At 40.8% G+C, this 288,358-nt stretch overlaps 4 protein-coding genes and 1 pseudogene across 4 annotated transcripts; 3 read left to right on the top strand and 2 right to left on the bottom strand.

Annotated features, from left to right (window-relative positions):
• Positions 1-53,523: 53,523 nt before the first annotated feature.
• LOC127645676 (transmembrane protein 68-like) lies at positions 53,524-59,303 on the top strand (annotated as a pseudogene).
• A 9,514-nt stretch (positions 59,304-68,817) lies between these two features.
• LOC127644785 (XK-related protein 4-like) lies at positions 68,818-201,832 on the bottom strand. The gene is made up of 3 exons (XM_052128164.1): positions 201,143-201,832; positions 107,780-107,979; positions 68,818-69,770 (listed from the first exon to the last, which is right to left on the bottom strand). Exons 1-3 carry the CDS (start codon positions 201,820-201,822, stop codon positions 68,818-68,820), a joined length of 1,833 nt encoding a protein of 610 aa, XP_051984124.1. The 5' UTR covers positions 201,823-201,832.
• A 45,244-nt stretch (positions 201,833-247,076) lies between these two features.
• Positions 247,077-268,505, bottom strand: LOC127644778 (E3 ubiquitin-protein ligase RNF31-like). Its single transcript, XM_052128157.1, has 23 exons — positions 268,444-268,505; positions 267,554-267,753; positions 266,945-267,091; positions 266,705-266,860; positions 266,559-266,615; positions 266,017-266,173; positions 264,890-265,049; positions 264,631-264,776; positions 264,304-264,446; positions 263,724-263,957; positions 262,937-263,260; positions 260,429-260,614; positions 260,045-260,251; positions 258,813-258,986; positions 258,523-258,621; positions 255,054-255,143; positions 254,827-254,941; positions 252,354-252,466; positions 251,975-252,085; positions 251,347-251,395; positions 250,808-250,904; positions 248,520-248,685; positions 247,077-248,416 (listed from the first exon to the last, which is right to left on the bottom strand). The coding sequence occupies exons 2-23, from the start codon at positions 267,749-267,751 to the stop codon at positions 248,366-248,368; spliced, it is 3,180 nt and encodes a 1,059-aa protein (XP_051984117.1). The 5' UTR covers positions 267,752-267,753; positions 268,444-268,505; the 3' UTR covers positions 247,077-248,365.
• A 1,228-nt stretch (positions 268,506-269,733) lies between these two features.
• LOC127645675 (bucky ball-like) lies at positions 269,734-272,196 on the top strand. Its single transcript, XM_052129358.1, has 6 exons — positions 269,734-269,745; positions 269,877-270,057; positions 270,136-271,674; positions 271,757-271,858; positions 271,977-272,078; positions 272,165-272,196. Exons 1-6 carry the CDS (start codon positions 269,734-269,736, stop codon positions 272,194-272,196), a joined length of 1,968 nt encoding a protein of 655 aa, XP_051985318.1.
• A 2,580-nt stretch (positions 272,197-274,776) lies between these two features.
• On the top strand, positions 274,777-283,716 carry LOC127644795 (E3 ubiquitin-protein ligase rnf152-like). The gene is made up of 2 exons (XM_052128175.1): positions 274,777-274,903; positions 280,826-283,716. The coding sequence occupies exon 2, from the start codon at positions 280,993-280,995 to the stop codon at positions 281,608-281,610; it is 618 nt and encodes a 205-aa protein (XP_051984135.1). The 5' UTR covers positions 274,777-274,903; positions 280,826-280,992; the 3' UTR covers positions 281,611-283,716.
• The last annotated feature ends 4,642 nt before the right edge of the window (positions 283,717-288,358 follow it).

The following is a 288,358-nucleotide window of genomic DNA, read 5'->3' as shown; positions in this document are numbered from 1 at the left end:
CACACACACACACACACACACACATGTTTGGTTTCCATGTTTTATGGGGACTTTCCATAGACATAATGGTTTTTATACTGTACAAACTTTATATTCTATCCCCTAAACCTAACCCTACCCCTAAACCTAACCCTCACAGAAAACTTTCTGCATTTTTACATTTTCAAAAAACATAATTTAGTATGATTTATGAGCTGTTTTCCTCATGGGGACCGACAAAATGTCCCCACAAGGTCAAAAACTTCAGGTTTTACTATCCTTATGGGGACATTTGGTCCCCACAAAGTGATAAATACACGCTCACACACACACACACACACACACACACACACACACACAACACACACACAAAATATATATAAACGTCATCGATGACGTCGACGCAAAAAATACGTAGACGCAAAATATGCACGCCGATTCATCAGATCCAAAACAAAGATGGCGGCGCCGACAAGTAGTAGCAACACGAGTGGCTCCTCAGACTATCAGAAGTGCAAGGCGGCATGCACTCGTTCCTCTAAAGTATGGGAATTCTTTAATTTAAAAGGAAACAATTCCGTGATATGTCGTCTTTGCAAAATGGAGATGGCCTTCCATTCTAGCACCACGGCAATGCACCAGCATCTGAAGAGGCGCCACCCGGGAGCAGCTGCAGATGACAGAGCACCGTAAGTTTTTTCAACTCCCCACTTTGCATTCGATGTTGGAGGAGGCTATAATACGTTGTCGACACCTAAAGTTTTCGCTTATAGCTATTAATAATGCGCTTATAGCTATGAATGCTGTGAAAAATACATAGAGGACACTGACAATGTGCTGACAGACAGGACCAAGCAGGTAACATTTGTCGTTTTATCCGCGGAAAGATGTCAGTACAGTAGCCTACAATCCATTATTCAAATTCACCGACGTTAATCTTCTCTCTCCTGACTACTTTGTCGGACAAAAATTGCGTATTATGATTGATTGATCAGATCGCCAGTCAAACAAACTCCCGGCAAATGTTTTTTTTTTAACATTTTATACACCCTCACCCCCGATGAAACTGTATTACCGGTGTTGTCACAAGTCGATTAATCGAATTCGAAATCGAACTGAAAAAATGAATCGTTAGATTAATCGATGCATTGAAAAAATTTTGCCGGCCTGTTTTGAGTTTGCCCCAGGTATGACCAAAAGCATTCTTTGCACCCTCACCCTGACTACCTGCCCAAGGTGCCTTTCGCGACCCTTGGCCGGTTATTCTCTAAGCCTTCTGCTCCCTGCCATTTGTAACGCTGGAGCAGCTAAGACTTCTCAGGCTTTGTCCAGTCTGTATCCTTCAGACTTATGTCCACCGCTTTTGCTAGTAGCGTAAAGTCAGGGCAGCAATTCTTCACTTGGAAGCCGTGACCGGGTGGCGGTCACCTCCTGGCAGACTATGTCACTTTGGGTGAGGGACATTACTGCCCTAGCCTACGAGGCGCGTGGTCAAGCTTCACCAGTCGGTTTTAGGGCGCACTCTATCAGAGGGCTCTCCTCCTCTAAAGCCTTGGCTAGAGGTCTCCCTCTGCAGCAAGTTTGTGATGCGGCAGGTTGTTCCTCTCTGCACACATTCATTAGACTTTTATAGTTTGGATGTTCTTGCGACTCCGGGCTCTTATGCCCTTGAGTTGACATCTCGAGCTCATGTCTGAACAAGTTTGTGATGCGGCAGGCTGGTCCTCTCCACACACATTCATCAAATTTTATGGTTTAGATTTTTATGCTACTCTGGGCTCTTATACCCTTGAGTCGACATCTCAAGCTCAGGTCTAAGACCTCTCGCGTTCTTGTGAGCACACTTCACAACCGTAGGGGTCCGGACAGCCCCAGTGCGGCTGCATGGGTATTGCGTTCCCAAAGCGCTTAGCAAAGCGCAGCATCAAGTGAAGCTTTTAGTAAAGGGAACGTCTCGGGTTACGTATGTAACCCTTGTTCCCTGAAAAAAGCGGAACGAGATGCTGCGCTGTTTTGCCGCACTGGGATGCCCCAGGACTGCTCTTCAAAAAGAAGTATCTGACGACACCTGGTGACGCATCCATTTATAGCCTGGCCACAGTTGCATCTCAGCCGAGGCTATAAATTCCAGTAACACACATATTCACAGCTCGGTCACAACTAGGCTTGTTCCCAAATCGCTTAGCAAAGGGCAGAATCTCGTTCCGCTTTTTTCAGGGAACAAGACGTTATCAGAGATGTTTTGTATGTCACATTTTGTACTATGAATAAGAAACCAGCATATTTGCTTAAATTTATCCTGTATACCTGACTTTTAGGATAAAGAGAAGATCGTTGCATTTATTTGAAAGTTACGAAGCAAGGTATCTTGCAATTCGTCAGCGTTAGTAGGCAAGATCAAGTTAGCTAAAATTATTCAGATCAATCCTTATGGCACTATATTTTACATGCTTTGCTGTTATGTAAGCTTACCTGTCCAATAAGAACGCCAATTCAAGGTCGGTTTTGATCATCAAAACCGAACAATGGTCCCTCCAGGAATCAAATGTCCTGCCGATGTTCACTCTAGTTTTCGCTTGACCATGGTCACGTTCTCGCTTAGCCAGACGGGATTCAGTAGATAAATGTTTTTGGGTTTTTTTTGGGGGGGGGGGGGGATTACTGTTGTGCTGGGAGCTGGATGTTTGCTGGATTCCATCTCGTTATCTAGTTTTGCAGTTTGTTGTTGTTGTTGAATAGTGGACGAGAAGCTATTACTGTCTGAGGCAAGGCTCTCGGGAGCGCACATAAACGTCACATCCTTTGAATTTTCCCGGCAAAAGCAACCCACTCCCTTCGCATGAAAATCAGTCTCCAGGCTTTAATAGGAAACCTAGGAAGTTCGGGAAGGGCTCATTTTTTAAGTTGCGTTTCAAGCAGTTCACATATTGGCAAAAAAAAAAAAAAGGGTGAATATTACATGACAATTGTTACATATTGCACCTTTAAGGGAATCTGGAATCTCTTCAGCAGTGTTAAGACGTGACAGTGCCCTTTAGAGGGGTCACATCATAAATAAAATCTATTAAGAGTTACTCATTCCATTAAAAAGTCTGGCTCCAACATTCGTAATATTAATGTCATACCTGTGTTTATTTTTTGCAATCTCACAGCAGGTATCCTGTTAGTAAAGTGAGATGGGTTTGCATCTCTGTAGCCCTGAGGTAAACTCCTCACTACGTAGCACACAACCCCTCTGGCTCAGGTCTCTGGGGTCTAAGTGTGGAAGATACTCGATGAAGCCTATACACTCTCCCACACAATCCTTCTCTACACCAGATTCTCCTCTGTCTAATAAGGCAGTGCTGGAAGAAAGGAAGAAAGGCTCATTATGGCTATGGGTTACTGCCACTGTTGACATGAATAAGTGAATAGATACGAGGCTCTGATCTAAGTTTCAAACAGAATTCTAAATGCTTTGTAAAAGTGTTATGATCCAAAATTGAGAGAGACATATAAAAACATATTAATCATGGTACTTTGGAGGATTCAAAGAGAAAAAGGCTGTCCGTGTGGCTAGTTTTTCTATTCCCAAATAACAGAACCTTTCAAGGTGCCAGAAGGAAAAAGCCTTTGACATTTGGAGCTGATGTTAAAATGCATCAGACATATTCAAATGTAGCCTTTGCACATTACGAGTAGTGTGGATATTTCTACATTCCGTTTAATTCCTTGGTCCAAACCAGAGTTCAATTCCATCACCTTCCTCAAGAGGTTTATTTTTGTGTTGAATTATTTAGGTCAGAATCAAGGTATGTTTGCATCATCAACACTGGCCAACTCTTTGTTTACCACAGTAGCTAGGTAATGACACAGGAAGAGAAGATTAGCCAGATGAAAATAGATTAGCCAGAAATCAAAATTCAATTTTTATTTACTCAACTTCATATAGTTCCAAACAAATATGAATTTATTTTTTTCAAGAGAACACAAAAGGATACTGTATATTTAATGGATGTTGTGATTGGTGATTTCCATACAACAACAGTTGATAATGTGTCACTTTAAAGCTTAAAATAGCAACAAAATGGGTCAAAAGTAGTCCATGTGACTTCATATTCATATTCTAAGGATTCTGAAGGCATACAGTCATTTTGTGAGCCCAAATCAAATATGGCGACACTTCAATAACAATCAAACCTTATTGGTTTTGGCTCAATAGCGAGTTACTATCAACTGCTATTGTATGGAAATCACCAATTGCAACATTATTTAAAATACATCCTTTTGTGTTCCACAGAGGAAAGTTAGTTGTATGGGCTTGTAACAACATGAGGGTCAATAATAACATAAATTTCATTTTAAGGTGAACATTTCCTTTAGGTATTTATCCCTTTGGAGCAAATGCAAAAAGCAATTTACGTGAAGACAAACAGAAATGAGAAATGCATTAAAAGTTACCATGAGCTGACCACCTCTGGGAGTTAGGCTGGACTGCTTTCATACCAGGGTCAGAAATTAAGGGGGGTCCTGAGGAAAAAAATATCCCTGAAATTCAAAATGTGGGGCAAAAAAAAAAATTCTAAAAAAATGTGTATTTATTTTTTATTTATAACATATTATATGGTTCCTAATTTTCTATTAGAAGCTTATTTATCAGTTATTATTGTTACGAAGGCAGGAGGAGGCAGACGACGGGTGAGGATCTAAGTGCGGTTTTTATTGAAAAAGGTGAAGAGAAACAAGACAGGAACTAATGAAACGTCCACGATGGGAAAACAAAACCATAACACGAAAACATCCAAAGAATACACAGGCTGGGGAAACATCCACGGAGGGTAAGGTAACATTGACAAATGAGCAAACATATCCAAACATCTACATCCAAACATCCACATTCAACAATCGACAAGGAATAGAGGAACAGCAGGGTTTAAATACACAGGGGTAATGAGGACTAAACGACAAACAGGTGAGCACAATGACTGAGTGCTGGCAGTGATGAGGGCCGGGAATTATGGGTAGTTTAAAACAGTTGACAAGTGAAACACGGGGCAGACAACAGGGGATCCTGACATAACCCCCCCTCAAAGGAGCGGCTTCCAGACGTTCCTGAAAAAAACAAAACAAGAGAAAACCCACAAAAACTAAATATTCCAAGGAGGGAAGGGGGTGGGGGCAGGCAGGCAGACCAAGGAGGGCACACGGGGCAAACAGACAGTCCAAGGGGGCACACAGGGCAAACAGACAATCCAAGGGGGCACAGGGGGCAAACAGACAGTCCAAGGGGGGCACAGGGGGCAAACAGACAGTCCAAGGGGGCACAGGGGGCCACAAGACGGGGACTGGGTCAGGAGGCCTGGGAGGCGGCCACAGGACAGGGACTGGAACACTCAGGTGGCAGAGCCGTGGAAGGTTCCAGAGACAGGGCCGTGGTAGGCGGAGTCATGGAGAGTTCTGGGGACCAAGCCGTGGAAGGTGGAGTCATGGAAGGCTCAGGAGATGGAACCATAGAAGGCTCTGGAGACCGAGCCGTGGAAGGTGGAGTCATGGAAGGCTCAGGAGGCGGAACCGAAGAAGGCTCTGGAGACATAGCCGTGGTAGGCAGAGCCATGGGAGGCTCAGGAGGCGGAGCCGAGGAAGGCTTAGGAGGTGGAACCGTAGAAGGCTCAGGAGACATAGCCGTGGTAGGCAGAGCCGTGGGAGGCTCAGGAGGCGGATCCGAGTAAGGCTCAGGAGGCGGAGCTGAGGGAGGCTCAGGAGGCGGAGCCGTGGCAGGCGGACCCGTGGGAGGCTCAGGAGGCGGCGCCGTAGAAGGCTCTGGAGGCGTAGCCCTGGGAGGCTCGAGATGCGCTGACTCTGGGACGGTCGAGGCTACAGGCGCTGGGTCTGGGACGGTCGAGGCTACAGGCGCTGGCTCTGGGACGGTCGAGGCTACAGGCGCTGGCTCTGGGACGGTCGAGGCTACAGGCATTGATTTGTTGATCGTGGCATGCATGAGCTCTGGTTCACTGAACATTGGAGGCAGAGCCATGGGAGGTTCTGTGGACGGAGCCGTGGTAGGCGGAGGCCAGAGAGCAGAAGTCTTTCCTCTTCTACTCCTCCTCCGGGCGGACGAGGCTGACAACGCTGGCTCACTGACCGTGGCAGGTGGAGACTGGGGAGCAGAAGCCTTTCTTCTTCTTCTTCTTCTTCTCCTCCTCCTCCTCCTCCGAGCAGACGAAGGTGGCAACGCTGGCTCTTTGGCCGAGGCACGCGTGGGCGTTGGCTCGTTGGCTGTGGCAGGCATGCAGGGACGAGTCATGGAAGACTGGGGGTGACCACTGTGGGAGGAGAGGTAGGGCCCTCTTCAACTATGCCCACAGTGAACGGCGAGCCGCAGGCTAGTAGAGTCTCCATGAATTTGAAGAGCGTCCAGCGGCGTGGCGCCGGTGGCAACCGCTTCTTGAGCGAACTGTTCAGATTAGCCCTGAAGAACACCACCAGGGAGTATTCCGGGAAGTCCGCTAACTTCGCCAGCTGCAGGAAGTCGTGGATGTGATCCTCCACTGGACGGTCCTCTTGTTTGAGGCAGAGAAGTTTATAATTAGCCTGTTGAACCACTAGATAAATCTTGGGTCGATCGTTCTGTTATGAAGGCAGGAGGAGGCAGACGAGGGGTGAGGATCTAAGTGCGGTTTTTATTGAAAAAGGTGAAGAGAAACAAGACAGGAACAAATGAACTGTCCAAAACATGAAAACATCCAAAGAATACACAGGCTGGGGAAACATCCACGGAGGGTAAAGGTAACATTGACAAATGAGCAAACACATCCAAACATCCACATTCAACGATCAACAAGGAATGGAGGAACAGCAGGGTTTAAATACACAGGGGTAATGAGGACTAAACGACAAACAGGTGAGAACAATGACTGAGTGCTGGCAGTGATGAGGGCCGGGAATTATGGGAAGTGTAATTTATAACAGTTGACAAGAGAAACATGGGGCAGACAACAGGGGATAGTGACAATTATCATAGGAAATATGATTTGATGTTGATTACATTTTATGGGATGTCATTAAAACAAATTCTTTTTTTGTACATTTTAAATAAAAAAATTTTATTCATTTATTTATTTTTATTTTATCACTTATTACAAGTACAACATTTCTCAATGTGCATCTTTAATTACACATTCTCACAGTAACAATTCTTGGTTCATTCATGAAGACATTGATTTGCAATTGCAGTGTGCTGCTCCCTTAATATGCACTTCGCTTTCCAACAACAGTAAACAGTAGTCCATATGACTCGTGCTATGTTCCATGTTTTCTAATGTCACATAATATACAGTATATGAGCAACTGACCGAAATTGCAAATGAGTCATTCTCAAAAAAAATTTTACTTTCAAATATACAAAATAAATGCTGAGGGTAAACATTTTGTAACATTTTAATTCATAAAGGACAACTTGACTGTTGTTCTTTTATTATTTAATTTTTTTTCTCGAATGAAGCAAGGGTTGACACTAATGAGGGTTAAATGGTTACAACACCAAATTTAGTTGTGTCAACATATTACAGTTAAAATGTAAAGTTTCAAGATGGCACTGCAGATGGCTGCTTCAGTGTTGGACCCTCACTATTAGCACTGGTGCTCCACAGGGATGTGTTCTCTCTCCACTTCTCTTCTCCCTTTACACGAATGACTGCACTGCAGACAACACCATGGTCATTGGCCTCATCTGCGACAGTGGCGAGATTGATTGGCTGGCTGTCTGGTGCGGTCACAACAACCTTGAGCTGAACATGCTCAAAAGAGTGGAGATGATAGTGGACTTCATGAGAAAGCTTGGTGATTAATCCAATTTTATTTTCAATTACAATTTTGGCTTCCAACAAGTATGAAAACTTCTAGGTTACTATTGTAACCTCCATTCCCTGATGGAGGGAATGAGACATTGTGTCGAAGAAGCGACACTAGGGGTCTCTCTTGAGAGCCTCACGCATCTCTGAACTTGAGAAAAGGCCAATGAAAAATTAAAGGGAGGGAAATGCGCCTGTCCATTCAGGATTTTGCCCCGAGAAGCCGAGAATGAGGTTTGGCCATAACAGTGGCTCGGTTCAGCGAGTTGGGCGGGAGGACAATAGTAACCTAGATGTTCCCCATCTATCGCTCACTTCGACCTTGTGTCGAAGAAGCGACACTAGGGGACCATATTTAATCACGTCATGCGCTGAACCGTGTACGTGCGCTGCTGACGCAGGTGTGGGCACGCAGTTGCATGCCAAACTGACAGGCCACGTCAGACTGCACGTACCCTTCCCCAACGCCCCATAAGATCGTCATAGCCTTCAGGTTCCCTACCAGAAGGGAAGGGGGGAACAAGGCGACGTGCCAAGCATGAGAGCAGGCTGCGCCTTTTTTCTCTCTATGTGTCTCCCATAGAGCTAAAGCGGCTGGGGCCAACTTAACGCCATCACATGCATCAGGGAAGGAGTTCTTTTCCAATTCCTATTCTTTGAGGGCGATTTATGTATGCTACCATCGTGGTGCTGTCTGAATGGATCAAGATGTGCTTGTGCCGAATTAGCAGGAGGAACCTTTGAAGGGCAAGAAGTACAGCCAGCAACTGTTTGGAGGCGTCTGCGGTGACCAGAATGCTTCTGGACACCTGCTGTAAGGGGACTCCTGTCCGTAGAAAACAGAGGTCTGTCCAGGGTTTGAGGCAGGCGGGGGTGATAAACACACGGTGCGTGCCGCAGCGCCATGCCCATCTTGGGACTCGAGTCTGGAGCCAGTGCTCAAGCAGTCTCATATGCATCAATCCCAGCAGCGTGACCACTGTGGAGGATGCCATATGCCCAAGAACCCTCTGGAAATGATGAGGAACCGCTGTGCCTGGCTTGAATAAGGTGAGGCATTTCAGCTACGACTGCGTACGCTCGTTGGTGAGGCGCGCTAACATTGAGACCGAATCTAACTCCATGCAGAGAAAAGAGATGCTCTGAACTGGGGTGAGCTTGTTCTTTTCCCAGTTGACCAGAAGCCCTAGACGGCTGAGGTGCCTGAGCACCTGGTCCCTGTGGGCGCACAGTAACTTTCGGGAGTGGGCCAGGATGAGCCAGTTGTCGAGGTAGTTGAGTATGTGAATGCCCACTTCCCTTAGCGGGGCAAGGGCTGGCTCTGCGACCTTCGTGAAGACGCGAGGGGACAGGGACATGCCGAATTGTCACAGCACCTCAGAAAACAGTGTCTCATAATACAGTCTCATAATTTTGCTCACTAGCTACTGCAATCCTTCACTGACATAGGTCATTAAGAGCTATCAAAACTTCAAAAGCCACAATATGTATGTTAGATTCAATACCAACTAACTCTTGAAAGGTAAAGTTTATGTTAACGGTTAAATATGGTAAATTAACTTTTCCATAAAGGGGCGACAATTTGTTTGTTACTTCAAAGTATACTGTCATTGTTATATTCAAATACTATATATAAGGTGTATGTAAACTTCCGACTTCAACTGTATGTCCTATTATTTGTATGTCTATTTCTACTCTTACCTTGTTTTATGTTCTGTGTCTCACTATATTGTTATGTGTGCACTTGTGTGCATTTAATCATAAAAATAACTGTAAAAACATACAAGTGTACCAGATGAAGGGTCAATGATTTTTTTCAGGCAACTGCCAAATTTCAAATAGATTTTCAAAACAATTTGCAATATTAAAGGTTAGGTTATTGAATGATACCTTTTAAATTATTATTATTATTTTGGCAATTTGAAGCTATTTGTCAAGCAATTCCCCTGATTATGTATGTGTTTTCCGAAAACAAATAAATACATTTAAGTTATTAGATGGTTTAAGCAACGTTTTAAACTTTTTTCTATAATTCAAGCACCTTTTTGTAAAAATTGCTATTTTCAAGGTTTTTCCAGGAATTAAATTTAAAAAAGCCAAAATAAAGTACTTCAAGCACATTGTACAAACCGTGATTTAAGTATTTGAATATAACAATGAGAGTATACTTGTTATATATTTTGAAATATATGGCCTTACAAACATTAAAATTGTCACCCCTTTATGGAAAAGTTAATTTCTGACACTCTTTTATACCAATTGAGCCGTAAACATAAACTGTACCTAAAACGACCTGTACAAACAGTCTAGAAAACTGTTATCACACCAGCCAAACCAAACTCTGGCGTCAAACAGACTTGGTCTGGAGCAAAAGCTCTAATGTTAAGGCACTCTTACATTCATTCTAGCTGTGTTTAGGATCACTGGAAGAACAAGTTTATAATGATAATTAATTCTTTATGAACTTATATCTAGCACAATACAAGTCACAATTGTCTCAAATGATCTAGCAGTTGGTGAATATGTTCTGACACATTAAGCAGTGGTGCTGATGTTGGCAACAAGAGTTTGAATCTGGCTCACAATATTTGCAAATCCATTTCCACTTCATCTGCCCATCGTTTCCATACTATGAATACAAATGGCCAAAAAAGTCTCTTTAGCAGTTCTGTAATAAAATTAGACAAGGGAAAAGAGATTAAGCAAGCAGGTTTATACTCTGTGTAATATACAGGGCCCATTAGTAAAGTGTTTTCACTTTGCAGGCAGGAGTAGAGAGGAGAACACAGGTAAAGCACCAGAGCTAAAGGTTGCCCCCTCTCTGAAACTGAGCTCACTATTTGTGAGAACTGCAGTGAAGGGAAAGAAAAGTGTACTCTCCTGTTTGTTTTAAGTTGAGTTTATGTCATTAAAGTTTACCTTGACTGTTCTGCCAGATCCCATCTCCTTGCCAATATTGAACCCATTACATTGCTGCCAAACCCAGGAAGGAGGAGGGATGCGCTGTCATGGAGTCCTCACCGCTACCATCCACCAGGGCAGGAGGCCATCCGCCGGGGGACCGAAGAGTCGCTGCCTGTCGCCGTGAGTCGGAGGAACTGCTGCCATCCACCAGGAAGGGGAGGAGCAGTTCCATCCGACAGGGGTCGGAGGTCTCGCTGCCGTCCACCTGCGGAGAAGTAGATGTCATCCGCCAGAGGGCGGAGAAGCGGCTGAGGACCAGGCGATGGCGTGTCCGGGAACAGGCAAGCAAGTTTTTCTCTCTCTTTCTCCCTCCCCTTGTCTCTTCCCAGGTTCCCAGGAGGTGGGGTGGACCGGAAGGGCAGCGTCTCCCCTCCAGAGATGGGGGTGGAGTAGGCCAGTACGGATGACGCCACAGCCTGAAATGGGCAGGGGAGGAGTGTGACAAGGAGGAGGGTGTGGCTGGGCTGTGAAGGTGCATGGTCGGCGCTGAGTCTCGTAATCAGCGAGAAAGAGAGATAATGTGGAGCCAGAGATGCCAGTTCCAGAGAGAAGTGAGACACACGGCCCTGTGTGTGTTTATGTTTAGTTTATGTTGTTTTAAGTTGAGTTTATGTCATTAAAGTTTACATTGAATGTTCTGCCAGTTCCCGACTCCTCCTTGCCCATCAACCATAGTTTATAGCTCTTTCAATTCATATTTTATTTTTCTACAAATAGTCAGTGAAAGGACATACTTAACCATCATAAAATGTTTATCGCAAGCTCATGCGAAGAAATTTCATATTGTACTGTGTATTTAAAATTCAAGTTTGGTGAACTCTGAACCGCTAATCAGTATGAGGAGAGGACACATTACTGACAGGAGTCGAAGTCACATGCTAAACTCTTTGCTTCAAAAGCAAACTTCAAAGCTGTGTGTTTTATTGTTGCAGGAAAGTGAGAAGACAATATATTTTAAAATGTTTAATGTAATATTATTAGTTTTTTTATGTATTATTTACTTCCACCAGAAGCCCTCCCACGTGACATCATATCCAGGTCTGTTGCGTTGTCCGAAAAACACCCAGGTGTAAACAAAATCTGCTACACAGCATGGCCCCTATACTGTATTGCAGTATTTAAATTGTGGTGAAACAGAATCTTACAGTATTTGTGCTAGGTTTGGGGTGCAAGTTTGACCTTGTCGAACCTGGAAAACAGACGGTATCATTGGGCCCAGTACTTGGCCAGCTCAGTTTCTGCTACAATCTCAGTGGGCATTTCAACATCTTTTCTCCTTTTACTTGTCCTTATCTTTTTCTTTTTAACAACCAGCACACAGTCTGCTAAAAAGGGAAACAGTATGATTAAATCAATGAGAAGCTTAATGGTGCTAATCGTTGGCTTGGAGTTTGCAAGGCTGTAGATACAGGCACAAAGTGATCACTATTGTAATGTGTAAAAGCGCAGTGCTGAACACCGACCTCCCTCAGCATCCTCAGGAGCACCAGGGAGCATGAAGTCTCTCCTCTGTGATCTGAGTCCTTCTCCTGCCTTTCTTCTGATTCTGTTGTTAAAGGCTGCTGTGTGTTCTTCAGATATTCCTCACTTTTGAAGAGCGGAGAAGACTTCCCATCAATCTCCTCCTCATTGTCATCCTTTCGCTTAGGTATACCTTGGTCCTCTGCTATCTCACATGGCCCAGTTAAAGCTTCGGGCATGGAGGTTGAGGTAATCTCCTCAGAGTTAACATCCTTCTGAACCTGCTGAAGGAAATGCTGGACCTGATGGTGTATGGGTGTATATAAAGGTTTGAGTTATAAGGAAAAACACACACAAACACTGAATACCACTGTCACAGGGACTTCCTCTTCAGATAAAGAGCTAAAGCAAGCATGCCAGACATTGTCTAAAATTGCAATACAGGTTGGGTAGATTTCATATTTGCATTTTACATCAAAGTTCAAATTCAACATTAAACAGGATATAAAATGAAAAAAAAAAAAGTGCAGGTATAATAAATGTTTTTATCCATCAGCAATTGACTGGAAAGTGAAAAGTGGATATTATATATTAGGGGTTGAAAAATGCAAGATGAGCATATGTCAACCAAAAAGGCAAATCATTTTGATGAGAGATTACATAGACAAACTATTATTACATTTTTTTTTTGTATAACAAGCAACAAATTGTTGACCTCTCTCAGCAACAAGGCATTTCTGTCCACAGAACTACCCCTCACTGGATGTTTTTTGTTTTTGGCACCATTTTAAGTAATTTCTAGAGACTGTTGTGTGTGAAAATTCCAGTAGATCAGCAGTTACAGAAATACTCAAACACGCCCATCTGGCATCAACAATCATCCATGCGATTATCTAATCAGCCAATCGTGTGGCAGCAGTACAGTGCATAAAATCATGCAGATACTGGTCAGGAGCTTCAGCTAATGTTCAAATAAACCATCAGAATGGGAAAAATGTATCTCAGTGATTTGGACCGTGGCATGATTGTTGGTGCCAGATGGGCTGGTTTGAGTATTTCTGTAACTGCTGATCTCTTGGGATTTTCACCTTTGCTGGCTGAATCCTTGGCATTAAACTCAAACATTCTCCTTTAAAAAGTCCAGCAAATGCACTGGGATGAAACAATTTTCATTAAAAATGTAATTACTGTATAGAGCAGTTCAGTCATTACTTCAATGTGTAGGGTAACCTGGATGGATAATTCATCATGGGGTGCCTTGAGAACTTTGAATGGATTTATAAAACAATGGTTTTCAATTTATGAGTAAAATAAGGTCTGTGATTAACATAACTTGAAGACATTTCCATGTTTGGTTCTACAAAATAAATTACACAATGTAAGTTGCTTACAATTTGCAACAAAATGATCTGATTTATAAAACAGGAAAACTTTGTAGTTGAAAATAAGCAAGTGGTTTGATTTTCAAGGAAACCTTTTTGACAACTATATGTAACTACTACATAAATGCACAATTATCCAGGTTAAAAAAAACATTACAAATTCTTGAGGGATTTCCCTTAATCATAAATTATAAATTAATAAAAAAAACTTGAATCTGTAAGCAACTGGAGACTGACTGGAGGTTAGAGTGCCGCTGTCTGTCTGACGGGAGCTGGCAGTATGTAGTAAGCAGGTGGTGAGTGAGATGCTGTGATGGGGTGTTAGATGAAGCATTTCTGTGTAGTCTGCATAAAGATCCAAAGTGTCAGACATTTACATTTATGCATTTGGCAGACGCTTTTATCCAAAGTGACTTACAGTGCACTTATTACAGGGACAATCCCCCCGGAGCAACCTGGAGTTAAGTGCCTTGCTCAAGGACACAATGGTGGTGGCTGTGGGGATTGAACAGACAACCTTCTGCTTACCAGTTCAATGCTTTAGCCCACTACGCCACCACCACCACTCCAAAGTTATGATATGCTTCACTGATCCGGTCTAAGGCGAACAGAATGACATGTTGCATATACATGTAAGCCATCAAATCCATGAGTCAATAAACACTTCCTTAAATTTCCTTTTATTTATTGATTTCAATTTGTGTGACTTGATATATAATGCACGAGTCATAAAATAGCAGCATTAACATTCCTCAAAATGTCTCCTTTTATGTTCCAGGGAAGAGAGAATGTCAAATGGATTTGGAAAGACGTGAGGGTGAGTACAGAAAATAAAATTTTGGGTGAACTATTACTTTAAATATGATTTGTGAAGGGAGCAAATGAAATCACTCTTACTTTATGGAGGGATTTAATGCTCTTTGGATTTGTGGTTTGAGGTTCCACATCAATAAAGAAGATGTGCTTGTTGATCTTGCAGGCTGCTTGTTTTCTTGCCTCCGAGGGCCTCCAGTTCTCCTCACTCCTCCTGCTGCTTCTGTTTGGACCCTGTCCTGCTTTCAGCTTCACAACACTGTCAAACCTGCCATGGTGATATATGTTTGGACATTAGTAGAGGTGCTGATTGTTTGCAAAGCTGTACAGAGGTGTGAAGCTTCTCTCTGGGGTCTTACTTGGGCTGTCGGCCACGTCTCAGTTAGAGAGCATCCCATGTTTCCTCCGCAAGCTCCTCAGCATCCAGCTCATGGCTTTGAGCAAAACAGCCAATCACACACCATGGGATTATGTATAAAAGGAATAGTTCATCAAAACATTGTTTACTCCCTTCATGTCATTCCAAACCTGTGTGACTTACTTTCCTCCGTGGGACACAAAAGGTGAAATTTTTAAGAATAATCAGGCATCTCTTACTATACAATTAGAACAGGGGCTGTCAAGAAAAAATAAATAAATAAATAATAATAAACACAATAATAATATCCCAAAACTGGTCTATTTGACACATGCCTTGTGTTTTAAGTTTTCTGGAGCCTATTGTGTGAGGAATTGACCAAATTTAAGTAATTATTTACTGATAATCTTCCCTTCTAGAGAGCTGTTAACTGCTGCGACCAGGTAATTGAATCAATGCATTGACTTTTTAGAACTGATCAGTTCAGATTTGTACTCAGATTTGTGAATTAATCTTTCTGACTGGTTTTGTCAGACTGGATCAATCGATTAATAGAGAATATCTGACTCAAAATAGCAAACAGTTAATGGATGTCATTTAAACGAATAATGACTTGAATTTCAGTCTATTCTTCACACAATCACTTTCATATGGCTTTGGAAGACTTCAAATGGACCACTCACAATTCACAATATATGGAAAAGAGTGGCCAGGATATCTTTCAAAAATTCACCTCAACTCATACGGGTTTGGAGCAATATGAGAGAGAGTAAATAATGATTGAATTTTCATTTTTGTGCATTTTATAAACCATATACCTGAAATAATAAATATATACACCGAAAATATATAGCATACCCTCTCTTCACTTTATCCAGTGTACTCTCTGGAGGTTCATCATCATCACTCTGATCTTCATCTTTAGATCTGCTCTTTACAGGCTGTCCACTCCAATTATTCAACGAAGCAGAGCTCTATTTCATATTGCCATCTCAAAACACACACTTCTTTAAGTTTACAATTAATAACAGCTACAATATCATTATAACATAATATGTCTGTGTCCTACAGCCTGGTGTACTGTATATGGTATAAGAGCAATTCCAGTGGTACAAACAAGAGTGCTGCTCTGATGGCATCAGTCATGGCCCAGCATCATGATGTGCCATTGTAAGAGTGAATGAGAGCAGATTGTGATCAATTCATGCATCCAGGAGTATGTGCTCTTTTTCGCTCTCTTTCATTTGTGCTGGCATTAATGCATAGGCCAAAGTCACATGCTCCTTTCATTCAATGGCTGACATCTTTTGATATAACTCTGTATAAAACATTCAGGCAGAGCCAAGCTTAGGCTGCAATAAAAAATAAAAAATGTCCTCTAAGGAATATGATCTGCTTTTAAAGGATGGCGTTACACACAGGGTGTTGTCGTTTTAGCTAACAGAATTCTGGCTTAATGTCACTGTGATACCAACAGTAGGGTTAAGACATCCTGATCACAGGTGGCCAAGTCAGACAGCAGACAGTAATCAAACTACTGAGATTGAGTAGTTAAACCCAAACGTACTAAGTTAAACTGAAGGACTAAAAAACAAACATGTCTGCTAATTTCTCACTTTGTGAGCCTTTACAGGGGTGATATATTGTAATGTATTACTCACTACTTGGACTTTTTCAAATCTTATTGTTACAGCTTGAAACCATGATGTACAGTTGAAGTCAGACGTTTACATACACCTTAGCCAAATATATTTAAACTCAGTTTTTCACAATTCCTGATATTTAATCGTAGAAAACATTCCCTGTCTTAGGTCAGTTAGGATCACTACTTTAATTTAAGAATGTGAAATGTCAGAATAATAGTAGAGAGAATGATTTATTCCAGCTTTTATTTCTTTCTTCACATTCCAAATGGGTCAGATGTTTACACACACATTGTTAGTATTTGGTAGCATTGCCTTTAAATTGTTTAACTTGGGTCAAACCTTTGGGGTAGCCTTCCACAAGCTTCTCAAAATAAGTTGCTGGAATTTTGGCCAATTCCACCAGACAGAACAGGTGTAACTGAGTCAGGTTTATAGGCCTCCTTGCTCGCACAAGCTTTTTAAGTTACATTGACTTTGTTGTCCTTAAGCCATTTTGCCACAACTTTGGAGGTATGCTTGAGGTAATTGTCCATTTGGAAGACCCATTTGCGAAGTCTTGAGATGTTGCTTCAATATATCCACATAATTTTCTTTCCTCATGATGTCATCTATTTTATGAAGTGCACCAGTCCCTCCTGCAGCAAAGCACCCCCACCCCCATGCTTCACGGTTGGGATGGTGTTCTTTAGCTTGCAAGCCTCACCCTGTTTCCTCCAAACATAACAATGGTCATTGTGACCAAACTGTTACATTTTTGTTTCATCAGACCAGAGGACAATTTTCCATCAAGTAAGATCTTTGTCCCCATATGCATTTACAAACTGTAGTCTGGCATTTTTATAGTAGTTTTGGAGAAGTGGCTTCCTTGCTGAGAAGCCTTTTATGCTATGTCAATATAGGAATCGTTTAACTGTTGATATAGATACTTCACTCACTGTTTCCTCCAGCATCTTCACAAGGTCCTTTGCTGTTGTTCTGGGATTGATTTGCACTTTTTGCACCAAACTACATTAATCTCTAGGAGACAGAATGCGTCTCCTTCTTGACCAGTATGATGGCTGCATTGTCCCATGGTGTTTATACTTGCATACTATTGTTTGAACAGATGAACGTGGTACTTTCAGTCGTTTGTAAATTGCTCCCAAGGATGAACCAGACTTGTGGATGTCCACCATTTTTTTCTGTTGTCTTGGCTGATTTCTGTTGATTTTCCCATGATGTCAAGCAAAGAGGCACTGAATTTAAAGGTAGGCCTCAAAATAATACCACAGATACACCTCCAATAGACTCTAATTAGCCTATCAGAAGCTAATCGGAGTGGTGGTGGTGTAGTTGACTAAAGCACATAACTGGTAATCAGAAGGTTGATGGTTCGATCCCCACATCCACCACCATTGTGTCCTTGAGCAAGACACTTAATCCAGGTTGCTCCGGGGGGATTGTCCCTGTAATAAGTGCACTGTAAGTCGCTTTGGATAAAAGTGTCTGCCAAATGCATAAATGTAAATGTAATGTAAATATAATTGGCTTATTGCCTAAAGGCTTGACATAATTTTCTGGAATTTTCCAAGCTGCTTAAAAGGCACAGTTAACTTGGTGAATGTATCCACTGAATCCACTGAAATTGTGATATAGTCAATTAAAAGTGAAACAATCTGTCTGTAAACCATTGTTAGAAAATACTTGTGTCATGCACAAAGTAGATGTCCTAAATGACTTGCCAAAACTATAGTTTGCTCATATGAAATCTGTGGAGTGGCTAAAATGACTTCAACCTAAGTGTATGTAAACTTCTGACTTCAACTGTACGCAGTTTTGTTCCTCTTATCAACATCATGTACTATACAATAAAAAGAACAAACATTAACACCCACACAGAGCTAACTGAAGTTAATTGAAGAACATGCGAAGAGAGTTAAAGGTGAAGTGTGTAATTTCTGTGCCAATAACATCACCAAATAGAATTGCGATTTCTTTGGTTGATCTTCCAGATTGGCACAGCTGGGCATAAGAACATTGGATCTGTTGTGAAGGTAAGTGAGGACCCAAGAGCGATGTAACAGAAATGTTGTTCTTTAATGAAAGTTCTTAGCAATACAAAATGAACACAAAATCTTCTCCTAGAGAGGCAAAGGTTTAAACACAAACAACCCTCAGATTGGGTGATGAATGAAAGAAGCTTCTTCCGAGCTCTTAGCGAGTGTCCCTTAGGCAGCAGCCGGGGGTTGCAGTGTTGCGCCGTCAGGCTGTAGACTCCCCTGGGGTAGACAGGGATCGAGGCGAGACCGTGGGGACCAGACTTCTGGCAGCGCGGGGCGAACTGAACAGAACACAAATATCCAGTCTTGCGGACCCTGTAGATGGGCGCGCCTTCAACGTGAACGGGGGGGAAGAGGGGCGAGTGGGAGCGCGAACAGCGGGCTTGACACAAGAGACGTGGAAAACCGGGTGAACACGGCGAAGATAGCGGGGAAGAAGTCGCACCGCAATGGGACTAACGACCTGAGAAATACGGAACGGACCGATGAAGCGCAGGGTCAATTTACGAGAGGCGGACTTAAGGGGGAGGTTGAGGGTGGAGAGCCACACCCTTTGGCCACGACAATATCTGGGACTCTTGGTTCTACGTTTGTAGCAGCCTTAACAGTCTGGGCCCTAAAACGGCACAGGGCTGACCTGACACCCCTCCAGGTGCGTTCACAGCGTTGGACGAAAGCTTGGGCGGAGGGAATGTTGGAGTCGGCGAGCTGCGACGCGAACAGCGGGGGTTGGTATCCAAGGCTACACTGAAAGGGGGACAGACCGGTGGCGGACGACGGAAGGGAGTTATGGGCATATTCGGCCCAGGGAAGGTGCTCAGCCCAGGACGCGGGGTTACGGAAGGAGAGACTGCGCAAGATGCGACCAACAGCCTGATTGGCCCGTTCGGCTTGACCGTTAGACTGAGGGTGGAAGCCGGACGAGAGACTGACGGAAGCCCCGATCAAACGACAAAATTCCCTCCAAAACTGAGATGTGAACTGCGGACCCCTGTCCGAAACGATGTCAGAGGGAAGGCCATGAATTCTGAAAACATTTTCGATGATAATTTGCGCCGTCTCCTTGGCGGAGGGGAGCTTAGCGAGGGGAATAAAATGGGCCGCCTTGGAGAAACGATCGATAACCGTGAGAATTACTGTTTTACCTGCCGACGATGGAAGACCGGTGATGAAGTCTAGGGCAATATGGGACCACGGTCGCAAAGGGATAGGAAGTGGTCTGAGGAGGCCGGCGGGGGGGTTACCGGACTTAGTCTGTGGGCAGACGGAACAAGCCGCCACGAAACGACGCGTATCACGTTCTCGAGTGGGCCACCAAAAGCGCTGGCGAATGGAAGTGAGCATGCCCCGAACGCCGGGGTGGCCTGCCAACTTGGCCGAGTGGGCCCACTGAAGAACGGCCAGGCGGGTGGGGGCGGGAACGAAAAGGAGATGTCTGGGACAGCTGCGCGGCGAAGGAGTGCTAACGAGCGCCTGTTTATCTTGTCTCTCGATTCCCCAGACCGTAGCCCCGACGACACAACCCTTCGGGAGGATTTCCTCAGCGTCCGCAGGGACCACAGAAGAAACGAGGCGCGATAGGGCATCAGGCTTGATGTTTTTAGAGCCCGGGCGATAGGAGATCACAAATTCAAATCGAGTAAAAAACAGAGCCCAGCGAGCCTGGCGCATTAAGTCGTTTGGTGGAGCGAATGTACTCTAGGTTTCTATGGTCCGTCCAAACGATAAACGGAACGGACGCCCCCTCCAACCACTGTCGCCATTCGCCTAGGGCTAGGCGGATGGCGAGCAGCTCTCAGTTCCCCACATCGTAATTACGCTCGGACGGTGACAGGCGATGAGAGAAGAAAGCGCAAGGGTGGACCTTGTTGTCAGAGGGGGAGCGCTGAGAAAGGATGGCTCCTACGCCAACTTCGGACGCGTCAACCTCGACGATGAACTGTCTAGACAAATCAGGGGTGACTAAGATGGGCGCAGACGTAAAGCAGCTCTTGAGGAGGTCAAAAGCCCTCTGGGCGGAAGCGGACCAGCTAAAGCGCGTCTTGACGGACGTGAGGGCGGAAGCCACCTGATTGAAATTGCGGATAAAGCGGCGATAAAAATTAGCGAAGCCGAGGAAACACTGTAACTCGACGCGTGACTTAGGTGCGGGCCAGTCTATAACGGCTTGGACCTTGGCGGAACCCATCCTAATACCCTCAGCGGAAATGACAGAACCAAGAAAAACTACGGAAGGGGCATGGAAGGTGCACTTCTCTGCCTTAACGTAGAGTCGATTATCTAATAAACGTTGAAGGACACTGCGAACATGCAAGACATGACTCTGGAGTGACGGCGAAAAAAATCAAATTATCGTCAAGATAAACGAAAACAAAAATGTTCAGCATGTCCCTTAGGACATCGTTATAAGCACCTGAAAGACAGCTGGGGCGTTAACAAGGCCGAACGGAAGGACCCGATATTCAAAGTGCCCTAACGGGGTGTTAAACGCCGTCTTCCACTCGTCCCCCTCCCTAATACGTACGAGATGGTAAGCGTTACGCAGATCCAATTTGGTAAAAAACTTGGCCCCCTGCAAGATCTCGAAAGCTGAAGACATAAGAGGAAGCGGGTAACGGTTCTTAACTGTAATGTCATTCAGCGCTCGATAATCAATGCATGGGCGCAGAGAACCATCCTTCTTCTTAACAAAAAAGAATCCCGCCCCGGCGGGAGAAGAGGAGGGAACAATGGTACCGGCGTCGAGCGCTCGGGGACCGACAGCGAGTAAAGTCTTGCGCGGGGAGGAGTGGCTCCCGGAAGAAGCTCGATCTTACAATCATATGAGCATAATTCACATGACAAGAGACATTCCACGAAAGGATGGTATTCTTAGACCAATTAATAGAGGGATTATGTTGAACTAACCAGGGATGGCCTAAAACAATAGGAGCAAACGGTGACTGAAAAATAAAAAAGAAATGGTCTCGCTGTGATTACCAGAGACAGTGAGGGTCAAGGGTAACGTCTCACGCAGAATCCCGGGGAGAGAGTTACCGTCCAAGGCTAACAGGGCCGTGGGCTCCTTTAAATCAGAAAGGGGGATACAATGCTCTCGAGCCCAAGTCTCGTCCATGAAACAGCCCTCCGCCCCAGAGTCAATCAAAGCTTTGCAGGTGGCGGAAAAGCCGGTCCAGCAGAGATGGACGGGGAATGTGGAACAGGACCTTGAAGGAGAGGCCAGGGTTGTTGCGCTCACCAGTCGCTCTCCCTTCACTGGTGAGCTCTGGCTTTTACCGGGCCGGATGTGACGAGATGAGTAGCAGCGCCGCAGTAGAGACAGAGGCGGTGGTTGATTCTTCGCTTCTTCTCCTTAGCCGAGATGCGGATGCCTCCTAGTTGCATGGGCTCTGAAAACACGGTGGAGGAGGAGGATGGTAGAGCAGTGGAGAGGGGGGCAAAGGGAAGAGCGGAATCAGCCCTACGGACTCGACGATGAAGGACGATTCGCTTCTCGATGCGGATGGTGAGTTCAATCGCGGAATCCACTTGGGAGGGAACTTCACGGGAGAGAATCTCATTCTTGACCTCCGCGCTGAGACCCTCCAGAAAGCGGGCGAGTAGCGCCGGCTCGTTCCAGTCGCAGGAGGCAGCAAGAGTCCGAAATTCAATGGAGTAATACCCTGACAAAGTGAGGACAGGACTCGGGAGGCCTCTTCACCAAACACGGAGCGGTCAAAAACCCGTATCATCTCCTCCTTAAAGTCCTGATAATGGTTAATACAGTCGGCCTCCGCCTCCCAGATGGTCGTACCCCATTCACGAGCCCGTCCAGAGAGAAGGGATAACACGTATGCGACGCGAGCCCTGCTCAGGGAGTAAGTGGTGGGCTGGAGAGAGAAAACAACATCGCATTGGGTGAGAAACGCACGGCACTCCGTGGGCTCACCAGCATAGCAAGGCGGGTTGTTGATCCTGGGTTCAGGAGGCCCGGAAGCCCTGGAGGCAGCCGGAGGATCGAGGCGAAGAGCATGAATCTGTCCAGTGAGGTCGGAGACTTGAGCAGCCAGGGCCTCGATGGCATGTCGCGCAGCAGATAACTCCCCCTCGTGTCTGCCTAACATCACCCCTTGGAGCTCGACGGCTGGCTGAAGAGGTTTCGGGATCGCTGGGTCCATTATTGGTCTGAGTCTTCTGTTGTGAAGGTAAGTGAGGACCCAAGAGCGATGTAACAGAAATGTTGTTCTTTAATGAAAGTTCTTAGCAATACAAAATGAACACAAAATCTTCTCCTAGAGAGGCAAAGGTTTAAACACAAACAACCCGCAGAGTGGGTGATGAATGAAAGAAGCTTCTTCCGAGCTCTTAGCGAGTGTCCCTTAGGCAGCAGCCGGGGGTTGCAGTGTTGCGCCGTCAGGCTGTAGACTCCCCTGGGGTAGACTCCCCTGGGAGAAGTAACCAGAGAGGGCCAGCAGATGGCGAAAGAGTAGCAGGAAAGAACAAGAACAAAACTAATGACTGAACAGGACGAGACATGACAGGATCAACCAATGGCATGAGTTTGGGGCAGTTTTACCTGTTTGTCCGATCTACAGTGTTTTTGAAAGCTTTTTCAAAACAGTCAAATTGATTGCAATTCTGTTTCATGAAGCTAGTGGTACAGAAAATGACACACTTAACCTTTAATTTGGTGTGTTGAATCTATATCAATATCTATATATTCAGAAGTGATATGATAGATGTGGGTGAGAAACATCAAAATAAGGAGGAACAAAATTGCATACAGTTGAACTCCCACACCTTTTACATTGATTTTGAAGATACAGATTTTGGAGCTACAAAAGGTCTGATCACTATTCACTTGCATATTATGGACCTACAGAGCTGAGATATTCTTCTAAGAATCATTTTTTGAGTTCAGCAGAATAAAGTCATACACATCTAGGATAGCATTAGGGTGAGTAAATGATGCGAGAATTTTCATTTTTGGGTGAACTATCCCTTTAACTCAAATAATAGAATGCAACTAACCATATACTCATGCATAGTAATGATTGAGCAAAATAAGTAGGCTTAACAACTTCTAAAAGGGAGAATATGTTTTCTTCATTCACATCAAATGTTGTGCATGCAAATAAACCTTTACAAAATGTAGATTTCAGGCAAGCATACTGCAAATTTGACACTCATACTTTTCATATGCAAGGGAGCTTTGCGATTTGCCGCAAACTACTGCGAGAGGTTCATGGACAGTAGTGAACCTGCAACACACCTTTGACAACAATGGGCAATTTGCCACTAGTGGCAAACACTTCTTGAGCTAACCTCTGACAACACTAAAGAGTTTGCTGCAAAGTTAATTTGCAAGTTAATTAGTGTCAAATCTGTGGAATAAAATCTGGTTCCCGCAGTGAAACAAGTTGAGAAACACTGCTGTAACATAATAAACCTTTACAGTCTAACTGTGCTACAGTCTGTACTCATCCAGAGTCCAGCCCTGAGTGGCCCAGAAGTGAAACTGTTCCCAGTAGTACTGGTATGTTTGGCTGCAGTGCTCATTCTAGGCACTGAGTCCTAGACAGTTCTGCTCTGTGCTATTGGAGGTCTCAGGGTGTTTACCCAGCCAGCTCTGCCACAGCAGGCCCTCTCCTTGCAGGTTCCAGTTCAGTGACAGTAAATCTCAGTGACAGCAAACTGTTTGTTCTCCTCAGAGTCCTCCTCATGTGTATCAGCTTAATCTGAGAGGGTTTCCAAATGGTTGGTGCCTCTTTGGGACTTTGGTCTCACTAAAACTGGGCCCTTAAATACAAGAAACGTCTCGGGTTACATGTGTAACCCTTGTTCCCTGAAAAAAGCGGAACGAGATGCTGCGCTGCTAAGCGCTACGGGGAACAACTCTAGCTGTGAACCGAGCTGAAATAGTGTGTGTAACACGTCAATGAACATTGACCGGAATTTATAGCCTCGGCTGATGTAATCATTAGATGCACCTGCGGCCAGGCTATAAATGGATACGTCACCAGGTGTCATCAGATACTTCTTTTTGAAGAGCAGTCCTGTGACATCCCAGTGCGGCAAAGCAGCGCAGCATCTCGTTCCGCTTTTTTCAGGGAACAAGGGTTACACATGTAACCCGAGACGTTACCTTTACAAAAAGCTTCACTACGATGCTGCGCTGCTAAGCGCCACGGGGAACGCAATACCCACGCCGCCGCACTTGGGGCTGTCCGGACCCCTACGGTTGTGCAGTGTACTCACAAAAACGCGAGAGGTCTCAGACATGAGCTTGAGATGTCGACTCAAGGGCATAAGAGCCCAGAGTAGCAAAGTATCTAACCCATAAAGTTCGATGAATGTGTGCGAAGAGAACCCTATTGCAACACAAACTTGTCATAAAAACTGATGAATGTGAGCGGAGAGGACCAGCCTGCCGCATCACAAACTTGTTCAGGTATGAGCTGAGATGTCGACTTAAGGGCATAAGAACCCGGAGTGGCAAAACATCCAAACTATAAAAATCGAATGAATGTGTGCGGAGAGGACAACCTGCCGCATCACAAGCTTGCTGCAGAGGGAGACCTCTAGCCAAGGTTTTAGAGGAGGAGAGCCCTCTGGTAGAGTGCGCCCTAAAACCTACTGGCGAAGCTTGACCGTGCGCCTCGTAGGCCCAGGCAATAATGAGGATGCCTCTTTGAGGGCACCCCACCCACCAAGCCATGGCAAACCGCAGCGGCCACATAGAACCTGGCAGTGGCGAGGCAAGTGCCCGCTGACAGTTCTTTCTACAGAAAATCCAGAACTGAAGCAAACTGGCAGTAAGCTGGTTCTGTAATAAGAACTTTAGTAGAAGGAAAGGCATGCAGGCACATTTGTGCTATGTATGCGTTACTACGATCAGTAGAGGAGACATTGCGCTATCAACAGAGGCGAAGAGGTCCTCTTCTGCCCTGTAAAATCTACCCAGATCAGTTCCAAGTGGAGGGAGCCCTAGCACTTGAAATGGTCTAGATAATCTCAAGAGAAAACCCTGTGAACCTCATTTGGTACCCTTAGGGGCCAGACATGAAAGGTTTCACAATTCGGGCAAAGGATGAGAAGGTCCTCCCTGTTCGGAATCATCCAAGGCGAGCCGTCGAGGAGAGGAATTAGCTCCGAGAAACATATCCTGTTCAGCAAGCGCAGCGCCATTAATAGGAGGCAAGACCCTTGCTGGTGAACATCGCCAAGACTCCCGGGAGCAGAGAAACCGGGGAAAGAAATGCATACAGACGCATTCTGGGTCATGTATGTGTCTTAATGTCCAGACCCAAGGGGGCTGGGTGATTTCAGGGAGAAGTAGAGGAGACATTGCGCTATTCATAGAAGCGAAGAGGTCCTCTTCTGCCCTAAGATCTCACCTAAACTTGTTCCAAGTGGAAAAAGCCCGGCATTTAAAAAGGTCTCGATAACCTCAGGAGAAAGCCCTGTGTCCCTCAGTTGGTACCCTTAGGGGCCAAACATGAAAGATTCCACAATTCGGGGCAGGGATGAAATATTGCCCTTTGCCTGAGATAGAAGATCCTTCCTGTTCGGAATCGCCCAAGGCGAGCCGTCGAGGGAAGAGATTAGCTCCGAGAACCAAGCCCTGTTCAGCCAGCGCGGTGCTATCAGTAAGAGGCAAAAACCCTTGCTGGCGAACTCTGGGCAACTACTACCTTAGGGTGGAGTTCTTAACTCCCCAGTTGGTATTTTCTGTCTGGACCGTAAATCTGCTCCCGTTTACGGGCATCCAGGGATATAACTGACCTGAGTGACAGGAGCTTACCCTGGGCCCTAAGGAGAATCTGACGTGTCAGAAATACAGCTGACAAGAACGTGGGTCTCCTTGATGATTTCTGTAAGAGGCTACTGCTGTATTGTCCACCCGCACCAAGACATGGCAGCCCCAGAAGGAGGTATTTCAGGGCCAGAAATACAGCCATCAACCCGAGACAGTGACTGTGACAACCGAGCTGACGACCCTCCTATCCCCTTAAGCTGGACGACCACTTAAGGCCGCTACCCCGCCTGTCAGGGAGGCATCTGTTGTTAGCAGTCTGCGACAACAAGACGCACCTAGAGTGGGACCCAAGGCAGAAAACCGGGGTCTGAACCACATAGAAAGGAAACGAAGCCTGAGGCGCATAACCCTTTTTAGCCTAGGGGTTTTGGCCCTTGGAAGAAATCCCCTGGCTTTTGGCCACAACAAAAACGGTCTCATGAGCAGAAGGTCCAGAGGGGTCACCGTGGACGCGGTCGCCCTGAGACCTGGAAATCGTTGATACTGATAACAGTGCAACCTTGACCTAGCCTGACTTTGCTCAGGGTGATCTGAATGGACTCAATCCTAGCGGGAGACAGTTGTGCCCGCATTGTGATTGAACTCCATACGATGCCCCGATAGACAGTGTTCTGAGTGGGAGAGAGGACGCTTTTCGTGGCGTTGAGCCTCAACCCCAGAGAAACAGATGAGCTAAGACGATGTCCCTGTGCTGAACTGCCAGTTCCTGGAACTGCGCTAGGATCAGCCAGTCGTCTACATAATTCAGAATGCAGATGCCCCGGAGTCGCAAGGAGCCAGCGCTACATCATGCATTGTGAATGTGCGGGTAAAAAGGGCTAGGCTGAGTGAAAGAACCTGACCCTGGAAGACTTCACCCCCAGAAGTGAACCTCAGGAACTTTCCATGTTGTGGCAGAACTTCTAAATGAAGTATAGAAGTGCATCATAAGATCGATGGTGACCAGCCAAACGAGTTGTAGGGCTTGAGACACGACCGTCTTGACAGGCATCATCTTGGACTTGAACACCCACGGGTAGTTCAAGCTTTAAGATTTTATATTTAGTGTAATAACCTAACTCTCTCTCTGGAAGGGGAACACATACCATGGCCCCTTTAACCAGGAGATTGAGTTTTTTTGTTTTTGCATAAAAAGAAATCCGGTTCTGAGAACACGCCGTTGAAACACGGAAAAGCAGCGAGTGAATTAAATCCTGACGCCCTTATAAGACCCACAGAAAAGAATATATCCGGCAGAAGTTTCCACGCTGCCAGGATCTCTGAGACGGGTATTATATTTTAACACTTCCTGTTGAGGGGTTGTCGAGTGTTTCACGTCCTGAATAAAATGCAGGAACAGCGAAAACACCCAATTTTGACGGAAGCCTCTGCAACCCGAAACACCAAGAGGTGGCGGGAATGGAGGGGCTTCGAGGGGGTACCGGGAGGGGTAAAATGAAGCACGCGCCCCGTCCCGAGGGGAGCAACCCCCTAATCTAGGTGCAAGACCGTCAGGGTTTTCTCTTACTAGAATTTATAGTCCTGAGGTCTTGCTTCGGGGGCTGGCGAGGGCGGCGAGACTGTCCCCAATCCCTGGGAGAAGGAGCATGACTCGTCACGCTTTGCTTTTGAGCCTCCCTTCAGTCAGGACCGAGGCGTGTCTGAGGCTTGCTCGTCAAGCGCAGAACCCACACTCAGGTCGTCCAGGAGGTCAGCCTGGTATGCCTGTAAAACAGCATAGTGTGCAGAGCAGCACCAGCCTGACCTGCTGCTTGATAAGCCCTTCCCACTAAAGTGGAGGTTGTCTTACAAGGCTTTGAGGGGAGAGAGGGCTTCTTAAGTGACGATGCCGAGCCCGGCGAGAGATAGCCCGCAAGTGTCTCTTCGACCGGCGGCATCACTGAATACCCCCGTGCCTCAGCACCCACGATAGTCGAATATAATGACGTCGAGGGTATGTGAACATGGAAAAAAAAAAAAAATATATATATATATATATATATATATATATATATATTATTTTTTTTTTTTTAGGGGTTCTCCATGAGCGAAAAAGCTGTTCATGGAGGTTATCAAAGAAGCGAAGGGACCCATGAGGCGTTCCCTTTCTTAGACTGGAAGATAAAATCTATCCCCTAATTTGGAGCGTTTGGGGGTCTCTTTTTCGCGTGGCCAGTCCAATCTGGCAACCGCACGAGTAACAACATCGAGCAATTCCTCCGTAGATTTTTATATCGCGGACGGAAAGCTCGGAGGCGGGAAGAGAATCGCGATCCACCTCATGATCCGAAGAAGCGTCATAACGCGCTTCGAGATCATGTGAAGGACCAGCTGGGTTTGGGGAGAAAGTGAGAGAAAGGGAACAACCCGTCTCTTGCTCCTCAGCCAAATCCATGCAAGAGCCCCACGAACGATCTTTTTTTTTTCGTGAGTGCTGACTCCCGGAGGCAAGCGAGGCGAGCACGACGCACTCTGCCTGTTGAAGCAAATCACAGTGCTCGCACCCGCCCTGCTGCTGACAGGGTTTTGACAGGGTTTGTGAAACACACAGAAACAGAATCGCTCTGAAAAAAGAGTTTTTGACGACACCTGGTGACGTATCCATTTATAGCCTCGCCGCAGGTGCATCTAATGATTACATCAGCCGAGGCTATAAATTCCGGTCAATGTTCATTGACGTGTTACACACACTATTTCAGCTCGATTCACAGCTAGAGTTGTTCCCCGTAGCGCTTAGCAGCGCAGCATCGTAGTGAAGCTTTTTGTAAAGGGAACAATAATTTGTTTTGTTTTTATAAGCATGGCCAAATCAATACCTTAAGTGGTAAAACATGATAGTATCTTTCTTTGATAACAGTTAAAAAAAGAACAGTGAGAAGCTTTACTGCATGCAATCCTGAGACACATAAACAAATATCACAAAATGGTCCAAACCAGGGCCGTGTCAACTATTGAACGGGTTGTGTAATTTAATTTATTTTGTATTGTGGAATATCTATAAATATCTGTTATGTCAAACAGCTTCCTTGGGACATTACTAAATTATAAATTATATTTAAATGATTCTGCAAAGAATATGTAACCTTTAGCAGAATACACATGTATATTCATGTTTGAAAGTGCCCTGTACCAAATGACATACTGGCTGTGACTTGAGGTCTTTTGGCATTCGTTTGCATGCGTCCATGTCCACAAAACCGCAAAATGTCCGAATTGTAATTTTATGCTTCAAAAAGGGTGCTCAAGGGCAACCCACTGGGCTGCAATGCACCCTTGATGGTCCATGTGGTGTTATGTCATCAAACTGTGAACTTGGATGAGGACGGCAAGGGCTGAGTGTTCCATTTAGGAAAGGGCCTATGACTTTTTAATGGATGCTAATTTTAAGGGTTCCCATAAATGAACAGTAGTAGTGTTGAATAAAAACATGTAGCTCTATTTTTATAATAAATCTCTGTTTATAAAGAAATGTATCATACATAATGTAACATTCTACATGTGAAATAGATGTAAAAGGTGCAGAGAGTTAACAGTCAAACAGACATACATCTCTCCTCTGTTCAGATGAGCTGGCAAACTCCACAGGAAGTCCCATACTGGCCATAAGCATGGCCTCTTCATCCACAACTGCCTCCTCCTCCTCATTCTCATCATCATCATCATACTCAGAGCAGTTATGATCTTCCAGAAGCACTTCCTCCTCTTCAAGATCTAACAAACCATTCGTGAAGTTATTTAGGCTTTCACATGTCAATCTTCATTTTCAATACTACAGCCAGTTCTATTAATTTAATGCAAGCAAAAAATAAAATGTAAACCAGGATACAGTGACAGCGGAAGTGAACTCAGTAATTATTTCCTTATTAATAAAAAAACAAACAAACAAAAAAAAAAAAAAACATTACTCCTAAAGAAATGTATAGTAATTTTAAAACATTTGTAGAAAATCATTAACACATTAACACTAGATGAAGACTCTAATCATATCAGTAACTTTATAAAAACTGTTTAAATCTACATAAAGAGGGTCTCCTTATAGGGGTTGCCATGTTAATACAGTGAAGACTTGGAAACAAATGAGAAATGTCATTTTTAGCTCTAATAATGTTTTCCTTGTATCATGATTAGCTGTGCATGTATATGCAGTAATTATAGTTGTTAAAACAAGTAATTAAGTAAATAAATTATAGTTGTTAAAACAAGTAACATGTAGTAATTATAGTTGTTCACAGAATGCAACATCCCCAACGGGTAATTAGGCAAAGAAAAGTGTGATGCAGCAGTTTCCTTCAGGATTAAATCACGTTTCATTTTTTCAGGCAATATGAAGTGATGTTTTTCTAAAAATGTACTGTGATAAACCCTATGGCCTTTGGTTTCTTGATAAAATTATTGGAACAAAATAAACCAGTTATCACCGGTTACCAGCATTTAAAAATATCACTCTGGAACAATTGAAACTCACTTTGTTCCGGTTTTCGGTTACATTCTGCCAAAAATTCCATTCATTTTCGGTTTTCATTCCTTGAACTGTTATTGTCCCAGATTTTGAGTTTAAATGATCTAGTAATCTACTTCCCTGATGAAAAAGGAGTGTAGAAAAATAAATGTAGTATACAATACTAGTTAAACTATCATAATAAAATCATGAAGATAGACTAAATGAGTCATCACGTACCAAAGCCAATCTACCAGCATGGTTGAAAACTGTTGAGTATGGTTAGCTAACTGTGCCGAGAATTCTGGGCAGAGAACGGTTTATTATCATGCCATACCGAACTGTGCTCAAATATAAATGGTACTGTACCTGTTCTGAACCGTGCTCAGAAGCATTCATCCCAAGCCGCTAATGATGCTGCATCCACACAACTAGGTGTCAGTGTGAGCCCAAGATGACATAAAAGAGCCCAGCGAAGGCACAACAAGCACGCTCCGAGAGAGTTTTTTTATTTGGAGTGCTTTGATTTATTTAACGACGTTTTCTTTGGTTGTTGACGGTTACCGCTGATTCTGTTACAAAACAAGAATAAAAAGACTGACCTTGAACCTGCTTCGTTGTCTCCTGACACCTCCATTGCCAACGAACTTAGGTCTCATTACAATGAAAAAGTTATTATAAAAGGTGTAAAGGTAGAGCAAGTTTCACATTTTAAATATTTAGGTACAATCATTAATGACAGATTCTCATTCCAGGAAAATGTGGATCATATACATAAGAAAACAAGACAGCGTTTAGGACTACTCAGGAAATTAAGAAATGTTTGTCTCGATAGAAGGGTCCTAACCATTGTTTACAGATCGATGATCGAAAGTATTTTAACATATAACATTGTTTCGTGATATGGCAATTTAACAATGAGACAGAAAAATAAAGTAATTAACAAAGCAAATAAGATCAACGGCCAGAAACAGAGCACACTGCTAAACTGTTTTCACACTTTATGGAAAAAAAGGCAATTGCAGTATAATCAGACCAGACCCATCCCCTCCTTTCCTGCTTTGAGGCCTTCCTTTCAGGGCGAGGCTGCGTATACCACTGGCTAAAAAGAAGTAACTGTTTTAAACCAAATTCTTAATTGAGGTATACTGTATATATTTATATTGTATTGTATTTACTCGATTTATTTATGTTTTTAATGGGGACAAATGTGTGAACATGTGTTTCATTATGTGTTATGTAAGTGGATGTACAGTATAGTCTGATAAGATGTATTTTCATGCCAGTGTCAAAGATTAATTTCTGTCCAGGATATCTGAACAGACAATACGTTCAAAACAAACAAACAAACAAAACCATTATGAATGCAATTAACATAAGACATGTATGACACAGTTAGCTCCGGTCCTAAGCGACATTCAAAGAGTGCTGATATTTAGAATAACAGCCCTGGGACGCTTTACTATTTGTATCACTCTGCTTGTCCATGTTTATGGCTTTCTAAATAGTGGTGGGGACTTTTATTCATCATTTATTTAGATTTGTTTTAACTAGCTGGGTTTCCATCCAAATATTTCAAATTTTTTAAGCACCATTCCAAAAATTTGACTAAACAAAATGTGAATCATAGCTCGTTTCCATTCACCATGTCATGTGGATGATCTTAAGGGAGCCCACCTTGTCACGATGGAGCAGATGACCTACTTGTTTCCGGGAGAGTTGTATTTGGAGCAGTTTTGCAAGTTTTATTTTAAAATGCTGAAAACGCTGCTATGCCCATACACCACCAGCCTCTGTATACCTGGGAGTAGAGGTTTGCAACCCCCTCAGTCAGAGACAGCCTATAAAAATGCTACATGGATTTAAAATATATATATATATTAAATAATGAATGCAAAAATTAACCCAAAACAATAATTATTGTTTTATTTTGCAAATAATGTATTTTTAAAACAATAAACAAAACAAAAAACAGATGTAAACAATTTGCACACAGCACATGCATCTAATTATCCAATCCTTATTTAGAGCAGAATACCATATAGTCAACGGGGCCTTAGGAGAATGGCAAAGCGAAGCGTGGGCATGCTATGTTATCAAAAGATGTGAAACTGGGTCCAGAAAACAGTCAATTAAGTAAAAGAAATAAACCTCAGGCAATTCAGATGGGCATCAATTTCACACATCTAATAAAATAGCTCAAACAGAAAAAATAAAACACTCTTTGTGTAAACTCTATTTGAACGGCTTTTGCAGAATGTGGAAAAATACATTTAAGGTTGCGGAACTGGAGTGGTCTGAAAGAAAATCATTGCGGGCAGATAGCAGGTTATCGTGGAGTAAAATTTAACGTAACCAGGTGGGTAAGGGCATAGCGTGAAGGAAAATACAGTCATGGCCTTTATCTTGGAGCGGCCTTGTTCAAAACTGTTCTGACAGATTGTGAGGACCCACTTTAATAAGCAGCTATGGGTTAAACACTTCAGAATCTCAAGGGCTATGTTTGAAGAATTGTGTGCCACGGTCGGACCTTCCGTTGGGCCAGTCATATCAAGCTATCGAATGCCCAAATGGCCAAACTTCATAATTTTATATATCTTAATGTGCATTTTGACTTACGGAAAACTTCACCTATGCCTATTGCATAACTTTTTTAAGCTAATTTTGAGAGTTGATGCACATATCAAGCATTCCAATTCAGGTTTCCTTAAGTGCAAATTTTAAATTTGCATTAAAATGGTTGGATTTCTGCAGATTACATCTTTACGCCAGTAGGTGGTGAAAAATAAGCATCTTTTATATTATGACTGAGTCACTGAATCATTGAGACATTGACTCAACGGATTCATTAAAAAACAAATTTGTGAGACAATGAAAGTGAACAAGAACGATTTGTTTGCTTAAAAGGTTCATTAACGCACGAAACACCACTAAAACTAACACAGAAAGCAGAGTAGTGCATGATGCTTTGGCTTCTTTTATTTTCACAGACGTAGAAGAAATGTATCAACCAGCTGGCCAGATTTTTGTCTGACACATACGTTTTTCAATATTTTATACTTGTTTGTTGAACTTTTGTGTAAAATGCGGCAGGCAGCTACAACATCAGTCTTATACAGAGACCCTTAGATGTCAGGGAGGGGTTTTTGATTTTAAAATAGTTTTGCATGCCGTCGCAATAAGCATTGCGTGCTCTCTCAATATTTTCCCGATCCTTCACATTAAGTTTTTTAAATTTTGCATTACCTCGCAATACATTTACCATGGTTTTACTATAGTAACCATATTTTACCTTTGATATTTGTAGTAAAACTAGAGTAAAAACACAGAAAAATGAAAGCTAAGATTGTCACGAACTCAAGAACTTCTCCTGCTCACCACCAGATGTCTCCCTCACCCGAATTCTAAAAGCTTGTGAACCACAATTCCCAACACACCTACCTGAACTGATTACTCTCACACCTGTTCCCAATTTCAAGGACTATTTAAACGCTACTCTAACTAGAGTCTATGCGAAGCAGAGATGATTGGAATTTTAATGGCATGTCAATGGGTGGAAGACGTTCATCCTATGGATGTAGTGATTTGCTCAGACGCCTATTCAGCTTTAATGAGTATAAATAGTGGAAAGTCAGCGTCTAGGCAGGATATCTTGTATGAAATACTACAGAATAGGAGTAAACATTTCATTTTTATGGGTTCCAGCACATGTGGGGTTAGAGGGTAATGAGGAGGTTGATCAGTTGGCAAAGATATCTTTGAAGCGAAATGTAATAGACATTAATGTATCACTGAGTAAAACTGAAGTTAAAGCAATAATAATATCTGCTCTAAACAAGATGTGGTAACAGAAATGGGACAAGGAGACAAAAGGAAGACATATGTACAAAATTCAAAATAAAGTTGGGGGTGAGAGAAATAAATACGGAGGCAAAAAGGAAGATTCCATAATATCTAGGCTTCGAATAGGGTATACATGCCTTACTCAATGTTTATCATAGGGAAAAGAGAATCTGTAAATTGTGATATATGTGGCTTGTCAGAAACAGTTGAACGTGTGTTGATTTATTGCACAGAATACGACAGAGAAAGAATCAATTTTGCAGAATCATACGTAGGTATTAATACATTGTCAGTCAATAGCATATTTCAAAACGCACAGAATGAGAAAAGGGTCTATAATGCTTTAATGAGGTATCTAAGGGAAACAGGATTGGTTAATAGAATATATATATATAATTTTTTTTTATTTTTTTTTTTTTTAAAGAATTATTTGATTATATAATTATTTGATAATTTGCTTCACTCTGTTAATGCTTTACACTCCTGTCCAGTTGGTGGTGGTAAATGCACCTTTTAGCTGGTTTGCCAACCGCCATAAAACTCTGAAAGAAGAAGAAGTCTATGCAAAGTCTTGTTTTTGCCATTGCTAAAATTTCTGAGCATTTATACTGTTGATATTGCCTGCCTGTGTTTGACTTCCGCCTGTTTACCCAAAAATTTTTTCCTCTGCTGCCTGCCATTTGATTATATCTTTTTCACCTGGATTTGTACTTCGATTTTTTGCTGCCTGCCCTGAACCTTGCCTGTTTATGACCACGTCTCTCATCTGTCTATGTTGTTATATTGCTGGAGATTTACACTGCTTGTCTGTTTACAATTTGCACCTTACCTAATAAACCGCACATGGATCTAAACCCCAGTTCTTCTGAGTCTGTATTACAATGGTACAAAAAAACAAAATGTTGTGGTACTAAAGTAACATTGTAGACTGTAACCATAGTGTAGAGCGGAGGAGGGCGGGGCCGGGCTGTAACGATGCATGCCCGGTCTCCAATCAGCCTGATGGTGCACGCGACGGATAAGTTCGAGAGAGAGAGAATTATGGGCAGCTGCCCTGTATGTGTTTGTCTTTATTTAATTAAATGTTATTTATATTGTTAAGCCGGTTCTCGCCTCCTCCTTTCCCTTTAACCCCCTTACACAGTTTTTGACAGAAAATGTTGTTCTATAGCAGGGGTCACCAACACGGTGCCCGCGGGCACCAGGTCGCCCCCAAAGACCACGAGTCGCCCGCAGGCCTGTTCTCAAAATAGCACAACTCAGCTGCGTATAAAATTTTATTTTATTCTGTTGCTATTCATTTTTTTTTTAATCACACTTGCATTTATATAGATTTAAAAAAAGAAAATATCTTAAAAATATGTTTCTTATACATGAAGTTTAGATAAGTTTAGGTGAACTCTGACGTACTCCAGTTCGGTCAGTATTGTGCGTGTGACAATACAGTGCTCGTGGAGAGTAGGCTAAGCTAGAGGGCACAGCGAAGATTGGCGCTGAACGTAGTTTCTTACCCCAAAAACATGGCAGAAAAAAGAAAGAAAACGTATCACTTTCACAACGAATGGGAGTCGGGAGTTCTTTTTTACGACTGTGAAAGAAACCTGCGTGTGTCTTATATGCGGAGCGAAATGTGGCAACGGCAAAGCGGCACAATGTGGAGAGACACTTTACTACGAATCACAAAAACTACTAACTACCCACCGGGAAGCACACTATGAGCAGAAAAAGCCCTTGAGCTAAAGACAGCTTTGGGTAAGCAACAAGCTTTTTTCACAAGGCCGGCGAAAAAGTCACAAAAAGCAACCGAAGCCTCTTTTAGAGCTACGCATTTCCTGATCAAGAAGAAGAAGGCATTTTCAGATGGAGAAGTTGTCAAAGAAGCAATGATGATAATTGCTAACTGTACTTAAAGACGAGAAATATGGAAGCGATGTAATCGCCACTCTCTCCGATGTCCAACTGGCGGCATCTACGATGGCTAGACGAGTGTCAGCTTTGTCCAGTAACTTGGTCGATCAGCTGGACCGGGATCTGGCGAGGTGCAGGTGGTTTAGCATCCAGTGCGACGAGTCCGTGGACAGCACAGCGCAGCTGATGGTTTTTATCCGGATGGTGTTTGAAGATTTCTCCACAAGAGAAAAACTCCTGACACTACTGCCCATAAAGACAACTACGAGGGGAGTTGACATTTATAACACAGTGAAGGAGTTTTTCGTGCAGAAAAAGGTACCATTGGAAAAGCTGGTAGCGGTGACCACGTATAGGGCTCCTGCTATGATTGGCCGACATGCAGGTTTCATCGCTCACTGTAAAGGTGACCCAGACTTCCCAAAATTTCTGCATTACCACTGCATCATTCACCAGCAGGCATTGTGTGCCAAAGTGATCGGCTCTGGGCACGTGATGACTCCCGTTGTGAAAATCATAAACAATATCCGCTCCAAAGCAAAACAGCACAGGATTTTCAAAGTGCTATTGGAGGAGATGGCAGCTGAAAATGGTGACCTGCTACTACACACAGAAATCAGATGGCTCAGCAGAGGACGAGTTTTACTTCGTTTTTTGTCACTTTTGGGTGAAATCAAGGAGTTCATGCAGTCCAAAGGCAAAGACGTCTCACTGCTAGAGGACACAGAGTGGACACTTGACCTTGCATTTTTGACAGACATTACTGGGAAACTAAACCAATTAAACTGCGAGCTGCAAGGTAAAGGCAAGACTGTTGTTAATATGATAAGTGCTTTAAATGCATTTAAAGCCAAAATGAACATTTTCTCTGTGGATCTACAGAGAAAAAAAGGTGCTGAACTTTCCCTCTGTGCAGTCAGTGCTGAAAGACAATGCTTCTGCATCTGATACATTTGACAAAGTTGCAGACAAGTACTATGAAGTCATAAACAGACTTGGGCAAGAGTTTGAGAATAGGTTTTGTGACCTAGATCAGCTTGAGCCATGTGTATCATTCATTTCCAATCCTTTCATGAATGTGGACACAACAAGCTTTGCTGAACAACTAAGTACAACATTCAACTTGGATGCTGGACAGGTGGAGATTGAAATCATAACATTGCAAAATGACCTCCACCTCAAAGCCTACCAGGCTGCACCAAACTTTTGGTGCCTTGTTGACACAGAGAAGTACAGTGGTATATGTGTGTACAGCAGCTATGAAGGTTGCCAGCCTGTTTGGTTCTACCTATCTATGCGAACCAGCATTTTCTGACATGAACTTCAAGAACAAACACAGAACACGCCTCACTGATGCACATCTGAAAGAGTTACTCACAGTTGCAGTGTCAAGTTACACACCAGATTACAATACAATGGTAAACAGCATGCAATGCCAGTCTTCCCACTAACAAAGAAAATTATACCAGATGTCAGTGGCAATATGTCAGTGCCATGGCAAAGTTTAATTAAAATATTGAAGAATTGTTCAATTTAAAATGTGTGTTCATGACATGTAACAGTTATTATTTTATTAAAAATACAGCAGATTTGGTCATTAGTTCAAAATGTGACAAGATGTATTTAAAAATATTTAAGATTTTTCACTACATTACAATGTACATAATTGATAACTTTTTGAAACATGGTGCAACATAGTTCATGATTTGTTTAAAAGGTTTGTCAGTGGCTAGTGAAAATGGACATTTTTCCTAAGAAAATTTAAGTGATCATCTGAACATTTTACAATTACTGAGATAAATAGAAATAAAGTGCTGAATATTGATATCTGTTTCCCACCTTGTCATTGTTGGTAATTATTGTGAGAAATCATTAACGTGATCAGAGTCTTCACATTATTAATAATGTATAAGGCAAACTAAGCAAATTTGTTATTTCAGAAGAGTGTATCAAACTGGTAGCCCTTCGTATGACTCAGTACCCATGAAGTAGCTCTCAGTATCAAAAAGGTTGGTGACCCCTGTTCTATAGTATTATTCTAGCTATGAATGATTTAGGCTAACTATGTTTTTTGCATGTGGAGGAAACCTTGCTTTTACTATAGTAATATTGTAGTGATAATGAAAAGTTTGTTAAGCAAACATATTTGTTGTTGGAAAACATGGTTTAAATACAGTATACTATATTAATTAATTTTTATTTATTTATTATAACTTCATTTTTTAAATGTCCAAAAATGAATTGGCTTAAGACAAACCTTATTAAGCCTACACTTTTTACCTCACTAGTTTTATATTCTCTCTTTAAATATTTCCATTCACACTCCTATTCACAACTCTGTGGCAGGGCGGAGGGCGGGGCCGGGTCGTGATCCTACACACCCGGTCCCGTATTAGGCTAATCAAGCCTCCCGAGAGGGATAAAGGTCGACTGCAGAGGATCATGCGGGAGAGAGAGATTGTTAATGGACATGTCCGTCATGTTCGTAGGATCACGACCCGACCCCGCCCACCGCCCTGCTACAAACTCATAAAGAAACTAAGAAATGATAAAGAAAAAAATAAGAGCAAAATGACTAACATTTATGAATTTAACTTCACCCTAACAAATAAATTATCTGAATCAAACCATGTTTGCTTTAACTGCTTAATTTCTAGTCAGACGTTTACATACACCTTAGCCAAATACATTTAAACTCAATATTTCAGAATTCCTGGCATTTAATCATAGAAAACAATCAATTTTTTAGATCAGTTAGTACTACTTTAAAGAATATGAAATGTCAGAATAATAGTAGAGAGAGTCATTTATTTCAGATTTAAATTTCTTTCATCACATTCCCAGCATGTCAGAAGTTTACAAACACTGTATCAATATTTGGTAGCATTGCCTTTAAATTGTTTAACTTGTGTCAAACGTTTTGGGTAGCTTTCCACAAGCTTCTCAAAATAAGTTGCTGGAATTTTGGCCCATTCCTCCAGACAGAACTGTTGTAACTGAGTCAGGTTTGTAGGCCTCCTTGCACGCACATGCATTTTCAGAGGTCAGGGGCTTTTTGATGGCCACTCCAATACCTACACTTTGTTGTCCTTAATCCATTTTGCCCCAACTTTGAATGTATACTTGGGGTCATTGTCCATTTGGAAGGCCCATTTGCGACCGAGATTTAACTTCCCGGCTGACATCTTGAGAAATTCACCAAAAGCACCTTCACAACATGGTTCTGCCACCCCCACGATTCACGGTTTGGATGGTGTTCTTTGGCTTGCAAGCCTCAGCCTTTTTCCTCCAAACATAATGGTGGTAATATTGGCCAAACAGTTACATTTTTATTTCATAAGACCAGAGGACATTTCTACAAAAAGTAAGATCTTTGTCCCCATGTGCACTTGCAAACTGTGGTCTGGGTTTTGTATGGCAGTTTTGGAGCAGTGGCTACTTCCTTGCTGAGCAACGTTTCAGGTTATGTCGAAATAGGACTTGTTTTACTGTGGATATAGATACTTGTCTACCTGTTTTCTCCAGTATCTTCAAAAGGTCCTTTGCTGTTTTTCTGGGATTGATTTGCACATTTTGCAAACTATGTTAATCTCTAGGGGACAGAATGCATCTCCTTCCTGAGCGGTATGATGGCTGTGTGGTCCCATGGTGTTTATAATTGCATACCATTGTTTGTACAGATGAACATGGTACCTTCAGGCATTTGGAAATTGCTCCCAAGGATAAACCAGTCTTGTGGTGGTCCACAATTGTTTTTCTGAGGTCTTGGCTGATTTCTTTTGATTTTCCCATGATATCAAGCAAAGAGGCACTGAATTTGAAGGTAGGCCTTAAAATACATCCACAAGTACACCTCCAATTGACTCCAATTACCTATAAGATGATAATTGGCTAATTGCCTAAAGGCTTGACATATTTTTTGGAATTTTCCAAGCCGCTTAAAGACACAATTAACTTAGTGTATGTAAACTTCTGACCCACTGGAATTGTGATAAAATCTGTCTGTAAACAATTGTTAAACAATTACTAAATAGATGTCCTAAAGGACTTGCAAAAGCTTTCGTTTGCTAATATGAAATATGAGGAATGGTTAAAAACTGAGTTAATGACTTCAACCTAAGTGTATGTAAATGGCCTGCACATACATAGCGCCTTTTTAACCTTAAATATGTATTCAAAGCGCTTTACACTGTGACTCATTCACCCATTCACATACACCAATGACAGCAGAGCTGCCTTGCAAGGTGCTAGCCTGCCATTGGGTTCATTGTCTTGCCCAAGGACACTTCAGCATGTGGAGTCGTGTGGGCCGGGATTCAAACCACCAACCCTGCGATTAGTGGCCGACCCGCTCTACCAACAGAGCCACAGACGCCAATTATTTTTTAATTATATATTTATAACAATAGTTTACATTTTTCTGTATTATTACTATGATTTTATTACAAATATCAAGGTTAATATGGTTACTGTTGTAAATACATGGTAAATTTATTGCGAGAGAACACAACTATTGTGAGGACACGCAAAACTGTTGTGAGGACACGCAAAACTGTTGCGAAAGAAAGCCTTCTAGCGAGAGAATGTAAAACGAATTGCGAGGGCATGGAAACTATTGCGAGAGAAAGCAAAACTATTGCGAGAAGTGCAAAACTGTTGCGAGAGAACGCAAACCTTATAGCGAGAGAACGCAAACCTTATAGCGAGAGAACGCAAACCTTATAGCGAGAGAACGCAAAACTATTTCGAGAAGTGCAAAACTGTTGCGAGAGAAAGCAAACCTTATAGCGAGAGAACGCAAAACTATTTCGAGAAGTGCAAAACTGTTGCGAGAGAAAGCAAGCCTTATAGAGAGAGAACGTAAAACTATTGCGAGAGAAAGCAAAACTATTTCGAGAAGTGCAAAACTATTGCGAGAGAAAGCAAAACTATTGCGAGACGAGCAAAAATATTGCGAGAGAACGCAAAACTATTGCGAGACGAGCAAAACTTATTGTGAGGTCATGCGAACTATTGCGAAAGAACACAAAACCGTATTGCGAGAGAACGCAAAAAGTAAAACGAAGGAAAGCAAAACTTTCGCGAGGGCATGCAAAACTATTGCGAGAGAACTCACAACTATTGCGAGAAAATGCAAAGCTATTGCGAGACACTAACAAGCACAGAACTGATGTGGGCGCAAGCCCCTGCCCCTTTCCTTCACAAATCTAAAGGTGCCCTTTTGAGCCTCGTGCACATATACAGCACAATCCACCACTGACAAGCTGAAGAGGGCAGCACAACACAAATAGAGAGCTCAACAGTTCAGTCAGTTTCACAGAGGGCACGCAAAACTATTGCGAGAGAACGCAAAATGTATTGCCTGGGCACACAAAACTATTGCGAGAGAACGCAAAACGTTTGCTAGTGTGCACAAAACTATTTAAGGGAAGAAAAAAAAATCCCGCCCTGTCCTCTTAGGGGCTCCGTACTCTTGCTCCTGTGACATTGCATAATTTTATAATTTGATTACATCAAAACATCCTAGTAGTTCAACATGAATGTGAATACATACTTGACGTAAGCTCTGGAGCACAGACAGTGCATGGTTATTTACTCTTTTCATCCTGGTAGAAGATATTAGAGGAACAACCTTAGCTATCAATCATGATGATAGAAGCATGAGTGACACCTAACAAGATCTAGAGAGATCTCAGGCGGAGCTTCCTCGAAATCTCTAGCTTGTACTCTTTCTTTTTGATTGATGATAAAAATAATAATACAGATACATACAGATACTGGTGGATTAAAACGAGGCCAAAAACTACTAAAACATCGGCCCTGGTAATCCACACATTTCAGCCTCGCTGTGGCGGATCTGAGAGTCAAAATACGTTTACCAAATTTACGATACAAAGCCATTAAAAAGCTTAAAGACTTTTATTATGAAGCTCCTCAGCTGGGAAGTTGACATATTTGTGTTACACAGAGAGCCGGTTCAGTCAGGAACAAACACATTTACTGAGGACAGTCACATCAATTTCATCAAGGTAACATCATGTAAGTAGGGTAGGGTAGTTTAGTTTAAACATATTTAGTTAAAAATTAGCATATATGTCATTTTTGTAGTGATTAGATGAGAAAGTGTAATTATTGACGACAGGTTTATGTACAATCTCAAGATATTGTAAGGTTTGTTTTTCTGATCGTTATTAACCGTTCACACAAGGTGTAATGTCTTATCAATGACACCTTTTCTGTTACATCTTTCTGATTTTGATTGTGTTCATCTAAGGATGCTGAAGTTGGTACAGCAGTGTCACATGTGACTGAGGATGACAGAATGAACAGGACACAAGAACTCACTGGCATCAATGTCATGTTATTCTAGGACGTCGCTGTGAGGTTGGCATGTTTTGCCGAACATCACATTTCCGCAGGAGAAGATTCGTGTTTTTTAAAACGCATTCAATACTGCATGTGCTTTAATAAACTGTCAAATGACTGCATTTTTTATGATATCAACACACAAACATATAGTTCACAAAACAGAAAGATCCTGGTAAAATCAATAAATACATTATTAAATAAATAAGATTGGCTGGTTTAAAGGGATAGTTCACCCAAAAATGAAATTCTCTCATCATTTCCGCACTCTCATGCCTAGATGTTTATTACTTTTTTCTTCTGTAGAACGTATAATTTTAGAAAATAACTCTGCTTTGTTGGTCCAGTCAATGCAAGTGAATAGTGACTAAAACTTTGAAGCTCCAAAAAGCACGTAAAGGCAGTGTAACGGCACATCTAAACAATCCTAAAACCGCTAAGGAGCTGAGTGGAGGAATAACTTCTGTGACATGTTTATCCTTGAAGCTTGCATGTTGTTTTATTTTGTACAGGTTTCACGGTCAACAAAATATGTGCTCCAGCACTCACCCCCATTCTTCCATGAACACACACAACAGGTGTTTTAACCCCACTTAATTAATGACACTCCCATTATCGTTTGGTCACCTGACTTTCCCCATTACATGGCTCCTACATGCCAGCCCCTAATTATTATAAATCAATAATTATATTAAATATACATAGGAGACATTTAGAAATACAAGATCTCAAAATACAAAAACATTTTTTACCTCAATCAAATGTTTGCACATTTATAATACGTCAATTATTCAGTACTGAGTCCTTGTAAAGTCCATAACACAGTGTCAGCACAAAGTGAATTTACAATCGATGTAAAGTGAAAAATATATGGTGTGTCAATGTGATAAGTCCATATCCGTATTCTCTTTTAAAGAAAAATGTCAAATATCCACCTCTTGCAGAAGGCAGATTTTTGTTACTGGTCTAATCAAACAGTTTGTCTTGGTCTTAAGTCTCACTTGACGAACATAGCCTTGATTATCTGGGAATGTCTGAATCACTTTTCCAGTTATCCATGAATTACGTGGTGCCGAGTCATCAACAAAAAGCACGATATCACCTGGAACGAAGTTGCGAGATGGAGCTGACCATTTTTGCCGCTCTTGCAGTTGAGGCAAGTACTCCTTTGTCCATCGTTTCCAGAACAGGTCTGATATATATTGCACCTGTTTCCATCGACGACGAGCATATATATCCTCCTTTTGAAAGACCCCTGGTGGCAATGATGGGGTAGTCTTTAACAGCAGCAAATGATTGGGTGTCAGTGCTTCCAAATCATTGGTGTCAGTAGATTCCTTAGTAATGGGACGTCCATTAATAATGGCTTCAGCTTCACATAGAACTGTATGAAGACCTTCTTCATCAAGGTTTTGTGTTCTTAAGGTGGCATTAAGTACTTTTCTTACAGACCTAATCATTCTTTCCCATATGCCTCCGTGATGTGAACCGGTTGGGGGATTAAAAATCCACTTTATTCCCTTCTGCAGAAGCATGTTGTTGATCTGAGATTGGTTCCAGCATTCAATAGCTTGCCTTAACTCGCGTTCCCCTCCATGAAAATTTGTACCATTGTCAGATTGTATTTCCAAGACTTGTCCACGTCTTGCGATAAATCGTCGCAGTGCGTTAATAAAGGAATCAGTATCCAATGATTGTACCACTTCAATATGAATTGCACGAATGGCTAGACATGTGAAGATAACTCCGTATCTCTTCACAATACTTCTCCTGCTCTTAATTTCAAAGGGTCCAAAACAGTCGACTTCGACGTATGTAAATGGAGGTTTATCTGGAGAAACTCTATTCAGAGGTAGGTTTGCCATCTGTTGATGCCCTGGAGCTGCTTGCAAACGCTTGCAGATCACACACTTGGACAATATCGTCCTTATGGCTCCACTGGCGCCAGGTATCCAGTACCTCTGATGCAACCTGGATAGCATATAGTTTCGACCACCATGACCCACCTCTTGATGTATATGTTTAAGAATGAGGTCTGAGATGTGAAAATCTTTAGCAAGTATAGTGGGATGTTTTGTCTCTTCAGGCATAACTGCCCTACTCAAACGTCCACCGACTCTTAAAACACCTTCTTCAAGGATGGGATTGAGCTTATAAATGTGACTGTTCTTTTTCACATTTTCTCCCTTTTGCAAGCTTGAGATTTCATCAGAGTATCTTTTTCTTTGGCAGTAACGAATTACCTCTAATTCAGCTTTCTTTAGCTCTACCACAGAAAGCTCACTTTTGGCACATTGTGCCTTGATTTTCTCCATTTCCTCTTTCAAATGTTTTGTTTGTTGGTTTTTGTTCATGCCAGATTGTATTAAAGCCATACTCAGTAATTTCCTCTTCTGGCTTAGATTGAGGAGTAATTGCTTAAATCTGAGGATCCAAGCCACTGACTGCTTCAAAAAGGTCCAAGAGGAGAAATACTGGATGAAGTATGTTGTATCATCCATATTCTCTTCTATTTGTACAGCATTGACTGTGACACTTGATTTTATCTCTGGATCATCTAGTGAACATTCCCCCAGGTCAATAGGATTAACTGGCCACTCCTGTTCAGGCAAAAGAAGAAACTGAGGTCCAAACACCCAATTCTTGTTCTTCAGGAATGATTCCACTCTCAACCCTCTAGAAGCTATATCTGCTGGATTAATTGCAGTGTTCACATACCGCCATTGTGATGATCGAGACACCTTTAGGATTTCCGAAACTCTGTTGGCGACAAATGTTTTGTACCTAGAGACTTCGTTTTTGATATATTTAAGTACAGAAGTACTGTCAGTCCAGAAGACAGAGTCTTGAAAGTCCATGCACAATTCTAATCTCCACATTGAATCCATTCGACTTGCCAGTGTTGCAGCAGTAAGTTCCATTCGAGGGATAGACACCAACTTCAAAGGAGCTACTCTAGCTTTCCCCATTACAAAGGCGACATGCGATTGTGAGTCAACATTATGCATAAGCAGATACGAAACTACTCCATAACCATCTTCACTTGCGTCGGAAAAGTGGTGTAATTGTGTTGTGCTCACTTCTCCGAAACCCGTTGGTTTGAAGCGTCTATCGATTTTGAAGTTTTCCAATTCACGCAATCCGTCCAACCACTTGATCCACTCCTGACCATTTGAAGCAGGAATAATTTCGTCCCAGCCTAGTTTCTTCCTGCACAAATCTTGCAAGATCTTTTTTGCATACAAAATTACAGGAAACAGGATTCCTAAAGGATCACAGACAGAACTCATGGTAGCCAGGATCCCTCTTTTGGTCAGAGGTCTTTGCTGCAACACAATCTTAAACTTGAAGGCATCAGATTGTATGCACCATTGTACTCCCAGCACTCTTTCCACTGGAAGTAAATCTTGGTCCAAATCCAAATCCTTCACATTGTTTGCTCTTAATTCCTCTGGAATTTTTGCCAGAACATCTCGATTGCCACTTATCCATTTTGTCAGTGAAAAACCTCCTTTCGCACAAATAGCAACAAGGTTGTGATACAGTGAAACAGCCTTTTCATCTGAATTTACTGACAACAGACAGTCATCCACATAAAAACAAAGCAAGATTGCTTCAATTACGTCCTTGCTGAAGTCTTTGTTGTCTTCAGCACACCTTCTGAGGGCAAAATGTGCACAACTGGGTGAAGTAGCTCCGAAGAAATGCTCAACCATGCGGTGCTCGACCATATTTTGAGTAAGGTCACCATCAGGCCACCAAAGAAATCTCAGCATATCTGCATCATTTTTTGGCACCCTAACCTGATGAAACATGGCTTCAATATCTGCTGTGATTACAACTCTTTCCTTCCTGAATCTGGATATCACTCCAATCAATGAACTGGTGAGATCTGGACCCTGTAACAGTTGGGTATTCAAAGATATCCCTCGAAATGTAGCACCACAATCAAATACAACCCGGAGCTTTCCTTTTCGTGGGTGATGGACACCATGATGGGGTATGTACCATACCTTCCCGTCGCTACGTCCTAAGTCCTCCGTTGGCACGCTCTCTGCATAACCTTTAGAAATAAGGTCTTTCATGAAAACAGAGTATTCAGAATGAAATGAAACATCCTTTTTCAACCTTTTCTTTAGGTTCAGAGCACGCTGTTCTGCAATTGTCCTGTTGTCTGGCATACAAACATTTTTCTTCCTCAAAAGGTAAGCCAATAGAATAATGACCATCTACAAGCTTTAATGAGTCTGTTACCATCTCGATGAACTTGTGATCTTCTCTTGAAACCCAACTTGTTCATTTTTGTTACACTCAGGAAAATCAACCTTGAATTGTTGTTGCCAAAGCTCTCCCAAGTTTGAAACTGAAATCCTGTTAACTGTAACATCAGGATACTCAAAAGCAGACTGGTCACCACCATCTCCTCTTAGTGGACCATTTACGGTCCATCCCAACCTGGTTTTAATTGCATATGGTCCATTATTGACACTGCAGATCACTTGAATTGGCTCATAACCCTTGGGGCATTGATTCCTATAAGCAATTAATCTTCAGAGTCAATTTCAGGTAGAGTCACATGTTTCAGATGTGGCCATCTCTTTAGATCCTTTTGTCTTGGGATGTTTCCACTATGCACAGGCATGGTATTTTGTGTATAGGCATCAGGCAATTCCCAAAACTTGTCTTCATTCAAACCAGCCACCTCTAATCCAGAAACAACATGGGTAGTTGTAACTTTCTCCTGTCCCATAGTACGCAAGAGAATATTAGTCTTTTTACCTGAAAGACCAAGTCTGTTCATCAGTGCAGGTGTACAAAATACTGCAGTGCTACCTTGATCCAGAAAAGCATAAGTAATCACAGTCTTATTTCCTTTTTTAGATTTCACTTGTACAGGAACTATGGAAAGTTTACATTCAAATTCACCAGCCCCAATAAATCCACTGGACTCAACAGATTCCGGAGCACTGCCCATTAGAGTGTCCATTTGTCTCCTGATGGGATTTGAATCGGTCTCCTTTTCTCTTGGGTAGATGTGAAGTATACTTGGGTGCCTAAGATTACACACTTTACATGAAAGGCGATTTCTACAATCTCTACTGATGTGCCCTGTGCACATACAGCCAAAACAAACGCCATTCTCTTTTAAGAACGTAATCTTCTCACCATGACTCCTCTTTTCCAATAGAGGGCACAATTCCAAAGCATGTACACGTCTACAAAACAAACAACTCTTGTTCCCGGGTGAAACGATTTCTTTTTTGCAGGTTCCAATTTCTGATTTATTCTCCATTGCTGTAACGGTAGTAGCAAAACTGCTTCTTTTAGATTTAAGATAAGACTGAGACTTGCCTTTGTTCAACAATTTACTTCCTGATAATGCTGGACCATCCTGTATGTCTCCAAAAACTGGATCAGTCATTATTTTTACTTGTCTTTCAACAAAGTTAACAATGTCGCTGAAGGTAGCTCTTTGATTGACAGCTTCCTGCAATTCACAGATTTCAGATCTCCATTTTTCCCTCAATTTGTATGGTAATTTCTTCACTACAGTCAACATATTAGAGGGTGTATCCAACTCATGAAAATACTGAATATCTTCCATGGAGTTACAACAGCTTCTAAGGAACAGACTATAATCCTGTAAAGCTCTGACATCTTCACTTTTGATATTTGCCCATAAGAGAGCCTTTTCCATATAGGTAGATGCAATTATATACTGGTCACCAAAATGCTCTTGTAGTAAACCTTTGGCCCTTAAATACCCACGGTCAGCAGGCATATGCTGGCAACTTTTTATAATCTCTTTTGGGTGACCCCTAGTATACTGTTCAAGAAAGTATAAGCGATCACTAGGGCTTTCAGTTTTACGCTCCACACCACTTTCAAAGGATTTCGTGAAGGCATGATATTGCAGAGGGTTTCCATCAAACACTTGAATTTCCCTTTTAGGCAAAGATGACAAACACTGTTGTTGAATGTAATTTCATTTTGTTTATCCATAATATGGAGTACTTGATCAGTATTTCCTGGACCAGCATTCACATAACCACTCGGAATTGTTTTACTTTGAGATGTTCTGGGAATAAATTGTCTGAGAAACATTCCCCTTGTTTGCCTTGGCACCTTCATTGCCACCGTCCTTAGAAGAAACAATTTGTTGCGTCTCAGCTCTAGGAGTAAATTAATTTGCAGCAGCGTTGAGTGTCTGTGTTGCCTGTTGTCCTTTATCAAAGTAGGAATTCATCCCATCGGACCGATGAGTCACATCACTTTTAACACAACGCACACTAGAACCTTTAAGAACTTTCACTTTTGCCATAGTTACAGCAATCTCCATTTGCAACTCAAAATCCTCTGTTTCCTTAAGTTCTGTTCCTTTTCTTCAATTGCATGTTTTTCCTTCATTAACTTTTGGCGTACCAACAAAGCTGCAATATCAGCCTCTGCCTTAATGCGGGCTTAAGTTGTTATTGATGTAGTTGAACGTCTTGTGGCAGAGCTGTGTTGACTTGATCCTTTAATTCCAACATTAGAAATACTGTCACTTGGGTTTATATCATCTTGATTATGCATAGAAATTTGAGACATATTCTGGTTTTTTGAATCATTCGAAGGGCATTCAACTGTTTTCAACTGTTGTTGCTGGTTATCGTCACTTAACTTATCAATTCCATTTATCCATTGCTTTGTCTCCTTTATAAATGCATCACAGCGTTTATAAATGCTTGAGAACCACTCATTTTGTTTGATTTCGTCGGTAGGCAACAATGGGATCACTGAATCATGAAGCTTGATTGTCTCTTTAAAAGTATGCACCAAATTTAAAGTTCAGACTGTACAGCTTCTCATTTTTCAGCGTGAGTTATTTGATGGCTGGTATAGAACTTTTAATCACATTAACTTTTCTGTTTCGTTCTTTCTGAAGTTGCTCAAGTTTATAAGCCAAAGCCTTTGCTGTGAGTTGAACTTTTCTTTTACACGTGTCCTGTTCAGGTTCAACATCCGCACCCGTTTCAATCTCACTCATGATAGAAGCACGCACACCTCAGCGCGTCTGAATACAGTACATTTAGACGCTTCCCAAAACAAGCGAACGCAATCCAGAACAACGCATATCATCAGATATGTCTCACAACTCCAATAGATTCGCAAAAGACCAACAGTCTAAACAACGATTCATCAAACATACCAACAGCGCTGCATCAATCGTAAACAACCCGCAAACAGCCAGACCATTTCAAATCATCCGCGAACACAAGCAAAGACATGTAATAACCCAATGTCCTACCAGTTCAACAGCAGCAAACGTATCCGAAGACGTCGGTCCTGTTGCTTTGAACGTCCAATTGTGCGATGATTGTTAGCAGCAAACGTATCCAAAGACGTCTGTCCTGTTGCGTTGAAAGTTCAATGTGCAATAATCCTCATTAAAACAAGCGAGAGCTGGGCAAATCTCCGTCAGTCAGCGCTGCGCTTCCTTTCCGTCCAATAAAAGCGCGAGGGCCTCTTCCTTGAATCCAAAGTAGACGCGTTCACGTCCTCAAACAAACAATTTTGTTGACTAACTTGTAGCGGCACATATAAACAATCCTAAAACCGCTAAGGAGCTGAGTGGAGGAATAACTTCTGTGACGCGTTTATCCTTGAAGATTGCATGTTGTTTTATTTTGTACAGGTTTCACGGTCAACAAAATATGTGCTCCAGCACTCACCCCCATTCTTCCATGAACACACACACACACACACACACAACAGGTGTTTTAACCCCACTTAATTAATGACACTCCCATTATCGTTTGGTCACCTGACTTTCCCATTACATGGCTCCTACAGGCAGCATAGAAGAATTTAAGACTCCAATGGTTTAATCCATATCTTATGGAGTGATCTATTAGATTTTGGGTGAGAATAGACCAAAATGTTACTCCTCACTGTACATCTTGCCGTTGCAGTCTCTAGGCATGATCATGATTTCAACTTCGACTACACTTCCTAGGGTATGACACACATATACACAGGGTGCTGCTTTTTTCCTAAATTGTGCATTCTCATTTCCTCGCTCTGTCTTTGAGCCTGTGACCTGAAAACCGATCAAAATTTGCCACCATGAAGGACGTATCGATTCTCTAAATGCACCGTGAGGACAGAGGATGGAGGAAGCTTATCAAGTACGCTTCAACGAGGAAGCACCGGAGCTATCTATGCGGAAGAGTTTTTGGTCAAAGCACCTGACGCACACAGAAATTCTCCTCCTCCACACCTGACACAACAGTTTTAATTCATGTTTCATCTTTACAGCATAAATAAACCATAGTTGTCACATACTTTAACAGTGCATCTTTTGAATTATTTTGATTTATTATGACTATTAATAAATAAAGTTTCAATAGCATAACCGCAAGCGCACAGATGGGCTGCAGCTGTGCAAAAACAAGCTCTGAAGTCACGCTTGAGTGAGCAGGACATTTAATTTTACAAATACATATTGCTTCGATTCCTCTTTCCTTGTTTACTTTCCTTCCATCCTTTCCTCGTTTCCTAAGAGGTTGGAGCAAGGAAACGAGAATGCATAATTTCAGAAATGATAAGCACCCACAGAGCACTAGATGGCACTATGAAGTGTAATCGAGCTTGAAATCATGATCACCAGGGAGACAGCTGATGTCAGGATTTATAGTGAAAAAGGAGTTCTATTTTGGTCTGTTCTCATCTGAAGCAATTGGATCGCTTTAGAAGACATAGATTAAACCACTGGTGTTGTAAGGATTACTTTTGTGCTGCCTTTATATGCTTTTTGGAGCTTCAAAGTTTTGTTCAGCATTCACTTGTATTGTTTGGACCTATAGAGATGAGATATTCTTCTGAAGATCTTTGTTTGTGTTCTACAGAAGAAAGAAAGTCACACATCTGTGGGTGAGTAAATGATGAGAACAAATTCTTTTTGGGTAAACTATTCCTACTCTTAACCAGCTAAAAAGTGCCCAAAGCCCCTCTAAAAGAAGGTAACTGACCACCTAAGACCAGCCAGTCAGCTGATTTTATTTGTAATGAACAGAGGACGCACAATATTCAATGTTAAGGAAATTAAACAAAAGTGAAGATAGTGCCAATATTACTTATACACAGATACATTTCAGAGGCACAAATGGGGTTATACATGAAGCACCAAAAATGATAAAAAAAAGACACTGAAATTTGGGGACCTGGGTTGCTCAGCAAGTATTGATACAGAATACCACCCCTGGAGTCACAATTTCGAATCCAGGGTGTGCTGAGTGACTCCAGCCAGGTCTCCTAAGCAACAAAATTGACCCGGTTGCTAGGGAGGGTAGAGTCACATGGGGTAACCTCCTTGTGATCGCGATTAGTGGTTCTCGCTCTCAATGGGGCGCGTGGTAAATTGTGCATGGATTGTAGAGAGTAGCATGAGCCTCCACATGCAGAGTATCCACAGTGCCATGCACAACGAGCCACGTGATAAGATGCATGGATTGAGATGTCTCAGAAATGGAGGTAACTGAGACTTGTACTCCTCCACCCGGATTGAGGTGAGTAACCGCGCCACCAGGAGGACCTACCAAGTAGTGGGAATTGGGCATTCCAAATGTGTAGAAAAGGGGATAAAAATAAAAAAGACAAAAATTTGAACATGCAGTAACAAGTTCTAAAGATGGGCAAGGAGGAACCTGGGACCAGCTTGACAAACACATAGACATTTTTATTGACACTTGTTAGTGGTACAGCAAGACTTCTTTGAAAACTGCATCACATATAAAACGTGCCGCTTTTCAGCAGTCATGTTTAAACTCATCGACACAGACAGCTTTTGTGCATCTATCTCCCCGTCTTCTGTTGCCTCCTCTTCTTAAATTCTCACACCACCCCTCACTGGAACGCAGGTGGAACTCATTCACCACTTATCTATCCGGGCCTCGCTCTTCCCAGACTCCACTCGTCCCCACCGTGCTCGCCACACATGCATTCTAATTTTTTATGGCTTTTTGTTGGAAGAGGTGGAAAAATTTTTTCCTCACAAACATTTTACTCCTAAAGAATTGTATTGTAGTTTTAAAACATATGTATGAAGTCATCAGCACTCACCAGTCTTATCAGTAACCTTATGAAACGCTACTTTATTTTGCATGGAGAGGGTACCCTTATAGAGGCTGCCATGTTAGTATCACATGACCATCCAAATATTACTTGCTTAATCTCAGTGACCACCATGTCATTGGACACTTTCACTCATGGATTAAAGTAATCATAATTTACTGTAAATAGTATTTTTTCTAAAATGGCATCTGAAACGGAAAACTTTTGAATTTGAATAATGCTGCCTCCAGACCACTAGGTGTCAGTGTAAATCCAAGGTGTCAAATAAAAAAGTTACAGAGTGCACTTTAATGAATTTAATGATTTATGTTTTAATCTCTTTGAAAATGAGAGAACATAGGTTTCATTTTCAACACTTTACATTTATGAATGAAGCACTTGGCAAGGAAAATAATTTAGTTGCATAGAAAATACTCATCTAATGACTGGAATTAGATAAATAGTGTCAAATATTTCTCTTCATGTGGTACTTCACATGAAATAGAGCAATAACCTGAAGCTCCATTACTGACAGTTCCTCTCTTTCATCTTCAGGGCTGCCCTTTGGCAGATTGTTGCATTGTTCAGCCCATCTGCTGCCGGGAGAGGCTAACAGTGAAGCAGCATGTCCAGTGGGAATGTGTCCTGCCTGTTTGAGAATGGATCGGTCAGCTTGCTCTCCTGCTTGGTTCATGTATGGGAGGTGTGGGCGACTTGGAAAGCTTGAGGACTACCTCAGTTTCTTGGAGTATCTGCTGTGGGTTTTCACACCTCTAGCCATGGTCTTCATCCTGCCTTTTCTCATAGTTATCCTCCTCTATCTGTCCATCCTCTTCCTCCACGTGTACAAGCACAAGAACCAGTTGAGGGAAGCTTATTCGAACAACCTCTGGGATGGTGCAAGGAAAACTCTGGCTACCTTATGGGATGGGCATGGAGCTATATGGCATGGTATGTAATGCATGCATGAGGGATTTATTGAGATTAGGCTTTTTATCTTAAATTATACTGTATTAGTGTGATATTTTTTAGTCACACCATCTACATCCAGTGTGCTGTTAATGAGATCTTTGAGTGATAGGCAAGAATAGCCAAAGACGTGAGATCTGGGATAATCTATGTGTATCACATTATCACTACTTTTCTCACAGGTTAAAACTGTCTTATCTTTTGACAGCTTAATTAATTATGGTTTGACGTTCCATGCATTAAATCACAATTTTAAAGTGTAAATGTGTAAACTGCTAAGTCTTAATCAAGCGGAGCATCTAAAAACTTTTTTTATCTGATTCATTGTACCAATTTAATGCAGTCAGATTAATTTCACATTGTGCAGCGAAATGGCATAGAAGTCTAAAGACACAAAAAGACAAAGTCTAAAGACTTTCTGTTTATTGTTTTCTATGTCCAATGAACACATTGTTGTACGTTTTCTGCTTTGATTTTGCATAATGATGCAATTGGTTGTTATGACATCAGTTTTTAATTGCAATTCTCCAGTTGCATGATATTGCATAAAGAGTGTGGCAAATTATGTTTCATGCTTCACTTTTGTTTTGTAACAGGTTATGAAATCCAAGGTTTAGAGAAGATTCCAGATGAAGGACCTGCACTTATAGTTTATTATCATGGGGCTATTCCTATAGACTACTATTATTTCTTGGCAAGTCTTATTATTCAGAAGGGAAGAACTTGTCATTCAGTGGCTGATCATTTTCTGTTCAAGATCCCAGGTAAATACAAACTTCATAATGGCATTATTTGATCAGTCAAACTCACTTGGCTTATGACACAGAAAAAATAATGTAATTACCTAATTTATATTAAATGCACAGTGACTGCACATGCATGTATTTGGGAATACCAGGTCACGCTGTTCAAAACCTGCTTCTTTATCATCGGTGAACATCAGAATGTTAAAATTAGTCCCTTTCGGCAGGGTTTAAGCTTCTGTTGGAGGTGTTTAGTGTGATCCATGGACCGCAGGAGGAGTGTGTGAAGGCCCTGCAGAATGGGCACCTCCTAGGCATCTCTCCAGGAGGGGTCCGGAAAGCCCTGTACAGTGATGAGACCTACACTTTGTTCTGGGGCAAACGCAAAGGATTTGCACAAGTGGCCACTGACTCAAAAGTGGTAAGTGGCGATCCCATTTTCCTACTCATTTAAAGTCAACATGAAATCAAAATTGATCCAATTTTTCTCCTTAATTCACATTCTTGGTCTTATTCTGAGTTATTCATTGGTGCATTGGTCATTCCAAATAATAATAAAAAAAATGGTCTTTGTAATCTTTAATCATAGTGTAGTTATTTTCTCTTCCTCTGAAAAATGTTTCCTTTTTCAGTGTAGTCACTTAGGCTTTACATGCTATTAATTAATGTTAAACATTAGCCAAAAAGCTATTTAGGTTTTGTTTTCATAAAACTAATTTGGTTTGTTGTCCATTCTGGTTTATAAGGGCCACCACCACAGATCTAATCATTTTCTGATAAAATCAAGACCCACCCTGCATTTTTATCTTTCAATATTCTGTTTCATCTGGAAATATGTAACATTACAGAAGTAAAATAGTCTGCAAACAGCTATTAACAATACCTTTATACTTGCCTGTTTTGCTGAACTGAAGATGTGTTTTGTCGCTCTCTAGGAACATTTAGTAAGTTTTGCACAAAATTATGAACTTTTCCACAGTTTTATGGTAGGTTCATGTAAACAGATTACTTACTATTATGACATTTTTTATTTAAACTTTAATTAATCTCTTTTTCCTTCAGAAATGTTCCGATGGGTGTACGAAAGTTTCCGCTTGCCAATAGTACCTGTGTACGGAGGTTTTCCAGCACCTATTTGGGTGACCCCATTCCATATGACCCCAAGCTCAATGCAGCTGTGTTAGCTGAAAAGGTAGGCCTCCTCAGACTGCCACTTTAGTCCTGTAAAGGTGAAGCCCTGACTTTTTGTTGTGTTTGCTGAGCTGCTGTTTTTGTAAATCTCCCAAAAAAACAAAAAAAAAAAAACAGGAACATGAGGCCTTAACCTCTAAATTGTCCTGCCAAGTCCTGACCTATTGTTGAATACAACAACATACTCCATGCAGTGTTATTTGCTTGCACTGTCCCTCAAGGGCATATTTCACCTGAGAGAGAAATCATCAGTCATCAAGTATGCAGGTGTATGGACTCGTAGAGTAGGTGCAAAGTGAGGGAATACTTCTATAATCAAAGACGTCACAGATGAATGAATAAAGTGCATGGTGTTTACCTCCCCTAAAGGCTGTTTTTATGTATTCCATTATGAGGAACTGGAACAGCCTCTTTTAAGAAATCCTCCAGGTCTTTCCCCTGATTTCATCACTTGCTACCATTAAGTGGCTGGCCATAACAACATGATGGCTTTCTTGCTTTCAGAATGGACGCACAATAGGCCTCAATAGGGATATACGATTTGCTATTCAACAACAGTTGGTACTGAAATAAGGAAAGAGGCTTTTTTGGTTTTCTTAAGAATACATTTCTCAGCACAACTGCCCATATAGGGGCTAAATGAACCACGGGACCCTTATATGTAGAATTGTACTGATAAATAGCCATTGTGTTTTATTTTTTATTTGAATATAGATATGATTACAAAATAAAGGTATATTTCATCAAGAAATGAAAATTCTGTCATTGTTTACTCTCTCTCATGTTGTTCCAAACATAAAGAGATGTTAGGCAGAATGACAGAATCTGTGACCATTTATTTGCATTGTATGGAAGTGGATGGGTGACTGAGACTAACATAATGCCTTAAAGGTATAGTTCATCCAAAAATGAAAATTGTCTCATCATTTTCTCACCCTCATGCCATCCCAGACAACTAACTTTCTTCTGCTGAACACAAAAGAAGATTTGGTCCATACAATTGAAGTGAATGGGCACCAACATTTTGAATCACATTGAATCAAAAATCACATTAGTCAGCATAAAAGTAATCCATTAGACTCCAGATGTTAAATAAATTACTTCTGAAGTGATATGATTGGTGTGGGTGAGAAACAGATCAATATTAAATACTTTTTTATTATAAATGCTCCTCCCTGCTCAATTTCCACTTCAACTTTTACTTTCACATTCTCCTTTTTTTGGTGATTCACACTCTTCATGCATATTGCCCCCTACTGGGCAGGGAGAAGAATTTCTAGGGAAAAAATACTTAAATATTGACCTGTTTCTCACCCATACCTGTCATATCACTTGTGAAGATATTGATTTTTAAACACCAGAGTCACATGGATTACTTATATGTTTCCTTTGTGATTTTTTGAGCTACAAAGGTTTGATCAACATTCACTTGCATTGTATGGACCTACAGATAGTCTTCTAAAAATCATAATTTGTGTTCTGCAGAAGTAAGAAAGTCATACACATCTGGGATGGCATGAGGGTGTTTAAATGATGAGTGAATTTTCATTTTTCACTTTAACATCTCCTTTTGAATTCCATGAAAGAAAGTCATATGGGTTTGGAAAAACATTAGGGTGAGTAAATGTAAATTATGAACAAATTTTCATTTTTGTGCAAACAATCCTTTTAAGGCCAACATACACAGATCTGCCACAACATTAAACCACTTGCCTAATATTGTGTAGGTCTCCCTCGTGCCACCAAAACAGCACCAACCCACATCATATTCTGAGATACTATTCCTTTCACCACAATTTACATTAATGCATTTGGCAGACGGTTTTATCCAAAGCAACTTACAGAGCCCTTATTACAGGCACAATCCCCCCGGAGCAACCTGGAGTTAAGTGCCTTGCTCAAGGACACAATGTTGGTGGCTGTGGGGATCGAGCCGACAACCTTCTGCTTAACAATTTAGTGCTTTACCCACTACACCACCACCACTACATTTTACAGAGCGGTTATCTGGGTTATCATAGACTTTGTCCATTCAAACCAGTCTGGCCATTCTCTGTTGACCTCTCTCATTAACAAGGCATATCTATCCGCAGAACTGCCACTCACTGGATGTTTTTTGTTTTTGGCAGTATTCTGAGTAAATTCTAGAGACTGTTGTGTTTGAAAATCCCAGGAGATCAGCAGTTACAGAAATACTCAAACCAGCCTGTTTGGCATCAACAACCATCCATACGATTATCTAATCAGCCAATCTTGTGGCAGCAGTACAATGCATAAAATCATGCATTGATACTGGTCAGGTGCTTGAGTTAATGTTCACATCAACCATCAGAATGGGAAAAAATTTGATCTCAAATGATTTGGACTGTGGCATGATAGTTGGTGCCAGACGGGCTGGTTTGAGTATTTCTGTAACTGCTAATTTCCTGGGATTTTCACACACAACAGTCTGTAGAATTTACTGAATGGTGACAAATTTATGTGAATGGTGACAAAATTTGAATTTACCGAATGGTGTCAAAAACTAAAAACATCCAGTGAGTGGCAGCTCTGTGGATGGAAACACCGTGTTAATGAGAGAGGTTAACAGAGAATGGCCAGACTGGTTCAAAAGTCTACGGTAACTCAGATAACAGCTCTGTACAATTGTGGTGAGAAGAATATGTGGGTTGGCGCTGTTTTGGCGGCAAAAGTGGGACCTACACAATATTAGGCAAATAAAATCAGCAAAATTGGGGAGTTTAGTGTGCATAAGTACATATTGATGACACAGTATGGAAGAGATCCACTCATTAACACCCAAAACGCCAGAGATCTGCAGAGTATTTAAAATGTAAACCAAGTATGGTTGCCAAAGTATAAATAGAGTATCAATTTAATACACTTTTGTTTACCCAGCCAAAGCCTTTCTACAATGAAAGCATGTAAATTACATTTTAAATCATAATTAAAAATGGTCAAATGTAACAATGTGATATAAGCTCTGAATCCACAAGAATGTCAAGCATTATAAAAAGTTTGTGAAACACTTATGACAGACATCTGCCTTCAGCTCACGATGATTTGTTGTCACAATGGAATTTTTCATTTTTAAGATGCTCTCAAATTCCACTCTTGGGCTTTTCACAATTGTAAATGTTAACCAAGGCTCATTCTTAAACCTGGGTTAACATAATCCTGGGTTATCTCATTCTATGTTGTATAAAACTCCAGGGATCATAACCCAGGGTTAAAAATGCTGATGCTCATCTCCTGTAAAGAATGAATTATACTCCTTCTCATTTCAACTTACTGCCAGTTGACACACATGGTTAAAGAAACAATTGACCTTTTGAAGAGTTCATATTCAGTGTATTTTACTTGTATTATTTTTTCTCAACCCAACCTATCCATTCAGGTGCAACAGGCAGTTCAAGCACTTATTGACAAACACCAGAAGATACCTGGCAACGTCCTCCGAGCACTTTTGGAGCGATTCCAAAGGGCACACAAAGAGGAATAGCTCACTTGCCTTTTATAGACTGAGCAAATGAACAAACTGGAGATTTTATGATGATATTACACCATAAGATGGGCGTTGATGTCACTAACACTGTAGTGGATGTATCCGGAGCACGGAAACAAAAGTATCAGCATATATAGCAACGTTGCAAATCAAATAATGGTGCATGTCTTTGTCTGGTTAGATATAATCTTCTATGCATGTTTGAGAATGTGTGGTCTGGAGTATTTGTGTGATTTTTGTTTGAATTTACAATTGATTTGCACACTTAGATCTATTCAAAGGACCACTGCCAAAAGAGTTTGTTGTCCACAAAGCCTTTGATTACTTTATTATGCCCTGAATCATTATTTTACATCATATTAGAATTTGGTCTCTTTCAACAAGAAGTCCATTACACTATTTACCTTTCTGTATGAGTAATTAAAAAATTGTGGTTGTACAATATGATTAAATTCATACTGTAATTCTTGGGAGTTTGTAAACACAATAATAATGATGAGAGACATTGATGTTGAATACTTGTAAGTTCTAGTTGAATACAGTATGTCTCTTTATTAATTGTCTGCTGAGATAAACTGCTTTCTATATAAGCATCAGTTGGTATTGATTTGCCCTGCTCTCCAAGTTTGCTGCAAAATGGCTACAGTAAGTAAAAGTATAACATTCTGATTATGAAACAGTATGCATTATGCAACTATTAGTGATTTGTTTTCTTTTACAGGCAATAAAGCACACATCAGAATTCATTAAGATTTTATAAAATTCCCAACATTTATGAGCAAACTAATTGATTACAAACTATTTCAACCAGCATAATGGCTCTTGAATCTAATGCATTGTCAAGTCTGATCTAGACAGTATGGAAATTACTGATTGTGAATGTATATAATAGATTTTATTATTCAAAATAAAAATAAATATGTATTGGTAAGGTCATAAAAAAGAAAACTACACACACACACAGTGAATTCATAAAGTATTCAGGCTTCTTCATATTTTCACATTTTGTAGTTGCAGTCTGATGCTAAAATGCTTTAACAATATCACATCAATCTACACTCCATACCCCATAATAACAAAGCAAAAACCATAACTTTGCAAATGTATTCAAAAGAAAAAGCTGAAATATCACATTGACATAAGTATTCAGACCCTTTGCTATGACACTTGAAATTGAGCTCAGGTGCATCCAATTTCTGTAGATCACCTTTGAGATGTTTCTACACTTTGAATGGAGTCCACCTGTGGCAAATTCAACTGCCTGCAGAGCTCAGAGACATGATTGTGTTGAGGCACAATTCTAAGTTAATCTTCAAAAAAAAAAAAAAAAAACAATTCAGATGCATTTAAGTTTCCCAAGAGCACAGTGGCCTCCATAAGTCTTTAATGGAAGAAGTTTGAAACTGCCAGGTCTCTTCCTAGAGCTGGCCACCTGGCCAAACTCAGCAATCGGGAGAGAAGGGTCTTGGAAAGAGAGGTGAACAAGAACCTGATGGTCACTCTGGTTGAGCTGGAGAGATCATGTGTGGAGATGGGAGAAACTTACAGAAGGACATCCATCACTGCAACACTCCACCGATCTGGCCGTAATGGCATAGTGACCAGTTGGAAGACACCTCAATACAAGACACATGAAAGCCCCCTTGGAATTTTCAAAAAATCACCTTAAGGACTCCCAGAATGTGAGAAAAAAGTTTCTCTGGTCAGATGAAATAAAGATTGAACTGTTTGGCCTGAATTCCAAGAGCCATGTCTGGAGGAAACCAGGCACCGCTCATCACCTGCATATTCCCAATGGTGAAACATGGTGGTGGTAGCATCATGCTGTGGGGATGTTTTACAGCAGCAGGGACTGGGGGACTAACTCTGTGAATGTCTTTGATTGGCCCAGCCATAGTTTGAACCCAATTGAACATCTCTGAAAATGGCTGTCCACCAACGGTCCTCATCCAACCTGGCAGAGCTTGAGAGGATCTGCAGAGAAGAATGGCAGAAAATCCCCAAATCCAGGTGTTCAAATCTTGTCGCATCATACCGCAAAAAGGTGATTCAACTAAGTACATTAAAACCACCTCCCTAATATTGTGTAGGTCCCCTCGTGCCACCCACCAAAAAAAAAGAGCCAACCAACACCCAAACCATCCCATCTGGTACCAACAATCATGGCACGGTCCAAATCACTGAGATACATTTTTTACTTATTCTGATGGTTGTTATGAACATTAACTGAATCTCCTGAACCAAAATCTGCATGATTTTATGCACTCCACTGCTGCCACACGGTTGGCTGATTAGATAATCGCATGGATGATTGTTGGTGCTAGACGGGCTGTTTTAAGTTTTTCTCAGTCTCTAGAATTTACTCTGAATGGTGCCAAAAACAAAAAACATCCAGTGAGCGACAGTTCTTAGGATTTTTTTTTTCTGAGCCTTGTTGATGAGAGAGGTCAACAGAGAATGGCCAGACTGGTTCGAACTGACAAAGTCTTTGGTAACTCAGATAAACGCTCAGTAAATTTGTGGTGAGAAGAATATAATCTCAGAATGCTATTCTGAGATGCGAGTTGGCACTGTTTTGGCGGCACTAGGGGGACCTAAACAATATTAGGCAGGTGGTTTTAATGTTGCATGAGTAGTCTTCTTCACCCTATCTCCTGTGTGCACATTCAGTGTATAGTTTGGTGTAGGGTTTGAAAATGCAACAATGGTACTATTAATAAATCTGTTTGGTATTGGCAAACAATATCTGTGCATCCATTGTAAATCCAAAAATAAAATAATCATTATTATTTTTTGGGAAGAAAACCTTGTTGTTCATGATTTCTCGTTGCATTATACATGGGGTCTTAATTTTCCATCAGTCTCTCTAGGAGTCTTTTCTAATTAGGAAAACTTTAAATCATACGAGGTGTGAGAATGCATATTCGGTTAATCACTGAGCCTTGCATTTGTGACAAACTGTCTCTGAAAGAGCAACATTCCTCACCGCCTGGGCTTTTGCCTCCAACCTTGAAACAGTCCCTGACATTCTGATAATTCACACATTTACACTGAATCTTAAAGAAGTTTGCAAGGGAGTCTAATAAAATGACCACAGTGTACTTTATTAAGTTAATTTGGTACTTTGTGTTGCATTAGAATCAAATAAAAATTTACAAAAATCCAATATGTACAAAAGATTTAATGTTCTTTTGTTTTGCTCTTCAATTTACAATAAAATTAGAGAACAGATTTGATGCATTTTACGCACTTCAGACTTTCATCACACAATACAACTTAAGAGACCAATAATAAAAAAAAATGTGTTTCTTTTTTAATGTAATTTAATACATAACATACACCACACTAGTTTTATCTGTATTATGTCATATGTAACTGCCATCATGTGGCACCAATCTCTAATCAATAGACACCCTTCACGATCAGGACTCGGAGAGGAATGTTCTTTTACACATGTACATTTGCATACATTTATTTACAGTTAAATAGCCATTTGCAATTCACTATGAAACTTCCCTTGCAAATGAAATTCCAGTAAAGTCCTTACGTCATATCTGAAAGCTGAACTGAATGCCACCTTTAATGCAGAGTTCATTAAATTACTGTACTTGTACTAATATCGTGCTCTATTAATAACCACCGATTATCATTAATCTTAAGGTTTTATTTCTTTTTTTCTCCATCTATGGCATATATTTTATCTAACTATCTATTTCTACAGGTGACGGAGGATCATCGATTTGTTATTCTTTTTTGTTAAATCTTTTCTGATGCACAATGACATGAAACATGTCAAAGAAACAAGTGCCACTTTGTTGATTTCATCTCTCTAAGTCAATTCAAAATTCACAATCTTGTAACAGTACGGCCCAAGACCCGAGATATCAATACACTAACAGTTCGGGTCGTCATTTTGATTGTTTTTCTGCAAATAATTTTTCTTTTTGTCTGTGAAAACTGTTTGCAGTATAAGCACAGTAACTATGCTAAACCATTACCACGCAACTAATCGATAATTCAACATCATACTACCATGACAGTAACCAGAGCATCAAGTGTATGATACAGACAAATAAATCAGTTCACAAAATAAATTATGAAAATGTACAGAAAATGTTCCTTATGAATAAATAAACCACATAAAGGCAAACATTGTTTAAGGCAAATAAAACAGAATCAGCTTGTATGATTGCAACATGAATTTATGGACTCTCCTGACTGCTGTGAGTTGTAAAATTCTGAAGTCCTAGTTTCAAGTTCTGCTTTACTGATGTACTGGCAATAAACAGAACAGCCTTCAACTCTTCCTCCACAAATTTGCTCTCATCCACCGGGACTTGTGCTCCTTATGCCGATCTCCAATGCAATAAATTCCATTACATCACCCAACTAGAGCAACAACCAGAGGTGGAGAGTGGTCTGTTTAAAATACCATTTTGAGGTAGGTTATAGGTATGAATTAAAGTCTTTCCAGAGCAAAGGAATGGTTGACAAATATACATGTATAGGATTTTTGATAAAAACCCAACTATAAAAATATAGTTGAAGGTGAAAAACAAAAATATATAGCTTGTAACGTTAGCTTAAATGCTTTCACGCTCCATTGCTAAAGCACCACCATGTTAAACTCATGTATGAATGCTTCACTGAACCCCTTTAAAACTTAAATTGTGCAAGTAGCTTGACAAAATGTAAAAGAAAGACAGGGTTAACAAGTGCAGCATGTAAATGCAAAGTACCAAACAAGGATGTATAATGGATGATAGTGTGGCCCCAAGAATATTTGGAAACTTAAAGCACACTTTAAAATGTCTAAATGTCGTTGCATTATGAAGTATAACAAAATACCACACCAAGTGGCATTTATTTTAGTGGAAGTCAGCACAAGTGCATTTTTCAAGCAAAACATTTCACAAAAACAAGTTTTTAATGTTTCAAATGATGTAACAAAATGTATTGTTTGAAAGCAAGATTCAATACCTAAAATTTTTTATTTAGTTTTTATTTCTATTTTATATTCAATTTTTAATTTCAGTTTAGTTTAGTTTTTTGTTTAGTTTTAGTTGTTAATTTTAGTTTAGTTTTAGTTTAGTTTTAGTATTTTATAGCAGCCAATGCTAAAGTGTTCACTGGTATCATTTAAAAATGTCTAACGTTATTACATTTCTCAGAGCAGTCTTGTGTGACCTACTAAACTAATATCTGAGTAAAAAGTTAAGATAAAAGTAAACAATTAACATTTTGAGATTTTAAATTGATGATTTTACATCGAGATGAGTGGCAGAGCTCATTTCATGACCACTGTTGGGAGATGCCATTATAAAGAAAATTACACAATTTCAGGCAAATCTTTTTTAAGATGGTAAAAGTTGACTTAATGTTTGTAAATATTACATATGATGATTTATGATGTGAAAGTAAGAAAAAAAAAATCAATTCAAATTATTTGTAGATATTTTATATAGAATACTTTTTCCTCTGTCCCACTTTACACAACCTGCTTGAAAACAAATCTGCAATTTGGTCAACAGAGGGTTCTCAAATATTCTTCTTCCCAGTATTGAGTATTTCTTCATTTTTGCTTTTGGCTAAGGTAGAAGACATCTTAAGCTTTCTAGAAAGGTATAATTTCAGGCTATGTGGCATTTGGATCATAATTTAAAGTTTCCCATTTTGCTCATAAAAAATATTTTTTTATTTTATTTTAGTTCCTTTTGGAGTTATGAAAATGATTTTTCCTTAGTTTTAGTTTTTTCAATCATTTCAGTTTTTATTTTCATTTCAATTGATGGAACATGTCAAAAGTTAATGTAACTTAAACTGTGGTTACTCTACTTGCACACTTGTATGAACTTAAAGGGAACTGAATTCTTTAATTCTCTAAAAAAACACCTTTATACCAGTTGATTAGAGGTATTTGCCAAAAATGTTAGAAGTTAGTTCAGAGAAAACATATAGCATCAGTTGTCTGCAGATGTCTCTTGGTTTTATATTCTGTATTTAATGCAATGACATTCATACATTTCTAAGTCTAACCTTTGTTCAAAAACTTTTGGGGCCCAATATATTTCTTACTTCTTGACTCTGACAATGCAGCATTCAGATATCTCAGGACTGTAAGACCTGCGGTCTTTAGGTTGTTGACAGCTAAAGCCTGAAGAACTTGGTTCATTCAAAATGTACTGGACACAATGCATTTCATTTCATGTTTTAAATTCATGGAATATTCCAGTAGTATTATTGAGTACTAGTTCCTCATAAATTGCTGGATGTAAAGATGAATGTTGACAAGTAAACTCGCACTGATGATTGCTGCTGACAAGAAAATATCACTGAAAGCCACTGACAGAGACATGGCATGACTTTAAACAGATTATATCTAATGTTGCCATTAGGATGCTCCTCTTAATAAAATAAACCAAAACAGTATGCAGCGTGCCTAGGGTATCACTGAAATAAAAATAAATAAATAAAAATATATAAATATATATGTTTGACTATGTTTGGAATGGAATTCTAGCTTACTAACTGAATAATGCACAGTGTACACCGTATGTTGCGTACTATTTTTTTTAAAAGGTAAGTGAAACAGTTGGCATTATTCCACGATAAACACTTCAAACAATAGGATGCGACATTGTTGTTACATGAACTCATTGCATTGCATGCTTAATTCAATAAGTTTCCAGTTATGATATTGGAAATAAAATACAAATTTTAATTCACTTTTTTAATCCACTTCTGTTTTAAAATGTCTTTCAATTTGGTGGTCTGATCAAATAATGAATCAAGTAAGGTGTTGAAAGTCACAGCTGACATTACCTCCAGTCAACTGCATTGCATTATGGAGTACAGTATTCCCCAGTGCACTCTGTTGTATACTCTACATTTTGGCAAATGTATTGCAATAGGTCATTTGATTTCATGCCAACAGAAAATGTGCATATTGTGCACAGTGTGCTTATTATATACTGCAGCAATAGTAAGAGTAGTAAGGTAGTATGCTATTCCAATGTATTATTTGAAAGCCCAGAAAGGGAGAGAGGTGGCATTTGAACGATCATGGAATGTAATATCACAGAGGTGTGCTATCAATCACTTGTCTTTCTTCAAAAATGGTCTTGTGTAGGTGGTACAGCAATTTAAATGTGAAAATTGCCTAATTAATGTGCTAAGACAAGTTTTCTTTGTGCTCTGACTACAGAGGATTCTTTTAGAGGGCTATTTGTAAATCTTGCCAAGACACAAAATACCATCATGATCAATATCCATCGCACAGAAAAATTAAAGTATAAGACACGTTGGGAAAATGCTGACAAGATAGAAAAGTAGCAAAATAGCTCAAATATACAGGTCTACGTTTCACTGTGGTATTGGTTATAGACTAATAAGACCTCATCTAAATGTATAAATGTTTTACTTTTATATTATCTTTTTTATTATTATTATTTTATGATTAGCAACAGTTAGGCTCTTTATCTGCAATCTGCAGATAGCCATGGGCTAAAACAACCAGCTTTCAGTTTATTCGTCACTGATGGTAGGACATTGATTACAAACATCTCAGGAGCATTTCAAAGCTACAATAAAACCAAATTATATTTCAAACTTAACAACCTGTTATACCGAGTAAAACTAATCTAAACATCCTATGTCACCCATCTCCACACAGTTAATGGCATTAAGTGAAAATGTGCACCCTAAAATCAACTGTTTTATAAGAAACTTTTAAATCCATCAAATCAAAAGAAAACATACATCAAAAGAATATAAAAAATTTTGGACATCAAGTGACACATAAAACAATGCTTTTTTCACACTTTCAAAATCATAGACAATCCACAACAGGCACATCTACCTTCTGTCGCAGTGAAGTTTCCACTGTTTTTACCTTGTCTCTTAACTCAAGTGTAACAATAACTGAAGAATTCCTATATTCCTTCCTGTGACAAGTCTTGTGCTTGTTTTTTTTTTCTACACCTCCAACATTTATCTTCATAAATGCCTTTAGATATTCTATATAAATAAACACTTGCAACTGAACAGAAACACTTTTATATAAAAAAAAAACGCTTTTGGCAGATTTAAAGATACAGTGTTCGTTTAGGGAGATATTATTGTGTAACGATTGGGCCTGGAGCGTCATTCAGAGTAAATTAGCTCTTTGCTAATGTGCTCTTTGCAGACTACTTATCCTTGACACCTCTGATTTCTAGACTGTGAGTCAGGAATTGAAGAGACCTGTGAACATTGTAGATGACAACTTGGATGCACCGTAGAGTTTTGAATAGCACAACTTCAGCGGCTTTCCGGATGCATGGAAGGTGACCCCGTTCATAGTCAATACATGCTTTCACACACACTTTACTGGAGATGAACAGCACACAATCACAGGCACACACCAAATACAGGCCCCAAATCCTGACCCAGTCTAGAAGAACACTGTATCTTTAACCTAGAAGGTGAAGTTCATCCAAGTTTTGTTGAGCACAGTTTGGCAACTCTGTCTTTCATGTACTGTGTCCCCAACTTTCTCAGTGCATGTGTGTTTGCTGTGAATCAGATGGATCCTTATCAGCCCAGTTCTATGAGGTGAATGGCTGGAGGAAGCTGCCAGGAAGAGTTTTCTTGGCCCATTGCCTTTTCCTGAACAGAACAAAATAAGTTTGCATTCTACCAGTTTTGTTGTCCCAAGTGGCTTGGATTCAGTGCTGTGATCGCATACTTTTTCAGTTTTCTTTGCACAGGATTCAAGTAGATGGTTGAAATGCTGAACTGTTTATATACACATATTGTGGTATAGAACCACAAATCATTATGGAGTCAATGTGAGCAGAACTTTTGGCACTGGTAGAGATCTGCTGATGATACGTGACTATTAGGTTTCAGCACCCTGGACAAGGACATGTCAAGTCTAATCAGAGAGTTGTACCATCAACATGAGATTTTGAACACTGTTTAGGTAGATAGGTAGCCATACAGCCTTGAAATGTAAATCCTGTTTCTATGGAATAATATTAAAATGCAGGTGATGGAAAGTTTCAAAGGTAATGGCCTTCACTAAGCAAGAAACAAACTATATGAAGTTTGTAACTGACTGAGGACTGGTAAAGCCATAAGGGTAATAAGGGTTCTTTCTCCTTTACCCTGCAGTTTGGAGACGATAGTTGACGCTTGAGTATTAGGAGGATAGGAGGATTGAAGGGTTAGTGGTCCATATCAGCCAGTGCAATGAAGATATTCCCTGACAAGACAGAAGTAATAAAAAAGAAAACATAACATTAAATGAAAAAAGAGAAAAGCTTAAAAAAGGTTGATTATTTTTCCAGCCAGAAATACATTTTGCCCATGTTCTTTAGTCCATGACAATCAACATCATGCCTGTATGCTTTGTACTCCAAATGGAGTGCTAGGAACTTTATTGCCACAGTCCTGCTGTTTATTAAAGTGGATGGTAATCTGTTTAATGTTCATGTAGTTGTTTAGTGTATGTGTGTTTCCACAGCGCAGGCTACAAGGTGGTCTCATACTCCAGACGCTCTTGAACCAATGTGTCGTCTTTATACTGGAGACGGGGTGGGGTAGGGGAGGAGTCGATAGCCAGGATGGCTTTCCGTATACTCCTGTCCAGCACATGCCTCTCCCAGGCAGGGTAGCGATTCCTGCACAAGTCTATTTTGATGACTGTCTCCTCCAGGCGGGGTGTGCGGGAGGACGGCGTAGAAGGGGCGGTGGGTCGCACCTGAAAGACGGGCACGCAGCCATCTCGCTCGCTGTACTTGGCCTCACGATCAGCGTCCCTGGCCAGCGTGCCTCCGCGGTTGGAGCGCAGGGAGTTGGTAGCGCCCTCTGGGGGCAGCATGAAGGTAGCAGTTGGGTCTTCTAACTGGACCAAGCTGGCCGAGCGGCCAAAGTGTGGTCCATTGGGATGGAAGAAAGCATAGTACATGAGCATGAAGACGATTCCAGTGAAGAAGCTGGAGAAGATGACGCAGAGAGCAGGAACGGCAAAGGCATCTGTGCTGGGCGGTGAGCGGTACAGGTACCACAATGCACTCAGGACTGTGTTCTCGAGCAGGATCATAAAGTAGTAGGTGAAGAGACGACAGCGGGTGCGTCCTTCCTTCACATTGAACCAGCTAAAGATGTAGATGATGCCAACCACCATGTCAAAGACGATCTCCTCCCACTTGGTGATGCAGAATTCGGTCTCGCAGTGCACAATCCAGAAAGTCATGATGCACCAATGGAGCACGATGAAGATGCCGAAGTAGAGCTGAAATACGGAGGCGAAGAGAGCAAATGTTACCACCCGAGCGGCGATGGTGAAGAAATGCCAGCAGAACTGGATGATGACTGCAAGGTAGCTGATTGGCTTCTTGTCATCACGGGAATCACGCAAGGCTTTCTGGTAGGAGGCCAGAGCCCAGGCCAGAGATACCAGAGAAGCAGCCGCTGTCATCCCTGAAATAAAGCAGAGAAGTGTTGGTTATTGGTGAACATTATTAATATATTATTATTATACTGTATACATACTATTATCATTATTATAACACTATTGGAAAAAAAGACAATTTAATATTTGCCACCCTTTTAATTAATGAACTGGCCACACCTCACAATTGGAATTTGAATTGGACTAACAGGAAGAGGACTTCAACAATTTAATAGTCACACAATAAATAATTTCTGTTTGGAGACAAGCAAGAAATCAATAATCACTCATTTTAGTATTTTTTATTAAAAAAAATATATATAATCTTTGAATTGTATTACAGTTTACTTCTGTAGTTTGAAATTTCTTGTCTGTATCCTTTTTTACTATGAATTCAGTTGTAAATTCAATTTAAATTCAGGAATTCAAATGGAATTTAAAAGGCATTCTCTATTCAATTCTGAATGCAGTGGAACCCTGCCATATATACACATTATGCAAAACAGTATTGTACTATAGAATAATATTGTACTATACAGTACTAGCTTTCCCTTAAGAGTGCCGTGCATTTTATGTTCACCAGTCATAAACATAGCCTCTTGCCCAGATACAATGGGACACTGGTTTAGAACGTGGAATTAGAACTGCTCACCAAGGAATGCAGACGTGTTTATCTCATTACTACATCTACCATGAATCTGGAGGATAGTCGGAAGAGGGCTAATGCAGCCGTTTCTGCATGGAATTGTCCATCAATGGCTTGTTTTCCAGCCACAGCCTTTGTGTCACATGCAGCCATTCTGAAATAAATATTTTAGTGATTTCACATCCTCTGCTGTGTTACACCATACTGAGGTTTACAAGCTCTGGACTTAATCAAAGCTGATAAATGGTGACTCAAAAGATATGGTTAATTTCCTCTAATGCAACAGTTAGTTCTGGCACTCTAATCTGATTGGAGAATTGCCATTCAAAGAGTGCTGATATTTCTTAGCACTGAAATATTTCTGTGTGTACAACTTCACTTGTCTGTGTTCTCAGCGTTCCAGACCTGTCAGTCTGTGTGTTGCTTGGCGAAATGCAGAGCTTAATTTTTTAGTTCTTGTGGAACTACTATCGCCGGTGGAAAACAAAATCACTAACTGGCCCAAATTTTATATAAAAGCAAAATTACATTGGCTATCAGCACTGTGGCCTATGTGAAATTGCTTAATTCAGGAAAAACAAGCTCTTTGGAATTCTGCTTAACAGCAACATTGTCACATTTAAGACTCTTCTCTCTCTCATTGAGTAAGATGTTATACATCATCTTATCCAATAAACAGCACTGAGTTGTGTTTGACAGAGAGAGCTTTACTAGCTAAATGCATTGGATGGAGGACAGCAAAGTTGTCAGCAGCGACTACAGGTAGGAGAAGCCTGTCTTTACAGCTGTGACACACTGTTCTATTGGAATTGGCTGCCATGTGCTTGAGCTGATGGAGTGATCAGTATCTTATAGGAGTGAGTGACAGAGAATAAAAAGATTACAAAAACAGTCCAGTCCATTCCTACTGGAAGAAAATAAAGTGTCTATCTATCCATGCATCCATCTTATCATCTGTATATTTGTATTTTTTTTTTTTTGTCTTTTACAAAACAAATTTTTGTTTTTTTGTTTTTTTGGAATTAGGTGGACTGATTGAACTGTATATTGGGAAAAGAAGTCAACAAGTGAATATTATCCTTGCATAATAATAACTTAACATCAACATGTGGAGTTTTTCCACTCTACTAAATAATGAAATCAAATGTGCATAATTAATATTACTTTATGATAGGTTATTGAAATGATGATAGCTTTTAAATATAACTAATTATTATTACTTATTGGCTATAATTACCCCTTGAATCCATAGAGATCACCAAAAATCCATTTAATAGAAGTTCACAGACTTCAGCTCAGCATTCAACACAATCATTCCCCAGCACCTTATTGGAAAGCTGAATCTGGGAGACCTCAGTCAGTCCGCATCGGGAACAGCATCTCCACCAGAACCACACTGAGCACTAGGACCCCCAGGGCTGTGTGCTCAGTCCACTGCTGTTCACTCTGCTGACTCACGACTGTGCTGTAATGCACAGCTCAAACCGCATCGTCAAGTTCACCGATGACACGACCGTGGTGGGTCTCATCAACAAGAACGACGAGTCAGCATACAGAGAGGAGGTGTAGCAGCTAACGGACTGGTGTAGAGCTAAAAACCTGTCTCTGAATGTCGACAAAACAAAAGAGATTGTTGTTGACTTTAGAAGAGCACAGAGTGACCACTCTCCGCTGAACATCGACGGCTCCTCTGTGGAGATCGTCAAGAGCACCAAATTCCTTGGTGTTCACCTGGCGGAGAAGCTCACTTGGTCCCTCAACACCAGCTCTATTACCAAGAAAGCCCAGCAGCGTCTCTACTTTCTTCAAAGGCTGAGGAATGCAAATCTCCCACCCCCCATCCTCACTACATTCTATAGAGGGACTATTGAGAGCGTCCTGAGCAGCTCCATCACTGCTTGGTTTGGGACTTGCACCATTTCAAAGCCCTGCAGAGGATAATGAGGACAGCTGAGATCATCGGGGTCTCTCTTCCATCCATCAAAGACTTTTACAAAAAACACTGCATCCGCAAAGCAACCAGCATTGTGGACGACCCCACACACCCCTCACACAAACTCTTCACCCTCCTGCCGTCTGGCAAGAGGTACCGAAGCATTCGGTCCCTCACGGCCAGACTGTGTAACAGATTCTTCCCCCAAGCCATCAGACTCCTCAATACTCAGAGACTGGTTTGACACACACACACACACATGTCCTGAGTTGCACTTTAATTGTGTCACTTTATAACTGGTTGATACCTCAATAACTGCTATGTGCATAGAACACTATCTCATAGTATGTTATGTTTACATTTGGCATTTTTAGAAACTGTCCTCTTTTGCACTACTGTGTACTGGTCGGCGCTGCACTGTCTCTTACTCTGTCTATTGTCCTGTTCATTGATAGTAATTTATTGTACTGTCCCGTACTTTTTGCAAACGTTTGCACGTGCACTTTATATAGGTATGTTATTTAGTCTGTGTAGTCTCATGTGGTTCTATGTTGTTTTATGTAGCACTATGGTCCTGGAGGAACGTTGTCTCGTTTCGCTGTGTACTGTACTAACTATTGTTGAAACGACAATAAAAACCACTTGAATTGACTTATAAAAAAATGTGGTATTGGCCATCACATAATGACTGTTTTTCTATAATGAGTTGCAGGTCAAATGTATTTCATATGGAGTTCTATGCATGCAGCATTATGGCTCTCACACATTCATAATAAAATGTCTCTTTCTCTGCTTTTAACTCTAAAACTCGCTTGTTACTCAAAGAAACCATCAAATCAAATCAAATCAAATCACTTTATTGTCACACTACCATGTACACAAGTGCAACAGTAGGTGAAATTCTTGTGTGCAGTTCTGAGCAACATAGCAGTCATGACAGTGACGAGACATATACCAATTACAATAAACAACATACTTACACAACACAATTTACAAATCAAATGTACACATACTTACACAACACGATAATTATATACAATACACACAATATAGAATACACAATATACAATACAATAAGGAGTATATGAAATATATATATATATATATATATGAAGTAGTATATTGAGGAGAATATGTTGACAGTCCAGTGTGAGTTTATAGTTGAATAAAGTGTAGTGCTAATTATTGATCCTGATAGATCAAGTGTTCAGCAGTCTGATTGCTTGGGGGAAAAAGCTATCATGTAGTCAGCTGGTGCGGGTCCTGATGCTGCGATACTGCCTGCCTGATGGTAGCAGTGAGAACAGACCATGACTCGGGTGGCTGGAGTCTCTGATGATCCTCCGAGCTTTTTTCACACACCGCCTGGTATATATGTCCTGGAGGGAGGGAAGCTCACCTCCGATGATGTTCCTGGCAGTTCGCACCACCCTTTGCAGGGCTTTGCAGTTGTGCGCGGTGCTATTGCTGTACCAGGCGGTGATGCAGCCAGTCAGGATGCTCTCTACAGTGCTGGTGTAGAACCGTGTGAGGATGTGGTGGTTCATTCCAAACTTCCTCAGCCGTCTCAGGAAGAAGAGGCGCTGGTGAGCCTTCTTCACAATGGCCTCAGTGTGGACGGACCATGTGAGTTCCTCAGTAATGTGGACACCGAGGAACTTGAAGCTGCTGACTCTCTCCACCGGTGCTCCATTGATAGTGATGGGGCTGTGTTCTCCGTCTTTCTTCCTGAAGTCCACAACAAGCTCCTTGGTTTTATTGACGTTGAGGGATAGGTTGTGCTCTTGACACCAGCGTGTCAGAGTGTGCACCTCCTCTCTGTAGGCTCTTACATCATTGTCAGTGATCAGACCTACCACCGTCGTATCGTCAGCAAACTTAATGATGGCATTGGAGCTATGTGTTGCCACACAGTCATGTGTGTACAGGGAATACAGAAGTGGGCTGAGAACACAGCACTGCGGGGCTCCAGTGTTGAGGGTCAGTGATGAGGAGGTGTTGCTGCCCATTCTAACCACCTGACGTCTGCCTGACAGGAAATCCAGGTTCCAGCTGCACAGCGAGCTGTTTAAGCCCAGAGCTTCTCATCAAGCTTGGAGGGCACTATGGTGTTGAATGCTGAGCTGTAGTCTACAAACAGCATTCTCACATATGTGTTCCTTTTTTCCAGATGGGAGAGAGCAGTGTGTATTGTAGATGCAATGGCATCATCGGTGGAGCTGTTGTTGCGGTAGGCAAACTGCAATGGGTCCAAAGAGGGGGGCAGAACAAAGCAGATGTGATCTCTGATTAACCTCTCGAAGCATTTGCTGATGATGGGGGTCAGAGCAACAGGACGCCAGTCATTTAAGCAAGTGATTATAGCTTGCTTCGGAACAGGCACAATGGTTGATGTTTTGAAGCATGTGGGGACTACAGACAGGGAGAGGGACAGATTGAAAATGTCTGTAAAAACACCAGCCAGTTGATTCGCGCACGCTCTGATGACGCTGCCCGGAATGCCGTCTGGACCTGCGGCTTTACGGATGTTCACCCGTCGGAATGATCGGGTTACATCCACAACAGAGACGGAGAGTGAATCAACCTCTGTAGCGCCAGCCGCGAGTGCTCTCTCCGCGAGGGCAGTGGTGTTGTCCTCGAAACGAGCATAAAATGTATTAAGTTCGTCCGGGAGAGATGCAGCGGTGTTCATGGCGGAGACTTTATTCCGTTTGTAGTCCGTGATTGTGTTAATTCCCTGCCACATACTTCTGGAGTCAGTGGTGTTGAACTGACCTTCAAGTTTGTGCCTGTACTGGCGTTTGGCTGTACTGATAGTGTTACGGAGGGCATAACTGGCTTGTTTACGCTCCTCCGTGTTAGAAGAATTAAAAGCGGAGGTCCGCACAGTGAGTGCCGCGCGAACATCGCCGTTAACCCATGGTTTCTGGATGGGGTATATCGGTATAGTTTTGGTCGGAACAACGTCCTTTATGCACTTCCTGATGAAACACGTTACGCTGTCAGGGTAAACCTCGATGTCGTCATCAGAGGCGGACCGGAACATCTCCCAGTCCGCGTGATCAAAACAGTCTTGTAGTGCAGAGTCTGATTGGTCTGACCAGCACTGGATCGTTCTGAGGGTGGTTGCTTCCCATTTTAGTTTCTGCCTGTAAGCAGGTAGAAGTAGAACGGAAGAATGGTCCGATTTGCCAAATGGGGGGCGGGGGAGGGATTTGTAGCCTTCCTGGAAAGGAGAGTAACAATGACCTAAAACCCTGTCCCCTCATGTGTGGAACTTTATGTGTTGGTGGTATTTTGGAGCGATTGTTTTGAAGTTGGCTTTGTTAAAGTCCCCGGCAACAATGAACGCAGCCTCAGGGTGCACGGTTTCCTGCTCACTTATACACCCATACAGTTCCCTGAGTGCCCGGTCTGTGTCGGCTTGTGGGGGGATGTACACAGCTGTGATGATGACCGCTGTGAATTCCCTCGGCAGCCAGAATGGTCGACACAGAAGCATGAGATATTCCAGATCAGGAGAGCAGAAAGACTTGATTAAATGTACGTTCCTCTGATCACACCATGATTTGTTGATCATAAAACATACACCACCACCTCTGCTTTTACCTGAGAGGTCTTTCGCTCTGTCCGCTCGGTGCACAGAGAAGCCCGTGATTTCGATGGCCGAGTCTGGAATCTTCGCAGCCAGCCAGGTTTCTGTAAGGCAGATAACACAGCAATCTCTCGTCTCTCATTGGAAAGAGATCCGCGCTCTCAGCTCGCAGAGCTTGTTGTCCAGATACTGAACATTTGCCAGTAGTAGGGTAGCGGGGGTCGATTTGCACGACGTCTTACTCTGATGAGAACGCCGGCTCGTTTTCCTCTTTTCCTTCTGCGTTTCCGCAGCCGAGCAGCCCAGACAAAGGGCTCCGCCGGCGTGTTTGTAAACAGCGGGTCAGCATTAAGGAATTTGAAGTCCGGTTTTCGATGTGTAATTGTAGAACCAATGTCCAAAAGCGTTTGTCTGTCGTAAACAATAAGGCAGACAACATCCAAGACAAAAAAACTAAGAACTGTAAACAAAACAAACAATAAACCGCAGTGTTGTAACGGAGCTCGCAACGCAGCAGCCATACTCGGCGCCATCTTGAGCCTATGATAGACTTTGAATGTATTTGTTCGCTCGCTATCATTAATGATAAGTTAAAACAAAGTGTAAATAGTCTCTTCAATTTAAACTCTCAGCACTGCTGATTTCATACTCAAATCATAACAAGACAACATAATGCCTTTTATCATCCTTTAAAAGAATGTAGTGCAAGCAGAGAAGCATAAGCTTCAGTGCTAACCAGTTCCTTTAAGTTGTTTACCCACAAAGATGCCATTTGTATTTGCACTGCATGTATATATACAACAGTTAGTTCCGGTCCTTGAATCTGATTTGATGAGAGACATTCCATGAGCACTGATGGTCTGACACCATCAGCACTCTGTTGTTTCACTGTGTGTGTATCACTATGCTTGTGTTCATGCTGTTCTAAACTAAAGTGTAAGAATAGTGCATATGTGTTAAGAGTTACTGTATAAGTGTCTCTTACATGTATTTTATTTTTTATTTTTTGACATGACATATGTTAGCCAGCAGATGGAGGCAAAAGATAATTTTTGTGTGTAATATGAGCAGTTGGTGATGTGAAGTGAATCCGTCAGTCATTGTTTACACACAACAGTGCTCTGTGATCGCTCGTATTATTACTACTACACAACTACAGTTAGAAAATAGCTTTAAATGGCTTTAAACAAACAAATTCAGCATGGCTCATCACAGCTGAGAGACACAGCAGACAGATTAATTAAACAACTCAAGGCGCTTACCTCTTACTGGAGTTTACACATTGGAGAAAAAGTGCTGTTCAAAATGGCGAAGGACATTGTGGTTTATATAATGAAAGCCTCTTGAACACCGGCTACCATGAAATAGGGTGAAAGCTGACAGCATCTCTGCTTGGGTGTGACAACAGGTGATCACACATGCGCCGTCTCTCTCTTTCTCTCTCTCTTTCTCTCTCTCTCTTTCTCACACTCTCACACACAAAGACAAAGACAAAGATCCCCATTTAGCCTTAACAGACTGTAGGGGCAAGTGCTGTTAGCGAGAACCTATGAAGGCCAGAACAGTACACAAGGGGGTGGGTGGCCAGCACCACGCCCGACCGCCTTTGTCTCCCCAGTGGCGACGTTTACACACCGCACCAGGTACTCATTTTAGGCTGAATCGACCTAGGCGAGGCCCGGGACCGGTTCAGATAATCGTCACTGGTGTTGGCCATGAGCGGGAATCGAACTCAGGTCACCAGGTTCGTAGCGCAGCGCGCTAACTAACACTACCGCTCCCACAATAAGTACAATACTCTCTCTCTCTCTCTACACACACACACACACACACACACACACACACACACACACACACACACACACACACACACACACACACACACACACACACACACACACACACACACACTCTTGTTGTGTTTCCATGTTTTATGGGGACTTTCCATAGACATAATGGTTTTTATACTGTACAAACTTTATATTCTATCCCCTAAACCTAACCCTACCCCTAAACCTAACCCTCATAGAAAACTTTCTGCATTTTTACATTTTCAAAAAACATAATTTAGTATGATTTATAAGCTGTTTTCCTCATGGGGACCGACAAAATGTCCCCACAAGGTTTTACTATCCTTATGGGGACATTTGGTCCCCACAAAGTGATAAATACACGCTCACACACACACACACACACACACACACACACACACACACACACACACACACACACACACACACACACAAACACACATCCATCATTGTTTATCCATGTTAATCCTTGGTAAAAACAGCTGTAGGATTATCCATGAATGAATCCATCAAATGAACAAACACTGCATTCCTCAGCGTCATAAAACAAATGCATGGCGCCTGAATCGCTGAAGGAGATCTCTCTCCCAGGCCTGCTTAGTATCAAACTGAGGGCCTCTGAGCAGACAAGTTCTAAGTGCAGATGTTATGGGCCATAAAAGAAAGAGAACACCCTCCCTGGAATTCCAGAATGCATTTAAACCCACAATTTACACAATACATAGCCTTGCTTGATAATTCAAAAATTGCTTTGAACTGTGGTAACTTTTATAACTGACAAATTAATGGTTATAGCTGATGTACCTTTCAAAATATGTGTAGTGATTTGTAATCACTTATAACTGACAAATTGATGATTATATTCAGGGTTGCTGCTAGCCAAATTGATGCCCTACGCAGTGTTCTGGGGGGGTGGTGTGTGATATGAGCGTGAAGCGATCGTCTGTGTTCCGCAACTGCTTTCGGGTCCTTGAATAACGTATAACGTGCAAGTAAGAGCAGCTGGTGGACTTTCTGGTGCCCTCCTAGGGTAAGATTGTGCCCCCCTAGGGAGTTGGTGCCCTAAGCAGACTGCGTAGTATGCATATATGGAGCAGTGGTACTGATTATAATCTTTAATGTTGTTTTATCCATGTTGTAAAACCAATGAATTAACCAGTACGATTTGTAATCAGGGATTTCATCGTATTTAGTATGTAAACGCTTGCTTGGTTATGTAGAGAATGTTGATGACAACGAACGTCATGTCTCTTGCACCATTTTCAAGATATAAAAGTTAATGTTTAAACATGCACTATTTTTGAGCGGGAAGTCCCAAGAATCACCCAAACAAAGGGTCTTAAAAAGAGACAGACCAGTCGACCATGTGACTCTGAATAGTCACTTCTGATTGCCGCAGTACACCTTTGTGGTTGCAATCAATCTCAGTTAAAAACTGTTATAGCCTACCCAAGGAAGAATGCTCTCTTCTGCCTCCTCTTATGCCTCTCTTCTGCTGAACTACTCGCTTGCTGCTTCCAGATCCAAGGAAGCTCGGTACTTAAAGTCCCGAGGAAGCCTCTCACACTCTGCTCTACAGTTCATACACCGAACGGGAGTCGCGAGTCCTCTTTGCAGAAGGCCTTGCTTCATCCAGTCAATAACGTTCCGTGATCATCAGAGTTCAAAACATCAATGGAACTAACTTTCTTCAAACTTTAAAGAACGCAACGCAAGGAAACACAACAACATGCAAGCATATCTCCAGACTTTTACTCAAAGTACTGGTGTATTTGTTGAATACTTTGGGAATCCAATTGCAAATCGATATAGACTCAAAGAAGGATAATCGGTTCTTAAGGAATTGTCTACAGACTTCATTTTCTCTGTATTGATAATATATTTCATATTCTGTAACTTTTACTTCATGTCATATGTGTTAGATTAGTTTTATATTTAGATTAGCAATAACGTTAGTCTGTATTCAAAGATAATTTGACTGTGGTATATTTTTATAAATAATCTCATTCATGTTTTTAAAAGATTTCACTTCAAAGCTATACCTAAATGTGTGTGATATTATTTTCAATAAGCCATGAAAATAATATTACTCCAATAAGAGAATTAATCATAATTCCCTTATTAAAGCTAATTCCTTACAGTAGAAATTGTGGGCAGATACAACGAGACGTTGTATTATGATTTTAATGGTGGAGAATTTTATTCAGACAAATAATCTAGTTATTTGTCATTAATCTCATTTATAATGATTGTCGAACATGACTGATTAGTAATAATAATTTAGAGTAAAGGCAGTTTAATTGAATTCCTAGCTCACACATACTGTTTCCCTACATATATGGTGGGGTATATGGCATTTTAACCCGTACTGTGTACATCTACATCAACCAAAAATCCTACATATACTGGTGTGAAAATGTGGGCACCTGTCTACATTTATACTACCAAATTCCCTATACAGCACAAGCCGTTATACTATTTCTGAACTGACATTTTTGGATTATTAACAAAGGCTTGGACACATAATTTTTTTTTAACCAACAACGGCAGATTCTGATCGGACGCGTAAGGAAGTAGTTCCATGCACAAATGCATTTTTATGACCATACTCACCTTTTCCTCATATTTTAAAATGTACTTTTGTATATAAGCAATATCACACTCACAATCGTGCAGTGTGGCCCTAAATTAGCACTGCTGTGATAACCTGCACCCGAATCACATCAGTGCTGATGTAGGGCCATATCGCACTCTTGCTCGTGTGATATTGCTTAAATATATATATATTGTCTTATTGGGTATTCTATATATACTTTATTTTCAGTTAAATTTTATTTGTATTCTATTTTTTTTTATTATTGTTATCTCTGTCTTATTGCTCTATTGTATAGTTGTGCACTGGAAGCTCCAGTCACCAGGAAAAATTCCTTGTATGTGTAAGCATAACTGGCAATAAAGCTGATTCTGATTCTTCTGATTATCAAAATGCTGCATCTCAAGTTCCTAATATACAGTACATATATAAAACAAATTGTGGCTGTACAATGCAGTTTTTAATTACTGTTATTTAATAATTCATAATTTCAGTATTGAATGTTTTGAAGCATATTATAATCAACATTTCTCTTGTCCACCATCTTTGGAATTCTACTGTTCTGGAATTGTCTTCTCTGTGAAGGATACAAGGGATGGTGCTTTAGAATTTGACCATAACAAGGTATCATAGAAGGAAGCATAATTAAGTTGCCAGCCTTTTGGAACAGCCTTCATGTTTGGATCGACTATCATGCCTTAAAATGCTGCTTAAAGAGGCAGATCACTAGGTTTTAGAACGAAGCAAATGTAACCAGATTTCACAGGCTTTGCCAAATGGATTTTCCATTTATATTCCATTTGAATTCAGATAAACTGTGCATTATAGAAATTCTACATCAAACAAAGCAAAAGATAAAACACCAAACAAAGGCAAAAGATCAATGACAAAGATCTTTAATGCAGTGGCGGTTCTAGAGGGGGAGGGAGGGGCGAGGACTGATCGCTGGGCGAGGTCCCCCCTGTGAAAAAATACTGGCACCATCCCTGCTTCATTGATGAGATTGCACAATCGTAGTAGTGAACATGCAACCTGGGCATCTATTTAATTAGTCTCCAGACCAAATAAAATCACAGATGCTGAATCTGAGACCTCCTTATCAGTGGAAAGGACTGTGTGATGTTGACACTCCCAGTGAGCACTGCTGAGCAGTGGTTGCATCCTCTGCGGAGCTCCTTTGTGTATCATCATCTAAATGTAATGAACTTCAACAGGAGGATGGTATGGGTGTAAGAGGAGTCAATAAACTTGACACAGACCAATTAGCGGACCACAATACAAATCTAGATCAATGGCTGAGTTTCAGATCCGTCTGTCTAGGCTTTATTTTTCAACTTCATGTTTATGTTTACACTGTGAGTATGCATGTTTTTTTCAAAGGCTTATTTACATGGTTAACCCACTTTTAAAAATCTGGCCCATTAGAAAATGGAGTGATCTGAGGGGGTGTAATGACTACTTTGCAAAGTGGGATAATTAACTGGCGGAGGTCAGACTGTAATTCTTATTCTATGGGCTATTTGCCCTGCGGCATGGCTCCACCACTCTCTATGAAAATGAGGGTGCATGTATTCCTCCCTCCCTCGTATCCTGCACACGTGCAGCGCATCCTGAGGAGACGGTCGCCACGGGAACCTTCGATGGTCCAGCATGCAAGGCTGCGAGAGCGGTGACGTAATGCTCCTTGCTGCTTCTGCTCATGAAGGCTGCAGTAATTTGGAGTTGGGAGGAGGGCACAGGCGGAATGTGTGTGTGTTGTGTGTTTGTAGGGAGTGTTGTAGCAGCAGGGTTATATAAACCATAGCATCGCTGCAGTATCATATTTATACTCTTTCTTCAGTATACTGTATGTAGCTCCTGTTTGTCGTGAAACCCTAGCAGGAGAGCTATGTTTCAGAGGTGTCGAACTAATAATTGTTAACAAGCCTATAAAGAACATAACACATACTGTATCACCACTGGCTCTTCAAATCCTTTCACATTAAAGGAATAGCTCATCCAAAAATGAAAAATCTTTCATAATTTACTCAACCTTGTGTATACTGTTATTTCACTGTTAAGTTATTCACTGTAAAACTTGCCTTCTGCTGCCAACATGATAACACTGGAAAATGCCATGTTATGGCTGTATTAAAGCCACCTTTTCACTGCACGACAAACATTCTCTAATAGACCAGAAGTTATTGTCTTCCTATGGAGAGTCGCACAGTGACTGCGTGGGGTACCGACCATCTGCAGATTCGAAATTTCCAATCCGATTTATGCTTTAGATGTGAATAGTTTTTTTTTACTTGAGCGACTAGACCGTATGCGACACCCCTACTGGATGTGATGTATTACAATCAAATCTATGTGCGCGGGGTGAGAATTATTAAAACTTTTTTTTGTTTAATGTATATGCATATCCCATAACTCATTTACTCATATACACTTGATACTTGCAACAATACATGGATATTGATAAAGAAGTAATACATTATTAATTTAATATTTTATTACACAGGTAACGCATTTAAAAAAAAAATATGTTTTTGGTTCCTGGGTAGTAAGTGTTATTTCCTAATTGTTTATTAAACTTTGCTTTTGTGACCAGGACAGTGATATTTTGAAATGTACCTATTTTCCAGAACATTCCAGATAGATTCAGTAGTATAAACACAGGGGCCTTAAGTCCACCAGTTCAGTTTAGTTCCAGCTGCCTAAGTGGATACATATCTGCATTTTGCGAGAGGCGAGATGGCATTAAGAGGCTGCAAACATCCGGCAGATACATTTTGCTATGTCTGCGGCCAATTTATCAAGATAAGAGCGGAAAGTACTCTGTGGAAACATCTGCTAAGATGTGTGAGGCCTACAAGGCATATTTCGGCATGCCTGTCAGGGATCAAGACAAACCCGGTCACCTCATTTCACCTGCGAACACTGAAAAAAAACTCTGGAAGATAAAATGGAAAATGTTTTATTGGAATGTTAAGTTATAAAATTAGTAAATATTTAAAATAGTAAAAGTTTTTAATTTTAAAATGTTTTACAATTTTAAATGTTATTGAAAAAATATAATATATGAAAAATGTTGCGATAATCTCATACACTAGTCATGGGTGAAATTAATGTTTTTTTTTTAGGATGGTACAGAGGGGAAAAGAGAGCCATGATGTTCGCTATCCCAAGAATTTTGCGGGATCCCACTGACCACTCAAGCAACTGCTAATTCTGCATGGTGGACCCTTCCAAACGTCGTACCCACTCCTTCGGAGAGAGAGCAGCAGTCTTTAGAAGAGAGGAGCAAGTCAGAGTGCGAGGAAGACATTGTAGATCCAGATAACAATTTCAGAGGTGGAGCTGATGAGAGAAACCCATACTATCCCAACCAAAAAACCTCAGCGACTTGTTTAGAGATCTTGGTCTCACCAAGTCCAATGCAGAGCTTTTGATGTCTAGGCTTAAGCAGTGGAACTTGTTGGATGAAAGTGTTCAAGTCGTAGATCAGAGGAAGCATCAACAAACTTTTTCCAGCTTCTTCACACATCAAAATGGGTGAACCTGACATGGCGGCAGCACGTTCACACACAGCAGCCCAGCACTCCTCGCATTTGTCATCAGAACTGCTTAGGTTCGCAAGTTAAATTGACCACACTTTACACAAACATATTCCACAGGAGATACGACACTCTTCCAGGTTTAGGGGCACTGCAATTCTGAGGGGGACACGACATAGACCTCGAAGGCACTGGAGTCGGAAGAGGGGAAAGAGAGCAGGGCTACGAGCTCGGCTAAAGGCAAATCCCTTCAAACCTGTCATCCCAAGCCTCTTTCTCTCCAATGCCCAATCTTTAAACAATAAAATGGATGAGATGAGACTGTGTATTACCACGCAAAGTCTGGACTGCTGCTTGATGATAATAACAGAGAGTTGGCTGGATGCAAACACCCCAGACACCGCTATTGAGCTAGCAGGCCTCGCCGTCTACAGAGTAGACAGGACTGCTGACTCCGGTAAGGGCAGAGGTGTAGGAGACTGTATTTATATTAATAACAGCTGGTGTATTAATACCAGGGCCATTGATTCACACTGCTCACCGAATGCTGAATACTTGATGCTGGACTGAAGACATTTTTATCTGCCGAGGGAGTTTACATCAGTCACTATTACAGCTGTTTATGTTCCACTGCAAGCTAATGCTAAGTTAGCATTAAAGGAGCTGCAGGACACTATAAATTGTCACCTGTCAGCACATCTGGACTGTATAGCTATAGTAGCAGGGGATTTTAATCATGGCAATTTACAGTCAGTTATGCCAAAAAATTACCAAAATGTTAACATTCCCACATGAGAGAAGAATACACTTGATCAGGTGTACACTAAGATTACAGAGGCGTATAAAGCTGCTGTACTGCCACACCATGGACTTTCAGACCACGTCTCCTCTTGCAGGCAGAAACCAACACTACAAACAATCCTAGTTTGGACTGAGGAAGCCACCTCAGAATTGAAGAATTGTTTTGATAATACTGATAATTTGCAGATGGTGTGAATCTAGAGGAATATACATCAGCTGTCTTTTCCTACATAAACTTTTGTGGTGCAAGTATGACAACAACAATTAAAATGTTTCTCAATCAGAAACCATGGTTTAACAACGAGGTACGTAGGCTCCTTAGGGTACTGGACTCTGCATTCAAAACTGTAGACTTACAGGCTTACAATGAGACACAAGGCAATTTGAAGTGGGGCATTAGAGATGCAAAATGCAGATTTAAGCAGTGTATAGAGGAGCACTTTGATAACAATAACTCCCAGCGCATGTGGAAGGGAATAAAGACAATTACTGGATACATGGACAGCTATCCGGTCTTAAATTACAATGACAGCACATTCCCAGACACATTGAATCAGTTCTTTGCTCGCTTTGACTGCCAAAGGAGGGAAAATGTCTGTTCCGTGTGTTCAGAGATGGTACAGTCCATAAAGCTACATCACCATCAGGTCAGATCCACCCTGCACTCAGTTGACACTCATAAAGCGGTGGGACCAGATTGGGTCTCCAGACTGGTACTGAAGGCCTGTGCAGACCAGCTAGCAGAGGTATTTACTGACATTTTTAATATCTCATTAAAGCAAGCTGTGGTTCCCACTTGCCTAATGTCAGTCATAATTGTACCAATACCTAAGAAAACAGCAGTAAATTGTCTGAATGATTATCGTCCAGAGGCTCTAACTCCTATAATCATGAAATATTTTGAGAGGCTGACTCTTGCTCACTTGGCTGTCATCCCTGCTGGACTGGATCAACATTAGTTTGCATATCGGATCAACAGATCTACAGATGATGCAGTCATTACAGCTGTTCACAAAGCCCTCACGCATTTGGACCAGCCAAATACATATGTGAGGATGCTGTTTGTTTATTTTAGTTCAGCTATTAATACCATCGTTAGTATTAAAAGTCTGATGTACCTGGGCTTGGACAGTTTACTGAGCTCATGGATACTGGACTTCTTAAGCAACAGACCTCAAACTGTCAGGATGAGAGGCCGCACCTCTTCAACTTCGATCCTGAATATGGGAACACCACAGGGTTGTGTTCTCCACTCTCTACACATGACTGCTCCCCCATTCATCCCTCCAATGCTATTGTCAAATTTGCAGACGACACCACCATTATAGGACTGATAACACATAACAATGAAATTAAGCCTATAGGGAAGAGGTTCAACATTTGGTGGAGTGTTGTACCAATAACAACCTGGATCTTAACATCTCAAAAACTAAAGAGATAATAATAGACTTTAGAAGATCCAGATGCACTGAGCACTTTGCACTTAGCACTTTGAGTAACAGGTGAGGAGGTGGAGAGAGTGGAGAGCTTTAATTTCCTGGGAGTTCATATCTCATCAGATCTTACATGATCCATGAGCATCTCCCATCAGGGAGAGCCCAGCAGATACTCTACTTCCTCAGGAAGTTACAGCAGCTCCGTCTTCCACAAAAATAAAGGACCCATCCCATCCCAGCCTGGACATTGCCTGTTCTCCCCCTCCCTTCTGGAAGAAGATATAGAACAATTAAAACAAATACAAACAGGATAAAGAACAACTTCTTCCCTAGAGCTGTTAATTCTATTAGCCCCCCACTTCGCCTACCACATATGCACACACATGCTGACTGATGTTTCACTGGAAGAACCTGACAGCATATATGCATTAACTACTGGTTATTGTTTTTATTTTATTTTTAAATGCAGATATTTAAAAATAAAATGTTATTGCATTACTTATTTGTAACAGTTCAGCCTGACACTCCCAGCACTTTCACTCCACGTTCCCTCTCTCCAGAGTACTAATCACCCGCACCTGAAACCTGTTCCCTCATCAATCTGCATCACAACATAAAAGCTCCACTCTCCGTTCACTCTTTGTCTGATCTCATATGTGAAACATAGACTCACTTACCTGCTCCTTCTCCAAGACGTTTCCTGGCTTCCTTCTAATGCTCATTGCTCCTTCGTTCCAGTTACGTTCGACGATATTCTCCTCTCCAACGCTCCGGTGTGTTTCAACGCTCCATTGTCAAGTGCCTCTGCATTACGTTCCAGTGATCGCCATTCCGGACTCCTCGCTCATTCATCCCAGCGACTTACTACCAAGTTCTCCACTCCAACACTCAGGTGTGTCAAGGCTCATTACTTCATCGCCCCTTCATCAACCTCCTCTGATACTCACTCCGTTGCACGTCATTGTGCACTCAGTTTCTCCTACTCCCCTTTTCCCTGCAATAAACTATACCTCCGGGTTCAACACTATCTTCGAGTCTGTGGTTCTGTTACAGAAGATCAGATCACCAACATCATGAACCCGGAAGGACCCAATCCCATTCAAGCCCTCGTAGATGCTCTTCAGCAAGCACTCACTCGCAACTTGGATCCCTCCGCTCCGCCATTATCCACCGGCACTTCTGCTATTTCTTCTCCGGGTAATTCTTCGACACCCGTCGCCAACCCAGCGCCCTACTCAGGAGTGGCGGAGTACTGCAGTGGCTTTCTGAATCAGTGTTCTCTAACTATAGAGATGCAACCACATCGTTTCCTTGTCCAACACTCTCCCGTCATCTGCTGGTCTTCCGGTGAAGTTCTGAAGTGGGGACCCAAATGCTTCTCCACCTGTTTTCCCAACCTACCTGCTCCAGACCTCTCTACTACTTCCAGGGAATCTGTTGTCCATTTAAACACCACTTCCATCGAAAGCCCGACCAGCTCACAGTCCAGAGAGTTTCCCTCCTGCTACTCCCACTTTTAGGACGTATTCTGTCCCCTTCAGGCATCACAACTACCACCCCACCGACCCTGGGACTGCTCTATCGACCTCCTGCCGGGCGAACCTGTACCCAGAGGTAAGATCTACCCTCTCTCCATTCCAGAGCAGTCCGCCATGGAAGAGTACATAACGGAGGCTCTCTCTCAGGGTTACATTCGCCCATCCACCTCTCCAGCTGCCTCTAGCTTCTTCTTTGTGGCCAAGAAGGACGGAGGTCTCCGTCCCTGTATTGATTATCGTGCTCTCAACAAGATAACTGTGAAGTTCCGGTACCCTCTTCCCCTAGTTCCTGCTGCCCTGGAGTTGTTGAGAGGAGCGACTATCTTTACCAAGCTTGACCTACGCAGCGCCTATAATCTTATTCACATTCGGAAGGGAGACGAATGGAAGACTGCTTTCGTCACCCCAACTGGCCACTATGAATACCGGGTGATGCCGTATGGTCTGGTCAATGCCCCATCTGTGTTCCAGGGCTTCATGAATGAGGTTTTCCGGGAGTACCTCAATCAGTTTGTCATCATCTACATCGACGATATTCTTATCTACTCCACAAATGAAACGGTCCATCGCCAGCATGTCGAGCTAGTACTTAAGAAGCTCAGGGACCACCGTCTATACCTCAAGGCTGAAAAGTGTTCCTTTCACCTGCGCTCACTTCAGTTCCTCGGATACAACCTAAGTCCTGAAGGCATCCAGATGGATGGGGGTAAGGTAGAGGCAGTGCGAACCTGGCCCACTCCTACGACCATTAAGGAGCTCCAACGCTTTCTGGGCTGCTCCAGCTTCTACCGCCGTTTCATTGAGAACTTCAGTTCCCTCTCTGCCCCTTTGACTTCAATCCTCAAGTCCAAGCCTAAGTCCTTAACCTGGTCCCCCTCGGCCTCCTTGGCCTTCCAACATCTCAAAACAGCTTTTACAACGGCTCCCCTTCTCTTCCATCCGGACCCTAACAAGCCCTTCCTTGTAGAAGTAGACGCCTCCACCACCGGCGTGGGAGCTGTCCTCTCCCAACAACAGGGGAAACCATCCAGACTTCACCCTTTTGCCTACTTCTCCAGGAAACTCAACTCTGCTGAGCTCAACTACGACATTGGTAACCGGGAGCTTCTGGCAATCAAACTAGCCTTGGAAGAATGGTGACACTGGCTTGAAGGAGCTAAACACCCTTTCTTTGTGCTAACTGACCATAAGAACCTGGAATACCTCCGTGAGGCTCGCCGCCTGAACCCACGACAAGCACGATGGGCCCTCTTCTTCTCCCGGTTCAACTTCTCTATCTCCTACTGCCCAGGTAACAAGAATGTCAAGGCAGACGCACTGTCTCGTCTCTATGCTCCTGAGGAGATCCAGGAAGTCCCAGATACCATCCTTTCTCCCAACATCGTGGTTAGTCCCATTCAATGGTCCTTGGACGAGGACATCGCCAAAGCAACCGTCACGAGCCAGCTCCTCCTAACTGCCCTGCAGACAAAACCTACGTTCCCACTTCACTACGTATAATCCTCATCGATTCCCTTCACTCCTCCTTGGGTACTGGTCATCCCGGGAGTAACAGAACTCTCTCCCTTCTCCAGGACAAATTCTGGTGGCCACGTATGGAACTTGACGTTCGAAGGTATCTCCAAGGATGTGTGGAATGTGCCATCTCCCAAACCCCGTGCCGACTTCCTGCAGGCAAACTCCTTCCTCTACCTGTTCCTCGTCGCCCCTGGTCACATCTAGGGGTAGACTTCATCACTGATCTACCCTCTTCTGAAGGTTATACTGGCATCCTGGTCGCAGTAGACCGTTTCTCAAAGGCCTGCAAACTGCTTCCCCTCAAGGGTCTCCCCACAGCCCTAGAAACTGCTGAGGCCCTTTTCAATCAGGTGTTCCGCAACTACGGAGTCCCGGAAGACATAGTCTCAGATCGCGGACCTCAGTTCAGCCTTCTTTTCTCTCCTGGGGGTAACCATCACTTCTGTCACGTCTCACTTCTGGTTACCATCCTCAGAGCAATGGACAGACGGAAAGGAAGATACAGGAAATCGGGCGCTTCCTCAGAACCTTCTGTCATCATCGACAAAATCGTTGGAGTCGTTTCCTTCCCTGGGCTGAGTACGCCCAGAACTCACTACGACAATCCTCCACCAAGCTCACCCCATTCCAATGTGTGTTGGGCTACCAACCCCCCTTATTCCCATGGTCCGGGGATCCCTCGGAGCTACCAGCCGTCGATCACTGGTTCCGAGAGAGTGAGAGAACCTGGAACTTGGCTCACCACAACCTGCAACGTGCAATACACCGTCAGAAGGGTTCTGCTGACACCCGCAGAGCTCCCACTCTGACCTACCATCCTGGACAGAGGGTTTGGCTGTCCACAAGAGACATCAGGTTACGCCTCCCTTGCAAAAAGCTAAGTCCCCGTTTCATTGGCCCCTTCACAATCTCCAAACAGATTAACCCTGTCACCTTCCAACTCCAACTGAATTCCGTATACACCCTACCTTTCATGTCTCTCTGCTAAAACCTCACCACCCAAATCTCTCTCTTCGCTCCACGGAACAGGACCCAACGGATGCGCCTCCCCAACCATTACCCCTAGAAGCTGGTCCTGCTTACGCAGTCCGAGACATCCTGGACTCCCGGCGCCGTAGAGGTCGCTTGGAGTATCTCATCGACTGGGAGGGATATGGACCAGAGGAAAGATCGTGGATACCTCGTGATGACATCTTGGATCCTAACCTTCTTTCCCACTTCCACGATACCCACCCAGATCGACCTGCTCCTCGTGGTCGTGGGCGCCCCAGACGCCGGACTACATGCCCCTCGGGAGCAGCCCCTGGAGGGGGGGGTAATGTAACAGTTCAGCCTGACACTCCCAGCACTTTCACTCCACGTTCCCTCTCTCCAGAGTACTAATCACCCGCACCTGAAACCTGTTCCCTCATCAATCTGCGTCACAACATAAAAGCTCCACTCTCCGTTCACTCTTTGTCTGATCTCATACGTGAAACATAGACTCACTTACCTGCTCCTTCTCCAAGACGTTTCCTGGCTTCCTTCTAATGCTCATTGCTCCTTCGTTCCAGTTACGTTCGACGATATTCTCCTCTCCAACGCCCCGGCGTGTTTCAACGCTCCATTGTCAAGTGCCTCTGCATTACGTTCCAGTGATCGCCATTCCGGGCTCCTCGCTCATTCATCCCAGCGACTTACTACCAAGTTCTCCACTCCAACACTCAGGTGTGTCAAGGCTCTTTACTTCATCGCCCCTTCATCAACCTCCTGTGATACTCACTCCGTTGCACGTCATTGTGCACTCAGTTTCTCCTACTCCCCTTTTCCCTGCAATAAACTATACCTCCGGGTTCAACACTATCTTCGAGTCTGTGGTTCTGTTACATTATTACTAATTACTTTCTAAAACCATTATCAACCGCGACCAGATGAAAAATACGATAGACATGAAACTGTTACTTTAATTCTTTCATATAAACCATATAAAATCAAATAAACTATTCATGAACTGGCCAAAACATTTTAGGGGCAGCTTTAAATTAGAAAACATATATTTTAACATTAGACGTAAAATTTTTATTTTAAATTCACTATTGTTTTATAAATTATTGTTCTATAGTCTATACAGTATTTAACACAATTACATCAAAAGTAACTGTAATTAAATTACTGAAAAATTAATTAAAAAGTAATCCCATACTTTACTTTTTTACCACAGTTGCACATGAAAGTCAGAGACAGTGAAAAGGCGGCTTAAGGCCCCAGCACATTTACTGAGAAGTTGTTGTTCATTGGTCGCTCAGAGGTGAAGAATTTCGAAACAGCATAGCAATGGCATACTGTTTGCGAACATTCAGACCCCAGCCATGCCGCTAGGGGAGGTGTTGAGAGTTAAATATGAGGATGCTCAAGATGCTGTTTAACTACTCGATGAGGTATCATTTAAATGTTGTAGCCTACAATTTTTACATTGTGCACTCATGTCGCTAATGCACTAAGATGCTATCCGCTATATCCGTATTGTAATCCATGATGAAACCGATCATATAGATTGTACAGATGTTAGAGTTTGCACCAGCTCACTAATAAATGTATGCACAGAGTAGTTCTAGCGGGAAGACTAGCAGCTGTACATTGTCACACCATTATCTAGGTAACTCCAAGCCAATCACATGTAAGCAAATGCTTTATAAGTCTGCTCACAATCTATCACATTGCTGTTTCAGTGTGCTAACACGGCAACCTCCACCAACCCACCACCACCAGATGAGTCCTGTCCTGCATGGGGGTAGGCTTCTCGCCCCTGTCTCCTATCTCTTGCAGGATATGACGGATCCGAGTACAACTTCTTCGGACCACCAGACGGGGTTTACCCCATAGAGATTACATTTCTGTTTTATATTCATCAAATAAATGTCATCTTAAATTTCACTCAAGTCTGCGAGTCTTCCTGATAGAACTGCACACCAGTGTGTTCATGTTGACTGATCTTGACTGACTGAACAACCTAAACATAACAAGCGGTCAGCCTCATAGTAAGTAGGGCTCCAGGTCACAAGTTTTTTTAAAATTATGAACCACCTAAACTAACTCAAAAGCACCTTCTTTTTGGTCAGATTTTGTTCTAAATGATGTCACACCTGTTCATTCTTTGATTTTGTATGAAGCATGCAGGGGCCTTTACACTACACAACTTTTAAAATCTGAATAGATTTCAAAATACTAAGTTTCATACACTTGCCAGCTTTGAAAATCACTACAGTCAAAAACTGGGCATCCCACGCCAAATGACTGGGGATCACTTATTACCCGACTTTCATGTTGATTTGATCCAGTCAAAATGGGGGTAGCCCCCCTCAGGACGGGGCGCGTGTATAATCCACTTCGGCCCTCCCAGTACCTCCACGAAACCTCTCCATTCCCGCCGCCTCTGGTGTTTCAGGAGTTAGAGGCTTCCAACGAAAAGTTGGGTGTACCGTTGCTTCCTGCCTTAGTCTAGGATGCAGAACACTCGACATCCCCTCAACAGGAAGTGTCAAAATGAATACCCATCTCAGAGAACCTGGCAGCGTGGAAAATTCTGCCAGGTATTTCTATGTGGGTCCTAAGAACAGTAGAAAATGGCTACAGAATTCAAATCGCTCGCCGCCCTCCATGTTTCAACGCCTTGGTCCCCACTACCATAAAACCGAAGCAGGCATGTCTACTGTGGAAAGAACTGCAAAATCTCTTGGTCAAAGGGGCCATAGAACATGTTCCCCTTCCAGAGAAAGAGTCAGGCTTTTACAGCAAATACTTCCTGGTTCCCAAGAAGGTGGGTGTTGCGTCTGATCTTAGATCTTTGAGGCTTGAATCACTCAGTCAGGGTGTTCAAGTTCAAGATGTTGATAACTATCAAGACGGTCGTGTCACAAATCCAACATCACGATTGGCTGGTCACGATCGATCTCATGGATGCATATTTTCATATAGAAATTCTGCCACAGCACAGGAAGTTCCTGAGGTTCGCTTTCAGGGGCAAAGCCTTCCAGTATCAGGTTCTTCCATTCGGACTAGCCCTGTAACCCTGCACATTTACAAAATGCTTGGATGCAGCACTGGCTCCTTTGCGACTCTGGGGCATCCGCATTCTGATTTACATAGACGACTAGCTGATACTAGCACAGTGTCAAGAACTGGCAGTTCAGCACAGGGATATTGTCTTAGCTCATCTGGTTTCTCTGGGTCTGAGACTCAATGTCAAAAAGAGCATTCTCTCTCCCACTCAAGAAATTACCTATCTGGGGGTTATATGGAAGTTGATCACGATGCGGGCACAATTGTCTCCCCCTCCGAATCATGTCCATTCAGAACACCCTGAGCAATGGCAGGCTAGGTCTAGGTTGCACTGTTTGTCAGTATCAACGAATACTAGGTCTCATGGCGTCTGCGTCCATGGTGATACCTTTGGGCCTTCTGCACATGAGACCTTTTCAGCTGTGGAAAAAGCCATGGGATTTCATCCAAGGGCCAGTCCCCTAAGGCAAATAAGGGTTACGCATAGCACGCTTTGTTCCCTTTCTATGTGGTTCAGACCCCGGTTTCTTACCTTGGGTCCCACTCTAGGTGCGTCTTGTCATCGCAGGTTGCTAACGACAGACGCCTCCCTGACGGGCTGGGTAGCAGCCTTAAGTGGTCGTCCAGCTCAAGGGGATTGGGAGGGTCATTAACTGTCTCGAGTTGATGGCTGTATTTCTGGCCCTGAAATACTTCCTTCAGAGGCAGCCATTTCTTGGTGTGGGTGGACAACACAGCGGTAGTCTCTTACATAAACCATCAAGGAGGTCTACGTTCACGCCAGCTCAACAGACTTACTGTCTGGACAGAAAATACTGACAGGGGAGTGGAAACTCCACCCCGAGGTAGTGAACAAATCTGGTTGAGATTTTACAAGAGCAGAAGTGGACCTCTTTGCATCCTAACACCCCCCCCCCGGGGTCTTGACGCAATGGGACATACATGGCCCAGAATTCGCCTGTATGAAAAAAGATTTTTGCAAGCATTGAAATTCCTTCAAGACAGTTGGAAACAATAAAAGCCAATGCCGGACTTGATTTAGCACTCTGTTCAGTCCAACACTATCCACCAATGATTAGTTTTAGGAGTGAACATGTTTTTTCTAGTCAGCAGAATGAAGAGTTTTCTTCATTGTTCAAAATGTTTTATAATCCATATTTTATTATCCATATAAGTCTTATCACAGCCATCAAAAACTACTGTAGTTTAGAATGGGGAAGACAAGCTTATTGTCACTGTGTGAGCACTGTTGAAAAATGTGCTCTACAGTATCTGATAATGGTGTCTATATTAAATGCAGATTAATTAATTGTTATATTAATTTGCATATGGCTGGACCACAACTTGCCTGTGAAATGGACTTTTGTTCCTGCCTATTTAGATATGCTGGGGAAATTGTGTGATGCTTCCACAAAGAAGAAATTTGCTTTAAGAATCAGTGGCAAAGATCAAGCGCTTCAAGAAATTTAAGATGCACAGTAATGAGGTACATAAAATTTACATCAGCCAACATGTACAACAAGGCATTAGTTGTATTGCCAAAGGTGTTTTACACAAACGATCAGTGCTAAACATTTTAAGAGAAATGCTTCTTAGAGATAATGTAGATTTTTAAAGTATAGAAATAGTCTTCAGGCCTAAGAACAATAAAGTTGTGGACTGCTGCTTCAACTCTTCAATTACAGTAATGTACCACTAGAGTGATGCCACCCATATGTTTTCAAACAAACATCTTTTTTTTAAAGGTAGTGTGTAATTTCTGCGTCACTAATGACACCAAACGGAATTGCAAAAAATTACTTTTCCTGAACTCTCCCTTCATTGGTCATTGGACAGTAAATAAAAAGTCTCACCCCAATCACACACTATTGGTTGAGCCAATGTTGCTATATCGGGTGTGTCAGAATGCTCAAACATGCAATGTTTTAAAAGCACCACAGAGCCACAGTGTTTGGGAAATATAAACCTGCAGTATGAATGGCTTGCTTATAGTTGTCTATTCACTTAATGGCATGACAGGGAAAAAGTGTTCAAATACAGCAGTATTTGTTTTATGTGGAATGCTTTTTCCTGCGTTGAAGTGTTGCAGGAAATGGTCAGGCTGAGTAGCTTTTATGTGAGCAGTTAGATAGGGTTGATGGAAAAACACTGAAAGTGAATGATGACTGAGGCTAACATTTAGCAAAACTCTTTTGGTGTTTCACAATATAAAGTAATAAAGATGGTCCACCCTCTTGAACCACCTAATGGCCAGCTTAGACCAGCTAGAAATCAGCTACCATGTTCCAAAACATGTGAAAGAAATCTGAGCATCAGAGGCTTCTCCACTCTGCTCAACCAAACACCATGAGCAAAACTGACTCCTGACCCCACCGCCACTGTAGCAGACACTTAGATCCTCCCTATTCAAAAGAGGATTTTTGGTAGCTCTGTTGCATTAGGAGCTCAGGACCCCTGCTTTCATAAATTATTTTTTAGCCTTAATCTGAGAAAATTTTGACAGTCCCTGGGCACTTTTGTTTTTTGAATATAATGAAGAACAGGAAACAGCACATAAAGGCACTGGGGCTTTAACTGCAAGGCAGGGCTCTGGAATCTACAAACCACAAAATCACAAATCAACAGAATAGCCATTTATGAACAGCTCTTTCAACATGACTTGCTGAACAGTAAGTAAAGAGGGAGAGAAGAGGGGATATTAAGTAGCTATAGTTTCTTTTTTTTTTATGAATAGCGGTTAGTGGCAGCTGTCTGAAAGGTCATGACAATGTCAAGCTGAAGGTTTTAAATTGCTCGATAAATCTACCTTAGAGTTTTTAGTAACAATGGGGAAAATGAGAATAGATGGCATTCTGATGTTTTTTTGTTTTTTTCTATTTTCTAGATTGTTCTATATTGCAGTGATGGACTGGCTCTCACAGAGCCAGACATTTGACTGTTGTCTGGTCCACTTATTCTGTCCAATAACCGCCTAAAGCCCTTCTGAAAGGAAGCCTGCAAGGTTTGCATAGATTAGCGTAACATGGCCATTACATAGCGGTACATGATAGTACCCTGGTGAAGAGACAAGAGGCCATTCTTTTTGAATGGATGCCTATGGAGGAAATGTTTCTCAATGCTGAATATTGAATTTTTCACAGACTTTTATCATTTATTGAATTAACAACCTGTCTGCTAATCTTCAACATGTCCGCCCCTGTGCAGTTCCTGGATGCGGTTGAGTTCTCTCCACTCCTGACGGTTATAGACGCTGCCTCGTGTGTCTGGGCAGCGGTCACACCAAGGCAGCATTTGTGGATGGTTCGTGTACTCACTGCGAGAACCTTACCATGGCAACACTGGGGTCGCGGCTTACCATCCTAAAAAGGAACGGCACTCCAGCTGCCCCCCGCGTCGCACCTTCTTCCCACAGGATTGAGGACAACCCGGCTGGTGAAGGAGGCGATTTGGGGATGGCAGCAGGCTCTGTTTTACTGGGTACATCCCCACGAACCACCCGCCCCATGACACTCTCGTTGACTTCTTCCCGGGCTTGGGGTGACAGCGGCTCGCCTTATGGCCAGTCTGCATATATCCTTGAGCCCTCCCGAGCTGGATGATGAGCTCACTGCTGCATCGGAGAGTGTTTCAGCATCTGACAGGGTCTACTCGATTGGGCTGCCACCTTCGTGTCGGCACGCCCAGATGGCTGCCGTCAGTGTGGGGTTGGACTGGAACACTCCGTCCTCCCCACAGCCTTCACGGCTAGATGACTGGTTCCTCAGGTCTGGGCACCGCTCATAGCCACGCCAACCCCCAAACCCCCCCTGGTTCCTTTCTTCCTGGAGGTGCATGATGAGCTGACGAGGTAGTGGAGGGCACCTTTTACTGCCCGCAACCAACCTCCTTGCTCATCCGCTCTTACTATCCTCAGCGGCGGAGCAGCCCACGGGGACTCGGTGGTCCCCCAGGTGGACAGAGTGGTTGCGATCCACCTGTGTCCCGAGAATGGCAACACCTTGTGGGATCGCATGGTGCTACCCTGCAAGGCCTGTAGGATGACGTTGTCACTGAACTCCAAAGCCTACAGTGCTGCTTGACATGCCGCCTCTGCCTTGCATGCCATGGTTCCCAAGCCTTCCTGAGAGTGACGACCCAGGGAATGAGACGTTTGCTCCGGAGCAGGTAAGCAAACCACTCCGTCCCCCGGTGGAGGGCCAGGAGGAGAATCCTCAGTTCAGTTTGTTTTCTTTGCCGCACCCCCTTTGGGCTATTTTCCAACCCTCTTATAGGCTATTTTCCCACCCGAAAAAATCAGCATTGGGAGTAACAAGATAAAAGTATCATATGTTATGTAATCAGATTACTTTATTTCCTAATAAATTAACGTGTTGCTTTTGTACACTTCTACTGTCCCTGTATTGCGAGAAATCAGGAGTAATATTGTGCAAACTTTGGGGAGGAGATGTAGTATGATGGGCAAGACTATTTAGCAAAGACGAGTCACTTCTATTTAAATGAATGGAAGAAACTGGAATGCCCAACCATGAAGATTTAGCACCAAACAGTCAATAGTCTATCAAAACCTTTTCAATAGAGACATCGACTGTCAATCAACTCGATAACAAGCATGCGCATTTCGTGTTTTGGCGTAATATGAGGTCAACATTCAGTTGAGTGAAACGTGATTGATTCATGTGTTAATACACACTGCTTTAAAAAAAGTTATGCAACCAAACTGCTCCGTGTTACAGCTCCCTGTAACTGGGAGAATGGGATGAGAAAAGCTGGCTCTGGATCGGTGACTCCAAGCAACGTTTTATTGTAGGATATTTAGGGGTACTGATGAATTTAGACAGGAACATTTAACGTGCCTGTCTTCTAACACCAATATTTGAAAGGGAATTTTGTATGCTAAATTTAGAAGGGAATTTTGTGCACTTTTATATCTTGAGAATGGTACAAGAATGGTAATAAAACATGAAAATCCTTGGTTACAAATCATACTGGTTAATTTCTTGGTTATACAACATGGATAAAGCATTACACACATTTTAGAGGTATATCAGGCTATAATAATTAATTTGTCAGTTATACAAGTTACCACAGTTCAAAGCAATTGTCAGAATTACCAAGCAAGCCTAGGTATTATATAAATCATGAATTTAAATGCATTCTGTACATTTTAGAAGGTTAAATCAGTAAAGTACTGTTACTTTTTGTAGAATGTTCCTGGATTAAGGAATGTCCTTTTTAAAATGCTGTTTGCTGAACAATAATCACAATGTCACGTGATCTGATGAGTCTAAGTGTAGCAAACTGGTTTATATCGGAGGACAGAATATTGTGTGTCCCGAGTCTCTCGGGAACTCCAAGAGTTTGTGTTCTGTCTTTTATTGCTTCGACCTTTGAACTTAAGGCCTCTTTGCAGAGAAGTTTTAAGTCATATGGGATCTAGTCTCCTTGTTAGTTTTATTGGCCAGATGTGTGACTTACTGGCACCTGAAGTCTTTCCATTTATGACGTTGTGGAATTCCAGGATTAAGATTAGGTAAATCATGTCGTTTCAATTCACCTGCATGTATAATCCAACACTATATTGATTGTGTATGCAGAGAAAATGTCTTGTTTCTAAAAATATTCTACATTTTTGTTTTATAATAAACAAGTATTTTGATTCATGAAAAAAAAAAAAACTTTTTTGACATCTTGGTAACAAATCTGTATGCACCGTGGATCAACTCATAACAAGCATGCACTGAGATGACTTAAGTGAAAAATACTCATTTATTCATTCATCTTATTCCTTGAACATTTGAGGCTGGCATTTCCAACTGAATAATATACTGACTTTTGAAAAACATCTTAAGTTGACTCTGACATTGACAATGGACACATCACAGGATGGCATATATGATGCAGGTCCAAGTGTTGGACTTTGCTGCTTTAGGTAAGACAGTGGTTATTCTTCATTATGCATATTGGCTGCCATGTTGATGGAAAAACAAATCATGCATATTCATCTTATTGATTCTTTATTTTAAATATGACATGAAGACCTAATTTCTAAATATCTGTTTGTTTACTATGTTGTTTTGACAAGAGTGTTGTAAAGTAGCTAGCATGACCTGTTATGCCTCTTGTATGCAATGCATGGCTTATTTGTATGGAATGCATAGCATTGTAGAAGAGAAGGGGTCTGTGACACTTTAATTTCCATAAAAATAAACGTTTTAATTAATTAAGTAACTTTTTTAAGGATTAACGCAATATTATAATCAAGTTAATTTTAAACGTAACCCAACACTGTTGTTATCACTCTAGCATTGCCAAATATCTGATTGACCTTTGGTTGTTTTCAAAATTTTGTTTGTACCTTACTTTAATAAAGCGTTTATATCCCTAGCAAGTACTTTCCACCGCATTGAGCACAAGGAAGAATTTGTATGAATATTAGCCACCAACCCTGCGCCTGAATATCATTTATGTAATTTTTTTGTTGTTGCTCTTGTGCAACAAAACAATCTGTTCCTTAATACATTAAATAAATTTGAGGAACTTCTGTTCTATTTTTAGATATTTATATTTTGCGGGAGTCCAGCAAGTTTTTTTATTTCTCCCGCACCTGCACTCAGCAATCAAAACTTGCCCCATGCAGCACTTTGTTGGGCAGCCTCCAGCGGATTCCATGGCCAAAATTAGCTGTAAGTACCGTTCGCGATCATGGTCGGATAAAGTATTTTGCGGTACGCATGCTTCTGTTTCCCATTGTTAATTTGGTGTCGATGAGAGATGCTGTCTGTCTCCATTTGTCTTACACCTCTTGTACATATTTGTACAGTGCTGTGATAATTTGTTGTTTATTGTGTATTACTGCTTTTAAACTACTTTATTTTTGCCATGAAAATAACCTTAAAATAATGAGACGTTGTGTCGAATGAAGTGACAAAAGGGGTCTTCTTGGGATGCCAAACGTACCTCTGAACCTGAGAAAAGGCCAATGTCAAGTTGGCAGACAGAATTTGCATGCCCCGCCAAGGACATACGGGTATAAAGGGAAGCGGGGCAGCGAGTGCCAGTCAGGATTTTGCACTGAGGAGCCGAAAATAAGGTACGGCCGTTTACAGTGGTAGGTCTATTGCTGTGACAGGAGGGACACAATGTCTCATTCCCTCCCTCGGGGAACGGAGGTTACAACAGTAACCATGACGTTCCCCTTCTGTCACTCACTCGACGTTGTGTCGAATGAAGTGACACAAGGGGTCCCATCTAAAAACGCCCCGCACTGACTGTGTTACGTGAACTGTCGAGACAGGTGCAAGCAGGCTACTGCGTGCTAGAGGCAACTGTGTCGGCTGCCCGTAGCCCTCCCCAACGCCCCCAAAGAGATGTCACATACAGACCTTAGGTTCCCTGCACCCCTGAGGGGGGACAGGTGCTACATGACTAGCATGGGAGCAAGCTCGGCAGCCGCGCCTTTTCTCTCACCAAGTCTCCCACATAGGACGTGAAGTGGCTGGGGCTGTCTTAAAGCTATGAAATGCATCTGGGTAGGCGGTCTTTCCCAGTCCTATTCTTTCAGGTGGAAAAGACCCTGCAGAGGCCACATTCTGCCCAGTCTAGGGGGAGGTAACATGTGGCAAATACAGCACGACGGTTGTGAAGCCGTACGTGGGAAATGGCACGGTGGTAGGTCCAGCCTAATGAGGGGGGACTCTACAAGCAGGGTGACCGGGGCAGCGGGGCTGCCTAAGGGAAACGCGGGTCCGCTGACAGGGGGACTGTACCGCAGGAAATATATCACAGGGAGTTTTTATGAAAAGGGAACTAAGCTCGCGGAGCCCGACCACAGTAGAAAGCACCTGTGACTTGTAGTGGGTCTGGCCGCGAATTGCTCTACTGAATTCGCAGGCCAGAAGGCTAGGGAGGAGAACATCCAGGGAGAAACACTTAGTGGCTAACCTGGGATAGAAGGCACACTGGATCAACTTGGTGAAGGGCGCTGTGTGCAAGCGGAACACCCGGTCGGTTGTGCCGCGTTACTGAGTTCTACCGGCTCGGACCTGACAAAACACGGGACGAGACCAACTCAACCCTGAGATTGTAAAATCTGGCAAATGTATTGGGTGTTGCCTAGCCTGCTGCTCTGCAGATTTCTGCTAAGGAGGTGCCAAGGGCCAGTGCCCACGAGGATGCCACACTTCTCATAAAGCCTGGGTGTGATAAGCTAAAGAAATAGCATCAACAACCCAGTGAGCTAACCTCTGTTTGGAGACGGCGTTCCCTTACCGCCGTCCAGCATCGAGAAGGCTGGGTCTGCCTCCTCCCGGGGGAGCTTGCTTGCAGGCTCACAACCTGGTCCCTGAAGGGGGTCGTAGGAACCTAGGGCACGTAGCCCGGTCGCAGCCTCAGGATAACATGTGAGAATGTGCCAGACCGAACTCTACTGCGTCGTGGTGGGCTGCGATAGCAGCTACATACACCTTCAGGATGGAAGGGGACAGCCTCCCCTCCAGCCTCTGCTGCAGGAATGAAAGCACTGACCGAACTGCGCACCTCTGCGGGTCTTCGGCTCGGGAAGAACACCAATTTGCGAACAAGCGCCACTTCAAGGCGTAAAGTTCCCTGGTGGAGGGAGCTCTGGCTTGGTTGATCGTGTCTACGACTGCAGGTGGCAGATCCACTAGATCTTCCGCATCCCACCCAGGGGCCAGACGTGGAGGTTCCAGATGTCTGGGCGCGGGTGCCAGAGGGTGCCCCGTCCCTGAGAAAGAAGGTCCTTCCTCAGGGGAAGTTTCCAGGGAGGTGCTGTCACGGGGAGCATAAGATCCGAGAACCAGGTCCGGGTGGGCCAGTTAGGGGGCACCAGGATGACCTGTTCCTCATCCTCCCTGATCTTGCACAGCACCGGTGCAAGAAGGCTCACTGGGGGAAATGCGTACTTGCGCAGCCCCCGGGGCCAGCTGTGTGCCAGCACATCTGTCCCGAGAGGAGCTCCTGTCAGGGAGTACCAGATCGGGCAGAGGGAGTTGTCTTGGGAGGCAAAAAGATCTATCTGTGCCTTGCCTAATTGGTCCCATATCTGCAGGACTACGTGGGGATGGAGCCTCCACTCTTCTCTGGGTGAAACCTGCCACGACAGCGCGTCCGCCTTCGTGTTTTGGTTGCCAGGGATGTGAGTGGCGCACAGGGTCTAAGGGTTCCGGGGAGTAAAAGGTGCCACGACCGCGTCAGCTCGTCATGCACTTCCGAGAAGAACGGAACCAGGGGGGCATGGCTATGAGCGGCACCCGGACCCGAGTAACCGATCAATTAGCCGTGAGGGGGGAACGGAGGTTTCCAGTCCAGCCTAGCGCTCACAGCTGCCCGGGAAAGCATAGCGGACATCTGCACCTCAGCATCAGACAGGGCGAGCAGACCCGAAGATGGCAGCCCAGACGAGTCATCAGAATCAGATTCCGGGTGCTCAAGGGAGAATGCCGGTTGGCCGCAGGTGAGCCTCACTCACCCTGAGCTCAGACGGAAGCAAGCAAGCGTGCCGGGGGGGCTGGTGGTTCGTGGGGATTTACCCGGCGAAACCGAGCCCGCCGTTATCCCCAAGTCGCCTTCATCGCCACCCGGGTCGTCCTCAATCATGTGGGAAGAAGGAACGACACGGGGGGCGGCTGAAGTGGCTTTCTTTCGTGAGAAAAGAAAGCCGCGACCGCAATGTTGCCATGGCTATGTTGTCGAACTGAGATATGAACTATTCATAAAACGCTGCCTGCCTGTGATCGCAGCCCAGGTACGCAAGGCAGCTTTTATGACCATCAGAAGTGGAGAGAAATCAACCGCATCCAGAAACTACACAGAGGCGGAAAGACATCTTTAAAAAGATGCGTCCTGAAAAGGACGTTCAACGCCTGCTGTGTATTGCTCTTTTATGAGTGGGAACTCAAACTCTTTTAGAGAAAATAAACTCTTTAGGAGGAGAAACACTCTTTCAGGCAATGAAAGTGCTGTTGAAGCGCCCAGGGGCATAGACTGCACAGCGTGTAGAGAGAGAGAATGCCAGCTGGAAACGCGCCATAGATCCAACAGCAGTGCTTATCGCCAGTAGAGGTGAGTGAAACAGTGGTGTCAGCTTGCTGTTGCACAACCATTTGGCTCCGAAGAAAAATTCTGACAGGCACTCGCTGCCCCGCTTCCCTTTATACCCATATGTCCGGGGCGGGGCATGCAAATTCTGTCTGCCAACTTCACATTGGCCTTTTCTTGGGTTCAGAGGTTCGTTTGGCATCCCAAGAAGACCCCTTGTGTCAATTCGACACAACGTCGAGTGAGTGACAAAAGGGGAACTGAACAAAAAGGCATTTTCACTCCGTTTTCTCTGAATTTCATCATATGAGACTCGTCTGTCACCAGATAGATCACAAGAGACCGGTTTCAGTCAGAACTCAGTTTTGTGTTTTGCCTTTGTAGGGCAGTATCATTGCTTATTACACTTCTGTCAAACAGAATAGTCAAACAGAAAAAATTATCATCATTTAATATTAATACTATAACTTATATGTTATTGATCTCTCCATCTAATATATTTCCTTTCATTCCATATTTATTTTCATCCTTGATATTATTTCTCTCCACTCCATCCTTGCCTTCGTGGGGCCTCTGAGTTGTCTTTGTTATTTGCTTTAAGGCTGTAATTCTAATGACTCTGAAAGTACATTGCTTTATTTTATGTCTTAGTAATGGAGGTAATATACAAAGAATAAGGTTGTCAGGGCCCACTTCAGTCTTATGATTATATAATTTTTTTTTAATCAGTTTTTTTATTTCAATATACAGTGTAAAATATAGCAGTTATATTGGGCCTTATGATCTCGACAATTACGCCATGTTATGTCAAAAAAAAAATTGTAGTCAGAGTTGTCAACCTCAGTTCCTATAATACATCTATAATGCACTGTACACAAAATAGTTACACTCAGGACCTTAAGGGCACAAATGCTCCCATTGAAACCTATTAAAACTGCAATATTTGATCCCAGTGCCATTAAAGCATAAAATCATGATTTCTATGATACTATGCTTTCATTCCACCAGATGGCACCATTTTTACATTATTTAGCCTATGGAGCAAATACGTGCTTTTTTCCTATTTTCTGTTTGTATTATAGAGCACTTCAGGCCAAATTAATAAATTATGCAGCTAAAATTGTGTGGGTGTGCTGGTATGGATGTCAGAGAGTGTTTTGTATGCGTGTATTGAGAAATTTGTGTGTGTGTGTGTGTGTATGTGTATGTGTGTGTGTGTGTGTGTGTGTGTGTGTGTGTGTGTGTGTGTGTGTGTGTGTGTGTAAAACAACAGTGGAATTATGTAAACAAACTGGCATTTGAAGGGTTAAAATCCTGAAAATGTATGAATATTTGATAGTTATGATCAGGACTGATGTTATTTAAAAGAATAATCTAATTGAAAGTGGAAAATAATATGAATATATCATATTATTATGGCAGTTTTTTGAAGCGGACATTTTTGTCATCTAAGGACCTCTGATTGCCTTTTTTTAATTGACACACAAGGGTTCATACTACGGCTGTTCAAAGGTGACATGTCCATTCTGTGGTGCTTAAAGCAAGTCAAAATTTCTTACAAACAGATGAGGTTTTAAGTACGGAAGAGGATTAGGGCCAAGCAATAATAAAAAAAATAAAGCCATCTCGAGATTAGTCATTATAATGCGAGATTAAACTCGTTAAATTTCGAGAAAAAAACTCGAAATACAATCTTGAGAATAAACTCATTAAATATCGAGAATAAATTCGTTGTGTTTCGAGAAAAAACTTGTTAAGTTTAATCTCGCATTATAATGACTTTATTCTCGATATTTAATGAGTTTATTCTCAAGATTGTATTTCGAGTTTTTTCTCGAAATTTAACGAGTTTAATCTCGCATTATAATGACTTTATTCTCAATATTTAATGAGTTTATTCTCAAGATTGTATTTCGACTTTTTTCTCGAAATTTAACGAGTTTATTCTCACATTATAATGACTTTAATCTCGATATTTAATGACTTTATTCTCAAGTTTGTATTTCGACTTTTTTCTCGAAATTTAATGAGTTTAATCTCGCATTATAATGACTTTAATCTCGAGATGGTTTTATTTTTTTATTATTGCTTGGCCCTAATCCTCTTCCGTATTTAAGGCTCATGCTCTGTCAAATTTCAAATCAACAAAACCTACCTCTCTATCCTAAATTTTAAATCTAAACAAAACCGATAGTGTCATAAATGAAACTTCTGAAGCAACCACATTGTTTGTGGTGCTTCTATGACAATTGTGTCTCACATGTCGACTCATTTGCTCTTTGGGACTCGTACCCCCAGTCTTTCACATTGCAAGTGCATCAGTTGATATCAGAATAAGTTTGTAAATCTAGTCTAGCAAACATTAAAATGTATCGCACTTAAATAAAAGTGTTTTGATGTCATAAGTTAGCTTTTGTGAGCAACAGAGAGAAAAGTAAGTGTTTATGAACTGATAATCTGCAGTTATACTCGTGATTTGTGTGAAAGTTAATAAAAATCATTGCTTTTGTAACGTCTCTAGTGTTTATTTCAACAGGAAATTGCTGTGATTTGTACAAGACACACTGAAATCATTTTGCTAAAATTTTGCAAAGCAAATTGTAACATTTAGAGTGAGGGAAAAAAGTATTTGATCCCCTGCAGATAATGTACGTTTGCCCACTGACAAACAAATTATCAGTCTATAATTTTAATGGTAGGTTAATTTGAACAGTGAGAGACAGAATAACAACAAAAAAAATCCAGAAAAACGCATGTCAAAAATGTCATAAATTGAATTGCATTTTAATGAGGGAAATAAGTATTCGACCCCTCTGCAAAACATGACTTAGTACTTGGTAGCAAAACCCTTGTTGGCAATCACAGAGTTCAGACGTTTCTTTTAGTAGACCACCAGGTTTGCACACATCTCAGGAGGGATTTTGTCCCACTCCTCTTTGCAGATCTTCTCCAAGTCATTAAGGTTTCGAGGCTGATGCTTGGCAACTCGAACCTTCAGCTCCCTCCACAGATTTTCTATGGGATTAAGGTCTGGAGACAAGCTAGGCCACTCCAGGACCTTAATGTGCTTCTTCTTGAGCCACTCCTTTGTTGCCTTGGCTGTGTGTTTTGGGTCATTGTCATGCTGAAATACCCATCCATGACCCATTTTCAATGCCCTGGCTGAGGGAAGGAGGTTCTCACCCAAGATTTGACAGTACATGGTCCCGTCCATCGTCCCTTTGATGCGGTGGAGTTGTCCTAAAACACCCCCAAAGCATAATGTTTCCACCTCCATGTTCGACGGTGGGCATGATGTTCTTGGGGTCATAGGCAGCATTCCTCCTCCTCCAAACACGGCGAGTTGAGTTGATGCCAAATAGCTGGATTTTGGTCTCATCTGACCACAACACTTTCACCCAGTTCTCCTCTAAATCATTCAGATGGCAAACTTCAGACGGGCCTGTACATATGATTTCTTGAGCAGCGAGACCTTGCGGGCACTGCAGGATTTCAGTCCTTCACGGCATAGTGTGTTTCCAATTGTTTTCTTGGTGACTATGGTCCCAGCTGCCTTGAGATCATTGACAAGATCCTCCCGTGTAGTTCTGGGCTCATGATCATTGAAACTCCACGTAGTGAGATCTTGCATGGAGCCCCAGACCGAGGGAGATTGTCAGTCCTTTTGTGTTTCTTCCATTTGCGAATAATCGCACTGACTGTTGTCACCTTCTCACCAAGCTGCTTGGCGATGGTTTTGTAGCCCATTCCAGCCTTGTGTAGATCTACAATCTTGTGCCTGACATCCTTGGACAGCTCTTTGGTCTTGGCCATGCTGGAGAGTTTGGAATCTGATTGATTGATTGCTTCTGTGAACAGGTGTCTTTTATACAGGTAACAAGCTGAGATTAGGAGCAAGAGTGTGCTCCTAATCTCAGCTCATTACCTGTATAAAAGACACCTGGGAGCCAGAAATCTCTGATTGAGAAGGGGTCGAATACTTATTTCCCTGATTAAAATGCAATTCAATTTATAACATTTTTGACATGCGTTTTTTGGGATTTTTTTTTGTTGTTATTCTGTCTCTCACTGTTCAAATTAACCTACCATTAAAATTATAGACTGATCATTTCTTTGTCATTGGGCAAACGTAAAAAATCAGCAGGGGATCAAATACGTTTTTCCCTCACTGTACATGAGATCAGGTTGTTAGGATAATGCTGGGATGTCTGCTGAAAAAAAAAAGTTCAAACCAGTCTAAGGTGGATAGCGGGTCTGTTCTGCAGGTTTTAAAAGGAGTTTGGGAGACAAGATGTTTGACAACTAAACCAACTAAAGACCAGCTTGACCAGGATGGAAGACTAGTTAAAGACCAGCAAAGCACCATGAGGCTGTCCCTTGAAACCTGCAGGGACTTCAGCAGCCGTTCTAACACCTGGGGTGGTAACACTTCCCAGAGGTTAAATTGCTTAATTTTCTTTTATTACTTACAATTAGAGCATGCATTTGTGAATGTGTGTGTTTGCAACAAAGGCTATGTGTTTTGTTTTGTTACCTTGTACAGCCTGCAGCTTGTGAGTCTGTATGATGATACAGAGCTGGAGCACCAGTTGAGGGGCACTCTCCAAGAAGGTCGCCAGCAGATGAAGCATGCTGACGTCTGCATACTCGTACACCATTCTCCAGTAAAACCTCCAGCGGTCATTCTCTCCACTCTGCCTGCTCCTAATACCCAGGTATATGGTGTGAAAGTACCTGCAGAGACACAAACAAAGCACTTTTTAAACCTCTTTCTCTGAACTCTCACTGAACTCCCAATGACTGGACAGAATCAGCTTCTGCGGCAAAAAATCTCAATGTGTTGTCTGCTATTCTTTTCAATGCAACCTTACTAGCCATAGGATTCTCAGAAATGTATGCCTCTGCTCTGTTTTGTAAACAAGATCTGCCATGGATGGATCTAATTTGAACTGCTGGCGAGATGCATTTTTCAATGTTACAGTCGATGACTCAATACAACAACTGATTTACCCAAACATTTTGCATTTTATCATTGTAGCATGAATAGATAGAGTGCATCCTGTTATAATGTGTGTAATTGTTATTACATACAAAGAAATTAAAGAAACGTTGTTATTAAAAGAATAGTTCCATGTCATGATTTACCCTCATGTCATTCTAAAACTTTTCTTTATTATGCAAACACAAAATTATATGTTTTAATTAATTTCTCAGGCCCTCTTCTCAATACAAAGGCAGTGGATAGTGCCTCATTTTAAAGCTTAAAAAGGACCCAAAGGAAAAGTATTTATGCTATAAAAAATCTTGTTTACAGCGGCATGCAAGAACTCTGGTTGATGCATAAGTCGCATTAACTAATTTTGGCCCTTTTTAAGCTCCAAGCACTAAATCCACTGCCATTGAATGGGAAAGACGGCCTGCAGTATTTGTTTAAATTAATCTTTTGGGTTCTGCATTTGTAAGTCATGTGGGTTTGGAAATGAGGGTGACTAAATTATGACCATATTTTCATTTCTGGCTGAACTATTCCTTTCAAGATGTTTTTTGCGTGAATCTTGGTGAGGCCCTTGTAGTTAGAAGGAAGTAACCTTTTGCATTTAGGCAGACTTAATTTACTTATGTTGAAATGGAACAGCTCCTCTGCAAAAGCTGGGATATTTTAAACTAATTGTGCACATCTGTATTTAGTATTTACCATTCTAATCTTCCTCCTAAAATCTAAATATCAATTGTAATTGTTTATATGCAAATTTGCAACAAGAGGAAGAATCAAAATTTGGTTCTACAGGTCTTTCTTCTACTTCCTTCGTTTTGTACTACACAATAAAATGGTATAAATAGAGATGTATAACATAAAACACTGAACAATCATAAACTTTATGCTATTATTTTACATACTATGTAGAACAGCGCTACTTATCTGGTGGGTCACAAGCCAAAAATGAGTCTCAGGTCTGTTCTGATAGAGTTGTGGACAGCAGGGAAAACACAAGACTTAATACAAATAATAAGATGCAACCAACCATATAAAGTAAATGTGCATAGTTAAGATTAGCTCATTAATTTTTAAAAGGGAGGCAATATTAATAATACAAATATTTTTAATAAAAAATGTATAAAACATTATGGGACATTTTTATACTTTTTGTATGAAACTATTATGGTGCTGTGTTGGGTCACCAGATAATGTTCAATGTAAAATCTGATTATTTTCGATGGCTTGGGTAGTTTCTAACAACTCATTGTAAAAACACCCCTGTGATGTAGTAGTAGTAGTAATCTGAGTTATCATGGAGTGAGAGACAATGCAGATGACTTCAAAGAAACCAGTCACTGACTGGCTTGTGCTAACTCAATGCACGTCATACGTAACTGGCTCATAACTCCTTCAAATTGTATTTTGTCAACACCTGCTAGCTAAAATCTTTAATGCCACTGGAAAAAATGAAAAGACAAATACTGTAGCTCTTTTACACATCTGTGCTGCTCTTAACACTTGTTGATACACTGATCGAAACATCAGTGCTCATAAAACATGTCTCATCCAATCAGATTTGAGGACCGGAACTAACTGTTGTATAAATATATATGTCATGCAACATACAGTAATTATCTGAAGATGTTGATTACCTGGGCAACAGTCCAAGAATAACCTGCTTGAGTTTAGTGCAAACACTATTCACACCACCAATTTACTAACCTGACTTATTGAAAAACCTTTGCTTTAAAGACCAGTTAGTATCTCAAGTCGATCATTGCATTTTGAAATCCAATCTATTTTTTTAAACAAGCAACCACAATGATCTCAAACCCTTTCACTTTTAAATGCCTTGCAAAAAAAAAGAACAAAAAAAGTAGGAAATCAGTAGGAATTGCTATAGCAACACCAACTTCTTTGTAAGAAAACACCAGAAAGTTTAACAAATCCACTGCCTTTATAGGGAAAGAAAAGACTTAGCAAGACAGCCTGTCACAGACAAAGACATTTATAACAGAATGAGTGATTGCTACACAAAAGATCTTTTTTAAAAAAGCAGTATGTCATCTGCTAATTGGAATGGATTGGTGGAGAATGTAGCACATCAGCCATTTAATAACAAACCTCAGACGTTCCAGGAATGCAGCACTGTGTGCTGTGATGCTAAAAGAAAGCATCGGCTCTCAGTGCTTTGTCTTTGCCAACTAACTGACCTGTCGCTGGGTTATTTCTGTGCAACCCCCATTGCGAAGTTTACCCCCCTGACCCTAACAGGCATCCAGCCAAGAACAGCCACACACTTACATCTACACACACTCATTGGCTATGTTCAGAAGAGCACTCTAATTTCCTACTCTTACTATTGCTGCTGTATTCATGTGTATATTGTGCACAGAGTGCACATTTTCTGTAAAATACTGTATACCACTGTGTAGGGCTGGGCGATATGGCATAAAAAATGATATCTCAATATATTTCAGCCTATTGACGATATTCAATGCATATCGCAATATTTTTGTATTTGCTGTAAAATGGCTCCTAATGTCATGTGATCTGCTCTAAAAGCAGTAAAAACTCATGAGTCCCGCATGTGCACTGAACAGCCTGTCATCCATTCTGAAGCACAAACAGACCATGTTTTTATTTTATCGCAGCCCATTGCAATTTTAAAATCACATATGACCATATTGACATTTTGGTTTTATTTTGATTATTTATTCTGAACTAGAAGGATAGTAAAATTTGTCTACTGATGTGCTTATGATGAAACTTAATGGTCAAATAAAAAGCACATTAAAAGCATTGCGATATTCACAATATTGCTTAATTTTATATTGCCAGCCAAATTATCACAATAATATAATGAATATTCTATATATCGCCCAGCCCTACCATAAAGCAATGCGTTTGGCTTGGCTTGCATTTCTAGTGTGATGGATATTTTTTTAAATTTATTTCACATAAAACTGGATTTAAAATGCAAAATAATGTTTACTTACAAGATGATAACTGGACAGCACTCTTTGAATAAAATATGCAATGTGGTGAGGTCATGTGACAACAGTTTAGCATACTACTGTTTGAAACATTTATCAGGCAATTTGCTGCCTTCAAGAGTACCTGCAAGCCCCTAAGTCTGAGTCTGGCTTTCGTTTTATGACATGCCATGCATTCAAGTCAGAAACAAAATACAGTAGTATAACAAAAAAATAATTTGCGTTCTGAAGCTTTCACGTGACTGAGTCGTTGAATTAGCCATTCACCCTCATTCCAAAACCCTGCTCTCCAAAGATTATTTTGAGACCAAAACCGAGCAAAGAACAGCATTTTTTGTTCCTGTGGCTGTAAAATTCAACAGTGGCACACAGGGATGGGGAGTAACGAAATACATGTAACAGGAATACGTATTTAAAATACAAAATAAAAGTAACTGTATTCCACTACAGTTACAATTTAAATAATTGTTATTTAGAATAAAGTTACATTAAAAAGTGTTTTTATTATGGAGGAGATTACTTTGCATTTTATTGTCATTTGTTTAATTTAATATTTAGTCCTTTCAGATGAAAAACATTTATACATATAAATTATGTGATCCAAAGTGCATCTGAACAGCAGTGAAAAACTTTCTTATGATGTGTTATATTCATACGAGCAGACAGAGAAGTACGTTTGAAGTAAGTTTAGAGCAGAAGAAATAGAAATAAACTTTGTGTAAATTGTCAGCTATACGCTAAGCTAAAATGCTATTTCCAGGCATTTTACATGCACGTTACCAGGCACGATCATATTTTTATATCAAGAAAATTCACGTTGAATCATAAATAATTTTTTCCAGTAAGACCTTTGATATTAGGGCAAATATCGTATTCTTGATAATAATTTTTTTATTGTTTTCCTGTAAAAATATTTTTAAAAAATCCTTAAAACAAGATCAATTTGATTGACCTTAGAAACATCACTGCATAAGATATTTCGGTTTTTCAGAGAATGTATTTTTAACATGTGTATTTTGTCTTACTGTACTGGCAGAGTTTTATAGTCAAAACAAGTGAATAAATATACCAGTGCTGAAGAAGTAATCCAAAGTATTTAGAATACTTTACTGACCTTGAGTAATGGAATGTTACAAATTAAATGTTACAGCATGTATTCTGTAATCTGTAGTGGAATACATTTCAAAAGTAACCCTCCCCACCCTGGTGGCACAATAGCGCCCTTAACTGACAAACATTATGAATAAGAGCCTCTATGATTCGCTTCAAATGAGAATTAACAAAGCGACTGAAAAGTGTCAATGACTGCGATTCACAGACACATTTTTATTTGCTGTTTTCAAAGTCTACAGCTGTCACAGAGACCAGTGAGATATCTCAAAAGACTTATTTCATTAATATCTTTAAGGGAGTAGGACAATTCTGTGCATACTTTTCAATTCTAAATATTAATTAGCATAAAACAAACCACAAATGGTGAGTTGACTGTCATAAAAAAACAAAACAAATTAATATTATTCAAATAATGCACAGCAATTGAAAAAATTATTGCTAAATATCTTACATTATCTTTAATGAAGACATGCCCCTTTCAAAGTCAGTAACTTGGGGATCATCTAGAATTCTAGAGTTTCTCAATTGTAAATTTGACTTTGCTTGGTCATTCATTTGCTAAGTAGTAAGCTAGTATTGTATTTCAACTATAGCCATTCTCTGTCCCCTGAGATTCATTAACAGGAAGTGCACTGCATCTTAGCTTGTCTTATCTTATCAAGAGAGTTTCCCAAAATTCACACCCTTGGCAATAAAATAATATAAATTTGTATTGAGTATGAGGATCGTTGCAACAAATATATAAACAATACCATGTGCACAAACTACGCTTATGGGGATATAGTCTAGTTTGCATGGTGTTTTCATTGATTTCTTTGAGAGTGGCTGCCGCCCACACTTGTCTATCAGATTCACTCTCTTGCACATTGATCATTTGTATGCAAAGCATGCTTTTATAATACACTGCTTGCCAGCTTCAATTAATGCACAGGCAATGCATTTACAAGTAAAAGATAGTGGATGTATTGATTTATGGACAGAATGAAATCCTCAGAGGTAAATGTGGAGCACTGTATTCATATCAGAATAAAACAGCATGCCTGGAGGTATCCATGTTTTTTGCACACATGCTTACTGAATATAAATTGATTAAATTTAGATTGGATTGCAAATGTCATGATAAGAGGACTGTACCAGTAGTGACCAATTCAAAGGAAAACCACTATTACAAAAGTACTGCAGTCTGTTTGTGCAGAGCAGCAGGGTCATTGTACAATCTTCCTGCTGACTTTAAGAGTAGGCAACTGTCCAGCATCTTTATCAGATAAGTGGGTTTCAAATTAGGCCTGCGCTTGAAGTATCGCAGTCTCCTGGCATTTATACGACTCACCCTTAAGGCCAAACTGAGAAAGGCCTCTCATATGGCCGCTGTTTGGATTTCAGATAAGCCACAGCCTGTCTCTGTTTCCATTTTGCAATATGTATCTCCTTCTTTGACTGTCCACCAGAAACCATAGGACCAAGAGGTCTGGCTGGCCACTGCATCATATTACTGCATTTTGCCGAAAGCATGCTATCTACCTAAACCCCATTCAGAATGGGATTAGACAGATGTTGATGTGTATCCCCTTTAATTAATTGGATTAGTGCGGCATCTAAGCCTATGCCAATCAGAGTGGTGGGGGTGGGTTAATATATAAACAGCACACAAACTTCCTGAGGAAATCATAATTCATGCGTACATTTAATCATCCAAATGTAGTGGCATAATTCTTACAGGGTACCACATGCAAACCAGGCCAGAGGACCACAGATCTATATTGGGAGAGCCAAATCAAAGACAGAACAGAAATAGGTGACTGAATGAGAGATACATATGAAGGAGGAATGGAATTCCCAACTTACAGTGAAAAGAGCTATAGATAATGCATGTTTCTCTTTTTTACTCTAAAATGTACTTACTTATTAGCTAGACCAGCCTGGAAAATACATTGTTGTATCATGTTTTGAGCTAAAGATTTATTTTTTTCTGTTGTCAGATTTTATTGGTCATTCTACACATTCAATTGAAATGTAGGCTTCACGAATAGTTTTGGAGATTTCATCTTTTTCTGTTCATGTAGTTGCATGCCTGTAACCTACACAGAAATATCTGACTAGAGTCTACTCACAAATTACTTGTAGTTGTCTTTGCACAATGAGCTGGGATAGAACAAAGAAAAAATAACACTTCCTCTTTAAGATTTCTTTCCCATTTCTATCTGTACTTGTCCTTTTAAGCAAGGGTCTTCAGCTGGGGGTCTGCAAATTATTGTTTGATCCACAATTGCTACACAATAATCACTCGCGTGCAAGCGATAGCGAGGAGTATGTATTTCATGTAGTTAAAACACTTGACATGTTGAGATTCCTTGCAACTGCATGGCAAACCTTCCTCTTGTTTTGCAATAATCTTTCCTCACATTTGCCCATGATGTTTTATTTAGTTATGAACTGAGCAGAAAGCCAATCACTTTTAAAGTCTGACGAAACTGAAGTGGTCATGCAAGTAGTCATATCCACTTTGCCTTAATTGTGCTCTGTGGATGGACGGATGACAGTCTTCAGTTTCTTGTATTATTTGTTGTTTTTTTTCTTTCAGAACAACTGTCTACTTGGTGTAAATAACACACAGTGACTCACAAATCAACATAATTATAGGTATATTTTCTTAATTACAAAGTTTTACTGCTAAAGAAATTAACAATAATTTTGAAACTTAAGTATCAATTCGACCACTCACATGAGATTGAGAATTTCACATGAGACTCCAGTCATGTCAGTAACCTTATTAAAGTTGTTTCATTTTGCACAGAGAGAGTCCGTCTGTCTATCTACAGTATCTATCTTTATTGATGGGGTATGGCACAGTGATAAAAAATAAAAATAAAAAATAGCGCTTCATGTCAAAAAGGTTGTAGACACCTGCTGTATGTTAACATGTAAATGTATATCATAAAGTATGTTCTGGTACATACATTAATATGGTACCATACACATGTTCTTATAGCCATAAAACACAACACTAAATTTTTTACTATATGTAACAGTTCCCTGTTCCGTCTCTCTAGCCACCAAGCGGTCCTTGGCCTGAAAAATGTTGCTTGCTTTTAAGTGTTCAGATTTAAAGTGGTTGCTTTGGTCAAGCTGATCTGAGGCCTTTGACTGTACACTGCACTGACTTCCCCAGACAAGACGTTTCCTCCTGACATTTTTCTCCTTCACTTCTGTCTAGCGGCTTCCTCTTCATCACTGTCTCATTTAAACTCCCCAACCATCGCCACTACTAGCCAACACACACACACACACACACACACACACACACACACACACACACACACACACACACACACACACACACACACACACACACACACACACACACACAGTGTATACACAGTGTAGAGTTATGTGTTTCCCTAACCTGCCAATCAGATGTAGGAAAATAGCCCTGTAAGACCTCTTAAATATGTTTGTTCAGCTGTTGTCATATGTTGCATCATGTTTTAAAAGAGCTCTTTTAAACTGCATCTATCATGTAAAACAACCTGAAACACCAGTGTTAACTACATTCCTCATCTTCACTTTCATTCTTTTACAATCAACAATTAAAGGAATATTCTGGGATACAGTTAATACAACTCAGACAATCAATGATAATAAAAAAACAATACAAATTCATCATTGTAGCTGTATTTTTAAACTAGACAGGAAAATGAAAATGCGAAAAAGGAAAAAGAAAGTGTGAGTGTTGTTGCCAGTGAGTGTTGCTTGCCTGGCACCATGCGCTATTTTAAGTTGTTTTATCACTGAAAATTCATAGCATGCTTTTCAATAAGACACAATTTGAGACAAACAGTGTTGGATGATGGTTGCTATTGACCTATTGAAGTTTTTGAATGGAGAAATACTTGTGAAATGATATCAAGCTAAACATCAAAAATTGCTTTTGATCCATGTCAAGTCCCAGGCAAAGTTTATACAGGTCTGAAGAGAGCACACATTTATCAAATTGGACTTTTGCAGATATCTAAATGTATTTTATCCACAATTCATCTCCGTATGCTGGCTAGTCTGATGTTTGACTGATGAGTACACACACTAACTGGTACATCGCTGTAAACAACTCTCATTCAGAAGTAACAAATGTTTTGTGTTGTTTTCAGGTCTGATTTGGTCACAATATAAAAAAGTCTGTGATGATCCCATCTGTATGAATGTAAGAGCTGCTTTTAACACCTGAAGTAGGCTTATGTGGCATCCCTACTGGCAGCACTCTGAGGGTTTATGGAACTTTGATCACAAACATGGTCATACAGTGACATCACATGAAACAGGTCAATAGGGTGCTCTAAGTGGTAACTACAATAAGGTTTTCCTGTTTGCTTGGGAATTGCTAGGCAGATGCTTGTGTGTTCTGAGTAGTTACTTCAGCGTTGATTGGTGATTGCTAAACTGATTGATTTTTTAACATTTCCCTTGTGAAAAAAACGTTTTACTACCAAAACAACAACACTGATATCCAAGGAGAATTTTCATGCTCTAACATTTTCATGTTAGAGTTTTCTCTCCTTTAAAATTTAATTATAATGCAAGGTTGCCTGCAGTACTAAAACTAAGAATTTTCATTTTTCAGTTTTATATGTAGCCAATTGGAGAGGTTTTGTGTGGTTTGACTCTAGTCATGAATTGGACATGGCACCTTTAAGACCGGAGTTCTGCAACACTGGAGGTTGGCGATGCCCACTTTCCAGCACTTTCTCGTATTAGACGTGTCAGAACATATGTTGTACAAGAGAGCTCCCAGTTTTATCATCGGTTGAGAATTCTTTGGGATGCATATGGATTTGACCATGTTCTGTGCACACATGTAAGAACTGGCTTCTACTGTATTTCATTACTGTATTTCATTGTACCTTATTTCATTATCATGTTTCATAAGTGCAAAGTTTCTTAGTTTTGTATTTTCTTTATTCTTTTTTTTTTTTTAAGTGCAACATGTCCCCATCTTCCACTGCTTTCCCCCTTTTTTTAAAACAGTCATCAGATAAAACTCCCACCGGCTAGATTTTTGGTACCACGAGTGGGGTATCTGACTGTTGGGAGCCAATAGGTCCATTTTTGTGTTCTATTTGAAATAGGGCAGAGGTGATGATAGGTGCCAGTGGGACACAGAGTGGAGGTCTTCAGTGGTGCAGTTGTCCAGTAAACAGTCGTCAGCCATAGGTGACATGGCAAGGTGACAAGACTGCTGGACATGAGAAAGAGAGCACCTGATTTCTGCTGATTTCATGGGGGCACTGTCTGACACCAGTGTCTGTCAACAAAATAACAAAAAAGTGTATTATACAGACATTCAGCAACATATCCTTTGGTTTCAACGTTAAGGACTAATTAAGAGACTTTTGTTTGCACACAAGTGAACTGACACAGTTTTTTACTGAGTTGAACTGAGATAACTCAGACAATCAGATGATGAAGGTTCATGAACGAGACCATGGCAGCTATCGCCAATTCAACAGAAAGCATGACGAGACCATGGCAGCTATTGGCAATTTGAGTAGAGAGCCAACCATGTCTTATATATATGCCAAGAGAACGTCACATACAACCATATAGTAGCAATTTCAGAAAAGATGCGGGACATGTTGATGAGTTCATTGACAAGGTAGGCAGGGTGTTACTTGCTAGAAACCAGACCCCGAGGACCAGTTAGACCTCAGACTCTCCATCTTAAAGGATGCAACCTTAGAAGCGGTCAGATTATGGATGGGAAATGAACCAAAGTGACCATGTGACATCTCTGTGTACCCGAGAGAAGCTTTTCAAGAAAAGTGCAGTGTGTCTCAGTTATCACAATCATTCTATAGCCGTAAACAAATGGAAGGCAAGGATGTTCGTGCTTACTGTCTTGCTTTGTCTCAAATTCTGATTTCTATCCTATCCTTCATAAGATTGTGAGAGACAAGACACAGTCAACACTTATTGAAGGGTTCTTTAGTTACTACAGAAAGTTCTTTGAGGGTTTTTCTAGAATTGCCGGCCCTCTTCATGATTTAGTGAACCCACATACAACTCATGCTCTCATAGAGCATCAATGACTTACAGTCGAAAACACCCGTTTCACTGTCTCCGACCGAGAGTTGCATTTCACCCTCTATTGACAATCATGTTTAATGTTTAATTTGCTTGTTATGGACAATATTCGTTAAGAGGGAGAAGATATCCGCGGATCGTGATGTCAGAGCATTCACATGCTAATCAGTTTATGATTGCAGCACATCAATCACCAAAGGAAGCGGTAAAACTGTCAAAACTTGTAATGCAAGTAGGAAAAGCTGTAATATCTGCTTGTTTAGGGTGACAATATGTCCTTACCCCTGAAAGGAACAGTAGTAACCCTAAAGGAAGTTCGCCTACTCTGCCGGGTTATACAACAGCTGAACTGAAGGATTTTCAAATGAAAGATCCCACTTTCAGTTATTTCAGAACCTTTTGGGAACATAAATAACCTAACACTTGGGAGAGATCTGGCTTATCAAAGTCTATTCTGTCACTGATAATGCATTGGAAGTGAGTTAGAGAGCTGGATGGCTTGCTTTATCGCATTGCGAATGACCAACATAGTGGTGAATGTCAACAGCTGCTCTTACCCTCATGTCTAAAAGAACAGATCCTTGAAAGTGTTCATGACAGTATGGGACATCAGGGCATTGAGCGCACACTAAACGTGTTGGCAAGTATAATGATGTGGAGAGGTGAATCTTGACCAAGATGCCACAAACAATGATACATCCTCCTATGAAGCCGTTTCTTGCTTCAAGGCCCCTTGAAGTAGTGCCAGTAGATTTTACTGTGCTTGAACCTGAATCTGATGGCTGTGAAAACGTGTTCTTTGTGACTGATGTTTTCACAAACTTCACACGGTCGTTTCCAACCAAGTATCAGAGGGCTGATACCACTGCCAAGATCCTTCTGAAAGAGTGGTTCATGAAATATGGTGTGCCTAAACGATAACATTCTGATCAGAGCAGAAATTTTGAAAGTGAGGTGATTGCTGAGCTATTTAAGATGTATGGTGTAAATGAAACCTGCACCACACCTTATCGGCTTCAGGGCAATGCTAAGTGCGAGTGCTTCAACAGAACACTCCACAATCTATTATGTACACTTCCCCCTGAAAAGAAAACGTGTTGGCCAGAACTTCCTGTGTTGGTTTAGGCTTGTATTGTAACATCACCTGCAACCACTGCATACTCACCACATTACTTGCTGTTTGCAGTTAACCCGCCTCTTCCAGTAGATACAATGCTAGGTCAAAAAGAAAAACATGAAAACATGTTTGGTTAGTGATTCACTGAGACAGATTGAGAGAAGATCTTGAAAAAGCCAGGGAATATGCCGAATGCAAGGGTGCTAAAAGACTTGTCCCTTTGTATGACAAGGTCTATTGCCCTGTTATTGATGTGGGTTAGCAGGTCTACTTGTGACACAGACCTTTGGGTAGGAACAAACTACAGGATTCATGGGGTCCTACTGTATACAAGGTCATAGATGTGCAGGGTACCACACATACAAATGAGCCCATTGAGGGTTATCCTATAAAGAGAATCTATAGAGTTGACTTGCGTCTTGTGTTAACTCTGTTCCTGTGTCAGGTGACTGAAACCCATTTTCACACAACACCACAATCGAGGGGAGAATCTGTTTCTGAGCAGGTTGAGGTTTTGCGTTCTGATCCTGATTTTGTTGTGTTAGAAGAGGTCACATATCATAGTCTGCAAGAGACAGGGAATGTGAAACCTGAAAACCCTGTGTCAGCCAATGTAGCCCTTTTAGGTGAACCTGTACTGATTTCAGGGAGCATTGAACAACAAGGTTCAGTACCAGAGAGAGTTGAGTCTAGCAATGACACAACTACAAGAGTGTCTGGTCCAGAGAGGGTTGAGCTGGAAACTGGCACAGCTCCTAGAATGTCTGAATCAGAGATTAGATGTCTGTACCAGCACCAAGAAGAACTAAAAGAGCCAATGCTGGCATACACTCAAAAATCAGTCCTGAAGACTTCTCTCAGGTTTTTCCTCCATTAATCAACAGTTTTGTGTTCCTTGCCACAGTCGCTTTCAGCTTGCTCACTGGGGTTATTAATACAATTACTATTTAATTACTTATTTTTAAACACGATAAACAATCATATTTTATCTAATTACACAATGATGATTCATCAAGATTATAGACATTAGTTTTATTGTCTGTTAATACCTGATCATTTGTAAAGCTGCTTTGAAACAATGTGTGTTGTGAAAGCGCTATATAAATAAAATTGACTTGACTTGACTCAGGTGTTATCAAGCCTAGGTAATGCGTTCTTTAGAGAAGTTGTTAAAGAAGTGAAAAATATATATTAATTCATTAGGGACAATGACTTTTAGCAGGGGAGAATGTATCCAAGTGGAGAGGTTTCATGATGTTTGACTCTGGTCGTGAATTGAATGTGGCCCCTTTAAGACTGGAGTTCTGCGACACAGGAGGTTGGCGACACCCACTTTCCAGCACTCGCTTGTGTTAGACGTGTCAGAACATATGTTGTGCAAGAGAGCTCCCAGTTTTGTTCAATGGTTGAGAATTATTTGGGATGCATATGGATTGTATATGAAGTTTGACCACGTTCTGTGTTCAAATGTAAGAACTGGCCTCTACTGTATTTCTTTACTGTATTTCATAAGCACAAAGACTGTATTTTCTTTATTCTTTTTTTTTAATTACAACATGGCCACATTGACTGCTGTTTTTCCCCTATTTTTAAAACACTCATCAGATAAAGCCCCAAAAAGATATTTTTGTGTCCAATGTGGTTATTTGCAGCCCACCGGCGACACGCATATATGGAGGCCCAAACCTGCATAAATAATTAATGAATAAATGTAATAATAAAAAACTAAAATAAAGGAATAAATGTCTTGATAAAACAAATATAATTTGTTTTTAATAAAATGTATTCCTGAATTTATTATTGTATGACTTTATTCCTTTATTATTTTCTATATTTATTTTTAACTTTATTTTTATTCTTTTTAACTTTTAATTATTTATTCATTTATTTTGCATATTTTTTTATTTATGTGTTAATTTATTTTTTATATTTATTTATTCCCACATATATTTATTTCCATATTTATATATTCCCATATATATTTATTTATTTATACATGTATTTATTTGTACTTTTCTGTGTGCAACATGTAAATGAGGGAGGCGGTCCTTGCGGAGCTCCAGTGCATCATTGGATGCATCAGAGCTCTAGTACTTATCGGGAGCATATGGACGTCCCAACTTAGCACCCGCTGACTCGCACAGATTTTGAATATGCAGGGAAAAGTTTTGCAGAGAGTTTAACAATCCAGGATGTGCTACGACATTCATACCAGCATACAGCTCTCCTAAAACATCAATAAGCACCACTACTCTAAATGAAACAGTCATTTGATGCATGGTCTTCGCAAGTATACTCTCTAGATATATGTGAGTCAGCTATAGTTTTTTAAAAAATGTTATTGCAGATGTATGCATAAACGATCAGGGAAATGAAGCATGGTTGTATCTTTTACAATGAACAATCATAACAACAGAAAACAATATTATGGATTTGTAGACATCAAAATATGAAGTTATATACGCAGAAAAAAAAGAAAAGGACAAGGTTAAATCATATCATTTATGAAACTTGCTCATTTTGTGGTTTTGTTGAAGAAACAGCTCCCCATTTATTTTGTGATTGTAGTATAACCAATACATCTTGGATTGACTTAAGCTCTTATGTTTTTAGCCCCACAAATAGCTATAGTTTACACGCAATATGGCTATGACCTTACATCACATCAAAACAAGTCAAGAGTAATCGAGCACACGCTTCAGTCTACAATAAGCCAGTGGTAAGCAGGACCCGCCCACATAATTATCATACAAGAGACAGAAATGTAAGAATAAATACAAAAATAAATAAATGTGGGAATATTTAAATATATAAATAAATACATGTGGGAATAAATAAATATAAAAATAAATGAATGCATAAATAAATAATAAATAAACCAAAAACAAATGAAAGAATACAAATGTTTTAAAGAATAAAAATAAAAAGAGAAAATAATAAATAAAAAGAGAAAATTATAAATAAAGGAAAAAAAGTCATACAAAAATACATTCAGGAATAACTTTCTTTAAAAAGTAATTATATTTGTTTTATCAAGACATTTATTCCTTTATTTTCTTATTATTACATTTATTTATTTATGTATTTTTTTATTATTTTTGCATGTTTTGTCCTCCATACGCATATGCCTACTATTTTTTAACACATAAGTAACACTTTGTTTAATAATTTTAAACCATGACTTTAACTATACATAAGTAATATTTAATTTATATTTATGATGTTAGCCAGAGGGGAACTGGCCCCCACAGTGAGTCTGGTTTCACCCAAGGTTATATTTTTCCATTAATCAACATCTTAAAGAGTTTTGTGTTCCTTGACACAGTCGCCTTCAGCTTGCTCACTGGGTTTACTAATACAATTATTATTTCATTACTTATTTTTAAACACGATTAACAATCGTATTTTATCTAATTAAACAATGATGATTCATCGACATTATAGACATTACAGTTTTATTGTCTGTTAATGCCTGATCTTCTGTAAAGCTGCTTTGAAATGATGTGTGTTGTAAAAGGCGCTATACAAATAAAATTGACTTGACAGATCTAGATTCGATATATACATCACTCACAGCTGGTCACTCATTTAAATTGTATGGAGTGGTGGTGGCGTAGTGGCTAAAGCACAGGGCTGTTAATCCGAAGGTCGCTGGTTAAAAAACCTCACGGCCACCACCATTGTGCCCTTGAGCAAGGCACTTAACTCCAGGTTGTTCCGTGGGGATTGTCCCTGTAATAATTGCACTGTAAGTCACTTTGGATAAAAGCATCTGCCAAATGCATAAATGTAAATGTAAATTCAGAGGAGAGAACTTCAGACAATGAACTGCACAAGTCCATTATGGTATGCAATCATACACTCATCTATCCACTGAAGTTATACATCCTTCTGGATTTGGTTTATACATGGAGGTTATTGAGTGACATGCATTTCCAGGCACACTTTTCATGCCTGAAAGAATTTGACCTGTTAATGGCAACAGGAGGAACAGTCAGTTACGAACAAGACTTTGCTTTTACAGCTGAGGGTGAGCGAGACTGCGTAAGTGACAGCTGCAGATGCAAGATGCAAAGGAACACGCCTGTCCTTCATCTAGCTGCTAAGCACCAGGGATCCACATGCCTCTAGTGGGCAGTGTTTCTAGAATGTTGTGCCAGTCCCAATGCTCAAACTCACTTACACACACTATAACTCTGGAGGGGCATATTCACTAAAGAGTTGAGCCATTTTTGCACATGATAAATTCAGCAAAATCCTGCGTCTTATTCATTTACCACTCACAAACCAGTTATGAGTGTTTAAATCATGTCAATGGGCCTCAGTCAGTAATTAATGCATACAAGTAGTTTATGCATGCACAAAATCTTCATACACAAAACGTCTGGCAGATTCACAACAGGTGCGAACGCACATCAATTTGTTCTCACTTTTGTTCTAATTTTAATCAATCTGGAGTAGTCAAAATAAAGGACTACATCCCCATAGTTATAAATTTGCATTAAACACATCCATACAATCTCTGTATAAGGTCTTTCGGCACATCTCCTGTTAAGCATTTTGTCACTTTCTGCAAACTTTAAAGATGTACTCTCAAGTGTTATTCTCATAACTAGTTGAAACACATTTAACACTAAATACAGCTTTAACATAAATTACATGTGATCGCCTCCATTTTTATGCATCTCAGATTGAGCTATAATGCACATATTTTTTGTGCTCTAAGTAAAACTTATTGTGGGGTCACTTATTTATTCAAATTCTAATAATATATATATATATATATATATATATATATATATATATATATATATATATATATATATATATATATATATAATATATACATTATTTATTAGATCTGGGTATCACCAACAAAGTCACGATACGTTCAGTATCACGATACAGAGGCCACAATGTGACATGTCACAATACATGTTGATTTTTAAATGAATTTTTCCTGAGCACAAGTCAGTTGTTTACAGAAAAATATACTATTTTATATAGTATAAACTATACTATACTATAAACTATTTGCTCCATCCAAAACACAATAAGGTTCATAAAGTTAAGAAAAGCAAGAGAAAAGAAAAAATTCTGTCACCAAAAAGCAAATTACTTGTATTGGCCTTTTCTTCTTTCTGCTTTAAAGTGTTCCCTTTCAAAAAGCTAGACTTATGATGCTGCGCTGAGTTAGCACTTTGGGAACAACTTTAGGTGTGACCAGCTGTGAATATGTGTGCAACACGTCAATGAACATTGACCGGAATTTATAGCCTCTGCCGGTGGCATCATTGGATGCACCTGTAGCAGGGCTATATATAGATGCGTCACAGGTGCATCATCAGATCTTTTGTCTTCAGATCACTCTGTGTGTGTGTGTGATTTCATGAGCCTGTCAGAAACCTTTCTACTTTCCTCTGCTAGGAGTTAGATTTTGTTAGGCAGTGCGCAGATACCTTTCTCTTCTTTCTCTAAAAAAAAAAGAAAAAAAAGAGAAAATGACTGAAAGACAGAGCAAGCAATATATGTTCCCTTGTCTGCGCTCTATGGCTAAGAGGATCACACATCAGTTTTTCTTTGTATGTTTGGGGGAAGAGCATGCTGCTCTCGTGTTGGGGCGGGTGCGAGTATTGCAATCTGCTCTCAGTCAAAATACTTCAGGCTCGTCTTGCTAACTTCCGAGAGTCGGCGCCCACACTTCAATCGTGGGGCTCTCGTATGGATCTGGCTGAGGAGCGAGAGACGGGTCTGTCCCTATCACTCGCTCTCTCCTCATACCCAGCTGGTCCTTCCTGTGATCCTGAAGCGCGCTCCGGCGCCTCATCGGTTCATGAGGGGGACCTTGAATCTCTTAAGTCTGTGGACTTCGAATTACCCACATCCGAGCATTCCGGGCATGATAGTAAATCATCGGAGGTATTACTCGAGGTGATTACTCGTGCAGTGGCCAGGCTTCAATTAGACTGGCCATGCAAACAAGAGACCCCAAACGCTCCAAGTTGGAGGACAGATTTCTACCTGGTGGCCAGGGGAAGGGAACGCCTCATCAGTCCCGTCCCTTCTTTGATGACCTCCATGATGAGCTCTTTCATTCATGGAGGAAACCTTATACTTCCTGTGTCTACATGCCCTCGACATCGATATATTCGACTATCGTGGGTGCTGAGACACAGGGGTATTCGGTGATGCCGCCAATTGAAGAGACACTTGCGGGTTATCTCTTGCCAGGTTTGGCATCATCGTTAAAGAAAACCCTCTCTCCCCACAAAGCCATGCAGGACTACCTCCATGCTAGTAGGGAAGGCTTATCAGGCAGCGGGTCAGGCTGGTGCTGCCCTGCACACTATGGCAGTGTTACAGGCATACCAGGCTGATCTGCTGAAGGAGATGAGTGCGGGTGCCACGCTCGAAGAGGAGGCTTTCTCAGAGCTTTGTCGAGCCACGGATCTATCTCTCCGTGCGACCAAGCATACAGCCCGTGCCATTGGCCGGTCTATTTCTGCCTTAGTCAGCATGGAGAGACACTTATGGCTCTACCTATTGGGCATCAAAGATAAGGACACAGTTTCCCTTCTTGATGCCCCGGTTTCGCCTTCTGGTTTATTTGGGGACGCTATGAATATAGTTATCACCAGGTTTCAGGAGGCGAAAAATAATGAGGAAGCCTTCGGGCAGTTTCTTCCTCGCCGCACTCAGGGGGCGGGGCCATCGGCCACCCAGACCCGCCCCGGTCCTGCTAGAAGGCTGCAGTAGCAAGAGTCTCATCAATATGATGGTTTAAAATGGCTCAGTTGACTGAAAGTCAACTTGTGTCACATGATAGACGTGACAGGCTACACAAATTTGCAAAGTGCTGCAATATCGATAGTGCATCGATACATGCATCAGCAAGGAGATCAAGATAATGTGTCACTGAATCAATATTTTGAGCACAATACTAGTATTTATATAACATACCATTTGGCTTAAAATTCCATGTTTTCATTGTAAATTTAGAATAAATTTAAGTGTGTTCGTACACCGGTTTTATGCACAAATATGTTAGTAAATGAGGCCCATTGTCATTATTTTAATGCACAACACCTTTCTATGTAAATAAGGTTTCCTTTAGATTCTGCTTTATATACAAAACTCTGCATTATTAGCACAATTAACCCTGTGCTATTATTCAAGTGCTCAGTCAGTGGTAGAGCGATTTCAGTGGTGGAGCGAAGTTGTACCGTCCCGGTACAGAAATCAGGGTAGTCTGCTGTATCCTCCACAACATACTAGCACTAGCACACCAAGCTCTTTTGGAAATTGGGGCATGCAAACTGCATTCAGCACTGATTTTGTTAGTGCATTTGCACCATTAAATGACTTGCTATAATAATTTCAGTGAATCGGGCATTACAAAAAGCACAGAAATATACAGGGTGTAACACAGTTAAAGGATGGGCAAGGAGGAGGCGAGAACCGGCTTGTCAACATAAATCATAATTTTAATGAAAACTTAAACCAAAAGCATAAACAAACACACACACGACGGACATGCCCGTAATTCTCTCTCTCTCGAACCATCATCACCGGCCGCCTTTATCCCTCGCGTGCCTCATCAGGCCGATTGGGGACCGGGCGCGCAATATTCCGACCCGGCCCCACCCCCGTCCGCTCCACACAGGGCTTTCAGATGGCGCAATTTATTCTTTATGAATTCACCCCTAAAAAGGTTTAGTGTTCATCCGAAAAGCACTACCTTGAGAAAAAAAGCACCTTGGCTGATTAATGCTGGTACTCATGGGGGAAAAGATAATAAATAATTAAAATAGATTAACGGCTGCGGCTGTGATTTAACAGCAATCATCCCTCATAAAAGTGAAAGATTACACTCATAACATTATGCTGGCGATGCATGGAAATCTGCCTGATCTACTCCAACTCACTATAAAGTAATATCACTATCACTGTGTAGGCAGCACACTGTTACTCAATGGAGGATGGTCTATTGCAATGCTCTGATCACATATACTGTAAAATACGGTTGTATATCAGCAGAAAGGGAAGATGACATGGGTTTAATATATTGTGTGCCACTCAAACCGAGTGGCTTCATTCATCAGTCACCTGATTCATCAGTCAATGCATCTCTGACCTTTAATGGTCATGGAGTGAGACACAAATAGGCAACAAAGTTGTATTGATCTTGCTGTTCTTCTGAAGCCTTCCACACTAGTCCTCCCTGCTGAGAAGGCCAGATTAGCTGGTCAAGGCTGGTTTATGCTGGTATGGTACTGGTCTAGCTGGTGGACAAGTATGTTGTTCGCTGGGAAAACTTACAGCAGTTCAGTCATGACAACTCTTGGAAAGATTAAACATGTTAATGTGGGTATGGCATTTGATAAGATCTTGGACTTGATGGACTAGATCTGCTATGCTTCTGCTGCTGCAGAGCCAGTATGGAGACTTGCTACTGCTAGAGGATATGGAGAAATACGTAGTTAGAGTTAGCATGTGGACATGTTGCTGCTGCTGCACAATTAAGACAAAATGCAAGGCATGCTGTATCGAGCATGTATGACATGCTGCTGCAAAACTAGACATACAAACAATGCCCATGTAGCATATCTAGACATGTGAAGCTGGGGTTGAGGTGGGTTTCAGAGAAAAATTATTGAAGTACGTTGCAGTAAAACTAGCTTATGTGCAAAACTGAGAAATATAAATGTTAAACAAAGAGAGATATGCAAGTTGATTGGCTATACCTGATTACATGTTAAAGGTCCAGAAAGGGGGCTGTGATGCGGTTCAGTAAGGCTCTTTATTTATTTGCCTTTTTATGTCTGTGCAGTCCTCTCCAATTAAATCAACATGTGACACGAACTTTGTTAACATACACTTCTCTGAGTCTTCAGCTTCACAACACTATACATTTCAATATAACCTCTTCAGCTTCACAATAAACATTTAATATTACACGCCAGTCACTGGTCACTCATGTCGTTCTCTCTCTCCGGACGGACGCTTGACCACGCCCCCGCTGCCACATATCCCCACCGCCCAGATCAGGCTGGGGTGCAGTCTGGCCAGCATACCACTCCCCCCATTTTCTGGAAAGGAAGTCGGCAACAGCCATATGCGCCCCCGGTCTGTGGACCACCTTGAATTTAAAGGGCTGGAGAGCCAAATATCACCGGGTGATCCGTGCATTGGTATACTTCATGCAGTGGAGCCATTGGAGTGGGGTGTGATCTGAGCAGAGGGTGAAGGCCCGCCCCAGCAGGTAGCAACAGAGAGTGAGGACCGCCCACCTTATGGCCAGACACTCCTTCTCCATGGTGTACTTTGTCTCCCTTAAGGAGAGCTTACGGCTAATGTATAGCACTGGGCACTCCACCTCCCCCATCACCTGCGAGAGTACAGACCCCAGTCCTCTGTCTGAAGCGTGCGTCTGCAATACAAAAGGGAGAGAGAAATGAGGTGCATGCAAAATTGCAATGGTCACGCGGCCAGCTCCAGATCTCAGCAGTCCGCTCAAACAAATCGAGGAATGCCTCGGCATCATCTTCCGCCCGGAGCGTGGGAGGTTGTCCGTGTTTTACGGCCGGGCTCTCTCATGGCCAAGCAGGCTCCGGATAGCATGCCGGTCCTCTGTTTGAGCTCGCAGGACCTCGAAAAAGCGGCGGCGGACGCAGCACAAGCAGGGCTTGTTGGTGAATCTGATGCATGCCGGTGAGGGACTGAAGGACCTCGGCCAACTTGGAGGACTCCATGGGGCGTATGTTGTTCCTGGGTTTCGGCACCAGGACCAATCAGCTTACACCATTCCTGTGAATGGTGGCTGAGATAAGAATACTGCCTAGCATCTCCTTTTATGTTCCAAGGAAGAAATAAATTCATATGGGTTTGGAAAAACATGAGGGTGAGTAAATGATGATAGAATTGTAATTTTTGGGAGACTATTCCTTTAAGCTGACATACGTTTGGATTGAAAATCTAAATTTCCACAAGGCCCATGAAGTTGGTTACAGACAGGAGGCCAGAATTCAATGTACTTACACAGCTGCCCAAAGTCTATGAAGTGATGAATGTTTGTTGTCTAACCACCAAGAGGGACCAACTCATTCCAAATCAATTGAACCTTGGTATTCAAAAATTACACAGTGACTTTTTGTAGAATGATGTTGGAAAGAAGATCAATGGCACATGGCATCATAAATACGATCCGGTACTGAATATTGCTGTGTACTAAATTCTTGACACTGCCCATCTTTCCTGCATTTACCAGTCACTTCAGGGACACAAGTTAGATGCCTGTGAGGAGAACTGCAGCTATAAAGACTTTTATGGTGGAAAAATGTACGAGTGACAGCTGGCACCAGCTAAGAAAATTAGCAATGATTGTTAGGTTGGATACACTACAGGTCCAATGCGATAACAAGGGAATATAATAATTAAACACATAATAGATTCACAATAAACATTCAGTTCCTTTAAATGTATTCACACACCCACACCCCAGACATAATTTGTTCAAATGTGATTTTGCTTGCTTGTATTTAAAAATGACTATATAATATCCTATAATTAAGAGATTCAAAATGATAGCAGTTAGTCATGCTGCTTAATAGAAGCTTAAATTGCACAAAAGGCAAAATTGGAGGGTGGGGAATGCAATGAGCGAGACTCCGGTTGCCAGACACGGTTTTTAAAAATAGTTTGGTCAGAAATGTCTCCATCAGCAGTCAAGGATTCACAGAGCCATGTCATTCCCTTATGCCAAAGGGAAAATGTCATTAGACTGTCACTAAAGAATGAGACTATGTCAAGGCATTGTTACCATGGTGATTCTCAAGTGATTTACAGGAATGTGCAAATTTTGTGTGGTGTACTATTCTTGTTAATTGTATAGTTCTATACTTATACTGTATGTCAGGTATTGTCTCATTCATGTTTATTGTTCCTAATGAATTTGAGGAGAAACATCTGAGACAATGGTGAAACCTACACAAAACATGACCGAGAGCTCCATTAAGTCTTTTAAGCTATGAATGGGCAACCTCTGACTAATAAAATGTTCCTCGCTGCAAAGAGAGAAACTGAGAGGGAAAACTAAGAAAATAATGGAATAGGAAGTGAAAAAGATTAGGCTGACAGGCGATTTGCCCCATGCACGCAGTGACCAAAAGCAGCTCAGTGCATGGGTTGCTGGGAGGGCTGCATACCTAGCTAATGTAGCCCTCATTAGAAACATGGAGTGCCATTGCCTTCAGGGTAAACTGCTCAGAGACTGGTGAGTGAGGACTGCCTGGACCAGCTCCCATTTCCAACTATGTTACATACACAAAGGAATAAACATGTTTCAACGTTAAGGTAATTTAAATAAAACTCACCCAAAGAGACACTCAATACTCCAATAACCGTGCTAAAAATACCACCATAGACCATCATGAATTTCTATTCTGGTTTTTGCTGGTTTGGTGCTGGTCTAGCTGGTGAATCTGCATAGCTATGTTGTTCACCAACAAAACATGCTTTTTAACCATCATGGCAATTTAGGTGAAGCTGGTTGTCCAAGAAACTATCTGGTTGAGTTAGAAAAGATGCTTGGTGGGGACATCAGCAAAACAGCATTCCATGCTGGAGATCAGAAATGCTTGGCTTTGCAACAGAAGGATTTAACTAGATTTGCATTCTCTGAAGGAAATACCAGCGATTGCAAAGCAGAAAAATAATATAGTTAAAGTTTTAAGTAAGCTTAGGTTTTAGGCTCTGTGCTGCATCTGAGCCACTATGACATTGTCACGTAACAAGTTGCATGCTGAAACTTGTTTTCGGTTGACTGCACGCAAGTATCAACACGTAGTCAAACATCACAAAAAAATAAAAGTAGATAACACACTGTGTCACTGCCAAAAGGATATAAAATTATCTTTAATTCCCACACTATATGCAAATAAAATGTATAGATTACATATGTAACCTCCGTTCCCCGATGGAGGGAATGAGATGTTGTGTCAGAGAAGCGAAACTAGGGGTCTCTCTTGAGCGCCGATACCCACCTCTGATCTATGAAAAAAGTTGGCAGCCGGTATTTGCATGTCCCGCCCCCGGACATATGGGTATTTAAGCAGCGCAAATACAGGAGTTCATTCAGGATTTTTCTGAGGAGCCGGAAATGGTCCGGCCACAACAGTGGCTCGGCTCAGCGACGTGGCGGGGAAGACACAACATCTCGTTCCCTCCATCGGGGAACAGAGGTTACATACGTAACCTAGACGTTCCCCTTCTGTCGCTCTCTCCACGTTGTGTTAGAGAAGCGACACTAGGGGTCCACTTATAAAAGTGCCGTGCACTGAGCCGTGTACGTGAACTGCTGATAAAGGAGCGAGCAGGTATTCTTACGTGCAGGACGACCATCTCTATCAGACTGCACGCACCCTTCCCTAATGCCCCATTCAAGCCATCAGAATCCTTTTCGTTACCCTGGAGGGGGGAACAAGGTGATGGCCGCCAACCTGGGAATGGGCCAGCCTGGCTGGGCCTCTTTTCTCTCTATGTTTCTCGCATAGAGCAACTACGGCCGGGGCCCTTACACACATTGAGGGAAGGGGGTCTTAGCCCTTCTTTCAGGGGGAGAAGACCCTGCGGAGGCCACACCTACCCGGCAGGGGAGGGAAAGAGTGGCAAATACATCACATGGCCTGTTAGGACCTATGTGGAAAAGTTGGTGCAGTGGTAGATCCAGCCTCGTAGAGGGGGGAAGCATACAGCACGGCGACCGAGGCAGCTGTAGCTGCCTAAGGGAGACACGGGGGTCCGCTCGTGAGGGGACAGTACAGCAGAATTAGACACAGGGGGAGTCCGAGCAGGAGGCCTACCTGTGGAGCACCTATTCCAGTACAGGGTAGTTTTTGGGTACTCGTAGTGGCTTGGGTCGGCGAGTTGCTCCGCTGAACTGCGGACCCAAAAGGGCTAGGGAGGAGTCAACCAGCGACCCGAAGATGGGGTCTCCTGGGAATGGAGGCGCACTATTTTACCTCGGCTGAGGGAAAGGGCGCTAGGCGCAAGCGATTCACCCGGCCAGAACGTCAGCGTGTTACCGAGTTCTACGGACTCGGATCTGAGAAAACACGGGACGATACTGACTCAACATGGAGATTGTAAAACCTCGAGAAATTGTTAGGTGTTGCCCACCCTGCTGCTCTGCAGATGTCTGCTAGGGAGGTGCCCCTGGCCAGAGCCCATGAGGACGCAACACCCCTAGTGGAGTGAGCTCGGACCCGCAAGGGGGGGGTCAAGGCCTGGGTGTGATAAGCCAATGAAATGGCGTCGACAACCCAGTGGGCAAGCCTCTGTCTGGAGACAGCGTTCCCTTTCCGCTGTCCCCCGAAGCAGACAAAGAGCTGCTCAGAGCGTCTAGTGCTCTGCGTGCGGTCCAGATAGATACACAAAGCACGTACTGGACACAGCAACGAAAGGGTTGGGTCTGCCTCCTCCCGGGCAGCACTTTCAGGTTCACTACCTGATCTCTGAAGTGTGTGGTAGGAACCTTGGGCACATAGCCCGGTCGCGGTCTTAGGATCATGTATGTGTCTGCCGGACCGAACTCCAGGCAAGTGTCGCTAACAGAGAACGCTTGCAGGTCCCCGACCCTCTTGATGGAGGCGAGCGCGATCAGCAGGGCGGTCTTGAGAGAGAGGGCTCTGAGTCCAGCTGAATCTAGTGGCTCGAAGGGGGGTCTCTGGAGGTCCATGAGGACGATCGAGAGATCCCAGGAGGGGAATAGGTTAGGCCGGGAGGGAGTTAGCCTCCGGGCACCTTTGAGGAACCTGACAATTAAGTCGTGCTTACCAAGAGACTTTCTGTCTATCATGTCGTGGTGAGCCGTGATGGCGGCAACATACACCTTGAGGGTGGAGGGGGACAGCCTCCTCTACAGCCTCTCCTGTATAAACACGAGCACTGACCTAACCTAACCTAACTTCTGTGGGTCTTCGGCTCGGTTCACGAACAGACGCCACTTTAGGGTGTAAAAATGCCTGGTCGAGGGGGCTCTGGCTTGGTTGATAGTATCTATGAGGGTCAGTGGTAGGCCGGCTAGATCTTCCGCATCCTGTCCAGGGGCCAGACATGGAGGTTCCAGAGGTCTGGGTGCGGGTGCCAGAGCGTGCCCCATCCCTGAGAAAGAAGGTCCTTCCTCAGGGGAATTCGCCAGGGAGGGGCTGTTGCGAGGAGCGTGAGGTCCGAGAACCAAGTCCGGGTGGGCCAGTGGGGGGCCACCAGAATGACTTGCTCTTCATCCTCCCTGACCTTGCATAGCACCTGTGCAAGAAGGCTCACTGGGGGAAATGCGTACTTAAGCAGCCCCGCGGGCCAGCTGTGTGCCAGCGCATCTGCCCCGAGGGGAGACTCTGTCCGGGCATACCAGAGCGGGCAGTGGGAGGTTTCTTGGGAGGCAAACAGGTCTGCCTTGCCGAACCGGTCCCAGATCAGCTGGACCGACTGGGGGTGGAGCCTCCACTCTCCGCCGGGCAAGCTTTGTCTTGACAGCGCGTCCGCTATCACATTGAGGTTGCCGGGGATGTGAGTGGCACGCAGTGACTTGAGTCGCTGCTGACTCCAAAGGAGGAGACGACGGGCGAGCTGTGACATGTGGAGGGAGCGTACTCCGCCTTGGCGATTTATGTAGGCTACCACTGTGGTGCTGTCTGTCCTGACTAGGATGTGTTTGTCTCGAATTAACAGGAGAAACTTCCTCAGGGCAAAGAAAACAGCCAGCAGCTCTATGCAGTTGATGTGCCAACGCAGCGGGGCCCGGTTCCAACGGCCTACGGCTACGTGCCCGTTGCACATGGTGCCCCAACCCAATTTGGAGGCGTCGGTTGTGACCAGAACGCATCGGGACACCAGCTGCAAGGGCACAACTGCCCATAGAAAGCAGAGGTCTGTCCAGGGTTTGAGGGTTTGGCGGCAGGCGGTGGTAACTTCCACATTGTGCATGTGTTACAACGAAGTAAGGGCTGTAGAAATCAAGGGCTCTATCGCGTCCTTGATTAGAAGTGAGGCGATTTCTTCGCACAGGGACTGGGCATGTTCGCTGTGTACTGCGGAAAAATGAACACCCACGAAGGGGGGCGGAGGCCTGGCAAACTGAATTGCGTAACCGAGTCGAATGGTCCGGTGCAGCCAGCGTGACGGGCTGGGCAGTGAAAGCCACGCCTCTAAACTCCGTGCTAGGGGCACCAAGGGGACGAGTATTTTGGACGTACCCGGCGGGGCTTCGCAGCAGTGTGGAACAGGTAATGCGGCATCGGGAGGCAGTGAAGCGGCCCGAGGCTCCGGTGCTGAGAATAGACTCAAAGCACTTACCTTGCTCCGCGCACCCGGCAAGGGGCGGGTTTGTGACTGAGGAGGAGGTCTGATGTTGGCGTACTATGGACTCGTCTGAACCGGCCGGCCGGGGAACAGTCGTGGGGCTGAAGGCGGGGATGCCGCGTCCAGAAAGCCGGGACTGTTGAGGCCTGAGAACGGAATTTGCGGGCCATGTGACCCAGAGACAAAGGAAATAGCTCTTTTATTGAGAATTTGGGTACCGCAAATGATGGGGGGTGCGGCAAATGAAAAAACACTAAATTCTCCTCCCGGCCCTCCACCGGGGGACGGAGCGGTCTTACCACCTCCAGAGCTAACGTCTTGGACTCTGGGTGGGCTGTCTCAGGAGCGCCTGGGAGCCTTCCGGGGGGTCCATGAGACAGGGGGCGTGCACTTCCCGCGGTTGGCTCGACGCTGGGGCTGAGAGTTGGGCCCGGGTTGAGGCAGAGCTGAAGGTTTCCTGGCCGCGGGAGGACGCCCTCGGCGAGCAGATGGGTCATGAGCCATAGCGGCAGGTTTGCGGCAAGGCATGATGTGAGAGATGGCCTCCGTATAAGACACGACCATCGGCTCCGAAGAAATTTTCTGAATGAACTCCAGTATTTGCGCCGCTTAAATACCCGTATGTCCTGGGGCTGGACATGCAAATACCGGCTGCCAACTTCTCACTGGCCTTTTTTCATAGATCAAAGGTGGATATCGGCGCTCAAGAGAGACCCCTAGTGTTGCTTCTCTGACACAACGTGGAGAGAGCGACAGAAGGGGAACTGAGTTTGCTTCTGTAATTATGCTAATGCAGGGCAGCTAATTTAAAAGATGTGATTTATGTGATTCCAAGTGACTTTGCCCAGTGCATACACTTCTATGTGTGCGCATTGTGTATTTATCCCCTCAGGGCTTGTCTTAGGTGAGATATGTCCTGCGCTTATTGACAGTGTTTAATTTGTTTCGTCAGCGATCTCCATAAAATAAATGAAGTAAAATGTTCTGTCTCTCCAACAATGTGCATCTACATTTTTTATTATTTACTGCGCAATGCATGCTATATGCAAATACTCCGGAACAGCTGTTATGTTTTGCATTTCCCCTATGCTGACGTAGTACTGTTTGGGCAGATTGAAGTTGACATACAGTATATAGCTTGAAGAGCTAAATCTGGAATGCATCTCAAACCACCTCTGGAGGATTGAGGTTTGAGTGATCGGATTTATATCAGTCTCGAATCCATCTTAGACAACACTTAGACTTAGTTTTTTAATGATCGGATAGCTGGTGGAATGAATTGCAGATATATAATATTTAGGCCACATCCACACTAATACGTTTTCCTTAAAAACACTGATTCACAACTTTTACACCTCTCATCCACATGAGAAAGGCAACTTTTGAAAATGATTTTTATTACTACATACTTTAAAACAATGACATTAGACAACTGACAATTGTGTTTTCAAATAAAAACAGGTAAGTGTGGACATGACTTTAGGGTTAGGAGTTTAGAATAAAGCCCAAACCAGAATGCTTGATGAATATCAATACAGTGCTGCCTTGGAAGCACTGTAAATAGATGGATTTTCAACAGTTGTTTATTATGGCATATATCAAAATGTAATCATTTTGCCAAAAATTCAAGTCAGCTATTTTCTTTACAGGTAATTAAAATGTTTTTGATCATAACACTCAGTTGTGTATTGCTTTTAATCAGAACAAGGAATAGGTGCTGTTTCAGAGTAATGGCCATGTGAGGATAACACAGTTAGAGCTCTGTGCATTGCCAAAAGAGAAAGAGAGAGGAAGAGATAGAAAGACAGAGAGAGAGAGAGCGAGTGTGTGTATATGTGCACACATGAGTGATTTAGAAAATTACATTCAGCCTGTTGTAACATCCAGGCACATTCCAGTGGCCTCTCAGCAGTCCTCAACTCACTCATCCTGCCTGATTCACCTTCACCACACACTAAGCTAACGGACCCACAGGACATGGAAGATACTGTACCACAGCCCAATTCAACATTCCTTAAATACAAAAGCAGGCGATTAGTGAAACTATTAATATTGATATGTTGATGACAATTGATGTGTATGGAACAAATACTCTAAATAGATAAGAGCATGAGTTCTGCTTTATATTATCCAGTTGAGTGCCATTACACACCATATTGGTCTGGATGCAGATGCATTTTAAATCTGCAGTAGGCTGCCATACCACAGAGTTGGCAATATTCAGAACTCTTTCAATTAATGAGGGAGAATTTGACTGAATTGACTACACCCACAATATGTTGAACAGAAAATTGAATTGGAGTCACAAGAAGAGGAATTTATTGAATTACAATTCAAAGAAATTCAACAGTCACATAAAGGTTTTGCAACAATAACATGGGGGGTGTGCCTTTTCAGGTCTCCCTCCGCCATCACTATAATGAGAGACAGGTGTTAGAGATAATTATGACCCAGGTGAAGAGCCTTTCCGCTCTCCCTCTCCCGCAGACCAACACATGTCCACGCCCCCCCATGCCACATACAATTCTGCATCCTGTTTGCTACATCAATTCAAACTGAATTTAAACTGGAATTTAAAAGGCATTCGCGATTCACTTCTGAATGGTGCACAACCTTGCTATGCAGGAAATAAGATTTTCATCTTTTCTCTGATGCACAATATAACAGTCCACTGTAAAACACAAAGATGGCCCATGAAATAGAAATGTACATTCATTAACCTTCAATTGAGAGCTACACAATAGTACTTCTGAATAAGTAAACCAAAGAGGACTCACAGGAATACTCCACTTACGAGAGCAAATGAATCACACTGTTTTGTTCATCACAGAACAGCAAGGCCTCAGAATAACAAATCAGCCTTTTGCCTCGATTTAATCCCAGTGTCTGTAGTTCTATGGATAAGAAAGCTGTACATGAAAGAAGGTCATCCTAAAACACAAATCACATATAATTTATCATACTGCTGCTCATCTATCAACCACTCTTTGAACTCTTTTACCTACAGTTGAAGTCAGAAGTTAACGTACACTTAGGTTGAAGTCATTAAAACTCATTTTTTAACCACTCCACAGATTTAATATTAGCAAACTATAGTTTTGGCAAGTCCTATCGGACATCTACTTTGTGCATGACATGAGTAATTTGTCCAACAATTGTTTACAGACAGATTGTTTCACTTTTAATTGTCTATATTAAATTCCAGTTGGTCAGAAGTTAACTGTGCTTTTAAGCAGCTTGGAAAATTCCAGAAAATAATGGCAAGCCTTTAGACAATTAGCTAGTTAGCTTCTTGTATGAGCTGTACTGAATTGGAGGTGTACCTGTGGATGTATTTTAAGGCTTATCTTCAAACTCAGTGCCTCTTTGCTTGACAGCATGGGAAAATCAAAATAAATCAGCCAAGACCTCAGAAAGAAATTGTGGACCTCCAATTTGGTTCATTCTTGGGAGCAATTTCCAAACATCTGAAGGTACCACACTCATCTGTACAAACAATTGTACATAAGTGTAAACACCATGGGACCATGCAGCCATCATACTGCTCATGAAGAAGATGCATTCTGTCTCCTAGAGATGAATGTAGTTTGTTGTGAAAAGTGAAAGTGAATTTCCTCTGATCTAATGAAACAAAAACTGAACTGTTTGACCATAATGACCATTGCTATGTTTGGAGGAAAAAGGGTGAAGCTTGCAAGTCGAAGAACACCACCCCAACCTTGAAGCATGGGGGTGGTAGCATCATGCTGTTTGGGTGCATTGCTGCAGGAGGGACTGGTGCACTTTACAAAATAGATGGCATCATGAGGAAGGAAAATTATGTGGATATATTGAAGCAACATCTCAAGACATCAGTCAGGAATTTAAAGCTCAGTCGCAAATGGGTCATCCAAATGGACAATGACACCAAAAATTCCTACAAAGTTGTGGCAAAATGGCTTAAGGACAACAAAATCAAGGTATTGGAGTGGCCATCACAAGGCCCTAAGCCTCAATCCAATAGAACATTTGTGAGCAGAACTGAAAAAGCATGTGTAAGCAAGGAGGCCTAAATCCTGACTCAGTTACAACAGTTCTGTCTGGAGGAATGGGCCAAAATTCCAGGAACTTATTATGAGAAGCTTGTGGAAGGCTACCATGAACCTTTGACCCAAGTTAAACAATTTAAAGGCAATGCTACCAAATACTAACAAAGTGTATGTATATAACTTTTGACCCACAGGGAATGTGATGAAGAAATAAAAGCTGAAATAAATCATTCTCTCTATTATTATTCTGACATTTCACATTCTTAAAATAAAGTAGTGATCCTAACTGACCAGCAGTCAGTGGGGAAATTGGTCCGGATACCCGACGTGCCACAGGCCGCCCCGAGCTGGAGCGTGCCAGATACCTGTGAGTATTAAAGGGGGTACATATCATGCCTTGGTGGATTCAGGTTGTAACAAACCTCCATTAACCAAGGCTTGGTTCAATCCGAGGTTTCGAGTACAAGCCGGGGAGTACAGGTAAGGTGTGTGCTTGGGATTGTTCAAGATTATCCTTAAGTGATGGTCATCATTCAATTTCGGGACAAAAGCATAGTACCGAGGCTGCAGTTAGTCCCCACCTCTCCCTTCCACTAATTGTGGGTATGAATTGGCCAGCATTTATGACTTTATTAAGGTGATGGGTCCTGTAACAAAGTCTCGTATGTAGTTTGCGATTCAATGGCTCGGTAGGCTGTACCTGGACCATCTATTTCAGCTCTGCATCAGCAGGATGCAAGGGATCGGGAAGTCTCTGCTTCCCCAGCCCTTAGAGGATTCCCTGTACGAGATTTCCCTCTGGAGCAGACACAAGACGAAACACTTAGGCACACCTTCAACAGTGTGAAAGTGATAGATGCTCAATGCCTCCAGCCGGACATTATACTCTCATACCCATATTTTTTGATTATCAAGGATCGGTTATATCAAGTGACTCAGGACACTCAGACAAAGGAGGATACAACCCAATTATTAATACACGCAGAGCTGTCAGGAAATGTTATTCCAGATGGCTCATTTAATCCGATGGCGTGTCACTTATGGCAGGAAAAAACACTTAACCATCTAATGGACCGTTTCTATTCGCCAGGCATTTACGGGGATGTTTGCAGGTGGTGTGCTGAATGCCATGATTGTCAGTGGGTGAATCAGCCGGTCACCCCAATGCGCCCCCTTCTGTTGAGCGAGGTCCCCTTTGAAAGAACTGGTATGGACCTCGCCGGGCAATTATAAAGGACGGCACGTGGATATTGCTTTTTTTTTGTTCTTGTGGATCATGCAACACGATATCCAGAAGCAGTGCCTCTGTGCATCATCTCAGCATGAAGTGTTGCGGAGGCACTCTTCAGAATTATCTCCAAAGTGGGGATTTCAAAAGAAATTCTCAATGATCAGGGCACAACATTAATTTCAAGCACAATAGGCGAACTGTACTTATTATTGGGGATTAAATCGATTCATGCCGGCGTTTACCACCACCAAACGGATAGCTTGATTGAACGATTTAATCAGACCCTAAATTATATGATTCGTAAATTCGTGCACAATGACCCTCGGAATTGGGACAAGTGGCTTGAACACCTATTATTTGCATTTCGAGAGGTCCCACAAGCCTCCACAGGGTTTTCCCCATTCAAATTATTGTATAGGTGTCAACCATGTGGTATGCTCGATATCCTACAGGAAAATTGGGAGGAGGGACTTTCAAATATTAAAAACAAAATTCAATACATTCTTGACCTGAACCCACTTGGGCAACTAACACTGGAGAATATACTCCAGGCTCAAGAATGTCAAAGCCAGCTACATAATAGGGGCACTCGACTACAGGAATTTACACTAGGAGATAAAGTCCTTGTTATGCTCTCTACATCGAGCTCTAAATTACTCACCAAGTGGCAAAGGCCATTTGAGGTCACACAGTGAGTTGGGGAGATCAATTATGTGGTGAAACGAAGAGAGTGAGGCAGAGCACATCAGATTTACCACCTCTACCTCCTAAAACCATTGAGAGAGTCAGTTACCGTGACTTTGTTGACAGTGGTTCCGGAGAGGGAGGAGTTTGGGCTGCAGGTGAACTTAAAAGCCACCGATTGAGTCACCCCAGATACTGTGATCATGTGATTCTACCCTCCCTAACAACCGGGCCAATTTGTTTGCTGGAGTCATTCAGCATGCCCTGGGATTGTTGCCAGCATCTTTACCACTGAGCTACCCAGGCCCCTGCTGACTGACCTTACTAAAAAGGGGGGACCAGATACGGTCTAGTGGATAGAGCCATGTCTGCAGGTGTTCACGCCGGTGAAAACTACCGGCGGGCCATTATAGCACTCTCCTGACTTCTCACTCCCTTTTATCTTGCAGATGGAAGCATCAGATAGGGGGTTGGGAGTGGTACTGTCCCAGATGATGAGGGGTAGGAGCGCCTTGTGTTGTACATTAGTCGAAAGCTCTCACTGAGGGACAATAGGTACATTACAATCGAGATGGAGTGTTTGGCCATCAAGTGGACGGTCCTCACCCTCCAGTACTATCAGTTGGGGCATGATTTCACCCTCTGTTTGGACCATGCCCTGCTCCAGTGGCTCCATCGCATGAAGGATACCAACGCACGGATCACCCATTGGCATCTAGTTCTCCAGCCTTTTAAGTTCGAGGTGGTCTACAGGCCAGTGGCGATGGTGGCAGGCTGGATGGCTCCCTGGCCTGAGTTGGGCGATGGGGGTATGTAGAAATGGGGGTGTGACCGAACAACGCCTGTAGAGAGTAAGGCCGGGAGAAGACAAATTGTTTTGTCAGCTGTTTTGTATTGCAGTGATTGCTGGAGAGAGATAAAAAGGCAGCCAGATTGGAGGCCTGGGTAGCTCAGAGCATATTGATGCCGACTACCACCCCTGGAGTCACGAGTTCGATCCAGGGTGTGCTGAGTGACTCCACTCAGGTCTCCTAAGCAACCAAATTGGCTTGATTGCTAGGGAGGGTAGAGTCACATGGGGTAACCTCCTTGTGGTCACGATTAGTGATTCTCGCTCACAATGGGGCACGTGGTAAGTTATGCATGGATCACGGAGAGTAGTATGAGCCTCCACGTGCTGGGAATCTCAGCAGTGTCATGCACAACAGGCCACGTGATAAGATACACAGATTGACTGTCTCAGAAGCGGAGGCAACAGAGAATTGTCCTCCACCACCGGATTGAGATGAGTAACTGTGCCACCACAAGGACCTACTATGTAGTGGGAATTGGACATTCCAAATTGGGCAGAAAAAGGGATAAAAATTTAAAGAAATAAAGGCAACCAGAGTCAAAGTTGGGGAGAGAAGGACCTGAGTCCAATGACATTGCTGCCTGTGTTGAGAGAGCAATGTGTATATTGATATTTATTGAGCATTTGAGTTTCAGTTAGTGGTTACGCTGAAAAGGGTCAGAAAATAGAGAACACTAAAGTGTGTAAACTGGTTCCTGCTTCCTCATTTCCACAAGACTGACCAGAAAAAAGATAAAGTCCCAAACTATCCATTTGAACCAATGTGTTTAGGGGAGTTGGTGCTTGAATGGATGTTTTATTACAGATCCAGGCCCAGTTTTGTACCAGGTTCTGAAGTTGTGCTATGTGACACCACACCAGCCTTATTTTCCTTTTTCAGATTAATTTTAAATATTATGTCTTGAGATATCTTGCTCCTTTATCAGTTTCTTTAAAAATAAGGGGAAATTCTGTTTTAATCTAGATACTTTCAGCAAACAGGTTTTATTAAGAATTTCAAAACTTCAAAGAACTTGTGAAGATTTCAAGAATGCAAAACTGATGTGGTATTTTGGTCTCCCAAACACATTTAACTCTTTTTAATATTTGCTTATGAAACTTTACTTAAATCCTAAACATGACGTTTCAATCCTTCCAATTCTGAATTCCTAATTGTCCTTACATCTACTACCCCCACTGATGGACATTTATTTTTAAGTATTCCAAATGTCTTACATAAATTCACACACATCCATCATTCCCACTAAAAACGTCAGACTTTCTTTCTGACAAATAATTTCCCCCCTGTTAACTCAAAGCATCCCCAACCCACTCCCCGAGACACATTAGACGAGCTGTCTGGGAATATTGATCAGAACAGATGATGTTGTTCTGTCCAGCACTGACACCATCAGCAGAGCTCTCTGTATATTTCCAGTGATTCCTTGTTCCACATCACAAACTAGGGGGTCAATGTTTGGTGTATTAGCTTCATTCATTTACAACATTATAAAGGCAAAAAGCCATGTTTTTCCATTGATGGCCATTCAAATGTGTATTCTGACAAAAAATGCTTTTGAAAGTAACAAACTCCTGACCCTGCCACAGCATGAATAAACAAAGACAAAAGTGACATGACAGTCTCATCTGCCTGCTTGTTTTTTGTGTCTCTACCTTGTCAGTTTTTTCCAGATCTTCACTTTATTCTCTGTCAGTTTTACTGTTTCTTTGTGTTGTTAAGTCATTAAGAGTAAGGACGAGAGCAAGGTCAGGCTGGGAGTATGTTGTTTGGGAAATAGCCTCTATGACTGGGAATGTTGGCGACAGGGCCACGACTTCCATGGCCGAAAGTGGTGGCGGCAGGAGAACGGCCTCCGTGGCCTGAAGTACTGGCAGCAGGGGAACAGCCTCTGTGGCCGGGAGCACTGGCGGCAGGGGAATTCAAATGTGGCAGTGTAGAAAGGGGACTCAGAGGTCAAGGCAACAGGGTAACCAGGGGGCTCTAATGTCAGAACAGCTGAAGGCCAGGGCAACGGAGTAATCAGATGGCTCTCAGGCCACGAAAGCTGGGGACTCAGGAAGCGGAGCAATGGGAGACTCAAGCAGCGAAATCACTGGGAAACCAAGGGTGAGGCCTCAGAAGACAGGATATGTAGAGTGACGGTTGCTATCGAGGGGTTAGACTGGGTGCCAGCCGCAGGACAGGAGTCAGTTTGTGTGGCAGCTGCAGGGAACTGGACTGACTGGGCAGTTCAGTCTTGGTTGGGAATGGCGGGAAGAGTAATAGCAGTCTCCTCCACCTCCTAACGGTCAGCTGCAGGTACCACTGCCTCCTGGTGGTCAGTCACAGGTGTCTCTGCCTCCTGGTGGTCAGCCACGCACTCCTCCGCCTCCTGGCAGTCAGCCGCTAGCTTCCTCCTCCTATGGTGCCATGAAGCCAGAGAAGAGAAAAGTACTGAGAAAAGGTGAAGTCCTAAGTGGTGTCCTGGGAGACCGATTCCTCTTGGACAGGAGCTGGGTAATAAAAATGCCCATGTTTTCTCTGCTGGGTCCTGTATTCGCCAGACTGTTATGTCAGGGATTTAGAGGAAAGGACCCAAATGCAAGAGGCAAATTAAAGGGCTTTATTACAAAATAAAACCAAACATTCTCACGGAGGAGAAAAACAGAAACAGGACTAAATAACTAAACAAACAAACAGGAAACCTGACAGAGAAAAAGAGCAGACCAGTAGACATACAAAAAACAAGCAGGCAGAAAAGATTGTTATGATCCTGCGACAATATTAAACAAAGGCTTACAGTGTGTTAAACCTGTGAGTTTGTGGATTCATCAACCTGTTAAATGTCAAACATAATCATTTAGGCCCATCCAACATTCAAATCTGCTGCTCAAAAGAACAAGAATGCAGTGGGATATCATGGTGTTTTCATCTATAGCTTGACAGAATATCATACTTAAATGCCCTCATGAGCAAGCCAAAGGCAACTGTGGCAAGAAAACAAATACAAGTACCAAAATAAAAAAAGAGAGAAAATAATTTATATTGTAAGCAAAATGCTGGATCACTGTTTTATCACTATATTACTGAAAAAAATACATGTTTTTAAACAGTATCACTAAATAAAATTAAGACAGTAGCTCATCCTTTTCTAGAATGCTTGGTTATAAGAGGAAGCTCACATAAGGAGAGGTTTGTCAAATTGTCTTTGGTACTGTGGTGTGTTTTTCTGCAGCTGGTCAGTCTCCAAAGTGAAATAAATTTGTCTTAGAGATCACACTTCAAAGAGCTGCTGAGGTTCGCATCCCAGTTATCATCAGTACTTCCTTCTTCTTTTCATTACAAATAAAGCTAATGGGGCATGAAATTAAGTTCCATTGTCAAAGGAGTATTTGAAAATGAAATCTGGGAGAGAACATAACAATGATGGCTTTTAGATGGACGAGCCTATCTTATGCGTGCATAAGACCTTCTGGTAAAATACTTTCCTGAATGTATTCTTTTTTTGTAGCACTTAGCACCCTTGACTTGCACATTCATAAAATGGGATATCATGTGATGGTGGCCCTGGGCTTGTCACACTCACAGGTCTACAAATATATGCAGCGTGCTGCCAGGTCTTCCCAGCTGTGCTCCAGGTGCACACCATTTGAGGCTGTGATTTGTGGTGGATGAGAGTAACAAAATTAGTTTGATGCACACACACACACACACACACACACACACACACCCACAAGCAGTCTCGTAAGTCTCATGGTCTCATATATACATATACACACAAACGTCCCTTTTTCAGGACCCAGAATTTTAAAGATAATTTTGTAAAAATCTAAATAACTTCACAGCTCTTTATTGTAAAGGGTTTAAACAATGTTTTCTATGCTTGTTCAATGAACCATAACCAATTAATGAACATGCACCTGTGGAATGGTTGTTAAGACACCCACAGATGGTAGGAAATCTCTGCAAGACTTCACATACACAAACTATTTCCCATATATAAAGGTTACAAGGAGAACAACCTTTCTGGATGCTGCACATCACTGAGAATGAAGAAGTGCAGAACAGATAATTGAGGTGAAAAAGTACAAGAATAAACAGGCATGCATCTCTGAGTATATCTGCATACTTTGGAAAAAATACAAAATATCTTGTGCATGCTGAAACACACACTTTACAATGCCACTCAAACTTGCAATGGGGTTTGGCTTGTTTTGATTTGCATCGTCAAATGTGTTCTGCATTTACACCTTGTCAAGAGTGCCGTTAACGGACTCTTTCTGCTTTAAAAGAGAAATCTGGTATTTGTCATTCCACCCAGACACTTCTTAATCCCTGTCTCTGCGAGCATTCATCTCCCTCAAGTTTGAATCTGCCTGCCTTCTCAGTCACCAACAAACGCTGCATATATATTAGTATTCATATACAGTATATGACATCACACAATATGGTATGCAAGATTGTACATTTAAATTTGTATTTCACTTTTTATCATTTTATAACAATGTAGCTTTTTTTTATGTACAAATTTCACATTCTGTCAATTCATATGATGTCATGAAATTGTTTTTTTAATAAGCATACAAGCTGTAGCCTTTATTTGAAATTGCATTCACATTTATTAACAAAATATTTATAAGGTTGGAACCTAACAATTAACCTAGAATTACACACATAACAATTAGGCTATAATTTTGTAATTACAATTTCTAATTACATAAGAATGATAATTTAACTGGTCCTATATCAAAACTACTATAAAAAAAAAATTAAAAAAACATGCATAGCCTATTTATATTTACAGTGTTTTCTGTAGTTAAAATATTTCATAATATATGATTGTGCCTTTAAATATTTATGTATTTACATAGTTATTACACCTACTACATTTCTACATTTTGCTGAATAGACTTGTGTGATTTACATTGAGTTTATATTGACATGAATAACAAGCACTAAATTGGTACTGGCTCTTTAAGAAAATAGCTGCTCCACAGTTGAGTGAGCACAGTGCACATTAACAAGAGAGAAGTTTCTGTTGTTTTTACCTTATCCGTGCAATGGGATATTTGAAAATGGGTGTGATGATCTCGTCTTTGGTCACAAAATACACAAAACGAGTCAAAAGAAAACTTTTCCGTGCATCACAAGTACTGACTTGCTTGTACAAATATTTATTGCTAAAGTTCTCAAATTTAAATCTACAAGCTTTTGAGTTTTGCAACACTTTTACCTTCCAACAGGGCAGCCACGTTACTGGTCTGTTTACAGACAGACCATGGAAAAGTGCAGCCAAATAAGGTCAATTTCCTTCAGAGTGCATGATGAGACACAATACGCTGTAAAACAGTAGACTTTATATTTGCCAGCTTCTTTTTCAGTAAATGGATTTCAGTGCTTTGCATAACAATATAACTCAATAACTGGCGATGAAACAAAAATAAAATAGAAGTAAATAAAATACATATTTTAGTTGCATAGTGCAAAATGTATCAGCATCATCTTTTATTTTAAACAGTAGCAGGTTGTTCTACCTATACCAACTGTTCCACACATTGAAAATCTCTGTAAGACTTCACATACACAAATTATTTCCTATTTATGTATATAGGTTACAATGAGAACAACCTGTGTGGATGCTGCACATCAATGAGAATGAAGAAGTGCAGAACATATAATTGAGGTGAAAAAGTACAAGAATAAATAGGCATGCATCTCTGAGTATATCTGCATACTTTGGAATAGATACAAAATATCTTGTGCATACTGAAACACACACTTTACAATGTACCTCATACTTGCAATGGGGTTTGTCCTGCTTTGATTTGCACCGTCAAATGCGTTCTGCATTTACACCTTGTCAAGAGTGCCGTTAACGGGCTCTTTCTGTGTTAAAAGAGAAATCTGGGATTTGTCATTCCGCCCAGACACTTAATCCCTGTCTCTGCGAGCATTCATCTCCTTCAAGTTTGAAGCTGCCTGCCTTCTCAGTCACCAACAAACGCTGCATTCTTTCTAAGCCTTGAAAAGCTCAGAGAGAAAAGCCTCAATTGAGGCTTTGCATTGTTTACTGATAACAGTTTCCGCCCATGAGCACAATACTCAGAGATTACTGAACCAATGTTTAAACAGGATCCAATTATGTGACCACACAAATATTGTCACACATTTACTCTTATGCAGTAAAACAAACATATTCTGTCTGATACACTAGAGCCACTTTTACACCATCGAGCCAAACTGCTCTGAGCACATTGAGTAATGGTTTCAGTAGCATTTCCTCTTGACCACGATTCAGTTCAGTATGGTCCGATTACAAACCGTTCCCCTGCCGGATTTCATAGCATGGTACTCAGCAGTGCTGGTGGCACGGCATTAGTATGCAGTGACTAATTATTGGTCACTTGCCCAGGCAGTCCATTTTAATTCTGATTTCACGATGGAAAAATAATACCGTAACCATGCCAACGAACCCGGATTGGCATGTTTCAGCAATAGTAACTGTTTGGCTGAAAAGCGGCTTATATAGCCAAAGGAATGTCTACCACCACCTTTATGGGCTTGTTGAATATTTAATTTCAAAATAATTGCCATAAATAGAGAGCTGGTCCTTCCAAACATCTTCCATTCTTCTGAGAAGGCTTTCCACTAGATCAGTGTTGTTTATCAATAGGTAGTGTCCACATACGTTTGTCTATGAAGTGTATCAAAATGAAATAATCAAAAAAAAAAAAACTCACAAGAGAAAAGAGATAAGCAAAGATGCGTGGGATAAAACACTCAACGAATGAAAGCATCTGTAGCCATTTTCTTGAACTAATTTTAAGTTCACCCACGCAGAGCAGTACACATTTCAAATGAGTCACTTTTTGCCATGAATACTTGCCACTCTGTCTCACTTTGAATCCCAAACTCCAATGAAATAACTCAAATGACCCATATCAGACAGTCATGGTATAATCCAGACCTAGAGAGTAATTAGGCATACAGTATGTAGAGGCAGGGTCAAACATATTTTCTATTGATTGGAAATTAAGCACATAATAATCAGAATTGACCTGTGTGATCAGTAAATAAATCCACCAGATCTTTAAATTTCAATATCTGTATTTATACAAATAGATGATTTGAAGGTTCTCTGTAATTAATAGTATAAGTTTTATTAGCGTTACCCAAAACTGCAACACAATATATAATATAAGGCTAAATAATTGAACAATACAAAGTATACATTGCGTTTCATTTAACAAGTCTTTGACATAACACCAAATTGCAAATTATTTTACTACTTTTGATTTCACTTGATTGATATGTGCTTTCCAAATTAATGTCTCATTTAACAATAACTCCTGATAGGAGGTGCACTGAATTGGAGGTGTACCTGTGGATGTATTTAAAGGCCTAGCTTCAAACTCAGTGACTCTTTGCTTGACATCACGGGAAAATCTAAAGAAATCAGCCAAGACCTCAGAATAGAATTGTGGACTTCCACAAGTCCGGTTCATCCTTGGGAGCAATTTCCAAATGACTGAAGGTACCACGTTCATCTGTACAAAGGCAATGCTTTGAATTCCATATTTATTTACTTTTTTTAACAACAATTAATGATCAATGGTATCAATGCTTTCTTTAAAACAACAAAAATTCCCACCACATATTTATTTGTATCTATTGCAGTACTTTTTTTCCTCAGGTAGTTCCACTAGTGCCATCCCAGATGTGTATGAATTTCTTTCTTCTGCTGAACATGTGATTTTAGAATAATATTTCAGCTCTGTAGGTCCTCACAATGCAAGTGAATGGGTACCAAATGTTTTTAAGACAGTATAAAAGTAATCCATAGGACTCAGTGGTTAAATCTATATCATCAGAAGTGACATGATAGATGTGATTGAGAAATAGATCAATATTTAAGTCCTTTTTTACTATAAATTCTCCTCCCTGCCCAGTAGGTGGCGATATGCACAAATAATGCAAATCCCCCAAACAAAAGAAGAATGTGAAATTAAAAGGTGGAAATTGGAAGTTAATTATTTATTTAAATAATTGATCTAGACTTAAATATTGATCTATTTCTTGCCCACACTTATCAAATTGCTTTTGAAGATGGAGTTGTGTGGATTTACTTGTATTCTGCCTTTATGTGCTTCTTGATCTTTAAAATGTTGGTACCCATTGACTTGCATTGTGAGGACCAACAGACCGGAGATATTCTTGTAAAAATCTTTGTTTGTGTTCTGCAGAAGAAAGAAATTTGTTCTATGAAGCCTGTATTTATAATACAGCGTAATATAATGTATGCATAATGCCTTATAATAAACCTTATAATATGTTGTGTTGTCTCGTAAATAATTGTAACAACAGTTATAATATGATCCATGTATGGTTATATCTTTTAAAAGTATACTGCATTATAACACACAATCAACACTATGTTTTATCCACATTTATTTTATGTTATAATGTATTGTATCTTTCATATTTTGACATTGTTTATTTAAGATCAAATACTGCACAATATCTTCCTACAACTTATGAGTGTTTTTTACTGCTTTAAGACAAATGGCAAATGTCTTCTTGTAAACATCCAAAAGGCTTTATAAAGTGGTCATATTCATTTATAGGTGGTCTTTGTATGCTTTAAATAAATAAAAGCCACAGTAGTTTAAAAAGCCTAAATAAAGTAACAGCTATACGAATGGCTAGGCACTGGCACAGTAAATTATGAATTTTTACTCATTTGCATTCTGAGAATGTACAAAGTCACAAGAATGTTTATTATAAGGCATCATGCATATATAATAATGCGTTTAAAAATACCCTTATAATGCATTACAACTACAAATTTCATCATGTGTTATAATGCATCGTAATCATAAATTGTATAACCACAAAAAGTATTACAGTGCATTCAGAAAGTATTCAGACCCCTTCATTTTTTCACACACAAATCTACATTCCATACACCATAATGACAAAGCAAAAAAACTGATTTTTGATAACATTGCGAGTTTATTAAAAATAAAAATTGAAAATATCACATAAGTATTCAGACCCTTTGCTATGACACCTGAAATTTAGCTCAGTTGCAACCCATTTCTCTGGATTATCTTTGAGATGTATCTACACTTTGATTGGAGTCCATCTGTGGCATATTCTACTGATTGGACATGATTTGGAAAGGCACACACCTGTCTGTATAAGGCCTTGCATCTGAAAATGCATATCAGAACAAAAACCAAGCCATGAGGTCAAAGGAACTGCCTGCAATTCAGCTGCATTTAAGGTTCCCTAGAGCACAGTGGCCTCCATATTTCTTAAATGGAATAAGTTTGGAACAACCAGGACTTTTCCGAGAGCTGGCCACTCAGCCAAACTGAGCAATTGGGGAGAAGAACTTGCAAAAACAATGTCAGACATTGTAATATGCGCTGCCCCCTTCCTGCTCATTGTGGTGATGAGGTTTATAGTACATTAGTGTCACTGAATGGCTGGATGTGGTATCTGGAAAATTGCATTGGATATTTAGACAATTGGAAGAGTTTTTGGAGTAGACCTGACCTGCTAAAGAGAGACGGACTCCATCCCTCCAGGGAAGGTGCTGCTCTCCTCTCTAGTAATGTGGCTCAAAGTCTTAATAGTCATAATATTTGACTAATTGGGGCCTAGGTCAGGAAGCAGACAAACTGGTTAACCCGAACGTCAACTAGCTGTTTTCAGATGTCACACAGGTCACATAAACTACAACAAATAGAGAGTTTATTACCTATATATCATATAGAGATGGTGTCTGTTCCCTGAACTACCAAACACAAACCCTACACTAAATAATTTAGAAAAAATATGATTAAGGTCAAACTTTAAAAAGAAAAAAGAAAAAATCATGATAAACATCATATAAGGGTAGGGCTACTAAACATTAGATCTCTTTCTACCAAAGCACTAATTGTAAATTAAATTATTACAGATCATAGTTTGGATATGCTCTGTTTGACTGAAACCTTACTTAAACCAGATGAATATATTAGCTTAAACGAATCTGCTCCCTCAGGTTATTGTTATAAGCATGAGCCTCATCTGAATGGTCAAGGAGGAGGTGTTGCTACAATATAAGGTGACGTTTTTTGGTATTACTCAGAAGACAGGATACGTTTAAGTCTTTAAAACTGATGATGCTTAATGTGATGGCATCAGATATAAATAAAAAATCTGTCGTCTTTTGCCCTTGCTACAGTATATATGTCACTCGGGCCATATTCAGATTTCCTTGGTGAATTTGCATGTTTTATATTAGATCTAGTAGTTAATTTAGATAGAGCTTTAATTGTTGGTGACTTCAACATTCACATAGATAATGAAAATGGCATATTGTGATTAGCATTCACCAATATTCTCAACTCTCTTGGAGTCAGACAAAATGTGACAGTACAGAAATGTGATAGTTCCCCACATCTCTATGTTTTCGCTCCACAGAGTATTCGATTTGGCTGGGGCCATCTAATGCTATCATATGCATCGGGGATGGTGTTATTTCCTTTCCTATTCTTTCAGGGGGAAATGACCCCAAGGAGACCACATCCTGCCCAAAAGGGGAGGTCAACATGTGGCAATACAACACATGGGCTCAGCAGCTGCACATAGAAGAGGCGCGGTGGTAGGTCCCGCCATGAAGGCGGGACCTACTACTGTACTGTCTAAAAACACAGCGACGGGGTAGAGAGAGCTCTGCCCAAGGGAGATGTGGGTCCGCCTAGAGGGAGACCATACCATGGAACATACATCACAGGGATTACCAGAGTAATCTGCACCTGTGGAGCACCTATCCCAGTACAGGGCTTATTAGACACCATCGTGGGGCTGGCTGCAAACTCCTCCATCGAGTTTGCGAACCATGGGGAAAGGGAGGAAGGACATCCAGGGTCCACGACTTTATGAACTCGACTGGGGGTAAAAGCGCATATAGCCTGGTCGGTGTCTCAGTGTCACATGAGAATTTGCTGAACCGAACTCCAGGCAACTTTTGCTGACAGAGAATGCTTGCAGGTCCCCCACCCTCTTGATGGAAGTGAGCGCAATCAGGAGGGCCGTCTTTAAGGAGAGGGCTTTCAGCCCTGACTCTAGCAGCTCAAATGGGGCGCTCCGAAGGCCTAAGAGGACCACGGAGAGATCCAATGACGGGAAGTGGCATGGCCTGGGAGGGTTCAGCCTCCAGGCACCTCTGAGGAACCTAATGATCAGGTTGTGTTTCCCTAGGGACTTACTGTCCACTGCATCATGGTGTGTGGCTATAACGGCTACATATACCTTCAAGGTAGAGGGAGACAGCCGCCCCTCCAACCTCTGCTGGAGGAAGGAAAGCACTGACCTGACTGTGCATCTCTAGGGGTCTTCGCCTCAGGAAGACCACCAGTTCACGGTCAGGTGCCACTTCAGGGCATAAAGCTGCCTCGTAGAGGCAAGTCTGGGTGGGCCAGTATGGGGCCACAAGGGTGACTTCCTCATCGTCCTCCCATCGTGCAAGCTGGCTCACTGGGGGGAATGCATATTTGTGCAGCCCCCCGGGGCCAGCTGTGTGCCAGTGTATCTGTCCTGAGGGGGGTTCCCATCAGGGAAGGATGGGAGGTGGAAGTGGGAGGATTCCTGGAAGCGAATAGGTCTACCTGTGACTTGCCGAATCGACTCCAAATCAGCTGGACCACCTGGAAGTGGAGTACAAGAAAAAATCTGAATGAATCTGTATTCCAGCTCCCTTTTAAACTCATATGTCCGGAGAAGTGGCATTCAAATCCCACTCACAAATTTTCATTGGCCTTTTCTCAGAGATCTGAGGTAACAGGGGCTCTCAAGATCGATCCTAGTGTCACTACATCAACACAACGTCAAGTGAGTGACAGAAGGGGAACAGAAAATATACATACAGGCTTCTCTAGCACTCTTGAAGCCCCAAACCATGGTACACTGATCACACTCATGCTCTCAAGAGAGCAGCTCGGAAAATGGAAAACAACTTCATGAATTTCTTTACAGGTGAAATTTAAATAATCAGAAATAAAATTGGAACTATGCAATAAACTATCACAGCACCTCAAAAAACAGTGTCTCATAATTTTCCTCACGAGCAACCTCACTTTTGAAATGGAATACATAGACAATAATTTAATTTCGAACAAAAGCCTTCGTAAGCCAACTAACAAAAGACAATGCATCTAATTGAACTTCAGCAGTTAATCCAGGGTGGACTTCAAAGACTGTAGTCATTCATCTTACAGTTCATAAAAAAAGTTATTTTTTTACTAATCTTAAACCATGACCTGCACTGCACATAAATCAAAAAAATCATATAAAATCAAATAAATTATTCATGAACTGGCCAAAGAATTTAAGCGGGCTGCATTAAATTAGAAAACATACATTTTAACATTAGATATAAAATTTCGATTTTAAATTAATTATCGTTTATATAGAATTGTTCTATAATCTATACAGTATATAATACAATTACATCAGAAGTAACTGTAATTAAAATACTGAAAAATTAAGAGTAATCCCTTACTTTACTTTTTCAATGAAAACTTAATTTATTTACAATAATTAATTACTTAGTAGTGCATTACACCCAACACTGATTATAACTGTTGTTACAATTATTTATGAGACAATAAAACATATTATAAGATTTATTACAAGGCATTATAATGCATTAAGAATACCCTTATAATGCATTTTAAATACAGGCTTCATAGAAAGTGTTATCAGAAAGTCATAAATATCTGGGATAGCATGAGGGTGAGTAAATTATAGAATTTTCATTTTGAGGTGAACTATACCTTTAAAGACTCACTCTGCAAGCACAGTTTTCTTTCCTGTGTTGAAGAATTTTCAATAAAAAACAGGAAGTTGGGGTAAAACATACCAAAGGACAAGCCCTTGCTTTTTAAATAGCCAATAGCCTTTAATTTACAGAGTCATAGGCAGGTGGTATTAGGGAAAGGGAACTTTTTCATTCTAGAGAACCTTTTTTGACAAAAATCTGAATCCAGGATGATTGATTTTTTCACTTCCCAAAAGAGAAAGTCTGTAAACTTTAAATACAACTATTTCTGCAAAAGGATAATTTTGCCATCTTTTAGGAGTACAGTAGCATAAATATGGCCTACAAGCTAAAATACATGAACTAAAAGCAATACAATTCAATAAATTGAAGTGAAGTTTGAAGTGCCTGAAGAAGATCCATTGGATCGAAATGTTGCAAAATAAAAAGGAATATTGTAACTAAGGATCACGGTATTAAATACGGTCTCACAGTATTAAGATGCCTTGCTAAAATGATTAGCAGTTTAATATTTATTTATGACATACCGTATTTTCCTGGAAATAAAGTCACACCTGAATATAACTCGCACCTGGTCAAAATCGCGTTGTTCACAGAAAAAAAATAAGATGCATCTTTGTATAATTCACACTGACAGAGGTCAAATTCGGCAGGCACTAGGACCCGGAGCAGCTGCCTGAGTCCCGATTTCCCTTCATCTGCTCAAAAGTCAGATGCTCCTTTATGAAGATTAAATTACTTCAGGAAAACAGATCTCTATACTTTGTAACTGTATACTGTATATAAATAAACAGTTTTTAAGTCTGTGTGCAAAACAGTATGGCTTTTGTATTCTATTCATTAGAGACTGTCTATCTATAGAAATGTCTTTTATTTGAACCCTCTATGCTGTTCATTACTTATCTGGTTCACTGACTGAATGTTTTTACTACGAGTGTAATGAAATTTAGAATTGGTTAGAATTGTAATATTATGATGGACAGAATGTTTAAACTGGTTGCATAAAGTACTTTGTAAAGGCAAAATATTTTGAATTGGCCACTTTAAAATGCCTCTACCATCTCTATGACTGATGTTTTCATGTGTTTGAGTGTAAAGCATAGTGCTTTAGTGTGCATTCATTTGAATGGACGTGCAGTTCATGCGTGCAGCTTTTAAAATTAAGTGACGATTGAGTGAAATAGGAGGTTGTCTCAAGTTAGAGATTTATTTGATCATGTTTATATGATGTTGTGTAAACGTAGCCGATTTTCTCTTAATTTAATGTATTTTTATAATGGAAATTTTCATTTCTTTACTTGGATTTCTAGAAAAAAAAAACAAGTAATAACGTGAATGCAATACTGTGAATTGTAAATGTCAATGGATTGATAACAGTCTCTCTTTAAAACTGGGGTATACCATGAAACTGTGACACTGTTGCATTCCTAATTGTAACAGTGTATATATATTTCTTCAGTTTACTGAGAGTCTTCCTTAATATGGCACTTGTGTTTGTTGGATGTGCACACACTCTTCTGTAAGATAAAAATATATATGATTATTTAGAATGCAAACAGTTCTTGTGTAATATATCTAACATGAGCATTACTTTAGCATTTCCTCATTGGCGATAGTGAAACTGGAATGCAGTGCTATGGAGGAGAATGATATGGGGAGCTTAATTCTCAATTTCTACATCCTGTTTTACTGTGTGATGGATTTTTCAGGGTGACAAGCATGAAAGTCTGAGTAACGAGCATGAGAGAGAGAGTCATAAGATGGTAAAGAAAGGTTTTTTGAGACATATTTAGGCCTGTGGGAGAGAGGATGTCTGGAACATACCACGTAGTGGTGGTGGCGTAGTGGTCTAACGCACATAACTGGTAATCAGAAGGTCGCTTGTTCGATCCCCACAGCCACCACCATTGTGTCCTTGAGCAAGGCACTTAACTCCAGGTTGCTCTGGAATTGTCCCTATAATAAGTGCACTGTAAGTTGCTTTGGATAAAAGCGTCTGCCAAATGCATAAATGTAAATGTATGTCTGGGAATATTGGGAACTGCAAGTTTCCACAGACCGTATATATATACTTTCACTAACAAAAGCAGGAACTGTCTACTTACATGTCTGCCTAAAACTCACGCTTATTGACAGACATGCATATATTTTTATACTTGTATTGTGTTTCAGAATGAAGTAACAAGAACACGTGTGATTCAATATAACCTATTGTGGCAGACAAGCCTCTTGTTCATCAGAAAGGAGGAAGTGGGAACCAGGTTATAAACCAAAAATATTTTTCATAAACAAAACACAACACAACATAAAACTTCTTTTCAGCAGAAGCAAAACACATGCTGACACACACACACAGCTCCATTTGTGTCTCTCTCTCTCTCTCTCTCTCTCTCTCTCTCTCTCTCTCTCTTGAACTGGCATCTCTGGCTCCTCCTTATCTCTCTCCCGCTTAGGGCAAATCAGTGATAGACGTCCATTGTCACGGCCAGGCCATGCGCTCCTCCTCATAACATACCCCCAATACCTGAATCAGACTGGTGAACCAATGGGAAGTGCTTGTTCTCTCTCTGGCTCTCCCACGCTCTTTCTCTCTCCCCTCAGTCCTACTCAGGTTCTCAGGAAGCGGGGAAGATCAGCTGGTGGTGGAAAAGCTGAAGGTGCAACTCCTCCCCTCCAGGAGGAGGTCAGGCTGGTTGGTTCCCTGGCCTGAATCACGCGTTGGGGGTATGTGATGAGGAGGAGGGCATGGCCGGTCCTTGATAATGGATGCCTGGCACTGAGTTGCCCCAATCAGTGGGAGAGAGATCAAGCCGGAGATGCCAGTTTGAGGAAGAGAGAGAGAGACACAATTTGACATACAAACATCATGGTCCAGCTAAGCCCTCCTCATCACACCTATATAAGCTTCTGAATTATTTTGTTCGGTAAAGTATCAACTGAAAAGAGATCTCTCCGGCCATATACTAATAAACAAAACAAGGAGAAACTCTTGTTAAGTTATTATGCTGCAGCATAGGTCTAGATGTGAGATAGGTATCATGGTAAAATTGCTAGCATGGAACAGCAGGATACAAGATTCTCAGGATGGGCAGGATGTTGCCAACTTCTTAGTGGACTTGTAACTGTGAACAACTGTGAAACCAGCATTTGTTTAACTAATTAAACTCTACTTGGGTCAGTATTTTGGATTTCCTTAACAATTTGGCGAACCAGCCAGGAGCTCAGGGAGGTATTCTCTCTACCACTTTGGGGACCTCTGTTTGCTGAAGAGACTAAAGAAGTCTGCTAAGGAAGTTGTTTTCCACAAAGCAAGAAATTGGGGACCCATGACTGCGGAGAGGGGAATCCCAAGATGGGCTAAAAGGACTTCCCAAGGTAGGAGACAGACTACATTTTTTCTTTCAAAATTGAGAATAGCGTTCTTGAAATTGTTGTTGCTGCAAAAAGAGTTGAGAGGAAGGAACGGGGGGGGGGGGGTGTAGCTGACAAAGCAGAGGAAGTGATACTTCCACTAGAAACAGACAGGGGTAAAATTCTTGATGGAAAAAATAATGCTAATGCCAAAGCCTACATAGATGTGGCACAATTTATGTTCCTCCAACAGGAGAAAGACCAAACCTGAGATCAGAAGGGGAAACAGACATATGGAGGGTGTGGCAAGCTGACAAGAAGCAAGACCTGTCCAGAATACCCAGCCACTGGATAAGGGACTTTAAGCAACCAAGGTGCCACAACTTCTCACCCCCTGTTGGCCATCCCAATAAACTCCCAACTGCTAACCCCTCAACCACATAGAAAAAAATACAGTAAGCTATCAAGGTACATCTCGGTAAGAAGGTCACACAAGAGACTGAACAAATAAACAAGAGCTCATTTGTAAGTTATTTATTGGTCTCACGGCAGCTCTCTGATTTTCTGTTGCACTAAAATCCTCTCAAGCTAAACTATATTGATAGGATGATAAAAACCCTGATCTACAAATAGGTAAAACCACAAGGAATTAGCTGGATATAGCAAAATGAGTGTGGTTATAACAGTTCTAGTATAATATTTCAGAATTTATAAAAAGTATGACTAAAAACATATTATTTCAGAGTACAGGAGTGTGCATGCCATTCTAATGAGGTTGTCAATCAAAATTGAAAAACAGTCAGGGATGGCATTATATCACCACGTGAGGACCAAATTCAATTGCTAGAATGCATCCCCTGAGAATTCAACCAAAATCTGCAGACCAAAAAGTCCTCCAAATTATTTCCTCCAAATTATATACACATCGTTAAAACAGCAGGTTTTTGTGAAATAAAGATAAATAATATCTGAATTTTTGCACATTTAATGTAAAAATTATAACCTATGCAGTGCCACTGAAAACCAAAGTGACACATTTCAGAGAAAAAAATTAAGTAAAAAACTTAAAATAACCTGAATAAACTGAAAAAGTGTGCACATCCCTGAACTAATACTTAGTTGAAGCACCCTTTGATTTTATTACTGCACTGTTTGGATAAGAGTCTATTAGCTTGACACATCTTGACTTGGGAATATTTTCCCACTCTTCTTTTCAAAAAACATTCCAGATAAGTCATATTGCAAGGTGTGTAAACTGTGTACGGCTCTCTTCAGGTCCACCCACAGATTTTCTACAGGATTCAGGTCTGGGCTCTGGCTGGCCATTCCAAAACATTAATCTTTTTTTGCTGAAGCCATTCTTTTGTTGATTTGGATATGTGCTTTTGGTCAGTGCCATGCTGAAAAGTGAAAGATCTCTTCATTTTCAGCTTTCTAGCAGATGCCAGAAGTTGCCAGAAGATTCTGTGCCAAAATTGACTTGTACTTGGAGCTATTCATGATTCCCTCCACCTTCACTAAAGCCCCAGTTCCAGCTGAAGCAGCCCCAATGCATGTTGCTGCCACCACCATGCTTAATTGTGGGTATGGTGTTCTTTTGCAAATGTGATGTGTTGTTTTTGTGCCAAATAAACCTTTTACAATTTTGGGCAAAAGGTTCAATCTTGGTCTTATCAGACCATAACACATTTTTCCACATGGTATTGGAAGACTGAATATAGATTTTTGCAAAGATAAGGATGGGTGTTTTTTATTTTCATCAGAAAAGGTTTGCGTCTTGCCACCCTGCCCCATAGCCCAGAGAGATGAAAAATTTGGGAGTCAGATGTCACATGTAGGGAGCAACCAGTTCTTGCCAGAAATAGCTGCGGCTCCTTTAATGTTGCTGTAGGCATTTTGACAGCCTCCCTGACCAGTTTTCTCCTTGTCACTCACCATTTTGCAGGGACGTCCTGTTCTTGATAATGTGACTGTTGTGCCATGCTTTTTCCACTTGTTGATGACTTTATTCACTGTGTTCCGTGGTATATCTAATGCCTTGGAAATGTTTTTGTAGCCCTCATCTGAGCAATACCTTTCAACAATGAGATCCTGTTGATACTGTGTAAGCTCTTTGTGGCCTGTGACACTTGTAGTAGCATGCAACCAAGAAGATGTCAGAAAATCCTACAAGAACAGCTGAGATTTATTTGTAGTTAATCAGAGTCAATTCAGATGAAGACAGGTGTGTACTATTTCACATGAGCTTGATGATTGGTTGATTCTGAACACATATCCACATACCAAAGTTTTATTTTCTGAAATGTGTCACTTTGGTTTTCAGTGGCAATGCAAAAAGTCTGATATGATTTATCTTTGTTTCATTTTTTACATCACAAAAACCTGCTGTTTTAACAGGGGTTTGTAGATTTTTTATATCCACTGTAAATGCACGGTATTCAAATGTCAACCAACACCTGGTTTGACCGCTTTTACATCATGATTTCCAACAATGCGCAACTACCACCAACATTGGTTGAAATTCAAAGCATGTAAACTGACCAAGAAACAAAGTCTTGGTCAGAGGGTCGTGTGAGAGGAGTGAGAGTGGAAGATGGTGTCTAAAGGGACACCAAGGCAAACAAGTAATTTTTTGTCAAATAATTTTACCAAAATGGCTGTTTCCAAATGTAGAAATGGGACAATGGGGTAGAACATTCCTCAAAATTTGGCTATTATTGACACTGATTTTGACATACTGGGTGGCTCAAGGTTTTACAACAGTGGCAGAGAGATTCTTTATGCGCAGTGAATAATGTGGGAAGACGAAGTAAGCAATCTTTGTCCACCCCACCTGATTTTTCTTTTCAGAACATAGTGGAATTCATTGAGCTGACATTGTGTCAAGAGTTTAAGATGTTTTGAGTGGGCTGAGTGTTTCCTATGCAGAAAGGCCAATACTACAACAGTAGTGAAGACCCTGATCAGAGAAGTCATTCCAAAATGGGGAGTGCCTAAAATTTGTCTCCTGACAATGGCACTCACTTTGTAAATAAAGTGATTACTGATTTGGCAAACGCATTGAGTAAATTTGAAAACTCAATGTGCCTACCACCCTCAAAGTGGACTCATAAAGAGTACACCCTGGAGAAGATGTGGGGTCTGTGGGGCCGTCGAGATGATCAGCATACATGGGAATGGATGTGGGACAGCAGATAGTTCAAGTTCACCATTGGAATTGTTGTATTCTTTTGTGTGTTGCTATTGATAATTGTGTTGCCTTTATTAGATCCAACTGCTGCTCTCATTCAGAGTAAAAGAGAAGTGCTTGTTCATCATGACCACTCATCTAACACTAAACAACATCACAATGAGCTAAATTTGTTTTGAAAGTATTTCTAAATTATAGGCCTAATGCTAAGAAATATGAGCCTAACAAAAACTGTTTTGTATGCGTACACATGTTCTTCTCCACCTCACTCATCGAGTAATGGGGAATATGTCTAAATTCTGGAAAGCCTTTTAATCAATAATGTGTTACCAGTTTTCACTGGGTTAATAGAATCCACTACGAGTTGTTCCGGTTTGGAAAAGATACCCAGTTGGCTTTGACAATTTAAAATCAGAATTAAGCCATATTTACACAATATGTAAATAGCCATATGTACTTACACCAGTACTGTAGAGAGCATCCTGACTGGCTACATCACTGCATGGTACGGCAATAGCACCGCCCACAACTGCAAAGACCTGCAAAGGGTGGTTCGCACTGCCAGAAACATCATCGGAGGTGAGCTTCCCTCCCTCCAGGACATATATAACAGGCGGTGTGTGACAAAAGCCTGGAGGATCATCAGAGACTCCAGCCACCCAGGTCATGGGCTGCTCTCACTGCTTCCATTAGGCAGGCCGTATCGCAGCATCAGGACCCGCACCAGCCGACTACATGACAGCTTCTTCCCCCAAGCAATCAGACTTTTGAACACTTGATCTCTCACGATCAATAATCAGGATTGCACTTTATTAATCTTCATCTTATTATCTCACACTGGACTGTCAAATATATTCTCCACAATAAAACTACTGCATATATATTTTTATATACTCTTATTTTTTTTTTTTATTGTATGTGTATTCTATATTGTGTGTATTGTTTACTGTACATTATATATTAGTATTGTGTTGTGTATGTGTACATTTGATATGTAAATTGTGTTGTGTAAATATGTTGTTTATTGTAAATTGGTATATGTCTTGTCACTGTCATGACTGCTATGTTGCTCGGAACTGCACACAAGATTTTCACCTACTGTTGCACTTGTATACATAGTAGTGTGACAATAAAGTGATTTAATATTTAGCAAATTACCCTACAAAATTAAAATGTTTTGGATGGGGCCTTAGTAGCAGAGGAGGGCATGTGCATGAAAATTGTGAAAAAATGTCAGACTTTTATTCCACCGTACAAATTTGACAGAAGTAACATCTCCAAGGACCTGGAAGACATGATGAGGGTGCGAGATGAGCTGTGGCAAATTGAACAAGCAATCTACCATACACCATTGGAGGTGGTTTCTATGTCTATGTTAGGCAGAGATGAGTATGTTACATGATGGGAGAAAGAGTAGAGAATGAACATGAGGAAGTGCCCTGTTTTAGAAATGGGTTATAAGTAGGAATAACCTGTGTTGCAAGATATGTTAATGATATTAATGATCATGTTAATGATGATCAGAGGGAGGAAACTGTGATGGATTTTTTTGTGGGATGACAAGCATGAGAGTAACGAGCATGAAAGAAAATCATAAGGAGGTATGAGATGTATTTTTTAGATGTATTTAGGCCTGTTGTGAGCGAATGTCTGGAACATGGTGTATGTCTGGGAATATAGGGAACTGCAAGTTTCCACACTATTGACTAGCAAAAGTGGGAACTGTCTACTTACTTGTCTGTGTCAAGTACATGCATGCATTAATTACACAAGAACATGTGTAATTCAATATAACCTATATAAGGTTCTGAATTCAATTGTTCAGGAGAGTCTCTACTAAAAAGATTTCTCTGGACGTATAGTAATAAACAAGAAAAAGAGTAACTGCAGTCCAATTGAGTTATTATGCTGCAGCAAAAGTCTAGATATGAGATAGGTATTATGGTAAAATTACTAGCATGGAATAGCAGGATACAAGATTCTCTTATCTGAGTGAGTATCGACTGCGGGGTAGGACGCTGCCAAATTCTCGGTGGACTCTGAGTCGTAACAGCTGGGCAACTGTGAAACCGGTGTTAGTTTAGGGAATTAAACTCTACTTGGGTCAATATTTTGGATTTCCATAACAACTGTGACACAGTCTTGTCTTGTTGAGAGACAGACATGTCAACGATTCTATACCTAGGAGCCCATGTCAGTGACATGTCACATTGATGTTAACTCAATCAACTGCACCTTCACGATCCGTTCTCCCAGAACATATCATCACTGCTACTGCACACAAACACACACACTAGGCACAAATCAGAAACCATAAATCATATACAAAAGCTTGTTCCTGAGAAAAATATTTCCAACAATATTCACAGCATTCACAAATGGGAATAGTTCATAGCCTGCTTATAATATTTGACATCATTAGTGTAACAATTTATTTTATTGTAACAACTTGTTTTGGCAAAACAAATTAATGCAAGAGATGGAAAGCATGCTAAAATGTCATGCGGTCTTTGTCTATCGCTGTTACGGCGCCCAGCACTGCCAACTCCACGCACTCTCGCTCTCTCTCCCCTGAATACTAAGTGCCTCTTGCTTCAGTACGGCAGTGATCATTAAGCATTGATTGCTTCCCAGCTGTCCCGCATTAAGCTCTCGCCCTGAGACTATATCTGCCCCATTAACTCAGCGTTCAGTGCGAAGTATTGTTTCACCCCATGTTGCATGTCTGAGCGTTCTCTAAGTTACTCTATTGTTCCGATCCCAGCCTGTTACTAACCTCTCTGTCTGCCTGCAGCCTGCCTAACGACCCGTGCCTGTTACTGGACTCTGATATCTCGCCGCCTGCCCCGAACCAAGCCTGTCTCACGCCTCTTTGTCGTCTGCTGCCGATCTCGGCTCGAGCCGGACCTTCTCACCTGAGTTGAACTCCTCCCCGGGCATCAGACTGGACCTTTGCCTTGTGTTGCTCTTTGTTGAGAACCTTTAGTTTTGGTTCAGTAGTTCAGTAGTTTTGCTATTGAGCAACACCATTTTAAATGGGGCCATGGCACTGGACAACCACTGTCACCTTCAGTCCCCTGTACCCTCTCCAGACTGGAGAGCAGGTTCAACTGTGTCCTGCTGGCCCCAACTCTACACTGAAAAACAAAGTTCACTTAAAAAAAATATTTAACTGGTTTGATTCAAGTCACCTGCAAAACTTAGGGGTTAGATCTGGTAAAAATTCTCCAATGTGTAACCATTGCAGGTTGCCACTCAATACAGTGTTCAACTGGCACTTTGACCAAAGGCTGTTTTAGCAACGCAGTTGAAGGGCCAAGATTAAGGTTGCTTAACACGCAAGCTTTGGTAAGGACCCAAGTCTGGAGTTTGATTTTCCCAACTCAGGTATACACCAGTGAACTACACCTGAGTCTGCTTTAAAAGGTGGTATGGGATACAGTTCATGTGGACTTGTGTGGTGCTCCTGTTCCCAATCAGTATGAATCCGTTCCATCCTAATTTGCCGAAAATTAACCACTATTGATGACATTGTGGTGAATAACAGAGAAAATGGCATTCTAGAGCCAGTTTATGGCAGGGTCACTCACTAACTGTCAAGGCAAAGAAAAGTGGCTCCATTTGGATTGGATCGTGGTGGGCCAACACAAACAGAAGCAGAACAGCCATTAGATAAGCTGCTTGGACAATGGACAGACACCACTTACAGGGAAGGAAAGAAGGTCCTGTATCCACCTCTCCATTGAAAATAACGTCTCATTGGTCCATGAGGGGTTTCTTATTGCCAAAATCCAGTACAACTTCTCAAACCCCCCATCCTAAGATTTAAGCTAAAATGGCCATAAAAATTCCACAGGACCTCAAGATTATGCAATTGCAGCCCATGTGGACTAAACAAAGAAGCTACAAAGAAATGCAAATTTATACATACATATGCCATAAAATGTACTTCAGCTGCACACATCAACTTAATGTTCATACAAAGAACTGTTTATGTGAATTGCAGTTGTTTGATTTGCACAATAGTTCACGCAAATGTAACTATTAAGGTATAATAGATCGCATGGGTAATATTTCATCTTTCAGTATCATATTTTGAATATGTGCTCAGAACAAAGCCACACATATTTTGGAAGTGGTTTGGAAAGTGAACAATGCATAGGTAAAATCTTAAATGTGTTTTGTGTACTGTAGACTATGCAAATTATTTTAACACAGAGAAGGAGGGATGGGCCACACACTGTGTGAGACACCTCTGATCTTAACCCTCTGGGGTCGACGGACGCGCTGGCGCATCCTGCTGGAGTTTTTCGTCATTACAGTGGAAACAACATAAAATTCTCCATCATTTTTGGGCATACAGATAAGTACAAGACATCATTTGAGACTATAAAGGGTCTAATTTTATTTTTGTACACTCACAATAACAACAAAACCTTGTGCTTTTGTAAAATAAAGAAAATAAAAAGGGATATGTGCTCTGGGTTTGCGAGCATATATCTGAAACACATCATAAAAATTAACTGAAACTCTGTGAATACTTATCACACAAACATGAAACATATGTCTAAATAAAGCTTAAAATCTCTACTTTTAAATAAAACAATTCAAATTTAAAACAAATATTCTCCTGCAATGTAATCTGTATGAAACAAAGCGATGTACAGTTTTCCTGGCTCAGCTAATTTATCTTTAATGTGATCACACCCACCAGCAGAACACGCCATTGATAGGGTAATGTGCTGAGACGTACAATGCAAATGGTAAACGCCCCCGACTTTATCTTAAAATCAAGTTTGTTCATTTTTCTGTGCATTTGACAGCACAATACACAAGTGAGAATACTCCTGGATAGTGACGAAGAGTTCACATTTTCCTCAGAAGAAGAGAGGGACTCTGATGAATGTTTGTATTTTGAAGAGAGACTTGATCAAGCCGAGAATAAAATTTCAGACAAGTTAGTCATTTAGTTTTCATTAGTTGACATGCTATTTTATATAAACATGTACATATTTTACTAGTGGGACTGATACCAGACTTGCCAGCTAGGATTCAGAGTATTGAAATTTGAAATATGTCCTAATAAGCAAGTTTTAGTTACATTTAAATGCTGTTTCACTAAAGCAGGTATTTAAATTGTATGCTGTATGATATAAATATATGTAATATGATATAAAAATAATATGAATGTTTAGATGATATTTTATCTAGTGTTTATGCTGCCTCATTATCATTCACAAAGCTTGTGCTTGCAAATATGTGTTCAGGTTAAATGCACGTTAAATATGCCCATATTAGAAAATCACCATCTTATTATGATTTCTGAAGTATCATTTGAAACTGAATACTGCAGAAATGATGCTGAAAATTCAGCTTTGATCACAAATTGCATTTTACAATATATTCAAATAGAAAACTGTTCTTTTAAATTGTAAAAATAGTTCAAAATATCACTGTTTTACTGTATTTTGGATCAAATAAATGCAGTCTTGGTGAGCAGAAGAGACTTATTTTAAACGGTAGAGTAGGTCTAAAAGTCTTTATAAATGTATAGTCAGATTACTTCTTTTAATTAAAACTTGTTTTTGATCATTAAGTCTTTTCACATTCATTGTCTTTCTGTCACATTCCTCATTGATAGACCCAGGGGAGGGGTCTTTTGTCTCCTCAGGTGTGAATTACAATCAATATTCATGATAGTTCATGCCTCCTTACATTTGACCTTTCTAACACTAAAAGTGTCTTACAAAAGTTCAATTACTATATTGTTTTGTATGAATGAATGATCAGGATGGTTTTCACATCATTTTGTAGCAAAAACTCTAGGCTACAATATCCAGTACTCAAAAGGCTTGTGGACAAATGTTTAATATGTGTAATATGGCCTTATTTCAATGACTTAACATTTTAGTTTTTTCAAAAACCATGCATAAATGTTATTTTCTCAAAAATGCAAACATGTACACACATGTTGCTCACATATTATTGTAGCCCAGTTTGTGCTGAATACAGTTCAAAACACCCTCAGACCCCAGAAGGTTAACACCCAATCATAACCCTGATACAGGAAGGTGACAAACTTAAATCCCCTCTTCATCAGGAAGGTATAAATTATCCTTACAAGTGCCATACCCTTGTTCTGAGTCTCCGGCCTGAGTGATGGGAAACACCAACAGATTGTTCCAAGTTATGAGTCTCCGGCCTGAGTGGTGGGACACATAGACCTTATGCTAGTGACTAGTGCCAGCTTAGATTTTTACGGGAATTACAACAAGCCTGTGAGGGATAGACTGTTAAGTCTCTTCAATGGCACACATGGTATAAACCTTTAAAAATCTCTTAGATCACATCTGATTTTCCCACAACTCATGTTGTCTGGAGTTCTTTGTATTACAAATGTTCTTGGACAGATATTTTATCAAAGTTTTGTCCATGGAAAGATACAATTAAACTTTAAATTGCAGTATAGCTCGGGCTGAAATGATTAGTTGATGTTATCGACAACTTTGACAATAGAAATTGTTGACAAAAACGTTCATTGGCGAATAGTCGTTGATCTCATTTAACTTGGCATGAGATCACATTAAACTCTAATGATGACGCGTGAGAGCATCACTGCAGCTCGCGCCTGACTGCAGAGAGGAAGAACTACACAGCTCACAGTCCAGACAAACTATAAAATGTCCAAACAGTTTCAGGTGATGTAGAGCACAAAGTATGAGGGAATTATAATGCAAAAAATGCTAAATAAATAAATAAGTAAATACAGAAGCACTCTCATTGTGGAATATGTAGAGCTGGAGCTGAAAACTTAAGTATCGAGCATCTTTAAAGGAATCTTTAAAGGAAACACATCTTTAATGCAGTTATATTCAATGCGTTATAACTTTAATAAAGTTCAAATAATATGGAAGCAGGTCATGTAAATATCTACAAATTCCAAAACTGGCATTTCTCTCTGCAATCAGTGCTGCTTCTATGAGTCGCGTGAAGTGACCCAATCTAAAGGGGAGATTGAAACGGCACCCGGCTGGTGCACACTCTGTTGCAGGGACACTTGTCCCCCTCATATAACATGATTTTAACATGATGGCTTGCAATTTATTGAATCATAATATATGTGTCACTGTGCATTTCTTATCCTGAAGACAAATGGCAATACATAGCTTTATTATTAAGAGAGAGTTAAAGATTAATTGAAGTGAACAGAATGGTGAGAAATGGTAGTCCGCCCCATAATACACTGCAACAAAAAAAAAATACTTTAGGAACTATACTGCAGAAGAAAAAACGTGTATCTGAGAATGCTGAACATAATATTAAAAATACAAATATTTTAAAATATCTAAAGATCCTTTAAAAAATATTAATTCACCTGAGAAGCTGCAAATAAGATATTTAGACTTGTTTTCAGAGAACAGATCTTGAATATCAGTATATATTGTCTTTATTGCACTCGCATAATAATAACCAAGTGAAAAAAATAAATGTATACAAAATACACTTACTGTATATTTAAGATACATTCTCTTAAAGCAAGTCTAAATATATTATATGTTGCTTCTCAAGTAAATGTGTATTGTTTTAAGGATTTTCTATTTTAAATAAAAAACAAGACAAAAACACTTTGAATTTCTTTACTGAATTAAATGTAATAAAAAGTGTTTTATTCCCTTTAATTCAATGAATGTCATTTAGAAGTACTATTTAGTGGTTGTTAGTTTTTCTTTTGTATCTTTTTTGGTAAATAAAATAAATCTTATTACAACTGTGTCTTCCTTGTGTTGATAATACAGAAAGGGCTCTAAAGGTTAAGCCAAATCTCACATATCCTTAAGAATAACTAAGGCCAACTACCTCCAATTTACATATTTCTAATTCATTAAATTATCTGTTTGGATCATTCTTATACTGTTAAGTTCAAATTCCTTAGCTGGTGCTTGATTTATAAAAAGAGAGAGGGGCCATCTCACATTCATGCACACCTTAAAATTATGTGTGTTCAAAAATCACCACATACTTTGGTGTTTTGTGTGAACCCACTACATTTTGAATGGTGGTAATAAGATTATTACTACAACATAAATTTAGCATCTTTTCAGCTCTTGGTCAAATGCATTTCCCATGGCTTCTTGCTTGTCTCTGAATAAATTACCTTCAGAGAGCAGCTCACATTCTTAGCATCTCCTGCAAGTGTTGCTCTGTGTGTAAAGTTTTTGTGGTTAATGCAAAAGGACAGATACTATTTTAAGAGTGAAGCTGGCATCTTCTCCTATGGAGTTATCACTTAGTTACAGAGATAAACATAAACAAGTGTGCTTAAGACACATATAATCAGTGATGTAGTCTAGACCAGCTCATACAAGTCAGAGTCCAGGCTGAGACCAGAGTAGGATCCCAGTCAAGACCAAGAACAAAGAGGGTCGAGTTGGAGTGAAAACTAAGACCAGAAGCCGAGTCATATGGCCTAAAGTTACTGTACAGTGTAAACAGCTAAACTTAATCTAGGCTCATATATACAGTATATAATATACCTCATATATTTTATCATTAAGATTATGTTGGTGTGGCAGCAGGGGCGTGGTCAAGCGCCCGTCCGGGAGAGAAAAGCGGTAAGGCCGCTTACACCTGAGCTAAATTATACCTAACACCTGTGTCTAATTTCAGTGAGCACAGGGAGAGCGGGATTAAAAGTGGCAGCCACAGAACCTTTAGGGAGGAAGAGTCTGACACAAGGAAGCCTACTGTGTTCCTTAATATGTTTAACTGAGTGTGTGTGTAAAGTACTGTGTATGTGGGAAGTGTGTACATTAAAGTTGCACCTTGAGTTTGAAGAACTGTCTTCTCCTGTCATCCTTGCTGGAAAGTTTTACGCTGGTGCCGAAACCCAGGAAAGGAAAATTGGAAAAGTTTACCGGCAACAAGTCTCCTGGCCTACGCTGACCTCAAGAAGGCCATTTTGCAACGGGTTGGTCGGAGCCCGGAAGAAAGTCGCCAACTCTTCCGGGGTATGAAGCTGGGGAAGCCCGTCCGCCTGTTCGCATTTGCTCAACGGCTCCGGGATGCCTGTCGGAGGTGGCTGCTGGTGGAGGATCACGACGTCGAGGGACTGGTTGACCAGGTGGTGCTGGAGCAGTTCATCCAACGCTTGCCCAAGAGAACGGCGGAGTGGGTCCAGTGCCACCTCCTGGCGAGGACCACATGGCGGCGATTCCGAGGGCGGATAAGCCCTCTCTCTCTCTCTCTCTCTCCCCTTCCCCTGTGTCATTCCCTGTTCCCTACCCCTCCCCTTTGCCCACTCCTTCTGCTCTCTCCCCAGGGCCTGTTCCTGCCCCGCGCAGGCATGGAGTGGCCTTGGGGGAATGTACCCGCCCCTTCCCCATCCTTCAGCCGCTCTCCTCCTCAGGTGGGGGCGCCCGCCAGCACAAGTGCGGGCATGATGCCTGGGCCGGCCTGTCTCCGACATCCCGCAGGTTGACCCCGATCGGGCTGGAGCATACCGGGTTCCGTAAGGATCAGGGGAGGTATTTACCAAGCTTTTCTGGATACCGGCTGTAATCAGACCACCATCCACCAACGCTTGGTTCAACGCGGGGCTTTCACAAGTATCCCATGGTGACTTTGCCAATTAAATTCAGGGCTTCTATTACAGATGGACGCTTCAGACAGAGGGCTGGGGGCTGTACTCTCGCAGGTGGTGGAGGGGGAAGAGCACCCGGTGCTGTACATCAGTCGGAAGCTCTCCTTGAGGGAAACCAAGTACAGCACCATAGAGAAGGAGTGTCTGGCTATCAAGTGGGTGGTCTTCACACTCTGATACTACCTGCTGGGGCGGGCCTTCACCCTCTGCTCGGATCACACCCCACTCCAATGGCTTCACCGCATGAAGGATACTAACGCCCGGATCACCCATTGGTATCTAGCCCTCCAGCCTTTTAAATTCAAGGTGGTCCACAGACCTGGGGTGCAGATGGCTGTCGCTGACTTCCTGTCCATAAATGGGGGGGGAGTGGTGCACAGGCCGGATGGCGCCCCGGCCTGAGTCAGGCGGTGGGGGTATGTGGCAGCGGGGGCGTGGTGAGAGAAAAGCGGTAAGGGCGCTTACACCTGAGCTAAATTATACCTAACACCTGTGTCTAATTTCAGTGAGCACGGGGATAGCGGGATAAAAAGTGCCAGCCAGAGAACCTTTAGGGAGGAAGAGTCTGACACAAGGAAGCCTACTGTGTTCCTTAATATGTTTAACTGAGTGTGTGTGTGTAAAGTACTGTGTATGTGGGAAGTGTGTACATTAAAGTTGCACCTTGAGTTTGAAGAACTGTCTTCTCCTGTCATCCTTGCTGGAAAGTTTTACAGTTGGTTAAACAATATTGACAGTCAAGAATGAAATATTCAGTAAGTGAATCTAAACCTAAACTAAGTCAAGTAAGCATTTCTGTTTACATCCGCCTGCCGGATTTCATGCACATCTGTTTGTACTCTGTGTTACTGAAATTTACGATGCTGTTTTACTAACTGCTAACTGATCCTGAGTCTGGTCTAGATTCTACAACACTGCATATAATACAATTATTGCATTATCCCACCCCCTGCAGGTGAAATATGAGTGGAATAGAACTCCGGTTTGGACCAAGCAATAAAAACTAAGAGTGAAGACAGTCTAAATGAAGGTGGAAAAACTCAAAACTGTTTTTATGTGGACTAAATCTTTAAAGGATATTTTTACTAATTAAATGCAAATTATTTGAAAAAAACAGTAATGAAATGTAAGCGCAGCATAGTTCTAGTTGGAAGACTAGCAGCTGTACATCATCGTACCATTAGCTAGGTAACTCCTAGCCAATCACATGTAAGCCATTGCTTTATAAGTCTGCTCACAGTAACACAGCAACCTCCACCACCCCACCACCACACAGGTTGAGTCCCGTCCTGCACGGGGGTAGGCTCCTTGTCCCTGTCTCCTATCTCCGGCAGGATATGGCAGTTCCGAGTAAAACTTATTCGGACCGCCAGACAGGACTTATGCCAAGAGATACATTACATTTCTGTTTAATATTCATCAAATAAATGTCATCCTAAATTTCACTCAAGTCTGCGAGTCTTCCTGATAGAACACTTTTTCCTTCTATTTACGTATATCTGTCTCTCTCTCTCACACACATACACACACACAGCTCACATCTCTAATGTGAAGTGTCCTTAAATGTTTCACTTGGTTTCAAGCTACAGATTAAACGGAGAGTGATGGGTCATCGAGGGCTGGGCAGAGGCAAACATCCTGATGCTCAACAGTCACATGAACCAAACTTCAGCCATTTATGTCTCTACAGCCACACCTGAGATCAAGAGCTCAATGAAACACTTGATGCAGAGAGGTCAACAAGTATTTCATGCTAATTTACTCAATACACAAATACACTAGATAACATGCCAAGAAGAACATTTTATTGCCCAGAGGTTGCTCTTTCACAGCTCATGAGACATTATGAGGTTAACTTAGTCTCAGATGTTTCTCAAAAAAAAAAAAAAAAGTTGCAAATAAGACAATTGTTGATATGTCTGACTTTTGACTGCAGACTTTGGCATCCTGGCAAATCTGAGCACAGTTTAGCACAGTTTTAGGCATTGTTGAGATCTTAAACTCTACAGGAGACACATCTGAGATAATTAGGGTATTGTTTTTTTTAGAAGAAACCTGAGAATTCAGCAAAAGTCTCAACATTTCTATCCAATTTAATCTAATTGCTGTCTAGGAGTAACAATTTTTTTATTTTTCTTTCCAATAAGTGAGCAAAACCTCAGGGATTACTTTCAAGCTGCTCAAAGTACAAATGTACAAATTCTGGTGATGGGGGTTATGAAATGGGTTTATAGATTAAGCTGGTGAATGTAGAAACATTGTTTAAGTTCTGTACATGTTCAGATTTATTCATGCAGCTTTTTATCAAACACTTTTTAGCAGTTATTTAGTGAGAGAGACAGAGCTCCACACACTGGTTGAGGGTAATGCAGGCAGGCCGGAATGTAGTAAATAATGCAGGAGGTGGCAGTTAGGTTTCTCACAGAACACAATGTTAAATATTCATCTAAGATGGGCAACCAGCACCGGACCTTGCTCGTAGTGGTGTCACTGGAAGGATCACTCCCTTGCTACCAGGTTTCAGCCAAACAAAACTCTGCACAATACAAACATGCACCTGGGCTCAGTGAACAACTAAACAACCTCCATTCAGGGCAATGGAGAGCATGGATTTCTTCTCTTAAATTTGCTGAGTGAAAAGATGACCTGACGAAATGCAGCTGAGAAGCAAACTTGTTAAATAAGTAAGGTTCAACCGCACTGTTGCCACATGAAAAAGGCATCATGACAATACAGATTGGCAGATGACACCATAATAATGACCACAGTTCCAAGCACCTTCAGTAGCGACTATCCTGAGCTGACTTGAAAAACACCAGACAAGAGAAAAAAGTAAATCATCATGTTTTGAAATATTTACGATTTATATACTGCTTCCAAAAAATATTCTTCAGAATACACTACTTACTTTTACATATAAAGGCTGTCAAGGAAGACAACATTTGTAAACAGATAGTGGAGTTACGACATCTAATAATAGGAGCTAACTAACTAGACCATGCGAACCAGCCAAACCTTGACCCCTTGTTATGTGTCATCAACATCTTTGTCATCAAACAGGCAGGTACATCTTGAGCTGATCACCATTCAGAGGATTTAGGATCAGTTAATTTCTCAGAGAAATCCATCCTGCAGCAGAGTTCCAGAGGAGCTGGATAAGGCAGGGCACAGTATGGTTCCTTTATTGACTGACTGCTGAAGGGGTCTCCATTTCCACCTTCTCCCTCATTTTCAGCTAAGACAGAGGTAAAAGCTCTTAACATCCTGGTGTTAAGCCCAAAACAGCCTTTTACATTATAATAGGGTTCAACACAGGCCATCATCCTCCTTCATAAAAGAACAGTTCAATATCAGTGTGCTATTCTAAAAGGGCAACCCAAAGCACATTGAAAAAGCAAAAATGGACAGCTGCTCTAAACTGCAACCCATACCATACTCTGTCATGCTGTGGTTTATATTTGTAGGCATTTACATTTTATGAAAACACTTAGTTTTAAACGGTCTAACAATCAGCAGTAATTCTTTACCACCCACAAACATAACCTTGGCAGGTTAGTTTATTCAAAACAATCTTAAATACCTGTCAATAATAATTAAAGGGGTCATGACATGAGAAACCAAATTTGCCTTGATCTTTTGGTATATAAGAGGTCTTTGTATCATTAAAACGTCCTGCAAGTTTAATATTTTAAGACGTCCTCCCCATTCTAAACGAATCATTTATTTAATCAAGCTCAAAATACAGCTCGTTCTGGATTCATGGTTAGAAGTGACGTGACGGTTAGAAGTGACGTACCAGCGTTTGCATATGACCGCCTCCAGCACAAGATAACTACGCTTTAAGCGCAAGACAACTACGCTCATTTCAGTATCGCCGTGCGCCTCACAAGTGTTCAGTCGATGGACAGCGAGCTCTGACAGAGACTACTTGTGCACAGGAAAATTACGATGCCACACAGATGTGCTGTTCCTGGCTGTGGTCAAACAAAACCTCTGAATAAGCTGCCGAAAGATCCAGACGTCAGGGAAAAATGGATGCAGTTTATTTTTTGCGGGCGTCCCAGTCACGGCAGTGTTAACTTAAGCGTTTGTTCTGTACATTTTAAGGATGACTGTTTTGAGAACAAATCTCAATATGATGCTGGCTTTGCCAGAAAACTGTTGCTCAAAGATAAGTCCGTGCCGACTATTCTGGGAACAACGACGACGCAAACTGTAAGTAATCTATTTTAAACTTTAAACTACTTTTTAAAGCGCAATTTCATTCATTATGAATAATCACAGTGTTTTTACTTAGTTTACTTGCATATTGTTCTGGCTGGAGGCGTCAATAATTGATACATAGGCACTGACGTTAGCCAATCATAACAGTGGGCGTTAACACTGAAGTCTTAAATGGAAAACGCCCCCAAAACAGACTGTTTGAATCAGAGGATGAGAAACAGGGTGGGAAAAGGTCATAAATCACTAGATTTTAAAAGTTTTTCTTAAAAAAAAATATATCAATACTATAATTGCACCTAAGGGAACATAATAATACAACCCCTTTAAAGCACAACAGAGGGTATAAAAGTCCATAAGCATGTAGAGACAGATTAAACAGCAGACACATAATGAGGGCCAATTATCATCTAATCTGGATCACAGAACACTTAGAGGAGAAAAAAAAAAGGAAATTGGCAGAGGGTTGAAATGTATATCAGACTACTCCTATTTAAAGATAATGATACAAACCATATTAGAACAGTCAATAAACTGACTTACTGAGGAAAAGAAGATTAACTCTAATATTCAGATCAACTCAGAGAGTTTGTCTTGACTTGATGACAAGTGATGGTAAATAATTACATGCTATTAACATATACTGTCCTCAAAGCATTTTTACACCCTGTTTCCACCTGGTATTAAGATGTATCTAAGGTGATCCAATCACAGGTGAGACTCATCACTGCTTACACCTGGTCACTTAAATGTGTCTCCTGTCACCACTTGTGATTGGATTTGGAGGGGAGGGACTCATGACAACATACTGTATATCAATCACTATGTCAGTATGTTTGTAGTAAAGTACTACAAATCCAGAAAAGACAACCCGCCATTTCTCCCAGATGCAGCTGAAATTTAATACAACCACAAAAGGAACATTTCGAGCAGAATTGTCTTTTATTTTAGTGGATTAGTTGTATTAACCTGAGCTGCAGTTGTCTGCAGTCGCACTTCTCATAAGTGTCCCTGTGATATCAAACACACTGAAGAAGATTCGTGAATCTCTCATGCTTGTGTGTGTATCCGCTTTTTTTTTTTCTTCATCTGGCATTTTTCCTTTTAAAGCCACTTGTAACCGGCAAAGTTTCAACTCTTGTTTTAGCACAGCGATTGATTGTCAGGCGAGGGGTGGTGCTTAGCTGTTGCCAGTGTTGTATCGAATTGTGTTCCCCGTCAGAATCTGTTTCCCCCTAGCCCCTATAGGTTATGGGGTTATGGTTATGATTAGGAGTAGGTAGGGTAGGGTAGGGTAGTGTAGGTTAGGGTTAGGGTAGGGAAGGGTTAGATTTAGGTTTGTGCATGGGGGAACATATTCTGACAGCGGAGAATGTTACCGTCAAATACTGATATCCCCATACAGATCTGCTGGGGGGGAAACAGATCCAGATGGGGAAAGAGTTGTGTCCCGGTGTCCCGACAATTCTCTTCCCTTCCCTGTTTCAGCTGGTAGGCTCACAGATTTTTTTCTTCTTAAATTAAATCTCCCCATTGTCCTTCTCACTACTGTCTCTGGTATAATTTGTAGAGAAGAGAAGCAATTTCATTGCATTGCATGTTGATTTGATGATAGTTTCATTCTAGCCTTCAGCAAGTCAGCTGAAATGTATCTGTTACCATGGCAATGTGTCATGCACTTGGCACTTGAGCTCTTTGTCGTCCTGTCATTCAGTGCAAGTTAGAAATGCCAAAATAAAAATGTATTTTTAACAACGTGCTGAAAGATGCCGATCTATTTCTTCGAATAACATGTGAAAATGTGAGCGAGGATGTTAATTTCCCCACAAGTATGGAGGTAAATCAGACAATGTCACATTCAGACAGCTACACTGCACTTTTTACTAGTATAAGCACTTAAATGTTGGGATGTGGGGATTGTGTTTTGAATGTTAGGTTACAATGTTGTGAATTTTGTGTTAAAATGTGTACTTGACATGAGTCATTTCATAATTACACATGCAATATGTATACAATATACACACAAAAATCCTGTTCAAATGTTTGCATCCCCTTGGTTCTTCGTGTGCTGCCTTCTTGAGCATCAATGAATGTTTGCACCTTTTGTAATAATTGTGTAGCAGTCCATCAGTTGTCCTAAGTGTCAAATCCTGGGTGCTATAATCATATAGCCACAGTTGGAAAGAACTCAAATGTGCATAAGATGCAGAGAAACCAAAGAATGTACAGTGTACAGTGAATGTATGTTTTCTTAAGAAAAGTGGGCAGCTTCACTGCTCAGGACAAAGCAGGAACTCATGAACAATAATTGAAGAAAACAACATACCATATTAAGAACCAGTGGAATGTAAAATGTATCATTTTTGTAAATTCAGTTACTATTTTGTCTTGTGAAATATACTGTATGTGATGATTGTTATGTCAAATAGCTGCTTCTCCCCCTTTTCTTCCCAAATTGGAATGCCCAATTCTCAATGTGCTCTAGGTCCTCGAGGTGGTGTAGTGACTCACCTTAATCCGGTTGGTGGAGGACAAATCTCAGTTGACCGTCAATACACGCATCTTTTCACATGGCTTGTTAAGCGTGTTACCACGGAGACATAGCATGTATGGAGGCTTCACGCTATTATCCTTGGCATCCACGCACAACTCACCACGTACCCCACTGAGAGCGAGAACCACATTATAGCGACCACAAGGAGGTGACTCTACCCTCCCTAGTAACCGGGCCAATTTGGTTGTTTAGGAGACCTAGCAGGAGTCACTCGGCACACCCTAGATGCGAACTTGTGACTCTAGAGGTGGTAGTCAGCCTCTTTACTCGCTGAGCTACCCAGGCCCCCTGTCAAATAGCTTCTTCATGGTGGTACTAATTAAAAAAAAAATGCAATTTTTTTTGCATCCTCTTCTCTGATAAAATGAATTATCTGATTTTCCTGAAAAAAAGAGTGATAAGTTCAGCCGTGGCAGTGACATAAATGTTGTGTTTTGCAAAGTTTGCTGCTCCAGTATTTGTAGATAATTATTTCAATGGTATACTGGAAAACAATGATAAGCGTTACATAAGTTTTAAAGGCTTTTATTGGTATAAACACTCAATATATGCAAAGAGTCAATATTTACAGTGTTGGCCCTTGTTCTTCATAACCTCTGCAATTCACTCTGGCATTCTAGATATCGTATTCTGGGCCGATCCATTCTTGACTTATTAGTGCTCGGAGTTGATCACAATTTGTGGGCTTCTGCTTGTCCACTCGCCTTTTGAGGATTGACCACAGGTTCTCTATGGGATTAAGATTCAGGGAGTTGCCTTGCCGGATTGCCAGTCTTCTGCTGTCCAATCTTTGTACCACCTGCAGAATTTCATTCTGTCCTTGATGTTTTTCTTGGAGAGAAGTGGCTTCTTTGTTGCCCTTCTTGACACCAGGCCATTGTCCAAAAGTATTTGCCTCACTGTGCATGCACTCACACCAACCTGCTGCAAATATTGAGCAAGCTCTGCACTGGTGGTGACACGATTCTGTAGCTGACTCCACAGGAGGAGACAGTCCTGGTGCCTGCTGGACACTCTGGGATGTCCTGAAGCCTTCTTCACTGCAGTTAAACCTCTCTCCTTGAAGTTCTTGATAATCTGGTAAATGGTTCTTTCAGGTGCAATATTATTAAAAGCAATTTCCTTGCATGTGAGGCCATTTTGATGCAAAGCGATGATGGCTGCATGTCTTTCTTTAGAGGTAACCATTGCTAACAAGAACACAATGATTGGAAGCACTTCTTCCCTACTTTTTTAGCAATCAGCCTGCTCATAATCCATTAAGAATGATAGAGTGATTTCAACTGACTAGTACTCATTCACACTTTCCCAGGTGCTGCTGATATGATTAGTTTTGATTATGAAATTATGTTAGCAGGTCCTTTTGTGCCAGGGCCAAACAAAACTGTGAAATTTGGTGTACAAGTGGCAAGCTGTGTAGGCGGGGATCAAACCCAGGTCTGTGGTGCTCAAGTGTTTGGTGTTCTACCACTGAGCTAACTCCCCAATAGTTGAACCCAAGAGCAGAAGAGCAAAGAGTCTTGAAACTTTTGTTTCTTCCAAAAAATATAATCTTTTAATAGTAGAGATAATCAAAGTACAAATGAACAGGGTAAGCCGAGCTTCCACAAAAACTGAGAAACAAAAGAGACACGAGGGTCAAAAAGTACAAATGAACTGGGTAAGCCGAGCTTCCACAAAAACTGAGAAACAAAAGAGACACGAGGGTCAAAAAGTACAAATGAACTGGGTAAGCCGAGCTTCCACAAAAACTGAGAAACAAAAGAGACACGAGGGTCAAAAAGTACAAATGAACTGGGTAAGCCGAGCTTCCACAAAAACTGAGAAATCTGGAGGAGAACAGCACCCTGAAGAGGAGATCCCTTACAAGCTGAAAGGCAAAAGACACAGAAATCTGTGTCTTTTTAAAAATTGTATTATTATGTTTGTATACAATGTGCATATAAGAGGCTCTTCATTTTGCATTGTAATTTCATTGAAGAAGTATGCATAGTGTAGTCATATATAAATGAGCCTTCACAATAAGAATTGTTGCCAATTAGCCACTGTGTTTTCAAAATAAATAATTGAAAGTAAGATTTGTTGTTTTCCCTGCTGTACCAAAACCGCACCGAACTATGAACCCAAAACCGAGGTACATACCGAACCGTGAATTATGTGTACCGTTACAGCCTTATTAATACCATGTGGAAATGGTGTCTTACAGACCATTTTTCAAGAGATGAAGTTCAAAACTAAGCCAGAGATTGTGGATATGTTGGAAACCTACCTTGATGCATTGCAGCCTAGTCAGCTACAATGCATCACTTAACAAACAGCATTTTAGTATGAAGGTGTTTCCTAAGGAACCTGTTTTTGACAGGCCTCCATTGCACCATTATGCCATGTCTAAAAATCCAGAACAAATTTATGTGAGCATTATAGATAAGGAAGTATGAGTTATAATAATATTCTTGATATTCTGGCCAAAATTGTAATGAGTATATGAGACAAGCATTCTAGACATCCCACAGAATTTATTCAAAAGCAACTAGACTTAATTTTCCATAAATGGAAAACCAAGTCTATTTGCTTAAAGGAGTAGTTCATCCAAAAATGAAATCAGATAACCAAGCAAATATTCAATGTCTACAAAGCTTATTTCTTCATAAAATTACATCATCATTTAAATAATAAAAAAAAAAGATAAATAAATTTACATTTGGAAAAGAAAATGGTCAAAAATAAACCAGATGAGGGCATCTTAGTAGTCAGGAAGTTACACAAACACTGAATTTGCACGTGCCTTTGCATACTGCATACTTTGTCTGCAGCATTCTTCAGGTTTGGACACAACCAGGGTAAAAAAACATGAGCTTTTCAAGAAATCCTTTTCAGAGCACCAGTCCACAAAGGCTTCCACTGAGGTCCTGTACTGCATAAATATACATTACAGATGGCATCACTTTGAATTTCTCTGTTTGTTAAATGAGCCATGTTCACAAACCATTGTATTTTCCAGCATTAATTATAAGTGTGTTCATATTGGTTCCAGTGGGGGGGTGGGTTGTACCCAACTCAAAGAGAAAACAGGTCATCAGCACTAATACACTCAAACAATGACTGCAGGTGGGACCTGTCATACTCTATGCTCCAAGCAGATGCATTTGGGGAAACACAGACCATATTTATCATCCAGAAATTAGAAATGAGTTATTTTATCCACACTGAGAGATGCTGTGGCTTACTTGCATCAGCCTGAGCATTTGCAGCCTCAAACGTAGTCGTCATTTCTCACACTATTAAAAGCAAGATGACATGCTTTCTTTACCGTCCTTCAAAGAAAAAAAAAGAACAACAAAGTACATATAAAGCACTATACAGAGTGTTTTAAAATACATTATGTTTTTACTATTGTGTACGACAGTTAGTTCCAGTTCCAGTCCTCTAAAGTAATTGGACAAACAGCCTTCAAAGACAGCTGATATTTGTTATTTCAACACTAGAACGCTTCACTTTTTTTCTCACTATGCTTGTCTGTGTTTGTGGAGTTGCAGACACGCGACTTGTCTTTGCGATACACAATGATTGATCCTGCTTAGGCTTTGTTACTTTTTAATTAGTGGAGCAAAAATACACAATAACTTGCCATAATGCGGCTAAAATGCAAGTTATTTGATATTTGCTTAATATGTTTTGGATAAAAGCAATGTCACATTCGCAATCATGTTGCACTGTGTACGGCTGTGATTCCCTCCTGCTTATGTTATATTACTTTACTATATCAGCATTTATCTATAGCAACTGGAGACAGCCCAAAAGCAATGCTTGTCAATATCTTCCAATATGAAGACTTATGCAAAGCTGCTGGACAACCAGATGCTCTGCTTGTTAACGTCCACCTACTCCCCACACCTTAAAATCTGACCATCAATTCCAAAGCTGCAAGAAACTTCTGTACTGTATCTCTAAAACTGTTAAAGTGAAATTACCCCTTCATACTTCTGTACCTTATATTGTTTCTTCCATGTATTGTAGTTCAAAGATAATTTGATTCTTAGTATAGGCTTATAGCTTGGCAGCAAGCAACTATACACATCTGATCTATTATACCTCTCATGTGAAAGCTGCTTGTGCTTCAAGACACCCTGGAGTAATCTTTGATCCTAAAGAGGCTTTAAATTTGTTCAGAACTCTGCTGCAAGGCTTTTATCCTTCGTTAAGAGAAGAGAACACATCACACCTGTTTTAGCATCATTTCACTGGTTACCAGTCCAGTATAGAATTCATTTTAAAATTCTAGTTCTTACTTTTAGAGCCTTGCATGGCCAAGTCCCTACCTACATCACTGACCTGATACAGCCGCACACTCCTACCCGGAGTCTCATGTCTTTAGATCAAATGTTATTAGTTGTTCCCCGTACTCATTTTAAAACTAGGCGGGACCAGTCTTTCCAGGCAGTCGCTCCCAGGCTGTGGAATGCTTTGCCTCTTGTTTTACGTTGCGCAAACTCAGTTGATTCTTTTAAAAAACAACTGAAGACTTTGCTCTTCAAGCAGGCTTTTGGTTAGTCGAGGTAAATTAGTGCCCCCTAGAGGTAATGGGTTGAAATATTAAATTGAATATAAAAGTAATTTACATGGCTCTTCAATGGACAAGTCATATTTCAAATGAAAGCTCTCATTCTCAGGAATGTGACTGTGCAGTAGTTTTGTACAGTCACATTTTATTTTGTTGCCCTAATACCACAGTTTGAAAGATTTTCAAAAAATCACAAAATGAAACATTATTTTTGTAAGTCATCAAATACATAAGTCTCTTTTATGCACCGATTATTGCTGCTGTAAGCCCCAAATAGCTAAAAATGATTTATCTGCTTTTTCCTTAGGCAGTTTTCTAATAAATTATCAATGCCTTTACTTGTCTGTGACAAATCATTATAAATATTTTCTTAAAATATTGATGATAACATTTTATATAAATATAATTTTATCATCAATATAACATCAATAGTTTAAAACATATTTTTATGATGATTTGTCACAGATAAGTAAAAAATGGCTCATTTATTAGAAAATATATATATAACCGTTAGTTCTGGTCCTCGAATCTGATTGGACGAGAGACGTTCCATGAGCACTGATGGTCTGACACCATCAGCACTCTGACGATTCACTGTGTGTGTGTATCACTCCGCTTGTGTTCATGCCTTTCTAAACTAAAGTGTAAGAGCAGAGCAGATCTGTTAAGCGCTATGGTTTGTCTTCTATTTTTGGAATTACATATGTTAGCCAGCAGGTGGTGGCAAAAGATAATTTTTGTGTGTAATATAAGCAAGTTAGGTGATATGAAGTGAATCCACATCAGCCAGTGTCTATAAAACAGCTCTTCATGATCGCTTGTCTAAACTACACTACTAAAGCTAGGAAATAGCTTTAAACTTCTTTAAACTAACAACTTCAGCATTACGGCTCATCACAGCTGAGACACACAACAGACTGAATAATTACACAATGGTTGCCATTTAAAATGGCGGAGGACATTGTGGTTTCTATAGTAAATGGTAAATGTCTGCACTTATATAGCACCTTTTTAACATTCGAGGTTACCACACTGTGTCCCATTAACCCATTCACACACACATTCACACTAGTGATCGACTCTTGCACACTGGCTACCACGAAATAGGGAAAAATACCCCCGATTGGACGATATTTTTCCACTGAGAAAGCTGACCTTCAGTATGCTTGGGTGTGGCAACGGGTGATCGCACACACTGAATCACAGCAGTGTTGATGTAGAGCAATATTGCACTCTTGCTCATGTGATATTGCTTATATACAGTCAGGTCCATAAATATTGGGACATCGACACAATTCTAATCTTTTTGGCTCTATACACCACCACAATGGATCTGAAATGAAACAAACAAGATGTGCTTTAACTGCAGACTTTCAGCTTTAATTTGAGGGTATTTACATCCAAATCAGGTGAACGGTGTAGGAATTACAACAGTTTGTATAATGTGCCTCCCACTTTTTAAGGGACGAAAAGTAATGGGACAGATTAACAATCATAAATCCAACTTTCAGTTTTTAATACTTGGTTGCAAATCCTTTGCAGTCAATTACAGCCTGAAGTCTGGAACGCATAGACATCACCAGACGCTAGGTTTCATCCCTGGTGATGCTCTGCCAGGCCTCTACTGCAACTGTCTTCAGTTCCTGCTTGTTCTTGGGGCATTTTCCCTTCAGTTTCGTCTTCAGCAAGTGAAATGTATGCTCAATCGGATTCAGGTCAGATGATTGACTTGGCCATTGCATAACATTCCACTTCTTTCCCTTAAAAAACTCGTTGGTTGCTTTCGCAGTGTGCTTCGGGTCATTGTCCATCTGTACTGTGAAGCGCCGTCCAATGAGTTCTGAAGCATTTGGCTGAATATGAGCAGATAATATTGCCCGAAACACTTCAGTATTCATTCTGCTGCTTTTGTCAGCAGTCACATCATCAATAAATACAAGAGAACCAGTTCCATTGGCAGCCATACATGCCCACGCCATGACACTACCACCACCATGCTTCACTGATGAGGTGGTATGCTTTGGATCATGAGCAATTCATTTCCTTCTCCATACTCTTCTCTTCCCATCACTGGTACAACTTGATCTTTGTCTCATCTGTCCATAGGATGTTGTTCCAGAACTGTGAATGCTTATTTAGATGTTGTTTGGCAAACTCTAATCTGTCCTTCCTGTTTTTGAGGCTCCCCAATGGTTTACATCTTGTGGTGAACCCTCTGTATTCACTCTGGTGAAGTCTTCTCTTGATTGTTGACTTTGACACACATACACCTACCTCCTGGAGAGTGTTCTTGATCTGGCCAACTGTTGTGAAGGGTGTTTTCTTCACCAGGGAAATAATTATTCGGTCATCCACCACTGTTGTTTTCCGTGGTCTTCCGGGTCTTTTGGTGTTGCTGAGCTCACCGGTGCGTTCTTTCTTTTTAAGAATGTTCCAAACAGTTGATTTGGCCACACCTAATGTTTTTGCTATCTCTCTGATGGGTTTGTTTTGATTTTTCAGCCTAATGATGGCTTGCTTCACTGATAGTGACAGCTCTTTAGATCTCATATTGAGAGTTGACAGCAACAGATTCCAAATGCAAATAGCACACTTGAAATGAACTCTGGACCTTTTATCTGCTCCTTGTAAATGGGATAATGAGGGAATAACACACAAATTTGGGACAACAACATAAAAAGATTAAAAAAAAAAATCACAAGTTGATGTTTATCATAAGATTAAAAACGCATACAATATTATTTCTGAATAATATGAAGTGTATTTTTATTTGGGGGTTTTCTGAAAAAATGAGACCAACTTTTTTTGCATTTAGTCCACAGTGTGTGTGAATTGTGAGCTTTTAAATTTGAGTTTGAAAAACTGCAGGTGGCAGCGCAAAAATCCATCAAAGTTTAACAAGTTAATCCATGTCTTCTGAAGTGATCCAGTGAGAATAGACCAAAAAATAAAAACAAATTTCACTGTACATCTTGCCATTGCAGTCTCTAGGCATGATCATGATTTCAATCTCGATTACACTTCCTAGTGTTTGATGCATGCGCAGAGCGCTGGAGGACATGAAATCGAGCTTGAAATCATGATCGCCAAGGAGACTGCTGTCAAGATTTATATTGAAAAAGGAGTTCCAATTTGGTCTGTTCTGACCCAAAACTGATTGGACCTCCTCAGATAACACAAATTTACCCGAAATCGTATGGATTACTTAAATGTTGCCTTTATGTATTTTTTGGCTGGTCAACATTCACTTGCATTGTATGGACCTACAGAGCTGAAATATTTTTCTAAAAATTTTAATTTGTGTTCTACAGGAGAAAGAAAGTCATAAACATCTGGGATGGCATGAGTGTGAGTAAATGATGAGAGAATTTTATTTTTTGAGTGAACTAACCCTCAAAAAAGAATTAATATGCTTTTATTCTCCTTAACCTTGGTTTACTGGATTTCTCAAAACACTTGACAATGTTGATACCAACTTTCTGCTACTACAAACATCTGGAGCTATAGTTTTTTTCTTTTCTTTTTGATGTTTGCTATTGTATTATGTTTTTACACAAAAAAAGTGTTTTTGCAGTATTGTATTTATTTATTTTTTTCAGTCATCTAGATAGTTCCATCGCGCTTGTTTTGAGTTACTCTATTCATGACAATTGTGATGTAATTAAAAAAACATCTGATTATTAATATGCGCCTGACGTGTGTGTGTTGACATCTTTCTGAGAACATAGTTTACAGAGGATCTCGGCTCAAAATAAGTGCAGAATTAAATGGTACATTTAAAATCAAGCACAGTGTTCTGCATGCATTAGTGTGACAGCTCTCTGATATGAACCTAATATATAAATCCTGGATTGTTTGAATGTACCTCCTTGCCAATACCTGCCACCAAGCTGGTAAATTACACCAATTGCATTCCACTCTAACTGAGCTATGGCAGACAGTGTGTGTGGTAGCTGATTACTGATTACTGGCTTCCTGTTCCGGTTACTGCCGGCACGCTGCATAAGGCTTGCTTTGCATTGCTTATTCCTCTACGTTCATCATTTAATCCTTTGCCATTTTTACCACCTGCCTTGTTTTTTTTTCAGATTGTCTACATCTGGTATTTTGACTGTGTGATTTGTTTTCTGCTCTATGTTTTACACATATTATTGTATCAATCTCAAACCTCTGCTGATCAAGAACCACCAAAACAACAGCAAACTATTGAGTGAGGGATTCACATCAATCTCAAACCCTCACCGCTCAAGAACCATAGCGACAAACAATTGTGGTAAGTCATGGCATCTGCTCATGTTATTGCTTCCTGCATTGCATGACACATGTTTACTATAGCTTCTTCCATTAGCAGTGAGGGATTTACATGTGATAAATGAAAATAATTAGTCAGGCTGATGGAGAAGGTTAATGAGTTAGAGACACGATTCCGAATGCTAGTGAATGTCAGTGAGAAAGAGAAGCCGGTAGATACTGTTTTGGATGTGGTTAGAACAGCAAGCAACACATACACTTTTGTTCCAGCTGTAGAGCCCCCTCAGCAGGACATTTGGGTGACATCTTGGCAGCATACTCTCTCAGCAAAGCGACAAAACTCCCCCATTCCTGTTAGGGTTTCCAATCGATTCTCCCCACTTAGTGATGCACCTACTGAGAATAATTTTGAATTCGCCCTTGTTATAGGAGATTCTAACGTTGAAATCGAGACTCCAGCCACTATTGTTAAATGCATTTTGGGGTCTCAGGCATCTGACATCAGATCAAATTTACAAGTGCTGGCTAATGCTAAACGTAGATTTTCTAAAATTGTTATTCATATCAGCACTAACAATGTCCGGCTTCCCCAGTCGAAGATCACTAGAGATGATGTTAAAGAGGTGTGTGAACTTGCAAAACTATGTCAGACACTGTAATATGCTCTGGTCCCCTCCCTGCTCGTCATGGTGATGAGTTTTATAGATTAGTGCCACTGCATGGCTGGATGTCTGAGTGGTGTCCAGAGAATAGCATAGGATTTATAGACAATTGGAAGAGTTTTGGGGGAGACCTGACCTGCTAAAGAGAGATGGACTCCATCCCTCCAGTGTAGGTGGCGCTCTCCTCTCTAGTAAATTGGCTCATAGGTTTAATACTGATAGTATTTGACTAACTGAGGTCCAGGTCAGGAAGCAGACAAATTGGCTAATCTGAACGTCTGCTAGCTGCCTTTAGACATCATACAGTTCAAATAAACTACAACACATAGAGTAGTCTGATCCCCAAACTACCAAACACAAATCCCTCACTAAATCAAAAATACAATCCTGTCTCGGAGGTCCACAGACAATTCCTTGGACTTCATGGCTTGGTTTGTGCTCTGACATGCACTGTTAACTGTGGAACCTTATATATACAGGTGTGTGCCTTTCCAAATCATGTCCAATCAACTGAATTTACCACAGGTGAAATCAAGTTGTAGAAACATTTCAAGGATGATCAGTGGAAACAGGATGCATCTGTGCTCAATTTTGAGTGTCATGGCAAAGGTTGTGTATACTTGTGTACATGTGATTTTTTTATTATTATTTTTAATACATTTGCAAAGATTTCAAACAAACTTCTTTCACATTGTCATTATGGGGTATTGTTTGAAGAATTTTGAGGAAAATAATGAATTTAATAAATTTTGGAATAACATAACAAAATGTGGAAAAAGTGAAGCGCTGTGAATAATTTCCAGATGCACTGTATTAAGATAATTGTTGGTGACGTCAACATTCACACAGATAATGAAAATGACACATTAGGATTAGCATTTATCAATATTCTCAACTCTCTTGGAGTCAGACAAAAGGTGAGAGGACCCACACATTGCATAATCATAATAAATCGCTAGATTAAATTCTGTCATATGGAGCTGATGTTGATACTATAGAAATTCTACAGTAGAGCGATGACATCTCAATTAATTACCTCATCTCTTGTTTGCTGCGATCAGCTAATGTCACTCAATCTACACCGTTCGGTCAGGTTGAACTATTCCTTCGAACACTAATAGTAATTTAGTAACACACTTCATAGTAATGACTTCAACTTCTTTACTTATAAAACTGACATAATCAAAAAATAAAATTGGAACTATGCATTCAACTGTCACAGCATGTCAGAAAACTTCTACGTCTCATAATTTTCCTCAAAAGCAACTTCAATCTTTCGTTGTCATAGGTCATGAAGAGCTAAAAAAACATATAAAAAAATGATACGGCTGGATAATTATTTTGGCATTAGTGGACTTGCATTAGCTTGGTTTGGGTCCTATTTATTTAGGTCCACTTTGTATGTGTAAACGAGGCATTATCAAATCAAACAAGAGTTAAGTATGGAGCGCCACAGGGATCAGTTTTAGGGCCTCTGCTTTTCTCTTTATACATGCTTCCCCTGTGAGATATTATCAGGAATCATGGAATAAGTTTCCACTGTTATGCCAATGATACCCAACTTATATTTCTTATAAACCCAACAAAATTCACAATTCTTCAAATTAGCAGTATCAGTGAAAACAAAGATTGGATGGCCAGAAATTTAATTCTACTCAATTCCGACAAAACAGGTACAAATTAATTATTGGACCAAAAACCTCTAAAAATAAGCCTCTAAAATATCATCTGACTCTCGATGGATATACTGTTATGTCGTCTTCTACAGCGAAGAACTTACGTGTTATATTTGATACCAAGCTGTCCTTTGAAAATCAAATTTCCAATGTTTGTAGAACAGAATTCTTCCACCTGAGAAATATTGCTAATTTCCGATGCATACTCTCTGTTGCTGATGCCGAAACATTTCTCTGTTACTGTCGTAACCTCCATTCCCTGATGGAGGGAATGAGACGTTGTCGATGAAGCGACACTAGGGGTCGATCTTGAGAGCCCAAAACACCTTCAGATTTTGAGAAAAGGCCACTGAGAATTGGCGAGTTAAATTTGCATGCCACTACCCCTGACATACGGGTATAAAATGGAGGCCAGCAGGCAAGTTCATTCAGGTTTTGCACTGAGGAGCCGAGACAAGGTCCCGGGCCATTACAGTGGTAAAGTTCTGTCTGTGGCAAGAGGGACACAACGTCTTGTTCCCTCCATCAGGGAACGGAGGTTATGACAGTAACCGAGACATTCCCCTTCTGTCACTCACTGGACATTGTGTTGATGAATGACACTAGGGGTCCCATATACGAAACGCCACAATGACTGAACTGGTCACGTGAACTACTGATGCAGGTGTAGGCAAGCTACAATGAGCATAGGAACAGATGCACTCAGGCTGCACGGAGCCTCTCCAGACACCCCAAGACGTCATGTGCTTCCCCATAACCCTAAGGCTTAGAAAAATAGATTCAGCTGGGGCCTAAAAATGCTCATAAAACATGCCAGGGAAAGCGTTCTTGTCCATTCCTATTCTTTCAGGGGGAAAGGCCACACCCTGTCCTGAAGAGAAGGGGAAGGTAAAGAGTGGCAAATATACCATACCGGCCCAATGGCCGGACATGGAAGAGGCGTGGTGGTAAGTCCTGCCCTTTGTGGGGGCAGCGACCGGGGCAGAGAGGGCTCTGCCAAGGGAGACGCAGGTCTACCACAAGAGACCGTGCCATGCAAGATAAATCACAGGAGGTTAACAAAGAAACCGAAAACCTGTGGAGCCTTTACCCCAGTACAGGTCATGTAGCACAAGTATTGGTTTTGACCACGAATTCCTCAGCAAAATTCGTGAGTCAGAGGGCTAGGAGGAAGAACATCCAGGGTTCACAAGTCGTGAATACGCAAGGGAGAGAAGAGCTATGTAGTGTTATACATGCAGAAGAATTGAAACGACATGATCTGAATCTAGGAAAAATCCAACCTTTGCAATCCTGGAATTCTTCACCATCATAAATTAAGGCATCAACATTGCTCAGAAAGGCCCCTCAGCATTTATTTATATTATATTTGTATTTGAGCTGTAACCATTCTGCTCAAAAGGAGAGAGCCGAAGCAAAAGAGCTTATAAGCGCCCCACTAAATTGTGATACAAGAAAAATTCTCATTTCACAATGGTTCAAGGAAACAAAGTACAAGACAACAAAACAACAACAAAGAGACAACAAGTATCTGGTCATGGTAAAAGTACCCCTAATGACAAAACATTTCTTCTTCTCTATACTTTTCAAAGATCTTTTGTTTATATTTGTATTTAAAAAGATTGATGTTTGAACTTCTTTTTAACACTATCTCCAAATTATTCCATAATTGTACCCCATTGACTGTAAGGCTAAAACTTTTCAAAGTTGTACTGTGTTTCTGCGTCCTAAAGTTTAAATCATCATGTAATTCATAACAACCAGTACATTCTTGAAACCTTTTTTGTATTTTGCTTGGTAACAATTTGTGCCTTGCTTTGTATAGAATCTGTACTGATTGGAACTCAACAATGTCATAAAACTTCATGATCTTTGATTTTAAAAATAGTGAGTTTGTGTGGTCCAAAAACCCTACTTTATGAATTAGTCGAATAACTCTTTTTTGCAACATTACTATTGGTCTTAATGTACTTTTATAAGTGCTACCCCATATCATAGAACAATAATATAAATAAGGCAAGATCAAAGAACAATATAAAGTATGCAGTGCTTTACTATTTAAAATATGCTTTACTTTAGCAATTACAGAAATGCTTCTTGATATTTTAGTGATGGTATATTTAATGTGAGAGTTCCAAGTAATTCTATCATCTATAATAACTCCAAGAAATTTGATTTCATGCACCGGCTCTATAACAACACCCTCTATCTGGATTGCTTCCTGAGCATTGGTGTTACTGTTGCCAAATATCATCATTTTACTTTTACTCAAATTTAGTGATAATTTGTTTTGTTTGAACCACATATTAACACGTTTGAGTTCCAAGGTAACAATTTGACACAGTTGTTGTAAATCATCACCCGATGCAAAAATATTTGTATCGTCTGCAAACAAGATAAATCTCAGTATTTTTGATGTTTTACAAATATCGTTTATATACATATTAAATAATTTTGGACCCAGAATGGAACCTTGAGGTAAACCGCACACAATTTCTTGACAACTCGACTGATGATCTCCTATTGTCACACATTGTTTTCTATTTTTTAAGTAACTGGTAACCCATTGTAATGCTACCAATCTAATCCCATACTTTTCCAGTTTGTTAATCAATATGTCATAATTTATTGTGGCGAAAGCTTTACTTAGGTCAAAAAATAACCCTATTGCATATTTCTTGCTATCAACAGCATTCGTTATTTCATCAACTATATCAAAGAGTGCATGTGAAGTTGAACAATTTTTCCTAAAACCAAACTGATTGTCTGAGAGTAATTTGTTTCTTTCTATAAAGCTATCAAGTCTAGAATTAAAAACCTTCTCTAAAATTTTTTAAAATTGTGGTAAAAGAGAAAGAGGCCTGTAATTAGTAAAGAGATGCTTATCTCCTGCCTTAAACAGAGGAATCCCTTTTGCTACTTTCATACTATAAGGAAATTCGCCAGTTTGCAATGACAAGTTACAAATGTATGTTAACGGCTTACAGATACTTTCAATAACACATTTTAAGGTCTTCATATCCATATCATAGTGGTCTGTCGAGGTTTTGTTTTTACACCTTCCAACAATGTCCAATATCTCATTTTCCTCAACAGGATTAAGAAACAATGTCTTGGGATTTGTGTCTATTAGCTCACAATTATAGGTCTCGACATTTGCAATTTTTGCAGCAAGATTCGGGCCAACATCTACAAAGAATTTATTACATTTGTTGACTATTGAGTTCTTATTATTTATAATGTTATCCTCATCTCTAAAATATTGTGGATAATTGTTCATTCTAGTTTTATTTCTGATTAAACTATTTAAAATGTTCCATAAACCTTTGGTATTATTCTTATTACTATCTAACAATTTATTGTAATAATCCTGTTTACATTTTCTAATGATACCTGTCAATTTGTTTTTATATTTCTTATATTTAACCTCCGCTTCTTTTGTTCTGTGAATTTTTTTTCCTGCATGCATTCAGCAATCCTTTTGACATCCATGGGTTTTCTATGCCCTTTCTGTTTTCACAATAATTTTTTATTGGACAATTTTTATCATATACTTTTTGAAATACTCGCACAAACTCATCATATGCCTTGTTAGTGTCATTCTCTCTGTATATAATACTCCAATCTTGCGTTAATAGTTCCTTTCTAAATGCTTCAATAGTTTTCTCTGTCTTTACCCTTCTAGACAAATACATAGTTTCCTCTTCATTTTTTTGATAAGCATTTTTATGTAATACAAAAACTGGAAGGTGATCACTGATATCATTTATCATTAGTCCGCTGACTGTATTACTTTCTAATTCATTGGAAAAAATATTATCTATTAAAGTAGCACTATGGTTTGTAATTCTACTCGGTTTAGTTATTAGAGGAAACAAACCTATACTAAATAGAGTATTAATAAATTCATCAGTCTTTTTATGTTTATTTAGGTTTAGCAGATCGATGTTAAGATCACCTCCAACAAACATAAGTTTCTGATTTAAATTTGAAAAGTGCTCCTCTAACCAATTATTAAACACATCTATATTAGACCCAGGTGTTCTATAAATACAACTTACAATAATATTTTTCTTTTTTGTCCTTACAATTTCAATAGTTAGACATTCAAGTATATCATCCACCACCATAGTCATATTTTCAATCATTTTAAAACCATAATTTAAATCTACAAACATAGCTACACCCCCACCTTGCTTATTTCTTCTGTTCTGACTTATAAACTCATAACCTTCAATACTAAAATCCATTTTTTTATCATTACGTATCCATGTTTCTGATATCAAAATCACACTGAATTTTGGAAACTGTTTTAAGTAACTCTTAATGTGGTCAAAGTTTGCATAAAGGCTTCTACTGTTAAAGTGAATTACAGAGAAGGTATTAACATACTTAAATGTACAATTGTAATCATCCTCTGTGTAATATTGACAGACATTAACAGATCTCGTAAAGAAATTATTTTCAGGGTCAATGTCAATCTCAGTACTCTGTAAATCATATTGTGAGTATGTAATATCCAGACCATTTAATTCAGTATTTTTCCTTAATGAGAGTTTAAAATCGGAGATTGCTTTAGAAGTCTTGATGGAGGCCATGTGAAAATAAATGTTTCAACATACCAGAATTATGCCGATTATCCTGATTTTTAAACTTAATTTGGTGTGCTGGTGCGCCGATGAACTATTAGTTTGTCGTAACGCAGGAAAGCAATATCGCCCCTATCTCTTGCGGCTCTCAACTCTGGCATCAATTCTTTACGCTTCTTTTTAACTAAGTCCGTATAGTCCTCGTTTATGAAAATTTTTGATCCTTTGAAGCTTTGCGCGCAGCAAAATGGTTTCTCGATCCTTCCAACTCAGAAGCTTGGCGATAATGGGTCTCGGCCGGTCCCTTCCGCCGTCCGGTTTCCCCAGCGGTGGGCCCTTTCCACCTCCACCGTGTGCTGCAGCTGGAGCTTCTCCGTCAACAGTTGTTTCACTTTTTCCTCCGCGTCGGCCCAAGTCTCCCCCGGCAATTCCTTTACTCCCTCAAAGACCAAGTTGTTTCTGCGGCTCTGCCCTTCCAGGTACTCCATTTTATCATTGATGATGAGCATACTGTCGCAAACTTTATAAACTTCAAATTGCAATGTGTTGTTGCGTTCAGTTAATTTTACATTCTCTTCCTTCAGATTGTCCACCTCACCTTGCGTGAACTGTAAGCTTGTTTTGAGTTCTTGAATGTCCCTAAATAATGCATCCATATGGGTGTTTGTAGCTTCCATTGTCATTTTTATAAATCCTTTAAAAATCTCCTGTTGTTGCTGAAGTAGTTCCTTGAACATATCCTTTTGTTGATCCATTAGCCCAATGACTCGACTTAAGCTAACGTACTCCTCCTCCGATGCCAAATCTACCTGCTGCTTGGTCTCTGTTTTTGATGGTTTCGGCATTGTGAGAAGAGACAAAAGCTAAACACATTAGCTTACACTTACACAGCACGAACAAAAGCCAAAAAAGCATGACCTTCTGAACATCCACACAGAGTTAAAGCAGACTTCTCTTTGAAAGGTTTCCAAAAGACCATCAGATTTGCACGACTCGAATACTAACACATTTCATCTTAATCCAGTAACATTCTAATCAAAGTCACAGTCTTTTACTGATTTAACCTTCTAAAACGCATTTAAATCCACGATTTATACAAAATCAAGGCCTGCTAGGTAATTCTAGGTAATTGAACTGTGGTAATTTGTATAACTGACAAATTAATCATTATAGCCTGATATACCTCTTTAAAATGTGTGCAATGTTTTATCCATGTTGTATAACCAAGGAATTAACCAGTATGATTTGTAACCAGGGATTTTCATGTTTTGTTACCTACACATACAATATTAATGAAAGAATGTCATGTTTAGTATGTAAACACTCGCTTGGTTACATGGAGGAAGCTGATGACAATGAATATCTTGTCTCTTGTATCATTCTCAAGATATAAAAGTTAATGATTAAATATGCACTATTTTGAGCAGGAATTTTGTAAAAGAATCTGAAACAAAGGACCATTAAACAACTGTCGGAAAAGACAGCCCAGTTGACCATGTGACTCTGAAAAGTCCCTTCTGATTGGCGCAGGACACCTTTGGGGATGCGGCCAATTTCAGTTAAAATGTTTCCAAACGTGAAGAACACACTCTCTTCTCTTCTTCTGTCTTCGGGCTCTGGTCTTCTCTTCTACTCTGAAGCTCGGGACTCAAAGTGCAGAGGAAGCCTACAGTTTACACACCCATGAGAAGGCCTCGCTTCAAAGCCAACCTCATCATTCATACAGACAATAAACTATCCGATCTTACAGAAGTCCAAAACATCGACGGAACGAACTTTCGACCAAGAGCCAAGAACCAAGCAACACAAAGAACGCAAGGAAACACCACAACACGCAGAATGTCCTCAAGAAAGGCCCACAAGGCATTGTCAGTCTCAAGCCTTACCTCTCAAGACCAAAGGCTGGCATCAGAAAATATGTGCCATCACCGCAAAGCAAGTTTCTTCAGCATAGAGCGAAGTAAAACACATGGCATTCAAGAGCATGACCCCCACATCAGTGCCAGACCCATACGCACGTCCAACCACTGGGAGAAACCGTGGAACAGACCACGTCCCTCAAGCAGTCCAAAAGAAAGAACAACATGGGAACCCAGATGGACACTTAGAGGCAACCGACAACGAAAGCTATTGCAACACCATGCAGATAGACACAGAACTGAGCCTGCACATGAACACAGAACAAAGCCAGCGCACAAACCGGATGAGCCACCTGCAGAAAACTCACCAGAACTGCTGAAGCTACTCACAGCATACATCATCAGAATCCACACAAGGCCGACCATAAAGACATTTCATACTCCTCATGTCACACTCAACGACAGGAATACAGGCGCCAGACACAGCAGTGACTGACACGGCACTGGCTTATGGACTGAAAACTCAGCCATTAGCCTCAACTACATCTTAATCCGACATGACAGAAACTCAGTCATACAACAGATCATTGCAAGTTATATACATACATCAAGAAATGTGAAAAAGACTTCAATGAACTGTTGCTTCATCAGCACCCACAGTCACCTAGAGGATCCAGATTAGCTGGACTTCATCAGCACCCACAGTCACCTAGAGGATCCAGATTAGCCAAGTACCAAATACCCTTACATATTATGGTGTGAGAATGCGAGCACTTTAACAGTTCCCGTCTAATTTCATCAGTACCAAATATCCTACAACCTGTTAAATTTCTTATAAAATTCTGTTTACTACATACAAAGCTTTGAATGGTCTAGCTCCACAGTACTTATGTGACCTTCTGACATGCTACTGTATATTCCGTCCCATTCATTATGATCACAAAATTCTGGCTTGTAAATGTGACACACACACTCAGTTTACACAAGTCTAAACTAAAGATTAATCTATTTAGCCGGGCATACACCTAATTTATCCATCAACTCACAATTAGGCTACTTTAATTCGGTCTGCCGAAAGCAGGAACATGGTATATAATGATATACCATTTATATGCCACTGCTTGAACCTTGGATTTAGGATGGACCCACTGAACCTCACCGAAATGACCTGCCGGTTGAACTGCGATGCACCTCATTTATCTCTGCCTGCATAACCTTTGTCTATTGATGGACTACAGTCTTGAAATGGAATACATTAATTAATTGCCAACAAAAGCCTTCGTAAGCCAACTAACAAAGGACAATGCATCTATGTGAACTTCTGCAGTTATTCCAGGATGGACTTCAAAGACATTAGACAATAATCTTACAGTTCATACAAATCTTTATTTTATTTATAAACACTGGACCTTAATCCTTACTTAAGTTTAGAAATTTTAAACCATGACTTGCACTGCACACAAATAACTAATATTAGCATTGTATTCATGTTGTTTAGCCAGAGTGGAACTGGCCCCCACAGTGAGTCTGGTTTCTCCCAAGGTTATTTTTCTCCATTATCTTATGGAGTTTTGTGTTCTTGTGTTCTTTGCCACAGTCGCCTTCAGCTTGCTCACAGAGGTTCTCCTATACAATTATTATTTAATTATTTATTTTTATATAAAATTTACAATTAAATTTAATCAAACTACACAATGATCAAGTCTTCATAGATATTAGAGTTTCATTTTTTTGTTAATGCATGATTTCCTATAAAGCTGCTTCTAAACGTTATGTGTTGTGAAAAGTGCTAAACAAATAAAAATGACGACTTGGAGTTAAACTGTAATGTCCTGGCTCAGCTGTGAAATTTGTCAGCATTACTATACATAAAATCATGCTCATTGGCATAAATCTCCATGTTTAATTTACTATGGTAATTCAAAGTTCATTGGAGAGCTGTTGCTTAGGAAAAAAACATTATGGCCTCTTTCTAGCAAAGACAAAGACCTTGCTTTACAGCTTGTTAATGCAAGCAGTTATTGTCCTTTGGTCACTTTCACCTCTCATTTTGCCAGCTCACAATCATTTAAAGGACACTACATTTCAAAACTGTTTCTGTATTAAATCAATATGAACGACTAAACAGCATAATAACTGGTTGACATTCTGGCCAAGAACTGTCCATTTAGAAAGGAAGAAACTGTCTGATCAACATGTAAAGTGACCAACCACAGTTTGTTTGGCTTTCATGTGCCATTTAGGGACATAAAATAGATGAAACCACAATAATATACTGGCATGGAAAGAAAAATGGTTGCAAATGGTTGTACGGAAAATACCTGGAAATAAAGGAAAATAGAGTGTAAATGTAGTTTAGTATCTTTCAAATATTGATGCCACTTACCTGACACATTTTTGAAAATCAAGTGATTATTTCATCCTCAATATTGCTTGTTGTATCAACCTGTTACCTTGTCAATGCGACTTTGCTTCCAGGCAGACTGATAAAAAAAAACAGTGTACCCTTATTCCCGGAAGTTGTGCTGTCAGCAAAGCCTCCAATATCGAGAAATTACTTTCCAGTTTTGTGTGCAATACTCATCAGATGGTCAACTAACAGAATGTGGGTGGTCTGAAAGCTGGCTAGGCTAAGACATGCTAAGCAATTTCAGTGAAGTAAATAATCCCTATTCAGACAGGACTAGTTTTCCCTGAGGAGGTTAGGGAAATTCATGTTTCACCGAATCTGACAAATCTGTGTTTTTCTCACATAACCTCTTTAAAAATGTCCTATTGTTTTTCTGCTAACTCAAAGGTCCTCTGATAAATGTAATACCATAAAAAATCTGAATGTCTGTGATTGCTGATAATGAATTTTCACAATGCTTCTTGTGTATTTTGAATTACATGAACCCGAAATTAAGAAACCATTGTAATATTGGGGGGCCTGGGTAGCTTAGTGAGTATTGACACTGACTACCAAACCTGGAGACATGAGTTCGAATCTAGGTTGTGCTGAGTGACTCCAGCCAGGTCTCCTAATCAACCAAATTGGCCTGGATGCTAGGGAGGGTAGAATCACATGGGGTAACCTCCTCGTGGTGACTATAATGTGGTACTCGCTCTCGGCGAGGCACGTGGTTTGTTGTGCGTGGATGCCGCGGAGAATACAGTGAAGCCTCCATGTGCTATGTCTCCACGGTAATGTGCTCAAAAAGCTACATGATTAATTGCGCGGATAGACGGTCTCAGATGTGGAGGCAACTGAGATTCGTCCTCCGCCACCCTGATTGAAGCAAATCACTATGCCGACACAAGGACTTAATTGGGCATTCCAAATTGGAGAGAAAAAAAGAAACCACTGTAATATCAGCATCAGGTAAGATACTCACCATAATTTCTCAGCTCAATTATGTAGTTATAATTATATAATTCACAGATGAGTCTTGTTTATTTCAGTGTGTTTATTATAAGCAGCCACTTCTATAAACTCATGTGAAGTTTATATTAATAGGGTTTTTATAAAGTTATTTATAATGTATGATTAGTAAATTAGAATTAAATCAATAAATTCAATAATTATTATTTAACATTTATTATTAAAATGATAAGTAATTTAAAATATAAACAGATAGATTAAAAGATAAGATAAATTAATCACCTAAATTAATTCAATGTTTTTACATTCTGTAAGGCACACATCTAAAATAGACACTCCCACCTCTGCAATATACACAATGAGATCTTAGTCCAGTCTGAATCATTTCACGAAATCAATGTGTCTGGTGATAATAACTCAAATGTTCTGAAATCTAATCCCGAATAGGGTTTTAGATTATGCTCATAACCCAGTGCAAAGTAAACCCCTAATGTGCAACTCTAAATACTTCATACTTTATTCAGATCCATATGCATACATATACACAGCATGCAGCCAACAACAAGTGACATGCACACAGTGGTTTGGTGCATGCTCATTTGCAGTGCAATCATGCAGGCCTCAATTAGCCAAGACTCCACATGCAGAAACACACCAACAGACTGGTTTTCTAAGGAGATTACTTAATTACCTGTAATTTAAAGTAATCTCGAATTAAGAATTTTAGTGTAAAACAAGTTGAGAAGCAAAGGAAAACACATTGTCTGCAACTGGAATCTGTAGTATAAGTCAAGTAACAGCTGCTGTGCATATAATGTCAGTGTGTTACTGGCATTATATACATGATATTAGCCAGAGGGGATCTGGTCCCCCACAGTGAGTCTGGTATCTCCCAAGGTTATTTTTCTCCCATTAACCAACATCTTATGGAGTTTTGTGTTCCTTGCCAATGACTGTCAATAAACTAAAATGGAAATACATTAGGCCTAATACAGTATGTGACAACTATCATAATAAATCTTCCCATTGCACAATAAAGAATGTAAACTCCAACTCTAGCACTCAGCCTGATTTCCTTTGCTGACTATTAAGAACTTAATTAGCAAAGGGAGCTATTTTTAATTGCTTTTCCTCTGTGAGATGTCCCCAGACTGGCAAAACTTTTGCACAGTGCCACATGCAGCACATGTCTCAACAATCCTCCCTTTCTGAGAGTCCACAACTGCACAACTGTGCCAGCTTCACTCCCATCACCCTACACTACTGCAAGGATGACATCAAAAATGAAAGAAACTAAAAAGTAATTAATCTACCAAATCAAGCTCTTCACAGGAAGCAAAACAATACTGATGTTATGAAAATACCCAGGTGAATGTGAAGTGCTTAAGCTTTCAGCACTTAGAGTTTAAATCTCTGCAAAGTGGTGGGTGAGGATTTGGGCTGCATTGGTGTGGTTGTGGCCTAGTTTTTTGAAGTGGGCTATTAAGTTATTCCATTCAGCTTTCCCACTGCTGGCTGTAATTCAATTAGCAACTCTCACTGAACAACATTCTTCAAATGCAATGTATACTGTTCAGAGCTGACTGGACACATTATACAGTAGATATGGGTATTGAACACAAGCCAGCTCTGTACAACTGCAGATTGCTTCCATTCTAATTTGGTAATGCCACATCTGTAAGTAATGACAGCACCCTGTGATTTCATAATGAGGCCTTTAAGGCTGATAACAATAAACCTCATCTGTGTAATCACAGTTTTAACTATTTATTATATGTTAGACCACAGCTTTGATTGCCTACTTACAGCATATCAATTCAACATCCTTTACTACTTGGACAGCATCCAAACACAAGGGTAACTCAAGTAAATGGAATATCGCTCTACTGAACATGCTGATCAGAACTCATTCAGGATTCTGAAGAGCCTAATGGCTGACGCTGTGAAACTGAATAGGTTTCAGCGACCCTGTTCAATGACTCTGTCACCGATGTAAGTGTTGTGTACAACTATAGGCAAATGAATATATTGACATGCAAAACAGAATACATCTCCAACACCTCATGTACCATCAAATGCCACCTGGGAAATATTTGCAACTACCTTTCAACAATCAATCACCTAATAGCCTTTAGCATTCTTTTCTCGATAAGGTTTATTCTCAATAACATTAATAATGGTTTTGAATGGACTAAGCCAATGAACATCTATTCTCATAATATTCCTGTCTTCACTTCTTCAAAGAATGTAATTCAAGCTTGATGCAATCAAGATTGGAAAAAAAAAGACTTTATAGTGAAACATCTTAAAATCATTTTCATTTCTGTACCAACTCACAAAGAGAATCAATTAGGTTGTGGTTTGCCGTGATCCAGGCAGTCTACAAATTCACTACAACTTATTTGTTTTCCTCTGCTCACGAAATATATTAACTATCATTATTCTGGATGCATGAATACATTAATTCCATATATTTGCATGCCCTCACAAAAATATTATGAACAACTGCTAATTAAATTAGTACAAGTTAGCTCACTAACTCACACAAATGCATGTAGGCCTTCATGTGTCTACCAGTCCAAACTCAAGAACATGCTTTTGATTCAGATAACCATGCTGCTCTAAACAAAATTTAATTAAATACGCGCTTCACAACCAAGTAGACTATCTGACCAATAGCCTTCGAAGACCAGCGTATCATTTAATATCAAACACGATGGTGCTCTGCTAAAGCTTACCTCCAGATTTGTCCGAGTTGTAAGATGTGAATGACGGAGTGCAATAGCCAGATACAGAGGGAACATGACGCTGAGCGTGCCTTACTAGTCCGGGCTGCGGTAGCGCTGTTGCTGCTGTTGGTTGTGTTGTTGCTTTTGCTTGCTGTGGATGCCTGCCTTTGAGGTGTAGACGGGTGGGCTCCAACGTCTCCATGTGAAGCGGAGCAGCTGAGCAGCTTCCCGTCCATGTGGGAGCAGCTCGCTGCCCCGCCGGTGGAGCTCTCCTCGGTGCTGAAATCATGGACGAACCATCTGAAGCTGAAGACCTGAACGGAGAACGAGCCGAGCACCACAAAAAACAGCGTAAGCCCGAACCACCAGTAATCGCGGCGGAGGTAATAGTCGACCGAAAGCCAAATATCTGTGCCCACATCGGCGAAATACACCGTCACTGCGGCGAGGATCCACAGAAAGTCCCAGACCATGTATTTCTGCTGCTCCCTGTCGAGGGGGAGGCATGTCGAATTCGAGCCACAGCAACGCGATTCCCCGTTAACGAAGTCCGCCTCACCGGTTCCAGAATCCGGCTGCGATCCCGGAGCGAGCCCTTGAACCGAACCCGAGTGATCCGAATTCTGCAAAGGCGTAAATGCTACATCGCTCTTCTTCATCTTTAGTATCCCGTCGGATTTAGCGGCCATTGTAGCAGCTTTGTCTTTTCGGCGCCGACACAGTTTTCGCCTTCCTTTTCGCGTCTTCTCTATTCCAGGCGAAGAGACACTGGGCTGGGCGACCTCCTCTTCCGCCAGCTACAGTGCCGCCTGCTCATAACAAAGCAACACTTCCTTTCGGTAGCTGGTACGAACCATATGCTCTCCCATGGCTCCTACTTAAAACTATGACATCATTGCTTTGCAACTCTTCTTCAATTGCACATCATTGTGTTCAATACCCAGCTATTGCAGCACAGCCTTTTGGTAACTCCGTACTCATTCATGGACGTTAAACACAGCTGGCTGCATAATGATAATGTCTGTAGCAGCGGTAGCTAATATATGAAATGTGACCGCTAAGTTGCTATAGCATAAACGTGCAGTTTTGAATTCCGTCATGAATGTGCACAATACAAATACTGTATTTTCACATTTAAATCTAACCAACTTTGTGGACATTTTGTGGTCAGCTCGAAAGAATGAAACGCTTTCATTTGTGTTAGGCTATTCTTCATCGATATCTGCAATAAAATGATCCGAATATAGGCTAACCTTTAGCCAAATCAAAAAGAATGTGTTCACCGCGCGTTTTCGTCACATGCAAAGGCGATAAAGCGAATGTTCAGCACCACGGAGAGCTCCTGCTCTCGGTTCAGACTTTATTGTGGGGTCGTTGTACTCAATGCAGAAGGTCCGCCATAAACAAGTCGCGTCGGAGGTACATTAAGGACGCTCCGGTGCCATCGGGCGTATTGTGCTGGGTGGGCTAACTTGCGTCATTATTGAATGTATTGGCACCCTTCAATACGGCGCTGTACACGCCCTCTGTTCACCGGCTACATATAAAGCGAGCGACTCCTCTGAAAAACAGCCACTATGAGGGGGGCGCAATGATACTTCATTAACTCGATTCAAACATGGATACAATTAGCATACTGGGAGCTGTTAAGACCGAACGCAGATAGAGGCACGTTTTTGCGAGAAAAAAAAAAATAAATAAATAAAATAGAAAGAAAGAAAGAAAGAAAAAAGAAAATAAAAAAGATTAAAAAAGATAAGTGTGGCGCAATGAATAAGCAGAAAGCCTATATGTCAAGAGACGCCCTTTTAAAACATAGGCCTACGTGCGGTCTTTTTAATAAAACCGTCTAGCGCAGGCCTCAAATTAAACACACACACACACACACACACACGCACAGTATATATTCATAACAGTAATAAATAAAAAAGTAATTAAATATAATATAAAAAAACTGTGAATATGTAACCACTTTTATTAAACTTAAGTCTCATTTACCTCAAGTGCACATAATAATATTTTGTTTGATAGCCCAGGCGAACTTCCCTGAAGAAGATTTTTAGGAAAAGTCTTAAGTGTTTTGTGCTTGTTAGATCATATTTAGTATGGATAGTATCAGAAAATAGACACAGGGCTTGTTTCTCCCCTCATATTTCCCTGATATACAGTAGGCTATACTTGATGTTGTCTCGATACAGTCAATATTTTCAGTTAAAATAATACAGTAAGCGTGAGTCTGATGAAGCAGTGCTTTATTCGCACAGCGCGCAATAGAGCGTACTGAGCGAGTGTGGTAGAGAGGGAGACAGAGAGAGAATTGGCACACGTAAACAAGTGAAAACTGATGCGTAGCACGAAATATATATAATAGTCATATCTGTAGAAAGCACATCGATATGAAGACAAAGACAAATTCTACACATTTTGAGACCGTTTTAAAATCCCGAGGACGTTTGGTCACCCTAAATTTCTCAACGAAATATTGTTTATTTTTGCGGTGGCTTTGCTGACGCAGAGGCGGAGCGCCAGTGAATAGCACTCAGTTAATTGTTTTAGTTATTGGCGCAGTTATAGCCAAGTTAGTTATTGATGTATGGTGGACAGAATTTTTCGGAGAAGAGTGACTCATCTCTCCCTTACAACTACCTATAGCAGAGCAGGGGCGTAGCAGTAATTTTAAATGTTGGCGGGAAACAGCTGCCAGTAGGTGGCTCGCACAGACCCAACACTTAGAGTGCAGTATTAATATATACTTACACATATAAGTATTATATTAATATGTATTATTTACTTTTAATATTTGTAGTAATTTAAAGATTCAAGTATTGCAAATGAATTGCAAAATGTTGCAGAATTAGCTGCAAAAATAAAGGGCATCTTGTGGAGCACTTTCTTCTCTTTCACCCATGACAATAAAAGACTGAGCACAAGCTGGTCCTGAATAAATTATTTAATCAATTACACTGACAATTGTGTTGTTCCTATGTGATTGCGCATTGTGGGATTTGAATGTATCTGGCTAGAGTGTTTTGACTAATTCACCAAAATTCGTTCAGATCAATTTAATGATTCAGTGACCATTTCTGGTGATGCCAGAAGGTGGTGACAAATGAGTGTCTTGTGTGAAAGTAGTTAGTCACTGAATCAAAGATCAAAAGTAAATTTTAATCCTTTAAAATGTGTATGTCTACAGACAAGGGCTGTCATGATTATGAATCTGGCTGATGATTAATTGTCAAACAAATAAATGCAATTATCACAATTAATTGTCAGTTTTAGGGCTGTGACAATTAATTTTCACATTAAGGGCTTTTATGATCGTCATATCATAAAATCATATCATATCATTTTTTTTTAAAGGTGTGCTTTTTTCTGTTTGTTTGCTTTATGCACCTTAAGAAGTCATTTTTACATATCCACCTTTAAATAATCTGACGGCCAAAAGTTTGGAATAATGCATAGATTTTGCTGTTTCAAAAGGAAATTGGTACTTTAATTCAGCAAAGTGGCATTCACCTGTCACAAAGTATTTTGTCCATGTCTTTGTTTTCACGGAGACGTGGCTCAGCGACAGAGTTCCGGACTCCGCCATTCAGCTAGACGGGCTCGTCTCGTTTCATGCCAACAGAAATACAGCTCTCTGCGGTAAGACTCGCGGTGGTGGCTTGTGTGTTTACATCAACACGGAATGGTGCAAGAACTCCATGCTAGTCTCTAGTTACTGGTCATCGCTGTTGGAGCTTGTGACTGTTAGATGCAGACCTTTTTATTTACCACGGGAATTCACCACTGTTTGCATAACCGGAGTTTACATTCCTCCCAGCGCTAACGCTAAATATGCGCTCTGTGAACTGTATGGGGCTATGAGCGAACTGCAGAACGCTCACCCTCAACGGACTGTTTATTGTCGCCGGAGATTTCAACCATGTGAATCTCAAGACAGTGCTCCCTAAATTCCATCAGTATGTGAACTTTGCAACGAGAGGGGCGAACGCGCTTGATCTTGTTTACACAAACATCCCAGGCGCATCCCACCTCGGCTACTCAGACCACATCTCTGTTATGTTATGTCTGAAAGAGCGTGCAGCCTTGTCTCATTCAGCGTTCTGATGCTGGGGATGATAAAGTTGATGTCATGTCTCTCACAGTATTAGGCAAGTGGTCAGTAGATGTGCATGCGCCACTGTCAGGGAGATGCTCCACGTCCATACAAGGGCAGTCGAAGAGCTTAACCTTGAATGGTCTCCCCAGAGAAACCTGAACAGTCTCACCTCGATGAATGGTTCTTGCAGTCCGGATGCCGTCAAGCAGCCGCGTTCTACAAAAGTCCCCGAAGTTCATAACGATTTGTCTAAGTCCTGGCGCGCACCCTTCTCAGCACACTCGCAGAGTGATTCCATCCTCTCTAATGTGGATCACAGAGAAGAAAATGGTTATGCCCAATAGTAGTGGATTAGTAGTGGAGGCTGACCCTCACAGACATGAGTGATAGGGGAAAAGCCACTCTGTTGGATGCTCCAGCGTCTCCAGCCAGCCTCCTTTGCAGCTCTGTAAATAAGTTTGCTGAGTGTTACGTCGTGACTGAATAGCAATCACAGGCTATGAAACACTTTTTTCCAGCGCCCAACTAAAAGCCCCATACCTGCTGCCTCCGGTGCCACAGGTGAGACCACGCAAGCCGTTGCACAAAATGGAAGCAGCTGTATCGGCGCCCACCTCATGCTGCCGGAACAACCCCCTGTGCAGCAAAAGCGCTCCTGACAGGCACAGCCCTTTGAAGCGGAAAGTAGAGCTTGCAGTTCCTTCTGGGTCTGCTCCAAAGAAGGCTCGATTGGCGACACAAAACACTGTTCCCCATCTCCCCACTGCTGTATGTTGGGAAATTAATATTGTTGTACACAATATTGTTAAAAATGTTGTTTCTGTGTCTAATAAAAAAGGCAAAAAAGAATGCAGCACTCGTTGTAAATGCATGAAATGCTCACATGTTCACAATAAAGAGCCCTTTACCTCTTCACAGCCAAAACATTATGCACAACTAATTCCCTATGGTGAGCGATGCATTATTTCATACTGTGAGCAAACCAAATTGCCATGACTTGTAGTGAGCCATAACGGGTATTTCAGAATGGGTGCCAAAAAAGATCTAACATGGTTATACTATCCAATTTGCATGCCGGCAACCTCATTTCAATGGCGTTCTACATTTACATTTATGCATTTGGCAGACGCTTATTTGGCAGACGCTTTTATCCAAAGCGACTTACAGTGCACTTATTACAGAGACAATCCCCCTGGAGCAACCTGGAGTTAAGTGCCTTGCTCAAGGACACAATGGTGGTGGCTGTGAGGATCAAACCAGCGAACTTCTGATTACCAGTTTATCAGTTATGTGCATTAGACCACTACACCGCCACCACTCCTTGTTGTCTTCCATGGTTTCGTACAAAGACGCGCCAGTGTTACGAGCTGAAATACACAATCTCCTTGTGACAAGCGCAATTATACAGACAGACAGACAGACCGACCAAAAAGGGTTTTACAGCTGTTATTTTCTTGTACCAAAGAAATATGATGGGCTTTGGCCTATCCAGGATCTGAGACATTTGAATCGCACACTCACAATGCGCCCATTCAAAATGATTACTCAGAAATGGATCTTATCGTATGTACACCCACATGATTGGTTTGCATTGATAGATCTGAAGGATGCGTACTTTCATATCCACATTGTACGACATTACAGGATATTTTGAGATTCACGTTCGAGGGAACAGCGTATTAATTAAAAGTCCTGCACTTCGAACTGTCTCTGGCTACTCACATGCTCACAAAGTGCATCGATGCGGTTCTCGCCTCTCTAAAACTGAGTGGCATGCGAATCTTGAACTACCTCGACGATTGGCTGTTACTGGCACAAGCAGAGGATCTGTGATGCCAGTACAGAGACTTACTGCTTCAACATCTAAACAGCTTGGGCCTCAATGTGAACTGGCCGAATAGCATGCTCTCCCCCAGCCAACAAATCTTCTTTTTGGGAGTCCACCTCAACTCTGCAAGCAGGCGCACACCTCACGAGTGAGTTCAGGCCATTCGGCAGTGCCTGTCTCAGTTCAAACTGTGGAGAAAACTTCCACTGAAACGGTTTCAAAAAAGCATTGGGGTGTATGGAGGCAACATCCACCGTCTCTTACACATGAGCTCTCTTGAGTGCTGGCTCAAGCACCGTGTGCCGAGACATGCTTGGTGCCATGGGCACATGCGAATCACTATATCCCGCTGCTGTATATCTGCTTTAGCTCCTTGGACAGCTCCTGCCTTTTATCAGCAAGGTGTCACACTGGGGCAGATTGTCAGACAGAAAGTGGTGACAACGGCAGCTTTCAACATAGGTTGAGGGGCGGTGTGCGATGGATGCATGACATTCGGCACCTGGACAGGTGCGAAGAAAGTGTGGCACATCAACCGCCTAGAGCTATCGGCTGTATTCCTAGCTTTAAAGCCTTTTCAGTCAGAAATAGCGAACTGTCAGGTCTGGATTCGCTCAGACAGCATGACAGTTTTGGCATATATAAACAGCCAAGGTGGAATTCATTCACTGCCACTGTTGAGACCAACGCGTCACCTCCTATGGAGCGAGCGTCATCTCCTCTCCCTGAGGGCGACATATGTCCCAGGCTGCCTGAATTCTGGTGCAGACTTATTGTCACGCCAAGGGGTGCTACCGGACGAATAAAGACTTCATCCTCAAACTGCATTAATGTTTTGGGAAATATTCGGCAAAGCAGAAATCAATCTATTTGCCTCAGTGGAAAATACCCACTGTCCCCTCTGGTACTCGAAGTCCATAGCCCCGCTGGGAGTGGAAGCAAAATGCTAATATTTCCCCCGGTGTGCCTGATTCACTCTGTCATATGCAAAGTCCGAAAGGACAAGGAAACGATTCTATTGGTTGCGCCGAAATGGCCTAACCAGCCATGGTTTCTGGAAATGATAGAGATGCTATACAGCTCGCTATGGGAAATACAGCTGAGGAGGGATCTCCTCTCTCAGGAGCAAGGCACAATCTGGCATACTTAGCCCAAGCTGTGGAACCTGCATGTGTGGCCCCTGAACAGAGTGCACTAAACACGGCAGAACTGATGCATTCAGCCATGAACAAATTTTACATGCCAGAGTGCTGTCCACGAGACATCTCTATGTGCTAAAATGGAACGTGTTCACTGATTGGTGTCTTTCACATGGCAAAGACCGAGTAAACTGCCACATACATGAAATTCTCATATTTTTCAAGAGCGATTAGATGCAGGACTCACTTTTTGCGACTATATCTGCATGTCGCGCACATGAAGCAGGCGCCACTATAGGCTAGCATGATTTCATAATAAAGTTCCTTAAACAAGCAAGATGATTAAACCAATGGAAAGGATGAGGCGAGAACCGGCCTGACAATATAAATAATATTTTTAATAAAGAACTAAAACCTAAAGACATAAACACACACATTGGACGGACAGCTGCCCATAAATGCTCTCTCTCTGTCGCACCGCTGTCCGTAGTCAGCCTTTATCCCTCTCGGAGGCTTGATTAGCATGATAAGGGGCCGGGTGTGCTGGTTCGATCCCCACAGCCACCACCATTGTGTACTTGAGCAAGGTAGTTAAATCCAGGTTGCTCCGGTGGGATTGTCCCTGTAATAAGTGCACTGTATGTCGCTTTGGATAAAAGTGTCCGCCAAATGCATAAATGTAAATGTAAATGTATATCACGACCCGGCCCCAACTTCCACCCTGTCACATTCCTCCCTTGTTCTCTCAGGTCAGGGAGCCCCCGTATGACGTACACCCCCTCCCCTTCCCTGGGGGAGGCCGTGCCTTAAGCCCCATCTGCCGGCAGGTCATCCCCACCTTCCTGAATCTGGGAGGGGACAGGGGGAGGGAAACAATAATTTAGTTAACTAATGTTAAAAAATATAAAGTTATTGAAAAGTGTTACTGTAAATACTTTAGAATAAGCGCTAGTAAGTCATGAGTACTGTGTCAGATGCATAATGATTTTACTGCTCCTGAAGAAGTGTACTTAAAGGTTTTAAACTGAGTCTTCATGCATTGATGCACAGTCATTTCTGTTTTTACAGTTTAGTGCCAGAGGCTGATTTCCTGCACTGTGAAAAGATTACATTTTTTCATATACAGTGAGGAAAATAAGTATTTGAACACCCTGCTATTTTGCAAGTTCTCCCACTTAGAAAACATGGAGGGGTCTAAAATTGTCATCGTAGGTGCATGTCCACTGTGAGAGACATAATCTAAAAAAAAAAATCCAGAAATCACAATGTATGATTTTTTAACTATTTATTTGTATGATACAGCTGCAAATAAGTATTTGAACACCTGTCAATCAGCTAGAATTCTGACCCTCAAAGACCTGTTAGTCTGCCTTTAAAATGTCCACCTCCACTCCATTTATTATCCTAAATTAGATGCACCTATTTGAGGTCATTAGGTGCATAAAGACACCTGTCCACCCCATACAATCAGTAAGAATCCAACTACTAACATGACCAAGACCAAAGAGCTGTCCAAAGACACTAGAGACAAAATTGTACACCTCCACAAGGCTGGAAAGGGCTACGGGGAAATTGCCAAGCAGCTTGGTGAAAAAAGGTCCACTGTTGGAGCAATCATTAGAAAATGGAAGAAGCTAAACATGACTGTCAATCTCCCTCGGACTGGGGCTCCATGCAAGATCTCACCTCGTGTGGTCTCAATGATCCTAAGAAAGGTGAGAAATCAGCCCAGAACTACAGGGGAGGAGCTGGTCAATGACCTGAAAAGAGCTGGGACCACCGTTTCCAAGGTTACTGTTGGTAATACACTAAGACGTCATGGTTTGAAATCATGCATGGCACGGAAGGTTCCCCTGCTTAAACCAGCACATGTCAAGACCCGTCTTAAGTTTGCCAATGACCATTTGGATGATCCAGAGGAGTCATGGGAGAAAGTCATGTGGTCAGATGAGACCAAAATAGAACTTTTTGGTCATAATTCCACTAACCGTGTTTGGAGGAAGAAGAATGATGAGTACCATCCCAAGAACACCATCCCTACTGTGAAGCATGGGGGTGGTAGCATCATGCTTTGGGGGTGTTTTTCTGCACATGGGACAGGGCTGACTGCACTGTATTAAGGAGAGGATGACCGGGGCCATGTATTGCGAGATTTTGGGGAACAACCTCCTTCCCTCAGTTAGAGCATTGAAGATGGGTCGAGGCTGGGTCTTCCAACATGACAATGACCCGAAGCACACAGCCAGGATAACCAAGGAGTGGCTCTGTAAGAAGCATATCAAGGTTCTGGCGTGGCCTAGCCAGTCTCCAGACCTATACCCAATAGAGAATCTTTGGAGGGAGCTCAAACTCCGTGTTTCTCAGCGACAGCCCAGAAACCTGACTGATCTAGAGAAGATCTGTGTGGAGGAGTGGGCCAAAATCCCTCCTGCAGTGTGTGCAAACCTGGTGAAAAACTAAAGGAAACGTTTGACCTCTGTAATTGCAAACAAAGGCTACTGTACCAAATATTAACATTGATTTTCTCAGGTGTTCAAATACTTATTTGCAGCTGTATCATACAAATAAATAGTTAAAAAATCATACATTGTGATTTCTGGATTTTTTTTTTAGATTATGTCTCTCACAGTGGACATGCACCTACGATGACAATTTCAGACCCCTCCATGATTTCTAAGTGGGAGAACTTGCAAAATAGCAGGGTGTTCAAATACTTATTTTCCTCACTGTACACCGATGCTTGGAGAAAATCAGTGCTTTCAAGCATTTGCTGTCATTCACTGGCAAGCGCTTCAACAAAATACATTGCATTATATTTGCTTCAAAGTCTTCAAAGTTAAATATTAATTACCCCAAACAGCAAATTTAAATGAATTTCTACTGACTGTAAACTTGTTTACCCAAACCAACAATACATTTCTACCTTTTAAATTGTTATTGTAGTCTACTTGCCTCACTCTCACTGTGTGGTTGTGGTGAAGTGATTTTGATGACCAAGAATTCTGTTCAAATATTTGTACAATATTAGTTCAAAATGGTGTTTTTTTATGTAAAAAACACTCGTTAAATTAGTAGCTAACCCTTTTTGCACATTCCGTTTAATTATAAAGTTTTCAAAATGCATGTCTTTGCTGCTGTCATTTTATGTTTTTAAATTTGTATCTGATGTTGCTGCAACATAGTAAACTTCATATGTACTATTTTCTAAACTTTATTTAATGTTTAACATTAAGACCAAATGTAACTGTAGTTCATGTTGAAATAAAAGGTACTATTCCTGTCTTGTACATATTTTGATATCAAACTTGTTTATTTGTAATTTCATTTGTGCTTTATCTATATAAGTAGGTGTGTTTTTGTACTTCTTAAGAGCTTCTTGGATACATTTACAAATGTATTGCTGTTGAAATGGTTAATTAATTTTTAACACTGTAATATGAATAAATATTTTGAATTTCTTTTTGACAATAGCAACCTAAACAATAGTAACCTAAACAGCTATTAGAACCTTGGAATATAAATAAATGCATCTGAAAATCAAGTGTAGCTAACTTAAAAATGCATAGCCTATCAGAAAAAATATGTTAATATTGCTTCATTATGGTAGTTCCCTACAAGATAAAAATAGTCTTTATAACTTACAAAAAATGGCCTGTAAGTTGATAAATTTGAGTTGGCATTGCATGTGAAGTCTAATATCCATCCATCCATCTTCAACCGCTTATCTGAAGTCGGGTCGCGGGGGCAGCAGCTCCAGCAGGGGGCCCCAAACTTCCCTATCCCAAGCCACATTAACCAGCTCTGACTGGGGGACCCAGAGGTGTTCCCAGGCCAGTGTGGAGATGTAATCTCTCCTCCTAGTCCTGGGTCTTCCCTGAGGCCTCCTCCCAGCTGGACGTGCCAGAAACACCTGCACCCAGGGGGCATCCTTACCAGATGCCCAAACCACCTCAACTGGCTCTTTTTGACACAAAGGAGCAGCGGCTCTACTCTGAGCTCCTCATGGATGACTGAGCTCCTCACCCTATCTCTAAGGGAGAAGCCCGCCACCCTTCTGTGGAAAGCCATTTCGGCTGCTTGTACTCACGACCTAGTTCTTTCGGTCATGACCCAGCCTTCATGACCATAGGTGAGGGTAGGAACGAAAATTGACCGGTAGATTGACAGCTTTGCCTACCGTCTCAGCTCTCTTTTCATGACAACAGTGTGATAGAGTGAGTGCAATACCGCCCCCACTGCCCCGATTCTCCAGCCAACCTCCTGCTCCATTGTCCCCTCACTCGTGAACAAGACCCCGAGGTACTTGAACTCCTTCATTTGGGGCAATACCTCCTTCCCTACCCGGAGTGCGCACTCCATCGGTTTCCTGCTGAGAACCATGGCCTCAGATTTAGAGGTGCTAATCCACATCCCAGCCGCTTCATACTCGACTGCCAAACGATCCAGTGAGAGCTGAAGATGACATGAAGACCACATCATCTGCAAAAAGCAGCAATGAGATCCCCAGCCCACTGAACCACACCCCTTCCCCACCAGACTAAACCTCAATATCCTATCCATGAATATCACAAACAGGATTGGTGACAAAGCGCAGCCCTGGTGGAGACCAACTCCCACATGGAACGAACTCGACTTCATGCCACAGCTCTCGCTTTAGACGTACAGGGATTGGATTGCCCTAAGAAGGGCCCCCCATACTACCGCAGCACCTCCCACAGTATCTCCCGGGGGACCCACAAAATCCACAAAACACATGTAGACCAGATGGGCATACTCCCAGGCCCCCTCCCGGTTCCTTGCGAGAGTAAAGATCTGTGCGGCAGCGGGGGCGTGGTCAAGTGCCGTCCGGAGAGAGAGAAGCAGTAAGGGCACTTAAACCTGAGCTAAATTATGACTAACACCTGTCTCTAATTCCAGTGAGAGTCTGGGGCCTGAACAATTGCGAAGCTGTAGCTGTATATGTATAAATAAGAGTGTTATTGTGAAACTGTAAAGAGTTAATGTGAAGCTAAAGAGTTAATGTGAAGCTACAGATTTAATGTGAAGCTTTAAGCTCAGAAGAGTTGACAATTAAAAATCCTTACCTGAGAGGAGCTACTTACCTTCTGTGTCCTCTTTCCAAACTCGTTACAATCTGGACCGTCGTTCCATGGCCAGGACGGAACCTGCATTGTTCCTCTTAAATCCGAGGTTGACAATCGGCCGAACCCTCATCTCCAGCACCTTGGAGTAAACTTTACCAGGGAGGCTGAGAAGTGTGATACCCCTGTAGTTGGCACACACTCTCTGGTCCCCCTTTTTGAAGAGGGGAACCATCACCCCGTTCTGCCACTCCTTGGGCACTGTCCCAGACTTCCACGCGATGTTGAAGAGGCGTGTCATCCATGACACCCCCTCCACATCCAAAGCTTTCAGCATTTCAGGTCGGATCTTATTAATCCCCGGGGCTTTGCCACTGCGGAGTTGTTGGACTACCTCAGTGACCTCCCCCAGGGAAATTTGATCTGATCCCCAATTATCCTCCAGCTCTGCCTCTAGCATAGAGGTCATGTTGGGATTTAGGAGTTCTTCAAAGTGTTCCTTCCACCGCCCAATAACCTCCTCGGTTGAGGTCAACAGCGTCCCATCTTTGCTGTATACAGCTTGGATGGTTCCCCGTTTCCCCCTCCTAAATTGGTGGACGGTTTTCCAGAATCACTTTGGTGCGGACCGAAAGTCCTTCTCCATGCCTCCTCCAAACATTCCCAGTTCAACCGGACTACTCGCTTGGGCTTCCCAGGTTTGTCCAGAGTCTTTCCCCACCCCCTGACCCAACTCACCACCAGATGGTGATCGGTTGAAAGCTCCGCCCCTCTCTTCACCTGAGTGTCCAAAACATATGGCCTCAGATCCGATGACACGATTACAAAATCGATCATCGACCTTCGGCCTAGGGTGCTCTGGTACCACGTACACTTATGAGCATCCTTATGTTTGAACATGGTGTTTGTTATAGTTAATCCATGACTAGCACAGAAGTCTAACAACAAACATCCACTCGGGTTCAGATCGGGAGGCCGTTCCTCCCAATCACGCCTCTCCAGGTGTCCCTGTCATTTCCCATGTGCTCGTTGAAGTCACCCAGCATCACTATGGAGTCTCCTACTGGGGCCCTATTCAGGACTCAATTCAGGGTCTCCAAGAAGGCCGAATACTCTGAACTGCTGTTCGGTGCTTATGCACAGACAACAGTCAGTGTTTCACCCCCCACAACCCGTAGGCATAGGGAGGCAACCCTCTCATCCACTGGGGTATACTCCAGCATAGAGGTGCTCAGCCAGGGACTCGTGAGTATCCCCACACCAGCCCGTCACCTCACACCCTTGAAAACTCAAGAGAAGAATAGAGTCCATCCCTTATCCAGGAGTACTTATCCAGAGCCAAGGTTGTGCGTTGAAGTAAGCCCCACTAGATCCAACTGGTAGCGCTCCACCTCCCTCAACAGTTCCGGCTCCTTCCCCCCCCAGGTGATGTTCCACGTCCCCAGAGCTTGCCTTTGCCACCCGGATCTGGTCCGTCTAGACCCCCGGCCTTCACTGCCACCCATATGGCAGTGCACCCTTTTGTTGGGTTAAACCAACACAATAATTTGTACAGTGTGGGATTGGGTATTTAAACAGATGCCGTCAATCTGTCCACATGGTTGGTGTCAATTGACTTCAATAACACACTTGCATGAGAGATGCAACAGAGATTAAATCTTGTTAATTAATTACAGGAAATATTTGTCAGTCTAGATGTTATTCCATTAAAAATATCATGCTGAGATCATATTTTTGAAGAAAAAAATATGAGAGAAAAAGACATGAATGCATGAAAAGACAGTTTCTCAGGGTGAGCCGTACATTTGGCACAAACCAAAACCACCATGTTATTACCATTGTAAATATCCAGACACTGATATTAATGCTCCAAAATGTTATCAAACAATATTAGACAGTACCATGGTAGTGCCATTGTATTCTTTGAGCATCTTGAAGTTCACTGTTTCTCTGTTAATGTTGTCAGGAAAAAATCAAGTTGTCTTAATTAAGCATTACTTAACGTTTTGGGCTCATTACTCAAATATCTATGTTTCTTGAAGTTAGTTAGGCTACCTTAAAACATAAGATTTTAAGTGTTAACTTTAACTTTAAATGATCACGCAATGCAAGCTGTGGGTTAACTATATCTCGTTTCTCCTGCAAGTGAAATGCAGATTTATATGCAATTCTGTTTGAAATTACGTTTATTTAATGATTGAGAATCAGTTATATTTTTTTTGTATATTTGGCCGATTTAAGTCTATTTTTATAGTTACCTTACTAAAATAGTCATGTTCATTCTTAATGAGCACCAAGTTAAGTTTACACAAGCTTTGGAGATGTCATAATTCAATTCAATAGAGGGAACGAATTTACTCAAACTAAGTCAACTTAGAGTTTGTAGTGTACCATGTTAATTCTGAACATTAATGATTCAGTAGCATGGAATATACAGTATCTAAGTACCATTTTATTACAAATTTACTCCATTATTTTACCTAAGCACTACCCCAGTAGAAGAGGTTGTCAGAGTGGGCCAAGCTTGTAATTAGGTGGGTTTCCCATAATGGTTCTTCAATGGCTCAGCACATCACCTTGAGCTCTGCCAGTATGCCACCTGGTCGAGCTTGCAGAAATTATGCCATCAGTCATCATCAGACATGGCAGGTGTAAGCAACTTGTTGTGACTTGTGGGCAGTGCTTTAGCAGGTCCATTTCAGGCCCCAATGACACACAGTCACCTATCACCTACACCTAAGGCATGGGTTGAGCTGCTGGAGCCTCTGTCTTAACAGAAATGGTCTGATCTGAGGTCAGTAGTATGTAGTTTGGAGAGCAAATGAAAACTTTTGCTTTAGTCTCCTGCATTACAGACAGTACTCTTTCTTTCTTTCATTCTTTCTTTCTTTCTTTCTTTCTAGTGAATGCATGAATTAATAAAAATAAGAGCCTGTCTGTGTTAGTCATTAAGAAGTGTCTGCTGTTTGGTGGAGACTAGCTACCCTGTACTACCTCAATATAATTACAGCTTTCTTTTCTTATTGATCTGATCAGGCTCTTTGTCAGAAGACTGTACCCGGATCTCCAGCCCGCCCACAAACACAAACACACACACGGACGCACACACACCATTTAAATATTCAATCTTAATGACATCAGCAGTCAGACAGTCCAGCCATCATGCAGTCCCAACCATTCTCAGTTAGATCCCATTGTTCAGGCCATAAATTAAATTTGTGCATTATCCCCCAGGAGAGGACTGTTTTATTAATACATTTTGAGTGCAGTTAGCTTTTATGTCTCTTTGAAAGTTAATAGTGTGGGGGGTCTCTTTGCATTTCTAAGCAAACATTACTGAAAAATCATGCCACGGGCTGTCATTACAAAGCACTTGGAAATCAATACAGAGAAGCTCTGTATATATTGTCTGTATATACGCCTATATATTGTCTGTATATATACAGCAGTGCCACTCCTGGTTCCATACTTGAACACTATCGGACAGATTTCATCCATCCACGATCCCTCTCCTCCAGAGCTCTGACAGGCATGCAAAGCTAGAACAAGCCTCTGGTTTTAAGTTTATGAACTGTGGCATCTTTCGGTCATGGCAGGTATAACAAAAAGATGAGAGATCATTGTTATTAGCCTTGTGGAAACATGCTGTCATGTAGGTTTTGCCTTTACTTGGGATTTAAAATTCTGTCACCATTTCATTGTATGGAAAAAAAATATGCAATGAAAGTGAATGGTGACTGAGACTAGAATTCTGCTAGACATCTCTTTTTGAGTTCCACAGAAACAAATATAGTCATATAAGTCTGGAACAACAGGATGGTGAGTCAATGATGCCATATTTGACCTTCAACATTCATGTTTGCGGCATTTGTTGAAATTCCAAATAGGCCTACTATTTCAGATAGATAACAATTTTGCATTCAAAATAACATTCGTTCTATCAAATGGCAATATTCTGTAGAAGCTTCAGCTGTGATACAAATGACAGTCTGTAATTACTACTTTCTCATGTAACCATCATTTCTCAGATTTTGTGCACAAGCGTGGAGTGAGACAGCAACCCCACTGTGACAGATCCACTGACAGAAGTGATTCTTATACAGTGAGTTGTCAAGCAGAAAGTGGGCCAGTGGCCACTGCATGCTTCATAGACAGGCGAGTTAAAATGCCCCCAGTCAATATAAACCGCAGGATGACACATTAGGGCTTGTTCAGCCATTCATATATGCTCTGCCATGAGAAGAATCTTTACACAACTGGGTAGTTAAACAGCCCCACTGTATATGGAAGAAACTAGGGGTGCACCGATCGATCAGCCACTGATCGAAATTGGCTAATCTTGTTTTAAGTCTGTGATCGGCCAATCGTGCCTAGAATCAGGGCCGACCTTTTTGCAGTATGCAGGGAACTACACATACTCTGCTACTCTAATGAATGAGCTCTTTCACACGAATTTAAACTTTCAGACGTGCTATTATCCAGATGAATATGCAGGTTTGTTTTTAAAAATGTTTAAGAATTACACGTGTTTTCGGTAGTAATTCTGACCTGCTGCACTGTGAGCACAGAGAATATTAAGAGACTGCAAACGGGTATAAAAATGAATTAAACAACAAATAAATATGCGTAAACAAATCTGAGTACACGTGATGTAACATGAGTCATGACAAGCAATCATGAGCACTTTTAGCTTCACTCCATTCAGTAAGCTCATTCGCGGTGTCAATCAAACATGCGCACTCTCCAGGTGCTCAATATCTCATCAGTCACTCATCTCAGCGCTATTTTGTGAGGACACCAATTTAAATCAGATTAATGTTGGTCACATTATTACTAATCACTGCAATTACATTTTAACCATAACGGCACCGCATCTTCATGCATTTGCTTAATAATATGTGATTTGTGTTACAGCAAAATGCCAAAGACAGTAAATAAATCATAGATATTAATGATTTCTCACTGGTGCAGTTTTAGTGCTTGTAATTGATATATTTTTCATATTTTTGAATGTATCTCTGCTGTGTAATATGCTCTCATGGTTTTTACTGCTTATCAGTATGTCAGAATTGCCTTTTGATGTTGACCGCGAAATTATTCATAACTGTTTCAAAACAATTAACAATTCACAATTTTAAAGTCATTTTGTTAACTTTATAAAAAGGTTCCATTCGTTAACATTTGTTAATGCATCAAGTATCATGTTAGTTAATAAAATTACAACTGCTCATTGTTAGTTCATTGTGCATTAACTAATGTTAACTAATACAACTTTTGATTTTAAAAATTTATTTTTACATGTTGTAACTAGCACTTAATTAGTTCATGTTAACTACAGTAATGTTGTTAAATAATGTTAACAAATGGAAGTTTATTTAAAAGTTTACCATAATTTAACTTTGTGGGGCATAAACATATAACTGCACAATATAACTTGCAAAAGTGTGTCTATAGAGTGGAGGAGGGCGGGGATGTGTGTTTGTGTGTTTTCGGTTCAGTTTTTCATTAAACTATTATTTATATTACCAAGCCGGTTCTCGCCTCCTCCTTTCCATTGAACTGCTTTACATTGGTGCCGAAACCCGGGAAGGAGGAGGTAGCCTGTCGCAAAGTCCCCCAGGGGAGTGCCACTGCCATCCGCAGGGGATGTAACTGGACTCCCCGACCACCGATGGAGCCACTGCCAGGGGCGGAGGAGGGCCCTACCATCCCCCAGAAATGCGGAGGAGAGTGAGTTTTTTTTCTCTTCCTCTATCTGTCTCCTTTATCTCTCTCTCTGTCGCTCCACGTTGGCCTTTGTCCCACGCCTATTTTGTTTGTTGTTGTTGTTTTTACCCTCCTGCGTCCTCCCAGGTTGAGCAAGGAGGGGATGACCCGCCGGCGGACGGGGTGCAAGGTACAGCCCCCCATCATGCCGGGGGCTCCCTAGCCTGAAGCAACACCAGGAGCAGTGTAGAGCAGAGGAGGGTGGGGCCGGGCTGGAACAACGTACGCCCGGTCCCCAATCAGCCTGATGGGGGTGCGCGAGGGATAAAGGCATCCGGTGACGATGGTTCGAGAGAGAGAGAGAGAGAGAGAATTACAGGCAGCTGCTCTGTGTTTATGTGTGTTTTTGGTTCAGTTTTTCATTAAACTATTATTTATTTTGCCAAGCCGGTTCTCGCCTCCTCCTTTCCATTGAACTGCTTTAAAGTGTCAAAGGGCACTTTTTGCAAAATCGGATGATCTTAGTGTTAAAAAAAATAGAAGATCAGTATTGGACTCAAAATTCATGATCAGTGCAGCACTAAAAGAAACATACATGTTTCAACAAATTAAATGGGCAGTTTCTTCATTGCGTTTATGATGGTGTTGTGTCCCCATAGATGTCCCATTTCCATACAGAACTATCTATTCTGTCCTTATTTTGCTCTGAATAAGTCAGTCTGTTGTTTTCATTTAATATCCATGATGAATCCACAAAGATGTGATCCACTTCGGTTGCATGTCTGCAGACATTACCACTGTGTGCTCCACCCCCTAAAACATTTGAAGCCTTCTGCCCTATGATCTCAAACCATCTCACTGCCTTACAATCAGCCCATGGCTGTGCCAGTCCCTCCACAGAATTAGAAAAAAACTAAGTGCAGCAGAGAAAATATGGAATAATAAATTCACCCATGACCCTTGGACATTTTACTTTGTGTCTTTTCTGGCAACATAAGATCAGCCCTGTAATATCCACTCCAAAAACTTCCATCCCAACAAACTTGCCTGAACACTTCTAGACTCCACTATTCCTCTTTAATCTCTCCAACGAATGCTATTAACTATGCTGAGAACAAAGTTGTCAAAATCAGGATCTCATTGTGAGATTTACCTACAAGAAATGGATGTCTATGCAACATTTCTGGCAGAGGACTCATAGTATGCATTACGTCATCCTTTTATTAAATTCAGGCATCTCATCCAATAACAACCCAACCTCTGCTTTATAAGCTCAGCACAGCAGTCCTTCATCGCTTCATTCTGCTGGCATTGTTTTCTCTCCCCACCACCAGTTTAGTCTGGCTGGCGATTATGTTAATGAAGCTCAACACCTGAAAATCACTTGAACAAAATTGGCTAGTGTAGCACCAGCTTCAGGTAAAACATAACTTTACATATAAAAAAGCCTAAATATTTATAAAAATATAAACTGACTAAATGACATCAATGAGCTCATGTTTTGCCTGACGGACTTCAATCCTATGTATTGCTCCTTGTTATTTTTAGATCAATTACCTGAATATTATTTACATTTTCATCATAAATTTACTATTTCATCATATTAACTAGTTTTTTTTTTGCATAGCGTATTTCAATGGAAATTTTATTTATTACTGCTGACAGTTATGTTGAGACAAAAAAGGGTATCCTCTGCTCTACACTGCTCCTGGTGTATGGACATCAACCATAACAGGATAGCTTCCATTTACAAATAAGAAGGTTGCTTATTGGATCAATAAACGTAAGAACGTTTCTGACCTATTAGTTAAGTTTTGCATTAAGAACTGGTTGTGCATCTAAATGAAGCACTGACTTGGGTACAGGCAAACTAGTTATTAAGCCCTTAGTTAGCCCATACTAAACACAGCTGATGCAACCCTACCCTGGACAGCTTCTCACCATTCCATGCTTAACCTTTAAAATAATGAGCCATAACCACCCCTACTCTCCATTTCTGTTGAATATAACATGGTCAGCAGTTTCAGATAACTCTATAAAACTGCTGAAGTTATCACCAATTTATCTTTGCTGAGCATTCAACAGGAATACAATCCTGTCACTTTAAGTGCAAACAACATAACAGAAAACCAGGGCAACTTTTGACCATGTTAACACATCTCTAATGTAGCATCTGGACCAATCATAAACACAATTATTCATTATTTAATGAATAAGCAGACAGATGTCTCAAGACTGTAACAAGCTCCAAGTAGGCCCAAGCCGACTCTGTTATGTCTGCTCCCCACTGATCATTATCAAGCTTTTACACTGTCTTTGCTGCCACTGGACCAGCAAAGAGTGGACCCCCAGTGACAATCCAAACAGGGGAAGTTAGCAGCAATCTTTCCCCCATAAGAAATGGATGAATCCTTGTGTGATATCTTGCACAATAGTATATATAATTCTGACATTCATGGCTATATTAATCAGAGCACAAAGGGGCTTAAACTAACCCCAATCATGCAAATGAGTCAGCTTCCAAACAAAGGAACACTTCCCACTTGGAAATTGCACCTTTCTCATTGGTCAAGCCAGACTCGAGAGGAGGGACCTCTAGCAGAAGCTAAAAGACATGTCCCGCCTCTTACTCTCTCCTTTACCCTGGATCTTTCTCCTGACCCGTGCTGACCATGAGGTTGCATGCTGGCAGGCCTCAACACCTCAAGCCATGTGCAACTACCTGAACCATAGAGTCAATGAACACCAGAGTTCATCCTAATTTCTTCATTCAACACAGAAGAAATTGATTGCAACTTGAACACCATCGACTCAAGGAACCAGCAAGACGTATCAACAGCCAAGACAATTGCAAGTATTATACCAGTAGCTAACTGAATGTAGTTTGTAACAAAGGTGCTTTTAAATTAAGAAATGTATGATTCCCTCAGATGGTTAAGTGACTCTTTCCATAACTTCATTTCCCTTATTCTGTTCCGGTTTCATTTTATTTTCACTTTTTCCCTTTCCCATGTATGAGTGTTTCATGTGTATGTTTTTGTTTAGATTAGTTATGTGTTTGTATTTTAGTTTGTGTACATTCTTGCAAGTTGATTCTGGTCTGCTTGTAAATCAATGTAAATTTAACGATTCGATCTCCGCTCCATGCAGTACATCCATTTCACATGATGGTGGCGTAGTGGGTAAAGCACAGGGCTGTTAATCAGAAGGTCGCTGGTTCGAACCCCATGGCCACCACCATTGTGCCCTTGAGCAAGGCACTTAACTCCAGGTTGCTCTGGGGGGATTGTCCCTGTAATAATTGCACTGTAAGTCGCTTTGGATAAAAGTGTCTGCCAAATGCATAAATGTAAATGTAATGTAAATGTTCTCTTGAAGTCATTATCAAATCCTGTGATTATTCTTAATGAGACTTTGTGGTCTGACCATCTGACTCATCACATTATGTGATTTGTCACATTAATGGTGCTGTTTGCAATTGGATTGATACTTTGTCCTTACGGCACGGGATATTTAGTGCTTGACTTGTGTATCAGCTCCTTACAGAAAATAATTGTCACAAATATAAATGTATTCACAAGTGAACATAGCATAAATATATTAAGATGCAAATGGCTTTGGAAAGAAGGTATCTGCCAAGTGCCAAATGTAAATATATAAATCATACATTCGCTTACATTACTAAATATAATCATGCTATATTGTACAACCAAAAAATACAACCATAAGTGTTACCCATTAAAGTTACACTAATTAAGAAAATGCTGTTTAAAAATAGGTTTATATAGTTTTAATTGTATAGGACACTGCTTACAATGCTTGCAATTCTGCTGAAAATGCTTCAAATGTTTATTTAGAGCAACAAAATCAATTAAAACAAAAAGTTGTCCAGAATGTGTGCAAAAGTTAATAAAAGTTGAAACATCAGGGAATATAAGGTAACTACAGATATGTATAATGTATAATTATTTATAAATAAAATTACATATTTTAAATAGGGCCAATTAACACAACTGCTTGAAATATATATTTTCTAAACAATTGTAAAGAAAAAGCACATACCTCTTAGAGAGCAGCGGTGTTTGCAGATAGGATGGTTTGTTTATTTTCCAAATTAATTGCTCATATTTTTTTGCATCTTTATATGGGCAGTGCCTGAATTCTTCAGAATCTATGTTTTTATATTCTTGATACCACATCAGCATCAGAAGTATCGATCCGCCCATCCCTAATGTGTTCGTGGGGCCCCGTCAGACACGTCATGGCCCCAGGCGGTCGCCTGTATTGCCTGATATTATGATATTATGAATTGCTGTGATATGAGCGCGAAGCGATCATCTGTGTTCCGCAACTGCTTTCGGGTCCTTGAATAACGTATAACGTGCGAGTAAGGGCAGCCGGTGGACTTTCTGGTGCCCTCCCTAGAGAGTTGGTGCCATACGCAAACTGCGTAGTCTGCTTATAGGGAGCGGCAGTATTGTGCTCCAGATGTGCAAGATAAGTGACTTTGTGATACCCGAGTTTACTGCATATCTACTTACCATATTGAAACTTTGTTATATAACGAGCCTTTCTGAATCTTCAGGAAACGTGACTTTGAGAACTCTGAAAATACTTAGTGTTTTGATATACTAACCTGCTCCTCTGTTTATGTACGTGACTCACCTTTGACCCTGTCTGAAGTTGAAGTTACCTGTTTGGGCACGTGTTGATTTGGAAATTACCATTTATGTATTTGTGCCTTCTGCCTTGGTTCATTGTTTGATCATAGACGGTCTTCTAAGTCGTTATACTGTACCTGAATACTTGCCTCGCTTGCTTACCTGCTTTTCCTGTATCCATTTCAATTAACTCCCGCATCTGGGTTCATCTCAAGCTCCGGAGTTGCCGTGTAATTACAGCCCCTCTGGGTGTAAAAGTTTTTATATTCACTGTACTGTTTATTATGCATACACACACAGTGGGGTTCAAAAGTCTGATTTGTGAAAATGCTTCTATCTTGTATTTTTCTAATTTAGTAAAGTTTGCAAATTATATTATCAAAATAAAAATTTCCAAATTTGTATATAATGCATGTATGTCCCTCTTTGCTTTAAGGCTCCAAAGAGCATCCTGTGGAAGCAAGGAAATCTGACCTTTCATACAATAACATAAACATGGTCAGTGTCAAGAATTTGCATATCTAAATAGTGCAGAATCATAAATAGTTATTATTTATTTGATGTCATAAGTGTTTTTTTTATTTTTTATATATGTATATATACAGTGAGGAAAATAAGAATTTGAACACCCTGCTATTTTGCAAGTTCTCCCACTTAGAAATCATGGAGGGGTCTGAAATTGTCATCGTAGGTGCATGTCCACTGTGAGAGACATAATCTAAAAAAAAAAAATCCAGAAATCACAATGTATGATTTTTTAACTATTTATTTGTATGATACAACTGCAAATAAGTATTTGAACACCTGAGAAAATCAATGTTAATATTTGGTACAGTAGCCTTAGTTTTTCACCAGGTTTGCACACACTGCAGGAGGGATTTTGGCCCACTCCTCCACACAGATCTTCTCTAGATCAGTCAGGTTTCTGGGCTGTCGCTGAGAAACACGGAGTTTGAGCTCCCTCCAAAGATTCTCTATTGGGTTTAGGTCTGGAGACTGGCTAGTCCACGCCAGAACCTTGATATGCTTCTTACAGAGCCAGTCCTTGGTTATCCTGGCTGTGTGCTTCGGGTCATTGTCATGTTGGAAGACCCAGCCTCGACCCATCTTCAATGCTCTAACTGAGGGAAGGAGGTTGTTCCCCAAAATCTCGCAATACATGGCCCCGGTCATCCTCTCCTTAATACAGTGCAGTCACCCTGTCTCATGTGCAGAAAAACACCCCCAAAGCATGATGCTACCACCCCCATGCTTCACAGTAGGGATGGTGTTCTTGGGATGGTACTCATCATTCTTCTTCCTCCAAACACGGTTAGTGGAATTATGACCAAAAAGTTCTATTTTGGTCTCATCTGACCACATGACTTTCTCCCATGACTCCTCTGGATCATCCAAATGGTCATTGGCAAACTTAAGATGGGCCTTGACATGTGCTGGTTTAATCAGGGGAACCTTCCGTGCCATGCATGATTTCAAACCATGACGTCTTAGTGTATTACCAACAGTAACCTTGGAAACGGTGGTCCCAGCTCTTTTCAGGTCATTGACCAGCTCCTCCCGTGTAGTTCTGGGCTGATTTCTCACGAGGTGAGATCTTGCATGGAGTCCCAGTCTGAGGGGGATTGACAGTCATGTTTAGCTTCTTCCATTTTCTAATGATTGCTCCAACAGTGGACCTTTTTTCACCAAGCTGCTTGGCAATTTCCCCGTAGCCCTTTCCAGCCTTGTGGAGGTGTACAATTTTGTCTCTAGTGTCTTTGGACAACTCTTTGGTCTTGGCAATGTTAGTAGTTGGATTCTTACTGATTGTATGGGGTGGACAGGTGTCTTTATGCAGCTAACGACCTCAAACAGGTGCATCTAATTTAGGATAATAAATGGAGTGGAGGTGGACATTTTAAAGGTCTTTGAGGGTCAGAATTCTAGCTGATAGACAGGTGTTCAAATACTTATTTGCAGCTGTATCAAACAAATAAATAGTTAAAAAATCATACATTGTGATTTCTGGATTTTTTATTTTTTTAGATTATGTCTCTCACAGTGGACATGCACCTACGATGACAATTTCAGACCCCTCCATGATTTCCAAGTGGGAGAACTTGAAAATAGCAGGGTGTTCAAATACTTATTTTCCTCACTGTATATATATATATATATATATATATATATATATATATATATATATATATATATATATATACACATTTGTATATAGAGAGCCTGTCATGCTCAAGTACTCACTACTGGCAGTGTGGCTCATGGCGCTGTTACCCATAGTCTGTGCACCAGGGGAAATACGTCAACCCACAACTAGGCACATGGGATTGCACAACTCATTACCTCAGCCTTAATTGCCATGGCATTTCAAATCGAAACATCGTCATCTGCAGCTAAATACAGAAAGCGAGCAGAAGAAGCCACATGATTGAAACTGAATTTTCCTGTACAGCATGTGTGCAAATGACATTTGTTAGGGAGGCATTTAAGATGCTATATTTAAACCCTGTCATGGGTCAACAGCCACTGTAATGGGAATGATAATTTGACTCAAACTCAGCAGCTTAATTTAGTGGAAAACAATTTGTCATTGTGCTGCATAACACCAGGTGTCTGTGATAATCATAGAAATTCTCATCAACATGTTTAAAACCTATACTCATCTGTGTTTATAAAGAGCTGAAGCCCAGCAGTCAGTCCTTCATCCGATCTGAGGTTGCATGTTTGTGGTGTCTGCTGGTTCATGGTAGATAAATTAGGAAATGTAACTGCGGCTTCCAGTTGTGAAAATGGGAACCCACTTCTCCGGTTATTGATGGATTGGTTTGAACATATGTTCTTGCAATATAAATAAAATAAATGAAATATAAATAGAAGGACCATTTAAATCATGAAATGAAATGATAATAAACCAAACTCTTATAATCCCATTACAGTTAAATATATACGATTTCAGTTAAAAATGATTTAATTTAATGATAAGTCTAGGAATAATAGTAAAATGAAGTAATTCTTACAATTTTGACCCACTTAAGGCAAAAATATTACTCTAAGTGACTTTATACATAATGGCCCCTCCTCTTGATTCCTGGAGACAATTATGCATCAGTTCAAACTCAAGTGGTTTATATCATCAATTCCACTGTTGCACTCCTGCTGTGCTCAGAAATCAAAGAGCCTGCATCACAGTGACTAACGATTGTTTAATAACATATTAAAGATTACTACGTGATTTCATAATTACAAAGGGGGATTTCTAATGATACTCACATTTGATGGTCAAAATATGCATTAAATGAAATAGGAATCATTTGAAAATGATGACATTTTTAAACCTGTATATAAACAGAAACATTTAGGAAAAAGTTATGATGTAAAATTAATTAGAAATGCTTAAGTAGGGTGACCATATTCTGGGGGGTAATATGGTTCAAAACAGTGTTACTATGGGACTTACAAAGAGAGGTTAAAGCAATGAAAATATGTGCGCACACACAATGAAGTATTAGACCAGTCGCACATCATAATGCAACTAAAGCCGAATTCCAGACATTTTAGAAAATGAAGAAATCCCGGCCGCACACTTTTTTTAAGGTCCGAAAAAGAGTACATGTCCGGGAAAAAGAGGACATATGGTCACCCTAGATTAAGATTCCTCAATACTTCTAGGTCACTAATCAAATGACAATGACCATGTTTTCTACTTTCTTTAAATGTAATTTCACTCCTCATCTTCATCTCTCCCTTGCACTTAAATTTCTAGTGGAATATCGTCAACTTTTGAATATTGCAAAGCTCCAAAACAGACTTCAGTCACTTTCTAATATTTTCTGCCTAGAAATTCAAAGCTGTAAATAATGTCAGTCAAAAAATCAGCAAGCATGAAGCTCTAGTTTCTCATTTCAGCATAATGGATACACTTCAACAGTATATCCTCCTTTAGTTGGGAATGGAAATTATTAATTTAATTTTTTGTCTCAGTAATAGAATATAATCAAGAGATGATGTTTTCAACACCTTTTATTACTGAAATAACTATTTAATAACATTGTAAACATTTGATCTATTCCCAATCACAAGTATATGGTTTGGATTTGACATAACATGGTGCTTTTAGTTCTTTAAGCATTGAATGTTCTCATTTTAGTTTGACTTCTGGTGCCAATTTATTTTGATACAGTTGGGTGATCAGCATTCCACCACTACATTTGCTTTGCACTGCAATCTGCTTATGCAAGATAATGAAGGTCAAAGGAAAAGTGTGGTGCATGTTAAAGAGCTTCCCCTCTCTGTTCAGGAACTTCGGACCCCCATTTACAAACCCCACCAGCGAGAGGGGCTGGGTTTATTGACCAATTCCAAGTCTGACTTAATATGTTCCATTTTTTTCAATTTATGAAAGAAAACTAAGCATTGTAGCTAATAAATACTTGCTTGATTAAGTCTAAAGCTCAATTGAATTTGTTTTAGATCATAAGCAGTGTTGGGAGAAATCTAAATACAAATTCATTAGTTAATGTAATGTAATTACTTAAGTCAAAAAGTAGTGTAACCATTACAATTTACATTCTTGTAATCAGATTACATTTACTAAATTACAAGCTAGTTAGTTACTTTTAAGTACGTTACTTGGGTTATACATATATTTAGTCACACATTTTTGTCTGCTTGTGTTTCTGTGACAGCTGAAGTGACAGAGATCATGAACAAGGAGGAAATATAGACATCGTTTTGTGATTGTCGAGTGGAAAAACAAAACTTCTGTTAAAATTGTTTTAAAAGTAAATCAATTTATAATGAGATTGCTTTTCCCATGATATAATCAAAGTAATATTAATAATTTTACAGAGAAGTAATTTGTCATTTGTAGTGGATTACTATGTTTTAGTAATTTACCCAACACTGTTCCTTAGACATGACGTTATGGTCCCTTCAAAGGCTCTCGAAACCAAAAAGTTACAAGGTGCCTTCATATGCAAGACCGCTGCCATAGCTTTTGGAACAGCCAGTCTAATTTTGTAAATGTACCATACAGTACATTTTTAATCAATGTTCACTTGTATTGGAGGGCCCCTTAAAATTTGAAATACACTTATATTTTCCAGTTTGCTGCTTATTATGTCATAGCTCATGCACCAGCTGGCTAGTTGCTTGGACTTGTGATTGTGTGCATACTTGTGGTGCCATCAGCCAATCAAAGACGTAATGATGTAATTTTCCTGAGGCTCCAGAATAAGTTAAAATAAAAAGCGGCTGGAATTCACCTTTAGCTATTTCTAAACTCAAAGAGATGTTGTGGCCACCCAGGCTTTGGTGAGAAAGATAACATTTATCATCACTAAAATTGTTGTTTAAATTATGTACAAGTGTTGAATGGTCCATAAACTGCAGTGGATCATACATTATGCTGCACAGAGTGTTAACACTGTGAGAAGACTGTTTTAAATAGTCTTATATGTCTATGTGTTCTATGACAAGTTTACATCATGGTATGCATGACACTGCTGGTTTTATTCATGGCTCTATCCAGATTTGAACATTAAAAAAAGAACGAAGGCTTGAAGACATCAGAATGATCACAGCGATGTATAACCTATTTCCTTGGGCCCATTTCCTTGTCCCATCTGTCTATTTAGAGCATACCAGATATATCCACCGCATACTAAGAGCTATCAACAATCCTTAAAGTCAACATGGAATGCTGCACGCAACCATCTTACTTACATAATCTGACATATTTCAGAGTGAAACGGGATATTCAATGAAAAATGTGGGGCAGGACTTGATTTTAGTCATTGGAAATGTATTGAATCATGAAAGGCATCCTGGGCATACTAGAATGGAGCCAGGTGGTTGTAGGGGAGGGGTTGAAGAAGATAGAATTGTGACATCAACTGAAAAGGAAACTTGTTTCCGAGGTAGAGCAAGTTATAACATAAATGACAACCAAGGCACTTTTATTTGGAATGCTCATGAGTTGTGCCAGAGAATATTTAACAGAGAAGGACCACTTCTATTAAAATGAATGGCAGCTAATGGTCAACAGATGTAGAAGGGAAGTCAAGAATGGGCATGCACATTAGGTATACAAGCCAGGAAAATTGCTTTTTTAATCTGAGATTTAAAAAAAAAAGCACAACTTATGATATCATTGTTGTAAGATTTTTCTGCTGATTTGAAATATATCCTTTGATCGTAATCTTGACCCGTCATTTTGGAGATTGCGGTCTTTCCCCATTCAAGAAGATAGGAGCTGCACTGTCATAACAGGAAATAGCTTCCTGGGAGCATTCCAAGGACTTTGGTTGTACACAAAAAGACCAGGAACATGCATTACGAAAAAGTGTGAATTTGTATTTTATGACATGGGAATGTGAAAACAAACAGTAAACAATACTTATGTTCAACTCTCATTCTCTAGCAAAAACACACTACACTAGCTTCATCTCACTAAGGTCTGAGTATTCAAGATGTGGTAACTACTACAGAAACACAGACCCAGCTGGGCTAGGTGGATTTCTAACTCTTTCTCTCTTCTCCATCCAATACTACAGACAAGAACCTTATCTATCCCAAACGCCCCAGAGACACGGGTCCCTGCACCAGAGATGCCATCTGTCAAAACAACTTAGACGTCACATCACAGCTTGCCACAAATGTCATATTTGTGGAGCACATGAAAAAAAAAATTGCCACTACATGTGCTTATTCAGGGTAAAACAATGAACTCTATGGCCTCAGTCAGTCACAGACAGTGTGATGTGAAATCATTCTCATTTGAACTGATTAATTTTATGTTTGCATATTAACCTTGGTCATTTATTAATGTCTGACAATCTTCAGCATTGAATTTTCCCCTGGCACACTTGATGTGGACCTGCGGTTTGTGGCCTTCATTTGCGTGTCCTCGCAAAGTTTACGTGACCATAGGGTGACATTTTAGTGCTCTGAAGGGTGCACATGAGCACCTCCTTTGCACCATTGATATGCCCTTTGATGGAGCCTGCGTCAGTACGAGCTCCATAGTTGTCTTACCCAACAGTCCCTGCTGCTTATCCTCATGACCAATAACGGTGAACTGAAATTTCATGCCGGAGAAAATGACATGGCGTACAAGGCGATGTCAAGTGCGGATTTAATATTGATTTCAATAATTGTTTTCTCTGATTGTCAGGATCTCTTGCTTTTCTTGTGTGTTTAGTATCCCCTTTTTAACATGATGTGTATAATTGACACATGTTAAAAAACATTGTTTTATTCAGTTTACTAGAGATGGTATTACTTCCATTATGTTTCTATTAAATCTTTTTTCTTTTGAAGTTTTGTGGTCACAAAAGTAAGTAACTTTAAACTAAACATTTTCTATCGTTTCAAAGAGGGTTTTATTATTATTGTGAATCTCTAAAATATTAAGACATGATGGAGAACATTTCTGCACATACCTGCATCTTATAAGATCCATTATATTCATATTCATTATATATATTGTGAAATAGTTCAAGGACGGGACGGAAACAAACGTCAACTTAAGGGGTAAGTTTTTAATTCTTAAGTTTTTTTTATCACACATCAGACAGTCTTCCTTGGTTCTCTCTCCTCATGCTCCGTCGCTCCTGCCCTTTTATGCCGCTCTCCTCACGTTACTGAAATTAGACACAGGTGTTAGTTATCATTTAGCTCAGGTGTGAGCGCCCTTACCGCTTTTCTCTCCCGGACGGGCGCTTGACCACGCCCCCGCTGCCACATACCCCCACCGCCCGACTCAGGCCGGGCGTCATCCGGCCTGCCTACCACTCCCCCATTCCTGGAGAGGAAGTCAGCGGCAGCCATCTGCACCCCGGTCTGTGGACCACCTTGAACTTAAAAGGCTGGAGGGCCAGATACCAACGGGTGATCCGGGCGTTAGTGTCTTTCATGCGGTGGAGCCACTGCAGTGGGGCATGATCCGAGCAGAGGGTGAAGGCCCGCCCCAGCAGATAGTATCGGAGGGTGAGAACCGCCCACTTGATGGCCAGACACTCCTTCTCCACGGTGCTGTACTTAGTCTCCCTCAAGGAGAGCTTCCGGCTAATGTACAGCACCGGGCGTCCTCTCCCTCCACCACCTGCAGAGTACGCCCCCAGCCCTCTGTCTGAAGCGTCCGTCTGCAAAACAAAAGGGAGAGAGAAGTCAGGTGCATGCAAAAGCGGCCCCCACAAAGTGCAGCTTTAATGTCTGTAAACGCCTGTTGGCACTGCTCCGACCACTGGACCGGATCCGGAGCTCCCTTTTAGTAAGGTCAGTCAGCGGGCTGGTGACATCCGAATAATTAGGAACAAACCGTCTATAATAGCCAGCCAGCCCCAGGAACTGCCTCACCCCCTTTTTGGTCTTGGGTCTAGGGCAAGTCGCAATCGCCGCAGTCTTGTCAATTTGGGGTCGCACCTGGCCATGACCCAAGTGGAACCCCAGATACCGTACCTCCACACGCCCAACCGCAGCACTTTTTCGGGTTTGCCGTGAGCTCCGCCCGTCTCAGCGATCTCAGGACGGCCCTCAGATGTTGCAAGTGCCGCTGCCAATCATTGCTATAAATGATGATATCATCTAGATACGCAGCGGCGTAAGCAGTATGCGGTCTGAGGATCCTATCCATGAGGCGCTGAAACGTGGCTGGTGCCCGAACAAACCGAAAGGAAGCGTCACGAATTGGTGTAATCCGAACGGCGTGGTGAAGGCCGTTTTTCACGGGATATTGGTGTCAAGGGGATCTGCCAATAACCCTTCGTTAGATCCAAGGTCGAATAAAACCGAGCAGAACCTAACCGATCGAGCAGTTCATCAACACGGGGCACTGGGTACGCGTCAAATTTAGACACCGCATTGACTTTTCTATAATCCACACAGAAACGGACAGACCCGTCGCTCTTGGGAACAAGGACGACCGGACTGGACCAATCGCTGTGAGATTCTTCTATTACTCCCATGTCCAGCATCGCGTCCAATTCTTCCCGAACTATTATTTTTTTATGTTCGGGCAAGCGATAAGGGCGGCAACGTACCACTACGCCAGGTTTGGTCTCGATGTGGTGTTGTATGAGGTCTGTACGGTAGAGGAGAGAACACGTCCGCAAACTCCTTTTGCAGTTCGGAAACCTCTGCGAGTTGGCGTGGTGAGAGGTGGTCTCCACACAGAACCGGGGTGTTAGGATCGCAGGCTTTGTTTACCTCCGGTCCGAGCTCCGCCTTCTCCGGAACTACCGTTGCCAACGTCACAGAGGCCGCCTCTTCCCTCCACAATTTCAGGAGGTTGAGGTGATATATTTGACGCGCGCCCCCTCTATCGGTACGTTTGACTTCATAATCGAGGTCCCCTACTCGTCGTGTGACCTCAAACGGTCCTTGCCACTTGGCGAGTAACTTTGAGCTTGATGTTGGGAGTAATACAAGCACTTTATCTCCCGGTGCAAATTCCCGTAGCTGAGCACCCCTGTCATACAGCCGGCGTTGGCGTTCTTGAGCCTGGAGCAAATTCTCCTGTGTTAATTGCCCCAGCGTGTGGAGTTTTGCTCGAAGATCAAGAACGTATTGAATTTCATTTTTGGCACTAGAAGGTCCCTCCTCCCAAGTTTCACGGATGACGTCGAGGACCCAGCGTGGGCGTCGTCCGTACAGTAGCTCAAATGGGGAAAACCCTGTGGAGGCTTGCGGAACCTCTCGTACTGCGAACAACAGGGGGTCCAGCCACTTATCCCAATTCCTAGCGTCTTCGTGCACGAATTTACGAATCATATTTTTGAGTGTTTTATTAAATCGTTCCACCAGTCCATCCGTCTGAGGGTGGTACACGCTAGTGCTGAATCGATTTAATGCCCAATAATTCGTTAAGTTCGCGAAGTGTTTGTGACATAAAAGTAGTGCCTTGGTCGGTGAGGATTTCCTTCGGAACCCCCACCCGGAGATTATCTTGAAGAGTGCCCCTGCAACACTGCGTGCTGAGATGTTGCTCAGAGGCACTGCTTCCGGATACCGCGTTGCGTAATCCACCAGGACTAACACAAAGCGATGTCCGCGTGACGTCCGTTCTAATGGCCCGACGAGGTCCATTCCAATTCTCTCGAAGGAACCTCGATCAATGGAAGGGGGCGCAAAGGCGCTTTTGGGGTGGCCGGTGGGTTTACCAGCTGACATTCGCGCACGCCGCACACCACCTGCGGACGTCGCCGCCAATGCCCGCCAATAGAAACGGGCTATTAGACGGAAAAGTGTTTTCCGCTCCCCAGGTGACCGGCCATAGGATTATAGTGAGCCGCCTGGAAAACCATTTCCGGCGGCTCCGTGGAATCAACAATTGTGTCACCTCCTCCTTTGTTTGAGCGTCCTGCGTCACTCTATACAACCGATCTTTAATAACTGAGAAATACGGATATGAAACGGCGACACCCGGCCGGAGTTGTTGACCATCGATTACTCTCACTTGGTCAAAGGCGTGCTTAAGGGTTTCATCCCGCGACTGCTCCAAGGGAAAATCCCCTCAAGGAACTCCCTGAGAGGAGGGGTGTCCCCCTCGCCCCTTCCCTCGTCACCTGGAGCAGCCGAGGACGGCCCCGGCTCCGCCTCCCCGCCAAAGCATCGCACATCACACATCTCTTTACTTTCATGCAGGACCCATCCGCACAGACTCCCTCTAATACATTTCTAAAATTTGGCCAATCAGTACCCAAGATTAGCGGATGGGTGAGGCGGAACTAACCGCTGCCTCCACACTATGCTTTTCTCCCCGAATTTAATTGCCAGAGTCACCATGGGATACTTGTGAATATCCCCATGCACACACCTCACCCTCACCCGTTTAGCTGTGCCCAAAGCCTCGGGTTGAACCAAGCGTTGGTGGATGGTGGTCTGATTACAGCCGGTATCCATCAAAGCTTGGTATGTACCCCCTGGATCCTTACCGGGATCCGGCACGCTCCAGCCCGACCGGGGCAGCCTGCGGGACATCGGAGACCCGCACCACCGTCCCCACCTCCATCAGCGGACACTGATCCCGGAAGTGGTCCGGGTCCCCGCACCTCCAGCAGACCGGCCCAGGCGCCACGGCCGCAGCCGTGCTGGCGGGCGCCACCACCTGAGGAGGAGAGCGACTGAAAGACGGGGAAGGGTTGGGCGGGTTCTCCCACGACCGGGAAGCTGGTCGACTGTATACTCCACGCCTGCGGGGGGCAGGAACGGGTCCTGGGGAGAGAGCAGAGCGAGAGGGAACGGGGGAAACAGGGGAAGACACAGGGAAGGGGAGAGAGAGAGAGGGGAGGGCTCATCTGCCCTCGGGATCGCCGCCAGGCGGTCCTCCGCGAGCTGCACAGCTGCCTCCAGCGACGCCGGGCGGTGGCACTGGACCCATTCCGCCGTTCTCCTGGGCAGTCTTTGCGTAAATTGCTCCAGTACCACCTGATCGATAACTCCCTCGACGTCGCGGTCCCCCGCGAGCAGCCACCGCCGACAAGCGTCCCGGAGCCGTTGAACAAACGCAAACGGGCGGTCGGATTTTTCCAGCTTCATACTCCGGAAGAGCTGGCGATTCTCTTCCGGGCTCCGACCAACCCGCTGCAGAATGACCCTCTTCAGGTCAGAATAAGCCAGGAGGCTCGTCGCTGGCAGTTGTTGTGCCGCGAGCTGTGCTTCCCCGGACAGAAGAGGAATTAGCCGGGCTGCCCATTGTTCAGGCGGCCAGCCCCAGATTTCAGCCGTCCTCTCAAAGAGGTCGAGGAAGGCCTCAGGATCATCTGCCACCCCCATCTTCTGTAACATGGGCGGGGGCAGCGTAGCGTGGGTGTCCGGGGTCGCGGCTGGGGCTGACGCAGCCTCCTGGCTGAGGAGGCTCCGGATAGCGAGTCGGTCCTCTGCCTGAGCCCGCATGACCTCGAAGAACCACCGATCTTGATCCTGCCGGAGCTCAAGCAGGGTTTGTTGGTGGCCCTGATGGAGATTAGCGAGGGACTGGAGGATTTCCGCCAGCTGGGAGGACTCTATGGGGCGACTTGGTTCCATTACGTAACCAAAAAAAAAAAAATAGTCCCGGGTTTCGGCACCACTGTGAAATAGTTCAAGGACGGGACGGAAACAAACGTCAACTTAAGGGGTAAGTTTTTAATTCTTAAGTTTTTTTATCACACATCAGACAGTCTTCCTTGGTTCTCTCTCCTCATGCTCCGTCGCTCCTGCCCTTTTATGCCGCTCTCCTCACGTTACTGAAATTAGACACAGGTGTTAGTTATCATTTAGCTCAGGTGTGAGCGCCCTTACCGCTTTTCTCTCCCGGACGGGCGCTTGACCACGCCCCCGCTGCCACATATATATATTTACTTAAATAGTACTGTTCAGTCCACCGGCGATTTACAGTATATCCCTGAAGAAGAGTGGCTGTGTATATAAATATAATGGTTTTTACAGCGGTGTATGAGATGTATGTTCTCCTTTCTATACATTTAAATGGTTAAAGCCCTTTTTAAAATGGTTTAAAAATATGGGGTTTTGTTGTTGTTATATGAGATGTTCATGATTAAATCTTGTAATGTTTAATTGTCAGTTTGTTTTTGGAATTATTTCAAATAAATATTCAAGAGTTTGATTAATATGTGCTCCTTTACCCTATCAAGGTCATGATTTCTTTCTAATAATAATTTGTACATTTGCATGTTTAAGAACATTGCCATTTTTGTATAATGTATAAAACTGCATCATCTGAATGGAGTCTTAAATACGGTCCTACATGCTTTTGTAACTGATGCAACCTCATGGCCTTGTTGACCCCATTGGTCTGCACTGGCATATGCCACCAAAGTCTGGACTCAGAGGAGGACAGCTAGGATGCAGGGTGCCATTTGGTACAGGGCCTCAGTGTATCTTGCATTCAATGCAGTGGCCTCTCAAAGACAATTACCTCAAGAACTTGACATATCTCAGTCTGTTCTCTGGATCTCGTGGGGGTTTATGTCTCTGTATCCCACCATGAATTTCTCCTGTCACTGTGCCTCTGTGTTGTCATTATGTCTGTAACCCAGTGTAATAATTCAATAGATATTTTTATTTGTATTTTATTTTATGTACTTGTTATAATGAATATTGCTGTGAATTAGCACCGTGTTTGTTATTAAGTTGATGGTGTATTTATTATTTTTGTATTTGAACATTTCTATGGTTAAGCCAATCGTGTTCACTTGCTGTGTTGATGTCCGATCAGTGCTCTGGGTCAAGGGGAAAGGGGAAGACATTAGAGGAAGAGACGGAGAGTAAGAGGGAGAAGAGCGTGCGATCATCTGGTGTTGAAATGTTTCGCATATTTAGCGTGAAAATGCTGTAGTGTGTTACAATTGTATCTGTAGTTAGTGTGTTGTCAAATCGAGAACTGAAACTGATCCTACATCCTACTGAACAGGGTCTAGCTTGCTCAGTTGGACTGTGTGTTCATCTAACGAGTCGTCAATACGAAGATTTGTGGTTGTTACTGAAGAGAATGACACTGTTAGAAATAGGTATATCTCAGCCCTGTCCAAGAGAGAAATGCTGAGTTGCTGCATTCCATTCCGAATACATTATCAGACATATGTTTCATGTTAGCATGGAGCTCTCTCTCTCTCTCTCTCTCTCTCTCTCTCTTCCTCTGTGTATACATTGTGTTGTGTGTAGATTGTAATAGTGTGTATGCCAGAGGTCCGAAGGCTCTCAAGGAATATAGGAGCCATCACCATATGGAATCGTTATCTGTGATATCTGTATGATGTAATGCGTGTTCTCATTGGATAACACTGTAAACCTCCCTTTTAGTTTCGCACTATATCTTTGAATGCAGGACTTTAGAAGAGCGAGCTTTTCTATTCTTTATTTCGCTCCCCAACGTTGGATGTTTTGTATTGATTTGATTCACGACTCAATAAAAACCCGGAGAGGAAAAAGGCACTGAGGTTTAGAATATCTTATTTCTAACAATTGGGGGCTCGTCATCGGGAATCTCCAAACGGTAAGAATTCTAATTCTCCTGCAAATGAAGAGTTAATTCTTACTGTTTGTTGAGACATAATTTTAAAGTATATGATTATAATGTGATGATAGTGCCGTATTGTGGTATTCCTCGTGTTTAAATAATGCGGGAAGAGCGATAAAGGCATGACATGAATTCCCTCTTTTTTTGTTATGTGATTTCCTCGTAAGTTTTTGATAAACTTCGAGAAGAACGTAAGGAAACGTGATTAATTTCCTTCGTTGTGTGAGATCCTTACTTTTATAAGAAGGATTGTTGCGAGATATTTCATAAAAAATCTCCGTCGTTTTTTGGGGCTTTGTGAAGTGAATCAGTGCACAGTTTATTATTTTTTTTTCCTTTTTTTTCCCCTCCTTTTCTATTCCTCTTCGTTCTTTGCTTCCTTTGACTAAAATGCTTTACTAACAAATGACACTGCAGCATTTTTCTTCTTTGTTTTTCTATTTGATTATTTGAATTTTGTTTATTTTTGTTTACAGGTGTATATTTTTGTGGTCTCCGAAATGGGAAATAAAATAAATCCACCTTTATTTAATGAATCTCCGAAAGATTTTATGGATAGAAATAATCAAGCCTTTTTTACGGAACCTTATCTATCAAATTTATCTGGCTGGTCAGAGGGTAAAATACAATTAGATCCATTTCCGCGCGAAGGATCGTTTAAAGATACAGACATGACTGCAGCGAAAGACATGATTTTAGGAAATTGGGGTAATCCAGAATGGGACTTTGATTATATGACACAATCCTATAAAACTTGGGCAATGATGGAAAAGCACTGGGATCGCGGACCTGACATAGATAAAGCTGCTAAAAAAAAAATAAAAAAGATCGTAAATTTTCTACTCCGCGGGCTGATCTCAGAGCACAGTCGGACAGAGTGGTGAGTGTCACTCAGTCAGTCTCACAGCCTGAGGAGAAAGACGAAACTTTCTCTCCCCCCGCTCTCCCTCCGAGTTATGAATATTTTCAGGCTCCTTTAGCGTGTGCGCCCGTAAAAAATGAACTGCATCATGATTTGAAGGCTGCAACTGCAATTCCATTCGTGGAAACTTCAGAAGGATTTAAGGTTCATCCATTGCCTTTTGCTGATGTTATAGCTATCACCACGAATACTTTTTTAACGATGTCAGTTGATGACCTTGATAAGCGTTTATGTGAGTTTTCCTCTGCTGAAGCCTTTGCTTCCTCAAAAGAAAAAACTCTGATACTGTTACAGTTTGATAATGCGGCTCAAAAAATGTCCCTACGTTCACACAAAAAGTCTGTTAAATGTTACTGTTGTGGTCGTTCTGGACATGTTGCAAAATTTTGCAGACAAAGAACTATGCAACAGTTTAATACAAACCAGATGTGTACACGCTCAAATGTCTATGACAAAAAACCCCCACCTTCGTTTTCTCCTAGCTACAGACAGAGTGTAAAAAAATTCAAGGAGATATCCAACTGAATGGAATCGCGCCTGACGGTGCGAGAGCAAAGAATCTGAATTTTCAAAACTTTCGATGCAATATCCAAATAAATCAAATGTTTTGCCATTCCTTGAACTAAATGTTGACCATAAACCTACATGTTTTAATTGATAGCGGCGCTTCGGTGTCCTCGTTATCTTCCGATGTGTACTCAGGCTCCGTCACGGGAAAGAAAATTAATTCTGTAGGGATTAATAATGTTCCTGTGAAATGTGAATTGACGCCCACCTTACCAATTACCTCTAAGGATGTACCGACATTGTTTAAAATGCATTCATTTGCAATTATACCGAATTCACCATTCTGCCTGTTAGGTAGGGACTTGATGCATAAACTTGGTATGAAATTGAATTTTGATGCTAACTCTTTGACACTTCTGTTCCCTTCAGTTTTTTCTATTACAACCGACACCGGAAGTACTCTTGTGGAAGATTCGTCTGCAACTGTGCTGATACCAGAAATTTCGGGAGTCAACCCTCAATTGTGGGCAGAACACAAGGATGACGTAGGGTTAATAGATATCCAGCCCTACAGGGCGATTTTGTTAAATACTAGGCCTGTGTTTCATAAACACCCGCTTTCAAAGGAAAAAGAGGAGGGGCTTAAACCTCTCGTTACTCGATTTTTGGAACAAGGCATTCTGGTGCGAACTCATTCACCTTATAATACACCAATCAATCCAATTAAGAAAGCTAATGGTACTTGGCGTTTAACGCAAGACCTAAGAAAAATTAATGATTTGATCAAACCACTTGCTCCTATTGTACCAGAAGTTCAGGCTATAATTAATTATATTCCTTCAGAACATACATTTTATTATGTTATTGATTTAAGCTCTGCATTTTTCAGTATTCCTGTTCATCCTGATACTCAGCCACTGTTTGCATTTTGTTTTCAGAATTGTCAATATAGTTGGACACGTCTCCCTCAAGGGTTCAGAGATTCTCCGGCTGTTTTCTCCGCTGTAGTGCACGACACACTGAAAGATGTCAAACTTCCTCCAGACACCTGCCTGCTGGTCACATGTGTGCTGCTGCCACAAAAAAGAAATTGTTTGCAAAGTCCTGGCTTGGACATGAACTGTCACAAGGCCAAGTTCGTCTGTCTGTGGACAGGATCAAAGCCATCGCTACATTTAAGTATCCATCCACGCAGAAGCAAATGCAAAGCTTCCTGGGACTGGTCAATTACTGCCGCCTGTGGGTGCCTAATTGCTCCATGTATGACAAAATCCTGCGAGAAGTTACGCTGGGTGACAAAGACGATATTACATGGACAAGTGAGATGAATCAAGCATTCAAACATTTGCAAGCATCACTCTTTAAGGCCGCCTGCCCTTGGCCTACCCTGTTACACACAAGACTTTCATCTATACGTGTACGAAAGTGGGGGCACAGCCGCAGCAATCCTGGCCCAAGAGCATGGGGGCACTTTTCGTCCAATAGCTAATTTATCTAAGACCCTTGATTCGGTCGCTAAGGGACTTCCGGCTTGTTTGCGTGCAGTCGCTGCTACAGCAATCATGATACAGGATGCTGAAAAGGTGGTTTTGTCACATCCTCTTATTGTACATGTTTTTCATCAGGTAGGAGCCATTATGCATAATATTTCGACTCAACACATGACTGCCCAACGCCGTTCTGGCTATGAGGCTATATTGTTAGTTACTGCTAATGTAACGTTGAAAGTAACTTCTGTTATTCATGGCCCTACTGTACATCTGCATAGGTTGCTGACACAAGGTGAATTTGAGAGCGACGACCACGACTGCCTGAACAGGATCCAAATTTCGACTGCTTGCAGGCCAGACGTTTCCACGTCTGTCCTGGAGGAGGGAATCCATTGGTATATTGATGGATCCTGCTTTAAGCCAAACGACAATACATATTTGTGTGGTTATGCTATTGTTGAATTGCCTAATAAAGTAATTGAAGCGTATTCACTGCCACATAAATCAGCACAAGTCGCAGAACTGATTGCTTTAACAAGAGCTCGTCAATTGGCAAAAGGTCAGTGTATCAATATATATACTGACTCCAAAAATGCGTATGGCGTAGTCCATGATTTTGCTAAATTGTGGGAGGAAAGAAATTTCAAAACCTCTGAAGGAAAACCAATTTCGCATCATAACATTGTGGCCGAGCTAATAAGTGCAGCACAGCAACCATCGAAGCTTGCTGTAATTAAAGTAGCTGGTAACAAAACAGGTGAATCTGACGAGGCCAAAGGTAACAGATTTGCGGACGAAGTAGCGAAATGGGCAGCAAAAGAAGCAATACGTAGTCCGCATGTAAATGAACAAAACAATGAAGTGCCGATGATGAATTCATCGTTGATTAATGATTTAGATGTTAAAATCTTACAAGCGAATCCTACTCAACATGATTTGACTCATTGGGCAGCCAATGAAGTAAAACCAGATCAAGTTGGTATCTTAAAAGATAAACAAGGTAGAATCGCGCTACCAGCATCTACTGTTGTAATGCTGTGTAGACATTATCATGGTGTATCACATGTGTCAAAAGAGAAAGTGAGAGTATGATTTGAATCAATCATACTGCATTGCGAACGTTCGAAGAAATACTTTGTTGATATTGGATGCTTGCCTGGTGTGTGCGCAAACAAACAGGCACAAGGCAATCAGCCATGATGCTTTACCGCATCCTGAACTTCCTTTACAATATTTACAGATCGATTTTACACACATGCCTCCATGTGGAAATCACAAGTATTTGCTCGTGATTATTGACCGATTTACTAAGTGGCCTGAGGCTTTTCCGTGTGGAAAAGAAGACACAAAGACAGTAGTGAAGGTTCTTGCCAAAGAAATTATACCGCGTTTCGGTATTCCAACTGTTATAGCAAGCGACAATGGAACTCCATTTGCTTCTAAAGTAACACAGTTATTAGCTAAAGAACTTAGTATTAATTGGCATTTTCATATCCCGTATCATCCTCAGTCTTCGTCAAACGTGGAGCGTTTGAACAAAACGATAAAAGAACGTCTTAATAAAGCGTGTCTAGATACGGGCAGAAATTGGGTTGATTTATTGCCTGCCATATTGACGGAAATGAGAATGTCTCCGTCAGCCACTACAAAACTGTCTCCCTTTGAAATTCTTATGGGTAGACCTTTCCCGACCCCTTGGGTCAGAGGTCGCGCTGGCAATCTCTCCACAGGTGACACGGAGGTGATCATCGCGGATTATGTGGGTTTCCTCATTAAAATATTTAAACAACATAAATAATGATATTTCTCTCCCTCTGCCTGCAGAAAGTTCTACTCATTTGTTCCGAATCAGCAGGTTCTGTTGAAGTAAACCTGAAATCTGAAACCAACGGAGTTAGGTGATCCAAAGTGGGCCCAACTACTGTACTGCCGGTGACCCGAACGGAGGTGCTGACTGATCTTCAACCACAGTGGATCCACGCAAGCCGCGTGAAGCTTGCTCCAGAGGAGGGCCTTACTGATTCAATGTGAACGGTGAAAGCACTGGAGGAGCTGAACACGCAGCGCCAGTGCCCGAACCGGAATCTTTGAATTAGGAGGACCTGAGGAGGAACCTGGAACAGTCAACATGAAAACATTCCTACTGACACTGCATAGGGCAGGTGTTCGTGCTTGCCTATGCCCGTTCAGTATCAAAACAAAAGCAAGGAGTCACAAGTGTAATTCCAATTCCTAGAAATAATGTATAATGGTTTATGTTTTATGGTAATATTAAATGAAGATGTTTTTGTTATGAAGGTACGGGTAAACACCCAGAAACAAAGGTAACAAATGCTATACATACATCCTGGGTCACATTGATGATGATGGTAAATTCATGAAGGTATGAAAGGAAATGGATAAGTTGAATAAAGAATTAGCTGATAACGTCAGGGAATATGGGGACATTTTCCAATGTGTTTGGGTGGTTTCAAGCACCCTGAATGTCTTCCATTATATCGATTGCTGTATGCATTCTACTTATGTTATTATTTGGCCTATGTTTGTTACAATTACTAATGATTTTGAAAGAAATGTCTGATTGAAATATGTTTCATGTATTATTATGTAATAATGGACATACTGAGAATCATGTAATGTGATAATTATGTTATAATATAACGTCATTATCAAAGTGGGCACTGTTAGAAATAGGTATATCTCAGCCCTGTCCAAGAGAGAAATGCTGAGTTGCTGCATTCCATTCGAATACATTATCAGACATATGTTTCATGTTAGCATGGAGCTCTCTCTCTCTCTCTCTCTCTCTCTTCCTCTGTGTATACATTGTGTTGTGTGTAGATTGTAATAGTGTGTATGCCAGAGGTCCGAAGGCTCTCAAGGAATATAGGAGCCATCACCATATGGAATCGTTATCTGTGATATCTGTATGATGTAATGCGTGTTCTCATTGGATAACACTGTAAACCTCCCTTTTAGTTTCGCACTATATCTTTGAATGCAGGACTTTTGAAGAGCGAGCTTTTCTATTCTTTATTTCGCTCCCCAACGTTGGATGTTTTGTATTGATTTGATTCACGACTCAATAAAAACCCGGAGAGGAAAAAGGCACTGAGGTTTAGAATATCTTATTTCTAACAGACACATAGACCTCTGAGCCACCGGGAGCGCTCAGAGTGCTTCTGGCCACGAGGGAATCACCGCGATCACGGCCGTGACTGACATCTAACATCAGGAGGTGAAACACGCTCTTCTGAATAGAGCCTCAAAGGTATTTTTTTCTGTGTTTATTGCTCTGTGTTGAGTGAAGAGGTCTTATACTTTTTGACCACCACGCACCCCAGCTACGAATAGGCCTGCAACGTTTAAACTGAAGCATTTATACTAATATTGCCGCCATATTTTGTGAAACTGAGAGAGTTTGTGGACTCATATTTAAAGGTACATACATAAATAAAAACAGTGAGAAAGATAACTAAGTACATTTTTGAAACTGTGTTTTGATCCGTTGAGCAATCAGTGAATTTGTTAAATTTATTGAATTCATATTGTGTATGTACATATTTGTGTGTTTTTTGTTTGTATTTTTTATTTGTAAAGTCAATTGCAACTTGATTCGTTTTACTTTCATATTAGTAAATTGTTATTTTTTTTATACTTGAGTGTTTTCAGTGTGTTCATTTGAGTTAACTAAGTTGCTTTAGTTACCTTATGAAATTGCTGAAAGAGATATTAATCCCAATGTATTCTCGTGTATAGTAATCCATTTAATGCTTAAGGGACCCAATGAAAGGAGTAACCTATACAGTTACAAAACATAAAAGGAAAAGCTTGAGTATATAATCAATGTTGATTAATACGAACTCAGGGCGCTCCCTTGTGTAAAGGAAAGGGTTAAAAGCGCTACATGTCCAACAGAAAACAGTTTTTTTTTTTCTAAGAACCAGCCAATATGCTCCACAACAGGACTAACAATTCCTAAAACACATAGCATGTTGGTGAGTGTGATGATACATGAGCATTTAGAAATACTTAAAGACAGCTGGTACATTCTCAATAAAAAAATTTAATTGTGCTTGTCAGTCAGGTTTATCTTATCAGCGCCTGATAAACAGTATATCCTGAAGGGGAAATATGATATATCTCACATGCAGCATGGCACTAAAAGTAGTGAAGCTGTTAACCTAACCACTGTACACTCCTGTTTTCTAAACAGTGTAGCATTTCAGTAACTAGCAACTTTTTCCAAAGAGTAAAATGGCCGTGCATGGTACACGTTCTTGCGCTTAAAAGCTAGACGTTGCACAATATAACAGAATGCAGCTGTGTCTGAAAACGTGGTTTTAATTGTTATTTTTAACTTGAAACGGTGTTAAAGCTGCACTATGCACTAATACGTTTGGCACTCTAGCGGTTCTGCACCTCTGAGTGGATGAATGTGGCACACATGGCATCTTATCAGAGCAAATGGACAAATAAATAACGAAATAAAGGAAAAGATAGATATACGAAAACACGTCATCTGAGCAGGTAAGTGCCATATCTTATGCTGTTGTTTTGACTTATTAGAAACATTGACGTTTTGAAATAAATTATGTTACAAATGTTAGGCAATGTTTGTTAACATTAAACAAAATGATTGCTAGTCTGATAAGGTCAGATGTTGTAAAGTTTTTATAACTGCAGGATATTCTGGCCAAATAGACCATGGTAGTAACACATTTATATATTCATTGTTACCAACAAGTGGTTAACATAATTTCAAGACTAACAGGTCCTTTACAAGCCAAGGACTAAAGACAACAAACTTTCAGCTTCATGCTACTCCCACATCATACACATGCTACAGTAGCCAGAGCTTATTTTCTCTGTTTAAGGATATGACGTCAACACGCACGGGATAATGACGTATGTAATTTCCCGAGAAATACGTCCAAGCTGCAAAATGTTTAGAATATAATATAATTATTATAGGTTTATCAAAGTGTATTTGGGTAAATACTTGGTTTGGAAGATGGATTTTTGTTGCGCGCTCTCATTAATAAAATATTGCTATTTTTAACAAAGTTAGTGTAGCTTTAAAAAAAAAAAAAAAATGGTCACAGACCTGCATCTTGGAGAAATCGAGTTTACCATTTCTGCATCAGTTTCCATGTCGGAGGTCCAAGTTCAAGTAGCGTTCCATTACACTTTCCCAAAAGGAAAGTTGGACTACAGCATTTGTATCTATCATAAAACTATACTCTAGTTTAGTATCTGCAATAAATAATGTTTATTGCAATGTTTTTTATTCAGTTACAGTATTGGTTTATTTTTATTTTGTTTTATTCATATTCCGGGTTCAAAACAAGTTAAGCTCAACCGACAGCATTTGTGGCATAATGTTGACTACCACAAGAATACATTTCGACTCATCCCTCCTTTTCTTTGAAAAAATTAAATAAATAAAAGCAAAAATGGATGTTACAGTGAGGCACTGTTATGTAAGTGAATGGGGGCCAATTTTGGGGTCTTTACAGGCAGTAATGTGAAGTTTATAATTTCATAAAAGCGCTTACATACATTTTTCTATGTATTATTTAAGCTGTAAAATGTGACAGGGCTGAGGGCGGGGCCAGGTCGTGATTTATTCTACACACCCGGTTCCTTATCAGGCTAATCAAGCCTCCTAGAGGGATAAAGGCCAACAGCGGACAGTGGTGCGACAGAGAGAGTGAGAGCGAGCTTTTATGGGCAGCTGCCACATGTGTGTTTGTCTTTTTATTTAATTAAATATTGTTTATATCGTCAAGCCAGTTCTCACCGCCTCCTTTCCATTAATCCCTTTACACTGGTGCCGAAATCCGGGAAGGAGGAGGGACACACCATAGTGGAGTTATCGCCGCTACCATGCACCCCAACGGAGCAGCCGCAGCCATCTGCCAGGGGAACGGAGGAGCCCAGACGCCCGGAAGCGGAGGGATGGTCGCCGACCGCAAGGGGAGAAGGGGATCCTAGCCGACGGCCTTGAGCAGGAGAACTGGATAAAGGCCGACTGCGGAAGATTTTGCGACAGAGAGAGCATTTAAGGGCAGCTGCCCTGTGTGTGTTTGTGCATGTGTCTTTTTATTTAATTAAATGTTGTTTAAATCGTCAAGCCGGTTCTCGCCTCCTCCTTTACCATTAATACCTTTACATTGTTAAAGCATACTTTTTACAGCTATTTAAGGTTTGATGACTTTGCCATGGCAATGAAGCTATAGATTTGGCTATGACTTTACATGCACATTGTTTATGTCTTGTGGCTATACTTTAAAAAAATTAAGTATTTAAAAAAACAATTGGTCTCCCATTCACTTCCATTGTAAGTGCCTCATTATAACACAGATTTATGCCTTTTTTTTTTTTTTTTTTTAGAAAAAAGGAGGGACAAGTCAAAATAAATTTTTGTGGAAATCAACATTATGCCACAAATGCTGTTGATTGAGCTTAACTTTTATTAAACCCTGAATATTCCTTTAAGGTATCTGTTCATGTAATGATGGTACACTAAGCTGATTATTATTGTTTTTGGTAGATAGACAATTAATATAAAATATTTTTTTGTAAGTAGCAGGTAGTGCAGCTAACTACTTTATACTGTTCAACTACTTTAAAATAGGAGTAGCTTGTTGCTTGGCAAACTAGTAGCTTCTCCAACACAGTTTACAGCTGAACAGAAAGGAAAGTGAGCTTCTGAAAAACACTACATCAATGAACCTCAAACATATAGTGTTTCTGAAGGTAAGGTAAAATATTATGTCTAAAGTTTTCAAAATTACTTCAACAAACTCAATTTTAACACATCTGCCTGAGTAGCACTGTATATATGACCAATCAGCATCATAAAACTTTAAAGTGGGCCTACATGTATTTCTCATGGCTAAGAACAATGGCCTCTAGAAATATCACTGACTATCTCTCATTGTTTGTACCCATAATTTCTATTAAAAAGGCTCTTCTTGCACTTCAGTTATCATGAGACAAAAATGAAATTTATGAATTCAGAAATATCTGGCTGCACAAATATCCGAAGACCAAAAATAGCACCTGATCAATGGTTTCACTGACTACACCCCCCAATGTAAACGGCTTAACACATATACAGAGTTGAGACAAAATGTGCTTTTAAGGGCTCTGATTTTAAAGACAATCTTCCCATAACTGAAAATCATAATAAAATGTGTCTTTCCGATTTTCAGTGACACATTTATGACACTTAGATGCAAACTTTAATCAATCCATATATATGTACATAAAACCCAGATTTAAAAGAGCATGCAATTGTATCACTTTGTATCATTTAACACCTATCGTTCTAAATATATAGTGTCTGGTTCAGTTGAACTCAGTTCAGCTGTTAATAGATTCTGATAATGAACTCTACTCCATGAGGGACCAAACGATTTACTCTTAAAACCATTTAAAATACGGTTATGTGATTTTTCTGCCTGCTCAATAGAGATTATAATTATACAAATCATATTATACAAATCATGAAGTGACAGTATATGGCAATTTGAGAATTATTAAAATCATAGCAATATTAAAAGCATAATATTGTGATCAAAAAACCTTAGGGAACAAAATGATTAAAAAAACAACAGTGTGCAAATGTGTACAACTACATCACATTGAGAATAGGGAAGGACTGAGTTTGACATTTTGTCTGCCTCTCAGCTCATGCAATCAAGCAGAGCTACAAGCACACACCCAGTTTAAATAGTCAGCACATATTAAATGAGGGAGGAAAAGATGTCTTCACTTCTTGCGAGGGACCTTGTCACCCAGATGTACGTCATCCATGAGTTTCTGCAGATTTGAGAGGTAAACAGAGTTTGAGAGCTGTACAAATAAAAAAAAGTTAAGACTTATAGACTGAATAACTGGATAGTCACGTGCAGGATGCATTTACCTTAAGAAGTCTTGCGTAGTATGTTCTGTCATCTTCTCCCTCCCCCTGCATGACTTCCACATTGTATCTCCTGCAGGCCACGAGCAGCTCTTCGGGACTGAAGAGGGGGGCGGGATCAATCGAATAGCCATTAATGAGGCTAACAAGATATTCTCGATAATGCTTCCTAAAACACAAAGGGCAGCATGAAACTTACAGTGGATTTAAAGGAAGCCCCTCTGCCATTTTCGCCATCGGTTGATTCATTGTTCCCTTTTGGGCCTGTTTCATCTCGGTCCCCAGTGTGGATGCAGTTACGCCACTGCAGCTCTAAAATCTCCTTCTCCACTCCGCATATGCAAACTGGCACGTCCATGAGAACTATAGGTGTTTTAATGTCAATGGCGTCAAACCTGGAACTGCCATTGTTTTATTTGAACTAGGGCTGCACGATTAAAACAGTCAAATTGCGATTATTTTGAAAAATACAGTGAATGCGATTTTGAACTGTGATATGATAAGTAATGGTAATGTTTTGCACTTGGTCTACTGCCAATAAAAAGACATAGGCCAGGGGCCTGGGTAGCTAAGCAAGTAAAGATGCTGACTACCACACCTGGATTCACAAGTTCGAATCCAGAGAGTGCTGAGTGACTCCAGTCAGGCTTCCTAAGCAACCAATTGGCCCGTTTGGTAGGGTGGGTAGAGTCGCATTGAGTTAACCTCATTGTGATCGTCATAATGTGGTTCTCGCTCTCGGTGGGGTGCGTGGCGAGTTGTGCGTGGATGCCCCGGAGAATAGCGTGAAAGCTCCAAACGCGCTAGGTCTCTGCGGTAATGCACACAACAAGCCACGTGATAAGATGCATGGATTGACAGTCTCAGACGCAACTGAGATTCATCCTCCACCACCCAGATTGAGGCGAGTCACTACACCATGAGGACTTCGAGCGCATTGCGAATTGGACATTCCAAATTGGGGAGAGAAAAAAAAAAGGCATAGGTCACTCTTTCATGGTTCACACTTGAGTCCCCTTAAAAAGAACCAAACTCTGACCTTTTTCACTTCAGTCACAAACAAACAAATAAACAAAACTGCGAAACAAAGAGAAAACGAGCTCTGTCTTCTTATTCGCATTGTACCTGTCCATGGTGTATCTGTTTTTGTCCACTTTGTGATAGGGTCTCAGCCCACCTTTTATCATCATTATTTTTTGGACCCAGTCAACCTGAATATTAGATTATTGTATTATAATATTAGATTTATTATTACTACTATCAACAATTTTATTATTATTATTATTATTATTATTATACATTAGGGAAATATTTCTGTAATAAAATAACTTACACAAGGCACTGCTATATGGTCCAGTTAAACTAGAGTTCTTAACCATCTAACTTTTATTTTGGCGGACAACTTCAAGAGTTTCTGTGTAGCTGAATTCACTACAGCTGTATAATGCGCTCCTCATTTTAACATCATCCCCTCCTCTGACCATTAATAACAGGTGCCATGGGGTGTATTATTTGTATTCGTATATAAACAAGAAGCAGCCAAGCATTTTTGGAATTACACAAAAGTGAAATTAAAGTGAATCTGAAGTGCTTTAAATATGACGCTCTCAGTGTATGCAGGCAAACGGAGCTGAACACGGAGCACAGGATGAAGTTGTGGAGATCAGAACTGCTCTGAAAACACTGCAATAACGCATTAACACATTCCAGATAGGACAGAGCAGCACGCATAATCTTTGAAGTGAGCAGATTATTTATTTATTTATTAAATCACAAGTTTATTTAATTAAATTGTATCCCTTTGTGGTTTCATAATCGCACATGATCATATAGCGATTTCGATTTTATTTCGATTAATTGTGCAGCCCCCTAATCTAAAGGCAAACACAAATAATATTTCATATGGTAGTGGGGAAAATGCTCAGTGATTTTTTTTTTTTTTCCTCTCTGAAAGCATCGTATGGCTTCATAAGATTTGAAAAATAGTGACCTAGAGTATTTTATGAAACTATTTATGTGCATTTTGAAGATTGATAGTTATTGTGAACAGTCCTTGAATGTAAAATAACTGGACAAAGATTTTGTTTTATTTATCCTATTGCGTTTCTCAAAAATAAAATGACAACAGCATACAGTTTTGTTATGACACAGTGGTGAGTAAATAATGACAGAATTTTAATTTTGCTGTGAATAATTCCTTTAGCACTAGACAATGTAAATGACCGAAAAATTCTGAGATGAGTTGCCAAGGTTTTAAAGGCAGTAAGGGAGGATACAATGATGTCACTCACTCACAAAGTCCTGCCTGGCCCGGCTGAGTCTGAGCCCCACACGCAGAGTCCGTTGGACAAGGCCCTTCGTCTTTCTGCTCAATCACTCCGCACACACCTGAAGCACACGTGCAAAAACACAGCAAGGATGTGTTTAGAGGAAAGGGAGAGTTTTCAAGGGAGATATGTTCAGGATGGTGAAGTGGGACAGTGTGAAACAAAGCTGTAAGGAAAAGATGTACGTGTGCGTTTGAGAGCGATTTCATGGTACAGATATAGCCTTGGTCTGAGAAGAAGTAATTGGATGGCAGTTTTAGTTACTTTCATTACAGTAAAATCAATTTTGTTCCACTGTACAGTTGAAATAAAGAGTGAAATTGGAAGTAAAACTACACTAAGATGGAGACAAATAAATTAGGAGACAGATTAATCTGTCAGAACACAAACAGATTACAAAAGTACTGGGGTACATACACAGACTAAAACACACCCACACAGTCAGCATAAACTAAACAAGTAAAGCTTTCTTAGCATTTACACTCTTACAAATAAAGACATACCCATTTGTGCTCCAGGAGCAGTATCAGTATTGTAGTTCACCCCCTTTTTCTACGAGGAAACAAAATGACAATGTGGTTCAAAGTAGGCAAAATCAAACGGTAGAGATAAGAGATGATACATCACAAACCAACCCTGGCACATAAACGCTGTGGGTGTGGAGGAGGAAATTTGAGCATCTGTGTTAAAGCGTCACATTGTGCTTGAGCAAGAGAGAGAGGGAGACAGAGAGATTTGTGATGATTCTTAAATATGATGAACATTTATTTTTGTAAACAGGAGATTTATAGGGGCCAAAAACATCCTGTGAGTGGCAGTTCTGTGGACAGAAACGCCTTGTTGATGAGAGAGGTCAACGGGAATAGCCAGACTGGTTCAAGCTGACAAAAAAGCTACGGTAACCCTTCTGTACAATTGAAATGAGCAGAATAGTAATTCAGAATGCACAAAACCACAAACCTTGAGGCGGATGGGCTTCAACAGCAGAAGACCACATCTGCATTTTATTAGGACCATAGTGTTCATAATAAAGTGCTCGGTGAGTGTATTTTACCTTGTCCTTATTTACAACAATCCATTTATTTTCCACAGAGTGAGAAAGAGAGAGAGAGCGAGCTTGTGTGTATGTACCTGTAGTAAGGCCTGAAGCCTGGCAGGCTCCCAGTCTCGGAGGTAGAAGAGGCAGTCTCTGGGGTGATGGGCATGGAGACCTGTCACTGTACACTGGTTCACTGCACACGTCTGCCAGAGAGGTTGAGAGGTAGGGAATAAGAGAAGGAGTTGGGAAGGAGTAGGGAAGGAGAGAAGGAGTGGAAATGGGATGAATAGGAAGGAGGGAAGAAACCATGCTCATGAGAAGGCTTCCAATTTTAGCACAAACATAACTGGCTTCAAAATGAATTTCACATGATACCATATAACATGCACACAGACCTACAAATAGTCATGAACAATCTTTAAAAAAGAAGACAGAAAAGAACAGAGGAGCATTGAGTTAAGAGAGACTCACTGTGTGAAAGGGGTTGTTACATCCACTGCAGAACTGATACCTGCACTGTGAACAATTGAAGTGCATACAGCCGCCCCTGGCAAGTGCATACTGGAACCTACAGTTAGGACAAGCTGAAAAAGAGAGTGAGAGAGGATTTTTTATATTACCAATTATTAAACAAACTAAGAAATACATACAAACATATAGGGGATATACTGGAGCTAGTTGGAGCTGCTTGGCCTAATAACGGGCATGTTGTCAACCAAACCGGTGTTGTAGGTTTTATCACAACCATCATTAACCTGCATTAAACATCCTATAAAAGGCTTTTCAGCAAAAATTTTAAAAGCAAAACAATTATGAGGCACAATATGGTTCATAAAACAAAAATGCATTTAAAAACATCAATATAATAAATTACAATTTAATTTGTAGGGTAGAATTCACAAAACAAATTAAAATTTTGAAGGGGTTTTGAACTAGTTGTGTAAAATCAACATACAAAACCTCTGCTAGAGAACACATATTGGCGCAACTACACTTTTGACTCCAAATCTGAAACACCATTTACTGCTGGTATTAAGATGCACTTCGGGTGAGCTGATGACATGTGGTTAGCACTAAGTACAGGTCTAAACGGGTTCTAAAAGCATTGTAATCTGATCACAAAAACCACATACGAATGTGGACAAAAACACATGTGACCACAGCATTTGGTGTACAAATGCTAATCTGTCCTTAACAGCAGTTAAGCTCCACCTCTCACCTCTCAATCAACCGCTGTGCTAAAACAAGAGTTTAAACTTTGCTCGGTTACAAGTGGCTTTAAAAGGAAATAACAATCCGATCTGAAAATTTAAAAAAGCTTCACAGATTATCTTCAGTGTGTATGATATTAAAACAGATGAGAAGCATGAACACCTAATGCTCCTTTAATACAGTTAATCCACTAAATTAATAGATAATTCTGCTTGAAATGTTGCATTTGTGCTTTAAATTTCAGATGCATCTGGGAAAATCAGCGTGCCATTTTTCGCAATTTGTCTTTCCTTCTGAATTTGTTGCACTTTAAAGTCATGCAGTAACATACTGACATATATATTTTGCCATGAAACAGAGTCCCACCCCTCCAAATCTGATCACAGGTGGTCACAGGAGACAAATTTAAGCAGGCTGTTGTAAAGAGTGACGTGCCTCATCTGACCACACGTGATCGGTTCACATGAGACGCATCTTAATACCAGGTGGAAACAGGGTCTTACTGTTACTGAGATATAGCTATCATTTGTGACAATTTCCCTATGTGAGAAGGAGCCTCAGTCTTCCCCAAATGATATATATAGATGTATATATACACAGTACTGTGCAAAAGTCTTAGGCACATAAAATGTTTCAAAGAAACATTTATCTTAAGGTAGTTATGTATATCTTCAGCTTTAGTGTGCCAATAGGAAATATACATGTTAGACTCCCAAACATTGCTATTGTAAATATAATAGATTAGAAAAGAAGAACAGGGAGCCCTACAACAGACATCATGCCCCTCTCCCCAGTCTGGGATTACATGGGGAGGCAGAACCAGTTGAGACTGAGACCTAAATAGATAGAAGAACTGTGGCAAATTCTCCAAGAAGCTTGGAACATCCTATCAGCCAACAACCAAGACAAACTGTGTCCAAGAGTACCTAGGAGAATTGGTGATGTTTTGAAGGCAAAGGTGGTCACATTAAATATTGATTTAGCTTTTTTATGTTACTGGAATTTGCATGACGGTAATTGATAATTGATAAATGAATACTACTTATGGCATTGTTTTTGAAGACTTCCTTACTATGCTAAATGTTTCACCAGTGCCTAAAAAAAAAATTGATTCATGTTAAAATAGTTTCAATGTTAAATATCACAAATAGATCACCAGATAGATAGAATGACATAATGATTGATAGATTCAAAAGAACAGAGACAAACAGACAGACAGAAAGAGCAATAAAACAACAGAACAATAACATGACAGATAGAATGACAGATGGAATGATAAAACGATAGAATAATAGATAGACAGACAGACTAATAATTAGAACGATAGATTCAGAGGAAAGATAGATAGAGAGAAATAGATTCAGAAGAACAGAAAGACCGACAGCCTTGATATGCAAGTGATCCGCACCACTATAAACAACTTGTTCAGGCAGTAACTCAACTCTCTCTCTTGAGAAGTCCAAATAAAAATGCCTGCAAGTGAGAAATACCCAACATTAATATTTGATTTGAGGGTTATTTCACTGGACCATACCCAAACACATCAAAACAAATAAACAAACAGACTGCATAAGCAAGCAACATGCTTCCTAGGGTTGAGAGTGGGGCAGGAGGTGTTTTTTGATGAGCTCCTCTGAGGTGGTGCAGGTACTGTTAACTGTCAGTAGATGGGATTAGGAGAGCATTAGCACAAGTCCAAGAGGCTTCCAGTGCAGATCAAAAAGTGACTCACTGATCCCGTTGTCACGCAGGTATCCGGCCAAGCCCTGCCGCTGATACTCCGGGTCATTCTCTCTTTTCCACTGCTGGAATTGCTCACACGAGAGACCCATGTGCTGGGGCTCCCACTGCAGAGAGAAACAGAGGCAAGTGGTGAGACAGAAGAAGACAAAACTGTAAATCTCTTCCAGTCATGCAAGACTATGATTGATCCATGGTTCGCTTTCGCATAATGCTTACCGGCTTTTTGCACTGTGCGCAGAAGCTTTTCCTGCACTGCGTACAGGTGACCTTGAGCTGATCATCATCGTAGATGAAACCGTACGAGCACTGTGGAAAAAAGATGAGAAGATGAGAGGGATGCACACAGGTCGATGGCCTGTGAACTGGGAAAATATACTAGCCATTAATATGTTTTACTGGCTATGAAACTACACTATGTATTATTTCTTTGTTTTGTCACTGTTTGAAATTTCATACGATTTTTTGTTACAAAATATTCACAAGTTGGATCTAATAATAAAAACAGAATTGCACAACAGTTATTTAATAATTCTATTATAAAAATAATAATTTAAGTGCTACTACATCAAAACTACTATGCAAAAACTTTTTTACCAAACCCCTGTATAGATGTGGCACAAGCCTAGTTGTTAAATATTTTTTTATATTTACTGTTCTTAAGTTAAAATATATAAATGTATGATTGTGGCTTTAAATAATTATGTATTTACACCTTTATTACACTTACTACACTACGCTACTTCAAATGTTATGAAATGCTTTGAGAGACTTGTTGTAACTGTCTTAAAGGATCAGGTTAAATCATTCCTTGATCCATTTCAGTTTGCATATAAGGTTGGACGGGGGACTGATGATGCTATTAACTGCATCACTCCTTTGGTGAATAGCCATTTAGAAGATTCCCAGGCATATGCTTGTTTACTTTTTATAGATTTTAGTTCAGCATTTAATACACTTCAACCCAATATACTGATGAAGAAGTTGATAGAGCTAGAAGTGAACCCATTCTGCATTAAGTGGTTTTATTCATTTTTAACTAATCGTACATAACAAGTCAGAGTAAATAATTTCTATTCTGAGATGAAAACTACCAATATAGGAGCCCCGCAGGGTTGTGTTAGCTCACCCTTTTTATTTTCACTATACACTAATGAGTGTGTCTCTAGTCAGGATGATACATTTTTCATCAAATTCTCTGACGACACAGCAATATTGAGCTTACTGAACAAGACTATAAATCCCTTGCAGTATTTCTCTGTTGTTGACAGATTTGTCAGCTGGTGTGACACTAATTCTTTGGTTTTAAATGAAAGGAAGACTGTTGAAATGATTTTTGATCCTAGGTCTCTGGGAGACCATAGTCCTGTAATAATACATGGTGATATTATTGAACAGATTTCTTCATTTAAATACTTAGGAGTTTATATGGACAATCTACTATGCTGGTCTTCTCACATCGACAATCTTTGTTCCAGACTGCAGCAGAGGCTATACTTCCTGCGAAGGTTAAAAATGTTTGGAGTAAACCAGAGGATTTTGTTTCTATTTTATCAGTCTGTTTTTGAAAACTTAATTAGATACTGTATTACTGCATGGTATGGAAATTTGACTGTTCAATCTAAATCAAAACTAGCACGACTGGTGCATTCAGCTCAAAAAATCATAAGGTGGGAGAAAAAACGAACCATATTAGAACTGTACGAGGCATCTATTTCAAGGCAAGCTAAAAGAATTGTCTCTGATGATACACATATTTTACACAAGTATTTTAATTTGCTACCATCAGTGAGAAGATTCAGGGTCTTGATGTGCAAGTCTAATCGTTATAAAAACTCTTTTGTTCCAACTGCGATCAAAATTTTAAATAGAGATTTTTCTTTTATTTAATTGATGTAGTATGCTGCTAGTTTTTTTAATTTATTTTTTTATATAATTCATTGAAATGTGTTATTGCTTATTATTGCATGTTATTGTATGCATTGTGTTGTGTGTGATTGATGTTGTGCACTGGCCGTGTCATGTGGTCCAAGACAAATTTCCCAGGAATGGGACAATAAAGTATAATAATAATAATAATAATAATAATAATACATGTTTGTCTATGCACTTGTGTGATTTACATTGAGTTTACGTTGGTATGTATAACAAGCACTAAATTGGTAATGTCTCTTTAAGAGAATGGCAGCAAATGTTTAAGGTTGAATGAGCGCAGCGCAAATTAATGATAGAAGTTGCACGGTTGTTTTTCCCTCATCCGTGCAATGTATGATTAGAAATAATTTACATTTTTTACGTTTTGATCACCAACTGTCTGTAAATAACAGAAAGGATATTAAGAGACATGAAATTATAATTAAGTGTGTGAATCTCATCTTTGGGCACAATACATGGAAAGAGCCAAAAGGAAAATTTTATTTGCATAATGTGTATTGACTTACATGTAAAATAAATATTTGTTCTCAAATTCAAATCTACAACCTCTAGTTTTTAACAGTTTTTTCTTCTAACAGATGTTTAAAGGGCACATTACAGGTCTGTAGCTATGCTGTAAAACGGAGAATGTTGTGAAAACACCCAAAAGAAACGTATAGTCAAAGTCAGAGTTGACATTGTAATTTAAAATGCAATTTCAATGTTAATTCCATTTCATGGCTAAACTCAAATGATGGTGACAGCACGATTCACAACACCTCAGGACCCATTGCAGCCAAATAAGATAAATTTGCTTAAGAGTGTGCGTTCATGAAAACGCAACACACCGTAGAAGACGATGCTGAAAGGATTGTGGTGCTTAAGTTGTTCTTCGCCACTACACAACTCAATATCTGGCAAGTAAAATCTGAATATTTACTAGTAAGTGGTTCATAACAGACATACAGTATTTTAGTCGCATAGCTTGAAATGTATTCCAATATGTGCGTGATTTACTCGCAATGTAAATGCTTATTAGGTAAATACCTGAATATAGAGCATTTTAAAGGAGTCAAGTCTCTCATTCCAAAATAAGAATTTTAAAAACTATAGGCTGATTAATCAGTTATCACCTTTTCCACCACATTAGTTATTGTCTCAGCAAAATCCACCAATGTTTGACCTATACTCACAGTATCTGTTGCTGAAACCACCCTGTGATTTTGTTTCTTGTTGTCATTGTGGTGGTTTAACAACAGAACTGTGTCTCTACATGATGTTCTAAATCAGGGACAATAAAAAATAAATAAACATATTGCTTCCTAGATAAACTTATTACCTTAAAAATGTCACTGATGTGGAAAGTCACATATCTTGCCTTCACTAGATGTTTAAACGTCATTGATTTTATTCACTCACATTAAATAAAACAGGCAGAATGTAATATCTTTCAGAACTTTGCAATTTAAACTATGAATTATTCAAAATTTTCTAGAATATTAAAAGGCCAACTGCTTCATGTACTCAACAAAGCCAATTTTTACGTTCATTTAGTGCTTGGAGAGTGTTAATTGTACACCCTGGATGCCCACATAACGTGATGCAAGCATGAATGCACCTCACTTGTTAGCGTCAACTAATTCACGCAGCTCATTTCAAATCATTGTATAATGCTCTTGAATGAGACTACTGCCAAGGACTAGTGGAGCTAGCTCTGAGATAAGATAAATGGGGAAGAAGCTCTAGTAGATTGCAGAAAGGAAATTTCACTCACATGGCTGCACCACAGGAACTTTGGGTCCTTGATAAGAGCCTGCTCAGTCAGTTTCTTGTGGAAGAGCTCGTACACGTCCAGTTCCAGACAGTCCCTGAGCTATGCAGTTAAACATACATGCAAATATAGAGTGAGATCGATACAGACGTCACAGGGAGTAGCCTAAGCAGTTACGTACATGCTGCCGTGCTCCAACTCTTTGAGGAAGTAATTTCCCATTATTGCACTGTCCACATCCACAGCATCTCTAGTTTCTATAAATTCTTTGAAGCCTTTTTCTCTCTTTTTACCTGTATATCCAGAGTGGAGAAGTAGCTGTTGAGGTGCTCCGGGTCGTTGATGTCAGGCTCAGTGCAGACAGGACACACCATGTCTCTGATGTGCTTATCCCTTACTGCTATGGTGAAATGTTGCTTGAAACAGCCACAGCACACAGAGCACTGGCACGATGTTAGAGACTGCATCTGAGATACAGCAAAACAGAGACAGAGGCCACAACACAGAAGGGAACTATTACTAAGCAGAGTCCTGACAGCGCCTTCACACATACAGCCTTTGATGTAAACTTGAAAGCAGTTTTCCATTTAAAGGGTTAGTTCACACAAAAATTAAAATTCTTTCCTCATTTACTCACCCTTATTATATCCCAGGTGTGTATGACTTTTTCTTCAGCAGAACATATTTTAATTAAAATAGAAGAATATCTTAGGCTCAGTAGATCATTAAAATGCAAGTGGATGGTGATCAGACTTTTGAAGCTCCAAAAAGAACAGACAGTCATAATAAACGTCATCTTAATGACTCAAACTGTTAAATGAATGTCTTCTAAAGTAGAGGTCGACTGCTATATCGGTTTTGCAGATTAATCGGCACTGATAATGATTTCTGGAACTATCGGTTATCGGCAAAAATCCACACCGATAATTTCCCCCCTTGTGTCCGGTGCTGTAGTGTCTGGGAAGGGTGCGCTATCATTATACTGTATCAGAGCGGCCTCTAGAGGCGAAATAAAAACTATCACCGATGCCTCATGGTGGTTATTTTGAAATGCAAGACAGCATGTTGAATGCAGCGGAACACTGCAGATTTAAAACACCAACAACTAAAAGGTAGAAAGCATCACTGGAAAGCATCCTCATTATGTACATTCAGCTTCAGATCAATTGTGTGCACAATTGTTTTAAACTAGTAGTAGCTTACTGTACTTCTGGCAAATAACGTTTTCACAGCATTTCGGTGGTGGTGGTATATTAATGGTAGCAATGCATATAAAACAAAGAAAATGGTTGCTTATGTCAGTTTCAGATGTGGTCCCTTCAATGCAGATGTTCACCCAGTCATTTAATGGGAATTTAATATGTTTTATATACGAAAGTGGCTGATACCAGTCTTTATTGCCACCCAAAATAGAACTCTAAACAAGATAATTAACAACGTAAACTAATCAGACATGACGTGGTAAAGTGACAAGCTCTAAAAGCTTTCTCTTCCATTTCTATCTGAGATTAAACTTGTTCAGTACCTTACTGTGTGGAAAGACGGACAGGCAGATCGGGCATTCTTTGTTCAGAACGCGGCGAATGAAGTCTCGATCATGTGACTCACGCACGGCCTGTACCACATCCTCCAGTGTGTATGGTGCTGCTGGGTCCTGCAGCAAAGACAGCGCCAGCTCACAGCGCCCCCAACTGGGCAAACCATACACTGCCAGTAACCTACGGCAAACACGCTAAACACAGGCAGAGGGTACATTATTTAGTATGGATGTTTCTGAGCATAACAGTCAATTTACCACTGACCATCTAAAATATCTTCAGCAGCCAATGGTACAAAATTATTAGACTCTACTGGCTAGATCCCAAAGCAGTCTTTCAGTGAATCCACACTATGGTAAAAGGCCAGTCACCTGTTTATCAGTATGGTTGATGTCGATAGGGGGCTCTGGTTCGTCACTCCACATGCGCTGATGGAAGGGCTCCAGTGAAGGGCGCTGCAGCAGGACGAGAGCCCCCCTCACCTCTCCTCCGCTCTGCCTCAGGGCTTCTTCACAGAGGGCTACATCATTAAAGCCCATTGCACCCAGCTCTTTCACCTAAATAACATGCACACCGAAAGACAAACGTCATGCTTAAAAATTGCTTTCGTTTAAAATAAAACCAGGGTAAACATTAATTAGGCCTACTTTCATTGATAAATCATTGACAAAAAATATATATAATGCTTAGTAGATCAATATATGATGAACATTCCAGTAAGAATATATAAATGAATCAAAGTTGCATGACTCTTCTTAATAAGCAGTGTACATATATAGAGAGTCAGACAAATAAGGTTGTCCGAGGTGATGTGAAATCTTTTAAAAACCGTGTCAATTTGTAGAAATGTCATCTTTGAGTCTATGTTGGTTTCTCAATTTTTAGTATTTTCTACAAAAAAATTATTTAATGGCATCAAATGAAAATTTTATTTGGTGTAATTATCAACTAAAGGGTATTAAAACGATTTCCTTGCAACTTGAATACACAAGTGTACACAACTTATTCATTAATTTCAAAAAAGTTTTCAAACATATTTTTCAACGTAAAAATATATTGCATTTTTTTGGGGAACTAAAGGGATAGTTCACCCAAAAATGAAAATTCTCTCATTATTGAGTCACCCTCATGATATCTCAGGTGTGTATGACTTGCTTCACCAGAACACATTTGTAGAAAAATAGAAAACGTTCTTAGCTCTGTATGCAAGTGAAAGGAGATTTCTCTTTTGAAGGTCCAAAATTCATAAACAGTCATCATAAACTTCATCAATACGACGCCAGCTGTTAAATGAATGTCTTCTAAAGTGACATGATCACTTTTATTGCAAAAAAGATAAATTCAAGAACTTTTTTTAAACTCTAAATATAATGCTTCCATCTGGTAGGGGTACACGCATGTGATGTAATCGCGAGAACTGACGCACGTGCATCACAACCAGAAGAGCAATGCAAAAGTGAGAAGGAGGAACGCTGTACAGTAGCTTGGTTGATTGTTGTTTAGTTGTTTGTGTGCTTATCCAGGACGTCTCAACCAAGTGAAGAACGTGAGATTACCTCGGTATCCATGGCAACGTGAATACATCACACGAGAGACTGCTTGGACTCCACCTTGCTTGGATTATACTTAAAATTAAATATTGATCTTTTTTCAAACCAAAAGTGATCGGACATACACACCTGCGATATCATGAGGGTGAGTCAATAATGAGAGAATTTTCAAGTTTAAGTTTTCTCAGGGTTACACCAAATGACATGAACAAAATGTGACTTTTCATAAAATTTTAAAACTTTCATAATTAATGACTTGACAAAATAATTATTTTTTAACACTTCTCAAACAGTCTTGAGGATCCAAATTGGTCCTCCTGGCTTTGATTTTCTGTCAAGAAAAATTTTACCAAATGTCACAATGTCCCAAATGGAAAAACGTTTTTTAAAATATTAATCATATTATAAAATATGATTTTACAGCTTTTTCCACAGCAATTTCACTTATATTTTATTTAAAAAATATATATATATATATATATATATATATATATATATATATTTAAATAAAATATAAGTTTTTAAATATAAGTCTCTGATCAAATATTTTATATTGATAGAGATATATATAAATGATATTTTGATATAGTATAGTATATTATTATATATATATATATATGAATTAATAATAAAGCTTATTCTGTACTACTTATGCCAAAATGTCTTTTTTTCAAGAATTTCAGCTTTTAATGAGACTATTTTTTTTTTTACGTCTCTGACCAAACATATAAAATTACTTGGAAACCAGTAACTGAAAACATGTTCATCATAGAAGAGGTGTTATCAAGTAACTGTTTTGTATGAATTGCATTTGTAATGTATTTTTAAATAACTTAACAGATCTGGACAAAACAAATTTGTGTCACGTCATATAATTAAACAATATCACACAAGCAAGAGTGCTGTTGTACTGAATATCAGCATTGTTGTATTTCAGCCATTGCCACGAAACTGCAGGTAATCACAGTTATGTTGATATTCTTTAAGACAAAATTTCTATGAATAAGAATTTAATACTGAGTAACTCTAATTTTTATCCACAAACAGACTGACTACCACAAAGGCAAGAGGAGTGATATAAACATTAAAGTATCCCAGTGCTTTACTGTTATACTAAATATCAGCACTCTTGCAATTCCGCTTGTCCAATCAGATTAGCGAAACTATTATAGTGTAATCAAAAACACTTTTCCTAATTCAGCCCATATAGACCAGTTTATGCTAGTATTTGAAATCACAATATTAAAATTTTCTGAAAGGTCTAGTTACATTAAGTCCTCAATATTAATGTAATAGTCAATCAGGCAGACTGGTCTGTCAGGAACTCACTTTAGCTCTGCGGTCCCTGAGAGCCTGTTTGACAGCCTTCTCATTACTGCCCCCTGCTGCCAGCCAGGCCCGTTTGGCTTCGGCTCTAGAAAGGGGCACAGTGTTGTTCTTCTCTCCATCCTGGCCCTCGTTCTCCCCGGAAACATTTGACAGACTGGACTGTGTGTTGAGTTCTTGCTGACAGGATGCAGCCATCACACAGATCTCATCAAGCACATGAGGAAGCTCTGCCTTCAGCCAATCATACGGCGTCACATTGCTGTTCCCTGATACACACATGCTTGTGTATACCTCCTCTGGGCTCACCCCTTTCTTCTCTCCCTCCTGAGATAAGGAATAGAGATAATAAATATACAATAATAAAACCAGAGGAACTTGATAGTGATCACTTGTTGTTATGATCACTTGGAGTTCAACCAAAAGGAAAATTCTGTTATGATTTACTCAACCTTGTTTTTGTTTTTCCAAGCCTGTCTGATTTTCTTTCCTTTGTGGAACACAAAAGGATATCTTAGACAGAATGACAGTCTCAATCACGATTCACTTTCATTGCATGGAAAAAAGATCCAATGAAAGTTAATAGTGACTGAGGCTGTCAGTCTTTAACATTCTGCCTTACATCTCCTTTTGTGTTCCACTGTAGAAAGTAAGACATATGGGTTTGGAACTAAATTACAGTGAGTAAACAATGCCATGTTTTTCATTTTTGGTGTTAACTATCCCTGCAAGCTTATAAGGATGGTGTTCAGGCTACAACAACTGTATGAAGTAAAAATATAAAACTTACACGAATAAGCTGAATCAGTTTAAGCCCATCCTCCCTCATTAATCTCTGTCTTTTCATATCAGGATCCTCAGTGGGCGTGACTTTCGGTGTGGTTGAAAGAGGTGTGTCATCCTTGACTGGTGAGATTGGGAGGACTTTAGAGAGTGATGGGGCAGGTTCTGATCTTGAAAGACAACACACTTCACAGACGGGTGATGGTGTGCGGTTGACATAGGTACAGAACTGGCAAACCCACTAAATAAGCAAAACAGGAACAATTCTTGAAGCATAGATATGCTAAACAAAAGGAGTTAATCACATCCTCATGTTAACGAATGTCAAATATAAGCATAGCCATTAGTGGCCTGAGTTGGGGTGGTACTAACTGTTTGCTTGTAAATAGTCAGTCTTTTCGCATGATTTTTCTTTTTCTGAATTAGTTTGGTGCTGTTAGTGGCAATGAAATTACACACTTCACCTTAGATTCCTCAAGTAAAAAGGTAACATTAACCATAATAATGTTATCTGTATCTACTGTACAAATTTGAAATAACATTTTATTTAGTAGACATTGCATGTGGGCTAAAGCAGAAAGTGGTACCTGGCTGTCCATTAGTCCTGTAGCAGAGGGAGTTGGGCGTAAGGGTGCAACAGGAGGTCGGGTGGCCAGACGAGGGCGCTCACACACCACACACAGAATGCTGCTGCCTGCATTCACCACTGTGCAGCTTTTACACTGCCACTCTAATTGAAGTTAAAAATGCAGAATAAAGCCCCTGATAAATGTCAAATTCCTAAGCAAGACTGAAATAAAACGTCATATATGTCTTTAAAACAAATCGGGATCTGGCATATTTGGTGCGGAAACAATGACAAATGCTAGACTCTTGAAAAATAAAATCTACACAGCTACAACGTACAGACTCACCAGATATTGTAGAGGGCTGTGATGGCTCCTGCTGTACAGAAGGGGCAGCCGACGACAGGCGGGGTCGATCACAGGTTTCACACAAAACCTGCTGCATTGTATTTACTGTGGTGCAGTATGAACACTGCCATGTAGACAGAGATGAGCTAGAGAAAGACATAGCAGAGTCCAAGAATAGGCATTTTTGCTAAAAACAAAAAGAAAAAAAGTTCTCTCCAAACATTTTCAGGATAAAAACTTTAAGGGTAAAAGTGCTAACCTAAGCCGTTTTGTGGGTTTGGAGGAAGTCACAGGGATCCTGATATGTGTGGATCGTCCTGAATGGGAATGATATAGCCGGTCACATTCTGTGCACAGCCGCTGAGTACAGGTGGGACAGTAAGCGGAGACCGAATTAATTCCACATATGGTGCAGTTGTCTGCAGAACAATGGTTAGAGAGAGAATACCCACAGTTAAACATATTCCTTAAAGGGAATATTCCAGGTCCAATACAAGTTAAGATCAATCGAAAGCTTTTGTGGCATAATCTTGATTACCACAAAAATGTATTTAGACTAGTCCCCCCTTTACAAAAATTAAAATGACAAAAAATAAATAAATCAAACATGTTTACAATGAGTCACTTACATTGGAAATGAATGTGGGCCAATTTGAGGGTTTAAAAACAGAAATCTGAAACTTGTAATTTTATAAAAGCACTTACATTAATTCTTCTGTTAAAACTCCGGTATTATTTGAGCTGCACATGTTGTTTAAATGGTCATTTTTACAGTCATTTTAGGGTTTGTTGACATTACATTGTCGTGGCAATGAAGATGTAAAGTTGGCTATACCTTTACACAGAAAAGTGGTGTTTTCACTCATATTGTTAATGTCTTGTGGCTATACTTTTGAAACAGTGAGTATTTAAAAGTTCAGAAATTGGCCCCATTCACTTCCATTACAAGTAAAGATTTCAGCTTTTTTTAAAGTAAAGGAGGGACGAGGGGGGCCTTGGTAGCTCAGCGAGAATTGACGTGGACTACCACCTCTGGTGTCGTGAGTTTGAATCCAGGGCATGCTGAGTGACAATCCACGTGATAAAATGCACAGATTGATGGTCTCAGACATGGGAGGCAACTGAGGTTCGTCCTCCGCCGCCTGGATTGAAGCGAGTCACTACACCACCGCGAGGACTTAGAGAGTGCATTGGGAATTTCTCCCAAATTGGGGAGAAAATCAAAACAGAAAAAAAAGGAGGCACAAGTCAAAATAATTTTTTGTGGTAATCAACATTATGCCACAAACGCTGTTGTTTGAAATGAACTTGTATTGAACCTGGAATATTCCTTTAAAGGGAAAGGAAGTGTTGTTTGAAATACAACAGTGAGTGTGATGTTTTCACCTGTCTTTTTAGAGGGCACTAGAGAAGAGGGAGGGAGCACTGGGCTGTATGGAGGTTTTGGTTGAGAAGGAGCTGACAAAGGCGAGGGAGTCTTTTTCTCCCATGATTTCTCATTAGAAGAGAAGGCAACTGCATCTGGACTGAGTTCCTCATCATCCTGAACACATATTATAAGACAATGTAGAGTTTGTGAAGTAAATTTTAAAGGAATGTTTTACCCAAAAAAGAAAAAGGAAGAAAGAAAGGAGATGTTAGGCAATATAGACCTTATCATGTTTTTTCAATACAATAAAAATGGAGACTGAGGCTGTCACTCTGCCTAACATCTCCTTTTGTTTTCCACAGAAGAGAGAAAGTCATACTGGTTTGGAACATGATGGTGAGTAAAATGTTCTTATTATCAAAATGTACATTTTTGGTTAACAACCCTTTAAGCACAAAAATTATAAACTGAGTGCAATTAAGATGCACAACTGAAAACTGGTTAGAACTGACAATCAGAAGAAAAAAACTCTTTAAATAGTAGGACAAAAGAACATTACCTGCAAAGTGAGGGAGGGAATAAGTCTTTCAAAGAATTCTGGATGAGAATGGGCACCCTGCAAGAAATTAAAAGACTCTATTTGAGCTTAGAGTGCATTTGTAATAAACCCAGTTATGCAAGTAATTTTGCTTTGCTGTCCCAGACCTTGATGAAAATGTCCAGCTCCATACGTAGGCTCATGACCTCAAGAGTCACCGATGCGACCTTCTCAACATCTGGCTCAAGAGCATCATCAGGAAAGCTCAAGCCGTCATGCTGCTGATTGGTATACCCATAAAGGTTGAGTACTGCTCTGCCTCCCTGAAACAATATGGTTAAAAACAGAAGGTTCCAGATGTTTTGTGAGGTTTATAGGCTGATATTGATAGTCACATTATTACACACCTGAATAGAATCTACTGTGGTCCTGAAGACAGGGTTGTTGTACTTCACTGTACGCCAATACTTTGGCCTGTTGGGGTTGGTAAGATTAGAGCCATACTTCTCCAGGATGTTAAGAGCTGTGGAGAGTTTCTGCAGGGAGCCAAGTGTCTGTAAAGATCAGGAGATCTTAATGTACAATAGAATAGCCTGCACAAGGATGCTCGAGTTCAACATCACAACTCTAAAACAACAACAACAGTGTGTCAAAAATGAACTAGTCAGAAATTTTGAGTGCATACATATTAGTGTAAACAGATGATAGACCTGAAGAGATGGAATATCCACATCAGGGTGAAAGAACAGATTCTTGCGAAACACTTTAGAAAATTGAGACAGATTACCCAGCACTATGCATTATAAAGAACTTTCTGTCAGTCATTCACATGACTGGGCCAATAAAACCCCATACATTCCATAGGTCACTTTGTGCAAATGACTTCAATTTAACGGTGCCTGATGCATAAACGTGATGACGAGAACAGTATGAAACAAGTCAAAGGTTTGCAACAGTTGTTTCCTCTTGTACAATCTAAACCTCTGATGAAAATTAGTCATTACATCAGCTCTTACCTCCTTCCTGGTGTTTCCACTACTGTTCTCCTTAAGCATGTTTTCAGCTGCTATGTACCGATATTTACTGGATGGAGGAAGGGGGATGTTGGCCATGGCAGTCACCACTGCCCTCATCTCCTGGGCACATACTGGAGAAAATAAACTCTCCTCCGCATTCGCCCTCACCTCCTCCAGCTGATCACTGAGAGAGGCCATAGCTGAAAGTGATTCAAAGCTTTTAAACAAAGGGCCTGCATTACCTGAGAAATCACTATCTTCTAATGATAAAACAGCAGAAAACAAACTTTGACACTGTGTAACTTCATTTCAGTCGAGTTTTAGTTAAAGTGTAGCGTCATTGTACAATGTAGCTAGTGATTTATTCAAGTTTGAAGCATTTAAACGAAGAGTCAAAAAGATTCATATTGATCGCCACACATACATAAAACAATCCCAGCTTATTTACGTTTGATACTAATACTTAACAGGTATGTATGACTGTCACCTCGTTTAAATAACGTGGATGGATGTTATTTACACCAAATTAGGGCTAGCTAAGAAGCTAGCCGTCGTCTGGTGAATGGAAAGTGAAACCATAACATATCATCCGAAGCTAGTTGACGACTTTATTCTTCCAAACAAATATCCATTTATAGAAATCCATTTGTTTTACAGTCTTCGTTGTTATTCGTCTAACTTGCAAAGGTTTACACGTATACACGTATACATTGCACACGATCAAAACCTTGATCCGCTGGTTAAACGAGTCTTCTACTGACTTACTCGTAAGCTAACAAGCTAATGTTGAGGAAATCTCGCCAGCGAGATTATAGAGAAACGTCTAGATACGTATGCGTTAAGTAAACTGGAGCATTTTAGCAGCTGTCAATAAATATGTATATCCTTACCGAGGACGGGCAGTTAGAACAGCGCAGCACTCATTCACTCACAAGTAAAACTGAAACACATGACTTATCAATCCGCATAGAGGCGCTGTGATGACTCAAACCCTGCATAACGCCAACACATGTTGTAAATGGATAGATAAACGCACAAAACTTAATAGATAAATATATAAACGACAATGGGAATTCAGTAAATCCAGTCATGTGTCACTAATTCTAAAGAAATGGTGTCAAGTATTCGATTTTATCTCCAGACATGTTGGGTTAAGAGGATTAAGCATTTTTCAAAATGTCACTGGAAAATAAAAACTTGTAATTTTAGTCACTTATTAAAAATTATAGGTGATAGGGGTCGTTCGCACAGACAGCGTCCTTACTCAAATTAAATAAAACAATAAAAAATAAAAAAATGGAATAGAATTGTCTATAGCAGAACACAGTCGAGTTTTTAACAGTCCACACGGCGTCTTAAAAATGCGGCGCAAAGGTAAAACACTTCCGTTGAAAATAGCTCGTTGTCCGTGTGCGTGCCGAGAGATTCGCGCTCGCTCACCCAGCACACATGGATGCACTCACATATGCATGCGTTCACAACATTAAAAGTGTTATAACTCCATGGCTACGGCCTGTTAAGCCAATATATAGGCAATATATATATATATGTATGTATGTATATATATATATATATATATATATGTATATATATATATATATATATATATATATATATATATATATATATATATATATATATATATGTTTTGGTCTTCACAATACATTTTTAAAGTGTTTATGTATGTTTTGATTTCACTTGGTGAATGTATTATCGGTCCGCGCCTCCCTTGATATGCTCTGGCACCCCCTGGGGAGGCGAGCCTCACAGTTTGAAAACGGTGTGTCTAGTGCAGGATTGCTTGGGAAAACAATAGAAAAACAGCGCCGACGGCGGCATGAACGTGTTCGATGTGAAAGACCCCTAAGTAGCATAACATTCCTTCAACATCTGCTTTTGAAAACAGACATGTGCAGGCTTACACAATGCTCATTAGATTGGGCACACCTGTTGGCAGCCATTGATTGCATTAATGTGGTTCCCTGTAAACCAATAAATCTAAAGTGCAAAGCTTTAAACGCAGAGTTACTTGCTCTAAACACATTTAAGTCCACTTTGTCACTGTCACATCTAAGGTTAGTAGTGTAATGAATAATAAAGTAACAATGTGCTGCATTGTATGTTTATCTAACAGAAGGATTAGCATGCCTGTCCATTTTAAACAGTGCTTCTAACCTAACATGTGGCAAAATGTAAGTTATGTACATGTTTTTACAGTATTGCAATGTTTTGTATCCTGTGCTGTCTTTAAGTCTCCTCACAAAGTAATGGAAGGTAAGAATGCATGTATAGTCAATAGTTAATTTGTGCTTGTTTTTGGCAGAACAATAGCGTATCTTTTGTTTTAGGCATAAATAACACTTCACAGTCAATGGGAGTTGGGCAACATCACCATCCGGTAAACCACACCAGACCATTTTTCTACGTTCAGCCACCATCTCAGCCTTATCACATGTATCAGTGGCCCATAAATCCATATGGTCACTATGGCTTTCCAGGGCCAGGTAATTTCAGATGGTTTATTTGAATCATTGCTCATTCTTGTAGCTTCCCAACCATTAAGTTCCCTCTTCTCTCAACAGCTTTGCACTTTGGCCGTCCCCACTTGGCCCCTTATCAGTTTATGCAGTATCCTGGGTATGTGATCCCACATGCACCCATGCAGCCAATTGATTACAGAAGAATCAGCCCCCACTTCCCCTCCGTTGCGTCGTATGATTTGCGAGTCCGCCACCACTTTCAACCTCAGGGTACGCAGCGTGAGACTGCCTGTTCTGAGGTCCAAACAGACCCTAGTGATTCAGTCAACAAACTGATAGACAAAATAGAGAGTCTCAAGGCCTGTGAACATAAAGCAGGTGACAAGGGGTCTAACATAGTGGTCTCCTCTACTCCTGATATGATTCAGGAGGAGAAACAGCTGACATATTTGAATGAAGAGTCCAAATTACAACTTGCATCTCTGGAAGGCAAGGAGGAGAAGGTCAATCAAGTCCGGCCCACAACCTTCAGTGACTCTGCATATGATGCAGAGTCAAGCCAAAGTAGACTAGATGAATGCATGTTTTCGGATGTGCTGCCTCTTGACAGTTCCTCTGTCCATGAGGAAGTGGTTGTGAATGAGGATGATCAACAGAGTGTTGCTGATGAAACGTGCTGCCAAAATGAGATGTATGCAACCAATGCCACTGATGACGTGTTTTGTTGTAGTGCTAAAAGCACTTCCGATCCATCAGAGAGCCATGATTTGGAAAAGGCTGCCTCAAGTGAGGGTGTGGCCTCTGAGCAGGTTCAAAATGTTTCCACTGATGCTACGGCTGTTATGGAACCTCTGATAAACCTTTCTGAGGATTTTAACCTACCATATCAAATTCTTCGCCTGCCCTGCAATAGGACCACAACTGGCCTCAGTCTTGAACGAGAGATTGACCCACTTGTATACTTTGATTCTCTATCTACTCTATTGCCTTCCCAAAACTATTTGTCCTCAATTGGCGGTGCATATTCCTACAGCTACTACCCTCCGGTGGCCCAAGAGCGTCAGAGTGTTCTGAGTCCCTCCATAGATGAACTATCCTCCAGAGATGAGATGTTCTCTACTGATGTGGAGGATCTTGATCTCTTACCTGGACATGTGTATGTGGGTGGTGGCAGACTGGCTGAAACCAGTGATGTGCCCATTCGCTCACGAAAAGAGCTCTTGAGGAGTGTAGAGAGAACTTGCTTGGTCTGTCAGAAAACATGTTCCTGCTGTGGCTCAAGCCTACAGGATAAAGGAGTGGTGAGCAAAAAGCCAGAACTCTGCAGCTACCCTGAGAGGGATGTTGCTAATGAGGTTTCTGATCAAGATTGTGAGTATGGCATTGAAGGAGATGTGCAGAGTAATTGTGAGTCTCCAAGGGTGTTGAAAAGGAAGTGTTGCAGCAGGCACCCACTGCCCCCTTGTGGCCAGCACTGTGCCAAACACTGGCACAGGAAGCTAATTTGTGAAGGCCAAGAGAGCTGTGAGCTACATGAGCAGGCTCGGGTTCACCCCAAAGGAGAGTGCTGTGAAGAGCATTGTGATCCGGCTAAGGCGGATAAGCGAATTCAAAAGGGTGCCTTGTGTAGGCCTTGTATTGGTAAAGTATTAAACCCATTCTGTCTCTTTTGTATTTGCATTTGTAATGCCTTAAAGATGGTCAACTCATGAGAATTTTTTAGAACAACAATGGAGAGAGGGTGTTGTGTCTGACCAAATGAATTTGGCAAGCTGTGGAGCCAAGCCAAGGTCTTTGAGGCAAGTTATTGGACCTCAAGATCAAGGTAGGGTGTGTACTGGAGAATTTCATGTGTAGTTTTTGTAATGTCTATAATTCTTTTAAGTGCAAGTGTCAAGTCTGTTTTAGTGTCATCCAAACCCATTTGACCTTGATTTTCCAAGGGAGAACTCCGTTGAAAAGGCCCTCTTGTAAGACGTTCCTTCAGCAGAGGCCAAGTGAATATGACTGCGAGACTGAATTGACCTTCTGCCAAAGGGGCAGAGGTGAGGGGTTTTTTTTTTTTTTTTTTTTAAAAACCGTTAACTGTACCTTCATGCTGACTTGTTTTTATTTGTACAATGTCCTTCAGGTTCACTGAAGAAAAGGGGCACAAGATATTAAACCATAATGCACTGCTGTAATGCTTAAATGTATTACCCAATACTTGAGTAAAATGCACTTCACTATGAAATGGACACCGTTATTTACTGTATGTAACTGGTAGAAAAAGGAAAAAAAAAAAAAGTATGATTGTGATGTTCACCTTGCTGCATTTTCAGCGCTTAGTTAATTTTCTATTTTGAATGCAACATTCATCTTAATCTATTGAGGCTACTCTTACTAGACCATGCCTTGACTTATGTCCTATTTTTTCTCTAATTTGGCTTGACCTGAAAGGTGTTTATCTTGCCTGTGAGAGCTTTTGAATCTGTGCATGGTCAAGGACCGGTCCACTGAGACTGTTTCAAATTTTGGGCACTGGAGATGCAGCTGGTTTAAGGGGTTATGCAAGTTAAAAAAAAAAAAAATGGGAGGCTGGAAAAATAAAGTGGGCAATTTGGCAGTTTGGCCACTCTTAGTCCAGATGTGTCTTTTTTTTATTAGGCCTATTGTGCCATTTTTATACATCGCAGTGTAATGTCGACATGCAGAAAATGTATCCATTTTGCTGTACAGTGTTATTGTGTCATTAAATGTTTATGCACTGCATTTGATCTTTTGCTTCGTAAGTGCACTGGATGCCCCCCCCCCAAGAGGGTTCATTGTTTGACTGCAGTATCCATGTATTTTAGAGTGGAGAACTAAAAATGGAAATGCTATTCTGAGATTCACGTTCACCACTGTGTGTACCTCTAAACTGGGGGCTCAGTCTTGCAGAATGATTCCATTTTGAAGGAAGATTATTAATGCAAAAACTCAATTCAATTGAATGGGGTTAGTCCATAAGTGATTGTCACTATTTCATAAGTATAGCTACAAGATGTTAAGAAAATGGCTGTTAACATGATTTGTTTGATTATAAATTGCATGCCAACCTTTTCTGTCAAGTTGTATCAAATTGTACTTGATGACAAAGACTACAAGGCCACAAATCCTAAGGACCATAAAAACATTTTAAACTACTTTGCTGCTAAAATAAAGTTTTAACAGCAAAATGAGTACATCTTAAATTATAAGATTTGCATAAGATCCAAAACCACATCGAAGGCATAAATGTAATCCATATGACTCCATTTGTTTAATCCATGTGTTCAGATGAAATCTGATAGGTGAGCGGTTGAGAAATGGATCATTTTAGTCATTTTTGGTCCTCCATTCTCCTCACTGCCCAGTATGGGGGTATATGCATGAATAATGTGAATCACCAAAAAAAGCAGAAAGTGAAGGAAAAAAATATTGGTCTGTTTCTCACCCACATCATATCACTTCAGATGATATAGATTTAACCACCAGAGTTGCATGGAGTACTTTTATGTTGCCCTTTTATTTTTTTTGGAGCTCTAAAATCTTTTCAACCATTCACTTGCATTGTATAGACTTGCAGAGCTAAGATATTCTTCTAGAAATCTTTAAATTCCGCAGATGAAAGCAATACACCTTATGTCATAATTTTCATTTTTGGGTGAATCAACACTTGAACTTTTATTGAACCAGAAATGTTCTTTAAAATGTGTGCATCTTTACTTTGTTTGTCAGTGTCTGGTGTTTCTGTGATAAAGCTGCCTACATAGATGACATTTGAGCGCATGCCCCTGCCCCTTTCATTCACAAATCTAAAGGTGCCCTGTTGGTCGTCCAGAAAAAGGGGAGAAATAGTAATTACATTAAAATAGTTAAAACAAAATTAAAATCTCAATCTCACAATAACAGTAATGTGTTATTTTGAGATTTCCTTGTAAATTGTGGGCATATTAAAGAATATTAAGTAGAGGTGCCTTTAAGAGCACATGCCACAGTAGATTAGGTTGGATTCCAGATTTTGAGTTGCATCCCCTCCTACAGGAGTGCCCTTCAGTTCAAGGAAGCAAAAAATGCAGCTCTGAATTTGCCTCGGATCATGCCCCGGAAAGTGCGGCTGTGGCTCAGGTTAGCGATGAGCGAAACGATAAAGTCTCTCAGGAAGTTTATCAGCTGTTGGCTGCACACGGCTACCACGGGACCTACCAACAGATTAAGGAAAAGTATAAAAAAAATAAAAAAAAAAACGCCTGGACTGGCGTTGATCCACGATGGAGGATGGTATGTTTTGCTATGTTAACGCTGTTCAACAGTGCTCAGAAATACTCAATCCTTGGGTCAATACATCACTAACTAAATTTTTAGAAGTGTCTGCAATTATTCACAGCAATCTGGTCCTTTCAAGATTCATTTTGGTGCTATAAATCCTACTTTATACGTCATTTATCACTCATAAAGGCAAGCTAATAAACCACAGAAAGAGTTGTCTCTGGTTAATATTTCTCTTGATGCAAGCTGCTCAGTGATTTCTGCAATTGTGCAGATCCTTATAAGGCATCCTAGCTATTATTGAGCAGGGTAATTATATAATGTTGTTGACTAGTATAATTAGCTTTATTTACAGAAGGTGTCAAACCTGTTCAGAACTACAGACTATTGCTATTTAAGGGCGTGTCAATCGGGTTTGGGGCTTTTCTATTGGCTGTCACGTTCACTGAAGTGTCTCGCTGTTGGCTGCGTCGTGGGAGTTGTAGCGTTTACAGTACAGCCTTTGAGAAGGCAGAAACTGAAGTATGACAGGAAGCAGCTCTACATCCGATATTCAACATTTGGAGGGATGAACGAAGACATCATGAACGAGAAGAAGAGGGTGAGATTTTTTTCTACTTCTAGAGAAACAGCAGAAACGCTATGGCTTTCTTGTAAACTGTGCAAAGTTTGTGTTGAATTAAATCAGGTTTCTCCCATGCGATCAACAAAGTTAACAAAGAAAACCTGTTTGTCGTCCTAATCAGGTTTTGTTCTAGTGCATTGACACAATCTTGTTGGATAACATCCTCAGAAGCGGTTTTGTAATTGTAAACAGCGCTCAGCTTGTAAGGGCTGTTCACACAGAAAACGTTTTGCGTACGTCCGCACTGTTTTTCAAACGTTTCCTTATGTAAACAGACGTCTGTGATCTTTATGCCGCGTCTCGCTGTTTATTTTTCGGTGTCTCGTGCAGGACGCCTCGTCGAGATAAAAAGAACTTCAACTGTTAAAGACGCGTCTCGAGTTCTATTTGTGGCGTTGCGTCTAGCTTTCTTTAGCAAAAGAACGAGTTCAGTATGAACGGCCCCCGAAGCAATGCGTCTGGTTATTAGGTTGTGTGAGAATACTAAGTTCAGCCCCTCCACTTCTTTACTTTGGGCCTGTTTGGTGTTATTACATCGGTTTCGTAACCTGGCTACAACAAGCTATTTATGTAATATTTATGTAATAAAAAAAGCTATTTTCCAAACAGTATTTGCATGCTAAACACAACAGGCGTCGTGTGTTTATATATATTTTTTCCAACAGTGTAGTATGGTAGGAGGACCTTGCACTTCGAATAGCAAGATTGACTTGAGCAGTCCTCTCTCTCGCTGTCTCTGTTCCGGTTGAAATATTGTTTTGATTGCTCAGAAGCAAACAGGCAAACCACAATGCCTGTTTTAAAAACCCAGTAAGCTGCCTACCTAGACTGAGTCCTGCACACCTATGTTGATGAAGTAGGTATCTTAGTAGGTTTTAAGACATAGCCATTGGCAACTAGACTAAATATGTCTCAAAATATTTGGGTTAGCCCTTAAAAGCCCAACCTTTGTCTCACAGAATCTGTTTATATCACAGACATTTTGATATCAGAGGAAGTTTGCAAAGCCCTTTGACTTTACTATGTCCTTGTGGCTTCATTAGTAAATTCCATTGATATTATCTTATACTATCTCATCTCAGGGCTGTGCTATCAGATGCTGCATGATCCACTCAGCATTCAGTGCCCTTTTCTCTATTGATTTGGTATCTTATTAACATAAGTTTGTTTGTTGATGATCAGAATGGAAGTACACAGTCACCGTACTTCAATCACTTTAGATGCTCCGTTAATTTGACATCCATTCGGACACTGTACAACGTTAAATGCTTATATGAGTTTAACATCTACTGGATTTAAAAGAATAGTTCACCCAAATATGAAAATTGTCATCCTTTATTCACCTTCATGTTTTCAAACCCATTTTACTTTCTATCTTCCATGGAACACAATTCGAGACATTAGCAAGAATGTCAGGGACTGACAGCTTTAGTCACCATTCACTTTCATTGATTCTTTTTTCCATAAAATGTAAGTGAATGGTGACTGAGACTGCCATTCTGTCATATATATGCAAACAATCCACAGTCACCTATGCTGCATGGAAAAAAAAAAGGGTATCAAATAGTAAATTCCAAGGGCATGAATGAATAGTTACCCGAGTTACACCCTCCCCACCTACTCAAGCCAGAACCCTCGCCCTTGAGAATGCCACACAGCCTCAGTTCTTTAAGTGACATTTTTCATTTTCCCCCTCTTTGACATATCCTCTGATTCAGCTGCATCCATCAGGTTGATGGTCCACTGTAGAGAGTAGCTGACAGTTTATCGGCTTGTTTCATTGTTTCGTTCTCGAGACATCAGACCAAAGAGTGACCCACAGAGAAGCTCGCACCATGAGATTTTTATATTTCTTTAAAGCCTATTTATTTAAGTTATTAACATGGGTTTGCAATTTTAGAATATCATATGAAGTGCATCTAGTGTACAATCCCATTTTCATTTTATGTCCTTAATTATGTGCATGACTCACTATTGCTTTTTCATTTATAGTAAAAGAAAAAAGGATATTCCAATACAGGTTCAGGGTAGAATGAGATGGTAGGTGAATGCCAGCTTGCTCTGCATAAAAGTAGAAATTGATGCATGTGACCTCCAAGGAGACCTTGTCAAGGATAAGCCTTCTCAAATATTTAATAAGATTTAGTACATTTTCTCACATGACTTTTAATAGATTGGCACATTTCTCCCCTGTGTGTTGTACTAGAAATGCTGTAAGAAATTATACAATGTGACACTGAGCTAAGAATGGTTTTCATGGCAACAGAATTATCACGGAGCACTTCAATTCTCTTCCACAGCAAGATGGATTTGTAATATGGAGCACTGAAATTCCACATTTCTTTCCTTTCAGATGCACTTTCGCAGATTTCTAATGATAGAAGTTTGGTGATCATGAAATGATCATAACAGGTTTAATGTACCACAAAATAAAGGAATAGTTCACCCAAAAAGGAAAATACTCTCACCTTTTACTCGCCCTCATGCCAACCCAGATGTATAAGACTTTCTTTCTTCTGTAGAATGCAAATGAAGAATTTAAATTTTAGAAGAATATCTCAGCTCTGTAGGAACTTTTATGCTGCATTTATGTGCTTTTTGGTGCTTCAAAGTAATCCACACGACTCCAGTGGTTTAATCAATGTGTTCAGAAGTGATCCAGTCGATTTTGAATGAGAACAGACCAAATTAAAACTCCTTTTTACTATAAATCTTGACATCAGCAGTTTTCTTGGCAATCATGATTTCAAGCTTGATTACACTTCTTAGCACCTTCTTGCGCTCTGCACATGCCTCAAGCACTAGAAAGTGTAATTGAGGTTGAAATCATGATTGTATCTACTGCAATGGCAATATGTATAGTGAAAAAAGGAGTTACATTTTGGTCTGATCTCTCCCAAAACATTGGCGTCATATGGATTACTTTTATGCTGCCTTTATGTGCTTTTTGGAGCTTCAAAGTTTGGACCCTGTTGACTTTCATTATATGGACCGAGACCATACCATACAGAGCTGAAATATACTTCTAAAAATCTTCATATGTGTTCAGAAGAAGAAAGAAAGTCATGCACATCTGGGATGGCATGAGGATTGGTAAATTATGAGAACACTCTCATTTTTGAGTGAACTACTCCTTTAAAGATTTTTTTGTCTCACCTCTTTGAATTATTTGTAAGTTAAATATTTTAATGTCTGTAAGTCTATAATGCCTTCTTATTTTGATTAAAGTTTTTTATTGGAAATCCCAAAGAAAAGGGAAATGTTTAGACCTTGCCTTCACAAGATAATGTGCACCTAATAACGAAAAAACCCTCAGGGGTGTCTGTCCATTCATGGCACAATAGCGGGTTTAAATGCATTATAATTTTGTTTTCTTCTCAGGGGATGGGTTAAGAATTATACGAGCAGTTACTCGCACGATATTTCCCATACACTTGAAAAAGAAGAGCACAATACATGAACAGCACTAAATATGCAATAACCACTTAGTTTTATATGTCATGGTCACATAAGCAAGTTCTAAAGGTATGGTAGTATGTGTAACAATAATGGAATGACATTTAAGTGGAAACAAGTCATTTAACTTTTAACTTGTGAATTAGTCACTTGAATACTGTTCATGCTTTTGCTTAAGGAAAGTGACATTCATGGCACTGGTACACTTACATTTTGTTTTAAATATTCCTCCCTTAGTGACAAGCATTAAGCCAAGCAATTAAAATGCATATTAGCTTTTCAGTACCTGAAGGAAACAAATGCCCTCAAATACATTTTAGATGAGGTTAAGAAATATTTTCAAGCTCTGAACTTAATGTCAGAAAGAAGCAGAAGTGCTAGAGGGAGTTTTGGACTCCCATTCAGCTGTCAGCTTCATGCATGCCAATAGACAAAATGTGTCATGCAGGTTTCAGAAATTTTGCCTACAGGCTCAACCAAACTAGGTCACATTTGGCTTGTGCTTGTGAGAGGAGTCTGTTCATCCAATGAATATCATTAAAAAGGACAGCATTTATGGCAATGAAACAACACTGATTACAAGTCTATGTTGATAACATAAGACAGAGCTCAACAATAAACATTTCTTCTGCAGGCCTGATTGGGTCAGAAGTTCAGATTTTTACTTGCCCTGCTAATACTGGGCCCACCACATTAAATTATAAATGTTGTTTTTAGCAACATGTTTTTATATTAGGTGTGTAACGTTCACTCATCTCACAATTCGGTTCGTTTCACAATACTGAGCTCACTGTTCGGTTCAGTTTACAATTCTATAAACTTAAGCTTGAATCAAGAAAATGTAAGATTGAAGTTTAATTATTATTATTTAAATACATATGCAAAACATTTAAAATGTAGCGCTTTTGTCTACCGCTCCCTGTAAAACATTCGCTTACATGGTTTCACTTTCAGTTCTCGCAGATTCGGCTTTTAATTGCATTTAAGAGCTCATGTGCATTGAAGTGATTTCAAGGTGTATGCCTGTTACGTAGGCGTAGGAAGTCACGCGTCTTTGATACAGATGCTTGTAAATTATAATAATTGATAATAAAAAGTCCAATCTCCATGATGTGTATCGTCACATTTTTGAACCACGATGTATCATACCACGATTCACCATTACACCCCTATTTTATAGTGTATGTGTCAGAAAAGTTACATTTAAATAATTTATTAGCCATTTAATTTTCAATAATAATTGAAAATTCTGTGCTATAGTGTCATGTATAATTTCAGTAAGTCTGACATTTGTAAATTCATGACAAACGTTTTGGTGTAAAACAATATAACTGAGGGCCTGAAACTGTCTCATATTGGCTTCGGGCCCTGCATTGGGCCCTATCATAAAAAACTATTCTGACACAACTAAATAACTGTCCATTTTGTTTTTATGTAGCATCATTTTATTTTTAAACTGCCTTTATTTCTTACTGCACTCAACAATTGACCTGAACAACTGCCTAGATTTGGGGTAAACTTATGGTAAGAATTACTCAGTGTCTCATATACTGAGAAAATAAATCAGATAGTTAAAGGGATTGTTAACCCCAAAATGAAAATGCTTTCATAATTTACTCACCCTCATGTTCTTACAAACCCATATGACTTTCTTACCTCTATTGTACACAAAAGGAGATGCTTGGCAGAATGTTAATCTCAGTCACCATTCACTTTCATTGATTTCATGATTTAAATGTCAACAACATGAGGGTAAGTAATGATAAATAAAATAAAAATTCAAGCTACGTTTTATTCATGTTTAGAAACAATTATCACATGCTGTGGAATAAGGATCTAGATATGGTCTTGATCATAATTCAGGTAAATTGAAGAATTTGTAGATTTTGGAAAATGGTGTGGAGTTTTGATATTGTGTGTAATAGTAATTACTTTTTCTCTCTCTATTTTTGGAGAAAATTTAGATAAGCCTTGGCCTTATTTACTAACCCAAAAATGTAGTTAGCAGTGGAATTTAAAATGTACTACGAAAAATAATAATTTATAAAAACAAATTTCTTTCTTTAAAATCAAACTTCAGCACAGAAAATTCCCCCTAATTGAAGAATCAACGTAAAATGAAAATACCTTTTTTTTTTTTTTTTTTTTTTTTTTATTCTCTTTTGAGTTTGCATGCATAGTTTAGTAATCTAGCCTCCGTATTCTCTCCACAGTCCATGTCTAAACTCAGGGTGACTGCGAGCAGTCCTAATCCCTGCTGATTTGTTTACATATCCAAAACGTCTGTGTCTGAGTCAAGCCTGACAACAGTTTAGATACAGCTCACAGCTAGTGCATAATAATTTCACCCCTCAGCCTAGTTGTGTATGTGCCAAAACTTTTACCCTGGATTAAACTCTTTACAGACTGTTTTGATGCAACATCCTCATCTTGGTTCCACAGGCAGCACCAGATGTGGATTAAAGCACTGACGGCCAATCAAGACAGAGAGTGGTCAAAGGAGAGTGTAGTGGCAAAACAAATCGGCAAGGATACTGTCATTAAAATAGCCAAGGGTGTCTACGTGACTGCATCAAGAACTTTTACAGACTTTAGGACTTGAGATTTTTATGTGTAACAGCCACATTTTGAGGACAATGGATACCTTGTCACAGAGCTCCAGGCTTGAGTGTAAAATCTGTTTCAACTACTTCAACCAATGGCGGCGTCCCAAACTCCTCCACTGTCAGCATACCTGCTGTTCCGTGTGTCTAAGCCAAATGAGGCTAAGTCAGAGAGAGATCTGCTGCCCTTGGTGCCGGTGCATAACACAGCTCCCCAACGGCATTTCTGTCACCCATCTCCCCGATGACCCAGAAGTGCTCGTGGATATCAGTCTCTTTCAGTCATCTGAGCACACGCCCATCTTTATACACATACCAAACAATGGCTGCTACCTGCTGCCCGTTCCTTTGGACACAGATGGGGCTTTGCTCCCTGGCGATCCGGCGTGCCGCTTTGCCTCCAAGAATGCAGGTGTGTTAAATGTATCGGATGGGAGGAGCCTGGTGTTGGGTGAGGAGCAGGGAGAGGATGGGATGGAGGAGGAGGTGGCGGTTAAGACCACGGCATGGACAGGAGTTTGCACTGTGCTACTTGTGGCTTTCATTTTAATATTTCTGCTAGGCATTGTGTTGCACAACATGTCCTGTGTGTCCAAACGGTTCACCATTATCTCCTGTGGATGAGAGGGAAGACTCTGTGGTACAATTAAGATATGAAATGGACCCATGAACTCCTGTAGCTTGAGTTGTCTTGTTTGATGTCAAATACAGTAGTAATAATGTGCATCATAGGAGGAAAAGGGAATGAAAGAATACTTGACTTCAGGCTGAATTCAAGGGCACTATCTATGCAGACCTAAAGGTGTTTCAAATGTCTAGAAAGCTCTTGGGGAATTTGTTCAGTTTATGTGCAGAAATGTCTTTAATGAATCTAGCAGTAGAGACTAAATGTTTTTGCTTGTCTTGTGTGTACATGAGGGAAACTAGCTTTGAAAAATCTAAATTTTCATTATCTCTAGTGCTAAAGACCTGTGTATTATTGACTGTTTGTAGGGTTGTGCAGTCTGAAAACTAAAATGCAGCATATGGTGCTAAATAACATCGGAAGATAGTTGCACTGCCTCCTTGAATAATACTGATAACTTTGAATCTAAGTGAGTCCTTGCTTTAGAGATTGCAATCGTAAAATACAGCAATATTTTATCAAATTTCACTAATCAAGTGTTTTCAATGGTAACAAACTGTATTGCTTTTTATTTTTACTTGTGGGTTTTGCCTTTGTCCTTGATTAAACTATTGAAATCATGACTTCGGGAGATGGTTATTAAACATTAAACTGTCCCCACTTTGCTACAGTTCCACTTCATTATACCAAACAATCTACTCTGCAGCTGTTTTGAAAAGCTACTCAAATATGTCAAAATGGCTTTAAAGGGGTCAGGACATTTTAACATATAAGAGATCATTTTACTAGAAAAACATACTGAAAGTTTCAGAACTTAAAGCTTACTCCTCTCTGCAAAAAGAGCATTTGTTGAAACCAAGCTGCCAAAACGACTCGTTCTCCACTTCCTACACATTGTGATGTCACACTGTGGAATACATTTGCATCCATAGATTTACATGCATAGATGCTGGTTCGGATATATCAACCGCAGCGCCATCTTGGAGTGGTGAACAAGGAGAGCTATTTAATGTAAGTGAATGGAGAATAAGTCTCAGACCGCTGCATAAACTGCTTTTGTGTGGAAAAGGTTCATCATGTAATAAAATGACAGACTGGGTGCTAATTTTAAGTGATTTCCATTATATATTCATTTGAAGAGGAATTTATTTGCTGTCCCACCCCCTCTGTTTTAGAAGTGAAGTGTAGCTGTCTCTCCCAACTCTGAGATCTGGACACAAATCTTCAATAATACTTTCTCAGTGACCACCAACACACAAACGTGCAACTCATACAGTATAAAACTATCCACAGAACACACATCACCCAAGACAAATTGTTTAAAATGGGGCTTGCCAATACAGGTATTTGTTCACAATGCACTTTAGGTAACACAGATAATTACCTCCATGCCACTTGGACCTGCCAACCAGTTCACTCCCTCTAGACAGCAGTAACTAACAAACTTTCTCAGATCTTGGGCTGCAGAATTCCATTGTCCCCATCACTATGTCTACTGGGTGATTCTACACAAATCACTCTACCAAATAAATATAAAAACCAGCTACTCATTTCTCTGTCACTGAGAAAGTAATCTTTCAAAACTGGAAATCCAAGAATTCTTGTCACATCACTCACTGGATTAATCTACTCACAGAATATATTTCAATAGAAAAAATAACCACTTACAAAACAAGCAATATATCAGCCTTTGATGAAACGTGGGATGTATTTTTAACCTCTTTCAAATCTACCACCCCAAGACTGAGGCCACGTACACATCCACAGACCCCAGCTATAATTCCCAATTCCCTAATAATATAATACATAATACCCAATATGCACATTCACAGACAAATAATTTCCCCTTCCTTCTCTATTTCTCTCTACATCTCTTAGCTTATCATTTGTATTAGCAATGTTATTGTTTTTTGTTTCCCTTTTCCCCTTTCTTTTTTTTTATAATTTTGTTTCTTTTTAAATTGTTAACATCCATGCACAAATCTTATGCACACATGCATGCACACATGCATATGTATTATTTTGTTTATTTGTTTGTTATCTTGTTTTTCATCCTAATGATTGTCTGTTTTGAAACATGTTATTGTCCTGTATGTTCTAACATATACCCGTCTTTCCACTAAATGCACCTCCAATCAGTTTGATTTAAATAAAAATAAAGGTGAGAATTTTTATATCATCTAAAATATTGCCCAATGTTTATGGAAAATAAACTTTTCTAGTTGGCTTGAAAAGAACCCAGACTGTTACAGACTGTATTTTTCTATTTACTTTTATGTGTTGATGGTAGGCTCTTGACTGTTCCAATATGGCAGATTGGCCAATGTATTGCGGCCCATAGAAACAGCTGCTAATGATGTATCTACGTATAGATATATATGTTTGCATCTGACTGCCTCCACAACAACACATCAATGTCTATATTACCTTATCACCTCTTTAGTCCTGCCTAGTAGTAGTGAGGAGAGAGCCAATCATAACAGTGAGTATTTACTGTCAAATCGTAAACGAGAAGCAGGACAAAAACTGAGCGTTTTTGACAGAGAGTCAAAATGAGGGTGGAAAATTATTATGTTTTACAAATATATTACTGTTTTTTGTTACCAAAAAATGTAACAATATCATAAGTGAACCTCAAGGAGCATATTAAATAATAAAAAAGGAAGGCATATCATGACCCCTTTAAGTTTTATCAGTTTCTGCTATTACCAGAGTGTTAGGTGGATTCCCTTGCCCTGGTGCCCTGACCTTGAGTTGATGGGCTGAATATTGGAAGGCTTCTTGAAGCGCTTGAAGAATATCTCTGCTTAATACTCAGCTCAATTGAATTATTCTTGGCTCTTTTTTTAACACTGTGCTTTATCCTGTAATTTCAAGGTTTGTCCTGAAATTATAATGTGGATAAAGTAAATACAGTCAGTATGAAAGCAGAAGATTTTGTTTTAAAACTTTCCATATTTACTGAAGTAATGTTTAGGAATAGCCCATGCTTTTGCAGCCTTCAAGTTTAGCCAAGAACCAATGACTATGTTTGAAATTGCATACTACCTTTCTGCTTTTACTATTTCTGCAGTATAAAGTGTATATAGAATATGCAAACTTTCTATTTTAAATACCAGGATGACCAAACAAGCCAAAATGAGCAGTATTTGAGCAGAGTTTACTTTGTGGAATACAATTCCCTATCAAAAAGCTACACTTTGAAGCTGCCCTGATCTCATCGCGTGACCAAGCAGACGGCTCGCGCCATTGGCCGGTCTATGTCTGCTTTAGGACAAAGTTTTCCTTCTCAATGTCCTGGTTTCGCCTTCTGGCTTATTTGGTGCCCCGGTCCTTCTAGAAGGGAGGCTCAAAAACAAAGTGTTGCAAGTCGTGCTCCCCCTCGTAGAGACTGGCGGCCGGCTCATCACCCTCAGCAGGCCCCAAAGCAAGACCTCAGGGCAGTCATTTCTAAGAAGAAAAAACCCTGACTGTCTTGCGCCCAGCCATGTGGGGGTAGCCCCCCTCGGGTCAGGGCGTGTGAAGCATTCTCCTGTACCTTCCAGATACCCCCACGAAACCCCTCCATTCCCGCCGCCTCAAGTGTTTCGGGAGTTAGAGGTTTCCAGCAAAATGTTGGGTGTTCTGTTGCTTCCTGCCTTAGTCCAGAACGCGGAATACTCGACATCCCCTCAACAGGAAGTGTCAAAATGTATACCAATCTCAGAGAGCCTGGCAGCATGGAAGCTACTGCCAGGTGTTTCTATGTGGGTTCTAAGAACAGTAGAAAAAGGCTACAGAATTCAATTCGATCGCCGTCCTCCATGTTTCAACGGTGTGGTCTCCACTACCATGAAACCGGAACAAGCATGTCTGTGGTGGAAAGATCTGCAAAATCTCTTGGTCAAAGGGGCCATAGAACATGTTCCGCTTCCAGAGAAAGAGTCAGGTTACTACAGCAGATACTTCCTGGTTCCCAAGAAGGGTGGGGGGTTGTGTCCGATTTTAGACCTTCAAGGCTTGAATCGCTCAATCAGGGCATTCAAGTTCAAGATGCTAACTGTCAAGACAGTCATGTCTCAAATCCAACATCACGATTGTTTGGTCACGATCGATCTCATTGACGCATATTTTCATATAGAAATTCTGCCACAACACAGGAAGTTCCTGAGGTTCGCTTTGGGGTGAAGCTTTCAAATGTCGGGTTCTTCCATTCGGCCTAGCCCTATCACCCCGCACATTCACGAAATGCATGGATGCAGCACTGGCTCCTTTGCGACACCGGGGCATCCGCATTCTGAATTACATAGACGACTGGCTGATACAAGGATATTGTCTTAGCTCATCTGCTTTCTCTGGGTCTGCGACTCAACGTCAAAAACAGTGTCCTCTCTCCCACTCAGGAAATTACATCTCTGGGTGTTGTAAGGATTTCGATCATGATGTGGGCACAATTGTCTCTCGCTCGAATCATGTCTATTCAGAACACCCTGAGCAAAGTCAGGCTAGGCCAAGGTTGCACTGTTAATCAGTATCAATGAATACTAGGTCTCATGGCATCTGCGTCCTCGGTGATCCCTTTGGGCCTTCTGTACATGAGACCGTTTCAGTTATGGCTTAAAGCCAGGAGATTTCATCCAAGGGCCAGTCGCCTAAGGCAGATAAGGTTTACGCACCACGTGCAGACCCCGGTTCCTCACTTTGGGTCCTGCTCTAGGTGCGTCTTGCTGTCACAAATTGCTAAGGACAGACACCTCCCTGATGGGCTGGGGTGTGGTCTTAAGTGGTCGTCCAGCTCAAGGTGAATGGGAGGGTCATCAGCTCGATTGGCACATCATCTGCCTCGAGTCGATGGCGGTATTTCTGGCTCTGAAATACTTCCTCCCGTATTTGAGAGGCTGCCATGTCCTGGTGCAGGTGGACAACACAGCAGTAGTCTCTTACATAAACCATCAAGAAGGTCTACATTCATGCCAGCTCAACAGACTGGCACGGCAGATTCTCCTTTGGGCCCAGTGCAAGCTCCTGTCAATCAGAGCAGTATATATCCCTGGATGCCTGAATGTGGGAGCAAATTTACTGTCCAGATGGAAAATACCGACGGGGGAGTGGAAACTCGAGATAGTGGAACAAAACTGTGTGAGATTTTACGGAAGTAAAATGTCACACAGCGGAAGTGGACCAGAGCGGAAGTGGACCTCTTCGCCTCCCAACAGACAGAGCAATGTCCCCTCTACTTCTCTCTGAGTCACCCAGCCCCCCTGGGTCTGGACACGATGGCACATACATGGCCCAGAATGTGCCTGCATGTGTTTCCTCCAGTTTCTCTGCTCCCGGGAGTCTTGGTCAGAGTTCGCCAGCTAGAGTCTTGGGTCTTACTCATAGCGCCGCATTGGCTGACAGGGTATGGTTCTCGGAGATAATGTCTCTCCTCGACGGCTCACCTTGGGCGATTCATGACAGGAGGGACCTTCTGTCCCAGGTGCAGGGGACAATATTTCATCCCTGGCCCGAGCTGTGGAAACGTCATATTTGGTCCCTGAAGGGTACCAACTGAGGGACACTGGGCTTTCACCTGAAGTTATTGAGACCATTCTAAGTGCTAGGAATCCCACTACTAGAAGAAGTTATGCAAATAAATGGGGTGTCTTTGAAAGATGGTGCAGTGCACATAATGCAGATCCAGTTAACTGCCAGATTGCTTCAGTTCTGACTCTATGCAGGAAAATGATCAGCAGGCACATGCCCCGCCACTCTCAGTTTACGTGGTTGCTCTATCGACTTGCCACGCCTTGATTAACGCGGTGCCGTTGGGGAGACATCCTCTGCTCCCTTGCTTTGTTCATGGAGCCATGTGACTGAGACCTCCTGCTAGGATCAGGATCCCTTAATGGGACTTAGCAATAGTCCTTGAAGGTCTGGTAGAAACTCCCTTCTAACCTCTAGAGTCAGCATCTGATAAACTTCTGACTCTCAAGATGGTTTTTCTTATGGCAATTACTTCTCTAAAAAGAATTGGGGATCTACAGGCTCTATCTGTCTTGCCAGCCTCCTTAGATTTTGCCCCAGGAAGGGCTAAAGCAATTTTGCACCCTCATCCTGACTACCTGCCTAAGGTTCCGTTCTCGACTGTACATCTCTCTCGAAGCCTTCTGCTGTTTACAATGCTGGAGCAGGAAATACTTCACGGACTTTGTCCAGTCCATGCCCTTCAGACTTATGTCCACCGCACTAGCCAGTGGCGTAAGTCAGGGCAACTATTCGTTTGCCATGGAGGCCGCAATAGGGGTGCGGCCGCCACCAAGCAGGCAATGTCGCATTGGGTGAGGGACGCTATTTCCCTGGCCTACGAGGCGTGCGGTCAAGCTTCACCAGTAGGTATCAGGGCTCACTCTACTCTAGGTATCGCCTCCTCTAAAGCCTTGGCTAGAGGTGTCCCTCTGCAGCATATTTGTGATGTGGCAGGCTGGTCCTCTCCACACATTCATAATATTTTATAGTTTGGATGTTCATGCCACTTATGTCCTAAGTCAACATCACAAGCTCATGTCTGAGACCTCTCATGCTCTTGTGAGCACAACTACACAACCGTAAGCGGTCCGGACATCCACAGTGTGGCGGTGTGGGTATTCTTGTTCCTAAAGCGCTAAATCAGTGCAGCATCAAAGTGTAGCTTTTTGATAGGGAACGTCTCGGGTTACTTAACTTTAACCCCTGTTCCCTGATAAAAGCGGAATGAGATGCTGCGCTTCATTGCCGCACTGGGAT

This window comes from Xyrauchen texanus, chromosome 6 (assembly GCF_025860055.1).
Source record: "Xyrauchen texanus isolate HMW12.3.18 chromosome 6, RBS_HiC_50CHRs, whole genome shotgun sequence".
Lineage (NCBI taxonomy): Eukaryota > Metazoa > Chordata > Actinopteri > Cypriniformes > Catostomidae > Xyrauchen > Xyrauchen texanus.
The sequence above is the reverse complement of the archived record's forward strand: the minus strand, read 5'-3'. Positions and strand labels throughout refer to the sequence as shown.

Excerpts from the sequence above, each read along its gene's own strand:
- LOC127645675 (XM_052129358.1), top strand. Across the intron at positions 271,675-271,756 it reads CTTGTGTAGGCCTTGTATTG|AACAACAATGGAGAGAGGGT; the intron begins GTAAAGTATTAA and ends AGAATTTTTTAG. Across the intron at positions 272,079-272,164 it reads CTTCTGCCAAAGGGGCAGAG|GTTCACTGAAGAAAAGGGGC; the intron begins GTGAGGGGTTTT and ends AATGTCCTTCAG.
- LOC127644795 (XM_052128175.1), top strand. The coding sequence starts at position 280,993 with ATGTGTAACAGCCACATTTTGAGGACAATGGATACCTTGTCACAGAGC.
- LOC127644785 (XM_052128164.1), bottom strand. The coding sequence starts at position 201,822 with ATGGCCGCTAAATCCGACGGGATACTAAAGATGAAGAAGAGCGATGTA. Across the intron at positions 107,980-201,142 it reads CAACTCGGACAAATCTGGAG|GTACTTTCACACCATATACC; the intron begins GTAAGCTTTAGC and ends GTGTCTCTGCAG. Across the intron at positions 69,771-107,779 it reads CAAGCTGCAGGCTGTACAAG|GGATGACAGCGGCTGCTTCT; the intron begins GTAACAAAACAA and ends GCTTTATTTCAG.
- LOC127644778 (XM_052128157.1), bottom strand. The coding sequence starts at position 267,751 with ATGGCCTCTCTCAGTGATCAGCTGGAGGAGGTGAGGGCGAATGCGGAG. Across the intron at positions 264,777-264,889 it reads AAACCCACAAAACGGCTTAG|CTCATCTCTGTCTACATGGC; the intron begins GTTAGCACTTTT and ends GTCTTTCTCTAG. Across the intron at positions 260,252-260,428 it reads TCAACCATACTGATAAACAG|CGTGTTTGCCGTAGGTTACT; the intron begins GTGACTGGCCTT and ends GCCTGTGTTTAG.